Raw genomic sequence first — 269,168 nt, 5'->3', positions numbered from 1 at the left:
CCTTTTCATGATATATATTTTAGAACCAAATGATTGATATACGCGATATTATACTAACTGAGGTGTAATCTGATCTCATCAATACATATCACAGCATATCGTTAAATTACACAATGAAGAGCAGTACTCATGAAATCCCTGGAAATCCAGACCAAGATATACAAAAGATCTTTTTTTAATGTTTTATTAATTGTAAACTTTATATAATGCTGACTTTAGAGCACTCTTTGCTTCGAAAAAAAGAAGAAGAACGAAAGCATTTGCAGATTACATTTGCCAATACAAATTATACTTACAATATGTAAGGGATGGAGTGGAAAGTGCACAATCTGAACGGCTGGCAGGTTCTTCTACTCCAGCAGCCAATTTGGCAACCAAACATTCTTTGTCAACAGGTCCTGTTATTCTCTAAATATCCCATTTGATTGTCAAAATGCTGAATGCTGTGGCTGCCCTCTGGATTGGATAAATGACCTTTTTGGAGTGTTGCTACTGAAAGAGACAGATGTTTACAAGGTCTGTATGACCTGCTCTGTTTGTTTGGTCAACTCACCCAAGAGCACTGTTTGCATATATCAGCACACAGTGTCACAATGCATGTCCTTAAAGTTCACTGCAACACAACGGACTCAGTGTCCTTTGGTGAAACATGACAGATGCTTATTGGACAGTTGAACTCCATTATTTAATATTCAGATAATTGAAAGAAGAGGTACTATTAAAAAAAAATGGATAAAAGATTTGATGAACCGTAATTGGCGCTCCTGATTTAAAAATAACTCAACTTTGAGTCGCAGCAAATGGGACGTGTCGCCAGCCAAAGATAATGATTGCATCCTAACCAAAGACTGGTCGTCCTGACTACTACTGGCTTCGCTTCTCCTGCCTACGCTGATTTAGCCAGATGGTGTCAAATCACAGAGAAAAGACATCGCCATCGAAGGCTGAACAGGATGAGCTCAATTATAATGGCACCATTATGTCCCATTTACATCTCTAATATCGTGCGGGCTTTTAAAGTGCCGGTTGACAGGCTGATTGCGAATCTGTTTTGCCTAAGTCAAGATTCACATCACCTCCTGTCATCTCGAGGGCCAGGACATCCTGACCTTGTGTTGATAGTTGAAATCAGCTGCTGAAAGCATCAGTGAATGATTGATCCGGATATTTTGAAGGAGGAGTGATAGGCCACCCCTTCCTTTTTACTGCTGCTCACTCTGTGATTGTGACTTGCCTCATTAGGCAGACGATACCAGCCCTGCTAAAATCCATCTGAGAGTGACTGATGATTAAACCATGGTTACAGACATTTTATGCAATTTAAGCTATTAGTCCCTGTTGGAGGCACAACTAGTTGTATTGTAAAAAAAGACACCGATTTAACCAATTCAAGTACCACTTCCGTAAAGAAAAGGGTTTGGTGGTAGCTTTTGAAAAGAAAGTGTACTTTATTAAGCATTAACATTAATAGTGTTTTCAAAAAAATCAAACTAACTAAAAAAGTCCTGTTTTCTGGCGTCAACAACAAGGGAGCATAATCCTGTGCCACGCATATTTGTGTGTGTGCGTGTGTGAAAGGTTATGTGAGCACTAGAGGACAGTGTTTACCAGACATTAAAAATATGCCTGGCACGGTGCTAAAAGCCTGGCACCAGTATTTGTTCAGTTCACAGAGAGCTATGCAGTGGATGTTGACATTTTGAGGATAAACAAACATATGTCTTGGCATGGTCAATGTGCTCCTGGAACCTGTTGGCTTGCAAATAGAGGACACATTGTATTTTCAGACAGAAAAAATAGAAAATAAAATAGTTTCTGACAAGAGCAACCTTTGTGAAGCACATTATTTTAACTATGCTTAGTTTTTGTTTTCAACAGATACCTACGGTTGAAGTTCAGGGGATTTGCACTTACAGTTGCATGTGTACTGTCATATAATAGTTTGGACAGATGCGTTACGACCAATGGGGGATGGTTTGGTGTCAGGTGAAGATGAGCATTAGTGAATGATCAATCGGGTCATTCGGAAGAGCCATAAACTGGATTGCTTTTCCTGCAGCACACATAATCTGACATTAATCTGCCCCCTTCTAAGTGAAGGTAGACTGAAGCAAGGCGTACGTGCAGGTTGAAACATGAGTGGGCGAGACCCATCACATCACTGACACTATCAAGTGGGCACACCTAGTCACGGACACTTCATGAGGCCTCCAGAGGGCTAAGAATTGGAAAATCACGCCTGCTATTTCGACTTCCACTGAGCTCACATCATTTCGCCATCACTCTGGCTAAATGAGCTTGTTGCCATGATCCCTGATGCTATTAAGAAAATGTGTTGCTCTGCACGCAAGTAGTTGCACCACGGTTCCAGGGAAAAGCACACTTATTTGTCGTCCTCACTCCTGAGAAGCTTCGTATAGAACAACCCCACATTTAAAAACATTACTGTAATCTTAAGAATATAATTATGATGAGGATCATGAGTAGACTGTTGTGTTAATATCGTAACCATATGTGAATACCATGCTGTGTTATTGCTGTAATGTTGGACCAGCAGCAGTAGTTGCAGCCTCTTTGGGGCAGAACAGAATTGCTAACCAAGGTCAGGTGGCTGAAGTGAGATTTTCTTGCCACGGGGTGTAAGAGCTGCTTACAGTTTCTTCTGTGGAGCGCAAACACTGATAATTCAGCTAATATATGATATATTACCAGCCCCAAGGTTACATACATATTATTCCACAATAATAATACTCATTTCAAGATATCACATCATTAATTTTTTGCAAAACGCATAAAATGCCACCTCCCAAAATTCTGCAAACAATGAAAAAGCTTATTCATCTGTAATATATATAATTGCTTATTCATTTAAATGTTCTAATGGAGTTTATTTATCTTTATTTAGATAGCAGGTGCAATAAATGACATGGTGAAGTTGTGTTAATTGAGAAGAGAGCCTTTTTGTTACCAGTTAATTAAACTCTGATTTGTATTGTTAAGTAAAAACTGTTCCATAGTGCCTGTGTGGAATTAGTGGTTTGCCCCAAGCTCAGTTGCAACAACTGTGACGCTTCTGAAGTTTTTTAATTGCATTCTGAAATAGACTCTGGCCTTGAGTGACCCTGAACAGGACGCGTGGTATAGAAAAGTCGATAGAGAGTGGATTTATGGTTTATATATTGACAGTGGAACATATTTCTAACAATGTTCTGTGGAGCCAAGAGATAATAGGCAAACCGTGGTTCCCCAAAAAATCATTAGAAATGTTTGAGGCCTCCAGAATTCCACAATAACTGTTTTTATGCAGGCTGTGATTCAACATGTAGGTAATGTTCTCTGTTATTATAGTCGACCGGGCTTCATTAGCTAAAGGTTTGGACTGCAGGGAGGACACACATCATTTTGAAGAGAACAATTGTCTGAGAGGCTGCGAAAGGTTCTTACGTTAATGAGAGATCTACTCTTTTGAGAGTAGATCTCTCATTAAAAACAGACACTAGATGACAGTTTTGTTGGAACAATGTTTCCCAAAAACTAAAGTATTTTCAGCCGTTAAAGGTATAAGCTAAATTCTTAAAGCCTAGTGCTTTTATACGATTTAAGATAAGATCAACCTTTATCTTGAATACATTGTGATGTGATTTGTATTGCAGTGAGAGTTTTGAGAACGTAATCGAAAATAGCTTTTTGTAGTGATGTTAACAGTGTGTTCAAGGTTACATAATAAACAGTACAGACAGCATACAAAAGGATGATTTGATGACGAAGATGATTTTGAAAGACAACAGAATGGTATTTATATGACTGTAAGCTATATATTCACATCAAATATTACTCTCTGAATGTCAACTAAATCTGTTCTATTCTATTTTACCGTGGTGGCTTTTGCTTCTGGAATGTTTCTTACATTATTCTCACTTATCTAAAAAAGTACATTTGCCCAGGGCTAATGGCTGCAGTGAAGCTCCTTGCCACCAACCCGAATGAGGCCAGCCTGACCTAAACAATAGCGGTCTATAAAGATAACATAGGTGAGGTGGGCCGCTGGATGTCAAAAGCCCTGAGGACTACACTCCCTCACATACACACACACAAAGACTTACACATGCACACTCCCTCACACACACACACACACACACACACGCACACACACATGTACACACACATAATTTAGTAGCAGCTAAAGACCTTGATTTATTTGTTAGTAAGGAGTAGGTAGACCAAATCAAAGCTAAAGGGTAATAATATGTCAGTGTTGTGTTTACAGTTTATTGTTGCAAATAAGCCCGCTAAAGGCTGAACCATGTTTCAAGTGTCTCATCCACTTAAATTAAACATTAATTTTAACTCCACATTAATTTTCAAGTCCACACCTTCTAACTAATAAAGCCTTCTAGACTTCTCAAGAAGTAGGCAGCAAGGCCCTGCACACTGCATCACTGACCAGAGCATCCTTAAGGCTTCACATTAGTATGCATGATTGGGCTGCTGTAAAATAAAGTTTGAATTACTATCTTGAAATAAATAAAATGTGTGCACACATCTTCCACAGATTATGTAACATATTAAGGGTATTCATTATTTTTCATTGACTTTTTTCCTACTTATGGTGGACTGAAAGTCTGCAGCTATAGATATTACAAGTTTCGAGGTTTCTATTATCTGCCCGCCTTGTTTTTGGTGCCATGCTGCATAACATGTTTTCATGGGAGTAACTGGAGAAATGATCTTCACATACAGGGATGATTGGATAAACATTAACGTGGGAGGCAAAACATAATCTTTTAACTGATCAGACATAATCACTATTTTTACAGACACAGATACATTGTAACTTTTAGTTTTCATTCAATGTCCCCAGTAACCATTTCAGAGCAGTTTCTAAGATAACATAGACAGTGAAACAGCCATAAGGGGGCACTGTTGATCCTACCAGTGACTTGAGGAGCCTTCCTTTCTATTTTTACTTATTGTGAAAAGTGTAACATCTTCCTATTCAGATCAATGCTATTCTCCTTTTCCTGTCCCATTTGACCCAGAAATGCAGATGCACACAATAAAACGGGTGTCATATGAAAGTGTGATGTACAATTTAAATCATACTTTACGGTGCACAGCATGCGGGAACGATTTTAAATTGAATGGAAACATCCCTCACATCCCAATGTACATCTTTGGCACATGGAGCATCTTTTTAAATGATAAAGTTTAGAGACCTGTCAACAAAGCTCTTCATTATTAAGATTGTTTCCCCCCATAAACGTCACAGAAAGGGTAAAGAAAGCAATGTCAAAATCACAAGTAGGTAACTCAGTTACCTGCTCCTCGGAATCAAAGTTACAATACGAGATGATTGCACTGTGAAAGACCAGCGGTGAGGTAACTGTTCAGCAGCCACGGATACATGTGCAGTCTTATAGGGTCTGAATCTATCGCGAAAAAAGGCCACTGATCCTCCCGCCTGTGAAGAGTGGTCGCCATGGCGACCTCACAGTTGATCAAGGTTTTGGGCAATATATACAAGAAGAGTCAACTGATGTTGCACACAGTGATGGGGTTTAGAAATATATTAAAACACACACACACACACATGCACATGTGAGAAAAAAATACCCTTATCTGGTGAGATGAGTCCTGGTTCTCAAGTGTTGATCTTTGAACAGCATCACATGTGAAGGGAAAACATGGACATGTGCTCATGCAGTATAAAGAATCCTAGCAGGCAGCTTATATTGTAGTTAGTAAACATATGCATACTGAGGTGAGCATATGGCAGGGCAACACAGTGATTAGAGATTAGCTGCATGACTGGAGGCTTGCAGGTTTGATCAGGTTTGATCCCTGCAAAGACCAGAATTTACACTGTGTAATACACTGATGCTGCGGCTCATTCAACCACACCGTAACAAGATGCAATTAAGAGTTGCTACAACAGGAATGGTTAACCATCAGAACCAAATCCTTTTTGTAGTTTACGGCATAAGAGATGGAGCCAGGTTATTTGGGAGAACGTTATGGGCTATCTGGTCTCAGTAACAACAGGAATGGTAGAGTAGAGCAAACATATAAAAAAATATATAAAAATGTGTGGCGTTGATGCAATCAGGCTTATACTATAAATATGCGTATTGGCTTCTTTGCAGCAAGTTTAACTAGAATAGCTTCCATTCTAATGTGAGCGTGTGTTATGCATGGAGCTGGAGCCAGAAGCCATATGGAGGCTGGAAGCAGTGGGAACCTGGCATTGTTCAAAGTAAAGAAATAAATAAAGAAAAGACACCTGTAATGCTCACTTATTAAGTCATTGTATTATGTTTGCTCATCCATACTCAAACGGAGATGTACTAAAATAAAGAGTCATTGGCTGTAACTCTGTTTTGGAGAACAACAGCAACCAGATAGGACACTGCACAGAGGGAATAGTTGCATTTTGAGTCCGGATTAAACAACGAAGGAACACAGTGTTAATTAGTGAGCTTTAGTGGTGTTGGCAAGCTTAATTTTGTTTACTTTGAACAGAACCAGGCTACAGTAACCTGCTTCCAGTCGTTATGCTATAGCTTAGCTAATTTACTTCTGGCTCTGGCAACATTATTAAAGTCAAGAAAAATGTAATTAAATTTACTTTATGTGTAAGAAAATGTAACTCGGATTATTTTTTTCTACTTTTTTCAACATTAATTTAACAGCTTCTAATCTTTAGGCTGTTGGCATTGCCACACACTGGGGAATGCTTGAGCCCCATGTAGCCTGTGAACATACAAGACATTCTCCTTTTTGTCTGGAACAGTGTTTGGAGCAATTTAAGATAATTGTCTCCTGATGTTTGGGAGAACTCACTGCTAAGCGACTGCAGCTCAGTGGTAGAGTAGGGTTCAACCCTCGGCTCCGCTAGTCCATGTAAGACACTTAGGTTAACCGCAGGAATGTGTGAATGGGTAGGCTATGCATGTTAGCTAGTCCTGATGGGCAGGTGGTACCTTACATGTTAGTCGCATCAGTGTATGAACGGGTGTGAACGGCTGAATGATGACTAGTGTTAAGGCACTTTGAATGGTCGGAAAACTAGAAAAACGCTTTACAAGTACAGTCTATTTCCCATTCAAGCTAACGAGATGCCAATGGAAAAGTCAAAGCTACTTAGCGTTGCTTGCTAATGTTCACCAGACATCCCACCACTCTTTCTTTGTTAAAGGTACACTCAGTGTGACACTGAAGTTCATCTGGCAGTAATTGAGCAGGAACTATCACTGAAGCCTCATTGTCACCAAGCAGTTCAGTTCAATGTGGTTTGTATCACATCAGAATGGTTATTTGGACATGTCCAGGTGCAAATGTTGTATGAGTACAAATAGAATCACTCCATTCTTGGCTGCACCTCGATCGAGGTTCCGAGCGAGCTGAGCTGTTGCTCGAAAGTGAAGTAAAAACATAAAACACTAAAGACCACTAATTGGTCAGAGAGACCCATTACTAGCGTGACACAGCACATCCTGCACAAACCCGCCACTTTTAAATCCACAAGCTACCTACCGTCAGTAGCAAGAGCAGTATTTTAGTTACTCGACCCAGATTGAATAAAAACAGCAGGTTCGCAAAACAAACCTGTGTGCCACACTTTGTATACTACTCCGCAGGTGTAGGCGTTCCTCTATTTGTTTGCCGTTGAAATGATTTAGTAAGGGTCCCGTTGAAGATGACATTATGGCAATTTCACGCTCCGCTGCTACGGCAATCAGCTGAGAACCTCGCCTCCAACGACTGAGGGGTACTATCTGCAGTGGAAACACGGCATTACGAAAAGGACCTGGCACCAAAAGAGAGCCCAGTCAAGTTGAGTTGAGAAGCGCCGCACCATGCAGTGGAAACACGGAATAATGGAGCAAGATGCTCAGAAAACAAACCTGGGAATGTGTTTTAAAACGAGTGTGTTAATAGTTACCTTCTTTCCTGAAAGGTTTTCAGACCAAATTACATTTTCATTTGCATGGAACTAAGTCTTGCATCAATTACCTATAATATAAAATGGAGCTTAAGTGGTCTTGGATGAAGGACTGCAATCTTGCTTTTGATATTGTCACATGCATAGAAGGATAATAGCTAGAAATTACAGAAATTGCACAATGTATTGAATTAATTTGTTGCTTTCTCTTTGCTAATATGAGCCATTATATTCGTTGTAATGGAGAGTCATTTATGGTGCATGCACTGTTACTGCATAGGTGGCTAATATCGTCTGGCTTCAGATTGTTTATCACCATAATAGTTTCAATAAATATATTAAATGCAAATTGTTGGGCAGGCATGATGTGTTTGTCGTTTATAAAATGTGAGAAGCCAGACACAATATTGGGATGTGATGAAGCTATAAATGTGTTTTACTAGTCAACTTCATTTGACACACTGTTAATAAGAAGTAGCACAATAAATCATGGTGTCACCATGTAAAATAAATGAGGATTTCAATTTTGTGACTACCAAACATTTCGACACACCCTGCTAAAATTTGTGGCTAATCTGCACCTTGCTTGGCATTTTACTGCATTTCTGCTGCCATGTCTGCTCTCAGTGAAGCAGAATGATTAAAGTAACATTCAACACAGCAACTTGACAAGTTGACTGTGGCTGCACAACCTTAGACATAAATAGGTGCAATCTGAATAACCCACACCACAGGGTATCTGTTGAAACACAAGCCACACAAATGAGCACAGACATAAATATCATAATCTGCCATGATTACCTTGACATAGGTAAAAATGGACTAGCATCGGGAGTCAGACAATTTTTCATGAAACTGAAAGCACTTGTTCACTGGTTTTAGCCGACAGACTGCATCAATGTGTCGATTGACTGTGTTTGAGTGTCATGGATTCAGAGAGCATCTATCAGCAACTCCTTTTATTTAAAAATGACAGGAGAATATTATGTTTACGTGTAAGCCTGCATTACTTATTGTAGTCCTGGAAATATAACCGGTTAGCCACGCTAGTTGGTTGGTCCGCAACTTTGGTCCAGACTGAAATATAAGATATAACATTGTGTACATATCTTTATGGCCCATAGGATTAATCCCACTGGCTTTGGTGATTCCCTGACTTTTCCTCTTGCACCACCATCAAAGTTGTCATTTATCTCAACATGTACTAGATCTTCTTAATAAACATGTATGGTTCTCGATGATATTAATAGAATCATTTCTGTTGAAAGATGGCAGTGTACACATGGAGCAGAGAGAGGGAGGGGTATGATATGCAACAACAGGCCAGAATCGAATCCCGGACTTGAGATGTAACCACTCGTCTACCATGATGCTATCAGACAATGCTTCCTCATGACTTACACGATCGCCCGGATTTTTCTCTATCGCCACCATGAAGTCCACATTTGTGGTTTTGAATGACAATTTTCAGCAACTATCGGATGAATTGCCAGAAAATGTTGTGTTCCCTACATCATTAACAGTATTAACTTTGGTGATTCCCAGACACCAAGCCACAACAAAGATCAGATCAAAACTGTAATGTCCAATACGTTGGTTTATGACCGAATACCTGCACAACTGATGATGTTACAATCAGCAACACTTATTTTGTTTGGTGCGAATTAGCTAAGAGCTAAACCAGCATGATAATCAAGGTAAACAGTGAACCTGCGGAACATCAGCATTTTTGCATCAGCATTTTGAGAATGTAAGCATTATCGCACTCCCATTAAGCCTAAGTTCAGCCTCAGAGAGCCACTTAAGAATGGAAACGGAGAAGCATCAGCTGGGTTTAAGAATGAAGTCCCTGGACCTGGAAGCAGATCTTGCAGCAGCTGATGCAAGGCTAAAGGCCCTAGAGGAATTTGAAAGTGGAGCCTCAGAATCTGGAAAGGAAACTGAAGACCAGAGATATGCATCTGCCAAAATGGAAGAAAGTCTAACACAACTAGAGTTTGCACGGATAGGAACCATACCTAAAACCCCCTTACAAAGAATGATGTACATTCAGCACCGACCAATAACTGAGCAACCACCGAGGGCTCCGACAAACGCTCCCACACGTAAAGCTGTGGTTTCTGATGGACCACCCAGACGAGGAGAATCCACTCCCAGACGTGAAATAGCTCAGAGCATCGATCTCACAAACATCATTCAAAGACAGACAGACTTGACGGACCTGCTCGTGATACAGCAGAAAGAATCTAAACTGCCAAGAAGGGAAGTGTTGGTGTTTGACGGCGATCCTCTAACTTTCAGGCCATTTATGAAGGCTTTTAAGCACAACATCGAGAACAAAACCAAGAGCAACGAGGATCGACTGTACTTCCTGGAACAGTATACGGTTGGACAGCCTAAGGAACTCGTCCAAAGCTGCTTTCACATGAACGCCACCACTGGTTACCCGGAAGCAAAGCGCCTACTTAAATATCACTTTGGCGATGAATTCAAGATCATATCTGCATATGTCGAAAAGGCCTTGAACTGGAACCAAATACGCACAGATGATGGAAAAGCACTTCATAGCTACGCCCTCTATCTGAGAGGCTGTGGTAATGCAGTTCAGGACCTACCATACATGTCAGAGCTGGACTCACCATCCAACATGAAAAGACTTGTTTTCAAACTTCCATTTAAGCTTCGAGAGAAATGGCGATCTGCTGTATGTGACATCACTGAAAGAACACAGCAGAGACCTAAGTTCCATGATCTTGTTCTGTTTATGGAAAGGCAGGTCAGAATCATTCAAGATCCCGTCAGCCGGAAGCACGAGTGGGAGAATATCCAGACGAGATGTACAGTATACAAGACCTAGCAGCAAGAAAAGCTTTGCTACGACTGTTGTACCCAAGACAGAAACTTACCAGAACACGAAGGCACAGGAAGGGGCAGACAGGCCAGAGGCCATCCGGAAAGCCATGGACGCTTTCGTCAAGCTTTGTGCTTTCTGTAAAGGAGATCATGTGATGGAAACATGTGAAAGAATAACAAAGATTCCCCATGAGGAGAAAGTCGAGCTGCTAAAGAAAAATGGACTCTGCTTTGCCTGCTTGATCAAAGGTCATATGAGGAAAGAATGCAAGAAGCGTCTCACGTGTCGTTCCTGTGAGAAGAAACACCCCACTGTCTTGCATATAGAGAACTTTATTCCAGGAAACACCAAGCCAGCAGCTAAGCAGGTTTCAGACACCAGGAGCAACTACATGGCTAAAGTTTCATCGGCAGCACAAATTTCTATGGTGTCATCAGCAGCACACACAGGGGACAGAACCACAGACTACAAGCTAGCAGTGGTACCTGTGAAGATAAAGAGCCATAAAGGCAGCTGTTTGATAGAAACATATGCATTTCTAGACCCTGGAAGCACTGCCACCTTTGTCACCGAAAAACTGATGGAGCAGTTGTCTGAGGAAAGAAAACAGAGATCTTACTCCGAATCAATGGGTCATGAAAAGCCTATGAAAACCCATGCGATAAGAGGACTGGAAGTATGCAGCCTGGATGGCAACAGCTTCATAGGGCTTCCAGAAGTCTTCACACAAAAGGCCATTCCTGTCAGTCAAGAGAACATTCCGACGGAAATGGACATAAAAGGATGGTCTTACCTAAAGGAGGTCCACTTAAGGCCCATCAGGGCAGAAGTAGGCCTATTGATTGGTGCAAATGTCCCAAAGGCCATGGAACCACTGAGAGTGATCAGTAGCCAAGGTGAGGGGCCCTACGCAGTCCTGACAAGCCGAGGCTGAACTATAAACGGACCTCTCTGCAGTACTGCACCTATAGATGAGCATGGTCGACCACAGATAACATCCAATAGAATATCAGTGGCCAAGCTGGAAGAGCTCCTTATACAACAATACAACCAGGACTTCTCAGAGCTGGCCTACAATGAAAAACAAGAACACTCATTTGAAGACAAGAAATTCCTGCATGTGATGAACAGCTCAGTCAAAAGGAAAGAAGGTCACTATGAACTACGACTTCCGTTCCGTCAGGATAACATCAGCCTGCCAAACAACAGGAAGGTAGCGGAACAAAGAGTATTAGGCCTTGCCCGCAGATTCCAGAAAGATGAAGCCTTTCAGAAAGACTATAACAGCTTCATGAGTGATGTCTTGAGGAAAGGGCATGCAGAAAGAGTGCCCGAGGAACAACTCCCCCGGAAAGACGGAAAACTGTGGTACATTCCCCACCATGGTGTCTACCACAAAAGAAAGAAGACAATCCGGGTGGTGTTCGATTGTACCTCTTCATTCCAAGGAACCTCCCTAAATAGTGAGCTGCTGCAGGGTCCTGACCTTACAAACACCTTGCTGGGTGTACTCCTCCGATTCCGACAGGAACCAGTAGCAGTGATGGGAGATATAGAAGGAATGTTCCATCAAGTAAGAATACCTAGAGATGATGTGGACTTCCTCAGATTACTGTGGTGGCCAGATGGTGACACCAACCAACCGCTAGCAGAGTACCGGATGACGGTGCATCTCTTTGGAGCAGTCTCATCACCGAGCTGTGCCAATTTCGCACTGAAACGGACAGCTGATGATAATGAAGGAAAGTGTAGTACTGAAGTCGTCAACACCATTCGTCACAACTTCTATGTAGACGACTGCCTCAAATCCATCCCAAGCGAGAGCCAAGCAATCTGTCTGGTGAAGGAGCTCAGATCAGTATGCACCACAGGTGGATTTAAACTCACCAAATGGACCAGTAACAGTCGAGCAGTCCTTGCCTCTGTTCCAGCGGAAGAGAGAGCAAAAGAGGTCAAAGATCTAGACCTCGACAAAGACAAACTGCCCATAGAAAGGGCTCTTGGCATGCGATGGGACATTGAGTCCGACACATTCTTCTTCTCTATCACCCCGAAACAACCATCAGTAACCCGCAGAAGCATTTTGTCCGTGTTGAACTCGGTATACAATCCTCTTGGGTTCATAGCACCAGTCATGCTGACAGGGAAAGGAATACTGCAGGACCTGTGCAAGCTAAACTGTGGATGAGATGAATCGATACCAACTGCTTACACAGAGAGATGGAAAGTGTGGCTGAAAGACCTTAACCTGATTTCCAGCCTAAGAATCAAGAGATGCCTTAGGCCACCAGATTTCGAAGTTACTAGAGCACAGATGCACCACTTCTGCGATGCAAGTGAGCGAGGTTACGTGACAGTGAGCTATTTGAAACTGACCAGTGACAAAGGACTAGCTCACATGGTGTTTGTGATCGGGAAGGCAAGAGTTGCACCTTTAAAGGTGGTGACAATCCCAAGGCTGGAGCTTGCCAGTGCAGTCCTCGCTGCTAGGATAGACAGGATGCTGAAGAGAGAGCTCGAGTCAACCCTCGGAGACTCAGTTTTTTGGACCGACAGCACCGCCATCTTAAAATACATCCAGAATGACGCCAGAAGGTTTCAAACCTATGTGGCTAACAGAGTGACCACTATTCGGGATCTGACAGACAAATCCCAATGGCGCCACATAAAGACAGGACTCAACCCCGCTGACAGTGCATCAAGAGGCATGAAAGCCGAGAAGTTCATTCAAGAGGGACACTGGCTGAGAGGTCCAAATTTCCTGATGCAACCGGAAACAGACTGGCCAGTGCTCCAAGTACCACCCACACTGTCCGACGATGACCCGGAGGTCAAAAAGGTGGCTCTGGTTTTCATAACAAATGCACTGCAGAATCAAAGTCCACTGACTCGTTTTATTGAGCACTTCTCGTCATGGCACAAATTGATTCGATCATCAGCCTGGCTCTTAAAAATCAAAGAAACTCTGAGACAATTGAACTTAAAGAAAATGAGTGACTCAGGACCAACTGGGTCACAACTGTCTGTGGAGGATTTAGGCAAGGCCGAGCAAGCCCTAGTGTCCTATGTCCAACAACAATCCTTCCAAGATGAGGTGACCTCTCCAAAAGGGCTTACCCATAAAAAGAAACAGTAGGATCTATAGACTAGATCCCATCCTCCAACACGGGATCCTGAGAGTTGGAGGCAGACTAAGTTAGTTGGCAATGCCAGAAGAAATCAAACATCCTGCCATTCTGCCCAAGGACAACCACCTGTCCAATATACTCCTACACCACACCCACGCCTCGATGGGTCATTGCGGAAGAAATCAAATGATCGCAAAACTCAGAACAAAATACTGGATCCTTAGAGCAAATTCTGCCGCGAGAAGGATAACACGGGATTGTGTACTTTGCAGAAGATGGCATGGCACAACAATGACACAAAAAATGTCCGACCTACCTCTACACAGGATAACACCTGACTTGCCACCCTTTACCCATACTGGACTGGACTACTTTGGCCCCATAGAAGTCAAGCGTGGCCGCAGCAAAGTGAAAAGGTATGGAGCCTTGTTTACGTGCCTTGCATGCAGAGCCGTACACCTGGAGATGGCCTACTCAATGGATACAGACTCATGCATTTCTGCACTCTGACGATTCATCTGCAGACGAGGCCAAGTGAAGGAGATTGTTTCTGACAACGGTACAAATTTCGTTGGGACAGAACGGGAGCTTCGAGAAGCACTTACCCACCTTAACCTCAGCAAGATCCAGCATTCGATGCACGCTGAAGGTATCAAGTGGACATTCAATCCACCCTACGGTCCTCATCATGGAGGCGTATGGGAGCGGCTCATCCGGATAATCAAAAAAATCCTCTACTCCATCACAAAGGAACAGACCATGGATGACGAGAGTCTCCAAACAGCTCTATGCGAAGTGGAGGCAATCATGAATGACCGACCCATCACAGTCTTATCTCAGGATATAAAAGATCCAGAACCTCCGTCAATTAGTATATATTGATTTGTGTTTACCTGTGTTTGTTTGGTCATGTTTTGATGACGCGATGTCAGTGGGCGTGACATTATAAATGGCCGGCACCTGAGTGCCGGCAGGGGTTTTTTGTTTGAGAGCGGAAGGGAAATTGTTTTTAACCGCACCGCAGCCGCCACGCCACGCACCGCAAGAACCGCAAGAAGCGTATTAAGATATCGCCCTTGGAAAGGCGTTTAGAGTTATGAAGGTTTATTTTCTGTTAAAGAGTTTTACTTTATTTTCTGTTAGACAATAAAAGGATTTAAAGTGACACAAGGAATACAGCGCGTTAATCCACCGACCGCCTCTACAGTGCCGTTACCATGACAACGGTGACGTTACCATGGCAACTGTGCCATTACCATGACAACGGTGACGTTACCATGACAACGGCGCCGTTACCATGACATTACCATGACAACGGTGCCGTTACCATGACAACGGTGACGTTACCATGGCAACTGTGTCGTTACCATGACAACGGTGACGTTACCATGACAACAGTGAAACACGGAAACAAAGCGCGGACATACGCATGAACGAATATAATTAAATAAAGAAGCCACAGAATACTCACGAATATTCCAACAAAAACAGTCGGACTTACTTGGAAAAAACCTGCACAAACGAAAATTAAAGGCTGAGAACGAAAAGTGAAATAATGGCGGAAGGATCTGCATCGGGACTCACTGAAGCCGATAATATTGAGATGGACGCGGCGCAACAAAAGAAAGCATTTAAATCACTCAGCGCAACACGTCGAGGGAAACTCTCACACTGCACACGGAAAATGAATGAAATAAAAACAATGATGAGAGAGTGTGCTGATGTTGACGTTGTGAATAAAGCTGCAAATGAATTTGTAAAACTGCTGGATGAATTTAAAGAGTCTCATCACAAATGAAAACTTGGACTGGTTAGAGCCCAAAATGGCGGATTATGAAGCTTTTATGTCTGAGATGGATCAATGGTTAAAACTTCAGCCTGACCCACAAAATCTTGTTGATGCTGGGGACAGCGTCTCACAGACCAGCTCAAGGAGTTCTAAAGTTTCCAAAGGTTCCAGATCTTCTTCAGTGGTTTCAGCACGAATTAAGGTAGCTGCAGACAAAGCTGCTCTGCAGGCCAGAGCTGAAGCTCTTAACCCTTGTTGTAGGGGTTATTTGACCCAAAATTCAATCAAATACACCTCCCTCCCCATTTTTTTTTTTGATATCGATTCAATATTCACCCTACCTTTTTATTTTTATTTTATTTTATTATTTTACCCTTTGGGTTCAATCAAGACGCCAGCCCAAGAAAGAAAAAATTAGAAATTATAATTTTGTTTTTTTAAGTGTGAGCACTTTATGTATGTGTGTTTGTTTGTAAAAGAAAGAAACACGACATTAACATGAATGAAAGTCAAATTAATCCTAAGGGGGGGGAGTGTGATGATGGTCAAAATGACCCTAAGGCAACACAAGGGTTAAAAATAAACATGAACTGGAAACGGAGAAGCATCAGCTGGGTTTAAGAATGGAAGCAGAGAAGCATCAGATGGAAACGGAGAAGCATCAGCTGAGTTTAAAGTCTTGTTCAACAGTTAAAAGTTTTATAATATTGCCACAAAAGCCAAAAAATTGCCTGCTGGAAGTAACTTTTAAAATGTCAAGTCACTTGTAAACAGTAAACAAGTAAACATACAAACAAAGATGTGTGGTTAGATTAAAATGTATTCATGTGTTGGCACAGACAAAGACATGTACACCAAAAAAACAAACATCAGTGATGGGACTCATTTGCTGACCCCCTCACCGCACTGGTCTTAAACCACTAGTTACCAAAACCCCATTTTGAGCCTACAGTAATGCATATCAAATCAACAGTGTACAAGAGAAAAGGGGAGATAAAAAAGTAACTCAATGACAACAATGATGTTGTGCATTCATGTTCAGGATTAATGGGTCTGCTACTAATAGTATTGGCAATAAACCTTCTTCTCCGCTTGCCTCCATGTATAGCACCCTAAGGCAAACAGCATATGCATGCAATGGATCCTGTAAGATCTTACACCTAATGTTTGTATGCAAGCCCTTACTGAATAATTGAATGATTACCTTCTAAATCAAGTGTTTCATGAACTGTGTCGATGGCGTGTGGAGTTTCAAGCTTTTAGCACTTGTGTTACTTTCACCTGCTCTCGGGAAGGCATGCAGATGGATCCGTTGTATTTATTGTGTGTCTAGCTAGTTAACAATTAGATAGAATCAGCTTTATAAAAATACAAAGTTTTCCCTTAAGGCAATATAATATACAGTACTTTCTTCAAAACATAATTACGTTGCTGCCAGACATTATATCTGAGAATAATTTGGCCTGATGTTAAATATTATTCAGTTTTGGAAACTGTACAGATTTTTCCCAACACGCAGAGGGAGACTATATCTGTAATTTGAGAGAAAATATTATTAGATGCATGTGAAAGTTCAACCTCTGGATGTTGTGAACCTTGAATGCGACACCTAATGTGACTGCTGCATGACAAAGGCTGCCTGTCAGGAGGCAGGTAGACTGACATTCACTGAATTCACAGGTTATTATTGCTGCTTATATCTTTCCAGGTCTTGTCATATAGTTGATCTGACTATTCTCTGTCAGAGATTACTTGGCATTGAGCCATCAGCCCAAGATGTGGTTTGTAACTGATGACAGATTAAGTTTGATGTTATTGCTCAACGATTTCTATCTTGCCTCAAAGGAGCTCTCGGGCTCAGTCCTTGGATCTATTCTTTTAACCATTCATATTTTTGATCTTTGTCAAAATGTGTCAAATGTTAATCTTTGGTATTAAACCTATGTTGGTCTTGTTAATGACGCTCATGTCTTTAGAACTCTCTCAGCAGCTTTTAACACTATTAGTCTCGCATAGACCTTTCTTTAGTTCTGTCACAGCACTGCAGAAATAGGTATGGAGACACATATTATTATGATATGAGGTTAAAAAAATGCTTTTGCTTGTTTGTATGTCTTTCAATCAATCACAATTGTCTTGTTTGATGCTAAGAACAGGATGCAGCGACGATACAATTGCAAAACAGAAAGCAGAAAGGGTGTGCCGCATGAGACTTCTGGCCAATGGCAGCCCGACACCCCCAGTGTGCATCCCATGAGTCAGAGTAATGCTCTATAAGCCGCACGTGTTCAGTTCAAACTTATTCTTTGATTTGTCGAATAAATGCGCTCAATACGGAATTCAGAGCATATATGTTGCCTCTCCGTGGCTCTGAACATGAAGGCGTCTGGGCAGGCGGCTCGCAGCTAACGGTGATAACATAGCTCTGACAAATACGACAACAGTGCTGACAGTGCCAACAGTGTTTAACTGGGGCAGGTCCAAAGGATGGGCGCTACGCTTACGCAACGACGCAGTGGGTCTGGTTGTTATCAGCGGTAGCTGCTGTATTCAATTTCAATTCAATTCTGTTTATTTTGTATCGCCCATTATCACAAATTACAAATTTGCCTCAGAGGGCTATACAATCTGTACACATACGACATCCCTGTCCCAGGACCTCACATCGGATTAGGAAAAACTCCCAAGAAATAGAAAATAAACTTTCACAGGGGAAAAAAAGGGAAGAAACCTTCAGGAGAGCAACAGAAGAGGATCCCTCTCCCCGGATGGACAGAAGCAAAAGATGTCATGTGACCAGAAGGAATCATTACAGAGTTACAACACATTCAATGAGTATGACAGATTGTATGAATAGTTGGTAGTAGGCATGGACCACGATCCAGACCTCCATGATCCATCAGGCAGATGGAGGTAGAGAATCAAAAGGACAGAAGCGCTGATCACAATGCCCACAGGGAGAGTGGCTTCATTCTCTGCTCATGTTGATATTACACTACATCTTTACACGGCAAATAATTGTTTGGTGCTATGAATTATGAATTTAGCATCTTTAAGCGGTATCTGGGAATTTTAACCAAAGTTGGTTTTCGTTCAAAGCTACTTATTGTACCCACCACTTACACTGTTTGTAAAGGTTATTTGCAGCCAGGCATGTTTAGAATAGTCTTCTTTCTTTTTTTGCAGTTCATTTTCACAGAACACATTCCTCAGTGACCCTTCAAGATAAAATATGTTTTTCACAAGCACTAACCTCCAATAATATCAGAGGAAGATGAGAAGGTGCATCCTTGATAAAAGAAGACTCAAATATGTGTTCATATTCAGAAGAACTTGATAATGCAATAGAAAGTTCAATCTTAGGTCAAAGGAGTTGCTTAGCAAAATCTTCTCAGTCAACCCTCGGGGCATTTCTTGTTTTCTGCCTTAACCTTTGGCTCCTGTTGACCAGAGGTTAGTTGCCTTCAAGGGACGATAACACTGATGCAGGTTGAATGCTGAATCACATTCTTTCCTTACTGCTGCTGAAAATGTATATAATTAAGATTTTCCCTGAGTATACGTGCTTGAGTTACTTAGCTGTGCACCTGGCCTTCTCCACACTTAATGATGTCTCTTGTAGAGCACACCCCTTTGTTCTCTGTAAATTAATACTTACTGTTACACTGCAAATCTTTGGAGACAGATTTTAAAGTATTCCTTCCTTTGATCTAATGTTTTCATTATGATGCAACATTGAAATTTATGTGCAACCTCTGAGATCTGAACAGATTTCATAAGGGGAATCACCAGGAGGGAGAGAAAAATGTGATTACTTCGACCAATTTCTGGTTTCTCTGTGACGGGATCAAGAACTGCTGGTGGGTAAAAAAAAGAAGAAGAGGAAGTTGTGTTCCAAAAAACTATATTTGCACATTTTAATACATCACAATGAATGAAACGAAAGGTTGAAGCTTATTTGAAGACTCATGTATAAGGCTAATTCCATCAAATCCATCCAATATTCAAATACTTTGTCGAAGAAAATGATCATTTCCAGTCTCTTGGAATCTTGTATGCATTTCAATGTAACTTGATTGATTCATGTGGAAGATTTACATTAAATTGAACCATGCATAAAAATGTTTGGACGTTTATCAATGCATTTCACTAGAACGTTGCAGTTACTGCACATTACCGTCCAGCACCATCACAACCGTACTCCCTCCTCCCCTCACCACTTGAAGAGAGCGAAAGTAAGGAATACAATGTGATGTACTTGTGTCCTTCAGTGAAAACTCTTCCCATGAATATTTGGAGGATACAAAAGTACTGAAAATAGATTAACTACCGCAGTCACTTTCCACTTGCAGCCCAGGGGACTCGCCGTGGGACAGAAAGATTTGCCTTGTCTCCCACTGCTCCTCCCATCTGCCATGTCACACCTACAGGTCACAGCCAGCGCTACCTGGTTTGGCACAGGATGCTTGGAAACTCTGGGGGGAGAGGGGGGGTTAAGGGTTACAAGAGGAGAGGCTAAGGTTAAAGTGGCTTGACAAGAGCTTTGAAGCCCACCTGTGTGCGAGTGTGTGTTAGCTGCTCCCTGTGAAAAATCCACAGGGTTTTCTATATATTTGTCAGTAAGCTCCCAACTAGAGTGAATGTGAGCGTGGCAATGCAATGTCCTCACTGCAAAAATTAAAATCTAAGTAAGATGAAATATCTCAAATTAAGGCAATCTATGCTTGTTTTTGACAACTGATTTCTTTCTTCTTAGCAGTCATGTTGTCATGTTGGAGCATTTTTTTTTTTGTTTTTGTTTTTTAATATCTTAATATAAGGTAAAAATTAATGAGATGTTATTACTTGTGTTTTGAGTGTTTTAATGCGACAAGAATTGATTTGAATCATCATAAGGCTGTTTTCTACACTGACAAGTACAGAACTGCTTTGTTAGTCAGACTTCTTATTTCAAGCTTCCCATCCTTCAGATAAAAACTAGCTGTGAACAATTAACATTTTTAATGTTTCTGTGGATTAATCATGATTAAATTACATATATACATTTCAAGGCACAACAAGCAAGAAGCCGAGAAAGAGTTTGTTTGTGGGGGGGGGGGGGGGGTTTTTTTTTTTTCACACGCGGCATCTTTGCTCGGCGCGCTGGCGAGGGGGAGTCGTGTTAACGCGACGCGTAGAGACAGAATGACATGCTGCTGGTTAGGAGACCCAACAACAACAGACGGATTGCAAGCTCATCATGCGTTAAAAATGTTAAAAAATAATAATAGTTAAACCTGTAATTTTCACTAATATAAAACTCAATGGAGTTTATTGTTTTTGGTGTCAATATTAAAACAGCCGAGCAATTATGTATTCCTGGACCAAATACAGAACACAATTGTATATAATAGACATATAAGATGGTATTTTACTTGTACGTTGGAATCAAAAGGAAATATGTTTTCACAGTCAAAATTCTGACATTACCATTCAGTACTTTGCTTATACCTTCGATGACATCAGTGAGCAGATCTGTAGATTCTCTCTTCAATAAAATCTTTTAAACACATGCATACACACACACACACACACACACACCTACTCAGCCACTGACCCGAAACCTCTAATTGTCTTTCAAATTAACCTCACATATAATATTTACCTAAATATAATACATTGAGGTCATGGAAATAATCCTCCAAAACCTTCACAAGAGGAAACCAGTCTTTTAGTTAATTTTTCGTTTTTTCACTTAAGAGATGTGGATCCTCTAGAGGACATCTGACCTTATTCTTATATTCGCATATTCATTTTTTGATAGACAGGGCCTATGAGATGAGGGGTGAATTTCCCCAAAACACCCACAAACAGATCTTTTCTTTTTTCCCAGTTGCCCCCTCCCAAAAATGGCCCAAAACCATGAGGGCCACAAATCTAAGCTAGCATAGCCCCCTTGGTAGCGGTTTAAAAAACGAGAAGAAAACAAATGCGAAGGTTTTCAGGAAGTCCTCAAATGTTTTGATGTTCTAGAGTCTGTTGGACCAGTCAGTCTGATGTTGGAGATGTTAGACCCAGCTTGTTGGACCAGTGCTGAACTTCTCTCCATACCTCTGGGGGAGGCAACATTGTAACTGGAAAAACCAACCGACTCACTAAACTGGTGTGGAGGCGGCTCCATCATTGGCTGCAAAGATTGACTGTCTGAACAGGTGTGTTTGGAGAGACTGATGGACACACCCTCTCCACCACCTATACTGCAGGACAGCGGAGCACCGTTCTTCAACAGACTGCTTCAGCCCGCTTCACAAGGACAGATACAGGAGAACATTCTTATAGAGGATATTCCTCTGACAGAGAACCTTCATGATACAGAGATCCTCCTCAAATTGAACAACATCAATGAACATTACACCTTTCACTTATTATTTAAATTTTAAATGTAATGTCCTTTCCTGCGATTTTATTTACAGAGAGAGAGAGAGTTCAAAAGGCGAGGCCAGGTACAGTGAAACCCAGTTCGTTCTCCTCCGGAGTTTGAGCGCGCCGCTGCTTCTCGCCGGCTTCAGTGACTGACGACGCCACAGAGGGAACGAATTTAATTTCAGAGTACAGTTGTATTGAACGGGCAACGTTAGTGACACTTTGAGGTTTCTACTCGGCTCTCTGGTGAGGAGTTGTTAGCCCTCGTGTGAGCTAGCGGTAGCTACTTTGAATTCGAGGCATGGTGTTCTGCAGTTCTGTCGTTGGACGCCAAGAGAAAGTTAACTTAGCTATCTGATGGTTAAGTGTCTTCACGTTCTTTATCATCGTCGATATAACGAGGGTTGTCGGTTTCTGTGTTGAAATGTGTAGCTCGTGTAGTTCATTAGGTGGCAGGTGGGTTAAGACACCCGAGGGTCACGGCTACACACTTCATCTAAAGCTCACATATACCGCGGGTCAGTCCGGACGATCGGTCTGTTCACGTGACCGCTTTGCGCGCGCATATGCTGCTGGGCGGGGCTGTTAACGTGGACGCTTAACTTGATGCTGTTGACGTGGTCGGGACTCTGTTCACGTGACTGTTGTTTAATGACGCTTTATAACTGCGCTGTGGCGGAACATGACAGCTCACAGCTCCTCAAAACTCCGTGCACCGTGAGCTGTCCAGTGAGTTATGTACAGATAATTAAGAACATTTAGTTTATTTTATAATCCATTTAAATGCAAGAAGCATGACATTTTTAAGATGTTTTTCTTTATTTGTGTTGAGAGAGCACACAAGCACCACAGGGGAAATCAAACCTGGCCTATGATGGCGACAACATGGGGTTGATGCTTGAGATGATTTTGGTTACCAGCATGAACCTCAACACCTTCTTTGCTGTTCCACCAGTGTGACCCATGATCAGATACAAGTTGTCAAGGATAAGTGGTTTTAAGTTCAGTGTGTTAATTTAACAACAGAATAAATTGTTATTGTTGTAACCACTTTGTCATGTTGTAAATGCTATTTAAAGTTATATTATTGTTAATCTTTTCAATTGTCTTTTTCTGGCTGTAGAGGTCTTCAGTAAATGATGACTACGCCTGCCTTAAGTTCCAGTTTCCTGAACACCTGTCTTCAGTCTGGACCTAATGACTCAGACACCAGTCTTGTCGAGGCTAAATCGAGTGATGTAGTTCAGTATAGCAAATGATAGGTGCAAGCACAACTCAAACCTCCTCAATTGATCATCCTCAATTAATTTTCTTGTGGTTTGAACTGATATCCCCTTAAATTTAGTTCACGTAAAGCAGAAACATTTAATTACTTCTATGGCATATCGTCATGTGTACTATCTTTCCCAACCACCCTAAATAGGTTTGGTGACATGTACTATAAATGTAATGATAAATGCAGGAGGGCATTGTTTGCAATTGGACTGGGTCTCATTAAAACAATTTATATAGATATATCAGCTATTGTACACTGAGTATTTCTGTTATACAACGATAGGCTCGACTGTAATCTAGTTTATCCTTTTATCAAAAGGTTTTATGTTAGTGTATCTTACAAACATGTTTTTAAATGATGGAATTAATTGGATGGCTGTTACCCTGGTTTGAACCCGAACCAGGCTGCAAGATTACAGACATGTAACATATTGTAATGATGCCTTTATGCTAAAATATGTCCTTATTCAACATTGAACCTGACTTATTAATATTGTTTAACTATAAAGGTGACTTTATCATTGGAGCTCAGTTTACCAGAAGGCAGTGAATGTGTATCTGTTTCAGCATCATGCTCAAGCACTGCATCAATCTAACTTTGCCTTTGCTTTCAGTCAAGTCTGGACAGAGACTCATTGCTCTTCATCAACTCTGGGCAAGTGGCTAATCTTTGCTTATTCATGGGATATCCTTCATGTCCACATCCTGTTTCTTCAAGATCTCAACAATGCTTTGTGATATACGACACACATGTGTGAGGGATCAGTCAAACCTTTTTTCACAGAATTAGTTTCTTAAGGTTTTCATCAACGATGGTTTGTATCTTGTTTATGTTTTTGAGGAATTCTGACTGACTTTTTGCCAGCAACTTCTTTGAACTGTTATAAAAAAATACCACTGTAAATAAAGTTTACAGTATAACAGTTGTTTTACAAAACTTACTGTCATGTCTTGTATGTTCACGTAATTGGAACTTTTCAATAAAGTACCATAATATATTACATTGTCAAATTACTGATTTTAAGCATATTATGGTATTTTCTCTGTAAATTTCATGATATTCCAAGAATATTGCATGAGCATTGAGTGTAAAATTACTTATTTTAAGATGTATTGCCTAACATATAGCCTTATTGCAAGATGATGGTACTTTCATTTCCAGATTTTGAAAATAATTCATTGTATCAAGACGAATGTACTTGTTTTTAGTGTAACATTACTTATTTTAAGATATTATATCCTTATTGCAAGATGATGGTACTAGTATTTGCTGAATTTAAGCACATTTTCCTACATATTAAGAAAATAATTCTTAAATTGTTTCATTGTATCAAGACAAATTTACTTGTTTTTCATCTGGCTACACTAGTTTTAAGATATTTGTGGGTTCTTCAAGGCTAGATATTTTTACTTGTTTTAAGAAATCTTGGCAAGTCAAATTTTCCTGTTCTGTTGGCAGATAATTTGGCTTATTTCAAGTAATATTCCCTCATTTTATTACTTTTTTTTCTTGTTTTTTGAGGCCGAATTTTTGCAGTGCTCCTGCCTCTCCGAGGCTTGTCATTCACACAGTGGGCTTTTTTCTGGATAACACACTACTTTCCTCGTTTTTCTCTGGTTCGACAGGAGTCTTTCAACACGCTCTAGTGAGTGAAGCATATTGATGGGCATTGAAGGGTTCTCGCACCAATGCCTCCACTGCGTCCCACATTGGCTCTGACCTGAATTGAGAGAACAGAACCTGGCAATGTGACCAATACTGTCACAATTGAGCACATCAATGCCTGGTCATGCTCTGCAGCCTCAAAGGAACCCAGTCACTACTTTGTAAAGGATTTCATTTTACAGTAAAACATTTAAAGGGGCATTATGTAACCTGTGACCAGACCAACTATGTATCATATACACTGTCAGATAAAATAATTAGGTACCATACTGTATCATATTCAGTATGAGACCTAATGATGTTGCCTCATGTGTTTCGGTGATTGATGCATTATTTGACTGTAAGGCACTGTTAGTGTTCTTGTCCTGTGTGATACAGGTGAATGGCTGGATATTAAAAAAGAGACTGTGATGACCCTTTTTTTTACTACCATTCCTCCACTTTCTGTACAATGTGTACTGTCTTAATATACTGGCAGACTAGATAGCTTAAAGTTTTGCTTTGTGTTGATTTGATCAGCCACGAATGATTGTAAGAATACAGTCTGCAATATGTAAGCACAAATCTAATGATAGTGTTGAAACACAAGGACATCTTCAAGACAGGATTACAAGATCAGATTATAAAGGATGACCCACTTAGATAAATAAACAGTTCACACACAGTAGGCCATGGTATCCCGGAAGTTATGCACCCCAGAAGCTCCAGCACAGTTGTGTGTGGTGGGTACGTTTAAGGCTTTTTACTATGTTAAGGATAGGGAACGCTCATGTGTCTGTGTTCATTTAGAAAAGGTACACACCATGTTTTGTGTCCACTTTGAGTATTTCAACTTTCAGGTGCCACAAAAAAACATGGCGTTAAACATTCCTTGCATATTAACAAGGAAAAGAAAATGAAATACTGTCCATACACTGTGCAGATGTAATGAGAGTGAACATTCTGTGACTTTATATATATATGTAGAACACATTAAATCATTATGTTGATAGAAAAATATAATCAAAGGGTTATGACTTATGTGTTACACAACTATATTTTCTGTTGCAAAATTAGCAATAAATAAACATAATTTCTAGGAGACTGGGTTAACTTGACTGTCTGCACCAAGACATTGCAGCATTACAAAAGATCTCTGGAACACACAATGAATAAACGGAGATGAATTAGCTGTTGAGCAATTAAATTTAATAATGCAATATATTGCAAGTTCAAATATTTAAATAATGATAGCATTTGTCCTGCTGCAGAACTGACCTGCTCCTTGTCGGATTGCCAACTTTCATCCATCAAAAAGAGCAAAAGGTCACACGGTATTTTTTGAAAAGCAGACTGCTTAGGGCCTGTTCATACCATTAGTTAACCCCGAACGATATAACGCTTATAACAGTCATTTTCTCTTGTGGGATGGTAAAAAAATCTGACTTAATGCACTTCTCACAGCTACAAATACATACAGGCCTGTGTGGGTGAGGAAATGGAGTAAAGGAATTCTTTGTTTGTGGTTCCAAGGGTGAGAAAAGAATGACTTGTCGCAGATCAATATAAACTCTGGTTTGAGTTTCGTAGTCTATTACCGACTGCAAAGGTAAAACACAATTGTTATCCTCACTGTGCGTTAAAGTACTCTCCCTTTGAGGAAGTCTCTAATTGGAGACTCCAGGCAGACTTTGCCAATCGAGCGGTTTGAGTATCGCCCTCAACTCTCACACTTTGGCTTTGCTCCGCACATGTTTGTGGCAGATCACTGGGCCATCTCTACAGAGGAAGATGATGCAGGATGGTCTGTCTAGAAACAAGCTTGTGGGTTTATTGTAAAAACCTCCTATGCGGTGGTACGACAAGACCAGCTATGGAATTATTGATATTTATTTGAAATATGACTATTGATCAATCAAATACTTGACATTTTTGCTCATGAAAAACAATCTTCTGCATGCTGATCTGACATGATGAATGAATCCACAATTCAGAGCCTATTTATTGCACAAATCTATGATTAATAATAGTATTTTAAGACTGTAATCACTCACATTCATTAAATAAAATATCATCCATTATGTTTAATGTTCTCAAAACAAATAATGTAAGAATTATGTTTGAATGAATACATCTAATTGTCACATAAGCCAGTCGCATAGTCTAATTCCTGACTCACTGCTAAAAATCCTAAAGCAGTGAAAATGTGGTAAACTCTCTCAGGAGGACACTTGTTTCCATGGAAGGATTTTGTGAATGCTCTTTTGGGAGAGTAAACATTAATAACCTTGAGAAAAAGGGATATATGTATGTTAATGTAGAGATGCACGTTCCTGGCTTTGAAAAGTTGTTCAAAATAGGCCTCTGAAGACTCTATAATAGTTTAAGTGATCATGTATGTGGTGATTCAGATAATGCTGGCTCAGCTAATATAAAAATGTGTTGGGCTTGTTGTTTGGGGGAAATACGCCTGTTGGAGTGCACCACAGCATTCATATCAGGCCTTTGTTCTCCAAGCACAACAACTCAAATATAATGCAGCCCATATGTTCCCCCCCATTATCGTTGACCAAATTCTTCACACTGAAATCACAAATTCATTCATATCATCCTCGACAGGTTAATCATCTCCCTAAGTTCGTATGAACAGATATAGAACATCAAAATACACTTTTCTAAAACAGAGTCATTACATTTCGTTAATGATGTTGCTTCTTTTTCTTGATTTATTGATCTGTATATGTGCATATATATATATATATAATTTCATATTCACTATATTGTCGTTTATGTATTTCTATGTTTTTATTGGTTAGCTTAGTTTCCCTCCCCGCCCCCATTTTTGTTTGTTATTCTCGTTTATGTTTTGCTGAAGTAGAGGGGAGGTCTGTTGCGTAAACCTTTGGCAATTCACCTCTCCTGTCACATTTCTTATTTTCCTTGATTATCTGAATTTTATGAAGTTTTATACGTGAGCAAATAAAACAATAATAAAGAATGCAGCTGAATACAAGTAAAAAGATATCTCTCTATTAAGAATATTCATTGCAGTGAAGTACGAAACCACTTTGCTGAGAAGCACTGTACACTATATTAAATTACAGTTTATACTTCCCATCTCATGCCGCAAATATTGTTTACATCTAAGTGGTTTCCTCTATAGCGTGCCGGGATGATATCCTGACAGCGAATGCAAACACTTGAGTTTAATATATCACAAACACTAAATGTGTCTTGTGGAGAAAAGAAAGAAAGACAGAGAGAGAGAGAGAGAGAGAGAGAATAAAAAACCTGTCTAGCATAATAACTGTACATATACTGTTAACATCCATATCATCAAACAGTGAACCCATGGAGATAAAATGCCATTACAGTAGAAATGTGTTCTGCATAAATATACAGATGTCAAAATATGCTGCTGTAGCTGTTCTCAGTGGAAACAGCGGCTCGAGCAGTTACAGTCTTCTATGTCTGATGATTTCGGGGAGCAGTGACTTCTTGCAGCTGCAACAGCAAGAAGAAACTGAACCTGTACTTTCCCATCTCTGCACCCTGTGGCAGTGTTAAATCCAATGTTTCCGCACTCATACCCTGCCTGGCAGGAGCAGGGTTTGTTTTGAAAGATTGGGTCAAGACAGGAGCAGCTGAAGATCTCCTCTGCTTGAACAAGGGGCATACGCGTTCTTCAGACAGACCCGCGACCCCCGGGTAAATTATCTGTTCCAGCAGTGCTGTGCTGTCTGCATAAACATGGGCCCCTGTCAGCCATTTTTACAGTTCCAATCTTGCACTTGTCAAGCGCCACACAGTTAGATTAAACTTGTCAACACTCCTCTTCTCCTCGGCTTCCGGCGCCTGGTGAAGGCAATCACCCCAGGATGCACCCGTGGCTGCCGATGCCTGCCACTCACCCCGGGTCACTGTCATAGCTCCGTGCTTTGTTCCTCCCTTGCCATACAGCTAACCTCAGCGGAACTGGAAATACAGCATTATCATATTATTTATGAGGGCTGGCCTTCTGGGATGCAGCTCAAGCAGGAATACCAATTGCGCTCTCCTGCCGCCCTGCTCCCAGGCCTGCCTCCTGGGCTAAGCACTTGCACTTCTGCTCCCTGGGTAGTGTTATCTCCAAGTTGAGGCTCAGTGGGTGTTATTTATTCTCCATTTAAGCAGGCGCTGAGCAAACTGTAGGTGCCTTTGTAAGAACCCTACATTTGCAACTCAAAAGAAAACGAATCATAAACCCAATTTTTGTTTTTGGGATTGTCGTGCGCCTGATTCCCTCTTAGTTTGTGTTAATATAAGGATTTGATTAATATGCCTGAGCTCCACTGTAGCTCCCCGGTGCCAACACAAGGAGATGATCTACTGTCTGTCTTGGCTACAGACAATCCGCCAATCTGTTCACCGGGATGTGAAACACAGAGCTTCTCCCAGTGTTTGAACTGACAGATTAGTTTGTTAGCAGGAAGTCATTATTTCCAGAAAGCACACTAATCGGCAGTAGCTCTCCGAAAGCAAGACCTTTACTTACCCTCCAGACACAGGATATTGTTTCAGAATTCACATTAGAAATGGAACCAACAAATGTGATTGCAATGTTATCTGAATCCGAATCACATCGATGACTCAGGTATCTCTGTTAGTCATTACTGCGTCATGGCTTTTTGTCGGAGAGGACTGATGAATCATTTTAGATTATTTCATGCTTTAACAACTGATCAGACTGGATCACACTTTCTCCTCTCCAAAATACTTTAATGCTGAGATTAATAGGATCTAACACTGCTAATTAATAGTGGAGCCTTTTTTTTAGCATATACATGCTTTCACTATGAAATGTCCTCTGTCACAGTAAGATAAGATGACTGAAACTACAGAAGTATACAGCAAATCAGAAAAATATCCCATTTTAAAATACCCAGTGTATACCAAGTCATTTTGGCTCAGACTGTTTCCTTGAATAACTCGTCTGAATGAAACTTCACCTAATAAATCAGCTTGGCACACTCTGTCGCTATCTCTCAGAGTGATTGCACAAGCACAGGGAAAAGGCTTTGATTGTGTTCCTTTGCATGACAAAGAATTGGCCAAATTTGAAACATTTACATGGCTGAACAGTCAAAGAGAAAAAGACTGTTTAGTTGCTCTATATTATTTGCCAAGTTCTTTGTATAAACTTTTGCTGAGTTAAGTCGGGTGAAGAATAATTTTTCTGGGAGGACTGAAAAGCACAAGCGCTTGCCTTTTGTAGAGATTCCACTCAAACTGGCTTAACTACCACAATGAGGGAAGTATTGGATTGAGGTAAAGATTTTACAATCTCCACTCTCCAATGATGCTCACTCCTGTTGCACAGCTCAATTGTAACAACCACAAATCATATAGAGGCTATGCACATGTCACCCAGGACTGATAGTTGCAGACACATTGCAGAAATTGCCTCATCCTCCTGAGAGCCTTTTCTCCTATACTGTCCTCAACAGCAAAATACCAAGAAGCAAAAGGTTGCGGGGCGAGGAGTGGCATCTTGGGAACATATTGGCCTCAGCAGCATGTCTCCTTTCATGCCTCATTCATTCACTTTATCTAGCACAAAGCAATAACAAACTTTAGGTACAAAGAAGTTCAACCTACATACAAGAGTAACATAACAGAAAAACAAGAATAACAGATACATTTAACAATCATATAAAGTGAAGTACCATAAGTATTATAAATAAAGTATCTATGCAGTGCTAGTGCTTGTTTTGGAAAAGGTGTGTGGATAGTCTGTTTTTAAGTGTCTGTGAAGAGTGTGCTGTCCTGATGTCTGTCCTGATGCTGGTGGGATGTCGTTCCACCACTGACTGACAGTGGGGATGAGGAATTAGGATTTCAGTGATTAGCTACGAGGAGGAGTCGAGGCTGTGCGATTGGCGGGCCGAGGTTGAGCCGGTGTGCGGGTGCGTGAGATCGGCGTGTCCGGATGTCGGGACGGGCCCGATCCGAGGGCAGACGCATCTAGCCGCGAACCAGTGCCCAGCGGCAGCCAGCGGAACCAGTGGAGAGTGAGTGAGGTGGGAGTGAGCGAGGGCTGTGCTGGGCGGTGGTGCTGCATTCTGCCGAGTGAGCTGGAGGGATGTGGCTGGGGTCGGGCAGCCTTAGGTGGTGAGCCAGGAGCAGAGGGAACCTGGATCAGGCGTGAGCCCTGGAGAGCCCGCCTTCTGAGTATTCTCTGATTGACCGGCGTATTCTCTGCAGTGCAGCATGATGTGCAGCAGTGGTCGCAGCGTAGGGACGCGTCGTCAGAGCGTTGTTGGTCGAGTGTCAGTCGGGGTTTCTGGCAGTCGGGTAGGGGCACACTGGGTGGGGCCAACAGGTGATGGTGAAGGTCGTGGTGGGAAGGTTCCTGGAAGCTGGGGAGGCTCAGTCTTCAGAGGGTGTGGGGTCAGGTGGTGAGCAGGTGACCACAGAGAGATGTCAGTCAGACAGGCAGACCGCAGTCAGATGGTGGCACGGATGGAAGATCAGAGGTGTCGGATCAGTGTCATCAGCATATATCAGGTAGGAGAAGCCATGCGAACAGATGACACGAATTTGTACAGAGAGAGAGGAGAGAGTACAGAGAGGAGAGGAGGGGGGCCGGTGGGAACCCCAGTAGTGAGAGGACAAAGGATCAGACCACACCAGATCCTCCTTACCAGTCGGTGGCGGTCTTAAGTAAGAGAAGAAAAGAGTGCAGTGGGTGCCTGAGGTCCTGGAAGAGAGAGAGAGAGGGATCTGGTGGTTCCGTCAAATGCTGCAGAAAGGTCGAGAAGGATAAGGACAGAGGAGAGAGAGGCTGCTCACCTCATTAGATGAATGTGAAGGTGTGGAGGGGAAGTCTTGTCACCCTGAGACAGAAAGGGAGGAGCCGTACTCTATCTTCTCCTCCCTTGGCCCAGCTCTCCCCTCTTGCTAGTTGATTGCGTGGCTAACATTGCTCCGGGGGGAGGGGGGGGGGGGGGTTGCAAGCTGCCATATGAGCCCACTTCATCAGGTGACAAACAGCACACGGGCAGATTCAGGGTTGAAGGGGAAATTAGGGAAACAATGTGAACAGGCTGATTGTTAGATTAGATTAGATTCAACTTTAGTGGATTTTAACCAAATTGTAATTGTACTACTTTTTATTTCTGTCTCCACATAACATCTATTGCTTGTTTGTCCATCTGGATAGAGCTTCTCTCTTGCTAATATAGGCACATGTGTCAGTTGTGATTTTTCGGCTGCATCAAAATAAATGTAATTCCTGCACAATCTAAAGCCTGCAATTCCGTTTCACTTCCTTTGTGTGATTCATTTATTAATGGTAATTTGTCCAATAAAATCGTGCCTCATTTATTTCCTTACCACATTATATTTATTGATTTTTTAATACTGATTCATCCGTTTAATTAAAAAGGTACGGTAAAGTGTATTCTGGAAATTCCCATATCACCAAGCAGTGTCCTAAAGGCTTTGTCTCTTCAATATTTGTCAAAAACTTCTGTGTTGAACTGAGAATCAAATGTCAGACACAAGAAAAGCTAAACCATAAAAACTACTCCAATGCAAACATATGAGGGAGGAGGACACGTCATAAAAGATCATCCTTGAACACATCTGCAAGGTGACTTCTTGCAGCTGGTTTGTATTGGTAACAAAAGCTGAGTCATTCTTGGCCATATTGTACTGTCACAATTCTGGGTTGAACAGAGACTCAATAGCAGACACAAGACATGAGGCAGGTAAAAATTCAAAATGATAGGGTGTCACTGAAAAAGTCGGGTCATACATTGGTCATGAGTCAGAGAGAAGCAAACAAATCCAGACGGACGGTAGAAGGCAACCTTTCAGAACCAGTTAGGTTGGGAACCTCAAAAAATAGAACTGTGGAAAGCACTAAGCAAACTGGGTAGAATAAAGACAATCTGGCAGGGGAAAGGGTAAGAAAATGAGTATGTGAACGGGTAGACCGTGGGCAAAATGAGGGGCAGGTGAGTAATTGAGGCCAGGTGTGATACTAAACGAGGCGGGAAACACACAAAGGTATTTAGTAAAACAAAAGATGAGGAGGGAACCTACAAAATAAAACAGGAAACGGACAAAACATAAATGAATCATGTGAGAAAAGGAACACTTAACAATCTAGATAAATGATAATATACAAACAAAGATGGATAACCAGTGGAAGATTGCAATGCCACATTCAAATCTTCGATGTTTTGGTCTAATAATTGTAAAATGTAAAGAGTATTATGCCCAAAGCATTCGCTATAAGCTACATTAATTAAAATGCATTAACTCATATTGGTAAAAACTCAGGAAGTACTTACATATAAGCAAGCGTGTACTATATATGTTTATTCTGGTTCCACATCGGAAAAAAAGCTGCTCCTGTTGCCAAATTACCTCTGAGCGGAAAGATAGCAGTTGTGAGGATGATACAGAGGTGATGAATTGCACCGGCTCGCTGGTTTACAAGAGAACATCGGTCACACCTGCCCTGGATACATAACCCAGATGAAACCATGAATACACACAAACCGAAAGAGAAAAACCTAAAATGTGTCTTTTATTTTTTGGTATGTTGCGTCCAGATATGACATTAATCATGAGCACCATCCACACTGATTTGGAAAAGGTAAGAGACAAACCATTGTCCTCACTGTATCGCAAGATCTCTGTGCAGAATACAAATGGAGCTTTTCATTTTGTTTGTCGGAGAATCTAAGTCAGGAGAGACACCGGAGTAATGTACAAGTTTTTAGAAGCTCTATCATTATGCTCTGCTTTTTTATTGATTTCCTTTGGCCTCAACGTTGTCTTGAATCCCTCCAGTACAAATTGCTTTCATATTGTTTGGAAATAGCCAAAGCACAGCCCACTCCACAATTGTTTATTAGATGCGTTCCTTGGTTCAAATTGCTTTTTGCGGAGAATAAACAATAAGTAGCTGTGATGAGAGAAAATCCCTTCCGATGTTTGAGCTGTAGCCCTTATGTACCTTGAAGTTAATGTACAAATAGATACACTAGAATCAAATTCTCCACGGTAAGAAATAATCCTGTATAAGTACATTATGTGTCTAAGCCCCCTCCTGAATAGAATATAAGAATTATCACTTTAAATATCTAAATATATTAAGATCAGCTGCCAGCTATTTTTTATTCTAATGCTTTTAATGTTGGATTTTCATAGATGTTCTGTCAGCTGCGTTAAAAGTAAGTTTAAAAAGCTAGTGCTTCATATGGGTATGCTGTTGGTAATCTACATATTCTACCTGAGCAATTGCAACCTAGTGGCTTCTTTAAGTATCAGAGGAAATAACCTTTGACCTCCTGTCCAGCCAGGATGTGGGGGCACATGCCTTGGGAAGTAGCTTCTGTCAGTGATTCAAGTCATCTGAGTAAGTATGGGGGTAAGCCTCTGTGAAGATAATGTGTGTGTGTGTGTGGGGGGGGGGGGTGTGTGTGTGGTGTGTGTGTATGTGTGTGTATGTGTGTGTGCGCGTGTGTGTCTGCCTCTTCTTTCTGCAACGATTTTTGAATTCTATTTGTTGTGCTCATTATTTGACTGTAGACTCAAGGAACTCTCATGATTCTGGTGATTCACCAATTGTGAAAAGCTACTATACTACTTCTATACTATAATGTCATAGACTACTGATTCCTCTCAAGAAGCAAGTGATCAATTTGCTTTTCAGCTACTTAGCAAAACAGCAATCGGCTAGGCTGAAAACAAGCTTTACCTGGTCTGTTGCAGGCCGTATGCTGGCTTCATTGTGGCTGAAAGGGTTTGGTTTGATTTTGGACCGGAGCATCTGTAGGTTCATTCCAAACCAGTTATGTTTTGATCCACTGAAGTCATAGAAGCCTAATAAATCCCTGGTTTTGTCGTCTTTGCCGCCATCTTGATTGCAATGGAGCCGGGAACAGTTGAGTGAGATTCAACTCTTTTTGGGAAGGACATGTAAAGATAGTTTTGTGTTTAGTCCACAACATTTGTCTCTATCATTGATTGTTTATTGTTTCATTCAAGCTGTCACCTTTGTAAGTAAGAGGGGACTAGCTAGTTTCTGAATCCGGCAAACATATGTTGGTTTCGTTCTTACATCAGTATATATGTAAAGCACTGACATAAAAGACATATATGTATATTTTGGCACAGAGACAAAAATGTTTAAATAAGTTCTGAAGGTTGAAGTATATAATGTCACACCTTTTATTTCACTTTTTTGTCACAATGAATTGAATGAATCTTTTTTGATTACATTGTTGTTTTCTTTATAGTTTCACCCTTTCTCCTTGTCCATAAGACCGGTGGTAACAACATTTGGGTCTCACAGTAAGTGTCGTGGTGAGGAAAAGGCGTCTAGCTGCTACAATGGATTTAAGCGGCATCATGTCACAATTTCTTTTCTCCAAATACCCTAATGCTGACTTTATTAGAATTTAAAATCTCAGCATGCACATTGAAATGTCCTCTCTCACAGCGAGAGAACTCGGAATCGAAGGTGTCTAGATATGAATTGGTTTGCTTTGGGGTTATGCAGGGTGTACTTTAAAGCAAGACTATCCTTCAATGTGTAAAGTATAGATGTATGGTGTGTATTAATATGGCACCCATTAAAAACGTAACCTTATGAACTGCCAAATAGCAATACAGATGTATAAAAGTGATGACAGGCTTCTTTGAATTAATAAACTGTCAAGCCCAACACATGGCTCAGTGACAGCTTTTCCTTTAATAGCAATTACACACTGAAGCATAACTTGAAGAAGAACTCATTGAATAATTCATCATTGGCAACCACGTTTGGAGAGAGTATACATTTCCAGTTTGGATAGGACTTGAATACAACATGTAAAAGGTTGACCGGAACGAGAAACTGACATGTTGACCTAGTGCTAAGTTTATCTTTCTGCTGCAGTGTACAATCATTGGTGGCTTTAGTGATCTATTTCATTTGTTATTTATTTTGTTATTTACTTTTTATCTCTATTTAATCTCTTTAATGTAATGTTGTTCGGTCATTGATTTTTACTGCGAATAAAATTAAGCTTTTATTTTGCTTGAAGCAAAGCTGCCACTGCTTTTCTTTTGCTTTGCTATCATTAAAGTAAATTAACTAAACACTAAAGTGGGTAACAACATCATTGTAGCTAATGAAAGTATTATTATTTACTTGTGTTCGCCCACATTTCCCAGCCGGTGTTTTCACAATTAAAAAAATATTTATATATTCCCCGAGTGGCGTGAAAAATCTCCCGATCTGCTGAAATGTCTTGTGTTTTAATATGTCTGTACCGCCCACCCTCTGCCAAAAAATATTTCTCGGACCAACTAAAGGCCCTCCTATCTCACCATGCAGAAGCAATTGTAATCGGGGATTTTAATATCAACTGGGATGTGATGAAAGACAGAAAAATCCTTAAACAAACCATGGATCATTTTAACCTATCCCAGCTGATTGAAAAACCCACCAGGTTAAGTAACTACTACAAAACTAGAATTGATTTGCTATTTTCAAACAGACCTGAAAGAATTGTAGCCACTCATGTCTGGTAGAGACATACTTTTTATAACAGTCGCTGAAGAACGGACTGGGTACCGACGGAATAAGATTTACAACGAGCAGAAATAACATTACATAAGGCTAAAGCCAACTTTTTCCTGGAAATCATGTCAAATGCACAAGGTAACGGAAAATTGATCTGGCAAAACATTAACAAATTGCTTGGCCGTAAATGCAAACAGGACAAGGAACTAGAGCTCTCTATAAATAACTCTCGAGTGAGGGATCCCATCACTCTGGCTACGAGTTTAAACCACTTTTTTTTTGAGTCAGTGGATGAGATAGCCAAGCTCTTCTCCTCTCCTGAATGCAATGAAAGCCCGGTCAACTCTATCCAACCTATCTTTAAGATCACTGAAATAACTTACTCAGTAGCTCATTAGTGGTATGAGGAGCTCCTAAGCAAAGGATGTATTTGGCATTAACGCCAACTTTCTTAAAGAACATAAGGACTCCTTAGTCCAACCCATAACTCATCTGGTTAACCTATCCCTGAAACATGCAGTGATCCCCTCAGCCTGGAAGATGGCGCTGGTAACCCCAATCTTCAAGTCTGGGAAAAACAACAGACCAATTTGCATCTTACCGATAATATCATAAAAAAGCAGAGAAATGGGTTTCCCAACTTCTCGTAGAGCATCTCAACAAAGACCGTCCCCTGTTGTATCCTATAAGGTTTGGTTTTCGTGCCAACCACTCAACTGAGACGGCCCTGTGTGTCCTCATTGAAAGAATTAAGGGTCCTTTGGACAGGAATGCATTTATCAGTGCTATCTTTTAAGACCTCAAGAGAGCTTTTGACACCGTAGATTACCAAATCCTAATGTCCAGGTTAACCCATTTCAACTTTTCCACCCATGCTCTTAACTGGTTTAAATCATACTTATCCAACAGAAAACAATCTGTTACTGTAGATCAGGGGTGCTCACACTTCTTCAGCATGCGAGCTACTTCTAAAACCTACGGGGGGGGGGGGGGGAGTGCGTGTGATTTTTTTTTTTTTGCTGCTGTGTAGATACGATCAACAACAGACGGCTGTTTAGTTTAATAAAAGAACAAAGATGTGCTATAGAGAAAATTTCAGGGGGGCGGGCCAATTTCTTTTAATGTCATGCGATCTACCATACTATGCCGCAATCGACTGGTAGGTCGCTGCGATCGACCGGTCGATCGCGATCGACGTATTGAGCACCCCTGCTGTAGATGGTGCTAGGTCTCCCTTGCTTGAATGTCCTGTAGGTGTTACTCAAGGGTCAGTGCTTGGGCCGCTTTTATTTTCCCTGTTTCTTAACACACTACCCAACTCCTTTCAGAATATACCTACACAAATGTATGCAGGATGTATGTAGGTTTCTTCCCTTTTTTCCTCGTGGGGTTTGGGAATTTTTCCTGGTCCGATGTGAGGTTCTGGGACAGGGATGTCTATATGTACAGATTGTAAAGCCCGCTGAGGCAAATTTGTAATTTGTGAGAATGGGCTATACAAAATAAACTCAATTGAATTGAATGTATGCGGATAATGCTGTAATCTTTACATCAGCTAAAAACAACCAAGAAGCTTTACACATCCTATCACTGCTGTCTAATGTCCAGGCTTCGCTCACTAAATCCTGCCTCCTGTTGAATGCTAAAAAAACATGTCGGATTTTTTCCAAACATGCCCAAAAATAACACACTCGAACATATTTGTAAAGGGAACAGAGCTGGACGTAGTAACCAAGTTTAAGTACCTTGGGGTAGCTCTAGACTCCACCCTGACCTTTAAGAGTCTTGTCAAAAAGGGAGTGAGCTACATCAAATTCAACCTATTAAACTTCAGGCACATCAGAAACAGCTTGACAGAGAATGCAGCCAGGACATTCCTACATTCCATGATCTTCGCACATTTAGTGTACTGTCTGACCAGCTGGTCACTTACGTGCACAGCAAAACTCAACCACATAGAATCTCTGAACAAGAGAGCACTAAAAGTTTTTGACAAGAAACCGCAAACGCATCCTTTCTGCCACATCCTGACCAAACATACGTTTTTTAAAAGTTTTAACAACCTTATCAGCCTTAAAGAAGCCAGCATCATTTACAAAGTTATTAAATGGTCTAATATCTCCTCCGCTGAACAAGTACATCAAACAGAGACCTGTCTGCGGCCCTCCAGCCACCAGAGCCTCCGACAGAGGTGACTGTTATCCCACACAGGCGCTGCACCTTTGGTCAGACGGTTCTGTCTGTCAAAGGCGGCAAACTCTGGAAGAGAATACCATCTTCTGTTAGGAAGTGCCTAACCTTTAGCAATTTTAAAAAGCAGATGAAAGGGATGGCTGTTGTCCACCCAAACTTGTGCTCATAGATAGTACTGTCATGGATATGTGATGTATGAATGCTATATGAATGAATGAAACCTTAAAATGTGCTAATTAATTAATGTGCAATTTATCTGTTTGCAATATGATGTATGTGAAATGTCTTCATTACACTGTGATATTTTCTCTTATTGCTTTTATATATATGTATGCGATTCTTTTTTAAATCCATTGTTAACTTTTAATTACCGAACTGCTATGTATTATTATCTATACACTATAATTGATTGTAGTTTATTACTGCTGCACTTTGGCATGACTTTTCCTCTAAGACACTCAGCCTGTACATTCTGGCAGGGGGACAGACAATGGAAATCAGCCTTGTGGCTGTAATACGGTATATTTACATTTTAATTTAAAGTGTTCATCATTGACCCTCTCGAACGAATAAAAAACTTGAATATACTAAGATGAAAGAACAAAATGAATGAAGCAGAGAAAAAAGATAAAGAGAGGGGGATTCCTGACGAAGGTCAAAGTGGGATTTCTACTTACAATTCATGTCGGAAATTGTCTCCGGGCACCAAGTCGTGGTGAGCGAGGCGAGAAGAACTTCAGGTGATGTTGGGTGCTTACCACCTCCACCTCCACCTGCAGAGGAGATTTCTTTATTCTTCAGCTGAGCTGAACTCTGATCTTTCTGTGAAAAGATCATTATAGTCTAGAGAATCAATAATCTTTACCATTTGTGCTGGACCAGGTGGTTCCATGTTATTGCTTCTCTAAGTGGGGTTTTTTAACAACGAAAACTATTTATAATTGATGGACAGGACAAGTCAAAGCCTTAGAATGTGTCCTCATTAAAAAGGGCAACAACAGATACTTCCATGGAAACTATTTTTTGTTTCATTATTTCAAAAACTATTTGAGAAAAGTTTGGATCATGCCGCTGCCACATTTCCAGGCAAGTGGTCTTTATGTGCCTGAAAGAGTTCAATTGAGAATAATAGTATATGATGAGAAAAAGGTGTCCAATTAAACACTGAACAGGTCCAATTAAAGATATAATTGCCTGAGGCAACAACAAAGGTGAACAGTAAGGAGAGAAAGACTTGGAGTAATTGTACCAGAAGCAGCCTGAGCAGTTAGATAAGAGCGCTCCTCAATTCTGAAGAAATGTGTGTGGTCAGACTGCAAAACTGTAGCTCTGTAACTGTCCAGTTGAGTAAGGAAATTGGGGCTCTTGACTGAGTAATTGCAATGAAAACGCTTTGACACACATATCTATAAAGCGCTATAAAGCAAGGAATGTTAGTCCGTGCGCTTATTCGATCTACTCCACACTTAGTGGGTGTATTAATGGAGACTTAAAGAACAACATCATTAAACTAACTAATAAACAAGCTTTAGTCTTCTGTACGGCAGTGGGGGGCGGGGCCTCGAGATACTGTGGGGCACTGGTACTTTTAGTTTAAGCCTCAGTATTATATCTTGATATCATGGATGTGGCCATCTGATACACACTTAAGACCTGTTTTGTCAATACAGGATTAGACCTGAACACAGAAAACGGAGGCAGGCAGAAGCGTAAAACAGACTTTCCCTTTCAAATCAATGCAGGATGGCCAGAGCAGCGGACGTTTTTATGCGTACCGTTGACATTACAGCCGTTGTGGCGGACCAGCTTCTGTATAAACATAACAGACTTACGACAAGCTGTCGATTCATTCAAGTTAGGCTTTTGGTTTTTGGATGAGCAGTGAAGTCGTCATATCACAAAGCATAGCAACAAGAATAAATGTCATATTCCATAATGTCAGGCTTCATCCACAAGCTATGTTCACCAGCCCACTGTCATTCGGTGACGCTGGCCACGAGCCCAAAGTGCAGCTCATGTTCTGTAACCAATGTAGCATTAAAGCATTGCACAATTAGCAAGCTAGCTAACTAACCTCTGGTTCGCTAGTTAGCCAGATTTCTTGCTCCACCATGACTTAATCCGACAGTGTTTACAGAACATGAGCTGCACTTTGGGCTCGTGGCCAGCGGCACCGAATGACAGTTCTACTGGCAATGAAGGTCCCTGGAGCACGGAGACAGACTGTGACCTCTTTACAGTACTCATTTATTTAAAATAAAATCATCTGGAGACTATTTCTTTTCACTAATTATGGACCTATAACTTCCCGCTTAATTAGCTGGCTAACTACAGCGGATCAAATCTGAAAGATTGATCGTCTTTGGCTAGAAATGTGAAGTCCGTATTTGTTTGCCATCTGAAATCACAGGACCCACTGTCAAAGAAAACTATTCTGCATTTTGATTGGTGAATTTGCCCCCCTGATCATTACAATGTGAAGTCTTTAATGGCGGGCATTGCAGCGGCAGTCACTCAGTAATAGCAACCCTAATGAAGCTTCGCGTAAGTTCAGACAGGAAGACCACACGCCTCACACCAGCCTTTCATCCCTCAGTCCGATAATCATTTCCCACACATGCGCACTCATTACTTACTCGCCGTCAATCATGACTCCAGCTGTGCAGATCAGCTGGTCCACTCTATCCAATAAGTATGTATAATATACATATACCATCTACTCACTTACTTATAATTTCTTATATTTACATATTTTTCTTATTTTTTTTTTTTTTTACTATTTTTTTTTTTTTTGATTTTTTTTTTACTGGGACTGCTACTCAATTTCGTTGTTCTTTGAACGTGTTCTCTGTAACAATGACAATAAAGAAAGTCTAAGTCTAAGTCTAAGTCTAAATGAGGACATGGCGAGCCAATCGTCTCGCTGCTGTCTCATTCAAATATGACCGTCTCTCTACCTTCAGTTCATTCAGGTTGCTGTCATGCACCCCTCCGCCACCCCATCTCCAGCCAGTCTTCAAGGATCCATCAGCTTCAACTCATCATTCCATCAGCTCATCAGCCACCACCAGGTCTGGACTCCACGGGGGGGATCTATCTCGTTGCTGATCAGGGCAGTCAGCCCTCAACTACAAATCTCCCCGTAGAGTCCAAGAGCAAAAGACTCTGAGACTTCACCATTGCGCATCACATGTTAACAATAAACATCCTTTCTTTATTCATGGGTCTTACCTGATTGAACTGTGTTAGTGCCATGTTACACAGGAACACTCGACAGGTCAGATTTAGCAGAATCGGAATATTTCAAGTATCGGGTGGGAAAACTTTGGTTTACCAGAGGAAAAAAGAACCCTATGAAAGTGTTTATCACCAGGAGCGATAATTTCAATCATCTGATTACCACATTAAATCACGCCGTCTCCCCTCGTAGAGCTTGACATTAATTTTAGGAGCCTGCCAAGCATTGAATGTCGCAAATAAAGGAATTATGTCTCAATGACATTCTTCATGGATAAGGCCTCCTCCACTATCAGTAATCAGGGATTAGCAATCTAATCCGGCACTCAATCACACAGAAAGACAGATGGAACGATAGTTAACTACACTTGAGCAGATTCACCCCGATCTATTCCAGACACAGTTCCAATTCACAGTCAAATGTCCATGTTTTCTCACAGGTTGCCTCACAAATCCGTGTACAGCGCAATGTTATTTCTCCTTGAGTGGTTGGCCACATAGAGCAGGGACCTCCCTCGGGAGATAGAGAGCATTTCATTTCACACTAACACATTCACCTCTTTCCTCACCATCCCACTGAGGGTTGCCTGGATTGTCAGCGATGGGGAAATGAAAAAGCAAGTCAAGCTTTTGCCAGAGTCAAAACAACGTGAAAACTACATTTGTGACCACAGAGCAAAGCTGGGAACAAAACTGCTTGGATCTATCGTTGGGAAACGTATTTATGTTGTTGTAGTTTAATATCCCTTTTCTGTCTCTCTCAATTGTGCTGCAAAAAAGCAAAAAGTAAAGACAGACAAATGTTTCTATACAGTAGAAGGAATAAAACTCTGTCATTCCCCTATGTATTTTGATGCTAGAGGTGAAAAGTGTTTGTCTTTGGTCAAGTCAGGGTCAGCGTTCCAATAAAGCACACATGAGGGTTGGTAGCAGTCGAATAAATTGGATTTGATATGCTTTCCGTGAATATAAGGCTCATCCAATCGAGGGACTACTCTGCACTTTTCAGACCATTCATGATACCCTCAGGCTTTTCATCTCCGGCAAAGCGTAGGCATATCACTTCTCATTATGTCTTGCTGAATCTTTCAATCTAGCCAATTCGGGGTAAAATTCGACCCATCCGTTGCTCTCCTGAGGATGAATTTGCTACATACACTGGCCAGGAGAAAACAAAACATTAGTTGTTGTTTCCTGAGCTATTTATTTACATAATTTGCTACTTCCCCTCAACATGCATTCATCTTTTAAAGGCGGGGGCGCTGATAGTCCTTTGTCATTCGGGTTACACAAGGTGAATAGATTTTTTTCTCAATCGTCAACGTTAGTTTTGACACATTATCCGGCATATTTGGTTTTTCTATATATATTTTATACATATTATTTGGTGCCTGTATAGATATTAGTTGGAGATTTTATCTGCTAAATTTCTAGGTGAGAAACGCTCTTTTCTGTTGTCTGGAAAAAGCAGGAGATAAACAACTCTGTGCTATATGTGGATTGTAGTCATTCCCATGTGTTCCTCAAAAGAACACAAAAGAGTTCCTGTGCACATTTTCAAATGATTAGCAATTGTTTAGATGCAGACAAGCTCATCCAGTAACCAAATTAACTTGTTTTTAAAGAACACAGTGGACTTCATTGTTTCTCATATTGATGAAAAAAACAAAATGCCTCTAATGATGTACACAAAGCCACTAATGAGCAACCAGTCTGATGTCCTTTTTGGTATGCATAAGGCAATGCAGGTAGTTAGAGCGGAGGCTCTGGAGGTAATCTATTTCTTTCTGCCAGAAGGTCAGACAGATTAAACCCTGCTATGAAGATCCCCATTTTCCATGACAGCTGTCTGCAGGGGAGCCACACAGCTCGAAAACTGAACTATCAATGAGATGTCAAATGAACTTCCCATCTTCTGGTGTAAAGGTCACGCTATTGGCCGAAAAAGAGCAGTCGCTTGATGCACTCTAATTGTAACCAATGCGTTTTTCTAGGGCCACATTCACAGGCAGATGCCATACGTCTTGAAGTGTATTGTGAAACCAATCATTGGTCACTTCTCTTCATAAACTGAGCTATCATTTACTGTCTGGTATTGAATGAGTGTAATCACCTGCGGTGGTAATATTTTCTCTCTTATTTATGTATTCAAAATTAGCCCCTCGTAACACATACATTTTTCTTTGGAACGATCACAGACATATATATATTTATATTTGCAGTATTACCACAAACAATACTATTTAGTTCTGATGGTTTTTAAGGTCGAGATTTGGTCCTTAGTATCGTACTAACATTATCTATATATAATGAAGATATTTAAGAGCCAAAGACAACTGTTTTGACTTCAGCTGGTCTCAGCTGGATTTCCCCTTAAACTGGATGCCCCCTTTAAAGATGACAATGTTAATTGATTATCTTTAATTACCTGGGTTGTCGTTTGGAATATCTTAAAAGGTCACTCTCCAGCTGTTAGGATTAATAGCAAATTAAATTTGCTGCTGACATTCAAACTCTTTTATTGTACGAGACGTTATTTACAATACATAAACTCGAACATGTTTTTGTAATGTTTAAAGAGAAGAACAAACTAATTTGTTGGCATATGCAGGTCAATGTGCACGCTGGGTACTCATTTGTCTATTTGTTACTTCCGATTGCTAAGAAATTAACTGTAGTTCCTCAAATAGCCACTTGGCCTTTCTCCATAGACTCCCGCGTAGAAATGCTTGGAACAAAAAACTGTCTCTCTAGCTAATACACCCAAAATTGGGCTTGTTGCCTCTTTAAGTGAAGAGTGGGTGCCATCTCAGGTCACAGGCTGCTATCGTTCTGCTCTGCTAGGTCACCTGAGATCAGGCACGTGCACAGATAGAGCCCTAGTGGTGCTCAAGCACCAGCCCCTTTGCCCTGGATGAGAAAATTGCCCTTTTTGCTGGAGACACATTTTTTTCATTCATCCGTATTTAAGAATACAAGTTTCTCTCTCTGTCATCAAGTCACCCCAAATGTGTTTTAATATCCGACGGGGCATTTATTTGAGTTATTGTGAGAATTTCGCCCCGACCCGCTCCGCGGCGCTCACGCCTATCTGGTATTGTTCAGAGGGCCGGGCCAAATGTGGAGGCGGGCTGTATCCGGCCCGTGGGCCTTAGTCTGAGGACCACTGCTCTTGGCTGTTGATGTCTATCAATATCGCTCATTTTGAAAATGACGTCAGAGGGCAATACGGATCTGTGTCAGACCAGGAGGGCAATACGTGGCTGGCATGACGACCCATTAGCCAATCAGAACGCTTGTACTGTTGTTGCTATATAATAATTCATCTTTATTCATAAAGAAAATGTAAGCTAGTGGTCTGATGCTGCCCAGAGGAAACGCAGGTCGACGACAGCATCAACAGTGTAATGCTGCTAATGCTTCAACTCTGTCAGAAATTTTTTTTGGCATTGGGTGCCCTTTTTTTTGGTTTGAGCACCTGCCCCCTAAAATGTCTGTGCACGTGCCTGCCTGAGATGCATCAGCTCCACCGACAATCCACCTCTTTGCCCATTTTAGAGGTAGGCTATGTCGTCACTACCAAGATGGCGACAGCCGAAGCCACCCACTTTGAGCTTCACAACCGCTCTTGAAAAACGTATGGGTGACATCAGACTACATCACTATTTCATACAGTCTATGGTTCCTTTACAGTAAATTGATATGGTTATTTGATTATGTCTTCATTGATTTTCAAATCCTCAGAGAACATTCTTAATTTATTGACAGCCTTGAAATTGTACAGTGAGAACATATATTTTTTTCCAAAAAAAGTTGACTTTGAGGAACACACTCCCTCTTATATTCTCTTTTAGCTAAAGACTCAACATGTTCACCGCTGTACCAAGAACTTTGAGCAAAGTCAAAAAGAAGAAAGCTGAATAAGCTAGAAACCAAGAGAGGAAAACTGTTTTGATAACAACTTTTTCCCATAAAAAAATCAACTGCTACCAGGTTTGATATTTGCAATATAAGCACTGCCTGCAGGCTTAAGAAGCTCTAGTCAAAGAAACCTCTGCTGGAGTCGAAAGCGTCAATGAAGGCGCGATTGTGATGGTGCATGTAATGCTCACAGACAGCTGCAGGAATGTGTTCCAAATGTAGATGATATTAAAGAAGGAAAATTAAAGCTTGATGAGTGACATTCAAATCAACTCAGGTGCATAGCCCCTGCCAAATGTAACCCTTGAATGTGTATCCTTTCTGAGATGCAACTTCAAGAAATAATGCACACAAAAAATGCATGAAAAGGAAAGTTTGATTTTTTCTAAATGGGGCATATGCGCACTATTATGAATGCCTAATTTACATGATCACAGATGGAATTGCGCCTATAATTGTAAGGTGTTGACTTGACATGTCTAATTTCTTGCAGAAAAACATTGCTTTTAAAAAAAGTCTATTTTAATTCAATAATTAAAAACAGTCATTACAAGTATCTGAAAAGTGCTTTCTAAAGTCCATTAACATCCATTCAGAAGCCACTGAGGAGTACTTTTTCAGTGATTACTCAGATGTGACTTCCTTCTGCATTAGAGCCTTTAATATCTACTCATTCTGCTCAAACAGATTCATAAATGACTTTCAATAAAATCATAATCAGCAGAACAGGTTTTTTACTGTATAATGTAGACACTTTAGAGTCGCTTTAAGAAATTTATGATTCTGTATCGACCATGTTTGAAAATATTGTAAATTATTATACTATTCTGACTTGTACTTGATAAGATGATTTATTCAAAGAGATGTAAACAAGTGTTTAATCTTTAATCTGTGTAACTCAAACTTGTTGGTACACACAGGGGGGCTTTGCCATGCAAGCTCACACAATCAAAGAAAACAAACCGGAGCTGCTGCTCTGCCTGTGGCTGGTGTTTGAGCAGAAGAGAAGAAAAAAGGAAGCCTAGGGAGCAGGAAGGCATGCAGCGTTGCACTTTTCTTTCCCTTTCTTTCTTTGGTTTACACTGCTAAATGCAAACAAATAACGTGTTCATTACAATACATTCCGTGTGAAAACATGACTAAACATGTTTGTCTTCTGAGGAATAAAGGTGACAGTTTTAGGAATTTCTTTCTAATTTAAATTCATTATTAAGGATGCCTCTCATTTTTAAGTTGCACTAATCAATATTTCCACAACAACATGTTGAGACTTATTTCACTGTCCATTAATCAATATAGGACATTTCATCCCATTAGGTCTTTGGATATTTGTCTGCCTTCCAGTTGAATATTATTAAGGGGGTATGTTAGATTTTTTCTTTCATGTATTTAAAATGATCAATTAAAAAATCTACTTAATAAATCTTTTATTTAATACATATTGAATACAATGTAAGTATAAGTTCATAAACTGAATTGTATATATATATTCTATATTAAATTAGACGCTGATGGCACAGCACTGTGTAGTTTTTACCCAAAAATGTTCACAGGGGGTACATCTATGAAAAAAGGAACCGCTGGTCTAAATTTAAGGACATTTTTTGTCAAAGGGCAAACCTGTGGAACTAACATTAGCAGAGTACGTCAGCACATCATTAACCAGCATTGTCACTTCTACACAAGCTACTGAAGGTATAAGGATGCTTTGGCTTTTTAATGAGTGTACCAGTGAACAAAGACCGACCCAGCTTTACTGGAACAGTGTTGCTCCTTAATTTAATTGTCTTCTATCTTGATTGCCAGGTGATGTGGTATAATTCATTTTTAAACTGTGATCTGACGGCTTTAGATCTATCTTTATTTTTTTAACCGGTTTGCCCTATTAAATCAGTTTGACATGATGGATATGTCCATAGTATATACCTTCTGTCTGCTCCTTTCTTTCATATTGTTTCGAAAAACATAATTTGTAAGCACTGAGTCTTGTTAGTGACAGTGTGGACTCCATGATAGCTCTGACTGCATGTAGGAGGGGCAGTGGGGGCGGAGCTTAGCAAAGGGTCAATTGTTCAACTGTATTTATAGAAATAACTCTGCTTGGGCTCATTAAATTATTACTTTAGTATTGTCATAGTTTCATGTGTGCTTCATCCATTGTTAGTTCCCAGAGTCTCATTATTATGTAGCCTAAAGCATGTAATACACCACGGACCACTGTGCATTCAGCCAACTGGGCAATCAACTGTTGCAGACAGCTGTTCCACATTTAAGCGATGAGAATTAACAAAAAACTATACTATATTCTATAAAGGTGTCAGTAATGTCTCAGGGTTGCCTATTCTCACTATATGTTGTGACAAGATGAACTTTTCTCCCGCCATCTTTTAACTTGACTTATCAGGCTGCCCTCCACATCAAGATTCAAGATTCAAGATTCAAGATTCAAGATGTTTTATTTGTCACATACACACACAGGGTGTGCAGTGAAATGAAAGTGGCAATGCTCAGCAGGAATGTGCAAGGGCAACAAGTACACACTATTTACAAATAAAAAACAACACAATATTTACAGTAAGTGTGTGTGTGTACACCACTCTTGGGGCTAAAAGATCTGTTTCCTGCTATATCAAATGACTCTGGAGAGCTTTTTGAACTAGCCACCATGTATGAAATATGGCATGTGCTTTCTGAACGTACAAATCGGGTATGAATCATGAGTGTTTTGTCCCACATGAGCAGTGCAGGAAAAGCAAAGAAAGGAGCGGCTGAAAAATAAATCACTGCTGGAGTGCTACATATATCAAACTCCATAGTTCATTCAAAATGAGTTTTGTTCACTATCTATGTTATGCATTTGGACTTTGACAGGAGGATAAAGTTTGAGAAATGTCATACATTACTTTCTAGTCAGACACGATAAGTCGTTGAACTATACCATAATTGATTTCAGGATGTGAAGAACTCAAAGCAAAGGCATCACAGTTTCCTTCTTTTGTATTTCATAGAAAGGGAGGTCAGCCTCCTGTATGTGTATTGTATTCCAAAACTGGAGATGGATAGGGCTGTTCAACAGGAAGCTTTATCAGTAAAATACAGTTTTTGTATTTTTGGTACAAAAATGTGAGAACGGTTATCCCTAAATGTTTTCCTCGTGGATCTTTCTTATGTCTCGTGAACACAGACTGCAGGAGTACATTTAATAGAACTGCTCAGCATTCACATGTTGGTGTTTGCTGTGATCGATTGCTACATTTCCCTGCAGGATGTCGACCATTATCATAATAGCCAACCAAATCACTATTCCAGAAAAATGACCATGCACTTACCAACTTATGAAAACAATAGCTTTTATCCGGCTGCATTACTCAGGTTAATGAATTAGCCCGGTAAACTGTGATTAGTATTGTGTGTAAAAGCCAAACATACCTAAACTAAATAGGGTAACAACATGCAATAAGACAGGGAAACAAACAAGAAAGGATTTATGTAAATGAATGTTGGTCCAATCTCATCATTCAGTCAGAACAGTTAAAATAGGGCAGCATATGCTTTAGTGGTTTTTGCCACATCGTTAGCATACAATTAAGACAATAAACACAGTTTTAATGCTGCAGACTATCTTAATAACCACAGTCAGACACACAAATAGGGCCATTCTTCTTGGATGTATGCTACACGTTTAAAGATGCCGATAATATTGTCAAGTAGTATATATTGGGGAAACATGTTGAGAAAAATAGGCAATTTTTTTCTATGTCACTTCATTCACTAGCTATTAAAAGAAAATTACATGCATTGATTTCACTCTTTTTAAAGAATGCTGGTAATGAACACTGTGGAAATGTCTACGATATCCATGACTCAAAACAGCTCCGACTTTGTGATATTCCACTGCCTGATCTCTTTCATGTTGTTCATAATTCCTGAGGATATTATGAGTTGAATAGTAGAGGCTGCCAGTCTTCTCTGCACACTTGCACGAACACAAAATGGAGTCATCGTAATTATAGCTTGTCTGCGGGAAGGTTCATTTTCTGAGGTTTTCTTAAAAAGGCTCAGCAAAAATGAATATGTATATTGTGACCAAGAGAAAGATGCTAAATATCTTACTGTCTCAGACCAAACTACCTCTGTCACAAAACCAGAAGTAGTGTTGGTGTTGATGGCATTATCACAGCCATTAGAGGGAGCTTCAGTTATGCAAATTAGAATATTGTGCATGACAAGATGAACTTTTCACTCCCCCTTTCAACGCTGCTTGTCATGGAGCATTGGTTGTTGACTCATTTCCAACACAGTAAAACGTCCCTTGTAACCTCTGGAAACCAGCTCCTTGGCTCTATGTCACAACCAGGCCTGCGAATAGAAATGTGTCACAATGTCCACTGTCTTGTACCATTGGGTTAAACAATTTATCTCCTCAGATGAATAATAACCAAAGATGGAAAGGCAACACCCACGGCACCCAGACTTAATTCATGTGGGATCAAGATTCCTTTTTTGTTATCAAACTAAAGGCGAGGCAGTATTCTAAAGCTATAGTGTTAGTGTAAAAACTGAAGCAAAGTGTTCAGAAGTTCACAGCCACTCCCATTTCATCTTAATGGAGCAGCTCCAGAGAGTGCATCTTGATAACATTCTAAACTGCAATCCTGGGTCTGTGTTCTGTGAGATAAGAATTTAAGATAAGATATCATGAAACTATATTGCTCCTGATGGAGAAAATCATTACACAAATTAAAATGATCTGTTATATAGAATGCAGAGGAAAATAATAGGACATTTTTCTATTTTGGATATAAATGTAAAACTGGAAAATAAAATCAACAATAAAACAAAAAAAAGAAGCTGAAACAACAACACACATCTGTTGCCCAGGATGTGAGATGTTACAGTAGCCTACCAATTAAAAATTCATCTTAAACTGAGTCAATTTGAAGCTGTCTGACTGATAGAAGCAGTCTTTTTGATTCTGTTTTGTCTGTTCTGAAAAATCCGCAGGGAAGTTTTGTGAATGTTTTGTGAATGATTTGTGAATAACCCAGTCTGCAAGATCTGAGGAGCAACGCCAACATGTCACCTCAGAGAAATGTATGTCATTTCCATGGTTACGGCTGTACAGTCTGTTAAGTATTATGTAGGCTAAGTCAAAAGGCTTAGAGCAGCATAACGCAGAGGGCTACGGCCGTAAAACTGTGCATGCTTATTGTGTGTGTGTGTTTGTGTGAGTCTCTCTCTCTCTCTCTCTCTTTGTGATGACTGTGTGTGTGTGAACTGATTGTTGTAGTTTTTCTAACATAACAAAATATCACTCACAATATTCCCCCAAATCTCGATTTAAAATTGTATTTCATTGCTTTGAATTTGTACATTTAATATACAGTACACATTATATTCGTAGCATACATTATGACATATTTCCGAACATCAGTGTTCTGTCATATTGTTATAGTACATTTTCAGAGTACAGAGTTTTCCTATGCGACACACGCGTCAGCATCAGAAAGCTCAATTTCCTCCAAATGCTGATATTGTTCATTTCCTTGTGGGGAATAAATCGGGGCTGGCTCTCCAGTCCATATCGTTAATTGTCCTTGTATCAATACCTTCCGGTTTCACTGCTCCATCACCAGCCACTGGGAACGGGTTGCCCGGGAAACGGCCGCATGGCAACAGGATCAGAGCCTGGGGGTTGTCTGCTTCTAGGTCTGCTCCCATTTTACATCGCATTTCCTCACTAGATGGTGTGCGAGCCACTGGAGAGTACACTTCCCCGCTCAGTGGGCTCTACATCCAGCAAAAACACAACTGGGAAACTACACGGCGGACCGTTTCTTTACAGGGCTCCGAGGAGGAAAAGTGTGGAAATAAAGCGTCGTTCACGTCAAGGTTTTTCTTTTCTTTTTTAAAGCTGACACTTTGCCTTTTTCTATTTCTTTTATTTTTCTTGCAACACGAAGACTTGGGAAACGCGGCAATACAATACAGCCTTGATGGACATAATGATTGCGGTGCAGGATGCTTGTGTTTCTGGTCAGTGGCTTACTGCGATCATTCTCAGCCTGTGCTGCGTTCTGCCGTCATGTTTGCCCGCCGGACAAACTGTGGACTATTCCTCGGTTGAAAGTGTGGTCAGCAGACAAGGCGACACGGCTCTCCTGAGGTAAAACAAGCTAACGCAACTTCACTTTCTCCCGCTCACACTCGCTGTCTGTCGGGACTTCGGTCCTCTCGGTCTCACACACGGGTTCGTTGTCTGTTAACTACTTTTTAAACTGGTGCTATCGCACAGCGCTTGCTATAAACGCACAATAGGCCATTTCCCCTCCATCCCGTCCTTGTTTTCTGCCTGACAGGGGAGGGAGGGAGGGGGGCGGCCAGAGCCGCGGCAACTACGCAGGACGCCGCTGTTGCGACAAGTGGAACGGCTCGTTACGGCAAAGTTTTCGAGCACACTTTCCCCTTCGTGTCCACCCGTGAACTGCGACTGCTTATATGTGGTGTGTTTGTTTTGGATATCTGCTCGCAGTTGGGACGACATTGTTTGAATGAACGAAAACTAGCCCGCCACTGCCTCTCGAAGAGGAGCCGAAGGTACACACAACATAGCGTAACATGCTTTTATTCTTCTTCTCAGCGCTGTCTTGTCACTTTGGCTGCATGTGTTGTGTGATGTCGCAGTTTCCAAACGGGGCTGAAGACTGAATTTGTGGTCGGTCTCTGTTTATCAGAAGCGAGTTATGGCAGTGACGCGTCTCTCCCCCATCCGCCCTCATCTTCCCGTTACGATGCCAGCTGCAAAGATAGCTGCTCATTACGGACTAAATCAACTGGGCATGGCTGTGGTTTGGACCAGTGGGCTGAGGAGTTTTCTTTTTTTAAATATTTAATTTCATATAGGCATATTATCAAACACATTGTCAAAAATAGTTTACAGTTGAAGTACTATTAGTACTTTGAATGCATAACTTCCAATATACCACTCTTTCAGTTTTATTTCCAGGCTACATTGCAAAAACATCTCTGTAATCTATTTCATTTCTTCAGAAGAAATTCAAAACTACTCAAAACAACGAAAAACGATGCAAATCTTTGGAGGGCTGTGATAATATCTTGTTCTATCAAATATCCGTTGTGATGGCTCTGAGGCTGAGGGGGCAGGTCTGCCCCATTTCAATATGAACTCTGTGATGTTGACTCAGAGATGCTCAGCGTAGACCTGAATACAGAGCGGCTAACTGTCTAAAGTTCCACTCAGCTTGGCTTTTAGTCATCGTTGTCTCATACTTGATTGCTGAAGAGCTGAATTGTTTCTGTAGCATAAGGTCGTCCTAAGTGGCTGTATGGAGGTGAGTGCCTTTCAATGAGTGTGGTTCAAGTGTGTAGGTGTTCAGTGCAGAAAAGCCGTGGCAACAGCTCAGGGGTACTCATCATCTTTTCCCCTGTTCCCTCCATGTCCTAAAGGCACGCCCCTGAAAAGAGACTTACACCTCTAACAGTCTCTTTAGAGAGTGCGTCTAATTCTCTTGTGTCCATTTGGATTGGCTGTGATCAGTGGCAGAAGCTTTGTCTGAATCCTGATTGTTTATTGGACCAGAGATTATCCCTGTGCGATGACTCCACTCAAGAAACAAGTTTCCTCCCACCCCTAAATAAGGTAACACTCTCCCTTATTAAATGCCATCTAGGATATGGATTGGGAAAACCTCTACAGGATGCTGTTGAGCTCACACCTGTTGACCTAAGAGAGATCGTAAACCTCTGAAACATCTCTGCTCGCCTCGAGTTGCAAAACACACCAACGTGATGATAAAGGCCTACTCCGTCTTGGTATAGTAATTTCCTCAAAACACAAGGAATCATGGCTCTGTCTTTTGCCTCTCTTTGTTTTTCCCCCTGGTCTTAGGAGTCAGGCATCACCACATACACCATTTCCTTTAGGAACTCAGTACAGAAAACAGTGCCTGTTTGTTGAGTTACTTCATTGTCAAGACCCCCGACTATTAGAGGGCAATTTTTCTGTGCCCTTAAGCTCATTGATGGGAAAAAAAATTGAGCATTCTCAAATACCGACAAACCCAGAAGCACGCAATTAGTCACTGCCTCTGGATTATGGAGTAGCTCCCGAGTGGTGCGTCTGCATTTCCCGCACCTCTTTAATTCTTAGCACTACATTACTGCTGCCCTGATTCAAGTTGGGCAGTGGGTCCACATCAATTAAATGATTTGAGCTTCTTCCAGATGATGAATGGTCTGCGTGTGGATCATCACCATTTAAATCTTTTTTTGATTACTTAAAAGCTCAGCCATTTCAGCCTCTAATAAAGGCCCTTTTATTCTGAAATGAGTCGTCCTGCAGCTTCTACAGTGTCTTACACAAGTGCATTCAAGTTATGCATGCATGCTGGATTTTTTTACACACTGTAATTCTATGAGCTAGGAGCTACACATCACTTTCTACCATCCCTTCATATAGCAGGTTTCATATTTTTTGGATTCCATTAAATAAACCTTGACTTCCCAGTAAATGAATGCTATGAATTTGAGGAGGCCAGCCAGATGAAAAGACAGTTCTCCATGCTGTCAGGAAACACACGATATCCAGTGGCAGCCTCTTCTATATGAATAAGCATCTTTAATCAACAGCAAAAAGAGAGTATCTGCAATTGTTGTCCAGACAGACTGAAATCTAAAGCATGTGTTGCTACAATATTTAGATTTGCGGTACGATTTCATAAGTATGTCTGTCTTTTTATTGTTGTATTTTTTATTTTCACAATGAAATATGTTTGATAGGATGACAGACGCATAAAAGGTACCCTGATCTTGCTTCAAGAGCTACATTTTTACATTTATACATTATGGAAAGGCAGAACATAGGAACCAGGGGAATATATTGGAGTGAGGCAGTACACATCAAGAATAAGATAGTTATCCAAGCCTTTTTGTGTTTAGTTTAGTTTGACAGTTGGCCCTCAGCCACAAAGAAAGGCCTGCACCGAGGAACCTGGTCTGTAATGGTTCAAAATTGACCTGTCAGTAGTTTGAAAGTCTGGTATTCGTGTAAATCTAAAATCATTGCCTCATGTCAAACAACCAGTTGATGAAAATCATTTCTGACTGTACTTGATTGTACTGGAGCTTTTTCTCGCCTTATCCAGGACACAATTGGTGCCATATCATCTTCCTCAACTGTGTCATTATTATGGCTCCGAAAGGTCTTGACATTTACTATAAGCACTTGTGCCAGAGACATCTAGTTTAAATGGCTTGGTGTCCCCATCCCAACGTAGACGCTGGCAAGACGGACTTATAGGGGAATATTAAGTGACACTCTACAGGACATCATTTAAAGAAATAAGTGTGGACTATCTCCTGAACACAGACCATACCCATGGCTGAGAAGCACCCTCTCCACTTTCTGCATTTCATTAATTAGCCAGTTCTATTGAAAAGTATAAGAAAGGCTCCTTCCTCTCCAACAGCTTGGTTGGAGATACAGCATGTCCAACAGTTAGCTGTCAAATATCTGAAGTTTTTAATGCACTCATTTGTGGGAAAATCTGGTTTACCTCTTCTGACACATCTGTGGGCACACCTGAGTCTGTCACTGTTAATTACGCTAAAATCCCCTCGCCTGTTTTCTGCGCCACATGTTTAATGCGGTGTTGCTGTCAGCACAATGTTGCTCTCTTTCACAGTCCTTATTGTCATCGTGGTGCCCACATCTCGAGGATCAAGTGTTTGGCACGTAATCCGACCTATTTTTGTTGTTGTTGTCGAGTGAATGAACACTTTCATATTGATGCAACACAATGGGCATGGGGGAGGGGCTGTTGTTATGAAGGGACTCTCCCAGCCTGGCACAGATACAGCTAATGGCGAGAAACGTGAAACAAATCTGACCTTTCCTTTAAAACAGTGGAGTCTAAATCCTGTTGCTCAAGTGAAGGCATCCATTTGCAATAGTTGTGTTTTAGTACAGATGGAAATCAGCTAATATGGTGACATGTTAGCTTGAGCAGTGGCGAAGAACATTTTTAGAGCAGCTGCCTCATTTGAAACCTCCAGTTAACCTCTTCCACACAATCCTTTTGAAACTCGGAGCCTGTCGAGGCTTGTTTTTATCCGTTTCATTCAGCTCGTAGGCGAAAGCAGCATGTTCTCCCAAAAAAGATAAGAAATGATCTCAAATGTGTGTGACTTTTTTGTCTTGTGTCAAGTTTCACAGTATATTGAATACAAAAAGTAATATGATACTCATGAGAAAATCAAATGTTTTTTAAATAGATTTTCCGATATGCCGAGGACCATACCATGCAGATAAACATAAAACCAGATCTAGTGTAGGAAGATTATTATTTCTCTTGACTTAGAAATCGAACACTTTAGGATGTTTTTCGGTTACATGCCATGATTTATGTCCTCATGTTGTAACATGTTGTGGCTTACGTATATCGAAAGCAAAACAAAAGCACATTATGAACCATTTCCAAATGGATTACATTTGTAGTCACCATTTGTGAGGCAAGTCAATGTACTTTCTAAAAATGAAGTATTTCTATTTCTAATATATTTCAATTAGCACTTAAGTGATTGAGTACCCCGGTGTATGAAAGACTAAATGGAAATGCTTTCTCAAGGTAAATCCTTTGAGGGAAATGGATTCTATGCTAGCTTTTAAAGTAACTTTCTAGCATCCTTATAATCACAACAATTATAGGAGATGGGAACAAAATATTTTTGCTGGAAATTGGAGCTTTCGCCCATCCCGAGCTGCGAACATTCAGTTAATTGCAAAAAGACAAATCTCGGGAGTGTTTTTGTGTTGGGGGGGAAAACTCTACGCCTCAGAATTAGGCTTGACAGAGAGTGACTGGACCGGCAATAACAGGTTATCTCTTGCGAGATTAAAAAGTTTAGTTACTTGAAACGGGAATTTTTACTTTAAAAAAATGGCATCAATGAAAGAGTGTGTCTCGGAAACAGTTTACTATTTAAATTGAGCACTGGGCTGTGATTTGCCCACTTATTATTTTTCAAGTGGGATCATCACATGAGTGTGAATACTTTCAGTCAAGTGTCGGCAGTTTTCATCAGACTGCATTGATTTTCAATGGGCTGTATTAGAAATAACTTTTTTTTGTTGCATGTTCTTGTGTGACATAGATTGTCTTTTTGTTCAGAACATTAAGTCTCTCTTTTCCAGAGTAACATTTTTTTTACCACCTCTTTTGTTGAGTGTGTACAGCCTTTTCTGCCTCAAATCATAGGGGATGGCAACACTTCCAGTCTTTCATCAGAGAGCTGAAACGATTCCTCAGTGCCCCTTCAATTAAAATCCTTAATCAATTAGTTAGCATCTCCTTGTGTTTCATGATAATTAGTTGTGCTACTCTGACAACATAATCTCATTCTGGTCCTCCTCAGTTGAGCCTAGTTGGATAGCAGCAAGTCTTGGTATGCGTCTTGTGTCAGCAAGTTATAAACAAAACTAGCTGACATCAGAGTTTCAAGCCTGTGTGATGTTGAAGCTGTGAAACAAACAGTGCAGGCATATGGGCCGCACACTTTACACTTGGTATGCCGAGCATGAGAAACACCTCAACCTTTAGTCAGCATCTGTGATGTGGGAAATCTCTGCAGGAGGCATCATCACATATCCCTGAATGTAGCTCTGTTTAGTGCAAGTCGTAAAGTGAACCTTTCATGTAATTTCATTTGATCCATATCTCCATTTATATACTGAGACGTGATTCTTCACGTTTTCAATTGATTTCCGGTGAGTGTTAGTTGTAGATGAGAGACCGAATCATCGTCACGGGAGATATTTCCTTCGGATAGAATGGTTGATGTCATTATCGTCAATGTAAGATCTTTATGTGTGAGCATGGTTGGAGGCTGGAGGGACTTCAGGTAAACACTAGTTTGATCCCAACGGTATAATGAATCAGAAGTGTTGACACTTGGTTGTTTTAGCGATGCCCTTTAGTGAGTTAAAACATTCTATAGGGACTTGCTCTTCTAGAGGGTATTTTCTTGCTCTAATGAAATTTAACATTAGTCTTATATCTTGGGTTTACACAATAATCATTTCTCTCTGAGACTAGAACCACAATTTCAGAGTAAGGAGCAGTATAGCTGGCTTGCATGCTGTCCTCTAAATGTAGAACTTTCAAAATGTTGCTTATAAGTGTATACATACCTGTATCATAGTTGTATAACTGCTTTTACCAGTAAACTAATGATACCATGTAATACGTTGAATTTTTGAAGACTATTGTCATTTTCAAATTTTTCTGGTTGCCATATTCCTCCAACTCCAATATCAGCTCCATGAGTTACACATATTTCACTACCAAGAAATCTATATAATTACGTTGTCAGGGTTTTCAGTCAATCAAGAAAATTCTCCAAATCAAGAATTAATTATTGACTCTAATCTCTTTTTCAAGCCCTTTAGTTAGCTCACTCGTATTCACGAAGTCTGCTCCTCACAATTGGTTAGAAAGTGCAGCAGCTAAAGGAGATTCATATTGTCATCATTAATTTGGCTCTACGTTGGAATGGCTAAACCATTTTAAATGGAGTCGCTCTGGGCAGTTTTTTGAGTTTTGTTTTATCTGTATGTGTGTGTGTGTGTGTGTGTGTGTGTGTATGAGCATCTCTATAATGAGTGTGTGGATTTCAGACTGCTGAAAATGTTTGCTGGAGATGACTAATTATGAGCAAAGAACTAGTGGAGCTAATCAATATCGCTGAGAATAGTGTTTCCAGTGGGGTCAGGAGTTGAGGTAACATGAATCAAGGCCTAATTTGTCAGAATGATTGTGCCGACATTATGAACAGTCGGTGTCGGGCTATTATTCTATACAGTGTTGCAGTGCTGTTAATAATAATAATAATAATAATCATTTATTTTATATAGCGCTTCTCAAGGCATGCCGACATCCCGAAGTCGCTTTACAGAGTCCAGTAGTCACACACACAGTCATCCCGGTGGTGGTAAGCTACATCAGTAGCCACAGCTGCCCTGTTAAAATGACTCGAAAGCTTTTCTTCACCAGCTGAGACAGCGATGCTCAAATTGTTTTCACCTGGTGAGTCATCAGAACAAACTGGTCCTGGAGACACCGGCAGCATCGGGAACTACCTCAGCTGCATTTTGTTGAATACTTTGCTCGTTGTTTCATGTCTCTTGTTTGTCTGTCTGTCAGTGGACTTTACTCCCCTGACCAGATTTGGCTTCGGGGCTGTTTTGATGATGATGATGATCTCCAGTTTATTTTGTGGTAGGTTAAAGCCAGCCAAAACAAGTACCCCTGTTGGATAGTTGATGTTTAATTCTAGATTCATGACAGTGTATTAACTCTTTGTACAGATGTTACAATGGGTGTTTGTACTGTGGAACAATCTAGTTCAACAGAACAACAATAATGTGTTGCTCAAGTGTACTTTAAACAGTCACCCCAGGACTTAACTGATGGCATCACATATTATCATCGGCCAGACGGCCACACAGGTTAGTGCTGTGTTATTGAAAAGAACTCGACCCCCATTGTCTAATGGCATGCATAGCAACATGTTCTCAGATTCTCCTGACATTTAAAACAAATCAAATTTAATATAATTAAGATTTAATCCCAAAACGTTGACATAAATAGGGCGTCAGGCGTGGTCCCAGTCACACCATGGCAGGGAGACTCAATCTGGGCTAATGTTAAACAGTGAATTCATCAAGTGATCTGTGAGACTGCCTCTCATTACAGTTCTAATTTTAGACTCGGAGGCGTTTTGCAGTTCATAAAAGGACGCTTTCTGATTCTCTCACTTTTACATTATCTCTACCTATCTCTCCGATCATTAATTGCATATGAGGGTAGGAGCCAAGGTAAATGTAGTCGTGATCAGTTACTCCCCAGTGTTGGATAAGCGGGCTGGTATTCTCTGCACACTCTCTAGAGTTGATTCTATCTTGTATTTAGTCTGTTCGTATTCAGCATGTTAGCCGTGTTCGTTTCTTGGTGATATTCAGCAGTCAACTCATTGTGCTTTAGGTATCACAGTTAATCAGGGACTGGAAAATAAGAAGCATAAACTGCAGCCAAGGCCTGTATCAATCAATGATGATCAATTACCCCATTTGAGACCGAGGCTGGAGGCTTTCAGAATCACATATCACCGTTATAATAGAGATGCACAAATAAAGCCACCATCTTTGCTACTTGTCGCAACACATGTCTGAATCATTTTATTTAATGTATAACTGTCAAAAATAGAGATGCACCGATCAAGTTTTTGGTGCCGATCACCGATCACCGATCACTGAAATCAGTATCTGCTGATCCGATAATACCGATCACCGATCACGGTGTCGATTGAAGCATTCTATTTATTGTGTAGCATTATTGCCGAGGACTATGAGGAAATACATATATAAAGCAACTCAAACATTAACGAAATTACAGATTTCTTTAAACATTTCGGACTTTTACTTTGAAAGATGTCCTAATTGATACATTAAAATTGTTTGATTGCCAGCGTAGGGGATTTCAGATATGTATGGAACACATCTGCATTATTCATTTCCTGGAACTCTTGGGGAAATCTATTTACAGGACTTTTTTTAACATACAAAAGTCTGACTTATTTTTATAAACTCTTCCTTGGTACAGTAAAAATGTTTTAATGTTAGCATAATTTAAGCTAAATCTCAAACGATCTGTAAAGATACAAAATCAGTTCATTGTTTACTTTTATATGTTAGTGTTTGATTTGTCGACATCTTATTTTGATAAACGGATGTTGTTTCACGTGGTTCTTTCCGCTAACTTTGCAAAACCGGATGTTGCAACTTAAATCCTTCCGCTAACTTTATCAAAACCCTCGCGCGCTCCCGATCGAATGCGTTTACCGTGAGCATCAGTCTATAGGGGCTCAGACATGTGAGAGTCGGCTGAGTTGACCCAGAGATTCAACTCGGGGGACGGGGACGCCGCTCGGTGGTGAGGATCCCCTCGTGGACCTCTCACTCTGCGGCCCTCGCCGGGCGCATCGTCTCCGTTGCGGTGCGCGGCGATTGAAACGTCTGATAGTTCTCGCAGATGTTACGTCATCTGATCGGCCGTTTTGAGAACGCCGATCAAAACCGATAATGGGAATATCGGCCGATATAGATCGGCGCCGATCAGATCGGTGCATCCCTAGTCAAAAACGTTTTCTCTAATCCGTTTCACTAAACCATTCGTCAACTAGGTAGAGCAGCAATGTCAACCAGTGGCGCTGTAGGTCTTTGTCATTGAGCTCTTTTACCAAAGCTCAATACTTACAAGTATGTGCCTAAATCATCATTTATGGTTTGATTATGTATGTTTGATTAACATTTTGTGAGACGCATTGTGCTGTTTTCAATCATATTGAAAGCTGTACAACATTGGTCAATTAATACACAAGTGGATAAACAGCAATTTAATCTACTACAAAAAATGTTGCAATTATTTTTTAGAATCGATTAATCCTTTAAATGAAAAAAATGCTTGTATGGTAAGGATCGCTGCTTTTCACAGTGATATGATCGTCAACATATACAAATTAGAAAGATGTGATCTTGAGAAATTGTTATGCTTGTTTTCACATTTGATTTGACATTTTGTACATTTAAAAATGTATCTAAGAAAATATATTCAGATTAATCCATTATGGAAACGATTGTTATTTGCTACCCTAAAATGTGCTACCCTTGATGTGCAAAGACAGCCAGTAATCCAAGGCTATAGCCCAGTTCCTTAGCAGCAGATTTAACGACATTGCTCTTCTAACGGTGTCTCAAACCCACAGAGTATGAGCTTGGCAGCATTAAAAGCTGTTCTACTAATTCAGAAGCTTTTGGACCAAGAAAAAGGATTGTATTTCTCCCTTAGGAGATATTTTAACTATCCTCTTTAACGCCATCAAACTTACATGCAAGCTTTACAGAACAACATGGAATTAACCTCTGCTAGGTTCTCTGTAGTGATGTCGGGCTCTGTTTCTCCTCCTTGTTATACCTAGTTAGCATTATGAAAAGGGAGATTACAGCTCCGAGCTAATGAGTATTCAGCCCTAGGAGCTACACAATGAAATGTATTTGTAGATAATACAGTGTCTGGAGCTACCATACCTCTGTCATGTTATAATGTGCTTGCACGTTGTCAGATTTGACACACACTGTTTCATCTTACTGTATTTTGAGAGAAACAGTGCTCTACCACAATAGAACTTCCCTCAGGCATGCAATCAGTCTCCAGCTCCATACAGTACATTCTGCAATCTCTAAAACAGACGGTTGTCTCCTGTGGAAGTGTGTGGGCCATGTCTTTCTTCTGTAAACTTCAATCCAGGCGCTGTCTTTGATACCAACACAAAGCCCCCGCTGCTTTCCTCTGCACTGTGTGAGTGTCACTTTCATTTACGAAAATTCACCCTCGTTTTTGCCAGTGCAGTCGCTAATGGGTATTATTTTCAAAGCCTAAAGGATAGTCCTGTCATCTTTGTTTTCATGGCCACCTCAAGGCCATTCAACAAGTTCAAAAGAAAACTTCTGCAGAGTAGTGTTTATGAGATTTGTTCCACGTGTTTTCTATATCTGCCATCCCAGGCAGGGCTACATGTGTAAAACAGGTGTTGTGCTGAATGACTTCAGTGCATTGTACTTACTCACTTAAGGGAATCTCTGAGCCAGATGCTTTATTTGGTTGTGTTAATGCTGATGCCTGTGTACCACAACCGAAAAGGGCATGGGTGGGACGGAGTTCTCGAAACAGTTCAACTAGCTTTCACCATCAATTTATGCTTGGTTTCCAATTTCTTGGGCCGATGTGTTGACGTGTGAAACAACAACCTGGTAAACAGCTATATTCTTCCTGACAGGCCAATGTGGCCATTCAAAGATGATTACGTTTACAGTCTCTGTGGATGCCACAGAGTCTCTCTGATCTTCACTCTAAAGGATTCGCTGGTTATTTTTTTCATCGAAACAAAATTATTCACATTGAGGTTGGATTTGATTGCTGGAGAAGAGCATATTGTGCACGTAATGAATACAAATTTCCAGGTAGTGGAGAACATATTATCGTAGGAAGGAAGCTCTAGAATCAGATGTGTTTGCTGCAAAGCCAAACAGAGGCTTCCTCGCTTGTCCAATAACTAGAAATGTGTCATTATGTGAATGTGGATGTTATCAAGGCTGAGGTATTTTTATGACAGACAAAGAGTGCATGCATCCTTATTACAATGTGTAGCGTAGGATCTCATTTACCCAGTATTTTAAGTTTACTAACTCAACAATAAGGGCCCAGCTGGCTAGCCCGTTTCTTCACTACAAAAAACACGCAGGACACAAAGTAAAACACAAAAAACACAACCCAGAATACAGTTCATTCAGTGTCTTTCAAGTTTTATATAGTTCTTCGGGTCAAAAGAAACAAACATTGTCCTTTAACGGAAAACCCAACTCAAAAGGAGTCTGCAGATAACTGAAATATTTCTCTTATCACGTTAATTAAATCACATATCATTTCCAAAACCACAATGAAATAAGTGTGTGGGGCAGTGGGATGTGTGTAATGGCAGGAGGGTGGAAATGTCCGGTAGAGTCCAGTTCAGAAGATGGGGAAGGTGTGTGTGTGTGTGTGTGTGTGGGATTGTTGGTAGAAACAGAGAGGTCGGGCCTGGAGAGGAGGGTGTACAGGACTTATCTGTAGGGCATTTCTGTAGGGAAGGAGATTCTCGGGCATCCGAGCAGGATCTGGTCTGGAGGGCTCCTGACAGCTACTTGGATCATCTGCTTCTCAAGTCTTGCTTTTCCGGTTTCACCCACTCTCGCTCCTCGCTCTGGTCACCATGTTGGTTTTTCCCCAAATGTTTGTTGGTTCTCCCCTCTTTTCCTGCTCACAGGTGCTCTAATTTATCAACTTTTAGGTTCCACCCACTTTTCCTGTGGGGGGAGGGATAAGGCTGTCCTTCGCTACAAATGTGAATGAACAAGTATAAGTGAGACAGCTTTTTTGCATGGACAAAATAAATTACATGTATCATCTGTAATGCACATGCATTACATTCAAGGGTGAAATAAAGTAGATGATGATAAAATACAACCTAGTCCTACACAAGAATTGCCAACAAAATGTTTGAGAAAGTAATGCGTGTCGTTAAATAACAACATAAACAATGTCTCGGAGCTATTAAACAGAAAACAACGTTCTATCCATTCCGGCATTAGTTTAGGTCAGTATTGTCGAGGGGGGGGGGAACAAATTAATTCCTCTATGTATCGCAGTAAGGCTGGCTAGGATGCCCCCTGATATCTGGTTGTAAACGGAAACCGATAAGACAGAAGTAAATACCCGGAGTATCGATAAAGTCCAGAGTTATCGGTTCTGCTATCGTTACTTTAGAAGTTACGAAGTAAGATCTCCACGGAAAAAAAAAGCAGTATTGCAAACTGTTTCTGTGTCCGTCTTTGACCCTCAATACAATGAGAAAAACACATGACAGGGAGAAGACAAATACCCAATGTGTGGCTACATTTGAATCGAATAGATGCTGAGAATGTAATCAAATGCAATGAAACTCTCAAAAGTAAGAGAGGAAACACCAGCCATCTCTCAAAACATTTGGCCAACAAGCAGAACACAAAAGCGCAGAAGTGCACAATTTCCGACTGTTTGTCGAACAGCTGTCCATCCTCGTCCACTGCAGGGAACGTCGGCAGCAATGCAGAGTTTGATAATGAGAAAAGGCGAATCAATGAAAGCTAATCACGCAGCTAATTGTTTATCTGCGACTGTATTTTAAGGATTTGGGAACTTCTTGTAGATTGTCGGGCCGAGGCTGCAGCCATGTCTCAGCCCGTCCCCCCTCCCTCTCCCACCACCGGTCCCAGCCCGAGTCCCTAGTCCAGGGAAGAAGACACAGCATTGTTAAAGACCTGCACTCCTTCTCAACAGTTGAGTCAAAGAGATTTAGGCCACTAATAAGTCTGTCAGTGTATATTAAGTCGCTTGATACATAGTTATTAATAAAGGGAGCAGCTGTGTCGTTAGTTAGTGCTGTAAATTAGTTTGAAGCTGTTTGTCCCACTCCCGCCAACACACCGTAGCAATAATTGTTTTTTCACTGTAGGGAGATGACCAAGGCTCTCAACTCCAAGTATATCCCTCCCTGTAGGAATGTTCTGAAATTTAATTTTGTTCTTGGCATTCAACTAGTATCGTCAACAATAGTGACTGGATAGTATCACAGCTGCAGAAGCATGAATCTGAATGCACAAAGATTACTGTGCAGGAGAAAGGATGTCGTCGAAAGACATAAAGCAAAGTGTCTCCTCAAACTCACTTGAATGTGATTCGAGATGATGTCATTCCGAGTCCTCTACAACAGTATTACATCGTCTTAAGTAGGTTGGGGCGATTAAAGGACTCAAAACTACTCCTGTCACTATCTTGTTTTTGATTTATATTGTTTCCTATTGTAATTGAAACTCTCTGCCTCCTATTGATAGTTTGACTTCCTGTCTTTGTGGCTTCTCCCTCCTTTTTGTCTGTGAGCACCTGAGTTGTATTCGTCTGTTCCCTTGTGTTTCTTCCACCAATCAGCTTTCAGGATGCCCTCGTGTCTGCCCACCTGTGTCTGATTAGTTTCTTGTGTATTTACAGTCCTGTCTTTTCTCTGCTATGTTCCGGTTGTTATCCCTTGTCCACATGTCTGATTTGCCTGGTCCTGTTTTGTGTCGTTTTCACACTCATTAATTCATTACTACTTTTGTACTCACCTGGCAAGTTTTGTTTTGGACATGTGTTTATTAAAACCCATTGTATCATCCATCTGCTCCCCGTGTCTCTGCATTTGGGCCCATCCCCAGTTGTCTTTTTGCCGAACCATGACAACTAGTCATTGAAGGATTCAATTATTTATTTGGTGTTTACATAACAGGTCATTCTTTTTAAAGCAACTCAAATTGCCCAATCCAGAAACTTAGTGCACCATGTGTCTAAGGGAAAGGATTTTTTTCTATAAAGCTGGCTAGTAAAATTGGGGAGCAAAAGGATTTGAAAAACAGAACTGTTCATTATGTCCACTCAACTCAAAACGAGGCAGATTTCCACAAAAAATAATTGTGTTGACATTCACATTACACATTGGTTCAGTCCAGGAATGGTGTAGTCTGGCAAAGGTTTAAGGGAAGACATATCTGATAATGTGGTTGTGTAGTGAGAGAGGACAATGGCCTGAGAATTAGAGGACAGATAACAGTCAGTCAGTGAGAAACCAATTTCCCATACTCGGGGGTTTAGGTTTGCCTTTTCCTCGCCATATGTATCAAGGGAAAGCTTGTTTTGTGTCCAACACACCCTTGTTTCAAACTCTTTACAAAAGAAGAATCACTTATGCAAATATCCATCTGTTTCATGTAACGAAGAATTGTAACTGCTGTATATCAATAGTTTGATGTTCTTACTTATCAATGGAGTGAGTGTTCTGCAGCACTGATGCAAGTGTCTTACAGTCCAGAAGGTTACATTTGCCCTAAGCCCTAACATTCATAGGATATTTTTGTTGGCTTCACAAACTAATAATTACTTTCCGTGTAGGTCTGTTTTTCAGCTGCCATGACAATGAACAATTACATGACAATTAAATTGAAAGCTTTTACAAAAATGTCAAAAGCATTTGGAAATGGAGTAACACAGCCTTGAGTGACCGATAAATATGTCCTGTCAGGGAGTATAAGTGTGTGTGAGCCTAAAACAAATACTGTTACTGACTTGTACATACTGTTCAGTAGGTCCCTTTGTACTTGTGTGCGCATTTGTTGATCATACATTTGGGCGTATTTTCCACACATTGATAAAGTGACACATTGATATGGTGACATGCTGCAGGCATAGCTCAAGCAGACATTGCATTCACTGTGAGCGAACGTTCAGAGCACGTCATATGGACACTTCCCAGTTCCTCTAAATTGATTTTAATTTTCTGCGATCAGCTCGACTGTGCACTTGTGTGTCAGCTCGGCTGCCGCTTTGCCGACTAAATTATTCCACAGAGAGATATATTTTTCATCTCACAGTTAATAATAGGGGGGGTACTGTATACAGCTGCATGAATAATTCATGCAGGCATTCCTTTGTCGAGATTAAAAACAGAATAAGAATAATTCATGCTGTAAGCTTACATAAATGCTTTTAGAAACGGCTCATCAACTCGCAAGCCTGTCTGGGGCAAGGCAGCTACCTTAAGTTGCAAGTTCGTCCTCAGAAGTGCCTGCCGAAGCCCAGCTGAGAGCCAGCCAGAGAAATTCAATTCAAAGGCTTCTTTCCATATCACCTCCACCTCCTCCTCCATATATATTCTTATGATTTTCTTTTGGAGGTGACACAGTGAAGACTTTCTCGGTTTACTCTGCCGCTGAGGAAGTGACAGGCCCTAATTATACAGTCTGGGCGCCGAGAGACACTCAAACATGAACAACTACATCTGGATAAAAGCAGCAGATAAAAAAGGGAATAACAAGAAGAGAAAGAAGAGAAATAAGGCGAGAGAGAAAATGACAGAAAAAAGAAAGAAAAAATTGCCGATAAAGGAAGCAAGAGGTTGAGTTTGTAGAGAGCAGCATGACGGTAATGGTTCTTTCGACTTGTTTCAATATCATAATCAGATTTAGAGGCACATCATGTATATTCATTCAGGAAGCTTTTATACATAATATCCATTGTGTTGTGCTCATCAATTGCACAGATCAGTCATGCCTCAGTGCGCATGAACAATTTCTCAACCCATAAGCGGAACCTTTGTCCTTCATGGAAAACCAGTCGCTGCAGCAGACAGTTATTAGAGCTCTATCCAACCATATGGTTTGCAAGTTGAATAATGGCCTGGGCCTGCATTACAGGCCATTTGGGGTGATTTCATGATCTAAACGTGCTGTGCGGTTTTATCAAACAGTTCTAAAGGACACTCGCCTTCTGTTTGCTCTGTAAACCTCCAAGCTCTGAATTGATTAATGATCCTGAGGTAGTCGGTTCAAACGCAGGCGCAGAGGATACTGCGTATGTGTCCTTGACCGAGGCACTTAATCTAAGCTGTGTCAGTTAATATCCGTCTTCATAAACGCATTACAGACACATCATAGGTTATGTAAGTCACCCTCGATGAAGTCAGGAGAAATAAACAATGTGAGGCCCAGATATCATCTTTGCCCTCAACACAGTCCAGGGGAACATCTCTCGTACGTGGCTCAACAAAGTCGATCAAATGTCCTATTATCCCGCTTAATTTAACGAGATGATTGACATCAGGCTATCTCGATTTCTCAAAGGCCCTCAAACTATCTCGTTAATTTGAACCAGACGTCAGTACTTACGATGATTGCGCGTGCCCGTCCAACATCAAAAGGGGGAAGCGTCGATCACAGAAACCTTGATTTTATAATGGAACAAAGTCAAATAAACTGAAAGGAGAAGCCTCTTTTTTCCTCGCTGACGAGCAGGAGATGATCATATGAGGAATTCCAAACCATAATCATGAACATCTAACACCGCTGTTATTAAATTCATTCACTTTCTTTGCGCTGTAGAGGGGGCGTGGTTTATCTCTGGCTTATCTCCATGGAAACATTCATACACCATGGAAGAAATAACCACTATTTCTGCTTTTTCCTCATTGTGGAACTCCCACAAACGTTGGAACATCAAACGCCCTCGTGTTTGGCTTCATAACAATATCATATATATAACATCACCCGTAGACTCACACAGCTCGGTAACTTTCACCGCCGACTACGTCTGAATAACTGGAGGAAAATCCTCTTCATTCTCATCCATTCTTGTGCATTCTTGAATCTACTCTCAACGCTTTTGGTGTTAACGCAGCATACTTGTTGGGAAAATGTATCGGCTAATTTGAAGTCCCTCATTACCCGAATCAATCCGATTATATTTCGTTAAATGTGCCTGCTGGCAGTCGGCTTAATGGCTCAACACTTCCAGAACAAGTCGATCATATATATGTGTATATACATGTATGTGGAGATGGCCATATAGAATAGGAGTTTGAATATATGTGTGAGAACCTTTGTATGAGCCACATCCAGAAGTTTCTTAAGCGCTAAATAAACTTTATGAACAGCTCTGCATAGAGCGTCTTTCCTGCAGGGTTCGTACGGTCATGGAAAACCTGGAAAAGTCATGGCATTTTAAAATGGTCATTTCCAGGCCTGGAAAAGTCATGGAAAAAACTTAAATCACAAGTTTTGGAAAAGTCATGGAAATTTGTTATAATCACATGTTCATTTGCGTCGAGTTTCACATAATTAATATGTTTTTGAAAGAAAGTGGTCAACGTGTTGAAGGGCTGATGTCTTTCTGTCTGACCAAAGCCTGAGCCACTATTTACAGTCCAACAGATGCATTTGCACATAGAGGACAATAGTTTGATTAAAAGAATAAACATTTATAAGAATAAACATGTATATGAATGTTTATTTTTTTAATCAAACTATCGTCTCATTTATTTGTTTCATTTAAGGTATCCTGTATGCTTTGGAATTCTCATTGTTTAAATCCTAAATGTTCTCACTTTCATGTATACACCGAGATTTCAGTTTGGTCATGGAAATTTGGTTTAAAGTCATGGAAAAGTTATGGAAATCCATGAGTCAAAATGTGTAAGAACCCTGTTCCTGATGTTCTGCATCGCAGACACTGTACAAAAATATACTACATTGTACAACAATGTGCAACGCTGTACAACAATGTACCACTCGCACACAAGCGCGTGGCTCTGCAGACAGTCTGTGAGACAATGCAGGCTGCGGCGTGTGGCGTTCAATGTGGCTCCAGAAGATCTGTAAATAAATGGTTCTTTGTGGGCAGAATGGATAGCGCTCAGAGGAAGTCATCATTACGTGATAAGAACTCTCTCCTTATAAAACTAATCTAACTTCATCAACGAGGAAGTGAGATCCATTTTCTTCAGGGGGCGTGGCCAGATTATCCAGCTAGACTGAAGGAGCCTGCGCTGGAGCAGGTTCACATTTGTGGATGTGTTGTTATGGTGATTTTTTCCAAACTTGCTTCGTGGAACAGAAAAAGCCTCGCTTGTGTGTAATCTCATCCTCGAAATGATCCCGCTAACATGTCAGCCAGGTACGAGAAATAGGGCCCCGGGGAATATCAAGTGGCTGTCATCTGGATTGCATTGCCTTGTCATTGTTTGGAGTCCCTATTCTAATGTATTCTGGAGCGGCATAGAGGCCCTTTTTTGCTGGTAGATATAAGTAGTTCCACTTGTCCAAAATACACTCTTATGTTCTTATCTTCTGTCAATATAGTATCCCTCATGGTTCCTGCCTGAGTGTATAGCAAGTGTGCAGTAAACGGTTGCGTGGGTTGCTTACATGCTCGGGGGCTTGTGGGCAGCGCTTCATCAGAACAGTGTAGCTCAGACACTTCTCTGAGTGGGCGCTTTGCTTAGACCTGGACCCCACATATTCGGGGAGGGGAGTGTGTAGGGTTGCCCAATTAGTGCTGAAAAGTGTGGCAGTGCGTCAGCAGGGAAGTGTGCACCAGAGGAGGCGCCTCATCAATCATCACTCTGGCTTCAGGCTCGTTCCAGCCCTTCTCTCGATCAAGCACAAGGAGAAATAGGAGAGGGCAGAATGACAGTGGTCAGCCAATTCCAGGAATGACAACCAACTGCATGAGAGCAACTAGCTCGAGGTATCAATGAAGTGAAATGATTTATTTTGATTAGTAATTAAATTAGCATCGAAACAAATATTCAGCTTTTTTTTCACAATATGACAATATTTTGTGTTTTATATGAGTTATGTGCACAAACAGCATCTTCTGTTTGGATACTTTGAATTAAGCTTTATTCCAAATGGAGCGTTTTCCGATGAAGACATGTGGGTGGTCCTGATAATATTCAGGTTTTACGGGAATTCTTCTGACAAGTATACAGTGTATTGGGAATATGGTCTCAATGGGGTTTTACCGCTCTTAGTGGCACACAAGGCTTCTTGCTAGATTACGGCCAGCTCTCTTGTACAGTAGATATACAAAAAACAACTACCAACAGTCTGCAAAGATGCATGTCCAAAAGAAAAGCCCACATTTTTGGTCGAAAGAAGAAACACACCTACTTTTAAACATTATGAAAGTCGATCAACAGGTTTTTAGATATGCACACATATTGCAAAAGATACTTTTTCAAGAAGGTGGTTGGAGGAATGAAAGAGGCTGTGTTCACACGGACGCACAGTCCGCCACTGGCTACGTTAATTAAATTATGCACAGCAGCATGTAAATGGGAATATTATTGAAACATATGACTGTTGTCTTTTTTGGAAAAAGGACACAAAACAGAATATTAGTTTTCATATTCATTGTTTTATGTCCTCATAAGTAGATACAGCGAGGATATACATATAATAATCATGTAGTTAAACGCTAAGTAACGTTATGTTATGTGTTTTTCTTCTTCTCAACTAATGCCATGAAAGAGCAAAACCAACAACTCACTAACTTATATTGTCAAAGCCTGATATAAGTTATTAGTCTGTGCCATGAACCTCCGCCAGTGAGTCACATTATTGCACTGGGCGATACGGGATGTTCAATCCCACATACACCATCATGCCACATATAGATGCTCACTAGCTAGTGGTCGGCTGTAGCTCATGGGGGTTTGTCCCGCAACCACAAGGTACCCGGTCCGATCCCCGGTCCCCCCATCGATGCATGTCGAAGTGTCCTTGAGCAAGACACTCAACCTCGAGCAGCTCCCCGGGCGCTTCACTGCATGCAGCCCACTGACTGCTCTTTAATAACTAATAACAAAGGATGGGTCAAATGCAGAGAATCATTTCCCCACGAATAAATAAAAGTGTACATTTCTTTCTCCGACCACGGCGAATGCAGCATTTACTTCTGTTTGAATATTGTTTTCTCAAAACTACAGCGCCCACTGCCCAGCTATAATAGGAGGTTATTTAGCTATTATGGGAGCATGTGCGGATCAGCAGGTAGAGTCGGCAGTTTGATCCCCGGCTCCTGCTGTCAATGTCCAAGTGTGCTTTACCAAGACGTCCAATTGCTCTCATAGTTGCTGCCATCAAGAGTGTAACATACAGGAAATCCATGATTTGACGACCAAAGCGGTTTAACTGAAAAGGAATTAAATTCGGCATATCATGGAGCATCATTCATTGTTCATGGTGTACGTGTGTGTCTGGTTATTGATTGCTAATCACCATTCCCAGTAGGGCTGCAATTAACGATTATTTTGATAATATGTATGTATGTACATGTATGTATTTTTGTGTGTGTGTGTATTTATGTATACATGTGTATATGAATATATATATATATATGAATACGTATACAGGACTGTCTCAGAAAATTAGAATATTGTGATAAAGTTCTTTATTTTCTGTAATGCAATAAAAAAAATTAAATAAAAAAAAAAAAAATAAAAAAATATTTCAGTTGATTTGTAATGAATCCAGAAGAAATGACATTTTTTTGTTTTTAATTGCATTACAGAAAATAAAGAACTTTATCACAATATTCTAATTTTCTGAGACAGTCCTGTATATATATATATGTATACATGCACATATATACTTATATGTACATACAAAATCTTATATTATATCTACTAATATGTACATACAGAATCCCCCAACCCCATCTGTAAATCTCACAGAACCCCCCTAACCTGGGAGGTGGTGTAAGCGACTAAATAGTGAAATTCTGTGAGTCGCCAACTTAAAAAACTGTAATGTTCCACCCTTTATTCAAAACAGGGTTTGTACGGTCATGGAAAACCTGGAAAAGTCATGGACTTTTTAAATGGCTATTTCTAGGCCTGGAAAAGTTTAAAAAAAAAAAAAAAAAAAACATTTTGGAAAAGTAATGCAAATGTGTTATATTCAAATATTTATTTATACGATATATATATATATATTTCCAAAAATATATATATATATATATATAAACGGTATGCTTTGGATTTCTCATTGTTAGTTTAAATACTACATCTTCTCATTTTTTCATGTATACACAGGGTTTTCACAAAACGTTTAATCATGCAAATTTGGTTTAAAGTCATGGAGAGGTCCTGGACATCCACTGGTCAGCGTGTGTATGAACCCTGTCACGAACAGAACTGACAGCGCTTGACTCGCCCGACTATTTGTGGTTTAATCGCATCATACGCGTCGTTGAGGGGGCGTGGCTTATCTCCGTTGCTTTGCTCTGGAAAAATATATTCCGCCATCTGCCACAGAATAATTAACCACTTTTTCTACGTTATACTTCTTGTGGAAATGCCACACACGTCGTAACATCTAACGCCCTGGTGTCTGGTTTCATAACATCAGCCGTAGGCGCACACAGCTCCGTGAATGTCACGCCGACTACGTGAATGACTTCCGCTTAGAGTCCCATTAGAGCAGCAGCAGCCAGTTAGATTCACTCACGGAGGAGCAGCTGATTGGCTCTCACAACGCAGCGTTCTGTCTGTCCTCTCCCTCTGCGCCGCTATTTTTTCTCCTGTGCCGGTCTGCGCTCAATTCAACTTTTCTTATTCTCCGCGACTTATTGAGTGCGGTAATAATCGCGCGACACAATGAATCGATAATGAAATTCGTTGGCAACTATTTTAAGAATCGATTTTTATTGATTCGTTGTTGCAGCCCTAATTGCCAGTATGCAACATCATGCATCATGACCTCACACATGCATTCAATTTGTCTGATGTTTACACCACTTCTCTTCCCTCCTGTGTCAGCCATGTACAGACTACTTGGCTTTAACACTGACCCATAGTGTGTCACTGGCTCAGAGTTTCTATAAATGGGTACTTAACTTTGTCTGAAGGGTATAATGATAATGACGGTTACTCTTCATATAAAATGCCTCTCATTTAGTGAGTCTTAGCAGTGTCAGCACCACCTAATGAAAGCCGAACAAATATCTCTGAATATTATCTTTGAACTATTTCATAATGTATGCTACTTCTAAAAGCTCCATACTTTCCAATTTAAATCATGGCTATCTTTTTTGACATTAGTCCTTTTGTTCATTTCATGCCCTCCACTCTAAATGCTTTCAGATCATCTTTCCTCAGGGAGGTATGCAGCGTTATCATACAGGATATAACAAGCTACCCTCACATGGAGAGTGAGACGAGGGTTGTGATTGCAGTTATGGCTGAGTCCAACCTTTCTAAATACCTACATGCTCAAATTGGTCATTCTGGATTGTAAAATCAGGACCAGGTTTGCCAACATGAGATGGCCTATAGTTTACTGTCCAACTTTCTGACATCCAATCTTCATAAAACAGTCATCAACATTAGCTGAATTGTGTAATTAAGCTTAGGACCCTCAATTATAGCAATATTTCATCATTGGCAAATTATCCTCAACAACATTATCTTAATGTGAATGTCCATATGGCACCCATGATGACTGTACCAATCTCACTGGGGTATAACATGTTAATGTAATGTAGAGGACGAGCCAAGTTTTTCTAATTTCTTTTATGTCTTTAAGGTGAGAGTTCAATGTCTTTGGCTGTGTTCTGAAAGCATGGCTTCATCGCAGCACGTGCTCACTAAATCAGCGGTCCCCAACCTTTTTTGAGCCACGGACCGGTTCCGTGTCAGAAATTATTTTCACGGACCGACAATATAAATGACGTAATAAATATGACGTCATACAATTATACGAAGGGCATAAAGTGCCAAAACTACAACTCATCATAACGCCGAGTTGTGAGCCGTGCGCTTGTTGACCTGCAACGAGCCGCTAATGGAGACGGCGACACAGACCTGTGTTTGGTCCGCTGCTCCTCACCGAGTTCTGGTCGCTGTCATTAGAACACCGGCAGAGTTGTTGTGTGAAATGTCCCTTAAGGCCACCGTCATTTGCATCTCCAACACATTCTTTTATAGCTCGGACGGGCTCGATTCACCGGGTGGGTTTGTTTACAAATGGGTTGCAGGTCTATTCTTTTGCAGTCGGGTCTTTTGTGGTTGGAGTCCCGCTCAAACTCTTTGAAAAGCCTCTTCCACCCGGTCAACGTCTGAAACATGGAGAATATTCCGCTGTTCACTCGCCCACACAGCAGCGACTTTATCGGCCAACTTGAAAACAGTTGTCATTTCCCTGTGACAAATTTGTTATGAATCTGATTCTTTCTTAATTTGAATGTTGTCACTGCCGCCAGTCAGCAGTTGAGGGCGCGTGAGACTTCAGTTCAGCGATATAAACCCGAACTTTAGACTCCTGAAAGCTCAGACGTACACACGTGTATCCGGTCCTTTTTTTCAAAATAAGATATTTTTTTCCGACTGATTTTTTTTTTTTGTTGTAAAATATTTATCACTTTTCCAGCACGTGCTCACTAAATGATTGTACTCGGGTCAGAGCAGCATGCTGTCTGTGGAAGAGTGAGGTATACTGGTAATAACCTCTTCTTTAAACCAACAGTCATAACAGACAGGGCTGCCCTCCATGCTCTACAGGAGGAGTCTAACTCTCTTGTTAGTGTGCACTGGTGGGGAATTGTTGTCTCTTCTGTCAGGAGGTGATACGTTGAAGCTGCAGACTCTCAGCTAAGCCTAAGGAGAAAAAAAGAGCCACAGGGCCACACACTATTCAGCGTATATGTGTGGCTGTGCCTGTGCACATGTATGATTGTTACCTTCGCATTGAAAATGCGGAAGGTTATGTTTTGATCGCCGTGTATTTATTTGTATGCGTGTTCCTCGCATAACACAAAAAGTTTTAAACAAGAATCGCATGAAATTTGGTGGGATGATTGGTTATTATCCGGGGACCATTTGATTAGATTTTGGGATCAATCGGGTCAAAGGTCAACGTCATGGAAAGGTCAAAATCTTCTTTTTACCATAGCGCGGTCAATTTTTATTCAATTGGCATGCAACTAATGCCAAAATGTTCATAATTTAATGCGCAATCTTGTGATATGCGAAGGTATGCGCTCTACCGAGTGCCCATTCTAGTTTCTTTTGTTTGTGGGCAAGTGCACACGGACATGCATTTGTCTGTGTGCATGTGACAATCAGTGCTTGTGCGTGTGCTTGTGTGAAAGGGACAGTAGGAGAGGTTGACTGACAGCCTTATCTCCCACAACACTGGAGCTCCATACGTCATTAATCGCTGACAAAAATGAACATTCTGCTGTATTCATTGAGGTCTAAAAGACCATACCACCGGCTTTTCTATGTGTGTGTTTGATTGTGTGTGCGTGTCTTTGTGTGTATGAGAAACACAGTGTGTAGGTGAGAATTCACTACCAACCTGAGGTTTCTGACCTTTGTGTTTGGTTCAGTGCTACTATGATGGATGACATGGTTATCAGAACCTCACCTTCAGTATGGAGGCTGTCTTATCTTGCTGTCAAGGTCAGTGGTTAGTAGCTTTATAACAGGGTGGTTATAACAGTGAGCTTACTAAAATGTGCCCTATCTATCACATCAAATGTCAAATTCAATAAGTTAATGACAAACCGAAGCGTAAGCAACTAATTGGTTAAATCTGACCTGAAAAAAATATACTATACTGGATTACAAGTATGGGACTTTTTATGGCCAACATTAGCTGAATGTTTATTTATTCATAAATAATGCAGCCTTTTGTGCGGGTGCATCCCAAACGAAAGTTGTGTGAGTGAGCCAGTCACATGACAGCTTGGTTTTGGCTTGATTGGAGGGACTAATATTGAGCCAGGGAATTGGCCTCTCCCAATAGTCCACAGGGAGTTGATAACAGATTGCAGGCTTTAGTACTAAAATAGATTCACCAGAAATGAGCATATAGCATAGCTTCCATTGTGAGATGAAAGTCACCATCACCCTGCATTTAGTAGGACACTTAACATTAATGTTAATTATGCTTTTATGCACTTATGCTTCTTTTCGCTGAACTTGATCAGGTTTTCTGACACACAATCTGTCAAAACAACCATTATCAGTGAGCAAAAGTGTCTGGACTTCTACAAAGTAAAGTTGATAAAAACATAATCAGGAGGAATTTGGCCTTACTGTGCTTTTTTAATACCTCTGTGGGCTTGTTCTCACAGACCATGTGCGTTCTTTTATTTTTTTTACACAATTCTGCAAAGTTTGAATTTTCTCCGCGAACCTGCTGATCGCAATTTTGGTTGCTTGCCTTCCGGAGGCGCTGCTACAGCTACTTTGAATCTCATGGGCCAGTAAGATTACTGTCCATAATTCAGCAGTTTCTATTGTTTTCACTTTCATGCTACAAGTGACGGCCCTGCTATCGTACGCCAGAGCAATTGGGCCCGCAGCAATCTGACTGGTGCTTTGACTTGTACCTGGGTTTGCGTTGCATTGACAGAAATTAAAAGATTGTATGAGATACAAATCTTCAGGTCGCTTTTGTGTTTGTGTGTGTTTGTGCGCGCCTTCCATTTCAATACTATCACTTTTGTACAGCAATATGGACAGCATTACAACAGGGACACATTAAAATGGTCTTAGGTCAGTGTTCATACGGTCATGAAAAACCTGGAAAAGTCATGGAATTTAAAATTTGTTTTTTCCAGGCCTGGAAAAGTCCTTGAAAAAAATGTAATCCCAAAAGTTTTGGAAAAGTCATGGAAATGTTTTTAGAAAGCCGCTCAAAATATAAGTATGCTTAGGGCTCGATCACACCAGACGCAAAACCATTGATTCATCTTTCAGATGCGCCTTTTAACCCTTGTGTTGCCTTAGGGTCATTTTGACCCGATTCAATGTTTCACCCTCCTGTTACCTTTATATTTACTAACATATTTTACCCTTTGGGTTCAATTTGACGCCAGCAATTAAAACCTCCAGAAAATTATTAGAATTAATATTGTTTTCAAAGTTTAAGTGTGAGGCACTTTATGTTTGTTTGTTGACTACCGAAAGAACACCGACATTAAACATTGAATGGGTTCAAATTAATCCTAAGGCGGGGGGAGGGTGTAATATTGATTCGGGTCAAAATGACCCTAAGTCAACACAAGGGTTAAATGCCTCGCCGCGCGTTTTTCACGCTTAAAAGTTAAAATATTCTCAACTTTAAGCACGAGGCACGGAGGCGCACCGCTCATCAATGTCACACTCGGCCAAGGCAGCCAATCGGATCAAGCAAGAGGCGGGCTTTCCTTCCTGTTTTCCCGACGAGACAGCGGTATTTAATTACGAAGAGCTTTATAATTCTAAATCGAAACACGACTCCAACTGAAAGCGCTCGTCATCAAGATACAATTCGCGAACTAGATGGTGGTATTCGCCGTACTCTTTTACAAATATCGCGAATGTAAAATCAACGGTTGGTTGTGCACGCAGGTCGGCTACACAGGCGCACCGCGCTTATAAAAGTGGCGTCTGGTGCGATCGCGCCCAGAAGCTTTCATTCTCGCGGCACATGTTTTTTCGCGCTGCGAGTGAACGTACCGTAACTGAAAATGTCGGTGGTCATAGCAACAGTAGCTCAGGGAAAAGGTCGGGATAATCCACTATGCCAGGGAAGTGTAGATTTAACCTTGGCTACATATGGAATAGTACATGGTCATGGACATTTGGTTTAAAGTTATGGAAAAGTCATGGAAATCCAGTGGTCGAAATGTGTGTGAACTAGCTGTGCAGGAGTAATGTGCTATAAATGGTGTGGCAGTCTTGTTATTCTTCTGCTCGTGGTGGTCGGGACACTGATCAAGATGGTGCCCATTCATTTAAATGACAACTGTTCACTGAGCACATGAGCTCATGAAGTTTTCTGGCTTCTTGGTTTACATCTGTGTGTTGCGACCCACTGCACATGTGCATTAGTGTTTCTCTCCCCGGCTACTCTTGCTTGGTCTTGCTCTCCGTAAACACACTGGGAGGGCTACACACACACACACACACACACACACACACACACACACACATGTTTTTTCTGGACTTAAGAAAGTTTAGCAAATGGGAAACCTTCATGGTTTAAAAATGTAATACAATGGTAATAATAATCAACCTTATTTGTAGTTTAAGCTGTCTTGTCAACATCTTTTACAGATGTCTCTATTAAAATGGCATCAATGAGAATGTTTTGCTTCAGTACTACAGTTGGCCTTATTGCATTTCTGATTACACCCGAGGGGTTATGCAGTTAACCAGCCCTCCAAGGGGTTTTCTCTCATTCTGCAAGCTTTAAAACTTATCCTGAGACAACAACACATTTGTCAGTAACATCAAACTCTAGGTCACAACAAGAATGTGTAATATTCGCAAACAACAACAACAACAACAACAACTTACTGTAAGTGCAACTCATAATGGTTTTGTTTTGTACAGGTTGCAGTTTATTGTTGTTTTTATTAGATATACAGTGTAAAACTCTTTATTGCCAAATATTTTAATTTGTTTAGTTTAGTTTTTTATGGGTTGCACATTAATGTTATTATCTTGAAAAGCTATTTAGTGCAAAACAGGTTAATTGCAGCCACAAACAACTTTTTTTTTAACCGTGTTCAAAAAAACTGATTCCACATTTGTATGATGGAGCAATCTGGTTCACTTGAAAGTGATGGCAATTTTCTTTTTTCCATTATTTGAAAAAAACAAATATGAGGAATCACAAAAAGTTGTTATTTAGATTTTGTTTGGGAGGTGGGACATGAAATTTTTTCTTCCAAAGTGGGGCGTGACAGAAAAAGTTTAAGAACCACTGACACTCAAATGCTAACCCCTATTTGTTTGGATCAAGTTTACATATCTTATGTTGCATCTTCAATGTTTCTTAACCCTCACCCACTTGGCGAGTTCACAACGTAACCTAAACGCATCCAGAGCTCTGTTCAGCCACATTTTGGTAAACTGTGTGTAACAATATATTTCATTTAATCCTGATTTTCACAGTGTTGATATAATTTGCTTCCCAATTTATATGGTGAGTTCTTGCAATAACTCTGAGTAAATATTTTCTCCAATCATACCCTAAAAAGGAGGCTAGCGAGATTGGCTCCAGGCTCTAACGAAACCCACGCTGCCAGATGTGTATAGTAAAATGAATATGGCGCAGTATCTGGATTGTGTTTCAGCGTTTACGTTGTGAGTATTATATTCATAAATTACAGAAGAAATGCCTTCCATCCATCTCACGGTGTCCAAGGCTTGAATTGAAAACAATTCTCTCCCATCAAATAGAAAGCATGTCAGTTGAAAAACCCATTACATTTGCCTTAAGGCATTTTCCTATTTAACACTGTTCTCCTTAATGGGGTTATTCAGTAAACCTTGCGGGCATTTTCATACTAATTGCATGTTTCATAAACTGATAAGAAAAACATCACGCTGTTGCAGGCTGCAGCCCATACATCTTATTTGGATTCTTGCACTTCTTTCGACATCCAATTTGAGAGCTTAGTTGACTTAACTTCTTATCATTTATTTTACCGTCAGACGAAATGAGGTAGTCTTAAAACTACGTTTGTGTGGGCTAGATTTGGGTGTGTACAAGACATAAGCATGAACAGAAATAAGTTTAAATCACATAGTCAGTTATGTGTTGTGTTTTTCTTGAGTGTTTGATAAGACAAGCTTGTATCTTGTGGAGAATCATCAGCTCATCAGCTCAAACCCGGCAGAGTACAGTATTGTGTGTATGTGTGCGTGGTCATTTGCCATGGGTTCATTTGGATGTTTGTAACGTCGATAATGAGCAGCCAGAGCCGGTGAAGCGTATTAAAGCCCACAGAAGGGATGAGATGGATTCTCCGGTGTTTTTCTTTCACCATTATTATCCTGGTTGCCAAGCTACTAAACTCCCAGATGCAGCAGCAATTTACATGGGCTTAATGTACCTTTTAGCTTAGACATACTTTGCCTGCTATTCCCCTTCACCACTGGCACATGGTTAGAGAATCAGGCCCAAATCCATCATTTAACTAGAATGGGCACTTGGTAGAGTGCATACCTTCGCATTTCACAAGATTGGGCATTGAATTATGAACATTTTGGCATTATTTGCATGCCAATTGGATAAAAATTGACCGCACTATGGTAAAAAGAAGATTTTGACCTATCCATGACCTTGACCTTTGACCCGATCGATCCCAAAATCTAATCAAATGGTCCCCGGATAATAACCAATCATCATAATTTCATGCGATTCGGTTTAAAACTTTTTTTGTTATGCGAATAACACGCATACAAATAAATAAATACACGGCGATCAAAACATAACCTTCCGCATTTTCAATGCGAAGGTAATTAGCCTTAGATAGCAACATGATGATGGTTAATATGCTTCTGTGCCAGTTGGGCATTGCTTTTGCAGCTCTGCTGCATGTTACAAGGACTTTATTCAATTGATTGGATGTACGAAACAAGAGGAGCAATTTTCCGCTCCTTCTTTGATTAGTTTTGACAGTAAAAAAATGAAGGTGAAGACAAACAATTGATCAGGACTCTGGTATGTTATTGAATTGCTGCTGCACTTGGATGTTTTTTTTGTATTTTAATAAGTTGGAAGATTATTGCCACTAATGCTAAACTTATTGTATAATTTAGTTTCTTACTCATTGCCAATGATTTCTTTCCCCCTCACTTGTCTGGAGAACATTTCCAGAAAATATGAGCAATTTCTTGTTCAACACGACAGTCCCCTCATTTAGCTCCAAATAATTATGCTTTACAAGGTCATTTAGTAACAATGTAGGTTTTGGATAAAGCTCATGCCCACATGCAAAATGTAATGATGTCTTTTAGATTGTAATTGTATTACTGCTTATCTTTCGATGTTCTTTTTTTTGACAGTCAGTCATTTCTCGACATTACCAAGATGCCTCAAAGTAAATTGAATTTCTGCTTCACTCCGTCACCAGACTCAAGCTCTTAGAGATTCACACCCATAGAGTTGATGACTGTTTGGATAAAAGCACCAGCGAATGGGAATGAAGCAGAATATTTTTAGATAATAATAAAAAATAATAAATAATAATATTGTATAGGTGGAGGCTGTTGGACTGTTGCACATAATGTTTTTGTATTAATTATGATAATAATTTGAATGCCAGCATTGTGAATTAGCTTTAAACTATTTGGCACAGACCTAGCAATTACCATGTAGTCCTTTTATTCTAGCAGGCAACAAGACGTGAATAATTTGTTTTGTAAGACGTGCGATAAACAAGTTGGCACTAAAGATGAAAGCATCACAAATCTGAATACAAACCATCAGAGTAAACGAGTCGGCCACCAACTTTATCCAAAAGCAGCCGAACCAAAACTCCTATCACAGTGATCCATCAAAACTTAATCATGAAAGGCAACACAATATAAACACGACAGTCAATGGGTGACAAACTGTACTGACGGTGGTTACTACCAGTTTGATTAATTGATCTGATTTATTTATCTTGCATTTCTGTGAAATTGTACATTGTGGCCATTATGGGTATTTCAACATATAGTCTTCAATCTATCGAAACTTATATCTATTGGACATCTCGATAATTGGATCTTTCCCTTGATGATAATTATATTTAAAAGCAATATTGTAATGCAATTTAAATATCTCCCAACCCTAGCTTATATAGACATCTTTTCTTCCCCGTATGAATGTATTAACTTAAGTTCGATAATGTAACCCTGAAACAATTTAGCACTTACAATGAACAAAACATGTACTATTGATAAATTCAGGTGTTTCATAAATTAACATGTTGAGACACATATATCTCAGAAGACATATCAATACTATGACTTTGTATATGGCCGCCCAAATGCAAACATATGGTACACACTGCACTACGAGGTCACAACATCAATGTTGATTCGATGAGGAACAAACAAATAGAACATACAGGAAAGCTAAAGTTAAGCTTGATGACCCTGCAGAATTGGTGAGAGGTCACTGGGATTTCACTGAACAAAAGGAGGAACAACCAAAACAAATCAATTGTTAAAAACATTGTTGTCCGACACTGCTCTTTGAAATTAAGTTAGTCGGCAAGTAAACAACAAGAAAAACTCAAGGAAGAATCAGGAAACTTGAAACCTGTCCTCTGTTTAGTGTTTATCATTAAAAACAACTTGTTTGTCCCAGCTCACCTTGCACGCACCAGCCAGCTTTGGATTGTTTGACTGCCTCTTTCAAACTGTTTACCAGTATGGACACTCCTGCAGGAATTGGATTGTTTTCACCCTGCTGACCACCACTTCAGTGAAGCAACAGGCTTTGAGTCCAAGTGGAGTGAGGTAACTAAGTGCCTCTTCAACCCAAGTTGTGCCCCCTGTTGGCTGTCATCAGGACATACGGTTTAGACTCTTGCTGTCATTTTCAGACTCCTTTTCACCGTGTCCCGAAGTCCCCCGGATAGACCCCACATACACTAAGAGGTATATTGATCTCTTTAACTGCAGTAATGGTATTTTACCCGTACTGTGGAGACCTTACAGTGATTAAGGCCATCTCAGAATGCAGTATTTGCTCTATAATTAAAAATGATTTACTCAAATCACTGTTATGAATCAGAGACCTTGTTCGCGGACGAACCTTAAACTGAGCATAATCCTTGCCAAATGGACTGGCGATTAGATGAACCAAGGACTTGTTGGTCCCTGCCAACACACAGGCTCTGCATTTCAAGCAGAGCAGTATTCATCACATTTCTGTATTCATCCAACTTTCTGCTGCCTCCTCCCATCTAAACAGGCATGCACAAAGAAAAATATGAATCTTCTACATTTTGTAATACTTTTCAGTATTCACAACACTGCTTTTGAATAATATATATATATATTATGTGGTGAAAGCAGAATGCTGAATTTGTTGTTGCTGTACAACCCAGTTCTTTCACCCACACTCTGAACTAGGAGAGGCAACTGCGCATGTGTAAGACCACAAGACGCATACAAAAAGTACTGTCCCTAAATCAAGCAAATAAGCACGAATTGGGCATGTAAAATATGTCTCCAGCGGTGCCTCATCTCTGCAATGTATTTATTCCAATATTTGCAGATGACTGAAAGCAGTTAAGTGCTGTGGCAATTGCTTCTTTCCCTTTGTCAGGATGATGAATGTGGTCGCACCTATCGGACTGTGCAGGGGTTCCAATGCCCTCTGACAATGAAGGATTGTCCATTTGTGCCTCGGACACAGCACATCAAAAAGGGTGGATAAAGCTCTGCAGGAAAGCAATAACAAACACGCTCTTGTAACTGTCATTGTTTCTGACAGCAGGATTTTAAAGCAATTCATTTTTCATGTCATTTGCGAGCATTGAAGACCTGACACTACCTGACATTTCCCTTGATAGGAAGACGCATCTAATTTGTGTATCAATGTTCAGTAAATATTAGCTCTGTCAAAAGGCCTGTGAGGCGTCGTAATATACACTCCATTCAAACTCAAAGTCATCTTATAAGATATTTCATTCATCTGGCCAACATTTAAATTAGCTTGAATATCTTTGGTAGAGATTATTTGATTTTTAAAATCATTTTCTTGTGTTAATGGGATGGTCTGGTTGTTTTGACTACCACGTATATCAAAATCGACATTTACATTGTGTATAAAACACTGTTTGCTCTCCTGCTTGTCACAAACAAAGGCAAGTATGCACTAATGATAAAAAACATTATGATTAAAAAAATGTAATGATTAAAAAGTGATGTATTTTTTATACTTTTATTGTAAGGAGATGAAGTCACACGACATTCACATCTTCATTTAAAAACATCAGTAGAAGTGATGAACATAAGAACAACAACCATATTTGGTACAGCCCTGAAGTATGGCACATACAGTATGTTGTATGGTTTTATGTTCTTTGAGTATAGATTTGTGTTCCTGTTGAAATAACTAATTACCCTTTTTATATGGGCATACATCATCCCCAGAGAAGAAACCTAAAGGGATGGCAGTTGTTGAATGAAAGTGACTATAACACAAAACAATACACAATAAATACACATTTACTCTTAGTTTTGAACAGTGGCCTCCTCTAGAAGACTGTCCAGTGATTGTTTAACCCTTCCACCTTGTGTCCTGCTCGCCCCGTGTGGATGATCCTTCTCTTTATTCTAAGTTCGGGCCTCTGACCGTCTAATATGGACGCAGGTGGGTTTACATTGGAGTTCGTTGAAAGCCCGGCCCATTGGGCAGGATTGCAGTGGTAGGCTGTTGGCATTCATACTCTGGCAAATGTTGCTGTTTGCCTGTTTGTTGAAAAGGCTTAGACACTGTTTCACCTCAGCTGTTGCTGTCTGTAAAGATGCCAGTTCTGGCTTGTTGACCAGGATAATGATCTGCTTTCTAGAGTTCTCCTTCTCCTCCATGCAATGCCAGATGCACTGTAACTAACTGTACAACGTAAACACACAATGGGAAAACGTTAATGAGATATTATATTGTCTTTGTTGCACGTTCTCTTAAATATCTTTAATAATAGATTTCCTTCCGGATTCAGTTTCAACTGAAATGCTTTTGCAGATTTTGGACTTATGGCAGTGATTTAGAGTTAGAACCATAGATATATAAGGTATCGTATCGCAATATGTCGTAATACAATATATTAGGGCTGCAACTCACGATTATTTTGATAATCGATTAATCTGTTGATTATTTTTTCGATTAATCTGATAAAAAAAAATATATATAATAATTTTCAACCCTTTATTCAAAACAGGGTTCTTACGGTCATGGAAAACCTGGAAACGTCATGGAGTTTTTAAATGGCTATTTCCAGGCCTAGAAAAGTAATTGAAAAAAATAAAATCCCACAATTTTTTGAAAAGTAATGCAAATTTGTTATATTCAAATGTTAATTTACACGGAATATATACTGTATGCTTTGGAATTCTCATTGTTAGTTTAAATACTACATTTTCTCACTTGTTCATGTATAGACAGAGTTTTCAAAAAATGTTTTATCATGGAAATTGGTTTAAAGTCATGGAAAGGTCCTGGAGATCCACTGGTCAGCGTGTGTATGAACCCTGTCACAAACAGAACTGACAGCGCTTTAATCGCCTGAGTTTACCCAGCCGACTATTTGTGGGTTAAACGCGTCATATGTGTCGGTGAGGGGGCGTGGCTTATCTCCGTTGCCTTTCTCCGTGGAAAAATATTTTCCGCTATCCGCCACGGAATAAATAGAAAGTTGTGGTCCAGCCACGGCGCCTGGTGTCTGGGTTCATAACGTCACCATATCGCCACACAGAGGCTATTACACCCCGCGCCGTGCACGTCACGCCCACTACGACTTACCTAGCGCCACGAGCAGCAGCACTTCCAAGCAGCCATCAACAGAGGAGCCAGCCAGCAACTCACGGCTCTTGGCGCTCAGCATTCTGTCTGTCTGTTCCTCTTCTTCGCTTATTTTTCTCCCTCGCCGCTTATGCTGTATACGAAATTATCATTAAATGAAATTCGCCATAATTTTTTTTAATCGATTGTTGCATTCATGTTTGCGTATTCGAAATTATGGTAGAACACTATGAAATATGGTACTTTATATATACCTAATCTAATCATGCCCCAGCAGTGAACCAGCAGGTAAACAGCTACTAGTCCAAACTGTTCTTGTGTGGTGTTCCCAGTGGTGAACCAGTGGCTGAGCAGAGCCCCACAGACAGATCTCACGACTCCACAAGTCCTAGTCCCAGTGAGTGAAGTTGAGTTTGTGAGTTTGAGTGTAAATTCAAACATGTGGAAGGAAGGTCTAGGCAGAGTCATGACTGAACGGCAAGTTTCTTCCATTGGGATTGGTACAGTTCAGAAAATAAAGGATGAAATGAAAGAGAATAATTAATGGGTGGAGCAGTTGCCCATGTTGTTCCTACCCTTGCTCAAGCCATTTTCTTTTTGAAACAGAAAGTTACAAAAAATCGATGTCCCATGCCAACAGGCCGTGAGTGAGCGCATCCGACACCGAGTCTTGACCTGTCCCTCTGACTTCACTTCCCTCGCTCTGCAGTGCACCTCGCTTGCTGCACTGCCAAGCCTGACCTGCCACTTGGGCGCTGAGTGTTGTGGGTAAACTGTTCGGCAGCAGAATGCCCAACCAGGCACAGCACTGATGAAAGGAATCGCCTCAAACACACACACACACACACACACTTCAAAGCACAAACAAATGAGGTTGAAGAGTGTACTAGAATAATGATCAGTCCATTTTGAAAAGAAAAAAAATACATTAAAGTGGGGCAGTAATCAGAGATATTCAAAATGTCTTCATTTATAAAAAAATTATTGATCTTTTTGTTCCTTCAAAGTCTCCATGGGCACCTTTCCCACAGTTTAACTTGTGCACACCTTGTTCTCACCTCAAAAAAACATCATACTGCATGTTGACCCACTTTTTACATTTCGTCTGTTATTTATTCATCTGTCATTGATAACTGATGGGGAAACTCTTCAGCTGTCATCACAGATTGAGGACTGAGATGACAGCTCTGATGTGCGTGTGCGTGTGCTACACTTGCATGTGTGAAGATGTGGATGTAGAAACCAGAGAGAGAAGACTGAGAAAGGAGAGAGGAAGGTTGACGGAGAGGGAGAGAGAGGGATTAGGAGGACCAGAGCACAGATGGCTCTGGGAGGCAAATGTCCCCACTGAGCTGTTCAGGGTAGTCCCTGCCAGCTCAGAAACGGTAACAGAAGTACGCAGAGCAAATAGGCTACCTCAGAACGGGTGGCTAGATTTCGGAAAGCAGATGCTAAAAAATGCGTTCCATGCTCGGAAATGCCACTGGTACCACAACATCGCAGGAAAACAGTAACCCTCCGAAGAATTGTGTGAAATCCTCAAACATGCACAGCAAAGAGGAAAAAAACATTTGGGATGCAATTGTCTCGATTGTAGTCTTGCGTGTGTCTTTTGAACTGTTCAGCATTTTCCTAAAACACCTGCCAGCACTCATGAAAAAAAAGAAAAAAAGCTTCAGCAGCTCGATGCGAAGGACGTTTTGGCATTACGGCTTCTTGCAGGACTTCAAATAAATTAATTAGAGCATTAAGGATGTCCCAGTAGTCTGGGTTTATAAGCCCTGCACGTAATACTGGTTGTAATGACACAGTAATAATGACATGTTTCTTCAGTTGTGTCAGAGCACTGAAGTCATGCATAAAGCCAGCTGGTCTTTCTAATCCGACAAGCTTTTCACTCTCACATCTGATTCACATGCTACTGTGATGTGGTTTACTCCGTCTGGCGGTACATAACAGGTTGTTGTGATTGATTCTTTTTCTTCAACTTCAGGTGTTCTAGTTTTTTTTACCCAAATTGGTGTTGGCAATCTCTTGCCTTCCGCTTTTTGTTTCCAAACATGATCCTATCTACAAACTGACCTAGATGCCATCTCGGGCTTTGGGCACTTGATTTATTTTGTGTCTTTTTCATTTTTTTTTCATTTTACAGGCCAAAGGATTACTTGGTTTATCAAGAAAATAATCATTGGAGTCTTTTGATGAACGGCCCCAGACATGCAGGAGAGAAAAATCAATAATACGTTATGTAGTGTACTGTTTTCTGTCCACACATTATACCATATTTGAAATGGAATGAAGCATAATTAAAAGGATCCCAAGGCCCCGGCAATATTATAGTACTCCAAACTCCATGTGTGCTTGTCTGGGGTTTGTCAACAATCCACTGCTTCCCTTAGTTTGATCTCTGGGTCTTTAATACAAAGCATAAATGCAGTTATATTCCATATTTATATTACCCTCCTTCTCCTTCTCGGTTATTGCCTATAATCTCCCTCCACGCTTTCCATTGGAGAGGAATTAGACAGAGACGCATTCATGGTGAATGTCAAATGCCAGTCGCATGGCTTACAATTGGTGCATTAATCAGAAATGGGAAAAACGTGCATCTCTGAATGCCCATTCTTTTGGTGGACATCAGTTGAGTTTCAAACATGACCAAAATGTGCCTCTTTGTGAGACATGTTTTATAACTTTCCTAAAATTATTTGCTAAATTGTCAGTCCCTCTTCGAGTGGTAACCACGGGGATGTGTACAGTGTCAAACCGCCAGTTATGAAGGACAAGGTAATTCGATTTGGTAGATGCGTTGTTGGTGGTTTCTGCATCTACAAGTAATTACAGCCTCTTGACAAATACCTTAAGGGACAAAGCTGTGTGCTATTTATTGAGCTATTCTATAGTCATTTTCCATATTAGTGATACATAACGGCAATATCCAATCACAGAGCTCTCCACCAGGAGTTCTCAAGGCTGTGTGACAAGTAACGGTTAATGTCCTGTTGATCGCAAGTGTAACGGCCTTGCTATATTTTCAATAACAGATCTCGGTTAACACTTCAAGATAGTGGTAGCCTCAGGAAATGATGAAGTCTAGTGTAGTATTATTATTGAAGGACGGATGATCGGAAATAAATAGTAAATGGCCTATGATGCTTCTTCCTCGCTCTACTGGGATGCAACAGATCCGAATAAACTCACGATCCATGATCGTAATCACGCTTTTAAGTCATGGATCGGATCAACAGAAAAAAGAGGCAGCAAATATATTTTTTAGAGATGGCCCAATCACATTCTTTGCCACAGATACTGATTGCCGATTGTCAATGAGCCATATTGGTTAATACACATTGTCTTGCTGTGAGAACAACAGTATGATCTTAACAGGTCACGGATTGAGTCCAGTCTTTTACACCACGATCGGACATAGAGTGCATTTTGGATCACATCGCTGAATTCTCTTTCACTCTGTAGCAGAGAAACTGAGGTCCAGATTACAGTTCAAACATTTAAAATTGCATTTCTGAAGTGAGAAGAGCTTGCTACAATCAAGTGGATTGTGTTATTCAAGAAATCCAACTGTTCCACCGCAGGATGCTTGGAGCAATCTAAAATAACTGCCGTGATTTGAAATGGGTTTTAAGCCTGCAGCATATTTCAAGTTTCATGAAAGGAATACATACTCATTCATCTCCGACGTGTTTATCACTGTGAGTCATTGCTACAGAAAGTTCAAATGAGATTTGTTTACCAGTAAATGTGTTCAGGATGTGTTTTCCAGTCCTTTGTTTGGATCCTTTTTAAGATGGCTGAAGGTAAGAAAAATATATGCTGTTCAAGCAACGGTGCTGGAGAACACTGTGTAGTAATCCTAATAGTTATCCTCATGTAGTGGTTGTGATTCCATCTGAGTTTGTGGTCTAATAGTGAGTTCACAGAAGTGCAATCAAACAGTGATATTGATTTATTTGAGAGTTTTCCTTAGTAAATACTGTATGTGTGTTTGAACGGGTAATGGTGCAGTAGACTGCTTGAATGTTGGATCTGTGCTTTGTTGAGCTGGATTTTGAATGCGTCATTTACCAGTAGCTGGGTGTGCAGTGGACTCATTTTGATGTAAATGTATAACACAGAGCTCATTCACATATTTATAAGGGGGGATTGTCTTGGGTGAAAAAATGCTCGCCCATTATGCCTCAACAAAGGCTAATGTTCATCCTCTCCAAATTCCAGCTTTCAACTTTGTATTCAACCCCTAATTTGTCAGCCCCATTCTGCTTCATTCACTGGAAGTTGAATTCATTCAGTCAATAGCGACTGAAAAAATTGCATATCGTGAATGGCTTTGACTCAGCTGGTTGCACGCATGTAGGTCATGTAGGGCTGCAAGTAACGATTATTTTAATAATCAATTAATCTGTTGATTTTTTATTTTTATTATTTAAATAAAAGAACAAAAAAACATTAATTTCCAACCCGTAATTCAAAAACAGAACCAACAGTGCTTTAACTCAGGTGAGTTTACTCTCCTGACTATTTTTGGTTTATTTGCGTCAAAGAAGCTTATGACCGTTGCTTTGCTCGGTGGAAACAGTTTCCTCTGGGGGGGGGGGGGGGGGTCAACTGACCCGTTGCCGTTGAGATTGGAGTGAGACGCGGAGAAAATGCGATGTGGTGATCTTCACAATAAAATATCTTTGATGGGACGTGTCTCTGTAAGGTTCTGTTCTGTGACTTCTCTGTCTCCTTGATTGCGTCATTCCCTGCACCTGCCCTCAGCCACTCTCGTCTCGTTAATGTCTCATGTCATACACCTGTTTCCATGTCGTACACCTGTTTTCCCCCCTATATATTGTGCCACTCTTTCCCTTGTCTGTTGCTGGATTGTTGTCTTTTTTCCGTCGTCCCGTCTGTCGTATCTGACCCTGCCTGCTTCGACCCTGCCTGCCTGCCCTGAACCCTGATTCTCTGCCTGCCCCGTTTTGGACTTTATTGGGTTTTTTGTGTGGAATCTTTTGACTCATTAAAGAGCATCTTTGTGTTAATCTACACTAAGTCCTCAATTCCTCTGCGCATGAGCTCCTGCTGACAGTCTCTTCTTGGCCTATTAGCGTTAAAATGTCTACAGCTGTCAGCCCGCTACATCTACTTGAAAACGATATGATTTAGCATATTTTTAGTATCGATATTTCATTAAAAGAGAGCGTGATCTGCACGCGCTGCGCTCTCAGCGAGTGGCTGTAGGCTAATACTAATATTACTGCCATTTGTTAAGTGTTGAAAAAGTTGGTAAAAAGTGAATCATACAGATGTTTTATTCATTATTATTATTATAGATAAATATACCAGTCTCGTATTTATGGTATTGAATTCGAGGACTGTGCAGGCCAAGAAAAAAGGAATTTGGTTCATGAATGACTTTAACCATATTATATATAATGACGATGTATATTTGTTATTACTATCATTATAGAGGACCTTTTGTTCTGTAACTGTTGATTATCATTATTTAGATTTGTGGTCAGAACAATAAAATGACAGGCTTCACCAAACATTGAGGATGTGGTGGACAACAAGTCATTCAAGCATTGGTCTCTTCCTTTGGATGCACTGGTCGTAGAGATGGACAGGTGCACCTGAAGGCAGTGGCGGACTATCATTATGATGCCATGGCTCTAGACCAGGGCTGCTGTTCATTTATTAAACTAAACAGCCGTCTGATGTTGATCGCACAACAGCATGTCATTTCTACGGAGAAAAGAAGAAAAAAGTCACTTGTCTTGCACTAGTTTGTTCACTAAACAGGGCATTGTGATGATAAAGACACATAACTATTCACTGAAAGCCATTTTATTTTGTGCCAAACATACAGACACATTTAATAAAAAATAGAATGCATTGTATGCCTACTCACCAAAGACTGATTATTTGAACACAAAATCCATCCTTCTTTCTTTCCTCAAGAAGACTTCAATGACTCTGTTGTACAGTCTATCAAATTCAGTTTCCTAGTTCTGGAGGTTCTGCATTTACCTGCCCATAGGCCCCGCCTCTCAATATTGGTAATCCAATCAAACTAGAAGGCCTAGAGGAGCCAACTCTGAAGCTGATTGGTTGACACAACATTGTCATTCCCATTCACTTGTTGATTCTGAAGGCCTGGCAACACACGATGGCTGAATATGATTGGCTAAAAGATCTAACATAAAGACCAGCCTCAACCAACCAAGAGGAAAGCTATGAAATTAAGAGAATAACTAAATAATTGAATACATATTTGTGGGAAAATATATTGAGAAAAAAATATATATTCTGATGATGTTTAGGCCAGCAGAGAAGGCCTTGCTGGCCCTGACGGCCCGCCACTGCCTGAAGGTCACCCAATGCTGGCGAGGACAAGAGGAAGCCGTACAGGATTTGCTGTAATAACAGCTGTGGTACTCCTTGGGGGCATTGGTTTTATATGCGGTCAGGGGTCTGGCAATGTCTCGCTGCTCCCTCAGTTATCAGCTTGAGACAGTTTGTCCTCTGTGTCTGTGATGTTAGGAGTTGGTTTCAGCGTTGCATCTGTGTGGATTATAGCTGGACACAATCGACAGGATTATTGTGGGCCTGGTGCTCTGAGAGCCCTATTTGAATCATGCAAGCATCAGTAACGAAGGCGTCTCTGAGAGCACCTTCTATTTTGGTTCAGTAGTGCAAAGTGCAAAAGAGCTGGGTGTTGGTGAATAGTAACTTCATAACTCATGGAAGACCTGAGCCAATGACACATGATCACAGCAGCTCAATCCATGAGGAATCGAAATCAGGTTGTTGTCGGTGTTGTCGACATCGCACTGTGCTACATTTTCAAATCAGAAGCTTATTAACAAATCTGTTCTGCTGCTTTAATTTTTATGCAAAATGCAAAACATCCACTGTTTTCAGCTCCTTAAATGTGAAGAGGTGTTGTTTTAAATTGATTTTCACTGTTTTTGGACTGTTGGTTAAAACACACAGTTTGAATAGGTCAGCTTGGGCTTTGGGAAATTGGGATTGGCAAGATTAATTCATATTGAAAAATTCATTAATGTTACTAATAGTTCTGACCTCACAGCTGAAGAGCCAGTGTCACACACTCATCACATCATCCAGACATTCAGTTTGAAAACATCTTTATGGCTGTATCACAGCCTCTCATTATACTCTTCAATAGCCTTATTTCATTCATGCCAGTTAGTTCAACATTGACTGGAAAATGAAATATTCCAGGTGGTCTTCTGCAGCTTGATTCAGTGATTAAAGGACAGAAATGACACCGGGCTGACTGTTTTGATAGGTTGACAACCAACTGCACTCAGCTCTCTGGTCTCAGCCCAGCTCCATGGTGTTGCTGTGGTCCAGTGTCACTGTTCTATCTACCCTTTGGCTTTTAGGAGGATAATTCTGCTCCATGTCTGCTGGATTTTCACCTCCCAGCCACTTCAATTAAATAAATCAAAAGTATGCAGAAGAGGATGAGTACACAATAACCTTATACAAGTTAACACAATTATTTCAGCAGTGCAACAAAATAGGTCTATTAAATGTGGTCTCCTAAATATTCGATCTCTGTCATCTAAAGCTGTGTTACTGAATGATTTAATATCAGATAATCACATTGATTTATGTTGCCTAACTGAAACCTGGCTGAGCCATGAAGAATATGTCTGCCTGAATGAATCGACTCCTCCAAGTCATATTAATACTCACATTCCTCGAGGCACCGGTCGAGGAGGTGGAGTAACCATCTTTGAATCGAGCCTATTAATTAATCCTCAGCAAAAATTGCACTACACCTCATTTGAAAGCTTTGTTCTTAGTCTTTCACATCCAACCTGGAAAACACTACAGCCAATTCAATTTGTGATTCTGTACCGCCACCAGGTCCATATTCAGAGTTTATATCTGAATTCTCAAATTTATATCAAGTTTGGTTCTTAAAACCGATAAAGTTATTATTGTTGGAGATTTTAATATCCATGTGGATGTTGATAATGATTGCCTTAGTGCTGCATTCATCTCCTTGTTGGACTCGATTGGCTTCTGTCAGAGTACAGAAACCCACTCACAGCTTTGGCCACCGCTTGATCTTGTTCTTACTTATGGCGTTGACATTGAGCATTTGAGCGTCTTCCCACAGAATCCTCTTCTGTCAGACCACAACCTCATAACTTTTGAATTTATACTACCGAGTGTACTCCGTTAGTCAAAGTTTCTACACTAGATGTCTAACTGATAGTGCTGTAGCTAAATTTAAAAGCGATTCCTTCTGTATTTGATTCGATACCACGTCTCAATATAACAGAGGACTCCTGGTCTAACTTTAGTCCGTCCCAGATTGATCATCTTGTTGACAGTGCCATAGGCTCTCTGAGAATGACACTGGACTCGATAGCCCCTCTGAAGAAGAAGACAGTGAGGAAGGAGGTTTGCTCCTGGTATAACCCTCAGACCCGCAAACTGAAGCAAGCGTCACGAAAGCTTGAGCATATGGCGTTCAACTAATCTCGAAGAATCCCGCTTAGTTTGGCGAGATAGTCTTAAAACATATAAGAAGGCCCTCCGTAATGCCAGAGCAGCCTATTACTCATCAATAATGAAAAAAATAAAACAACCCCAGGTTTCTCTTCAGCACTGTAGCCAGGCTGCCAGAGAGTCACAGCTCTGTGGGGCCGTGCATTCCTATAAACCTTAGTGGTAATGACTTTATGAACTTCTTTGATGATAAGATTTTAACTCTTCGGGACAAGATTAATAATCTCTTGCCCATAACCAGTGCCAATCTGTCCTTAAGTGGAATGGCCTTGAAACAGCTGTATGCCCTGGTGTAGATTTGAAGGGTCTTACTCCTATCATCCGTGACCAAGTCTTTTCAACGGTTTCTACTTGAACACGTCTACCTGTCTCTTGGACCCCATCCCGCGAGGCTGCTTAAGGCGTTTTGCCTTTAATTGGCGGCTCTCTATTAGATATTATCAATGTGTCTCTGCTAACAGGCCACGTACCACACTCCTTCAAGGTGGCTGTTATTAAACCTCTCCTGAAGAAGCCCACTCTGGATCCAGAGGTATTGGCTAACTACAGACCGATCTCTAACCTCCTTCCTCTCCAAGATCCTTGAGAAAGTGGTATAAATCAGTTGTGCGACTTTCTACATCATAATAGTTTATTTGAGAAATTTCAATCAGGATTTAGAAAACACCACAGCACCGAGGCAGCACTGGTGAAAATTACAAATGACCTCTTAATGGCAGCAGATAAAGGACTCCTCTCTGTCCTGGTCTTGTTAGACCTTAGTGCTGCATTCGACACCATTGACCATGACATCCTGTTACAGAGACTGGAGCAGTCGATTGGCATTTCAGGCACGGCACTAATTTGGTTTAAATCCTATTTATCAGATCGATCTCAGTTTGTATTTATAGCGATGGCGCCTCGATAACCACTAACGTTAATCACGGAGTTCCACAAGGTTCTGTGCTTGGACCAATTTTATTTACCTTATACATGCTTCCTTTGGGCAATATTATCAGGAAACACTCCATAAACTTTCATTGTTATGCAGATGACACTCAACTATATTTATCGATAAAACCAGAGGAGAGCAACCAACTCTGTAAAATTCAAGCATGTCTTAAAGACATAAAAACATGGATGACCTGCAACTTCTTGATGTTAAACTCAGACAAAACCGAAGTAATTTTAATCGGCCCTGAGCACCTCAGAGATCAATTATCTGGTGATGTGGATTCTGTAGCCGGCATTGCCCTGGCATCCAACACCACTGTAAAGAATCTTGGCGTTATCTTTGATCGGGACTTGTCCTTTAACTCCCGTAAAGCAAATCTCAAGGACTGCATTCTTTCATCTCGTAATATTTCAAAAATCAGGCACATCTTGTCTCAAAAGATGCAGAAAAATTGGTTCAGCGTTCGTTACTTGAGACTGGATTACTGTAACTCCTTATTAGCAGGCTGCTCTAATAAATCTCTTAGGTCCCTCAGTTGATCCAGAATGCTGCAGCTCGTGTTCTCACTAAAACTAAGAAAAGAGATCACATCACTCCTGCACTAGCTGCTCTGCACTGGCTCCCAGTAAAATCAAGAATCACTTTTAAAATTCTTCTCTTAACCTACAAAGCCTTGATTGGTGATGCTCCATCATATCTTAAGGAGCTTGTCGTACCATATTGCCCACTAGAGCTCGCTCACTAAATGCGGGACTACTTGTAGTTCCTAGAGTCTTAAAAAGTAGAATGGGAGCCAGAGCCTTTAGTTATCAAGCTCCTCTTTTATGGAACCAGCTTCCAATTTCAGTCGGGAGGCAGACACAGTCACCTCGTTTAAGAGTAGACTTAAGACCTTCCTCTTTGACAGAGCTTATAGTTAGGGCTGAATCAGGTTTGCCCTGGTCCAGCCCCTTGATATGCTGCTATAGGCTTATAGCTGCCGGGGACGTTTTAGGATGCACTGAGTACCTATCTCCTCTTTTTCTCTCCTTAAGGATGAATTTTCATCTCTCAATCACACGTTACTAACTCTGCTTTCTCCCGGAAGTCCTTTTGACTTTCGTCTCATGGGGTCATCGGACCCTATGAGGCGGCATAAATCTATCTGCCTGATGGATCGTCTGGGTCGTAAATTCCTGCTCATGACTACGCCACTGTCCTGTTGAGACTCCGCCCTCCTCCTCCCCACCGCCATCTGCCTGATGGATCGTGGAGGTCTCCATCGTGGAATATGCCTACTATGAACTATTCATACACTCTGTCATATTCATTGAATGTATTTTAACTCTAAATCTGTCCTTCTGTACACATTACATCTATTGCATCTGTCCATCCTAGGAGAGGGATCCTCCTCTGTTGCTCTCCTCCAGGTTTCTTCCCTTTTTATCCCCCTGAAGGGTTATTTGGGAGTTTTTCCTGGTCCGATGTGAGGTTTTGGGGCAGGGATGTCTATGTGTACAGATTGTAAAGCACTCCGAGACAAATTTGTAATTTGTGAAATTGGGCTATACAAATAAACTGAATTGAATTGAATTGAATCTTTGTGTTAATCTACACTAAGTCCTCAATTCCTCTGCGCATGAGCTCCTGCACCTCGCTACCTGTGACGTAGCCCTGACAGTCTCTTCTTGGCCTATTAGCGTTAAAATGTCTACAGCGTTGCGGGGTTCGGGTTAGCTTGAATGTCAGCCCGCTACATCTACTGCTGTCATGTATCGATACTAACAAAGTACCCATACGTTGAAAACGATATGATTTAGCATATTTTTAGTATCGATATTTCATTAAAAGAGAGCGTGATCAGAGCGCACGCGCTGCTCCGCTCCCTCAGCGAGTGGCTGTAGGCTAATACTAATATTACTGCCATTTGTTAAGTGTTGAAAAAGTGAATCATACAGATGTTTTATTCATTATTATTATTATTATAGATAAATATACCAGTCTCGTATTTATGGTTTTTATGGTCTTGTATTGAATTCTCGTATCGGGTATCATGATATTTATGGCAGGTATCGTATTGAAGTTATAATGTTAGTAACGTGACAACCAGGTAGAGACAGAACAGACTCCTTGAGGACTGTGCAGGCCAAGAAAAAAGGAATTTGCTTCATGAATGACTTTAACCATATTATATATAATGACGATGTATATTTGTTATTACTATCATTATAGGGCTTAAGCAGAGGGGAGGACCTTTTGTTCTGTAACTGTTGATTATCATTATTTAGATTTGTGGTCAGAACAATAAAATGACCGTAGTTGTAGTTCTAAAATCTGCGAGGCTTCATCAAACAATGAGGATGTGGTGTGGTGACAACAAAAAAGTCACCTGCCCCCTCCCCCCCCCCCCGTCACCTTTTTCACCCCTCATGAGTTTGCAGGTATGTTTATATTGATCTTATCGATGCTGTTGTTAGAGTTGTGAAACAAGACAAAACCAAAAGTCATTCAAGCATTGGTCTCTTCCTTTGGATGCACTGGTCGTAGAGATGGACAGGTGCACCTGAAGGTCACCCAATGCTGGCGAGGACAAGAGGAAGCCGTACAGGGTTTGCTGTAATAACAGCTGTGGTACTCCTTGGGGGCATTGGTTTTATATGCGGTCAGGGGTCTGGCAATGTCTCGCTGCTCCCTCAGTCAAAGGTGAGACTGAGAAATGACACTGAGATCAGTGTCATTTCAGACAAAATTGTGCCTGAAATAAAAAAGAAAACCTTTAGAATAGATCAACTTCTAAGTATCCACACTTAAGGTTAGATTCGGGAGCTTCTATCAGCTTGGAGACAGTTTTTATACTGTCCTCTGTGTCTGTGATGTTAGGAGTTGGTTTCAGCGTTGCATCTGTGTGGATTATAGCTGGACACAATCGACAGGATTATTGTGGGGATTAAGAGCCTGGTGCTCTGTACCTTGGTTGCACAGCACGATAGTATGTCCTCATTCTTGTTCCCTCAACACCCCCAATCTCTAAAAATACCCAACCTCCAGTAACGAAACACAAACCTGCACCTATGGCTGAGGGAAAAGGTAGCACCACTGCTGCGCCCCAAAACATTCTTTCAGGTTAGGAATGATGGACAAAAACAAACAAATCAAATCCTCACAATTGAGAAGATAGTTGGCAGCCAGTGTTCTGTTAATCCCTTCATACAAAATGTACCCAGAGCCCTATTTGAATCATGCAAGCGCACCGGCATCAGTAACGTTGTAAGTCTTGCGGTTCACGGCCTGTGAAGGCGTCTCTGAGAGCACCTTCTATTTTGGTTCAGTAGTGCAAAGTGCAAAAGAGCTGGGTGTTGGTGAATAGTAACTAAATCGTACTATCTCTCCTTTCATAACTCATGGAAGACCTGAGCCAATGACACATGATCACAGCAGCTCAATCCATGAGGAATCGGCTCCTCTTGGAAATCAGGTTGTTGTCGGTGTTGTCGACATCGCACTGTGCTTTAGGCGGGACATTTTCAAATCAGAAGCTTATTAACAAATCTGTTCTGCTGCTTTCAGATGGCTGCAGGGATTCACTTGCTTGTTGCACCACCACAATGTGGTCCTTAATGTATTGCAATAAGGATTTTTGTTGTTGTAATTTAAGTATTTTCCTTTGTAAGTTATGTAAGAAACTATTAGTTGATTCATCAATTGTTTAACATTTATTTGATAGGCAATCATTTTTATAATACATTCATTGGTTAGGTAATTTTTATGCAAAAATGCAAAACATCCACTGTTTTCAGCTCCTTAAATGTGAAGAGGTGTTGTTTTTGTCGTCTTCTTTTACAGCAAATTGATTTTCACTGTTTTTTGGACTGTTGGTTAAAACACACAGTTTGAATAGGTCAGCTTGGGCTTTGGGAAATTGGGATTGGCTAATGATGAAATAATATATCAAGAAAGTAATTGGAAGATTAATTCATATTGAAACATGGGTTAGATGCAGCCAAACATAATTCCTTTTTGAAGATGAAACACATGCTCTTATTTCCAACATTCCTGGAATTCATTAATGTTACTAATAAAGCAAAAGTAGCATCGTAATAAAAGTTCTGACCTCACAGCTGAAGAGCCCCGGGAGTGTCACACACTCATCACACGTTGCCACCTTTCACGAGTGCTTCATCATCCAGACATTCAGTTTGAAATGCATTTTGACATTTAAGGATAGTTGGACACATGAGCTCTGTTGAAGCCAGTGAGTCGTTGTGAAGGTTGTGGAGCTAACGGTTCAGGTGGAGTCATGACAGCACCTCTCTCTTTATGTGTGGAACTTCTACAATGGAGGGAAACGTCCGTGCCAACGTTGACAGGCTTTTCCTCTTACATCTTTATGGCTGTATCACAGCCTCTCATTATACTCTTCAATAGCCTTATTTCATTCATGCCAGTTAAGTGGGTGCCGCTATTAACAGAAACACAAAAGCATTGTTTTGAAGCAGATGTTCCACGACAATACAATGATGGTGTGCACCGCTCCATTTTCTGACGCACTCCAGTTCAACATTGACTGGAAAATGAAATATTCCAGGTGGTCTTCTCAGGGGCTGCAGCTTGATTCGTACTTCAGTGATTAAGTGTCATTCAACATGCCGCAGGACAGAAATGACACCGGGCTGACTGTTTTGATAGGGTTGAGTGTCAAGTGTTGCTTTTCCTGAACGATCACAGATGTGATCATCTGTCAGCCAAGCTGTTGTTGGAAGCAGGATTTTATTTTGTACCTCCTTATAATTCAGCAAGCCATCTTGTGCTGTTCTCATATTCTTTCGTAATCACATTAAACTATTTCCTTCTTTCAAATTACGCAACATTTCATCTTATTGTGAGTCAAATTTTTTCTCATGCAGAAATGTCAGCCTTTGGTTGCTATAGTAACAATAAACTTGGTCTCACCGTGTCATCTTGTGCTCAAGTTCCTGTCAACTGACACTTTGCACTGCAGAAAAAATTGTCCTTTGTTATGCTTTATGTGCCAATTAAATGTAGCTGTAATCTACTTTTGCATTCAAAGTGACCTAATGATATCCCAGGTTAAAGCTGCACCGATCAATTATGTTATTAATAATGGATTAAGAATTCATGTAGGGTAAAATTGGTCGCTTGTTGTGACAAACTCTGAATATTGTCAACCAACTGCACTCAGCTCTCTGGTCTCAGCCCAGCTCCATGGTGTTGCTGTGGTTCAGTGTCACTGTTCTATCTACCCTTTGGCTTTTAGGAGGATAATTCTGCTCCATGTCTGCTGGATTTTCACCACAACAACTTTATAAAAAGAAAAAATACATCTGAATTTGCCTAAATGCCAACAATAGAAAGGGACAAATTAACAAATAACTTACAAACTAAGAAATACATTTATGAGAATGTATTTATTCAGGGGAATAGGTATACAGCTTTAAAGCTGCACTCGCAGTGTCTGCTGTTTAAACATCCTGTGTGGTTATTATATAACTGTTACATAAAAACAACTCTCAGACTACAGAGGGAATCATCCAGTGATATAGACACAAACTGCTGAATATGACTACACTGTGAAACGTTGCTATATTTTTGCAAGACTGGGGAGTTATTACCAGAAATAGTATTTACAGGAGAATAATAGTAAACAATTTTATAAAGCAAATAATAATCAGGGTCAGAATCTAGTGTTTGGCGAAACAGATTACAATCCCCTTCTCTTACCAGCTGCCGCAGTGTAATAAATTGTTTGTCATCATGCTCTATTCATGTCAGGTACTCAAGCACCAGTTCATCGCTTTCATTTCTGCACACTGCCTAATCACTGGGGTTTCAATTGAACTGTAATTTGTGAGCCAAAATATATATTTTTTAAAAAGAAGCTTGTAAAAAAGCTCTGCAGTCAAACATCAGAAGCTGGGATAAATAAAAGTATCAATTAGTGCATGTTTTAGTCAAAGCTGCTTCAAATTAGATGCTCTGAGGTCTGTGGAATAATTACCTCAGCTTTGTATAAACCATGGGACGTCTGTGTCCTGGTGGGCTCCTCCAGAAAAGGGGCTTGATGAAAGCAAAGCCCTTCTTCTGTGTTCGTGTTTGCTGCTCCGCCTGATTGAGGGGACAGACAAGGGAAATGTGGCAGAAGAAAGACCGAGCTGATAACATGTCTTTGCTGGGGTTTCAAGCTGCTACTCAAGGTTTTAGCACATGATTAGCATGTTTGTAACGCTTTTTTGTTATAGGATATTCCAAAAATGTATTTTGAATGGAAGAAAAGATGAATACTCAAAAGCTTTTCTTCTCAACTAAATTGAAAAAACAAGACAAACCTCCTAAAAGCAACTAATTAAAATATCATAAAGAAATGTAATTACTTAAATCCTTGCCTTACTCCGGTATTAAGCAGGATATGTTCCGGCTTACGTTTATGTGTAAATATGACAAGGAGGGAAAACAGTCCAAGCTAAACTTCCCTGGTGCTGACACTCCTCCCCTTCCCGTCAAACCAAGCAAGATGAGGATTTAACTTGAGGGTAACAAAGGTTTCTTTGTGATCATCTGCAGGAAACACTCAATTAAACCAGTATTGAATATCTAGTGTTTGGTGATTTCAGGCATATCAAGTTGACAGGACTGATATCAATTCAATTCAATTACAGTACAATTTATTTGTAAAGCCTAATATCACAATTCAGACATTTGCCTCAGAGGGATTTGCCATCTGAAGGCTGCACCATGTTATTGGGATATCTCAGGAACGCCTGAAGGGAATCTCTTCAAACTCGGCACACATTTCCACTTGCACTCAAGGTGGTGGTTAAAGGTCACTGGGACCTTAGAAAACAGGTTTGGGCCAAAACCCATTGATTCATTTTGTGATAATTTTAACACGTTAAATAGGCTTCAAACCGAGGCATACAACCGCAAGGCCGTACTTCTTCTTTATCACTGCTTTGCACTAACAGCAGCCTCTACTTTTTCACACAGGGTTGTCAAACTCATGCCAGACTTGTGAGTTCTAATATAGTTCCAGTTCGGATAAGATTGCAGCAACAAAGGAACAAGCCACAGTAAACAACAACGTCTTAGACAATGTGCTAATGTAAAAAATGTCCTGTTTTGACACAGCTCTGTGAGGTGGTGTTTAGATACAGGCATCTGTTCCACTCCTTGGTGTGAGATTACAAAGACAGTGAGATAATAATAATGGCTTCGGGAAGGAGAGTGCACAGACACCAACAGTGATAAGCAAACAAAAAAGAAATGGAAAGAACATTAAGGATGGATTCATCTAGAAGAAGTTGTCCGGGCGTAGTGTCCTTCCGCCATACGTCTCGTACGCCGGCTTAGTTGATTCCACATCTGATCTTGGAAGCTGGCAGCAGTAGCTGTGGTCGGCAGGATATTAAAACCATATATATGCTGCAGGAGTGGCTGGAAACCTTTTGAGAATTTTACAAGCTGTCGAAACCCGTCACCAATGAAGTACACTCTAACTGACAGCCGACCACAGCCTCTGATCTCTTTTGAACTTTGTTTTAACAGCCACCTTTCAAGCATGCATGGAGTGAATATTTGATTCTGAAAACACAATTATAGGGTGAGCAAACAGAGAAATCAATAGCTGCTACAAGAGACATTTTATTTATGGTTACCCTGGTACACAAGGATATAATGATGCAAGCCCAGCAAATTGTTGACAAGTTGTTGACAGTGGCTGAGCAGAGGTGCATTGTGCATCAATGTTCACGCCTTAAGTCGGTGCTCAGCGGTCCCACACAAGTGTCTTAAATTATTAGTCACCCGCATTCGCTGAGGTGGGTAGCAACCCTCGATGCTCTTTGAAGCTGTTTCTGTCAAAGGCAGAGAAGGCTTTTAAAATTGGCTTTATTCATGTCATTTTGATACATTTCTACAAAGGTCACGTTTCCATTATCACGAGAGCTAAATTTGTACTTGACTTTTTGTTGTCAAAAACAAACAGAAAACAGTAAATATATGAAGCTTGCCTTGAGGCTCCTTTAGTGAATCTTGCCTGAGGCCCACGGCTCAGGTGGTCAACTGGCTAACTAACCGACGGGTCAGCGTGGAATTTCCAGAGGACCTAGACTTCTCTCTTGAGTTGTTTTTATTACTAGCCATACTCCATTGTTTGCCATTTATTTGATACGATACCTCGATGGCAGTGTCTTCTCTCAGGGGAGACCAGTCTGGGCGAGACCATTGTCCTCGACCCATTTACCTGTCAGACATGTATCTGCCATTGCGATTAAAAAGCTTTGTGGTTAATGCCAAACTGATCTTCTTGGTTGCTTGACTACTGGTGCTGGAAGTCTCCATGGCATGTTGACCACAGCTAAAGGGACACACTTGATGGCCTCTGTTCCTACTCATTATTACAGTATTTGTCACAGAATAGGGTGAGTTTTCAGTGCTGGAATGTTGGTAATTAAAATAAGTGCCTTTTGACTATGGTGACCCCAGCATAATCATGTCTAATTTAGTGACTTTTTCTCTCCAATAAGCTTTCAAAAGTAAATTGTATTGAGCGCAGTAATGTGTCACGCAGGAATCAAAGCAGGATCCTTGTATGCGGCCTTTTTAGATCCGAGGATGTTAGATTTGTGTTGCCTTCCATTGAAGATCACATTAAAAAGCTTTGTGCAGCCATGAGTTGTAATTGTGAAGTTATAAAAAAACTGCTACTATTCATACAATGTATTTACTGTGAATATACAGTATACTGTATTTAATTTATTTCCACCTTTTGTTTGACTTGCTCTCTTTTTCTCCGCCCGAGACACTGCATGAGTAGTTTTCAGTGGCCACTCTACTTAACAGTCTGAATGTATTCTAAGTCATAGGTCAACAGTGTTTTTACTCAGTTACGTAACTTCAGAAGCAAGCTTTTCACTGCTCTGAAAGGTGACATCCCCATTACTATGACATGACTTAGTGAAGTGGACCTAAGTTGTTTATATTATCCGGAAACTCTGAAAACTGAAACTCTTTGTTAATATGAATCTCCAGTGTTGTGAAGCCAACATTGTGGGTCAACTTACTCCTGATGAGGTGCTTCAAAATAGATCGATGTTTGCTAAACCAGATCTTTGACTTTTCAATGAAAAGAATGTAGCACCATAACTAAAGGCCTTTTCCCATTTAGACGATGCATCAACCACAGAGCATCCATATCCACACATGTTGCTCATGGCTCTGGCTATTTTGGTTTGAACTCAAATCCAGCCTCAGCCGTTTTAACAGGTTGAGTCACACTCAGGTGCTGAGATTTATTTCATTTACGACTGACTTTCTGGCACATTACACATGTGTGCCTATAACTGAAATGGGATACTTTATTTGGTCCATATGCTCTCTGGTCTTGCATTCAACAATCTATATAATTCATGAAGACACAACCATGTGTTAACAGCTATAATTGCCTGCCAGAGAGTGAGATTACTTATTGCCAGAGAAGCAATATGTCGAATGAGTGAACGAGTATTCAGCCATCAAACCAGACTCATGTTAAAAACTCTTTTTGACAAGTAATTATCCTGATCTGACTGAAGTGTCTCTTGTCATTCCAGGTGCTACCTATTGGATGGGATCTCGAAAGGAGCCTGGCTGAACCGCTCAAGCATCATTTTCGCAGGGAACGACAAGTGGTCTGTGGACCCCCGTGTCTCCATTGTGTCCAGCGTTGGGGACAAACACGAGTACAGCCTTCAGATACAGAAAGTGGATGTATCCGACGACGGCCAGTACACATGCTCCATTCAGAGTGAGCGCAACCCACGGCCAAAGCTCCTCAACCTAATTGTAAAAGGTGCGTATTCCGTAGTCCTTGTTGTTCTGTACAGACGCTGGTCTGTCTATGTATTAAAAATGACTGATGGATTCCAGTCGTTTGCACCTGCATATGTCAGGTTCTTGTGACGGGGTGAGGCTCAGGCGCAGAGAGACAGGCTGAACGCAATATGAACTAGAACGGGCACTCGGTAGAGCGCATACCTTCGCATATCACAAGATTGGGCATTGAATTATGAACATTTTGGCATTAGTTGCATGCCAATTGGACAAAAATGTATCGTGCTATGGTAAAAAAAAAGATTTTGACCTTTCCATGACCTTGACATTTGACCCGATTGATCCCAAAATCTAATCAAATGGTCCCCGGATAATAACCAATCATCCCACCAAATTCCATGTGATTCAAGAAAATTTGACCTGTTCATGATCTTTGACCTTGACCTTTGACCCGATCGATCCCAAAATCTAATCAACTGGTCCCCGGATAATAAACAATCATCCCACCAAATTTCATGTATTTTGACCTGTTCATGATCTTTGACCTTGACCTTTGACCCGATCGATCCCAAAATCTAATCAACTGGTCCCCGGATAATAAACAATCATCCCACCAAATTGCATGCGATTCGGTTCAATACATTTTGAGTTTTGCGAATAACACGCATACAAATAAATAAATAAATGGCGATCAAAACATAACCTTCCGGCATTTTCAATGCGAAGGTAATAACAAAAAAAGCACTCTTTAATGAGGCAAAACAGTTTACAAAAAACAAGGTCCAAAAGGGGCTGGCAGAGAATCCAGGTTCAGGGCAGGCAGGGTCAACAGGCAGAACCAGGAACACGGACAGGACGACGGGAAAAGGACACGGAACTATAGACGACAATCCAACAGGAGACAAGGGAAAGACTGACACAATATATAGGGGGGGAAACACAGGTGTACGACATCAGACAGTAACGAGACAAGAGTGGCTGAGGGCAGGTGCAGGGAATTAAACAATTAAGACAGAGAAGACACAGAGGAGACAGAGGAGACATAGGAGACACGGAACACAGGAGAAACAGAACAGGGTGTTACAGCATATATATGTGGCATACTCTTTATGGGCTGGTGTACCATTTTTAATTATTCATTTTTTCTTCAGATTTCTGTCCTATGCCTTATTATAATCTAACGTTGTTACTTCTGACACAGATCATTGAGGTAATTTTCCATATTAACAATTTCTGGTGGGTCCATGTTCCTAATGGCCACACGTGTATCTGCCACCATAAGTCATTCTCTTATGAGTAAGAACAAGAGCACAATCAATTGTTGCATGACATATTAAAACAAAATCTTTTCAGAACTTTCTTCTCTGGGGGCGAAGTGACATTGCAAGGTACATTTTGTGCCCGTGGCCATGCAACACAAAGGATAAGCTGGTTGGTTCAAATGACTGGAGGCAGACTGTGCACCTTTAATCAAGCTTATCTGGGTTTTGTCACAGCAGGGAACAAATACGATGTGAATCTTAACAATTTGGGATAGTTTTTGATATGCTGTGTGTGTACTTGCTTTAGTGATTAAAGCTTTGAATTTCAGTCTTCAACCTAATAGGAGTTCAGTATTTCCCCTAGGTTTACAGCTTCAGGGGGGCGGGACTAGTGCCACCCTGTTATAATGTTACATTGAGTACTAAGTGGCGGTTCAAATTGGGCTTCATCTTGTGAATCTCTGTGTTTAACAAGGTCAATAGGTGTATTTGTGTTTTTACGGGACATTAAGAAGGCTGTTGTGGGCACGGAGAGCTAATTGACGGCAGCATCCGAATTGTTGGGGTAATAGGGTGGCAGCTGAGTTTTTATGCTCATACCTCAGACTGGCCATTAGCAGCAAGGAAACAGCCTCACTGGAAACCAACCTTACGAGCACCTTATTTTCTATTTATTTTAAAAGGCTGATGCAAAGGTTTACAGCGTTCATGGTCCACTCGGCTCTGCACATGTTTGGTCCGGGTTATTAATGATGTTGAGAGACGAACTGTAGCATAATAAACAGGCCTTTTTCCATTCTGTTTGAAATGTCTGTATTTATTTCACAACATGGTGTGATGACCTGCTCTCACTGCCCACTGTAACACCCATTATTGTATCTGATCAGTTACACGATGTATCACAAGTGCAAATCAAAGGATTCTCATTCTGTTCAAGCCGTGTTTAGGATTTCAAAGGAACATACTGTTGGACTCTGCATATTTTCACACAGACAGCATCGTATAAATAGAAGAGTTAAGGGTCAGACTAACTGCTTGTAGAGGTGTGAGCTGTGTGATATGTGAAATGTGCTAGTGGAAACCACTCTCCAGCTGGTATTGCAGTTCTAACATATGGCGTGGGTTTACAACAAATATTTTAGAAGTGTGAATATGCAAGTTTGTTTTTGTTAGGTCAAAAACACAATATTAATCATGTTTGTTTTGTCTTCATTTTGTTCTGTTCTGCAACAAAGACACTCGAGAGAAGAAAGAAATCGTCACATCAATTCCCAAACAACGTGGACAGTGTTTTGGTAAACTGTCATCCTGAGAGGTGGCAGAGTTCACCAGGGATTAACACAATAGTCAAACCAAATCGTCATTTACCTTCTCACGTGTTCACACCTGTTATAAAGATGTCAACACATTGGACACTATGAGCAATGACCCTGAAACCACCTCACCTCTTTTTGTTATTCCATATTTTCTAAGCTGCTGGTTTATCATGTGTCAACATCCACCTCCCTGCACTCTACTGAGTGGGAGTTGTGTGGTGCTGTGGTTTAGTGTGAACATGCCCAATTACCTTTCAAATCATTGTGTTTGTTTATGTTGTTGTTTATTAAACTGGTTGGGACAGGGCTGATGATAAGAGTGCTTCCCTTCTCTCTTTCCTTGCTGAGGGGAACGAGTCTGTTCCATCATCAGAGGGCCACAGGATTAGTCCGTAATTTAGAAGTATCCTTCACTCGCTCTCTTACTGTTCGCTGATGAAGATGCACACCCGCTTAAGCCCTAAAAGCAGCACACGTCAACTTGTCAGAGCACCACGGCCTTCCCAGTTACAGTGGCGGTCTCATTGCTGGAAGGTCGCAGGAGGGCAATCTCTTCAACTGCCAACGTGTCCGTCAGAAGCCTTTTGTCTTGTTGAAGTTCCCTCAAGCAGGCGACCCTTCCTGTTCCACTGCTCCTTTTTATTTCTCTAGTTTTTCTGCACTTTTTTGCAGGGCAGCTATTTGAAACATTGAATGGACAAAGTAACATAAGATGTATCACATTTAACCCTTGTGTTGCCTTCGGGTCAATATGACCCGATTCAATGTTTAACCCTCCTGTTACCTTTATATTTACTAACATATTTTACCCTTGAGGTCAATATGACCCCAGCTATTAAAATCTCCAGAAAATTATTAGAATTAATATTGTTTTCCAAGTTTAAGTGTGAGGTACTTTATGTTTGTTTGTTGACTCCCGAAAGAACACCGACATTAAACATTGAATCGGGTCAAAATGACCCCAAGGCAACACAAGGGTTAACAAAGATCTCTCTAAAACAATTAAATAACACACTGGTATCATATCATCACTTGGCAACAACTGATAGCCTTAGTTTAGGGACCAGGAGAGAAAGTCGTGTAACGGCGTACCCCCAGATGTTTGTACCATGAAGCTGAGATGGTTCAGAAAGGTCTAACTGCAAGTCCAGGAGTTTTAATGACAGGAGGCGTTGCAATCTGGAAGCATGCTGGAAACGATTCACTAAATCACGATTGATGCGTCCTGGATTGTGCCCTTTTTATTTCCTTGATAACCAGAGGTGCTGCGTCCCGTAAGAGTGTGTGTGTGTGTGTGTGTGTCACTGTACATTTAAAGACATACTGCACAATTAAGCATGTTGTAAACTAAATGACATGTATACTGAGATGAAAGAGAGCGTTAATATTGACATTTCCTCCGTCATTAAACAATATATATAGTTTAGATCAGTCTTAATTGTATTTATCCGATTAATTAATCACCAACTCTGGTAGCTTTCTACAGCGGCTCAGAATTAGTAGTTTAAATGAGATGAGGTGTATAATAAGCTGCTTAGAGCTAGTGTTAGGAAGTTAAACACGTCATTATTCACTCTCTATAATATATGTTATATTGCTGTGAAAACCTCCCTTTCACCAACATTTCCATTTTACATTACATTTTACACATGATAACGGTGTAATGTACCTTTGCCAAATACTACTTTTACTCAATGCAGTCCATGCTAACGCTACGCTAGCTTTTAGTTGTGTTATTAAACTGTTTACTTGCCCCCTGCACACATGTATGAAGCTTTACACATGCACGTTTATTTAAGAGTCGGTCAAATGGCCACTTTAGTTCCCGGGGACTCTCTGCCTTGAAACCCCATCAACATCACCGGCTACATAATGCCCCATCCATGTCCACTTGCTGGTTTCCTGTAACTTATTGTGCTCCAGCTGTCATCATTGCCTCATTGTCCATTCTTTAAAGCAGTGGCCCTCTTTCCTCATGTCCAGTCCTGAGAGTGAGTGGAGTGTGCATCGGCTCACAATGAATGACATTCACACTGACGGTGAGCAGAGGTAATGCCACTTTCCCTCTGCTTCAGCGTCATTTTAGAGGTGCGCTGTGCCTCTCAATATACGTGTGATGAACTGCGGTCAACAGCTTGGCAGGCAGTGACGGTCACTACAGGACCGTCGTGTTTCTGTAGATGTTTCCTTTCTGAAGTACAATCTGTAATGGGAATCTTACCAGGGCTCTTTTGGGTCATGGCAGCGCCTCACCACTGGCCATATGGCCACAATCAAACCGAGGCTAATGTGCCAGCTGTCCACTTTATTATAGTCTGTTAAGCAATGCCCAGAATTCCTGATGGATGTGACCTAGTGGTTGAAATTTGGCAACGGTTTGACCTACAAATACCATATTGTTGCACTGCGGTTCACAAATGTGACACGTTGTTAATTCAGTCAGATGTGCCACTTATACTCTGAAGCAGGCGTTTGTTTTCCAAAGAAATGGGTTCAATAAAGCTGAAAAATAACACGTTTTGTAACACCTCACCAGCAGCATACTTAAAGCTTCATAACACAAACACAACCACGAGTCTGGAAGCCAGAATAATAATTGGACAGTGATACAGGAAATTGACTGAGATGAGGACGAGGCAATACAACAGTAAGAAAAGAAAGTTTGATATGCTTGGTGACTTTTATCGTTGACTGTGTTATCTACTCTGGAGTTATCAGGCAAACGTGTCGCCAGCCATTGAGACCGAGCTGTGATTCAGAGTGTGAGCTGCAGGCAGGAAGGATGTCGAAGTACAGATGACTCACGCCAGCTGATGAATGCCTGTGGCTACTTCTCTGAAGGTTCTCCAGGTAGTTAAAAATGTGCTTCATTACATTGCCAGCCACTCTTGTTTCTTTATATCACGTATGGAGCCACAAATCTGTGCTGTTGTGTCACCTCCGTCACGTCAAACCACATTGTGCTTTTGTTTATGCGCTCCGTGTGTTGTGAATCATTACCTGTCACCGTACAATACTTGTGTACACATGCCCACTCATGGAGAACAGAGGGATTTCTTTACAGATGAGAGATGTAGCAAGGGAGCAGCTGTGTCTTGCTGTCGAGGCTTCTGGGAGCATGCTGTTTGTTCATGTGCTGAGAGGAAAGGGGGGCAAATCAGGACACTTTAACTGGGCTTTTCAGTCCAGCATACGACATGTATTAATGCTGTCGCATGAATGTTACAGATGAAGGAGAAGGATTTCATGGCATTGGATTTTTAGCACTTTTGCTTTCCGAGACAACACAGAAAACGGGAGCAAGGAGGGATTACTTTGTATGTATGTACACTACCGTTCAAAAGTTTGTGGTCACTTAGAAATGTCTTTATTTTTCAAAGAAAAGCACTGTTTTTTCAATAAAGATAACATTAATCAAAAATACACACTATACATTGTTAATGTGGTAAATGACTCTTCTAGGTGGAAGTGTCTGGTTTCTAATGAAATATCTCCATAGGTGTATAGAGGCCCATTTCCATCAACGATCACTCCAGTGTTCTAATGGTACATTGTGTTTGCTAATCGCCTTAGAAGACTAATATCTGATTAGAAAACCCTTGTGCAATTATGTTAGCACAGCTGAAAACAGTTATGCTGGTGATATAAGCTATACAACTGGCCTTCCTTTGAGCTTGAAGTCTGAAGAACAAAATTAATACTTCAAATATTAATTATTTCTAACCTTGTCAATGTCTTGACTATATTTTCTATTCAATTTTCAACTCATTTGATAAATAAAAGTGAGTTTTCATGGAAGACACAAAATTGTCTGGATGACCCCAAACTTTTGAACGGTAGTGTAGATGTATAGAAATAAGCAATGGTCTCAACCCATATCCGGTGCATGATGGGGTCCTTGACCAGCGCTTCCACCGAGCAATTATGCTGAGATGTACATCCATGTCAGCTGTGCTGGAGGGCTTTTTTTCTGATCCGTCATGTCATAAAGTTCTGCCAGTACATATACTGTATGTCATGCAACATTTTCTTTCACTGAAGATGGAGATGGACATTTACTTATCACATTGCTTCCTAATTCCCTTAATTCATTTCTGATCAGGGCGAACTCAGTCGTTTGGGAAGCCATTGGAGGTTGTTTTTATTATCTTGCTCAGCCATTGTTGACTGACAATGGGGGAAGAGCCATTCATTCTGCCACTGGAATGACAACTATTTATTTCTAATCACATTCCATGGGGTTCTCTCTTCACCTGAGCGTGACAAGAGTTTTACAGCGGCAGGAGTTTCTCGTTATCGTCACACTTCTTAACACATGAGTCGCATGCTGCTGCATTAGTGGCAGGAGGTTAGAGATGACTGTGCCTGCACACTCATCTCTCCGAATCATTTAATCTCTGCGTGACATTTATCCCCCTCAGAGACGTCGTGTCACTTCAATAAATTAGACGTTTGCATGTGTGCCTCCCCCCGCATAGCTCATTGCAAACGTCAGAACTATACACAATATTTTTGCTCTTCATTCTTGCTCTAAATGGAAAACAAATCTGAAGCTTTATTTGCTGGTGGGTGGAACAATGTAATCCATTTCATAAATGAAGTGAGCGTAAGTATGATACATCAGCACATACAAAGAAAGATCATTTAAATGTTCTCTCCAATGATGTAAAGATATGTTCAACTTATATTTCACATCATACATTAATATAGCAAAAACTGTAAAATGATTTGTCTAGTAAAAATGTGTTTCACGCAGGACATCTTGAGATCTCCCAGTGCCTAAATGGGTCTCTCCGGTAATCTGAGCTCAAAGCAATAATCATCACCGCCATCGGGGTCTGCTAAATTACTTAAAGGGTCCATGTTTTCCAGCAGGTACATTTGCCAGCGGTACCTGCTGAGCAGTTAAACCCTTCCTTTAGATACTTGACTTAACAAGATTAAGCTAAGTGGGTTCTGCCTTGTGGCCTTGCTCTGATTACTGAGTAAAACCGTATCGGTGACATCACAGACGACCCGATGAACTGTGACCATGACAGACTCCTGGTCCACATCAGCCCAGCTCTTTTCCTCTGGTTTTACTACTCTACGGCACCCCTGATCTTCATCTTCACCATGCATAAACTGACCTATTTTCAGTGTATAGTCCTGACCATTATCTGATGGAGGATACAGAGGAATGAGAGATCGCTATCGTCGTCTACACATCACATGACTACCCTCCTCCTTTGCAGCCATTCTTTTTCCAACCTCTCTGTTAATTAAGATTGTAGATGTGATAATGTATTAAATATGCACAGCACCTCTCATCTAAGAATATCTTGTCACAGGGAGGGGGGGGGGGGGGGAGAGGCATGCTTCCCTTCAGCAGTGGCTACATGGGCAGTGGGAATGTGTTCCACGTTTTCATCACTGAAAGCCTGTATGCTAAGCTAAAAGAGGCATTCAAAGAAATCTTGCTGACATTATTGGAGTCAGAATCCAGTTTTATGAATAAAAAGTGCACGTTACCAGCATGCCGTACCACTAAACTAGCAAAAGGAACAGCAGTGTGTCTGTTAAGGATTTTATATAAGACTTTATCGATGCCTCAGGGGGAGTTAACATTTAAAAAAATAAGTGAGACGAAATGCTGTATGATGAAAATGCTTTGGACATTAATATGGATCAGTGAAAACTCCCACCCACGCCCATGGAGTGAGTCAGTGTAGGTAGAGTGTTTCTCAGCAAGAAGTGAAATGGAGGGTTAAACCTCCAGGTCATCGGTCCTCTCTTTGATGTCAGCACAGAGATAGAGTATAACTACAGAGTACGGCATAATACGACCGAGCAAATCTCTGTTTATTCTAAGTCTGTCACTCTCATTAACTGCTGGGTGCATTAAAAAATGATACAAATGTTCCCATGATCTCTGCCTGAAAGTGCAACCCTGTCAACTAAACCATAACAAATGTCTCTGAATGAACCCAGAGAGTAAACACCCTCTCAATGACATCCTCATTTACTGTTCCTATTCCTTTCGAGGATGAACTACATCAATAATATAAAGTTTAAGCATAATTTCAACCCAGCTCAACCTTTTTCTTTATTCAATTACAAATTAGATTGCACTGTGTGAACATACTGGTTAAACAATTTCCCACGTAAACTTGATGTTGAGTGGCTTAAACAGTTAAGTGTTACATAAGTCTAATATATTTCATTGAAATGAAGTGGAACAGTTTGTCAATAGTCCCTGTGACTCACCCAAAGATGAAACTGGATGCTACTCTGCAATTTAATATGATAGCCTATAAGTGTTATAAGAAATGCACAACTGAAGAAGTCAATCTTTTCATTGAGAAACCACTTTAGGGACAAGAATCCTTCGACAGGTGTGCAGACTTTATTTCCTAACACAATACTTAAAGTGTTTATTGTAGTTCACTCAGATAGTTTTGGTCTGAATCCCCCTTGTTAATCCCCTTTCGCAATGGATCTACATGTAGAGTATAATAGGTCTCATCGAGTAATTTGACACAAATGTTTCAGTCTTGAAACATTTGTAACTTCTCAATATTTTAGACCAATTGTATAGCACACTCAAAGTTTAGTTCGGTGCCATATTTGTGAAATTTGAATATATACACTACCGTTCAAAAGTTTGGGGTCATCCAGACAATTTCGTGTCTTCCATGAAAACTCACTTTTATTTATCAAATGAATTGAAAATTGAATAGAAAATATAGTCAAGACATTGACAAGGTTAGAAATAATGATTAATATTTGAAGTATTAATTTTGTTCTTCAAACTTCAAGCTCAAAGGAAGGCCAGTTGTACAGCTTATATCACCAGCATAACTGTTTTCAGCTGTGCTAGCATAATTGCACAAGGGTTTTCTAATCAGATATTAGTCTTCTAAGGCGATTAGCAAACACAATGTACCATTAGAACACTGGAGTGATAGTTGATGGAAATGGGCCTCTATACACCTATGGAGATATTTCATTAGAAACCAGACGTTTCCACCTAGAATAGTCATTTACCACATTTACAATGTATAGTGTGTATTTTTGATTAATGTTATCTTTATTGAAAAAACAGTGCTTTTCTTTGAAAAATAAAGACATTTCTAATTGACCCCAAACTTTTGAACGGTAGTGTATACGAAACATGTCAAACTACTACATTTTGTTGTTGTGCTGCACCAGTCAGGTGGTCCACTATCTAACTATCTGAGGAGCCGTCATTGGACACTGTTTGGAAAAGGACAGGCACTTTAAAAAAATTCTTGGCAGGAGATCGGATGAACCCGTCAATCACAGTGTTGCCAAACGAAAAGCACACATTGCTGTTTTGAACAAACGTCCCGCTTCTCTGTGACGTCCCACTAGTTCCAAGCAGCTCCTCACAGGACGATGACCGGTCCGTGCTCCGTCTCACCAGCGCCGAACTTGAAGCTTGAGAGGATGGATTCTCGTGACATCACGAGAATCCAGCTTCAGTGAAAAGTAAACATGTCCTGGCCTTCACATCGTATTCTACAGACTTGGAAAAACATCTTAGTTTGGTACGGATCTTCATCATAATAACAACGTGCTTCAACATTTGTATTAGTTTTTTAATGACAATTTGAATATTAACGTGTATTTACTCTTTTCACAAATCACACAATTGTAAGTTCAGCCAAAATATTTTTACGTGACATTATTCCCAATTATTTGCTCAAATATATGCCTAAACTGGCATTACAGCGACACTTAGGATCTTGTTAAATTGGTAAGTGTTCACTGTAAATACTAGTGAGTAGTCTAGAGATAATGATTTTGAGGTTAAGGAGCTTCCCTTAGAGTTGACCGATATCCTCTAGTATTTGTACAAATGAACCCTTGGTTGGTATCAAAGTAAAGAAACACTGATACGCAGTTTCAAAAGTACCGAATGGCTGTATGTGTTGTAAGTGCTGGTCGAAGAGGCCAGTGAATCACTGTTACTGTCCCCAGCTGGAATAACTGTGGATCAAGAGTCTCAGCGGAATAATAATGTCTTAAAACAACGCGGCCTGCCATGAATATTGTAGGCAGTGTAGAGAGAATATGAGTGTGTCTAGGGAACAGATTTGCCTTTATGACCTCTAGCATTTAGTTAGCCACTAATCATTGTAGTGTGTGTGTGTGTGTGTGTGTGTGGTTGCGAATATCTTAGCGCGTGTAAATCTCTTTTCTCTATGATGTGTTTGCGTGTGCTTCTTCATGCACTCTGGGTAGGTGATTGTGTGTTTTTGCGCTCGCACTCATGTGAGTCCTCATCATGGAAATGGCTGTTATTAGCCATGGCTAATTAAAATGAGTGAGGTCCAAAGGTCAGCCACTCAGCTCTCACGTCTCTCTTCTCTAGAGGGGGAATAGATACAACACGAGTGGAGAGTAACTCAGGCATTTTTCTTTGGGCACTTGGAATATTTTTTCGAGATGACACAGCTTAAGATCACGCTGGATGGTTACACTGTCACTGCTGCACATTTACTCTATTTCCTTTATCAGTGTAGCTCAACATGTCAGAGTTGTCTCAGATTCAGAGGGATCCGCATGATGATGTTGGACCTGTTTTACTCACAGCGAATTGCTGAGTGATGTTTGAACTCTTTGTGCTTTGAGATGCATGTTTACAATTGTACATCAAAATGAGCTTCAGATCCCAGTAATGGGTGTTGTGCAAACACTTCCTTCCAGAGTAATGTCCTGGAAACTGTGCTGTTCTAATGATGCGTCCTTTTCCAACTTATTCTCCACACGCCTGTGTTTATGGATCATATTTGATTAATGGGCAGAACATGTTCATCTCTGTTTTCACTCACTGCAGTATATATTGAGTGAACTAAATCAAGCCCCCATCACTCCATGAATGATGTGCAATTGCTTCTGAGCTAGATAAAGAGTTCTTCTATGAGTTCACAATGGATGAACAATGAGACCCTGAGACCATCCCCCACCCCCCCACCAACAACCCACACAGACCATCACCTCCCCCCAGCCCCCAGGGGCTCACACCTCCACCCCTGACTCTCCATCGGCCGACGCCGCGCGGCCTGGAGAGCAGTCAACAGGCTGTTTAAAAAAAAGAACCCCATAGAAAGCAGCGGCCCCCGGACTCCCTCCCCTCCACCCTGAAGCACTGTGCGGACCAGCTGTCTCCGGTGTTCACCGACATCTTCAACACCTCCTGGAGACATGCCACGTTCCAGCCTGCTTCAAGGCCTCCACCATCATCCCGTCCCAAAAACCCAAGATCACAGGACTCAATGACTACAGGCCCGTCGCCCTGACCTCGGTGGTCATGAAGTCCTTTGAACGCTGGTCCTGTCACACCTCAAGACCATCACCGACCCACTCCTGGACCCCTGCAGTTCGCCTACAGAGCCAACAGGTCTGCAGACGATGCAGTCAACATGGCCCTTCACTACATCCTCCAGCATCTGGACTCCCGAGGAACCTACGCCAGGATCCTGTTTGTGGACTTCAGCTCTGCCTTCAATTCCATCATCCGTCCCTGTTGCAGGACAAGCTCTCCCAGCTGCACGTGCCCGACTCCACCTGCAGGTGGATCACAGACTTCCTGACCGACAGGAAGCAGCACGTGAGGCTGGGGAAACACGTCTCAGGCTCCCGGACCACCAGCACGGGTTCCCCAAGGCTGTGTTCTCTCCGCTCTGCTGTTCTCCCTGTACACCAACAGCTGCACCTCCAGTCACCAGTCCGTCAAGCTCCTAAAGTTCGCGGATGACACCACCCTCATTGGACTCATCTCTGGCGGGACGAGACCGCCTACAGGTGGGAGACTGACCACCTGGTGACCTGGTGCAGCCAGAACAACCTGGAGCTCAACGCTCTGAAGACAGTGGAGATGGTTGTGGATTTCAGGAGGAATGCAGCCCCACCCGCGCCTCTCATCCTGTGTGACTGCCCCGTCAACGCTGTGGAGTCCTACCGCTTCCTGGGCTCCATCATCTCCCAGGACCTCAAGTGGGAGCTGAACATCGGCTCCATCTCCAAGAAGGCCCAGCAGAGGATGTTCTTCCTGAGGCAGCTGAGGAAATTCAACCTGCCAGGGAAGATGATGGTACAGTTCTACACGGCCATCGTTGAGTCCATCATCTGCTCCTCCATCACCGTCTGGCACCCTGCAGCCACAGCCAAAGACAAGCGCAGGCTGCAGAGCATCATCCGCCGGCCGAGAGGGTTATCGGCTGCAATCTGCCTTCCTCCAGGTCCTGTTCACTTCCAGGTCACTGAAGCGGGCCAGAAAGATTGTCGCCGACCCTCCCACCCTGGACACTCCTGTTCGAGTCCCTCCCTCGGGAGGAGGCTGCGTCCATCATGACCACGACCTCCCGCCACACCAATAGCTTTTTCCCGGCGGTCGGGCTCATCAATGGACCCGGGACTGACTGACTGTCACCCCAGGACTACCACCTCTTCTTCCACCTTCCTCTCTCCTCCTTCTTCCCGCTCCTTCCTCTTCCTCCTCCTCCCTCTTCCTCCCACTCCTCCTCCCTCCTTGCGTTGATTGTTGTTTGTCATGTCCAAATGTTGCACCTTCCACCAAAAAAAAATTCCTCGTTTGTTTGTGAAAACATTCATTCTTTGGCAATAAACCTGTTTCTGATTCTGATTCTGATTCTGAAACACAGCACGTTGTCATGGTGCAGTTTTATAATTGTGATAAGCCATGGGCCATATTATATTCCAGGTGTCGGCATGCACAGATGTCTAATAAATAAAATACAACCTTACCAGAAGCATAACAGTTAGTGTTCAAGGCATGAATTTAGTTTCCACAGCATCTTTTCCATTGTTACAAAAACACATATACCATACTAGCCAGATAATCACACTAAATTGCCATTTTATTGGTATTTAATTATTCAGCCTGAAATATTGTTTATGTTCTAATTGTTTTGATTCGCTGAAATACAGTAAGAGTAGTAATAGTAGATGTGGGCAGACATATGTAGAACCATGCTTGCTTAAATGCAACTGTTGATAATCAAATAGTCTTATGTTTGACCTTAAATGCCTAAAAATCACTGGCAATTTTAATTTCCAAAATGTCAATATTTGATGTTTATTTAACAATAAGAAAAAAATTATATGTATATTTAGGTTTTAGACTGTTGGCCAGACAACACTCAGACTCTGGGAAACTTAACACTGTTTTCTGGCATGTTCCTTTTTTGTCCAACTGATTTTTGTGTGTGGAGGAGAAGGCGAGTGGACATGAGCTTTCTTCAGCCCCTCTTCTTTTGGATATGGTGGTGTGCTATGCAAAGAAAATGTAATAACCTGTCTTTACTTTCCGAGGGTGTTTTTATTGAATTCTGGACATGCATGTCACTATGGAAAACGCCATAGAAGGTGAATCAATCAAACTGAGTGTGTGAAAACAATCAACATTTTGATCAACCAGTGGTGTTAGACCATGACTTCTCTGGTGCTTAAGATGTTTGTTCTCAGCGGTGTAAATCACAACAAAGAAATAGGTTCTCTCACTTCTGTTTGGATCCATGCACAACCCTCTCTGCATTGTTTATCATACACCACCTTCATCAACAGGGTAGCTGTGAAACAGATTTGTTGGGGGTGACACTTTGGCAGGCATCTCAGGGATACGCTGGCCTTAATTGGGCATATAAATATCAGGGGCTGCACTCCCTGGCCCTACAGCACTGTTGCATAAATCACACTGAATGCAGACTGACCACCAGCAGTGAGGCGCTGCCCGCCGGTCTCATCCCTGAAATTCATTTGTTGCCCAAAGTGCAATTAAAGAGCAGTGAGGGATCTCCTCCATCGGTTGGCTTCCTTGACTTGTAGCTGTATTAGGGTGCAGTAGCAGAAACCCCCCCGCTTTGTTCGAGAATTCAATGGTCGGCTTTATTTATAGAGTGGCACAGGGCGTATTATCAAAGACACAAAAACCAGGCAAAGCAGATAAGGGACCTTTTTTATTTATAATGATCACTGACGTTCTGTATGAACATCATTGTTTGGACAATAGTGGTTCTAGTCTAAAGTAACATCGTAAACAGACAAAGAATGGACATCTGTTTCCTGCAAACTACAAGCTCAGGGTTTTTAATAATGAGCAATTTATTGAATAGTCATGACTTTGGCCTTTCCAAAGCTCTCAGTGGGTATGAATTTCCCCATATCAGCGACATGTTGTTTGGTCCAAATCTTTTCCTCCCAGCCCAAGGGGCAGATCGTGAAAAAAAGCAGTCGATAGTTGTGGGTGTGCACAGGTGCACACACCCTCTGAGAATCACTAATCCTCTTCAGCACTTAAACCATCAATGGTTTGGCATTCAGTGTTATTTATCATAGACTTATATGACTCGCCAATTAAATAAATGAATCAAGACAGAGAGAGATATAGGACAAGAGAGTTTGACAAACAATCAGAGATACACAATACCATTTCCAGGTAATAGCTTTGTTATTACAAATGTATGAACAAAGACAGGGAATTGCATATTACTGCGATGGTAACGGCTCCTCGAGAAAACCCAAACTCTGATATTTCAAAAGACACTCAGAACTATCAAGGACACTTTGAGAAGTATGACATTTGACAGTTTGTGTGCCACAAAAAAGGTTTTCAATAAAACAACACGTCTGAAAATGCAAATGCAAGTTAGCGTTATATGCGGATGATCATGATATAAACCACGTGATGAATGAGGTAATAATGTAGATCAAAATGTCATTGATCTGGTTTTGAAATTTATCTTGAATTTTGACCCGTAATTTTGAAAGATGATGACACTAACAGTGTTGCCAAATGCCTTTTGTATGTCAAACTGATGAACAAAGAACCAGTAAACAGCCAATTGAAATCTTCGCTGAGCCACTCTCCTGCCCTGTGACTGGGTGAACTGTACGTCTCTTAGCTGCCAACTGCTCGCTCCCCGTTAATCACAACCCGGGTTCTAAAGTTTGAACTTTGACCTTTAGCTCTGTATCAAGGCTCATTGACAGATGGAGACAGAGCTTTGTGTCCTCACATCAGATCATCCGTTTCACACACACACCCACACACACACACACACACGCTGAGAGCTGAGATGCATGGAGGATCACCCAGCTGATATTTCGTTGCTTGAAAGCAGCTTGCCCTCTGACAGTCTGACAAACGGTTTGAAATGAGCCGTGTGCATGGCAGCTCCAATCAAAGACTTTGTTGCCACGCAGCTAATTGAAAAAACAGCAATCATCCTAATAAACAAAAGCCGAGTGGCCCATGCTGGGCAACTTTGTTTATCATAAGCAAGATGCTGAGGCTGAAAGACACTGATTAGCATGAATAAATTAGAAACTATTTCAATGAGTGGGTGATAGCTTATCTTTGAATTACATGCTTAGTGCAGCTCTCCCATTGAAGATTAATTGCCTCTCTCAAGGTATTTTGAAAAGTTCATATTCATCAATTGATTTCCTTTAATTCATGAATCTCCCAGAAGTGCATGAAATTGGTAACAAGCTCTCCATAATCACGCTTTCTGCATCGTTAACTTCATTGGCAATTACTCATCATATTTATCAGTTGTGACATTTGCGGAAGCATGTTATTTTTGCACCATTGGGTCATGACAGGAATATTATCATGAACTAATGATTAATTACAAGTTGAACAGAAACGGTGTTCCTAGTTTCCCTAGATTTCTGCAAGGAGCTTGTTTCCAGCATACTTAATCGTGAAACATTCTATTTTGTTCTATTGTTCATCCCGATCAACTCACTAACTACCAATAATATGACTCACAGGTTATTATAATGGTGACCAGTACATACGGATATAACAACTGACAACAGAAGCTGTTCCACCAAATTACCAAGAACTTGGACATGGTGAGAACTGTTTCACTACGGCCCCCATATTTGTTACTAAACATGGTGACTCATAGTTGGAGGCAGAATAATTCACTGCACATGTTGGTTCAAGTGTTGTTGTCTTGTTTCGTTCCCAATATGTACAGTCAATCACTCTCTTGAGGCCACACGTGTTACTTGAGAACATTTACATCAACCAGCTGGAACATACTTGTCAACCCCGGTGCTGCGGGCAGAAAACGGACGGTTAGCTGGTTAGCTAGCTAGCTTGTCCACCTCTAGAGATGGCTTATGAGTGAGCTAGTCCTCAGACCTTCCATCTGCTCTCCTTCCGTTGAAGTACAGTGTCCTAGCCCGAGGACTAAGGATGGCCACCTGTCTGCAGTTGGGTTATTTTCTGTAACCAGTGGCAGGCCGTCAGGGCCAGCAAGGCCTTCTCTGCTGGCCTAAACATCATCAGAATATATATTTTTTTCGAAATATATTTTCCCACAAATATGTATTCAATTATTTCCCAGAGTAAGAGTTATTCTCTTAATTTCATAGCGTTCCTCTTGGTTGCGCTGCTGCCAGCCGCAGGTTGAGATTTGGAGGGCTGGTCTTTATGTTAGATCTTTTAGCCAATCATATTCAGCCATCGTGTGTTGCCAGGGGGCTAAAATCTGCCCTTAGGCCTTCAGAATCAACATTGCGGGCGCTGGTAGCTTCAAGTGAATGGGAATGAACATTTTGTGTCAGCCAATCAGCTTTAGAGTTGGCTCCTCTAGGCCTTCTAGCTGGCCCCGGAACCGGCACAGGAGCCAGCGAGCAGGCGGAGTGCTGCACGTCTTTTGATTGGATTACCAATATTGAGAGGCGGGGCCTATGGTCAGGTATACCTCAGAACTAGGAAACTGAATTTGATAAACGAAATAATTTGCGTACTACTAAGCTGTTTGTTCAACCCACAATGGCGGAAGGAGGAGAAGATGTCGATTTGGTCGAGGATATAATTATAACGCCATTCTCAACGAACTTTAACACCGACGCTGACGCTACAAAGCCCGTCACAGGCGGGGAAGGGGCTCGTTCGCCACTTTCAAAGTTCCAACTACGAGCGCGACCAACGGCTCAGGCTCCGAGAAGCTCTGCTCACTGGACTGCTGCAATGCCTGTTGCAAGTGATCGATTTGGTGTTTGGAGCCACACTGGCTTGGAAACTTGAGTTGTCTAACCGAGGCAGCAACCAAAGTACGGCTCGGCGATTACAAGCACCGGTGCTTTGAAAACTTTTGGGGACACGGAGCGGATCTACAGATCAACGAACACGCGCGCAGGGCAACGGAGCTGCACAATGAACAGGTGAAGAACAAGAGGGACATATTGAAAAGACTCCTTAATTGTGTCATGTGTTTGGATAAACAGGAACTTTCATCTTCATCACGGTGAAACTGCTCTGGTGACAATGCGCTGTTTAGTGAACACACTGTAAAAAAAAAAGTTGGACTTAAAGCTAAAAGTTTGTGGACCAGAAATGAATAGAAGAAGAATATTAATATAACTCTGTTGCACTCGAGTATGTTCTTGCCTATTAGTTGAACTGTACTGTATTGTACTCTTCCCCTGCAATTCTCTGAAGAGAAATGTCAATTTCAAGGTGACGTAACGCCTGGTTATCCTGCGTCTCTGTCTACCTGAATCGTGTCTAGAGCCATGGCGTCATAATGATGTAATGAGAGGTGGATTAATTCGGGTGGGACTGTGTCGGACCTCACTGAAGGCCCAGGCCCACGGCACGACACTGCCTGTAACGATAGTAACATTACCATAAAAGCATGGGGGAATCAGAAAGGTAGCTCGCTAACAAGCCAATGAGTCATATGTTAATTTTTACAACTTCCTGCTTCATCCACAACGCTGTATGGATCTCTATTTGTAACCAGTGTTGCATGAAAGCATGGCAAATTAGAAAGCTAGCGAAGTAGCTAGCCATCCACTAGTTAGTTTGCTAATTCTGTTCTGCTTTATTGCTGCGCTGATTGCAAAGCCCAACAGCAGGCCGTCTCTTCATCTCAAATATCTTTGCCTTTTAGCAACATTTCTCTCCATCTCTCAAATGATTTGGCCTTCTGCGGTACATCAGTCATGACTGCTGAGGAGGTGCTAAAGCTAAACTATTCGCCACATTTTCTCAGTACCTCTGAAATGCTTTGCTCATTTTGTAGCTTGTTAGAGCCTTATATCACAGTTGATCATCTCAAATGTATGGGGTATCAATCCTAGCACCCAACTAGGTGTGTAACGTTAGCCGCTCCTGTGAGCTGATTTGAGAATGCCTCCAGTCTTTCCTTTGTTTGGCCTCAATCTAACATTGTGACGTAATCATGGCGTTGGCTGAAAAAGGGTCTATATTAGTCTGTTCATTGCAGGGGTCTTTTTGGAGGCTCGATGTTGAACTGTCCAATGATTTTTCTTTTTCTTTCTCCAAGCAATCATCCCCTCACCAGTACATTATTGTTACCACAGCATTGGGGTCATTTCTGTTTCAGTCGGAGACAGGAATGCTGCTTTGAAGGACAAAAAAACGGTGTGCCATAATCCGAGAGTAGACCAACTAAGTCACACCAACATGAAAAAAAACTAAACTATTTCAGAGAAATCTATGTTAAACACTTTGCAATCTTACTAATTAAGACACATTGTTAATTAAAAAACACCAATCTCTGATCAATTTGAAGTTGGAACTGATATTGAGTTATCATCATACATTCCCACACTACTACACACTATCATTGGACCCTCTGGTGAATTCCTGAAGTACATTACTAGCGTAAATCACTGGATTCATCATAGATAATGATACCATCATGGAATAATGTTCATCAGCTAATGTGCACTTGCTGGGAATCTATTTGTGTTTTTTGCTGTTTGCTGTCTAATGCAACTCCTCACATCTCAATTCTTTATTAATCTACCCAACATCTTACCCACACGGAAATCTTGGAATATGAAGAGATGCCAAAACCAGATAAGCCATAAGGGCTGATGAGGTTTTATGTCTCGACCCGACCATTCCAGCATTTAGTCCACCTCCTCAATTGCTGCTGGGCTCAAATAAATCGAAAGAAAAAGAAAACATCCCTTTGTTCTAAACATTTTTATTGCTTTTTATTATTGGAGTACGGTTGTGTGTGTTCTGTTGGAAATGATTGAGATTGATATGTTTAATAATGCTATGAGAGAGCAGCAGGTGGTATTTGAGGTATAGCTAGAGTGGCTTTCAAGGTTCATGGCCTGGAGTCAACTGCTGGATGTTCTTAATTTCAAAGCACATATTGGCATGTTTATCCCCAAAATCTACCCTTTCCTTTACAATGAGGCCTACATACATAAATGTCCTAATATAGTTATTAATAAGACATAACAGTGCTAAAAACTGACTTTGAAAACATGATTTATTTCCATGCGATATTTCTCCCTTTCTAGCAAGCTAAATTTACAACATGAATGCTGGTGACATTTTAACATTCGACTGTGAGGGGGTCAGTCCACCTATTTGAGTCTGGGCCGCTGTTGAGCTGAACTTTGGGGTGAACACCCTTCATCTTAATCAGCAAGCAAGACATGGCAGCTTGGCTTGGGTCTTGAGGATTGTACCATTTATTCATCAACAAATACACTATACACACACACACACACACACACACTGAACTACTACATTTACAGATATAACATTACTGTTTATTTCATATTAAAATACGGGTAGATGTAATCAAGTATTCTGATTAGATGAGAGTGAGTCACGGTGTGTACTTTATAGAGCCATAATGTCCTGTACACCTGTTTTCATTTATCTGAGCGTTCCATATCAGTGCGCACTCAAAATAACAAGAACAGATAGATTTTGCGCGACCATTATTTGTTATTTCAAGCTTGACAATGTTGCCCAGGATATGCAAGGGGCCGGTCGCAAACATCTACACCAATCACACCCTGCGCAGCACCTTTGTGCAAACTCTTTCTAATGCTGGGTTGGAAGAAAAATAAATCATGGCAGTGAGTCGATATACATCCGAAAGCTCCCTTCAAAGCTACTGGGCACCAACTCTAAATGAAAGAAAGCATTGGCGTAATATCCTTGCTGGAGAAGGCATTTCCAACAACGAGCCACCGACAAAGAGAGAGTGGTTGGAAGCGATATCATCAGAGACGAAGGGGACATGAGAAACATTCTCCACGGATGCACAATTAATGGAGATATCCAAATCAACATTAACTGTGTCCCATTGTAATTTTTGTCATTTTAATGGCAACTTTTATAAAATGAGCAATGTGAATGAATGAGATGCTGCGAGATCTAGCTTGGCCAACAAACAATGTTCCCAATGCTGCTTGTCTGTTGCCTAGCAACAGACCCACACACAGGGACTATTTTCTCTAGGTTACTGAGATGCGATACACAACGTTTGGTGGCGACAACTATTTTGTGCTGAAAGGCAGCTTACTATTTTCTTTACTTGTACAAGCAATAAGGTACTCAAGGCAGTGCTGTATCGGCAATCATGTCCTGTTCAAGGGTCTAACGACACCCTTGAACAGGACATTATTGACAATACAGTACTGCCTTGAGTACCTTGTTACACACACACACACATGCCTGCAAACTTGTCACCTTTCAGCGAAATTCGCCGTTTTGAAATCAAAGTAGGTCATCCACGTGAATTGTGTAGATCTGAAGAGTTTTTAGTTTTGGGGTGTGTTTGTGGGGGGGAGGGTCAACTGGCCGGCCGGCGCTTATGAGATTGGAGTGAGACACGGAGAAAATGTGATGTGGTGATCTTCGCAATAAACATCTTTGATGCGACGTGTCGACTCTCGGCCAATCAGCGTTCAGATGTCGACAGCGTTTGGGGGTTCGGGTTAGCTTGATTGTCAGCCCGCTACATCTACTGCTGTCATGTTGCACGGTGTATCGATACTAACAAAGTACCCGGAAGTTAAGAACGATATGATTTTGCATATTTTTAGCACCGATACTTCATTAAGAGTGCGATCAGAGCGCACGCTGCTCCGCTCCATTAAATGCTGTCTGCACGCAATGCGCTGCGCAGCGCTCTCTCAGCGAGTGGCGTTAAGTAGCGGAGCTTTTGAGGCCGTCTTCGGCTTTAAAAAATGTTTTCTATTTTATTACTACTGTAGATAAATATACCAGTATCGTATTTATGGTATTGTATTGAATTCTGTTATTGGGTATCATGATATTTATGGCAGGTATCTATAGAAGTTCTAATTTTAGGTAGAGGAAGGAACAGGCTCATGGAACAGAATCACGGAACAGAATCATGGAACAGAATCATGAACAGACTTATGGAACAGAATCATGGAACAGAATCACGGAACAGAATCATGGAACAGAATCATGGAACAGACTCATGGAACAGAATCACGGAACAGAATCACGGAACAGAATCACGGAACAGAATCATGGAACAGAATCATGGAACAGACTCATGGAACAGAATCATGGAACAGAATCATGGAACAGAATCATGGAACAGAATCACGGAACAGAATCATGGAACAGAATCATGGAACAGAATCACGGAACAGAATCACGGAACAGAATCATGGAACAGAATCATGGAACAGACTCACGGAACAGAATCATGAACAGACTTATGGAACAGAATCATGGAACAGAATCATGGAACAGAATCATGGAACAGAATCATGGAACAGAATCACGGAACAGAATCATGGAACAGAATCATGGAACAGACTCATGGAACAGACTCACGGAACAGAATCACGGAACAGAATCACGGAACAGAATCACGGAACATAATCATGGAACAGAATCACGGAACAGAATCATGGAACAGACTCATGGAACAGAATCACGGAACAGAATCACGGAACAGAATCATGGAACAGAATCACGGAACAGAATCACGGAACAGAATCATGGAACAGAATCACGGAACAGAATCACGGAACAGAATCACGGAACAGAATCATGGAACAGACTCACGGAACAGAATCATGGAACAGAATCATGAACAGACTTATGGAACAGAATCATGGAACAGAATCACGGAACAGAATCATGGAACAGAATCACGGAACAGAATCATGGAACAGAATCACGGAACAGAATCACGGAACAGACTCATGGAACAGAATCACGGAACAGAATCACGGAACAGACTCACGGAACAGACTCACGGAACAGACTCACGGAACAGAATCATGGAACAGAATCATGGAACAGGCTCAAAGCTCAGCAGAGCACAGGAAAAGTTGGTTCATGAAGGACTTTAACCATATTATATATAATGACAATGTAAAGTTGTTATTACTATTATTAGGGCCCAATCACTGAATTATTCAGAGGACCTTTTTTCTTAAAATGTGTGTTAATATTATTTAGATTTGCGGTCAGAACAATCAAAAGACCGTAGTTATAAAAGCTTTGAGGTGTCATCAAACAACGTGGATGTGGTGTGGCAAAAAGAAGACAAAAAAGTCACCTGCACCCTCCCCCCCCTTGTCACCTTTTTCACCCCTCATGGGTTTGCAGGTCTGCACACACACACACACTCTCTCTCTCTCACAACCACACACTTGCTAATGTTATGCCAGGCTCGTAATACACTGGCAGAAACCCTGACAGACTATGCCAGGCCGACACACAGTTAAACTAATTGATGCATTGACAATTATTAAGAAAGTGGCTGTATGTGTACACAACACTGCACAAAGTGGTATCAGGGGTGATTGTATTAGAGTAGTTTTATGATTTCAAGTATGAGTACTTGAGCACAATATCAGACCCGATATCGGTAACTGTGCCTCCCTATTGAAGATATTTTTGGTATTATACATAAAAGTCATCTAACTAAGCATCAGGGCTATGAATTAAAGACAAGTCAACCAGCTGTACAGTACACATGGTAAAGGGGCTGGCTCTGGTTTTTCCAGACCCTAAGGTTCTGTATTTTTCTCATGTGCATTGGAAATACCTTGCGAATATTGACCGATTTCTCTTTCCACTTGGATGAACTTTTTCAAAAGTTAAGTACCACAAATTGTCTTTCGCTGCTTTATGACACTGCAAAGATAGGTAATCCCTTTGAGTAATATAATCTGTCTCTGTTTATGTTTAGTCTCCTTGTCTGACAACCAATTAACGGTTGGAAGTTGGTTCTCTCTCGCTGCCTGCTGTGAGGAAAGGGAATTGAAAACCTTTAGGAATAGCTGTGTAGGAACTGTCTCATTACTGAGGTTTATATTACGCCCTGCAAACACATGTATATTTTACAGGTTTATATGATGATCCATCAATATCAATGTCACGTCAAACAACCTGCGGTTTATGGAGGCTTTTGAGTTGGTTAGTTTAGAATTCCAAAGAGCTATTCAACGATTGCCTTAGGATTTGTTCAGTGTATCAAATAAAGCTGACAATTAAAAGTGAAATCTGTCCCTAATTCAATTTCAAAGTGCTTCATGTTGTTGATTAGGCATGATCAGTCCTCAGATCAGTATGCATCTGATTTTAATAAGACCGTTACATAGTTTTGTATTTGGACAGGAGCTCCTGGGGGCAGTAACAACACCTTCATCCAGTTCTGTGTGTAGGATGACAAATTAAGTATTTCAACCACAACAAATAAAGCAGGAATTTCTCTCCTTTTCTCTCACTTCCTCTCAGCTCTCTCTGAATGCTCGACCTCCTCACCACCCATACTGCCATCCATTACAACATGTGTCCGGGTTTCCCCTCTGTGCTCTAATTGAAAAGCTGGATGGCAGAAGGTTTAGCCAGTAATGGGGTCCTGCAATTTGGTAGCAGAATTCATTCTGGGGAGACTTGTCATAATGCATTGACAGGCCCAGTTGTGTGCCTCCCACTTCACAGCCTCAGAAAAAACCCTGCATGTTAATGTTCAGCTGTAAGCATTTCGCTAATTCAAGGTGGCGTCATTAGAGGCTTATTTATTCACCCGAGGTGTCTCCCACGAGCAAGATGACGCCACCCAGATCAGCTGTGGCAGCTCACGCTCAGCACCTCCCGCAGGGCTGGAGAAGGGGAAATTAGAGAGGAATAGGCAAACACGACAATCATAGCGTCGTTACTGAATTAGGACCTAAATAAAACGACGAGCTGTGTGTAGGTATTGAGAGATGGGTTATAATGATCTGCTGTTCGGGAGGCAGCACAGTTACATCCGTTCTGATGTTTCAAGAGGAGGAGTTGTAGAAAGTATCAAATGTGGCACTCAGAGAGATGCACCCTGGAAAAGAATTATGGTAATGAGTTCCATGGTAATGTGGTAACCAAGAAATAGGCAAGTGAGAACGCCTGCAGCGATGTCTATGAGGCATTTCACTGCAGTGAATAATGTCCTCCTCCACAGTCTTCCGCTAACCTTGTCTTACCAAGAGGTCGCTTGTAATCACAAACATTAACCAAGGAGGGAACCAGTTTGGCAAAACACTTCACCTGAATTGAGAGAAATTATGGACTACGGACATTTCTTAAAAGTTTGACATTTTGGAAAGTCGAACAATTTGCTTCCTGAGAGAGAACGAGATGAGAAGATGAATGACGAGACATCCAGTAGCCATTAGTTTAGCTTACCACAAAGATTGGACACGGAGGGAAACAGCGAGGCTGGCTCTGTCAAACAGTAACAAATCTGACTGCCACTTGTTTAAATATCTTAACATGTTACATTTTATTTATTTAATTGGTAAAAAAAAGTATTAAAACTATTAGGTTCATTGGGGGGGTTATGTGCCAGACTATTTATTGCTGAGAGGCAGAAACTTACTGGAGTCTTCGCTGGTTGCCTGGCAACTGTTCAGAGCCAAGTAGTGCGGTGTATAACCTCTTGTAAAATAGTGATTTGTCATTTTTACTTTTTTTATGTTGAGCTACAACACGCTGATTTAGGTGCTGGGAGGCATATTTTGTAACCAATGGACGGAGCAGGCCAGCTTTTTCCACCTGTTATTGATACATTTCCAACAGAAAGTGAAAAAATCTATATCTCTTAATGTGGAACTATTTTCAAGAAAACATTTGTATAAATTAATACTCTTTCATAATGAGATATTATTAACAATGTTTATTAGCCACATTAACACTCGATCATCTCTGGGTTTGGGTCCCCTAGCTTACCTCAAGATCAGATCGGCATTACAGCATGGCAGAGTTTTTACTGCAATACCCTCCCAAGCTGAGATAAAAGCTGATTACCTTTAACACGTTAACTGTTTATATGCCAAACATATACACTTGAAGCACACTTTAAAACATTGACATCTACTGTGCTGCCTTCTGAGGAACTGTCAGATTTACAGTATGCCTGAAGAATCCAAAAAAGGAACATTGTTATTGCTGACGCTACCTTTAGTCTCATTTTCTTTCAAACAATCCTGGTGCATTTTCTCTATTTTGATCTGAAATGCAAGAACAAAAAGTAGTAAAATCATCCAAACCCAAATTCTGAATTCAACTTGTTAGCTTTAATGTTGTCAAAGTGAGGTAGAGCTAACTTAAACAAGTCACTGGCATTGCCCTCAATACGAGTCTTTTCTGATGTGTTGACTTTTAATATTGCCATTGTTGGTAGTTTGTTAACTGATGCTAATAACGCTGCTAAGTTTGAGACATCAACAGTTATTAGTCATTGAAAATATATAATTCATAAAACACTGAAAGGTAGAAATAAACTGAACACTTCTGCAGCCACCTGGTAACTTGATTCCCTCATTAGGAATTACACAATTTGTATTTTCTATTTGCCAAACAGAACCCCCCCCCCAGCCCTCAATATCAAGTACTTCAATGCTTGCCATGTCTCATCACTGTAACCAAGCAACAAGACTCACTTACTGTCTATACAATTTTGTTTAGGAAGACCTTTGTTTTTTTCTTAATGAGGGACAACAGGAGGCAGAACCATATTTGGCTTATGTATTTGCTTTGTCCGAAACCCCTCTCACTCATTCACCATGCCCCACATAATGATAAATGCTTCTTTTGCAACCGTAATCAGTACATTTAAATTTAGGACACATGCACAGGTTGTGACCTGCCTCATCGGATCGTGATCGGATACTTTACATTTTCAAAGGAGTAGCTGTGAAACGTTGGATGAACATATTTCATCTCATATGAATTCTTTGTTATTTTTGCTACTTGCTCTTCCTCCAAGCAGTACTAGACTTGTTTTGTGTTTTAAAATAGCCTCTTACGAAGCTGTTAATTTGGTGTTCACACGTTTTCCTATAAGTTCTTCATAATAAAAGTCTTTTATCTTTTTGTTTTTGTTTTTCAACAGTAGTAACTTAGCCAACTAAGACACCAGGTCCCTGCTCTTTTCCAAATCCAGTTTTCCTCCCCTGTTCTCAATGCTCGAGAGAATGGTCGATGATGCAAGACCTGCGTTTGAATCTCTCCGGGTTTTGCCCACATGCCGTCCACACTTCACGGAGAACCAAACTCAATGCGAGCGAGCTCCGATCTCGGCGCCTACAGACTTGACAGTTTATGAGTCCTGGCATGATCGGATGATTATACTGGAACTGAAAAGGCAAGTGTAACCACGGCCTCACTTTTTGAAGCAGTTTTGGTTGCTGCAGGTTTGAACTGTTTGATGGTCTCAAACTACAATAGTTTTGACATGAAACAAAATCACGGGTTGTTGTCGGTTGAATAAATTACTGTGCTGTGTCTAAAGTTTGATGGACTTCTATTGATCATTTATTCTGTTTCCATGGCTTTTTGTTATTCTCTGTTGGAACAAACAGTTTTCGACAGTGAAGCAACTTAGCTCCAGTAGCTTTGAGCTGAAAAACTGAGGGCTATTCTTCTCGACCTTTGAAAACCTCTCAGTCCCTGTCAGGGAGAGATACAATATTTTAGTGGGGAAGACAAGAACAGTACAGTAAATCTAAATCAGTAAAGAGCATATTGTGGATAGTTTCATTATTCACACTGTGTGTTTGTAGCCACATCCTCTTTATGTCATTATCCAGAGTTTTTGTGTCTTGTTTTGTGTCTTATTTTGAAGTCCCTGTCTCTTGTGTCATCTGTTTCCCTGCATTTCCTGTCCCTGTGATTGTCTGCTCTGTTCCTGATTGTTTCCTCCTGTGTGATTGCTAGCCCCGCCCTCATTGTGTCCACCTGTGTCTCGTTCTCCTGTGTCCAATCACCTGCACCTTCCCTGTGTATTTAAACCCTGTTTGTGTTGTTCCCCAGTGTTGGTTTGTACTGTTTAGTTGGTGTCTGTGTTTGACCTGTTTTTTTAGTTAAGAAGATTCAACCTTCTGTGTAAAGTTGTTAGTAGTGATGGTGAGATGAAGCCTCATGAGGCATCGAACCACTTCAGCCAATTGGTTCGAGAAAGGGTTCATTTCTCAAAGTTTCATGTGCACACGAAACCACCTACTGGCCAAGTGTATAATCACAGGCAGCTGTATCTGAACCACATAATGTGATGCATTGCATTGTTGTGTCTGTTATGGCTGTTGGGAATGACTATGAATTACAAAAATGTTTGACCAAATCATTTCTGTACATAAATGATCACATGTGCATAATAAAATATTGTTTAAATGTATTCTGTGTGTGTACATTTTCCCAAAATGGTAGTATCATATGATATGGCAGGTTGTGTAATAATGTTATTATGTCCCTTTAGGAAAATGGCATGGGCTTAAGCAGGCAGAGGACAGTGAAAGTGTGTGTGTAACTAGGAAGAGGGGACTGAATATGCTTGTGTAACTTGGACAGTGATGTACAGGACAAGGGACATTTTATTCATTTTTATTCAGAAATACCAGTTTCTCAACAGTTCCATCTTATCACCTATCCTTCTCTCCTCACTCTCCTAACTCTCCAAACTATCTCTCTCTCTAAACTCTCCAAACTCTCAACCAACAACCCACATGTTGAATGGAGCCTGACGGGTTTATATTGCTGTCAAACCTCCCAGAAATATCTGAACCACTTCCCGAAGCAGTCACATGGTACAGCCGGGCAGCGAGGCTTCGGACGTCATCATTTTTGGCTCCTCCCCTAAATGAAGCAAGCCTCGATGCGCGCTTTGAGGAAACGCCCCCTCCATTACTCGACACACGCTTCGAAGCGTCGGCACATCTCGAAACAACACTAGTTGTTAGCATTGGGGCCTCTCTGTGGCTACAACAGCCATCCTGACACTGTTGCTCATATGAGAGTTAAGAGGAGCTCAACGACAAAAGAGAACACGTGACTCAAAGAAAAGTTAGTTGGTCATAAGAGGAACTTTGAACATCGTTGAATCAACTTTTCCTTTGTTAGTTTTGTCGCAGGCATCAGGAGGGATCAGAGGGTAGAATAGTTGGAAGCCCCAGATGACTGAGAAGCTATTTCTGTCTGGCACAGTCCACTGCAGAAACGCTCCCTCAGAGATTAAAATCTTGCAGATTAAAATCGTGTTTGGTAAGCCTGTATGCGTGTGCACGTACACTCATGTGCCAGTGTGTGCGCTCCGTTAAATGTGTTTGAATGCCTCTGTGGGTGGCTGCTTGTGTGTCTGCGTGCGTTTGGAGCAGCCTAAATACCGAAGCTTTTAACATCAAAGAGGATTTAAGTGCTTAGAAACTTGTCAATTAGGATTGTAAGTGATGTCCAGCAGGAACCGATGTGGAGCTGCCCTCTATAGAAAGAACCTCACTTTTCTTCCTCGGAAATATGCTTTTAACAGACTTTATGGATTTATGATGCACAGCTTGCACACCACCTAAAGTGAAGCCTTGTACCAGACCTATGAGTCACTGCCCACGTGTTTCTGTTGAGTGATTCAAACCGGTCTCGCTTTGTTCTTGTGAATAGCGGTTTGAGAAATGACTGACCCAATCGAAGCCTTTGTGGCTGAAACTAACTGACTGCCAAGCTCTGTCACAAAATATTCAACACAGATACGATCAACAGCTCATCACGGCTCGTGATACATTTACATGTCGAACTATGAAGACATTAATCATTCCTATGACGGATTCATTGTTTTCAAAGAAAGGTGAGTTTATCAGACACAGGCTGCTGAACACTAGCCCAGCTTCACTGCCTCACGAACTTTTGCTATCACACTACGTTAGCTGACATGTTAGCAACCAATAGGGTTTATTTAAATCTAGAACCATGCTCTCAAGCATCCAGGGCATGTCCAACTCCTTTTCTGCAGGTAAAATGGAGGATAATCTGTGGGCAAAGTAAGGTGCGAGAGGCTAAGTGGTTGTAGCTCGCCTTTTAATTAATCCTTGCTACTGGCCGGCCGGCGTTTATGAGATTGGAGTGAGACACGGAGAAAATGTGATGTGGTGATCTTCGCAATAAAACATCTTTGATGGGACGTGTCGACTCTCGGCCAATCAGCGTTCAGATGTTGACAGCGTTTGGGGGGGTTCGGTAGCTTGATTGTCAGCCCGCTACATCTACTGCTGTCATGTTGCACGGTGTATCGATACTAACAAAGTACCCGTACGTTTAAAACTATATGATTTTGCATATTTTTAGCCCTGATACTTCATTAAGAGAGCACGCTGCTCCGCTCCATTAAATGCTGTCTGCACGCAATGCGCTGCGCAGCGCTCTCAGCGAGTGGCGTTAAATTACAGAGATTTTTAGACCGTCTTCGGCTTTAACATATTTTTTTTACATTTTATTATTACTGTAGATAAATATACCAGTATCGTATTGATGGTATTGTATTGCAATCTGGTATCGGCTGTCATGATATTTATGGCAGGTATCATATAGAAGTTCTAATTTTAGGATCGTGACAACCAGGTAGAGGAAGGAACAGAATCATGGAACAGAATCATGGAACAGAATCACGGAACAGAATCATGGAACAGAATCACGGAACAGACTCACGGAACAGAATCACGGAACAGACTCATGGAACAGAATCACGGAACAGACTCATGGAACAGAATCATGGAACAGACTCATGGAACAGAATCATGGAACAGACTCATGGAACAGAATCATGGAACAGAATCACGGAACAGACTCATGGAACAGAATCATGGAACAGACTCACGGAACAGAATCATGGAACAGACTCACGGAACAGAATCACGGAACAGAATCATGGAACAGAATCATGGAACAGAATCATGGAACAGAATCACGGAACAGACTCATGGAACAGAATCATGGAACAGACTCACGGAACAGAATCATGGAACAGACTCACGGAACAGAATCATGGAACAGACTCATGGAACAGAATCATGGAACAGACTCATGGAACAGAATCATGGAACAGACTCATGGAACAGACTCATGGAACAGACTCATGGAACAGAATCATGGAACAGACTCACGGAACAGAATCATGGAACAGACTCACGGAACAGACTCACGGAACAGAATCATGGAACAGGCTCAAAGCTCAGCAGGAAAGGAAAGTTGGTTCATGAATGACTTTAACCATATTATATATAATGACAATATAAAGTTGTTATTACTATTATTAGGGCCCGATCACTGAATTATTCAGAGGACCTTTTTTCTTAAAATGTTTGTTATTATTATTTAGATTTGCGGTCAGAACATTGAAAAGACCGTAGTTATAAAAGCTTTGAGGTGTCATCAAACAACGTGGATGTGGTGTGGCAACAAAACAAAATAAAGTCACCGCCCTCCCCATTGTGACCCTTTTTCCTCCCTAATGAGTTTGCGGGTATGTGTTCTAAAGTACTGTTATCTGTTCGTTTTTTACGATATGTATGTATTATTGCACATGTTTATTGTTTTAATTACATTTGTGTTCTTATTGTTCTGTCTGTTTATTTGTATGCACCCCTCTTCGCTCTCTTCGAGTCAAATGTATGACTTGTATGTGCAACGTACTTGGCCAATAAATGGTAATGATTGTGACCTCAGTCAACAACACCCAATTTTAGCCCATTTATGAAAATGAATAGATAGATAAATCAGGTCCTCCTGATATAAGTATATTACACACTATCAGTTCATATTTTTCTATGACGGTTGTTCCTTACAGTACTTTATTCTTGGTGTCTTCAGGGACCAAAGTTTGCAATTTCAAACAGATTCATAGAGTCTGAATATAAGGTGCCTGGGTGTGATGTAACCCAGTCAGGGGTCATTTAATTAAAGCATGTAATGTATCTCTTTGCTCAAAACTGAAACACAGGTCAGTTCTCACCGGGTGAGATATCAACCATACCTTTAACAAATGTAATAATACATACTGATGATGTCGATGAATGAGCCAGAGGTTGCAGATATGAAATGCTGATTTTGTGTCTGTATTCTTTTCTGTTTTTCTAGTTCCTCCCAAGATCTATGACATTTCCTCTGACATCACGGTTAACGAGGGCAGCAATGTGTCGCTCATCTGTACAGCCAGTGGGAAACCCGAGCCAAGCATTTCCTGGAGACACATAACCCCATTAGGTGAGTTCACTTCACCTCTCACATACCCATGCTGATGAAAGGGTGGATGGATGAATTGAGAGAGGAAGCAAGGAAGCATGGACAGGATCAATAGGTGATAGACTGAGGACGAGAGAGGACTGGTAGTTATGTGTCAGATGAAGGGGGAAGGGGAGAAGCAAGCACTGGAGGAGGTTTGATAGATTTGTGGCACAAGGAAGGAGGAGGAATGGATAGCTGTATAATAGATTCAAGTAGACGGGCAGTTTCATGGCGACTGAGAGACCTGAGAATATATTAATATCCTACAATGGTGATGTAGTTCAGGTCGGATGCAATAGACAAGTCATTGTTTCTCTTTAAACTAATTATAAAATAGTTTCCACCCACTAACTGAAAGACTCACCTTATCTCTTTTGGGATGAATTTTGTGGCTCGTAGAAATAATCCCAGTAACGACGGCACAGTGTCAAGAGACAGCCCAGTGATGGTCGTGGAATCACGAGCATCGTCTAGAGGAAAATACATTTTCAGAATTTCTTCCATGGTCTTTTATTTAACATATCTTCAGTACACCTTGAAAGCCATATGAGAGCCTAAATGTTTGTTTTGTTATGATATTTGTAGTCTACTTATAACATCAAATCTAATATGAAAGGCAACTGACATTCGGTTTGCTTAATTTAAGAGAGGAAAATAACGTGACTCTGTTAACTCACTTTAACGTAGTAGACATGTGCGTATGCTTTCAATATCAAATGCATAAAACAAAGTTGCAATATAGCAAACCACATTCTGCCTCAGGCTCACTCCTTTAGAAAATATCACCGGACAAACATATATTTTACATAGTCGCACTTGAATAAAGATATAGACTAACTTATGTGCAGTAGGCTTACATTTATTGTGTTATTTTCTCTAAGTCATTTCATGAGTTTCTTGTATCATTGCACCGCAAGATATTTCACGAATCTAAAAATAATCAAATTAAAAAAGAAAAACCTTGGGAGCTCTGTAGACTACTGAGGTGTCAGGTTTAATGGAAAATGGAAGACCATTTCACATAATATGAATATTAATACATCTATGAGCAAGCTGAATGGCTTAGTCTCCGCCTGCCCGTATGACTGTATCTAAAGGACCCCATAGGGCATTACCTTAAGTAATGAAATCAGCCAATTGTTAATAGGTACACTATATATATATCTATATATATATGGAAAATGCGTCCATAAGTTGTATACAAATTAATATATATATATTTTTTTATATCTCCTTGAATATTCTTTCTTCTTACGTCTATATTTGTGCTCTTCCTTTTTTTAAGTTACACTATTCAAATATTGAACAAATAAAAAGCCATCGATGTTATTACTTGCTCAAGGAAGTATGTGTTAGCAGAGCACATCCAGCCACAAAATCAAACATGCTGATGTTTATTGAGTATTTCTATTATAAAGAAATGCAGCTTTCATCACTGCAGGCGAACCTCCTATTTGCTTTGGCATTTAAGGTGCATTAACAAAAACTTTTTAATATCGTGATAATTTAAGTAGGTGTCTCCTAGTCAGAGCACACATAAACCATCAAGTGCCTTGAATACTGAATCTTCCCTTTAAAAACTCGTTCCAAAGCATTTAACTGTTGCTGCAAAGCCCCCATCCAGCCTCTTCTTGTCCTCCCTCATTTCCATATTCATGGTTTAGAGCATGCAATGCTTATCTGATAGCTGTGTGGATGACTGCATTTATCTTAAGGCTGTCAAATCCTCCTCTCTGGTGTGCTTACCCTGATTGCGTTAGGGGAGTTTTCAGAAGATGATCAAAAGAGCCATCCTCAGAGTCCGAGTGGCAGTCCCTCATTTTACTTTGAAGTGTCCACGCTTTGAAGTATGTCGGGTAAGAAATGATATGCTGGTCAAATGAAAGGGCCCGGGACAAAATGTAATCACAGACCGTCTCCCAGCACATCAGAGAGGAAACCATTTGCTATGGGATCTTTGAGTCGGTGATTGTAGTAAGGGCCATTTGTCCAAAGGACAGGGTACAACTGAAAGGTTGTAATAGGCTAATTACCTATCGATGAAATTAAATTAAATCTGTTGGATATGCAGAGCAGTCTGCTGCAGCCAGTGCACAAGCAACCTGAGTGTGCAGTCAAAGCTTATGGAAATATGCATGTCAGTTATGAATGTCCCTTTCAATAAAAGTAGACAAGCAACCACTAAACTACTTAGACTACCATTAACACAAACAAAAGAGTGCATGTTGCTTTTCAGGATTGGAAAAAATGCCAACAGGCAGTAAATACTAATAACACCAGTCTTCTCAAGAAACCTAACGAAACTTAAAATTAAGTTTTACGTTTAAGAATTTGGGGGGGGGAAACGTATAATAACTACTACGTCACTATGTCTCGACGCAAAAACAGTCATTGCCACATTTTCTTTGGAAATTAAAGTTTGTGTCCAAGTAAAGTTTGGAGACTCTTTGTTTTCTTCAGTGAATTGAGTTTGGACTTGGTCCATTGCTGCAATTCAACACATCATAAAGAAATGTGCTGCTAATACAGAAAAATACAAGCAAATACACAAATACTTCAAGTTGAACACATGGAGATTACAAGGGAACGTATGAAATAACCTTTGTGTTTTAGGCCTTTTTGTCGTCGACGGGGTGAAGATCTTTCCCATTTCCTTGTGTTGTGTGATTTGACTGTGCTGTATTGCAGCATGTTGAGCTCCCAGTAAATCTAAAGAAGCATCTACTTGTAAAAAAGTGAGTTAGAAATTCATTTAAAATAGTATACAGGACTGTCTCAGAAAATTAGAATATTGTGATGAAGTTCTTTATTTTCTGTAATGCAATTAAAAAAACAAAAATGTCATGCATTCTGGATTCATTACAAATCAACTGAAATATTGCAAGCCTTTTATTCTTTTAATATTGCTGATTATGGCTTACAGCTTAAGAAAACTCAAATATCCTATCTCTAAATATTAGAATATCATGAAAAAGTATACTAGTAGGGTATTAAACAAATCACTTGAATTGTCTAATTAACTCGAAACACCTGCAAGGGTTTCCTGAGCCTTGACAAACACTCAGCTGTTATAAATCTTTTTTTTTACTTGGTCTGAAGAAATATTAAAATTTTATGAGATAGGATTTTAGAGTTTTCTTAAGCTGTAAACCATAATCAGCAATATTAAAAGAATAAAAGGCTTGCAATATTTCAGTTGATTTGTAATGAATCCAGAATGCATGACATTTTTGTTTTTTTAATTGCATTACAGAAAATAAAGAACTTTATCACAATATTCTAATTTTCTGAGACAGTCCTGTAGATGCATTTCCAATACACAGTATCAGGAATAGGAAAACACATTTCCAAATTTCATCGTGTATCTTTCGTCAAACTTTTTGCATTGTGAGTTTATATCAAAATCCTGATTTTTGTTTCATGAATCATATTAGCACCGGATGGTATCATTACACCTCCACCACATGATTTGGGCTCTTTATGTTTGGCAGGAGAAATTGCTTTCATTGACATGAGGCCAAGCAGGTGACTGTAAAATGCCTGTAAAATGACAAATACGTCGACATGACAGATTTCGTTTGCCGGCCTTACTCTCTTCAATAGTCAGCCTTTTTGGGGTGGAGGTGAGATTTCTTTGCTCCGCGGATAGCTCTGCTGCAGCAGTCAGTGAAGTTTGACAGGATGATAAATTGCCCTGACTGACTGTCAAGTTCCTATTCCCACTCCGACTGTTTTGTGTTTGCATTTTTTCCTTCTCTCCTCTTCCTTCAACCAGCAAACTGCCAACTTTGTGTATCCAGTGAGGTGTGGCCATGAACTGTTTATTGAGACAATAATTTTGCTCAGTGTGTGTGCATATTAAGTCAATGAATGCTCTTCAGAGATGCAAACTAAAGCAAGTGCACAGATAATCTTTGTTGACATGCTACGAGGAGACGAAACGGGGTCACCATATGTCTGGAGCTCTGTTGGCTTGAATAAGCATTGCTGTTTTGTGGAACAGTTTAATTACCCATGTAAAAATTGTGCTTGGCAGTGAAGTCCTCAGGAGTTTGTGGTGATTGCTGCTTGATAACGTTGCTCATGACTGGAAAGCCCGCTAGAGTCCCGTTATCAGCTGGTGAAATCTGGATGTGCAAAGTGAATGTTTCATGCTCTCACTACCCTTATTAACCGTTGTTGATGTGCCCTTGAGCAAGGATTGTACCCAAAACTGTTCCAGTGCTACAGCAGTCCCCAGTTGAAAATAATGAATGGGAAGCTGCCAAGTTTGTGTGTGTCAATGCGATCATTTTGGAACCTGCAGCTGCTTCACCAGGATGGATGATGTTCTCAATGAAATGGTGCAAGAAAAGCCGGAGTTAAAGGAGAGATACCATGAGAAGGCGAGGAGTCGGGATACTCCCAGAAGCAACTGTGTCATCATACATTTATTTAGCTCTTCACATCCCTTCTTACTTTGCGCCTAAAGCTCACAATAGCTCGTGTGATATGTCAGCCTTTCAGGGGATTGCTTGCACACTGTGCTGTCGTTCCTCACTTGTCTTTAGGTCACAGGGAGGGGAGGGATAAGGGGGGACAGCCTTTAACAAAAGTCTGTTTCAGGTTGGATGGCTGGGAAAAATGCTCTGATAAGCTTTTTCAATTGAGATTTAAATCCATGGGATAGAAGTGTGACCTTTGAAAAGGCTGGCTGGTATCGCAGAATACGTATTTGATTGTTTCCTGCGATGGGACTCAGCTGGGGTATGTTCTTCTCTCTCACTTTCTGATCTGGAAAACTTGTGCTTTAGGTTAATTTTCACTGAGATGAATTAAGAATAACTCGATGAGCCTCAGCTTTCCTTCCATGAATATATGTTTATTACAACACAGATCTAACGTAGGAGAAGATCTTGGTCCAGTCAGTATGCATGGACACAGTCATAGTCAATATTCCATTCACTCAGCATTATACAGTATGTCCCACATAAGACAGAAGGAGAGTAATCACACCATGTTGAAGGAGACACGCTGTGTTTAAAACCTTGGTCCAGACTATTCACCATAGGATGTGTAAATCATCACCTCAGGCCTCCTCACACAGCACAGAACCCGCCCTAATCAAAGTCACCAACGTACTCCTCTTCTCCGATGACCGTCGTCTTTGATCAAACCCTCTCCTTTGACCACCATGTCAATCACATTACAAAAAACGCCTTCTCTCATCTTAACCCTTGTGTTGCCTTAGGGTCAATTTGACCCGAATCAATATTACACCCTTGTGTCGCCTTAGGATTAATTTGACCCCATTCAATGTTTAATGTCGGTGTTCTTTCGGGAGTCAACAAACAAACATAAAGTGCCTCACACTTAAACTTGGAAAACAATATTAATTCTAATAATTTTTTGGAGGTTTCAATTGCTGGCGTCAAATTGAACCCAAAGTGTAAAATATGTTAGTAAATATAAAGGTAACAGGAGGGTGAAACATTGAATCGGGTCAAAATGACCCTAAGGCGACAGGAGGGTTAAATATTTAATCGGGTCAAAATGACCCTAAGGCGACAGGAGGGTTAAAAACATCCCCTTTCTACGCCCCTCCCTCTCCTCCTAAACTACAGTACATCCAAAACTCAGCTCCCTGTCGTCTCTCCCACTCCTACACTAGAGACCACATCACCCCAGTCTTTCAAAACCTCCACTGGCTCCCCAGAAAGCAAATAATCCAGTTCAAGATTCTCCTCATCACCTTCAAAGCCCTTCACAACCCTAACCACCTCCATAAGTGTACAACTGAAAACTCGTCAAAAAATGTATAATTGATTCTGCATTCACCTTGAACATACCGCTCACTATCTATAAGATACATTTCTGGCAACATAATATCAATCTCAAATCAATCAAAATATACAAATTATAATAAAAACAAATCTATTGAGCTATTTAACTTAAATATATAAAAACGGAATTGAAGATAAATGTAAAAACATGTAAACAACAAAGTGTATACATATATTTACATATATACACTGTATTTATATATATATATATATACTATGAATACTTTCTAGAAAAAGATGTCCCCTTCTGCTCCCAATCACTAAACGGAAAGATCTAAACATTGTCTCAAAATGTAACTTTAATTTAAGTGAAATGTAATATAACCTACTCTCTAACGATAAACACCTCGAGGCTCTAAACCGAATCAGCATCCAAACAATTGTCGATTACAGGAGGACATGTAGGTAGAGTTTTATTCCAATCAAGGGTCAGTTTCTTGAGGTTTGTTTAACCGTTAGATTCGTAGCTATCCTCAAACTTTCCTTAATACAGGCTGATGCACTGGTGCATAACATCATCAGTTGTTCTCAATCTCTGAGCACAAAGCGTCCTTTTGCCTTTGACAGTGTGGAGACATCATCGATGTCCTCATCTAATCTTTGGTTTTTCAGATAAGGGCTGCTATGTGTGAATGACCCGGAGGCATCCTGTATGTTTTCTTTTGTTTGCCTTTTCATTGAAGTGCATGAGGCACTTAAATGTTTCCCCAATACATCCCCCCAGGAAACCGATCGCAGGACCCTTTCAACCGACATGTAACTGCAGCGTGTGGATAGTCGCCCACTCGAATCCGGATGATCCAACAGAACTTGCTTTGTCCTTAACTAAGCAGCAACAGCAAGTGTATAATTGCGGCAGCTCAGTCGGTTTCAATGTAAATGGTACATTGAATTATTAAAACTTGACTTTATATCACTACTACAAGCCTGGAGTTGTCTCTGCAATGTCGCATTGGAATTTGGCAACTCTTTATGAGATGCTAATTAAGTTTCTGCCGGTCTGTTCTCCAGTATCTCTCATTCATCACTGGATTCCTTTTTTTAGAGTTTGAAATGAACTGATGCGCAGTTCAAGAGCCGACACTTGAGCATGCTTTAAACACGATGGGAGGTGAAAGATAAAGAGCTGGTGCAGATTTTTAAATTTCAGAAATCAACAGCAGGAGTACTGTGCACCACTTCCCCATCCAGCTGGTGAGCTGCGTTTCACAAACTAAAGAGGTGCTCAATGGGCACATGCTTTAATGGAGTGTTGGTAACATGATGACAAATAGACTTTCAAAAAAAATAATCTAATATGTGATATTGAGTTACTGCCACTCTGCACATATGTAATGGCAGCCGGCAGCCATAACTTCCAGGCAGCGACTTACAAAACAACCCCCTTTAGAAGAAAACTGTTAAATTAAAGTTCTAATTTCATATTCAGAGCATTAATATAGCAGCAAATAAAGGAAGGTTAAATATAGTAAAATATAGTTTCAGATTCATATTGCAGTGTGTTAAGTATTCATACATCGGCCAGGCTCCACAGATTGATTCAACTCCACACACTGTGGTGGCCAAGGCACTTAATTCAATAATAAGCACGAGTTAACTTTTGGTCACTTACACACTACAGGATAGTCAAAAGCGTTTCATATTTGTAACTCATATCCTTAGGCAGTATGTGTGTATATATATATATATATACACTACCGTTCAAAAGTTTGGGATCACTTAGAAATGTCTTTATTTTTCAAAGAAAAGCACTGTTTTTTCAATAAAGATAACATTAAATTAATCAAAAATACACTCTCTACATTGTTAATGTGCTAAATGACGATTCTAGGTGGAAACGTCTGGTTTTTAATGAAATATCTCCATAGGTGTATAGAGGCCCTTTTACAGCAACTATCACTCCAGTGTTCTAATGGTACATTGTGTTTGCTAATCGCCTTAGAAGACTAATGGATGATTAGAAAACCCGTGCAATTATGTTAGCACAGCTGAAAACAGTTATGCTGGTGATATAAGCTATACAACTGGCCTTCCTTTGAGCTTGAAGTTTGTAGAACAAAATTAATACTTCAAATATTAATCATTATTTCTAACCTTGTCAATGTCTTGACTATATTTTATATTCATTTGATGAATAAAAGTGTGATTTTTCATGGAAGACACGAAATTGTCTGGGTGATCCCAAACTTTTGAACGGTAGTGTATATATATAGTTTTTCTTATTACCTACATCTTTCCTGATCGACCACTTATTTGGGGTATATACACCTTAGGTTTTAAATATACTGATTAAATCCATGCCGTATTTTTACATATTGATTCATGCATCAATTCTAATGTACAAACAAAAATCAAACATTAATCTTGTCCTCAGTCCCACAAATTAAGAGTTTTACTCACTGTATTTATTTGCTATATGACAAATGCTGCCCTCTGCTTCGTCAGAGCTATTTTTCTAATGCACAGTCACATAGATCTCTCAACCTCAGTCTAAAAGTCCACTCCCTAAAATGGTGTTTGCCTGCCTACAAATATGACAGCAATGAAAGTAACAGTGAGAAAATGGTATGGGTCACTGAGGTGAATGCACACATGCAATCAGACATGACTTTGGCCCATTTCCACTCTGTGGGTTTTACTGACCTCAGTTTCACAGCCAAGGAGCAGGGTAAGGGTTACACTATCAACGCAGACTAACAGGGTTACACTTTGTATCAAGGCAGATTAACAGCATGTTTTCCATGCAGACCCAGCACATCGTGCGATTGTAACCCTAGTTCTTGCCCACACCTTGAGTTGGGGCCAGAAGGCAGCCCCACACAACGTAGCAGTGTGGGATGTTCTCCATTTTCAGGAGTTAAAAGGATAAATTGATGTGGAAAATGCTGCTCTATGCTATAATGGATTCTTCAACGATGCCTGCCCTATCTACGTATTGCAGCCCTGAAGGAAGTGTACTCACAGCTCCCCTACACAATGTGGGAAATTGCACACTGCAACAGGGCGTAGCAAGCATTGGCCCTGAATGTGAAATTAACCTCACTCTGATTTCTTTAATTTGCTTGGAGTGACATCTCCCTCAGGTGAGAAGGGCCTCTGTAAGTCTCTCAAATATCCCAGCATGGATTTACACGCAACTTGTGTGAAGTCAGTTGGTGGTTTAACTTTACTCACGTCATCAATGGATTTTCTTCCATTTATTATTATTCATATTAGTAGAGGATGCATCATGCTATGTCTGTTTTTCTTTCTTTCTGTCATGTCAAGGTTGAGCATTCAACATATAATGCTCTTCAAAACGTAGGCCTCTATGATGCGATTCCTGTTTAATGGCATCCATGACCTTTGCAAAGCCCCTTTGGGTTGTAATCGATAGGAATACCATTTGCAGCCCGGGCAGGATGATTCAACTAAATATATCGGCTTTCATTTATCAAGGAAGACTGCAGCCTAATTAGACTTTTTCAAATGTAAATTTTGGAGTCGAGAATGTTGGAGTAGAGAATGACTCTTCTGCACGGCTCAGGAACAGCAGAATGCATCAACGTTACCTCATGGTTGTGGGTTGTAAGAGCACAATGACATGTTGATTTCTGTGGTCTTGGCAAACTATATACAATTATGGTCATGTTATATCTTCCAACATACTTCCTTTGTTTAACTCATCGTGGAGGCTTGACTAATCTTTGACCATCTCCAAGAAGTCATTGGAAGGTATTTTCACGCTGAATTATCAGCATTGCGCTCCACAGTTCTCTTCATGTTTGTGAACACACAAGCTGTAATATTGAGCTCCATCAATTTAATTGGAAGCCTACATGCCTCCTGTGGATATACTCTGTGCCAGAGTTGCATTTATAGCCTATGATTTGTGCAAGCAGACATTTTGATAACATTAATAATGGCTGCATGGCATTTCTAAGGCACTGATATATTGTGTATGTAGGTTTACCGGGACACCTAAAAAGATTTAGCCATCGTGGATTCAATTACTCACTTGCTTATGACATGCAAGAATATGAAACGGGTACTTTTCATGTTCAAAAAGGATTTTGTATCGTAACATTTGTATGGTTTGAATCCGTGTTGTCATATACCACAATTAAAGGTGCAGTTAGCGGTGCTAAGCCAATGCAATTCTTCCCGTTTCTCAGGAATCGTTGACTCCAGCTTTAAGGCAAATACAGTTAAATAGTCCTGCTGTTCAAACTGGATATAGACGTCATTCCTGCTGTGAATCGTCCCCATTCTCTTTGCCCAAGTCTTCAGTTTATATTTGACCTGTTCTGCATCCTCAATGTCCAGTGATGCATAACTCACTTTGTCAGAAGCATTGATATTGCACCAAATGATGGATTTCAATTGGATGTGAGTTAGCTGAAGGCACCAAATTGTCAGCCATATATGCTGTTTTACATTATAGGGTCAACCACACATCAGGGACCCATTTAGTACCCATTCTCTTTTTATGAAAGCCACATTGTTGGAGAACTCTCTTTAATGTTCCTCAAGAGTGTTGCATACATATTTGTCGAGGCCATTAGATTTTGGACTATCATTGAAAATATGCTCTGTCGCAAACAGACGTTTATGATACTTACATGTTTTCTTCAGCTAGAACATCTTTACAAATGAACACCAGTTGTATGATTGATGTTAGTTAAATGCTATTGGTAAAAGAAAGCGTCTAATATTACTAAAAAAGCTTTACAATTCAAGAGAGGGGTATCTACTTACGGATTTGATATCTAACATTGAACAAAAGCCTTTGGCTTTGAGACATTAAGCAGAAATGCTCACTCATTGTTGGTTTGTAGAACTCATTCCTCTGCGCTCTCTTGAAACTTGGCCTTTTTTGACATTCTTATCTTATTGTTTGTCTTTCAAGTGAATTTAATTCATATTTTGAGTAATTAAGTCTCAGATTTCATTAAAAATTGCATGATTCCTTGGACAAAAAGGCTTAAATCCACAGAGAAACTGATTGTCTGCTCTCTGGTGCCATTCTCACTGACATCAGGCGCGGCAGCATCGTGAACAACCGCCTTGAACAACTTCAGACCGAATTTAATCAGGTGAAACCGATATGTCCTGCAGAGCGAAATGGTGATCTGCTGGCAAGAGTAGCATTTCCGATGTGGTTGCCATTGAAGATAAAGGTTCAGATTTCAGAATCTATGTCAGAAGATTTAACTACCAATGTGATTACTTCATCAACTTATCCGCGCTCCCTTATGGTGTGTTCACACCGGACGCGTCAAAATTTTGACGCGCGTCGAGTTTACATGTTAAGTCAATGCAAAGCTGCGTCGAAGCTGCGTAGCTGCGTATTTTCCAGCGAGCAGCGCGTCAGACGCGTTTGAAGCAGCACGAACAGAGAGTTTGTCGCGGGGCGAACTCAGCGAACAGAGCGAGCAGACGCAGCTCCTCGACGCGCGAGTTGAAATTTCCCAACTTTGGCAGCAAAGACGCGTGAGTCATAGTTGCGTCAGCCAATCAGCGTTGAGCAGCTCCGCTCGTCATCGTCCTGCCGGTTGAAAAAAAATGGAGGACAAGATTATTATCGCCGTCTGTGGGCACCCCGAACTTTACGATACAACTCTTTATGCTTACCGAAACCGGAGCTATAAAGATAAAGCGTGGAACAAGGTCGGAGAAGCCGTGGGACTCCCTGGTAAGTTTTGAATGTATGTATTTGCTTTTATTCTCGCTATTTGTTGTACTTTACTATGAACCAACCGCCGGCATATGTGTTTCATGGCAGAGGAGATCTGCCGCCGTAGGTGGAAAAGTCTCAGAGACACGTATCAAAGAGAGAAGAGAGAGAGAGCAGCGAGAAGCGCAGTGGGAGTGCAGCTCAGTCCACTAAAAAGTGGAAGTCCTCTGCGGTCCTGTCGTTCCTCGATCCATTTATTACTCCGCCCCCGACGCGTCCGACGCGTCTGGTGTGAACACCCTTTTTTCGACGCGCGTCGAGCCTGCTGCGTCAGACGCGGCGAGAATTTTTTCGACGCGTCCGGTGTGAACGCACCATAAGACTAGAAACGTTGTCGAATGTCTTCAGATTTTGATGAACTGAAAGGAGAAGACCATAGAAATCCTACAATCTGGTGTGGATGACATTATTGGTAATAATTAGGGCTGTCAATCGCTTAAAAAAAATTAACTAATTAATCGCACATTTTGAAATTCATTAATCGCGATTAAAAGGTTTTTTTTCTTCTAAAGACTAAATCTTCTAAATGAACGAGTAATCCCTTCAAACATCGTGTATTTTAGACACTTGTTTAATTGTATTCTTTTTTAAAGACAAAACTTCACACAGAGCTGTGTTTTCAAAGAGGCTCCTACCTATAAAGTGCCAGCGAGGTATTTCATATCGTGGATGAAGAATATGAAACGGGTACTTTTCATGTTCAAAAAGGATTTTGTATCGTAACATTTGTATGGTTTGAATCCGTGTTGTCATATACCACAATTAAAGGTGCAGTTAGCGGTGCTAAGCCAATGCAATTCTTCCCGTTTCTCAGGAATCGTTGACTCCAGCTTTAAGGCAAATACAGTTAAATAGTCCTGCTGTTCAAACTGGATATAGACGTCATTCCTGCTGTGAATCGTCCCCATTCTCTTTGCCCAAGTCTTCAGTTTATATTTGACCTGTTCTGCATCCTCAATGTCCAGTGATGCATAACTCACTTTGTCAGAAGCATTGATATTGCACCAAATGATGGATTTCAATTGGATGTGAGTTAGCTGAAGGCACCAAATTGTCAGCCATATATGCTGTTTTACATTATAGGGTCAACCACACATCAGGGACCCATTTAGTACCCATTCTCTTTTTATGAAAGCCACATTGTTGGAGAACTCTCTTTAATGTTCCTCAAGAGTGTTGCATACATATTTGTCGAGGCCATTAGATTTTGGACTATCATTGAAAATATGCTCTGTCGCAAACAGACGTTTATGATACTTACATGTTTTCTTCAGCTAGAACATCTTTACAAATGAACACCAGTTGTATGATTGATCAGATGGCGCGGCTGTGTCCAGTCGCCGTCGCGGCAGCTCCGCGGAGATTGTGCGCTCTTTTAGTTTTTGTGTTTATTTTTAATATTTTCTTTGCCACAAACACATCGGCACTAACAACATACGACCGCAGCACACTTTTGGACATAAACTTTTGCGCAAAACAAGGGTTTTTGTCCACTTTTTCCATCGATCCAGCGTGGCCGGCAGAGATCGTACGAGCGAACCGCAACAACAACAGTGGAGCCGCTACTACGGGGAGACGACGAAAACATCGAGGGAAACGGAGCGGAATTCGGAACAGACTGAGAGTTCAAGCCCACCGTCCACCTTTGCCCAGCATCCTTCTTGCTAACGTCCAGTCTCTGGAAAATAAGATGGATGATTTTAGGGCAAGGATCAGATTCCAACGGGACATGCGGGATTGTAACATCTTTTGTCTGACGGAAACTTGGCTGACCCCGCTGGTGCCGGATCGAGTCATATGCCCAACCGAGTCCTTCTCTGTTTTCCGTGCAGACAGAACGGAAGAGTCTGGTAAATCTAAGGGTGGAGGGGTTTGCTTCATGACAAACAACATGTGGTGTGACCCCAAGAACATTAAGACTCTTTCTCGCTCCTGCTCGCGAACCTGGAACATCTGACGATCTCATGCCGCCCATTCTACCTTCCCCGGAGTTCAGCTCGGTCATCACCACAGCCGCTCACATTCCACCACAAGCGGCCACCGACGTAGCACTATCGGACCTACATGATGTGTTATGTCGGCATCAGAACAAGTATCCCGACGCTGCTGTGGTGGTGGCTGGGACTTTAACAAGGCAAACCTAAAAAGTCATGCCGAACTTTCACCAGCACATTACGTGTGCTACCAGAGGGAAAGAACGTTGGACCACTGCTATACGCCATTCAAGAGAGGCTACAAGGCTGTCTCTCTCCCTCCGTTAGGAAATCAGACCATGCCGCCATTTTTCTGCTTCCGGAGTATAAACAAAGGATCGCGGAAGCGGTAGTGACGAGGAACGAATGCGGTGGTCTGACCAATCAGAGGCTGAGCTACAGGACGCCTGAGTATCGTCGACTGGGACATGATCCAATCCAGTTCCAGTGACGCCAGCGAAGTTTTGGAAGTAGCAATGAGCCTCATAGCAACGCTTAACGGACACCATCGCCCCACGGTAAAAGTTAGGGACTTTCCTAACCAAAAGCCGTGGGTTGATAGATCCATCCGTGAAGCTGTGAACGCCTGCATTGCTGCCTATAACTCCGGTCTTGTATCCGCAACATGGACGAGTACAAGGCAGCGGTCTATGGACTGAGGAGGGCGGTGAAGGACGCCAAAAGGAGGTACCGAGACAGAGTGGAATCACAGATGGAGCAGCGCGACACCAGGCGCCTATGGCAGGGGCTACGGACTATCACAAACTACCAGAGCAGACCCCGCGCAATGGTGAGTGCCGACGCATCCCTAGCGGACGACCTGAACTCATTTTATGCACGGTTTGAGGCTAGCAACAACAGCGCTAGCTCGCCGACTAACAACAACACCGTTAGCGTAGCCGAGGTGAGTTCTACCGCTGGGGATGAACACACACTCTCTGTGACCGAGCACAGTGTGAGGAGGGCTCTGTTGAGGGTGAACACCAGGAAAGCTGCAGGTCCAGATGGCATATCTGGGCGAGTACTGAAGACCTGTGCTAACCAGCTAGCTCCAGTGTTCACCACAATATTCAACCTCTCCCTGGCTGAGTCCGTGGTCCCCGCCTGCTTCAAGAGATCCACTATTGTCCCTGTGCCCAAGAATGCTTCTCCAGCATGTATGAATGACTACCGACCGTGGCCCTCACCTCGGTGGTCATGAAATGCTTTGAGAGGCTGATAAAGGACTACATCTGCGCCTTCCTCCTTCCTCCATGGACCCGCTGCAGTTTGCTTATCGCCCAAACAGATCCACGGATGATGCTGTCTCCCAGGTACTGCACACCACACTCTCTCATCTGGACAGCCAGAGGGTGGGCTATGTGAGACTGTTGTTCATTGATTATAGTAGAGCTTCCAACACCATAGTCCGCGCCAGACTGGCCGGCAAGCTGATTGAGCTGGGACTGAACACCCTGTGTGCTTGGATCCTGGACTTCCTGAGCGCGAGGCCACAGGTGGTCAGGGTGGGCAGACACCTCCAAATCCCTCACCCTGAACACAGGATCCCCAGGGTTGCGCCTCAGCCCCTACTGTACTCCCTGTACACACATGACTGTGTGGCCAGGTTCAGCTCCAACACCATCATCAAGTTTGCGGATGACACAGTGGTGGTGGGCCTGATCTCCGACAACCACGAGAAGGCCTACCTGGAGGAAGTTGCTGATCTGTCACTCTGGTGCCAGGACAACAGCCTCATCATGAATGTCACCAAAACTAAGGAGCTGATTGTGTACTTTAGGAGGGTACAAGAACAGAGGACGACTCACCACTGGGGATTAACGGGACTACTGTGGAGAGGGTGAGCGGTATAAATACCTGGGAGTCCACATCACCGAGGATCTGACATGGTCAACAAACACAGACACTCTGGTGAGAAAGGCAAGGCAGCGCTACCACCTCAGGCAGCTGAGGAAATTTAAAGTTTCCCAGAGGATCCTTCAGTCCTTCTACTCTGGAGCTGTAGAGAGTCCTGACAGGAAGCATCACAGCCTGGTTTGGCAACTGCTCCTCAGGACAGGAAGGTTCTGCAGAGAGTAGTGCTCGGCTGAGCGCACTATTGGAACTACACTCCCACCCTGCAGGACTTGTACACCAGGAGGTGCAGAACCAGAGCCGCAGGATCATGAAGGATCCTCACCACCCCAACAACAGACTGTTTCAGCTGCTGCGGTCAGGCAGGCGCCCGTAGTCACGCTTGCAAGAACAGAGAGACTGAGACGGAGTTTCTTTCCTCAGGCCATCAGGATTGTGAACTCCGACCTCACCAGGACCCCCACATAGACCCACACAACTGCCCCTCTTAGGCACACACACACACACACACACACACACACACACACTTACTGTAAATATTGTGTTGTTTTTTATTTGTAAATAGTGTGTACTTGTTGCCCTTGCACATTCCTGCTGAGCATTGCCACTTTCATTTCACTGCACACCCTGTGTGTGTATGTGACAAATAAAACATCTTGAATCTTGAATCTTGATGTTAGTTAAATGCTATTGGTAAAAGAAAGCGTCTAATATTACTAAAAAAGCTTTACAATTCAAGAGAGGGGTATCTACTTACGGATTTGATATCTAACATTGAACAAAAGCCTTTGGCTTTGAGACATTAAGCAGAAATGCTCACTCATTGTTGGTTTGTAGAACTCATTCCTCTGCGCTCTCTTGAAACTTGGCCTTTTTTGACATTCTTATCTTATTGTTTGTCTTTCAAGTGAATTTAATTCATATTTTGAGTAATTAAGTCTCAGATTTCATTAAAAATTGCATGATTCCTTGGACAAAAAGGCTTAAATCCACAGAGAAACTGATTGTCTGCTCTCTGGTGCCATTCTCACTGACATCAGGCGCGGCAGCGTCGTGAACAACCGCCTTGAACAACTTCAGACCGAATTTAATCAGGTGAAACCGATATGTCCTGCAGAGCGAAATGGTGATCTGCTGGCAAGAGTAGCATTTCCGATGTGGTTGCCATTGAAGATAAAGGTTCAGATTTCAGAATCTATGTCAGAAGATTTAACTACCAATGTGATTACTTCATCAACTTATCCGCGCTCCCTTAGACTAGAAACGTTGTCGAATGTCTTCAGATTTTGATGAACTGAAAGGAGAAGACCATAGAAATCCTACAATCTGGTGTGGATGACATTATTGGTAATAATTAGGGCTGTCAATCGCTTAAAAAAAATTAACTAATTAATCGCACATTTTGAAATTCATTAATCGCGATTAAAAGGTTTTTTTTCTTCTAAAGACTAAATCTTCTAAATGAACGAGTAATCCCTTCAAACATCGTGTATTTTAGACACTTGTTTAATTGTATTCTTTTTTAAAGACAAAACTTCACACAGAGCTGTGTTTTCAAAGAGGCTCCTACCTATAAAGTGCCAGCGAGGTATTTCATATCGTGGATGATAAATTGTTTCTTCAGTGAAACATCCAAATTAGTAAAAAAAGGTGTATTAGAGACCCCATTGGTCCTGTCATCTTTAACATTGAACAACAGCAGAACCAGTGGCCTTGGTAAACTGACAAATATGTCACGTTAACCCTCTGGAGTCTGGGCTCATTTTCTCGATTTTACAAAAAAATGTAAATTCACCTTTTAAAGGCTTTTGCATGTGACACATCCCAGTGTTTCCCCCACCATTCTATCAGGGTGAGGCCCCGCCCCCCTGTAATGTTATCTAAGCGCCAGAAGTAATGTTCAGTTCTTTCCTTAAAGACGTCTTTGTTCTTTTATTAAACTAAACGTCTGTTGTTGATCGTCTCTACAGAAGGATGTCATTCTGTCTCGACGTGTCGTTCACTCTTCTCGGCTCTCCGTCTCGCGGCCGCAGAGCTCCATGCCGGCGTGTCTGCGCGCGCATCGGGGCGGAGAAAAAAAAGAAAGTCCCCTGCACCTTCCGCCCCGCGTCACCGACATGTCGCCCTCTGTTTCTCTGTGAATATGGACGAGCAGACGGGAGGAAGGAGGCGGACTGCCGCGGCTTGACACTCAGAGGAGTGCAAAAACTTCAACGCACACCGGAAGTACACAAAGTTGCGTTAATTGTGTTAAAATATTTGTATGCGTTAATCGCAGCCAAATTAATCGCATAGATTAACGCGTTAACGCTGACAGCCCTAGTAATAATGTCCCATTGCAGACTCTTAATTGTATTACAATTTGTTATCAAATATGTATGTATCTTATTTTATATATAACATTTATGCTAAAGTACAAAAATTCAATAACCGCTCTCAACATGAGAGGATTTGGGAATTTTGCCCAGGTCTAGAGGCAGGGGAAATGCAATTCCAAATCTCCTGAGCAGGTGGAATCAACTTCCTGATTTCAGGTCAAACTGAGTGCAAAATAGAGAACTAAGAAATAATATTGTTGCCTTTCAAAATTGTTGTCAATCGCATCCAAGCTCCTGTTGCCAACGAACATATTTGTCGAGGCTGTGCAACACTGTGAGGCAGAAGGGAGAAAAGCCTGTCTCTGTTCTCAGCCTGCTGATTGTACCTCACCACATGACTTGTGTATTTCATCCATAAGTTTCAACTCGACTCAACTGTCATTGCTTTTGGACATTGATTGCTCTAATGTGCCCTAATGCAAACACCAGCCGCCACCCTTCTTGGGCACATTAGTGATTAAGTGTGTTTCCCGTGCAGTGACAAAAAGGTTTCTGTGGTTTCCTGCTGGAGCCACTGCATTTGACTCGACCATTATTTCCATCGCAAGCATCAGGCATACTTGGTCTCATGGGTCACTGCTTTTGATTTCATTGCCCTAGTAAAAGAGACACAGTGGATTTCCAGATCCTCCGTATCAAAATTCCCCCATTACGGTAAAATACACTGGAGCTGTGCTCTAATGGTTGCATATGGGTATATGGGTCAGCTTTGTTAACTCCATGTTGTGGTGGGGGGGAGGGGGGGGAGGAATACACACAAAACACTGAGACAAAAAGTCTGTCCTGCTTTTATAATCCCTAACTGGACGAATGAAGTGCATGCATATAGTCGACATCTAGAGCCGACGTCACAAAGTGCTTCACAATAAAAGCAACAGACAGAACCGAGCTGTGGAGGTTCTGTGATTTGTAGCATTGATTAATGTATGCAGTAAACAAGCGAGACAAAGTGGAATCTCTAATGCTTCACTAAATCCATAAAAGCTGTGTTTGCAATATTTAGACATTCATTAGAATGATTAAATGTAATTGTTTGCTTTGTCATGTACAGTGATTGTGCGTGTCTCTCCGACACACTTCCAGCTATTGTGCATATTTACATGAACATGTCCTGCTGCGAGTACATTGTGGCGTGAGGGAATCATTAGGTTTATGACTAAATGATGCTTGATTTGCCCCGATATGATTTGCCTCATTCAGATGTCATCTGAACTTTACTGCCTGCATCATAATGTCAAAGTATTTTAGTACTGATTATGTTGGTACAGATATCTGAAGAGATATATAAATATGTGGCCAATTTAAATGTCACTGAAAACTACATTACTATTAAACACCATTCTCTCGGCTTTTTGATACAGTAGGTCAGCGGTTCCCAAACTCAAGAATGCCACGGCCCAATTTGAAATCTGAAAATGTGTCGGCGCGCATCACGGCAGGGCGATGCGACCCGAGAAGTGTTAACGGGGGAGTGCTGAGCGATTAAATATATCTCTTGTTCTGCCTGTTTTGTGACATACATGCCTAAAAGGCGCCTAATATTTCTAGACTGAAATAATATCGGCATTATAATTATTATAACTAGGAGGATTTTTTTAGTTGCCTATTTTGTGGAGCCCCCTCAGGACTTGGTGCCCTACGTGCAGCGCGTCGTGCGCGTTATGGGAGAGGCGGCGCTGATCACAACTCTGATCAAAACATAAACTAGGGATGATTAAATGACCTTCAGAATTTAACCGATTAAAAATGTATTAACCGACAATGTATGTTTTGTATACCATTTTCTCCGGAGCTCATATATATTTACTTTAATACTACAAGAGGGCGCCCCATTTGACATTGTTTTTGTTTGGCGGTCAGAAAAATAGGTCAGATAAAAGAATAACACGTAATTTAAATCATAAATATTTTTATATTCAAAATTTTTTCAAAATAAAAATTATTTATTATTTTATTTATTGACCTAGTAGCCCTCCTCTGCCCACCTGCAGTACCTTCGCGCCCCGCTAGAGATAACCGTGGGTGTTCAATGTAAAAATGTCTTGCTACCTACCGCGCGAGCGACTTGAAGAAACAATTAACACATCAACCCAACTGTTTAAGCTGAATTTAATTGTGATGTATTAATTCATTTTGGATTAGATTTAGTGCTTTAAAAAAAACTGCCCATTTAGTACAGTCAAGTAACACTTGATAGTTGATGCTTTGTTCTGTAGAGATCTCAGACATGTGGCTGATTTTGACAATAACCTGCTATCTCATATCTATATCCAGTGCTCTCGTGCTTTTACCCCAATCCAATACACCTCTCCCCAGTCTTCAAAATCCTTTATTAAAATAAAGCGTCTTTACTGGTGGAAAGCCCAGCTTTGAGTTCATATGCACCGCCACAAAAATAGAGCTCTTTCTGCTATTTTGCCATCCCTGTGCTTTCTTGGCATATTAACGGTTCGGTTTTTCAGAGACATCCGGTGCTTGTTTATGGATCAACATTCTTCTTCTTGCCGTTGTTTGTGTAGCCACCGATATCTTTGCCGAGACTCTTGGACTCCATTGTTGTGTGACAAGAGACAGGAAAGCTCATTATCAACAATGCCTTCAGTTTCAAGTTTTATGACGAAGTAGAAAGCAGATAAAAAAGCTACCATGGTTACAGAAGAAGAAAGCGGTGATGTATGAGAATTCAGCTCGCTTTCAGGGGAGACTGGCACCACCGAATGGCAGCATTTCTCCTCCTGAAGAATTGAGGGGGTCTGGCAACTCTTTTGTGAGATATTGCTGAGTCAGTGTCAGGTCTCCGCTGTTTTGTGAACAGTATGTCAAGCTCAGTTTTGCGTGATTGTGAACCCAGATTTATCCCCATGCCTAAACACATCTTCCATCACAAGTCACCTTTATCCACCTTAGAAGTTGTCTACGCATAGATTTTCACACTGAGCATCACTCAGTGTTCGACCATAATCCTGTTCTCTTCAATACACATACACAGCGCTGCTGGGATCCTATAACCATTTATTATTAAAACATATCCAGTCATTTGGGTTTTCTTTACTTGTGTTATTCAATTCAGTTTATTTTGTATTGCCCATTCTCACAAATTACAAATTTTCCTCAGAGGGCTTTACAATCTGTACCCATAGACATCCCTGTCCCTGAACCTCACATTATGAACTCTGTCTCTCTGCCAAGACCTGACTTAAAATGACTTCACTTATATATTTCGGCCTGACTATCCTCTCTGGATTACGGACACCAATACTGTATCTCATTATTGCTTCTTTCCAATTATCATATTTTCAGTGACAATATTTGTGTGCAGTATTTTGTACTGTCGTATTTGAATGTTTCTTCCTGATTGGATTGGACATAGTTGTGTGGACTTGAACTCCCTCCAGCTCATATGCCCATTGTGGTGCTTCTCTGCTCCTGCCTTTGGCACTACTGGCTAACTATCAAGCACTGACATGTGCATTGAGCCATCCAGTCTGTCTGTCTTCCAGGAAGTAGCTCCAACGGCATATTGTGGAGTTAAGCAAATGATGAGTGGATGACTGGGAATACACCATTACTTCATTTCCTGCCACCCTATCAATATAAATGGATCAATGCACTGCTAATCCTCTGTTATTTTAATCAGGAGTTGAGCACAATACCTAATCGCATTGGTTCTGCTACTCGGGCTTTCACTTGAAAGCTATTTATTACAAATGCCACCAGATTTCAGCACCCATACACAGTACCCATACATGTGTCACAGCTTGGATCTGGATGTGTGTTTCAGTGTGTGTTGGTATTTGTATATTCTATATTCTTTGTCCACACAGTGTAAGTATTTTGCCTTTTCTATTTCCAGCCAGGAAGCATGACAATGGCGAATATCTTAACATCACCGGCATCACAAGGGACCAGGCTGGAGACTACGAATGCAGCGCTTTAAACGACATCGCCTCTCCTGACACCAAAACAGTAAAAGTCACAGTCAACTGTAAGTAAATGTCTTTCTTCGACCACGCTCCCCTTTTTCACCGACCCCTTGCAGACACATGACAGACATCGGGGCAGTCTTCAATGATACCAGTGTCATGTCCCTAACGGTGCACTTCAATAAAGTACACCTTTTTAGAAGTTTGAAAAAGTAAAAAGCGAGAGTGAGAAGTTCCCTTAATATTTAATGTGAGAATTCCCTTTTTGTCTGTGCATGTAGGTGATTAATTCACACTCAGGAAAGGTCTGACTGTTCAAAGCACTATTCCATTATGCAGGTAATGAGTCTTTCAAAAGAGTGAGGAGACAGTAATGAGGAGCCAGGGCATTAATGAATGATACTGGGCCGGAGCTGTCGTGGTCACATGGAAATCACCGCTCGTAAGCATGAGCAGGAATAGGTGCTTGACAATCACTGCCATTCCCTCTCCTTTTAAAAATGCTCCTTTACTTTTCTATCATTCATGGAGGTTTCTGCTCAGATGCCCTGTGCTAAATCTTACTTTTGGCAAAGCTGACCATGCATTTCGCCTCAAAGACAGAGGGAGAGGAAGAGTGAAAGAGAGAGCACTCCTCGCCCAGTTACTGAGTCATATCCTGAAAGCTAATCATGCAAGCTTTATGCAAGAGTTATTTTAGTCACCGTATTGATGATTTAACTCTTCTTCTTTAAATCCAAAATCCACCTCTCTGAGTTAATACACTTTCATTGGAGCTTTGTTATATAAACCTATGACCATTATTTGTGTGTAATGCCGGCTCTAACGAGCTGGGTGTGAGAGGAGTTTTGGATGCCAGTTATTTATAGCTCAACTGAGACGTGGGTTCATGGCTGAAAAGTGCTTTGACAACTGGGAGTGCCTTTCTGCTGCAGAACAAAAGAGATATTCACAGTGATTGATAAGCCTTGTCATAGTCAGACACTGCATTTTAAAGCGAGGCAGCAGGGTCGTATCCAAACGGAGTGAATTGATTAGGAGGACTTCCCTTTGCTGTCAGGGAAAGTCACCACAGCTTGAGCATCGGAGCGATACTTTGGGTGGGAGTGTGCTGTAGTTCGTCAAGTGTTAAGGCAGAATGTGCCCCGAGTTATCTAAAGCTTACAGAGCTACAGAGCTGTTCCTGTCATTGACCAGCCACTCATTCTTTATTATTGGCGTGTACCACAGAGGAAAATTGTCCAGATATCTTTAGTGGACTCTTTTAATAATTGTAAATCGTATGTTGTCTCATGGAAACTGTTTATGAAGCCTAATAGGATGTTTTACATAATCCTTTCGGTAGAGCACAAATTCAAGTGCTGAAAAATGGATACAGAGGAGGTAACTGTATAGGCTATAAAGTCTGGCATTACTTCTGCCTCTGGGTTTCGGTCTAATTGTATCACGTCACTGGCCTTTGTTGGAAATGCTTGGAATGATTAGAATTCATAAAATATAACCATTTTGGGTGGGCTGCACGGTGGTGTAGTGGCTAGCACTGTCGCCTCGAGTTTGCGTGTTCTCCCCGTGGCAGCGTGGGTTCCCTCCGGCTTCCTCCCACCGACCAAAAACATGCAGGTTAATTGAACTCTAAATTGCCCATAGATGTGAATGTGAGCTTGAATGGTTGTCTGTCAGCCCTGAGAAGGACTGACGACCTGTCCAGGGTGAACCCTGCCTTCGCCCAATGTCGGCTGGGATCGGCTCCAGCGCCCCGCGACCCTATAGAAGGATAAGAAGTTTGGATCATGGAAAACCATTTTGAAATACTTTCATCAAAAACAACAGCAGGAATCTGAGTGAACACACTCAAGTTACACATGAATAGCAAATGTCTACATAAAAGCATTATCTGCATTATCCATATGCTTCTTTTCAGGAACTAAGCAAAACAGCAAGCTGCAATATCAATGAGAAAGTATTTTTTTAAAGAATCCATTGGGTCTTGAAATGATTTCATGAGCCTGAGGAATAGGAGAATATCATGACCCATGAAGTAGCTGGTAAATCATTATCACTATAGATGGAGATTATGTACATGTGTAATTGGTCTTGAAAGGTAGCTCGAGTGGAAAGTTATTACATATACAGTACCATGTCTTTCTGACAAGTCTTATTCAAAATCGGTCTGCAGTGATAGTGTCACAGCCTGTGTCTCCACGAAGTGTAGAAGCCAAAGCTCCCTCCCACTTAATTCATGGATGTTTCATTATTCCTATGTCCCATTTCAGGAATGGATAACGTGTAGTTCCATCGTCAGAATGTTCTGTCCTCATAAGCTCCGTACGCATAAAGGCTCCTGTGTTGTTGTGGCTGTTTAGCATTCGGAGACGACGAGACCTGCATAAACAAATAATGTCACCGAAAATGAAAGCAGCACATGGCAACGTGAAACAGTCAGTGTTTCAGCTCTCAAAACATTTTGTAAATATGTTTAGTATTTTACATGAAAGGTGCCTCGTCCTTCCTATGTGGAGACTTGAGACGTGTGCTCATTTACGGAGATAAGGAGCAGAATAAATGCATCAAAGTTGTCCACTGGCGCGGCTGAGATGGCCACAGCGGGCAGAGCCTGAGCCAGCTGGTGGCCACTCTTCAGTGCCTCCTCTCCACCCCGGTGCAATTCTCCCTTGGTGAAAGAAAAGAGAAGCATTTGGACCATATCCCAATCCGCTGTATCGTTCATGCTTTACTGTCACACATCAAGCCGTATTCACCGAGCAGCCAGGAGCGTGCGATAGTATTGATGAGGGTCAGGTTGACCGAATACTGAATACAAATAAAGACGTTAGCTTCCAGAGAAACTCCAACAAGAGATAATTACATTGAAGAAATTAGAAGCAAGAAATTAACGTTATTAAAAAAAATATTGCTTTGTACGGGCACATGTTCAGACAACTGTTTTAATCAGCTGCTAAACTTCATAAAGGTTCTCCTGGGAGGTTCTGCTTGTGTCAGTTTTGCTCCCTCTTGTCAGTCATCAACATGCAATCTGAAAGATTTTTAAGTTACCACACAGAATGATGGCCGGACATATGACGATTGCTTCATTGAATGTGTTTATGTAACTCTGTAATGTTTTGTAATTTGTGATAGTGGGCTGTACAAAATAAACTGAATTCAATTCAATTGGTCTCATTTTCATACAGATCATCTGGTTTCATTGGATGTTGTTGTTTTTTCATTATGTAAGAGGCTGTGATGATATTCATTGACTCTGGCAGAGTATCAGCATTGATCCTCAGAATCCTTTTTGTTGCAGTTTTTCTCAATTGTGTTGGCTCATTTGTCGCAACCGTGTTAACGTTCTCAAATCTCTTGGTGCATGCAGTCAAAAGTTCAACCAAAAGATGTAGGCCAAACACATGCTTCCAAACATTGTTAGTCTTAAACAAAAAGAGAATGCCCTCAAATATAAAAGTTGTTTAAGTATGGCTGAGAGCCATGGACATGTTCCTTAAATGCACTCTTGTCCCATGTGTTCTTTGGAGGGGGATACGATACCCTGCAATGTTCATCTGTGATGTCATCACAAGCAGCATCCACTGCAACAAGCAGAGACATCTAAGCTGCCTTTCAAATCCCCAACCTTATCGTTTTACTTGGAGTACATCCTGCAGCTGGCCTTACAAAGTCACACTAATGCATGATAACGTTGCATCTTGAAGTTTGACCAAACTGCGACCAGATGTAGTTGGACATCCTGGTATTTTTGGCATTCTGCATTTGACATAATACGTGTTAGGACAAACTAAATCATCTTCTGGCACACTAAACAGTATGATAGTTTGAGTATTCAAATGAGTTAGTCTTGAGGCTGATGATAATACAACTTCCACCACCATGCAGAAAATAAATCCTCAGTTAGATTCGGGAATGGAGAACATGGTGGAATGAACACCGTCCGCATGAAAGAAAATCATTCCCTGATGACATTTGTTTGGTGGAAGTTTAAATTATAGCAGGCAATTACAAATGTATAGCATTTCACACATTTCACGAATCAAATCATTTCTACTGTAGAATCATACAGTTACAGCAAAGTAAAATATTCTCTGTTCTTCTCTGTAACTTCAAAAAGTATACACAGGCCTATACTGTAAATATATATACTGTAGGTCATAATGACGGAAAATCCATAACGCAGTACAATAAACTAGGTGTAGTGCACACCACGGCTTTACCTGCACAGACTGGTGGCGTGGCCCCATCACAGTCTCTGTCAAATGGTACCTTGCAGAGTTGTTTTATGGCCATCTGATGTTTTTTCAACACATCTATTGTGGAGATGCTGGCAGAGTCGATATTCTCAAAGATGCCATTGTCCTCAACGGTTGCTTTCTGGATCTCTCAGAGTGAGGTCATTACTTTCTCCCGACATGTTGTCTAGCTCTTGTTGAAGTGTAAAAATTGCTCTACTGCCACCAGCACTAGGTCGTTGCGGTAATCCAGTGCTTCACGTTGTAATTTTAGAAAATATATAATTTTACTCTTTGCGTCTTATACTGTGTTTGGATGAATGAAGACTAGCATTGTTTACATTTGGGCTACACTCGGGAGACCCGCCTCTGTCTTTGTAAGGGCCATGGTTTATGACATGGTCCACAATTGTGGCCCATATTTTATCTGGGACAGCTCTGTCTTTATACTCCTCTGCCTCTTCTTCTCGCTACCTTGGATCCTAACTAGGATCCTAACTACTCTTCCTTGACCAGGAATATGCCCCCGTTCATAGTTCACCTTACCATGTTTGGCAAAATCTATAATCATGAAAAGCACCTGTCAGCTAGATTGACGGCAAGGCAAGATTGGTTGATGTAAGATTTGAGACACTCACCATTCATTTGTAAAGTTCACGTTTCACAGAACAGGCAATGTACCGATTTAGCAGCTTTACACAAAAAAAAATCCATATTACTGGAATCATATTCCTGGTATATGTCTGACAGATTTATTTCCATTGAATGGCCTATTGTAGGCTATGTGATGACTCATACAATAAAATAAAGATTAAATGATTCAGAGAGTACAACTATTTGACAGACAGATCAATTTCGATCAGCATGATGTATTTAATTGGTTGGAGTTTTTGCAAATTACAGATAATTGTACTTGTTTTAAGATGCAAATACACAAGATTCAGAACATGATAGTTCAAAACAGCAAACAACTATTTGCTATGCAAAGATAAAGAGGAGCGCTGACTGAAGTGGCTCACCTTTTGTGTGGGTTTCTTATCGCGGCTTCTTCTTTCTTCATTGACATATCACGTCTGCCTGTGCGACTCAGCCGGCGCCACATTGTGAGCCGCTGAGAGGCAAAATAATTCACCTTTAAGTGAATGAAACATTCAAATCTGTGCCCAGTGATTTGGAGGTTTGCTCAAGTTGTTTTGAAAATGTTGCCAAAGCAAAAGCAGCTAGTGATGTCTTTCTCTTTTATCATTCTAATTAGAGAGCCAGGGAGTGAGTGTCACTGACATTTCATGGGTTGATGGCAGTCTAATTAATTAAATTAAATTAAAATATCTAACCAATTTCTTTTTGTTTTCAAAACGCTTCCTTTTGTAAAGCTAGGAGTATACGTGACCTTTGGGCTAATTGCAGATTAAGACTACCAATTAAAATAAGCAAACCAGAATAATGAAAACAAGTTTAAGCTTGAGCATGTTTGGAGTTTTAATAACACGAGGCAGGCCATAACACTAAGCCTGCCATTTGGCCTTCTGTGATATGATGAGTTAGAAGCAGAAGGTTGAAGGCATTGTCACTCTGCAGCTACTTCCAAGTGTTAAAGGACCCATATTATGCCCATTTTTCCACAAGTTGATATGGTTCCTTGGGGTCTTAATGAAATGTTTGTAACATATTTTGGTCAAAATACCACAAGAATCATTTCAAACAGCACCCTTTTTACCCTGTCAAAAACACCTCCCCACAGATTAACCTGTTTTGAGTGCCTGTTCCTTTAAATGCTAATGAGCCAGCTCCCCCTCCCCCTCCCCCCTCCCCCCCCTCCTCCACGAGATGCGCTCGCCTAGCTGCAGTGTTGCCAGGTCCGCGGTTTTCCCGTGGAATTGGGCTACTTTTGAAGTGTTGCCGCGGGTTGAATTTTTTGTCCGCTGGTTCGGGTAGACCTATTTTGCATGCAAATTACATGAATATCTTTAAATAAAAATCCATATTTAAAATGAAATAATTTATTTATACCCAAATCCTACCAAACTGACTCCAGATCAGCACGTACACGCCGACACATCCGCGCACATAGTTGAGCACACTCTCACTAGCAGCACCCCAAGTTCGAGAAGTTAGGGCTCAACAGGACGTTTCTGAATGTCACTTCTACATTTTTGTTTGTTTGTACATTGGCTAAGGTCTCACAGTCTTGTTAGCGGTTTTGAGAGCATAGTGGTGCTAGAGATTCGATTGCGTGAATAGTTTGTGCATATATGAGGATGTAGCAAATACAGTGTGTTTATGTAAGTTACTGTTTGTGAAAGTGTTTGTGTAAATGCAAGTTACGGGAACGCCATAAAGATATAAATGCGACATGAGTAAAGTTCCATCTGTAAACTAAAGTGTTATCTGACAACAGAAAGTGACCAAGCAGGGGCGGGGGTAACGTTTTTACCTCCATTAATTAGCGTTTAAACCTTGTTTACTTATTAAATCGTTGTATTTTATGACTTATTTGATGACTCATGTCTGTAATATGAACACAACTTTCAAATAAACTTTACCTGCAAAGTTGTGGTGGGGGGCGGTCCAAGGCCATGTAGCCAGACTCCCTACATGGGCGTGCTTCAAAATCTACGTAGACGTTGGTGGTGATCGCATTTGACGCACTCAAGCATATCGTTTCTGACATAGAGGAACCGCAACAAGCCGCGTGAGTTGTTTTTTTCCAGCGTTTTTGTGTTGGGAGACATGCCAGATACCCAAATTAACGTATAGAAGCACTAACAAAGTGGAATTTTCATAATATGTCCCCTTTAAGTTCAGTTCATGTAACCTCTGTTGAAAATTCACAAAGGCTCTAAAGACGACATTGATCAGACGGCATTAATGAAATGACTGGCCTGTCCTCGTGTCGTCTCGTCTTTATACATCAGGGGATGAGTGAATGACAACTGAATAGCGTCATGATCTAAACCTGAAACATGGCAGTTACCCAGAGGGTGATGCGGTAATCAGATTACCTGAAAAGCCCAGCGTGGCGAAAAAAGATATTTCAGCAGTGATTTTTACCTGATGAAATCTGATCTCTGACCTACTTTTCATATTTAGATATTCATCTTCACTGTGGGTGGGTGCCTGCCGTTATTGGCTGAAATTCTCACTGCACAGTGTGACTCAAAGGCATAAATATCACTTCTAGGTGGCGGAGTCGGAGGAAGAAATGAGAAGGAAACAACCGTGAAAAACCTCCTCCTGGGATAAAAAGACGGTGTTTGATTTAATTAATGAAGCCATCTTGTTGTAGACTCTGCATACAGATAAAAACAATTATAAAAACGAAGAAAGCCAAGGTGCCTGACCTTCCTCTGTAGTCTGGACAGGGAGAGCTGTCGGTGCTCACTTCCTATTGAAAGAGTGAAACTGCAGACTTTAAGTAACATGCTGCAAGATGGGATTTGACAGTTTGCACAAACTTTAGTCACACATGGAAAGTATACAGACAACCAACTGTCTTGTTCTCCATTTTATTTGCTCGTCACTGTTTCAAATGCTTCAACCAACGCCGTTTCTAACCACGCCAGATGTTCCAGAAGCTGCCGTGAGTCAATTTGAAGGAAATAAATGTGTAAAGAAGGCAGAACAGTTGATGCTGTGTTATCATCAAAGATTGTAATGATTAATGAGGAATAGGAAGATGCTGGTCTTTTGGGGATATCTGCCTTTCTATAATATGTTTAATGCAAAATGTTTCCTTTTTATATGAAGCCACTGTAACAGCCACATTAAAAAAGTTAGAATAGAATTGAAAGGCATGGTCTTCAGCACACATTTGGACGCTTAACCCTTGTGTCGCCTTCGGGTCAATATGACCCGATTCAATGTTTAACCCTCCTGTTACCTTTATATTTACTGACATATTTTACCCTTGAGGTCAATATGACCCCAGCTATTAAAATCTCCAGAAAATTATTAGAATTAATATTGTTTTCCAAGTTTAAGTGTGAGGTACTTTATGTTTGTTTGTTGACTCCCGAAAGAACACCGACATTAAACATTGAATCGGGTCAAAATGACCCGAAGGCGACACAAGGGTTAAATAAAGGAGCAACGTCAGAGATTGGCAGCCATTCGCTTGCCTCTCAAATGCTCTCAACATGTCGATTTCGAACCTTTCTTTTCACAGCAAATAGTCGTTTGCAGATACATTACTGTTCACCACGTCAAATACAGCTCCTCGAATTCAGTACCTCTGACAAGCGAGACTTACTACGTATGTTTTGCTCTTTGGATGCAGGGTTCAAGTTTAAACCAGCACAGGCAGCTCTGCCTCTGGTTTTCCTTCAAGTCAAGGTTCCACTTGCTTTGCAGAGAGCAGCTGTGCCCTGGAGATGCTTCGGAGTTAGCCAGCCTCCCTCGTCTTCCATGACCTGTGAATCCTGCTCACCTATTCACCGTGGCCACTTATAAAAAGATGAGCACCTCACGTGCTCTCCTGATTACAGTCATTTACCAACACAACTGTGATAACGTTTTAATTACTTCAGTTGCTTTCATGACCATGTGTTTTACAGTTTTTTTCGATTGCTAAACGACAGTGGGCACAACTGGAGTCACATGAGCAAAACTCTAACTACAGTCTGCACAGCAGCAGTTCATGTGGACCAAACTCTAGTTTGTTTTTCATTGCTTGAACACAGTTTTCAAAACTCTAACACTTATCCCATGACTTTAACCACAACCTGCACAACACTGTGGATGTACAGCACTTTGTTCAAATGCTAACACACTGCTGTCAAAACTGTGAACCACACATTCAAAACGGAATACATTTCAGCCTTGTGCCTTTCAAACACTGCGGATTGCAATTTCAGCTGAAAGGCTAAGCAGGTGTCTTGTTTTATATATATATATATATATTACAGTATATATAGGTAGAGCTCAGAAAGACTCATTTTGGAAATGGAACAAGGAAGACGGGTTCGTGGAGGGAGAAGGGTGGCAGGGAGAGGGGGATGCGTGGAGGAAGACAAAGCTGTTATTCCAGATGAAATAAGGGCTACACTTATAGAGCATGTCATGTAATGTCGTGAACCAAGTGTTTGGTCACCACCCACATGACCAAATGTCTCTTTTGGAAGCCATGTGTGCCGGATGTGAGGACACAAGTCCAGAGGACTGCCAGGGATGGATCAGGCCCTCCAGAAGGTTCTTCCCCAGGTGGCAAGAGAGAACATGAGATGTGATGTTGATGAAAACATGTGGCCTGATGCTAGAGAGAGGCAGGATTAGCCCCTCATTTATTTGTTAGAATTACAGAATGTACTTTTAGTTTCTACCTTTTTTTTCTCATTACTGTAATTCCGTAAATTACTACAGACTATTGAAGCAAACTGCTAATTTTCATTTACCTTAAAGAATTGTTATGTTTGAAAAAATTTAATAAATCATGTGAAAGAATGTCACTCTTTTCTTTGAAGAAAATATGACTTTGTTTGAAGTCACTGAAATTGTTCAAACTGTAAAGATGAAAAGTTAGTATTTTCTGTATTAGTGTTTGATGCTCGTGTTTTTACTCTGTGTGCTCTGAGTGACAGTGTGTGTTACCTCAGTGTGTTCTGAGTGACAGTGTGTGTTACCTCAGTGTATTCTGAGTGACAGTGTGTGTTACCTCAGTGTGTTCTGAGTGACAGTGTGTGTTACCTCAGTGTGTTCTGAGTGACAGTGTGTGTTACCTCAGTGTGTGTTACCTCAGTGTGTTACCTCAGTGTGTGTTGTGCATGTTCTTTGGCTGCACTGAGCGTGTTTTGAGCCATGTGTTAAGAGTTGTGTTGCTTGGAATGAGTTTTGCAGGTGATGTGAACTGTTTAGCTCAGGTGACTGTTGGTAGTGCAGACTGTGGTTAGAGTTTTGCACATGTGACTCCAGTTGTGCCCGCTGTCATTTAGCAAACGAAAAAAACTGTAAGCAATTCCGTCCATAGTATTGATAGATGTCTTCGCTTCATTGAAATGCAGCTTCTTACTGTGAATACTTCAAATTCTTGACATCACCTTGTCTTTTGTTTGCGCCAAGCCCACCGCTGCCTCCAAAGCTCCCGTCATCTGTGCCTGTTTGGAATTCAAGCCCAGCCCTGTTCCACCCACACCATGCCCGCTCACTCCCCTGACAGAGTTGTTCAGGGGAGTCATGAGCATCTCCAATAAATAAGAGGCTAAACCTGTTTACTCGTGGTCAGGAGACACGTCTTCATGACCCTCCCAGCATTACAATGTCAAGTCATAACAAGAAAGTAAACATCTATTAGTCTAGTGTGAACATGTTTGCACAGTATTAGCATCTATTATAACTGTGTGTGTGTGTGTGTCTGTCTGTGAGTGTTTGTGTGTGTGTGTGTGTGTCTGTTTGTGAGTGTGTTTGTGAGTGTGTTTGTGTGTGTGTGTGTGAGTGTCTCTGTGTGTGTGTGTGTGTGTGTGTGTGTGTCTGTGTCTGTGTGTCCAGTCCTGGCCCAGTGCAGAGATTGATGGCACTGGTGGATCAAAGGTAGAATAAATGTTCCTCCAACTGTTCAACACAATCTATTGTTGGGAGAATTTGAGCACCGGGCACAGAGACTCAGTTGAGCATATGTCGACAATTTGCACTATCCATTGAAATAATGTGTCTTACAACTCAAAAGAGAAGACTTCCTCGAATTGGATTCTGATTCAGTGCTAAGTAGAGTTAAAGCCAGTACCCCAGAGCTGTTTGGATGTAAATCCATCTCTCTACATCTCTCCAAAGCTCTCGTCTTGATTGCTATTTGGATTCCTTGCTGCATGCGAGACAGGAATAAGTGAGCGTAATCTTGATCTTCTGTAGAATAAATGTTCTTGCTCGTGGTTTCAAAACGGGTAGACACACACAGCAACTACCTATTTTAGTGTGGTCTGCAATTTCTTTTTTGTGACAGATCAAAATAATGTGGATGATGTTGACAAAAGACAAAAAAGCTTAAACATTGAAGGCTTGCATCACAACTCTGTTGCATGAATGTTGTGTGTGTTTACACAGCTAGAGGGGACTTAGTGAGCTCCCCTGTGCTAATGCTGTTTCTATGTGTTCTGACTGTGGTGGGGTCCTCATTAGAGCAACCTCAACATATGTACATTTAGCAAGATAGGTGGGCATTATTATACCTCGAACCATTTAGTGTTTCACAAAGAATATCGATCGAATTCCTGGTGCTGTCGACCCATTCAGTGCTGCACACTAAGCCGGTTATTTATATGCCTTGCAATGTATAAAAAGAAGGAACACAATGTTCCCTAGCTGTTCTGAATAGAAATCTTAATTAATTAATAAATCTTGGCAGCAGAACCATTCCTCAACGACAAAAAACAGGACAATGAAGCCCACAGATGGCAGTGGGGAACAGTGTCTGTGTGTGTAAGCTGATAAGTCATGCACTGATGAGTCCATCTCTTAATTGCAATGAAAACTCATTTTTAAATCTGGCTGAAGAGGGAGTGTTATTAATTGATCTTTTAATTAAAAAGCTTGCATTCTCTTGGTTCTCTTGGCAAACAATAGTTTGTAGCTAAATAAATCATATTCGGTCCTGAAGCACACCAATTAATCATTAATAGTCACATGAGGATTGCGACTCGGGGAAGCCTTGGACATTAGGGTGCAGCGCTCTCTGTCCATTAATATTAGATGGCATGAAGGTTAACCATTTTATTTATCATGGCATTAATAGTACTTGCATTCATACACGATGTAGCACAATTAGAGACTCTGCCTTTGTTTTGATGACGAGCTCGGCAAAACGCAGATGTCATGGAAGTGGGTTTGTGATCGACCCGCAACTGGCCATTTGTCACCCAGCGGGGCCTTACAGCACCATTTTTCTGCCAAGCCTGTGCTATTCCTAGACCGAACCCCTTACTCCCATCTGGTGGAATCACAAGACTCGAGGCATGATTTACAGCACCACCACAGCATGCTCGAGACACTAAATTACCTGGATTATTGGGCCTTCCTGATTTTTAGTGCACTACTTTGCATTACCCTCCAAATCCTGATAGTGTATTGCACAATATATGATGATATAGGACGTGCCAGCATGTTGCAATTGGAATTATTGGATTGGACTGGACTTTATGGCCACGATCTGTCTTAACAGATCGCATTGCCAGGATCTAAATTGGAAAGACTTGATAGTATTGATATGCATATAGAAGCAGACTATTTTGGATCACCAACAAAATGATATTGGGTATTTTCTCTCCAAAATGTTGCAATAGTAGTGAGAAAGACAATTACTTGTGCCCAAACTGAATATACATTCTGCACAATTGCAGCATAAAACCATAGTTTGTTGAAGTTTTATGAGGTGAATAAGAAGGATGATGATACATGATCAATACTCCTTTGTAGAGTAGGATTGGCCTTTAGTGCTCACACTGTGTGTGTGTGTATATATATCTACTACCGCTCCAAGATTTTAGAACACCTCCCACATTTTTCAAGTTTTTATTAAAATGTAAGCAGTTCAAGTCCAGTGAATAAACTGAAATGGTACAAAGGTCAGTGGCAAACTGCTAGAGGTTAAACAAAAAAGTTTAGGTTACCAAAAACTGAAAAATCATTTACATTTCAGAGTTATACAAAAAGGTATTTTCAAAGGAACAAGTAATGGGTTAACAACGTGCAGCTGTATGAACTCTCTGAACAATATTTTATTTCCATTGTAGAAAGAATGCCATGAGTGTGTTCGGCTGTTATATCTGCAAAAGGTGCATGGCTACGTTGATGAATCTAAAATGTTACATTTTGTTAAACAAAACGATTCCATAATTTATTTTATATCTACAATTGTGTATTGTTTCTATGCTTTAATTTCAGAGTACATTGAGAAATTAAACTGTGTACATTTCAGCAAATTCAGACCGACAGTTCGCCAGTGGAGTGGTTCAGTGTTCTCAGGTCAAACATAGAAAGACCTCTCCATGCGAGGCTCTATAAAAGAGGTATCGACACACCTGCCTGTGTCACCGTGTCCACTGTCCTCGCAACTGTAGAGCGCGACAGCCAGGTCACCCTGGCGCTTTCAGAGGATTCAGATAATCAATGGCCCCACACAATGACACCAATAGCGGATTACAAGGATTCTCTAAGCCTCTGTCGGTCGCCTGACTGCATTGATTATGTCATACTTGTTATTGGCTTATATTTCTATGCTGTAGCACTGTTCCAATTTTCTCTCCTGGTCCCCTTCCTTTTCTTTAAAAGTATTGTATGGCTCTTTTTTGAGGCACAATGTCAAATGATAAACACTGATGTTACTTTATCGCTTTAGTAACTCTCTTATACTTTAGGCTATCTTTATTATGTGGTTACCATTGAAGGGGCATTTCACCACAAAATAAATTAAAAGAAATATCACTTACCTGTAATACTATTTATAATCTTGAGTAACCCGGTTATCATTTTTGGAAAGATACAAGGCAGTTTTTCATAACCGGAGTACCATATTGTTCCATTAGAAGGCAGATATAATGTGAGCTGACCTCTCCAAATCTAAGAATCTCACACCAAAATACTTGATGATTAATAGCTGATTTTAGAACATTTTTAGGAGGGTATCCCTGTAATGCAAGTTGTGATTCAAATAGATATGTGTGGCACAAACTGTAACATTTATGAATTGACCTTTAGTGAGAATAGATACAAGAAAACACACCCACACACACACACACACACACACACACACAGCACATACATCCAGTCAAGGTCTACTAATGCCCACAAGCATGGAATCCCTTGTTAGTGACGTGTTTAGTACGGTGATATATGAACGGGAAAGGACCGGGCATGACCCATCTCTTGATTTACTGTCTCAAATCTGTCGGATTATTCAGGCCAGCCACAGCCGAAGAGAGGAAATAACTGTATAATTGGCACACGTGCAGAGACAGAAAAGCGACATACACTCGTCATATGAATTTACTCGTTAGAAGGTGGAAGGGCATCCATGACCTTAGTGCGCCTCTCCTACATGAACACGCCACACACAAATATTCACATGTAATGTTTCCCTTTTCCCTGATCTGTTTCATCCCACCACATCAATGCTGTTGCACAGGTTGGCAATATGTCTTAGTAACAAAATAAATGAATATGTACCTTATAATAAAGCATGTTGCAAAGAACATGTATCTGAAATATATATTACAAGTATCTTAAGTAGGAATAGACTATTCAGACATATTAATAGGAATAAGTTGGCATTGTTGGCAGTTTCGTGAGTAAGTTAGTACCAAGGGTTTGTGTTGTCCGAAGCTGAATCAGTCCACTCCGTTAGGAACTTCTCCAAATTCAATTGCAAGTAAAGGTTTGGCATTTAGCCAACTTCCCCCGCTGGATACAGGCTGCAGCTCAGACTGACAGGTCTAGCTTTCATTCATCGATGGGTTGTTGTTCCATCTCTCAAAGGCTTTTAATCAGAATCGGTTTGACTGGCACAAAGTAATTGTGCTTGTATTGTATGTTAGATGACTGTGCATCTGATTGTGTGTGAAGAGCTGTCATCAACAAAATACGTACACAATGTCAGATCGAGTACTGTACCGTATTACGATTGTTTCTTCATTTTCGTTGCCTCTGTTAATTACTGTAATGGAGAAACAGGAAGCCAGTCCTAATAATACCAGTGGGCATAAATCCCTGTTTGTGGAACAGTCAGCGAGACTTCCCGCCAGCACCGCTTGTCCTCAGTCTTGAGAAGAGGGTCATTCCATTTTCTTTGTCCACAGTTAGAGGCCAGCACTTTCCTGACAATAGAAAAGTTTACAATTAAAACAAGTGAAACATGTCATTCAGAGTGCTGGAGCTTTTTGTTCAACCACATGCTGGATTCAACAATATGCCATTGTTGTTTGTCTATATAACTTCAATTCATCAATTTAATTTCTTTCAAGAATTTTAATAGAAGCAGGGTAAATATTTAAAGTACAAAGTACTGGGCTGCTTTAGAAACCGTCCATATGTAAAGCTGCCTTCAAGACACTGGAAAGAGATTTACAGCACATTGAGGCACATAAAAGGACTCATTTTGCATTCAAAGGACCTGCGTTTGCCATTGAGTCTTTGAACTTCCATTATGCCATTTATCACCATGCAATTAATTTATTTTTCTAGCATTGAGGATGGATGCCTTCCTCCCCGCCCAGCTCCGCCTCTGAGTGTTGAGTTTACACTATGTAACGTGTGCAATGAACAAGATGTCGGCGGTTGCCTTTCTCAAGTTCTACAATCCTCCTTCACCTGTGATTCATGTCTTATTTAGGGATGGGTATCGTTTGGGTTTTTTCCAATACCGGTGCTTTAACCGGTATTTTTAAAAGGATACTGGTGCCTAAATGGGGCCTGAACCGACACTTTAAAAAAAGAAGCACAAAACGACGATTGACAACGACAACATTAAAAACCTCTTCGGCCTTATTCCCTGTAAAAGCCGTTCTCATGGCCGCACTGACAAAAAACAGATATAAGACTGTCGCGCTCGTAGCTACGCGCTAGCTTAAACATGGTTATAATAGATTCATTTATTATTTGCTGGCCTACTTTTATGAATGCAAGACTTGCAATCAACGTTATGGTACGAAACTGAATTAAGGCTGCTCTTGTCATCATCGGTCTCCACGTGTTCAGGGGGACCGTCTCCCCATCGCGCCCAGTCTGACCGCTGATGTGCTCGGGGCTCACGCACAGTCAAACACGGTTTCAAAGTTAAATGATAGGCTATCGTAACCTGATGAAAGGGGCGGAGTCACCATAGAATTTCAAAAGAATAGTTTTTCCCAATTTCATTCGGCTCAGGCACCGAAAAGAAGCACTGAAATGTGCGTTGCGTTTCGGTCCGGTCGTATGGGCACCGGTTTTCGGTACCCAACCCGAGTCTTATGACGACTTAAACCTTCTTTTTTCAGATTGCCTTTCCGTGTTCATAACACATGTGTTTCTTTTGACTGACCCTCCAACATCTCTGTTTTCTCTAGTTGCCCCAACTATCCATGAGATGAAAAGCCATGGAGTTGGTCTGGGACGCACAGCTCTGCTCAGGTGCGAGGCCGCTGCTGTACCTTCTCCAACATTCGAGTGGTACAAGGGTGAGAAAAGGTGAGCCCAGTGTGATCGTTGACTTGTCCTGATAAAGTTCCGGTTGCACAACGACATTGCAACTTTTCCTTTGTATTGTTTAGATTAATTCACTGAATTTTAGTTTGTTTTTTTCATTCACGTTTTCACTTCATTCATTCGATAACAGATACTTGTGTGGCTCCCCTTTATTTGCCTTTATTACTCCTACGTGTGTTTTACACATGTGGACAAAACGGTATATTGACAGTGTAACAAAAAGAAACAAACTGTTTGTACATTTAAATTTAAATGCATTGACACATTGTATTATCAAGTCAATTGTTTCATAGCTGCTCCAGATAAACTAGACTCGGATAAGGGAAAAGGTCAAAGGCGCCCCAAGCAAGGAGCTTCGGCCCCAGGTCAGGTAAACATCCGCCCATAGATCACATTGACAATAGATCATATCCAGCAGCTTTTGTGCAGCTGCACCCAGTACACATCCCGGCTCAGCCCACCAGGATGAATATGAATGGAATGGATACAGTTGGTTTCAAAGGTGAAATTAAGTGTTAGCCTATACTAAGTGGATAAGTCTTACCACACTGAATCTAATAAGTGCCATGAAGTTAAAAAAATCCGAAAACACATTTTGCTGAGAGCTGACAGCATCTGAGTTGTTATGCTGTCTCACAGCCGTGGGTGGTAGCCCGTGTAACCGTGGGTGTGTGATGGGAAAGGTGTGGTTTTCATTTGTTTGCTTTTCCCCAGAGACGATGCGTTTGGTCTTCTTGAGAGGTCCCACATAAATGTTCCTGCGAGAGTCATTTGTGCCTTGTCCTCACCTTGCATCCTAATAAAATGTTTGCTTGCAACCGGCTTAAATCATTCCTGACACATACATCAATCAGTCAAGATTCAAGTGTCAGTTCTTGAATTTAGAAACCAAATTACCCCCATTACTCATCATTTACCCACTCCTTGTGAGCACCATTTCAATCATAAGCTCACACTGTGCTAATTGTAATTATGGGGTGGATTCAATTTATTCATTTGCTAAGGAGGCAAGTTGGCATGATTCTAGTCTTTACTTAATTCAAGGACTTGTTCTTTTTGTGACTTCTTACATGGCTAAATTGTGATTTCTTCATTTACTCCTCATTATGAAAAGGACATGAGTAGAAACACTGTGCCACAGAATGTACGGCATGAACACGGTGACTTCTCCTCCGCTGCCCGTTCACTGTGTATGGAGCGGCTCTGCGTTGATGCAGCTATACCATCACCGCAGAGCTGCTGCCAGACGCCTCTATCGGAACCAGTGTGACAGTCTTGACAACCAAGTATTTCTGTTGATGTGTCACTGCTTTCATTCTTCAATGGAAGTGGGTGAATGTTTATGGCATTCTGGCATGTTGTGTGCATATGCAAGGGTGGGGGCTTTCTTTCACTCTGGCGGAGGGGAGCATTAGTTTGATGTTGAACTAGCAAAGCGGGAGACTCTCGCAGAAATGATCAGTGAAATGTGAAACATTGGAGGAGGTCTCAGTGGGAGAGGGAACAACAGATTTGTGGATTAATGCTGGACATAAGGTCACACATAGTGTTTAAACTCAGAGTGCCTCTCAAAACCACTCGAGCCAAGCTCGACCATGGGGGGCCACGGCCAAGCCAAGATAAAAATATGGCCTCCCTCTGGAGAGTTTTAGGATTTACTTTCCCAAATGGGAAGATGTTATGAAACACAAACCACACTGACGAAAACAAACTCATCTTTACGACAATAAGCTCCCGAACATGTGTCTTTATAAAGGGAATTTTAATCGTTTTAGGCTGTTAAAGAGCGTCATGACTGTAGGTTTATTGCTGGTAGCCGTATTAATAAATAACAATGAATTGATATTAAATGTAAGATGCCACCAAATCTTGGAAAAAATAGGGAAAACTTCAAAATTGTATATTTATGTATTAAATCTTAATATTAGGGTTGCTATGGAGTTATGTTTATGGTGTACACATACCCAATATTTCACAAATAAATGAACATAATTACATGCGACCAGGTGTAATCAGTGACTCATCATTGATCTATGTTTATTAATTAAATTTGTTTTACATACAATTTAGTTCAAATGATGTATGGACCATGAATCAGTTCATGAAGCACCTTTTATACTAGTTTCATTTTAAATTTAGGTCTATGATATTTCTATCCAAGATTATTTTATTACCCGACTTAAATTTATTTCCGAGAAACATCAAACACATCTGGAAATTGTAAAGTTTTCCCCTAACCGTCCGATAGGAGGCTCCGCTGGATGCTCTGTGGCCATCGTTGCATCTTGAAAGTTGATTGTAGTTTGTTGTAATTGTATTCTTCCATCTCTCACTCTGTGGCAGCTGGTTCATTTTTCTCTGATACCTTCTAAACCTGCTAGTCTTCTTCATCAAGGGTTCGACTTGAACCGTTCTTACTCGGCTCAATCTCTCTCAGCAGGACACCGAGTCATCGTTACTCCCCCTTCATAGCAGCACGGGCCATTAAGGCATCTCTGCCAGTTTCAAATTATCTTTTATTTCATCGTATTTTCTTTCAGAGTAACTTGCTCTTCAGCACGTTGGCGCATTGCAGGTCGGAGCTGCCTCGCACATTAAACGGCCCAGATGGCCGTACGAAAAAATTACACCACATTCATAGACATTGTCATCATGACATGCATGCCTTTTTGGATATACATCAGGGGTCAGGAACCCTTTTGACTGGGAGAGCCATAAAACATAAAAGCCAAATATTTCTAAATATATTTCATTGAGAGCCATATAGTATTTTTAACGTATAATAAATTAAATATGTCATGCTTTTAATGCGACTTCTGGTGCTGCATGATGCTACGGGGGGGTGCAGGTGACTTTTTCTTTGCTCCGCCCCGATGCGAGCGCACACGCCGGCATCGGAGCTCTGCGGCGCGCGAGACGGAGAGCCGAGAAGTGTTAACGCGACACGTCGAGACAGAATGACATGCTGGTGTGTAGCTACGATCAATAACAGACGTTTAGTTTAATACAAGAACAAAGATGTGCTCTTTAAGAAAAGGGACCTTAAATTACTTCTGCTGTAATCTGGCGCGATAGAGAAAATTACAGGGGGGCGGGCAGAGATTTTTTTTTTACTCAAAATTGTCTGGGAGCCATATGCCGTCACCGGAAGAGCCATAGGTTCCCGACCCCTGATATACATGTATGTATACCTGATCACAGTAATCTCATAATATCAAACCAGTGTCCTGGGTGAGAGGCAACTATAGAAAGGGAGAATGTGTGTGCTCGTAAAAAAAACGGGAACAGTGGGGGTCATAAAAATGGTCGACTCAGCCTTCACAATTTGCGTCCCAAGAGTGACCCCAAGTCCTGTTTTGACTTTGATGCTGGTACTGAGAGTCGACCCACTTGGTGCCCTCTGAGTCGTGAGAGCCGTCCCTGAAAGAAGTTTGTGAGTCATTATTTTGTCATCTTTTTCGAGGACGTTCGATACGTGACCACCGATGTAAATAATTCAACATTTCACAAGCACACATGCAAGGCACGACTGCAATGGGATTTATAGTAATCCCCCAGCACCTGCAACAAAACAATGCTCAACGTGTCAGCTGGCATCGAGCTGGTTCATCTCTGGGTCATTCCTCTTCCCTCACCGTCCTTCAGAGCGTCTCTTCAAGGCAGATGTGACACACCAAGGGATAAATAGATCTGTTGAAGAGAGTGATGAAGTACTGTGCAACCACAAGGACGACAAACATTTGTTCTTGAAACCTGGTGTGTGGGCGAGAAATAGAATCTTTATTGTGTGATTGTGTTCTGTTTTCAGGATTATCAAGGGTCAAGGCATCGACATCAAGAGCCTCAGCTCCAGATCAGTCCTCACAGTGAACAACATGACAGAGGATCGTTACGGGAACTACACATGTGTCGCCTCCAACAAGCTAGGGATGGTTAATGCCAGTGTGCCTCTCATCCGTAAGTTGTCGTTCTCTCTGCTTGTGGCTAACTGGAGTGGTGGAGAGTGAGAGCGCTGCAAGTGTGTTGTGGATGTCCGCTTGGCTCTGCGCTCTCAGCAGTGTTTCATTTTTGCTGCAGTATTCTTGATTTAGAATTAAAGCTGAAGTTAAACCCAGTGCTGCAACTGGGTGCCCACACATCACCGGTAAAAGTGCTTTCTTATTTCCTCGTCATCAATTTTTGTGAATGCTGTTTGTCTTTTACGGTTACAAAGTCTGTATGTGTCGCTGTGTGTGTGTGTGTGAGTTGGTGTTTCAGAGTCTACATCTGCATGTGTACTCGACGAAAACACCACCTGAAAAATACATTTAGCCTAGAGGTAACCACATCAAAATTACAAAGGTAGCTACACGGGTTCGGTGTGATAACTCGAATGCCAAGTAGCAGTATGACTCAGTACGACAGCCAAAGAGGCCAACCTGCTGATGCAGCAGTGGTATAGTGCAGGTATGTTTTAACATGGTTATTTTTTGCATAAATTCAGGAACTTCAAAATACGGATTATTTGCTCAACCCCCCGAAACCGTGACTGCTAAATTTTCCAGAAAACACTGGCACATCATGAAAGTAACCCAGGTTCAAACCCAGCGGGACCTCCAGCTTGTTAGTGCATTCATTGGAGGGATCCTAGTCAGGGTAATATAAGATCATTTCCATGTCACTGCACAAGCAACTTCCTTTCGTTAGTCAGGGTGACTGCACAGAGCGGGTGAGATTGTTAGTGGACTTCATATGTAGTCGAGGGGGCACCTGGATGCCAACTCTAATGTCGGTTTTAACTGATTCTGAGCCATGACACATGTGTGCGGGTGCCGGTTTGCTTTGTGCATGAGTCGTACCACTCAGAAACTGTCAGAAAAAAAAGTCGAAGGGCACTGACATTTTAGCCATAGGCCTGTACGCCAAAAAGCACAGAGCTATTATCTGTCTGTCTGTCTCTCTCGCCCTCTCTCTTTCTCTCTCTCTCTAGCCTACGTTCTGTCTCGCCTATTCCCATTCAACAGCGACAAATGATAACACCTGCAGTACAATGGGAACTAGCCATTCTGTAGGAAAAAAAGGGAGAAACCCAAAACTGAATCAGAACCTCTGTGAAAGAACCCACACATTTTACATTATGAGGTTAACAAAGCTAGTAATTACAGGATCAATCATTCAGAACAAGCCCAATAAGAAAGCCATCGTACACAATAGCATGCATTTTTATGAAGTGGTCCTGTTTAACTCACTGGGACAGGTTGTGCGCTGTTGTGAAAATCATCTTTAAATCTTTCAGATGAATTTCATTTTAAATTGCCTCATTACAAAAGGTCATGTTTCCAACTGCCTGAAACCCTTTAAGAATTGTACTATATAATATTGGCATTCATCTTAGTCATACACACCGGCAAGAACAAGTCATCAGAGGACTAATTAAGTCATTTTAATGGAGGATTGAAGTTGTTGAGTTATTGATTATAAAAGCAGTAATAGTCCAATTATACCAGGGATGCTCAAAACAAGGAAATGAAAAGTTAGAGGCATATTCCCATGGGAGTGCTCAACAGCTACGGTTTGTCAACAGGTCAAGCAACAGATAAGTATCAGGAGGTGTCACGGATGTCTGGCGAGACAGGACCCAAATGCCGACATAACTTCTGCAAAACCAATATTTAATTTCCACAAACAAAACAGGACAACAAAACACAGACCAAACAGTACGAAGCCACACTGGGAATGAGACGAACAGGGTTTAAATACACAGGCAGGCGGAGGTGATTGGACAACGGGGAACGAGACACAGGTGGACACAATGAGGGCGGGGCCAGCAATCACACAGAAGGAAACAACAGGACCAGGGCAGACAATCACAGGGAGACAGACGACACAAGGACTTCAAAATAAGACACAAAACAAGACAGAAACTCCGGGTCGTGACAATAAGGAACACAAAGCTTTTTGAATCCTGCTGCACACTCACTAATAAAAACACGAGTCTGTAGTCCACAGACGCTCCACTCACTGCATGCCTTCTCCTTTGAATCTCTATGGGAAGTGGATTTCAACCACTTTCATTGTTGAAAAAACAAGACACTTTTCCTTCTCGAAGAATGTTACAACATCCGTCGACACACCAATTCACAAACTTTTTCTGAAGAACTCCACATGTTCTAAGCCTCCACTGTGAGGCTTTTCAGTTATTTTGTCCCCCTGCCGCCTTCCATCCAGCAAAAACAGCCATGACAGCAAGGGGTTGGGAAACACATTTCCTTCAACATTTTAGAACAAAGTGTTTGTGAAAAAAAAATCCATTTCATGTATTCAGTGATGAAATATGAACAGGTGAATTCAATTATTCACCAGTTTGCGCTGCACCCTGTGATGATAACATTGTCCCGAGCATACAAAAAGATATTCCCGTAGAGTTGGCAACTGTCAAAGGAGCACTCCACTCTCCTGTTTGTGTATGCACAAAAACATCAAAGGCCTGCCTCAGATCCTCAAATGGATGATCTTAATGTGACACTAGCAAGGCCTCAAAGGCAGAGCGGCAAAGAAACCCTTGAAATAGTCGGAGGAAGCAGCTTCCTGTGCTGCCACCTCCAACTTCTCTCTCTTCCATTCGCTTTCGTTATCTCTTTGTCTGTGTTTCTATTGTGGCTTTGCCTCCCTGATTCTCTTATCTTCCTCTCATACCATCTCATTCTTTTGTCTTCTCTTTCGCCGTTGTCTCTTTCTTCCTCTCTAGCATCCTCTTTCACACACACACACACACACACACACACACACACACATTGCCTCTCTTCTCCCACCCTTTCTCTCTCATGATCTCCACTTATTGAAGAGAGGCCAATACTGCTGTCACTCTTAATGAGAAATGGCAATAGCAATCGTCGCAGCGCAGGCTCACCGGTACATCGATGCAAATAACAAAATCCAGAGGTTAGATTTCACCGCGGGTGACTTTGGGTTGCTATTTTTGAATCAGTCGATAGCTATTGATGAGCAAGATGGGGAAGGGTTGTGATGTTTTGTTGTTGTGATGTATCCATTAATCTGCGAGGTTTTGTGCATGATTTGATGAGTTAAAATGAAAAATAAATACAAATGTTTCATCAGTCTCTTGTCAAGATTCAGAAGTTGTAGTTCCTCATCCTGAAACAGTGTAAATCCTGTTTGTGTTAACTTAACAGAGTCACTTTAAATGATTGCAGGAGAAGCATGCCATGATCATTTTTGAGATGAACTGTGACTCCGGAAAGTAAACACGCTTGGCTTCCACCCAAAGCAGCACCTGGAAGACAGCTGTTTGTTTTAGGTTTCAAATAGAATAAGGATGAAAAGCATCCTGGCTTTGTGCACATGTTTATATGGTTGGTTTTGACTAATTTCTGCATTATTGAAATGAGTTGGATGGCCGTTTCTTCGCTGTGTGCTGTTGGATAGGTTTGTATTCAATTCTGCCAGTTGGGTTTAGACCATGTGGGTTTCTGTGCTGTCACACCATTAGTCAGGGATTGTGATCTGTTTCAGTTAAGTACCACACAAACTGGGTTCTTTGGAGCAGAAAGAAAGCACACTACCTCTCCGTCTTTACCTGTCGGAGTACACAACCCAGTGTCATCAGCAAATAAACAAATAATAAAGTCGAAAAAATACTTGTCACACACTTCTGAGTAGTTGTTAAGCTACAAAGGTGTAATCAATTGAATTGGATAATACGCCTATATGAGGGCATAGGAATTATAATAAATACCTTTGGTGGCTTTCTGCGCATGTATGATTGCATATGGAACATTTGTATTAAATAGATATCAACTGAACCAGAGCGTTTACAGCTCTAGTCCCTGCTGTGATTTATTTTCAGCCGGTTCCATTTATTTACTGGACACTGGTTTTCTCTCAATAGCTTCACTATCTCAAAGAAAAGTAAAACAATTAACCAGGAATCAGCTTTTGTTTCTTATGTCTTAGCAGTAACGCTGGAAAACACGAGTGTGAACGGCATCGGTGCATTTGTTCTTACATTATGAAAAATGGCGGTTCCCTACAAAAGGAGGAGTGCGATAAGTCATCAGCTACACCAGGTTATGCGTTGGTTTGATTTACCTGTTGAGTTTATTTGACAGGCACATTGCATATTGTAGTCATTGCCATCAATTAGCCAGAGCTAGCACCATTATGTTATTCTGAACAAAATAGTTCTGTTCTTATGTCCACAAGTTTATGCATAATTAATGCTGGCTTTGCCAATTGGAATTACCAATGCACACCCAGCACAATGAAGCATTTTAACTTGATGTTCTTGTAAAACACGACGACTGAACGAGTAAACATCATCATCTGCGTAAATTACGTAAAAGTGCATAACTGAATAAAAATGTCCTGAAATACATATTCTTTTGGCGTTTGGGGAGATCTCACAGAAGAAAAGTATAGGAGGAAGGAATGTAAGTTAAAGACAGAGAAAAAAAACTGCTGCAGCCCAAACGGTCCCCGATGGGAGCGTGAAAAGGCTTCAATTCAGCACAATGTCACAATATGTATGGATAATGTTTGGTCATGTTGTCAATAATGAAAACAGCCTGTCATTAAACCAAGACACAAAGGGTTACAAAGTGTGTGTTCTAATCTGCATTAAGTGTTCTTCGACGGAATGATGATTCATGTTAGTTTAATTATCCCAGAAGCAAAAGTGCTGCTGCTCTAGCCCCTGTTTGTGTTTCTCAGATATACATATATACATATACATGACATTCAAGGTTATCTAACAACACTTTCCGCTGTTCTGAAGGCATCTCCATAATTCTCAGACTGTTATGATTTGGAGTGTTTCCTGTTTTGTTTTGATGTCCCTTTCTCGTTTCCTGTTTCCCTGCGCTTCCTTCCCTGTGCTTGTCTGTTTTCGTTCCTGATTGTTCCCAGCCACGCCCTGATTGTTTCCACCTGTGTCTCCACCTGTGTCGTTTCCCCAGTGTATTTAGCTTGTGTCTTTCTGCTTGTTCGATGTCTGTTCGTTTTGGTTCCTGTCCGGTTTGTGTTTTGGTTCCTGCTAGATCTTTTATAATAAATCCTGTGTTTTCTTGAGAACTCTGCCTGCTGCGTTTGGGTCCAAACCTTGCATCACACAACACAGACTCTTCAAACCATTCGGTTGAGAAGATATATCATCCACAACACATATACAAGTATTCTTATCATGTTTAACCCTTGTGTGCATTGTTTTCCTCATCCAAACAGATGTGTCCTTATCAGTTGTTTTGATTTATATTGATGTTTCCAATTTTTCATACAAACTATGATAACATTTAGTGTTTGACAACAAGAGCAAGAGCATGTCCTTGAACAACAGTTAATGTTTTTCAAAGCACCAGGTTGTGTTTTTCTCCTTGTGTGCACAGCTATATATATATATATATATATATATATATATATATACCACACACTCACACAGGCCTTATGATTATAGCTGAGGTATAACTATCGCCAACTTTTCATTTTATTTGATAGATGGAGGCAAACTTCGATGAAAAGACTGAAGCTGTTCACTCCAATTTTCTGAGGAGTCCTCCAGCTTAATTGGTCAAGCTCTTATCCCCCAGCCCACCTCGGCTTAGCCTGGGAGAAGATTTTCTCTGCCTATACCGCTGCTTTCATTTCCTCCTCCCCCCGCCCCTCTCTCCCTGAGCAGTAATCGGAAGAGACTGATGGGGGAGAAAGAGAGTGTCTCTCTCTCTCTCTGTCACTGCTCAGCCTCCTTCAGGCAGGAGAGACACTGCTGGCTAGTTGGTTCATGAACGTCGTGTTCGTTTGTCACGCGTATCAATCACCGCATGTGTAGGTGTCATTTCGACATGTATCCTCATCTGCCATTGTTGTTGATGATGTTGTTTGTTCCCGCACTGTGTGATTGTACCCGAGTCATGGAACAGAGGAGCAGGAAAATGGGAGCTAAAGGTGAAGCCTAAAATGTGTGTGTGTGTGTGTGTGTGTGTGTGTGTGTGTGTGTGTGTGTGTGTGTGTGTGTGTGTGTGTGTGTGTGTGTGTGTGTGTGTGTGTGTGTGTGTGTGTGTGTGTGTGTGTGTGTGTGTGTGTGTGATTGCAGCTCAGAATGCAGGGAAATAATACTGAAGCCATTGGAAGGCACATTTTAATAACTACCTTGTTTGTCTACATTGGTCATAAAACAAGAGCTTTGCAATATCCTCTTATTATGATAGTTTTTCAGTGTTTAGTTTCTTAAGAAGAACACATTATTTGACTTTTAGGGGTTTGTCTATAAGTCACATCACATATCGTAATATGCGCAAATAATTTAACATGGTGAGGTTGCAGTTTCTTTTATTTTCCCCAAAAGCACCCTTCCAGTGTTGCACATTTTTTCTATCATTTGAATGCCTTGAATTTCCATATATAAGCAATCATAAAAGCCATTAACATTTCCCCGTCTCACCGCGGCGAGGACATGTTTGATGCTGCAGCAGAGTGTTCCTCTGCAGCCCAGCGGGCAGTGGGATGCATACCCGCCCGCCCGCCCACCCTCACCAGCTCCTGGAGGAGGCCAGATGCACTGCTAGGAACGCTCATCCCTGAATGACTGAGCCCAGTGGATGCTCGCGGGATGATGCACTCTCTGGACAGCATTAAAAAAGACTCAGGACGAATTAGTAATTTGCTGGCTCACAAATTAACACGGGCTTTAACACCGACTGTTCCGACATCACGGAGGGACCAGTGAGGAAAATAAAACGAACGGCGAAGGAGTTTACACAAGAGATGCATGAAGAATGACTTGATCATGCACTCAATCGGAGCGGTAAGATGGATTGGTAGTTTCTTTGGAAGATTATATTACTTCCAATAATTTGAGGACATACCAAGTAAGATTCTTACTACAGTCTAGCACATCAATGGCCATGTTCTGTCTGTTGGGGGGTTTGCTCGGATTAGAATCAATGTTATTGGCTCAGCATGTAACTCATAAGGCTGGGTTTCAAGTACTTTTCCCTCTTTGCTGCTTTTGGATCTTCGGTTTTATTAGCTCGCTACCACGCCTTTTAATATGCTCGACTCCGAACACACCTAATGTTAAGAAGTACCCCCTTGTGTACTTGAGTTGTGATATTGCAGCTTTAGCATTAACTCCTCATTATGCTTGTGATGAGTTCAACTTAGCGGGGCCCCACATGAACACTGATTTCTACAAATCATGTCTCATAAATCTCCCGCATTATCCCATCTAGAGAGAGAACAAAGAGATTACGAATCCATGAAATGAAACAGCTGTGAAAACTAATGTATTTTATCTTGCAAGTGAGCAGGATGTGCAAGGTCGACCGCCGTATAGAGTGTGTGAAATGATGCATTGCTGTGGTGAATGGGAGAAAGAGCCCGAGTCGCTGTGGAACTACGAGGGAGAGATTGCATGTCAAAAGATATGTTCCACAGACGCCGACGCCGACGAGTGTCGGAGAGCTCATGAAATGAGTCACTGGAGAATTTGTGCTCAACTATTAATCAGATAGCACCCGCCTGCCTGTTTGAAGAAAGAACTAAAAAAGAAACTGGGCTCCCCCAGAAGCACTTAAAGTGGAAACATTTGTGGAAGAAAAGATGAATTTGACCATTTCCCCACAAATATACCGAGGAAACAAGCGTATCATTTCGAGTACGAATACTGATTCCTATACAATTCCCCCATCAAAAGGAATGATGACATCAAATGAAAGCAAATGTTTGATTGTTGTTGGCACAACAGAATCCTTTTATACAGCGACACGGTCATTACGCCGTCGTTGGAGTGACGCAGAGACCGCGGATTGAGAGCAGGGTGTGCGAGCACCATTTAGCCCCACAATTGAAATGGCCATATTGAGTTTCCGTGTCAATGGATTAAAATGGAGAGTCAAAGTAGGCCTCTGCACTATTGCATGGCCTAGATACAGCAGCTCACTGTAAGCACATAAAGTAGTGTGTGTGAATATGTGTGAAGTGCAATCATGGCTGCCATGTGTTTCCTTGTGACAGACAGGCTCCTCCTCTACCGTGAAGCCTTCTGGAAAAAGGTGGTTCTTACTTTTTGTGAGCAATATGAATATTTTTTTGATTTGCACTGTTTTGTGGCACACACAAACAGTCCAACCAGTGCATCACAGAGTTGAGCTCTGATGAACAGCTTTGCTTTGCCTCACATCCCAGATGCTGCTCTCCGATTGAGTCACTGCAGGAATGTGGTCTGAGCTTATCTTGAATTAAGTGCTTGTTTACCAAACAGAAAGCAATACTATTTGTTTATTTTGTCTCACACTTCAGTTTAAATGGGCAGTCATGTTGACGTTGCAGTGATATAAAGTAACATTCAATAATTGATGCTGCAGAGTGGAGTGTGGATTTCGCTTTGAGCTTTGGAATTCAGAAATCAAAGGAATTGGCACACAGTCATGTCTGAGTCCTTGAAGACCATAACACTGTCAACACCATTACAATTCAATTCGATTTGTATTCAGTTTATTTTAGATAGCCCAATATCACAGATTACAAATTTCAAACATCCTTGTCCCAGGACCTCACATCAGATCAGGAAAAACTCCCAAAAAATAGATAAGCACAATTTGTAGAAAAATCATACCTATCGCTTTTATTCACCTCTTTGCGTCTCTCATCAGTCTATTAGTTATTACAGAATCCATTTGGATCGAAACACATGTGGCTCATTTTGCAAAACCATCTCAACGACACATATGATGGAGCATAGGATCCACTTGGTGTGACATTTAACTCATGCACTTCAAAAGTAAAGCAGATGTGTTTGCTGCCGTCCTCAGCTCGAGTAGTTTAACACTCTGGACTGGATGTGACATTATTATATCTCCCAAATGCCACCAGTGGCTCATCCTGAAATGAGTTCATAAGGTAATCAGATTGGTACTCTTGAGTTCCGTGCACAGAGGGATAAAAGCAGACTAATGTCACATTTCCATTTCATGTAAATCTGCTCAACGTGGCTCGCTGAGAAGAGTTCTCTTTTGGTTTTCCATCAGCAAAAGTTGTGGATAGAACCTGATACTTTATTTGGTAAAGTGGTTCCAATACTGGAAGGTGGAGTTAAATCACTTGAGCTACACCGTGCGATTGTGCTCACGTTCCTCTGTTTGGTTTCCGATGAGAGGAGCCAGCTAGGAATTGCACGGCAGTTTTGTGTGGCGATAAGCTAAGGATCTCGCGGACATTAAGGGGTACTACTATCCACAGTGGAAAACCAACTGGAGAAACGGACCTGCAACCAAAAGTGAGTCGGGTTGAGTCAAGCTGAACCGAACAATGAAGTGGAAATGAGTCATAAAAGCTCCTGTTATAACTTTAACAAATGTGCTCATTGTTCTGAAGGTTCAAGTGAGCTTAACAAGAGGACATAACATGGATAAACTTACAGTATTTTAGTAGACCAAAAGTGTGAGTTTTTTTACACAATCAAAACGCCTTTAGCAGTGGAGTAAGATAATTGCGATGCCCACCCCCCCCCCCCCCCACCCCACCCCACCCCGCTTCTACGTTGGATCGGCATCGAGTGAAATCGCTCGCTCGGCTCGCACTTGTACTCAGCTTGTCAATCTTGACGGACGTTGACTGTAAATTGCGTCATCCCGTCACATGATCAGATACAGACTTGCCATTTTGACAATTTATACCAAAAAAATACCAAAGAAAATAGCAAATCAATTGTTGTTTCATGGTTTGTTTTATAGTTTTTTTTCATAGTTTATGCAGAATGAGTGGCCTATCATGTTGTTATAGGTGGATACTGACTATTGAACCCAAAAAATGAAATCCATGAGAGAGGTGTGTTGATAGCAAATGGCAAGGGCATGCTCTCAGCCCAACACATTGTTCGTCTTAAGGCCTGCTCTCTCTCTACAGCCCCCCCCCCCCCCCCACTGGCCCAGTGTAACCGTACCGCCTGCACCGCCCCAGGCCCCCATGGTTCCCCTCACTGGGAGGATGATGGGTATTATTTATGAGCATGTGGAGGTTGCATCTTGCCATCGAGATGTCCTTAATGCATGGAGAGGATTTGACTCCATTCCCCTGTCCTTTTGTCCTTGCATGCATTTTTATTTTACGTCTCCATTCTGTTAATAATACATGAATGTCCTCTTTCCTTCCCCCTCCCCCTTACCCCCTCTCCCCCCCTGTAGCAATTATTGAACCCACCACTACTAGTGCTGTCTCAAGCCCAGGTCAGTATATGTCACCATGCTGTGCACCAGATCAGCAAAGAGGTGCACTGCCTCATACTAACCTGAGCTGAAACGATCTCCTCCATCTCGATTTATTGCAATCGGCTGGCTGGAATGCCTGCTGGGTGTACAGCTTTGTTGTCTGTCCTTTTAGTCGTTTGATTTGCATTCCTTGTTTTTTTTCTGTCAATTTTGGGTTGGCTTCTCCAGTCTGGCTTCATATGCGTCCTGCAGCCTGTGTCATCACAACACCCTGCCCCCTTCCTTTCATCACAACGCCGCCACCACCCCCACGTGGAGCACACACACCGTGTTTACATGCATTCGAATAACTGGCTGAGTCGGACTGAAATCGAATTATCCGTTTCATGTCAACACCTTTGTTCGACTATGTGCGGTCCGACTACGATCCGATTAACACCCCTGGATAACTCGATCCGATCCGGTTGATAATTCGACTATCGCGGCATTTCAAGATTCAAGATTCAAGATTCAAGATGTTTTATTTGTCGTGGGGCACAACAAACACACTATTTACAAATAAAAACAACACAATATTTACAGGTGTGTGTGTGTGTGTGTGTGTGTGTAAAGAGGGGCAGTTGTGTGGGTCTATGGGGGTCCTGGTGAGGTCGGAGTTCGCAGCGTGGTGACTACGGGCGCTGACCTGACAGCAGCAGCAGCTGACAGTCTGTTGGGGTGGTGTGAGGATTGATCCCATCCTGCTGCTGCTCTTCTGCACCTCCTGGTGTACAAGCAGGGCAGGGTGGGGAGGTTTCCAATATGTGCTCAGCCGAACGCACTACTCTCTGCAGAGCCCTTCTGTCCTGAGCGGAGCAGTTGCCAAACCAGGCTGTGATGCTTCCTGTCAGGACGCTCTCTCCAGCCAGAGAGAAGGAGGGAAAGGATCCTCTGGAAACTTTAATCGGTGATGTGACTCCCAGGTATTTATACCCGCTCACCCTCTCCACAGTAGTCCCGTTAATCCCCAGTGGTGAGTACGGTGAATTGGATTAGGAACTGGACTTTGCGTCTTTGCGCATGCTTGAGATCCCGCCGCCCTCCTCCCTCCCTCCCTCCCATGTCGTGACCCGGAAGTCGAAAGAGACGATAAGTTGTCACTGCCGGGAGCCTGGCCGGCAGGAAACAAACAAACAACGCTCTGGAGAACACAAGAGCCACCACACATTTCTGGACCGAAGAGCAGACAGAATTTATGCTTCATGTATTGAAGGAGTTGAACAAACTAAAGTTCATGGTTCTTTCTCGAAATGTTGATGTTGTTGTTGTTGGTTGTTGTTGGTGGTGGTGAAGAGGTCAAGCGGAAATGGCTGTATCACCACGAGTTGTAATGAAAACAGCGCCACCTATCGTATCGGATATGACATGCTTTCAAAGGCCAATGATTCGAATTACTCACTGCCATGTATATTGGGATAACAGCAGATCCCCCAAAAGATAGCATCGTCCGACGAAAGCAAGATTCGAATTATACCATCATGTAAACGCACCGACAGTCGCGTCATCAGAGTGCCTGTTCCATCGGCCTCTGGGTCTGATGCTTTTCATAATGGATTCTTCTCCTTCTCTTTCTGGCTTTCGCACCACAAACACCACCACTCTCTTGCTCATAGTGCTACCTAAATGCAGTATGCATCAAAGGCAGGAAGCTGTTGGTGGCAAAGGCCCTTATTTTGTTTTGTGCAAGACGGACTCTCTGCTGTCTTTGTACTGTTATCACTCCCCTTCTGTCTTAATCTGCCTATATCCCTCTTCCTCTCCTCACTGTCTCTGTGCTTTCCTCTTTAGAGAACAATCAGTTGGCGCTCTGCCACCCTCTTTAACCTGATCTCCTGCTCGTGCCGTTGTCGGTGCTACACTGTCAATGTCACCCGTGGGCCCCCCTCCCCCCTCACTGTGTGCAGCCTCTTCCACATTCCAGAGTAATCCCCTCGGCCTGGTCGTGTTTTCTCCCTCGCTTATGGTTTTGAGCAAGTCATAGAAAGAAATCTCTCATCCTGGTTACATTATTTTTGCGTAATGCTGTTCCCAAGCACGGAAACATGTCGACATGCATTCGCACACAAAAAAATGCTTTCACTGGCACGAACACACACAATAGGCACTGAAATGAAAAGACGCTGAAATATTCGAACGTGCTCGGTAGCAGTTGCACTAACTCCTGATCACATGTGAGTATTCATACTGCATGAGGAATCCACTCTGGGTTTGTTGTGCCTTTTCATGCAGCGCTGTGGATGGGCTCCATCGGTTTCCACTTGCGTTCTATGGAGACTCAGCTCTGGATTAGCACATGTTCGCCTGCATTCTCTCCCTGTCATTCTGAGCCAAATAGAATTATCCATGGAGATTTTTTCAGATAACAAGGTAGAATAAGCTCAGCAGCGACGAGCAGTCCTGGCGTGGCCCTGAACTCTCATTTGATATGTCGCTTGCAGAACAAATGACAATTTCATGGTCCAAAGGAACACCACTGGTTTCAATCGTGGAGATAAACTCACTCAGCGACTCACTGATCTTGTGTTGTTTCAAGTTGTATTTGAAGTTAATTTTGTGATGTTCCCCTCACTCAGTGGCTTGGTAACAGGAATTATTTCAGATCCCTGCAAAGGGTTCTTTGTCCAAACTGTTTAATCAATATTAATCATTAATTTCTACAGTAAATTGTCTGCTTTTATTTCTCCTGTGAATGAGTTTGGGAATGTGTGCTTCCAAATAAAGGAATGAAATTCTCGTCAGTAAGGTAAGCAAATCAAATCTGTGAGAAAAATTGTTCATCCCCCACTGCACTTGGAGCGCATGTTTCAGCCCATTGATCGAATGACAAATAACACAAATAATTCAAATTAGATAGAGAAAACCACATTAATAGGCAACATCAGTCATTGTGCTTTGTTATGTAATCGTGTTGTTCTGCCACTCAGAATAAGCCAACATTTTATTGTGGAGGTTAATTGAATCCCACTTGCGTAGTGGATTGTTTGAGCTTGTGTACTTTAAACTTTCAGAGACAGAGCCGTGGACATCCTTGTGCTACAAGGATAGTTTTTACAATCATTGCAATTTGTCACAAAACTGCCACACCACATTATAAACTGTACTGTATCCACATAAAAAGAGACAGACCACTGGCTACTTAATACTGACCATAATGCAATAACTTGTTTTTATTGAGTTGTCACTAACATCCACCAGAAGCTCTTATCAACAAAGTACAATATTGTTTAGGACCCCCCCGTTCCACGTTTATAATCCAAGGAGAAGAAGTTGAGAAAGCGGACTCATACTCAATCAACAGAAACCTGGACTGGTCGAAATCATCTGGGGAAACAGGTCCGTCAGGGTGGTCAGCGTGCTGTTCTTGGCTATCGTGTGTTGGGTAGGCGGCATGATGGCTGGTGATACCAGTAAGGAAGCCCAGCTCTGTGGCGGAGGCAGCAGCAGAGAGCAGGATGATGGACGTGATGAACGCCGTCCTGAATCACACCTCCCACTCTCTTGATGATGAACCGTAGCAGATGGGTACCACGTTCAGCCTCCAGCTCATCCTACCAAAGAGTAAGATGCTGCGCTTCAGGCGTTCACTTGTGGCCACCGCCATCTAAGTCAGCTGTGACCACAGCCTAAGTCAGCTGTGACCCCCCCCCCCCCCCCACACACACACACACACACACACCCACAGCTCAGCTACTCAGACAGACCTGTCACACTCAATGCTCACATCTCGTAGTGCTCCAACCTCCGGACTATCAACTATCTCTACCCCTTTTCTACATCTGTTGACAATGATACTTAAACTTCATAATAAATATGGCTCTACATGTTATTTCCATTCATATTTTCAGGTTACTGCTGATACCGTATGAATAGTTTGACATTTTAGATGAGATGATCTGCATCACTCCTGTATCTGGACAGTTAATATGAATCTTCAGCCAACACTTTAGCTCAGTGTATCTTATCTTAAATACTGGAAGCATGAGGAGACAAATCAACTCGCACCTAATGCTCACTAACATGTTAATCCCAACAAAAGAGGAATGTAAAAGTTGTGCTGGTTCACCCAAAAATATGTTTGCATTATAACCTTCAAGAATTCAACTGGCCATGAATAGTATAATGTCAATATTTTACAATTACATAAAATCCTACCCATATCGTGATTTCTTATTTCATCTCATAAACGTCAATACAAACATGTTCGCACTTGTCAGGGAACCAAAGACAGAAATAGAAACCATCTGTTGTTGCTGCATGAACAAATCTTCTGTGCCACAAAAGTTTACACTGTCCATATTTGATATGGTATATACCACATTGTGTTGACAATAAAAGGTCTTAAGCTGATTTTATCTGTAGCATATGGATTTGTCTATATTTACCTAAATATAAAGCACTGATCCAACACTCCAAAGCAGCTGGCTCGCTGCCACCCTGTCATCCCAATGAAAAGTAGATCTGTGATAGTAGCATATGCTCCCACAGGATTTCCCTTCTGTTTATTCCCACAAATCAGTTGACAGAAGAAAAACAATGTTCTTAACACTGTACTGAGCTCAATTTGATGTATTGTTTGCGAGGCACAGGGCACAGTGCTACTGGTTCAAGGAATATGACATGCATTATACATAATGCGCGTGACTCCCATGTGTCATGTCAACTCCCAAATAACCACAATGTAGGCAGAAAGAGTGTAGCTCCCCTATTAAACCTGTTCTTAACCCTCATTTCTCAGAGGACATTATTTCTTTTATCCATTATCTGGTATAATCAGAACTCATTTTGGAGAAGGAGGTAACAAAACCCAGCATGAGGCAATGGGAGATAGGAAAGAGAGATTAATGAAGGTCTTTGTGTCTTAATAATATTATGAAAAAGGTCATAAAACAGCTCGTGTTGACAGAATCTATGATGGAGCTACCTTTTCAGAATTGTTCAATTTTAATCCAGATTGGGGCCCTGCATTTTTCTCCTACATTTTATTCTTATAGATGTTTTGAAAATGACATAAGAATCACAAGCTTAATGAAAACTATTTCCTGATTGATTTAGAATGTGAGTCATATGTCTTTATTCAAGATCCAGAGCAGAATATCAAAGAGTTAATCTACTTTATTAAGGATTCTTCTAAAGTCCTCCAAAATTCAAAAGTCACTCACTCAGCTCCCCAAGGCCCAGCGAGCTGGCTGGGTTAATGGAATGATTTTAGTGAGCATGGGAAGCTGGCTAATCAAAGGATAGCTGGCTAATTTATATCTGAAATTGGGGTAATGTCTTCTTTGGAAGATGAGTTTAAACAAGGTTATGTTTTCCTCTTTCAATTCTTTATTTTTCTATGTCGTGTTCGTACAAGTTGGACCCAAAGCCACGTGTTGGTGGTCTTACGCTGCAAGAGCTTCTCAATAAATAAATAACTTGGTATTTGTCTCTTAAGTTCAACATTAATATTCTCTCTTGTCCATGACTTTGTAGCTATGAGACTAACTGTTACTGGAAAGAGATCATATGTACATGTGATCTGTCTTTGGTAATTACATCTGCAGCTGAATGTTTTTCAAAATACTGTAGCAACATTCTCAACTTTGGCCCTCATACATAATTTATATTTAGCTGTTTGCAATCAAATGTTAGTACTTTACATACCTTTTATCACTCCCCTCCCCCTGATTGGCCTCAGAGGGAATGAATAGTGAAAAAGGAGTAACAGTTTGAAGTTACATTTTAAATGAAAGTGTTGACATATTTGCCCAGTTCGACAGCCTGAATGGTCTGTAGCAAAGCAAAGTGACTTTAGTGTTAACTGTCGTTGTTTTTGTTTTAAACAGACTATTTACATTGACGGGCTGTTGATGTGCTGTAACATCAAACAAAAGTTATATTTCAACATAAAAGTTTCAACATCAGAGCCTGTGAAATAAAGAAACGGACTCCCATTTTCACTAATTCACTGCAATGTTGAACTCAGAGCTCATTCCTCTAAAATACTGACAATTGGTGAGAGTGTGTTCCTGCTACAATGCATTCATATACTACATGTCCACATTGACTACTAGTTATTACTGATTTGTATTGATAACATAAATAAAATGACCTTGAAAAAGTAAAATATTCACAAAAGTCATGAAAGGAAAAACTAAAAGAAAATTAAAGGTATCTTCGATATAAGACAGTTATGTTTATGCCCTTAAATTACCTCTTTGCAAGAGAACCCTGATACTCACAGATTGACATTGGATTTCTTGGATGTGATTGAAAGAGGTGAATAGATCTGTCAGTCTTTTGTTTCACCTCTTTCATAAGCCAATCTTCATTGGTTCCTCAGATCTTTTCAAACCGAACTTGGTTCACATCTCATTCGTTTTCTTTTCAGACCTTTTTCTTGCGGCAGACAAACCGTCTGAAACTCTCGGTAAGTCAAAGAAAACCGGGTACTCGATTATAAAAGAGGCTTTTCTAGAACCTGAACGGCACAAGCCAGAAGTGCTGAAGTTGAGTTTCTTCCAATAGGCAATTACGATCCAGTCACCAATGTGACTCTTGATGTATACTGAGTCATCTCCAGCTAATGGCATTATAAATACACGACAGTTATGAAATATTCAAGAGAGTAGAACATCTCCCACTGATTAGCTCACATCGGGGTCATTGTCTGAGAAGACTGGGAGTGTAAATCATAGAGGTGTGGACAGCAGTGTTTAACTGCTCGAGGAGCCTCGACAGTCAACAGCCTCTCTTTACCCAGAATGCCCGGTGTCAGACGCAGTGAGCTACCCACTGATAATCCCTTTTGGCAGTGCATTCTACCAGCCTTATCAGTTATAGTGGCGAGATCAAGAGCCGTGCAAACCTTCTGCAGCCACCTCTCGCCACCCCGACTCCGGTCCCGTACGGTTTGTTTTGAGGTGATATGCCGACCTTCATTTTTCCCTCGTGCTATCTGCAACGTTGATCTCTGGGAGAGCCTGATAAGCAGATGGCATGTCATCTATCATCCTTGACCCCTCGATCCCTGGACAATGTAAATATACAATGTCCTATGAAACTGGAAGCCGTGAGCTTCTCCAGTCCAATGCCTGTTGTTACACTACACAGGTTCAACGTCTGTGCTCTGGAAACACAACTGGCATTTACTCCTTTGTTCCTAGATTCAATATCTAATAAAAGTAACGGAAAAGGGAAAACACAACTCTCCATTGACAACGTGTACAAGTAACGGAAAATGGAAAACACAACTCTCCATTGACAACGTGTACACAACTACATTTTACATCCAGCAATAAGTGAGACCACTGATTATTATTTTATAGTGCTCCAGAGTGTGCCAACATTTTTCCAAAATGAATGTATTTGATCAACACTTCCCGTGCCTTATTACAACATGTGCTTTATTGTTACATCTGTTTTCATGAATTGAAAGCTTTTATTCTGATATTCTAACAGCATACAATATGATTGCCGTGCAATCTTGTGTTTTCTCTCAGTAATTCATTTTAATGAGTATGAATCAAGGGAAGTGTTATTTTTGCTATTTGGCTGATTGGTACTCAGTTGTTGGTGCGATATGAGTCATTATGGGTGAGGTTGTCTTTCGCCGTGGCTGCCTGGGCTTTTTATCAGAGTGCCCGAAAACACAGTCTGAGTGCTACTGATGAGACAAATGTGGGAGATACAGACAAAGACATTGATTTTCTGTTGTAATGTGCTCGGAAGGGTGCTTTGAAACAAAGGGATGTCTCTTCCTCCTTATTTTCTTGAGTTAATTATTTGTAAATAGATGTGCTTTTAAAAAAGGAACCTTTTTAAGAAAACCTCTGAAACACAGAAATTAGTATTGATTGTGCAATTGCTACAATACACAAAACAGAAGATGACCAGTATTTTTAGGAATAGCATTGTTGTGTGATGATGTTCATCTCTCAATGTACAGCTACTACAGTTATGAACTGGCCTGTGTTTGTTTGACAAATAAATCAATGCAAATATTCGTACGTTTCCGGTATTGATAACAAAATATGCTTAGAATTCTTAAATGCAACATATTTGGTGCGACACAACCCACTAGCCATCAAACATCATATTCATCATATTGCATACTGCTATCATTTAGAGATAATAACTACACTGAACGTCTATTAAATTTAATACATGATCGTTAAATAATGAAAATAATAAAGGAGGCGAGGCCTTCTGAGGACTCAAATGAGAGAAAGCTGTGGATCGTACTCACTCACTTCAAAGGCAGGTATTTTGATGATAGTGCTCTGACCAGTCTTCCGTAACTCATCTTCAATGAAAATATTGCTATTGGAACATATATAGGGAGTCATCAAATAGTGTTGCTTCTATTAGGTGACAGGGTTAGGATGCATTTTACAGCATGAACTGAATTAATTTAATCTTCTGAAGACTATTGCTGGATTAGTAGTCATAAAATATATCACAACATTGCTCTGATTCCAGACTTTTATCGACCATTCAGGACACATTTTGGTCTCCCACAAAATCCCACTTCCCTCTCTCTTCCCTCTAATATGTACAATATAAACATGTTGTTTTCCATATTAGCTGTTTGTCTCTGCAAAGCCCTGTTTTTTAGGATTTGTACCCATGTATACGTGTGGGATTAAAAGGTCGTGCTGCCCCCTCCCTTCAGCAGGTAATTACCAAACATCTCACTTACTGAGTCCCTCTGCCTCTCTGTTCCCAGCTCTACCATCCCCTCGCTCCCACATGTACCGCTCTCTTCTTCACCTCTGATTATCTCTCTCGCTTTGCATCTCCTCTCGAGTGTCGGCCATTAAATGCAAACCTGGTCATGCTGTCAGTCCCACGCACACACAGGAGAAACTCAGCGGTGCACACAGAAAACGGAATAACTGTCTTCAGAGGAACAAGAGAACTGTTTCACAGACTTCCCTTTTTTCTTTTGCTCTTCTTTCATGGATATTTCTCTGTATTTGTATTGGTGGTGGGTATTAAAACTCAGAGCGGTCAGAGCCTTTCCAGTTTTTAAATTGTGCCAAAGAATCTTTTTTTCTTTTATGTGTTTATTCCTTCCTCTTTTTCGAACTCTCGTTGCAGGCGCTGCTTTTATCCCCGTCGCTGTCACTTATATTCTTTTTCTCGGGCATAACTTTTCAGAGTTTGCAGATCACCAAATCTCACACATCTACAGTGCTCAGAAAATCAAAGCACATTATGCATTGTGTTAGTGCTTGCAGGTCTGTGACATCCTTCTCCAGTTTTGATGTTGTTTTTACAACTGCTTTTCAAAACCCGCAATCTTATTCTCGAGTTGAAAGTTTGGCAAATAAGACGAAAAAAACACAAAAGCCAAGCCGCCTTTTCCAACTTTAATTGGCACTCTCGCCACAGCAGTCAGGGCGATTAATAAGACGATTCAGCTGGAAAGATGAATTTTGCTGCTCCCAACAATAGACTGGACTCTGCAGTTGCTGTGTGAGAGCTGGAGCAGAAAATGGATAGTCATTTCCTTTTATGGCCACGAATGGCTGCTGTAGAGATTCAGTCTTGGTCTATAATTGAGACACCAGGGTATATTCTCTTTCTGGACGGACTCTAATGGTGAGTGCATTAAGGAGGATGATTGAACAAAGCAACACACTTACAGTGGAGGCTGCGGTAAATCAGAAAAGATGGCTTTTGGGCCAACTTGTAGATTGCAGTGGGCTCACACTGTGCTGTGCTTTAGGTCCTCCCTCTCTCTCATCTCCGGTGAGAGCACTCTTCAGCAGAGTTAAATGGGTGTAATTTTCGCTGTGACACATACAACTCGCTGCCCTTCCTGCTCACTCTGCTGCTCCCTCAGCTCTCGACTGCATGCGTTTCACTGTGTCATTCTGAAATACTACTCAAAGTCTGGGTTGAGCTTTATTAAGGCAAGCAGTGAAAACATCCACGTCAATGCAATGATATTCCTGAAGCACAATAATGTAATCTAAATATTTCCTCCCGCTAACTTTTTTTGGGTTTGTCCCAGTTGTATTTCCATGCATTTCCTGCGAGCTTCACTTGTGACTTGGGGTGTCAAGCCTGGGCAGCTTGTTGTGTGGTTTCATATATCTTCATATATGACAGCTGGCTGCCAACACATTACTGCTCTTTCATGTGATGTGCCAGAGGGGTTGAGTCTTTGTTGCCAACTATCCTGATAATACTTGAACCGCAGGATTCTACCCACCCATGACATGTCTTCTTCCCATGTAGTTGAATCGCAGAGGGACGGGGTGCTATATGTCACTCCATGATAAGTGTTGGGAATTATACAGTAATTAGTTAGCCCATTCTAAACAAACCCTGACTGATAGTGCCAGTGGGAGATGCCTGAGGAGTAAAGATACTGAGCCCTCCAAAAAACTAAATCGTTAACTAACTGGTTGCCTCTAATAAATTATTTTTCAAGGATTTGTTTCACTCGTATGAATACAAAATACAGACATAACAACATGGAGATGCTTGAAGCTGCTGCTCATATTCAAATCTGTTGATGAATCATTGTTCACTCCTGTAATTTTTAGGACATAAGTATATGCAAAAAAAGCAACATCCTAATACTGCATACATATCAGTCACTATCAGCAACTCTCAAATGTGTTAACTGTCAGACATTATTTTATACCATTTATACTATAGTTTTCTCTTTTATATCATTTATTTACTAAATGAGCCAAAATCCATATTGTTATTTATCCCAAAACAGCTTCTCGTGGAATTTCCAGAAAAATGTTCACAATCAATATTGATATTATAACTGCAACACTTTCCTTTAAGTCCCCTTATTTAGCACTTGTAAGCCATATATAACACCAAAAATGGTTTATATTAGTGTAATGTAGATATAAGTGTTTATTACTTTATCTCGACAACTATGACACTGGCACCGATAAATGAAGAGTGATTTAAAAACAGATCATGAAGACATATAAAACACAATTGTGTTACAATGAAATGTGTTTTTATCGGAGAGGGATCCTCCTCTGTTGCTCTCCTGAAGGTTTCTTCCCTTTTTTCCCCCTGAAGGGTTATTTGGGAGTTTTTCCTGATCCGATGTGAGGTTTTGGGACAGGGTTGTCTATCTGTACAGATTGTAAAGCACTCCGAGACAAATTTGTAATTTGTGAAATTGGGCTATACAAATAAACTGAATTGAATTGAAATTTATGAATAAAGTATGTAAACACTTAAGGATGTGATGAAATATTCAACATCGTTGTGTAATGCTTACAAAATGCACAATAGTAGGACTGAAAGTAAAGTATCCATACAACCAAATGCAACTGGGATCAGTTATAATATGGATATAATAAATGCATAAAGGTGCAGTAAATATCACGGGGCTCGCCTGAGCTTGTGCCATCGTTTGAACTTGAACTCCCACTTCCAGCGCTGGCTTGGGACGGCATGCCAGTCCTCACACATGGCGCTGCATTGACTGCTGATTTGCATTTCATCCCGCTTTGGCTGAAACAGAATTCGAGCTCCTCTCAATCCCAACAGCCCAGACACAAACAGCACAACAAAGTCTCCACTTTGTATGCAAGATCATACTGGGGAGGAAATGTGATCGCAGGACTCACTCGTGGTATTCTTCACTAGCATTTGTCCACGGAGATTTATAAATGAATCCTGTTGACTTCCTGCACCTTTTTAAAACAGTGTCATATTGATGAAGTGGTTCCATATTGGCCGTCCTTATGGCACAGCCACGATTGTTGTCCACGGTGCTCTCCAATCACACCCCAGACACCTTCCCCTCGTCTTTGCTTTAAATCGTTTCCATACTTCTTTTGTCAAGTGTGATGTCCCAGTGTCTTCTGCCCGCAGCCCTCTCACAATGAGTTCTGTTCTCGGTGCAGCCGTGCCGCAGCACACTGTTGTTTTACTCTGCCAGACAATTATCTCTGAGACGCTAAGACCGAGAGAGCTGCTCTTCACGACAATTTCCTTCTCACCTTAAATCAGTCCACATTCCCCATCGCCCACTAGATTGAACAAACACGCACACTAAATCATGCTGACACACACAGGTATCCCTAAAGCATGTTCTCTCTTTTCATTTCTCTTGTATTTATGCGATTAAAGCTGCACGGTCCTGCACTTAACTTCATCTAGGACACACACACACACAGGCTCACACACACACTGCTTCAATCACTGTCACGAGCCTCAAGAAAAACCTCTCAATCAGCCCAACAACAGATGACGGTATCTGCAATGAAGCACCTATTAAAAGCAGAGCATAGGCATCGCCTTCCTCTCGGTTTTCATCTCCTCGCGAGTCTTCAACATCTTTTTATTGACAAACTACACCTTCAAGGCCTTGGAGGTTTTTAAACGCGGTTCGAAAAGGTCATGACATTCAGAAATGACATTCTCTTTGGGGAAATGGCTTGGAAGTATGCCGGTTAAATAAGGTTTGTCTTATCTGTTCGATTCCCGAGCCGCTTGGCGTCCTTGGCCTTGCTTAAGTGTGTCCAGCTCTCTGCTCTGCTGAAGGCTCTGAGTGCAAGTTGGAGCGGTTTTGCCATGTGTGATACACTCACTTGGAGGCTCATAAAATGTGTAATAAACGCTCATACACGCACGCACACACACACACACACACGTTCAAACACACATACTGTATAAGCACTTGCATGCTTATGAGCATTGGTGGTGGTGTGTGTGTGTGTGTGGAATGTGGATATGTGCATTAGTGGTTTCATGGCTTGAGGCTCATTGCTGACAGTTAATGATCCTCTTCTCCATGCACACGCACAAACACTTTTATGCATCCTGCAATGCTCACGACTATCTCAGTTCCCCGCTCGCCTCCTTAGCTCCTCGCATGCAGGGGAGGAATTGAAATGCAAGTGCTTAAGGATAAAGCCTTGAAGGCCCCGAAAAGAAACCATTAACCCTTTTAGTATTCCCCGGACTCGCAGCTGATGAGTTATTCAAGGCTTTTGACAAGGATTCACCCTCTTTACGTTCACTAATGATGAATAAAGGTCAATGAACACGCTGAGAGATGCCTTTGGCAAAATAATCTCGGGGACACAATACACCAAGGCATTATAGGTCTCTGAAGTGATAAATGGGCATTTTTTAAATTCAAGCCCCACCCCCACCCCCTTACTGCTGAATCACAGTCGCGTGTTTGAAACAATCAATGGGCTGAGCTCCTCGCGATCCAGAGTCCTGTCACCATTGACACTGTTCATTAGTACTGAAGAATCCCAGGCGCCTTTGTGTGAGAACAGTTAAAAGGAGACGAGCTGATGAGACCATTTTGCTCACAATTGTTATTCCTAATACCATCTAGCATGGGGAGATTTTAGTGATGGTGGGTGGCTCCCGGTGGGCGTCAAGCCACAGGTCTATATCCCAACATGAGACAGTTAAAACAGACTGTAAGTGGGCCCACGTGCCTTTCCTTGAACAGGTTTTTTCCCTTTTTCTCCCCGTGAAGGGTTGTATGGGAATTTTTCCTGATCCGATGTGAGGTTCAGGGACAGGGATGTCTATGTGTACAGATTGTAAAGCACTCTGAGGCAAATTTTTTATTTGTGAGAATGGGCTGTACAAAATAAACTGAATTGAATCAGAATCAGGGAGATATTCTCTACTTCCACGATTGTTCATTTGCTTTGCTTTTATATATCTGCCACAAAATGTGATTATTGTGCTTTTTTTGTTGACAATAGACTGGTTGGTATTAGTTTAAAAGATGACTAAGAACCCCTTTCTTTAAGAAGTTGAACAAACCAGACAAAACCACCCCAAGACATTCTTGGGTGGTTTATTAATCATCTAATTTGTATGTATTCCAACCAGCTCTCACCAAATTATGTATGAATGACCCAAAAATTATTAAGCAAGACCCAAAAACTTTGAAACTGTGCCATTTATACGCCATTTATGTCAAGGAATTTAACTACAAACCCGCATCCATAAAGTTTTGCAATATTCTCTGTTATTTAGAGAAAGATTTACATTTCAAATGGATAATACCTGTTAATTAATTTAACATAATCTGGAATAAATTGATCACGATACATACGGTTGCGTTTTTATTGCGTTTGGTTTACAATGTTTGTAGAATGTTTATTTAACTTGCATTGGGGGGGGGGGGGGGTATTTAATATTTTATTGGATGCTGACGATCGTTTGGTTTACATTTTGGACTACCGTGTCATTTGCAAGTGCCTTCATCATTTCAAGAGTTTGATTGTAAAAATAAATGTTATTTTATACAATAGGTCAGACTATTGTCTGACCTGTTGTCTGTTTTTCTAAATACCTGATATTAGATTATTATTTATTCATCCCCAGGGGACATTTATTTTTAGTAGCAGCAAGCATGTTTACAAAAGAATAAAATAGCAGGGCATATTACATTTAAGAATTTAAATACAAAGTGTATATAATGTATCCAAGTGTCTATAAACTGAAGCGGTGCAAGGCTTATTGATGTAGTTGATTTTGAGAAACACATATCTTATTCCTCTGCTCAGAGCTCCATTGTTGTCCAAAAACACATTAATGAGCCAAATTGTTGCACCGCGTAACATTTTCCTTCATTACAATGAACGTGTTTATTTTGAGTCAGTCACCATGACTACTCCTCGTCCCATAAATACTCACTAGAGAACCAAATGTGTTTTCTCTTTTTTGAGGAAAGTTTGGCAAAAAGTGTATTGAAAAAATTATTGAACCTTTTTCAAAAGTCCAACATTATGTTTGTGAGCAACTTTTATGTATTTATGTCTTCAGTAGGAACCAGTGCAGTCAGTGCTGCGGGCCACAGACAGGCTGGGAAAGTCAGAAAGGCTTGCGAGACAAACAAATACATGGTAGGATGTGATGTGGCCTCTTTGTGGGACTTACCAGCCTTATCATCGCCGTGGTGAACTGACACCTCCAGATTGACTTGTGCTGATTTTCAGTCTGAAAAATTATTTAATTACATTGTAAGTGTAGCTGAACTCTGTTGGACTAAAGCGAGACAGTTGTCATGAATCATAGAAGGGAACCTTACAAAATGGCCTTACAAAATCTGTGGTCAAACTCACCGTCTGAAAATCAAGTTTGCAATTTTTTTTTTATTTCTTTGACATACAGGACTGTCTCAGAAAATTAGAATATTGTGATGAAGTTCTTTATTTTCTGCAATGCAATTAAAAAAACAAAAATGTCATGCATTCTGGATTCATTGCAAATCAACTGAAATATTGCAAGCCTTTTATTCTTTTAATATTGCTGATTATGGCTTACAGCTTAAGAAAACTCAAATATCCTATCTCTAAATATTAGAATATCATGAAAAAGTATACTAGTAGGGTATTAAACAAATCACTTGAATTGTCTAATTAACTCGAAACACCTGCAAGGGTTTCCTGAGCCTTGACAAACACTCAGCTGTTATAAATCTTTTTTTTACTTGGTCTGAGGAAATATTAAAATTTTATGAGATAGGATTTTAGAGTTTTCTTAAGCTGTAAGCCATAATCAGCAATATTAAAAGAATAAAAGGCTTGCAATATTTCAGTTGATTTGTAATGAATCCAGAATGCATGACATTTTTGTTTTTTTAATTGCATTACAGAAAATAAAGAACTTCATCACAATATTCTAATTTTCTGAGACAGTCCTGTATGTCATGTAGAAATATTTCTTTTCAGTATGCTGTATGTGTAGCTTGTTTACTAACATCGTTAGTTGGAAACAATAGAAGTGATCATGGTGATAAAGTGCAGGTTCACTTTAATCTTGCTTCACTCTTTTCCTCACACATTATGGAGGAGGAATTAGCAATGATAGAATAGCCCTGCGATTGGCTTCTGGGTCTTTGTTACCATTAAATCCTGGTGAAACTTTGATCATTACATCGAGACAGGTGTCATTCGCTCTCTTATACAACTTCTCGCTGACCCTTTACATGATGCATTAATTGCCTTTATTGGAATGAATGCAATTTAATTAATTTGAGATCTCCAGCCCTCACCCTTAATGTCATGAGAGCAGCGAGTCAACTTGATGATTAATACTGTAAATGTGAATCCATCTGCTCTGTTGTCAGCTGCAAACGGAGAAAAAGAAGAAGTCTCTACATCTTCCGCCGGAAACTAAAAACACATCTTTTCCGACTATATCTGGATTAAAACACAGATTAGCACTTCAGTGGCACTTAAATGGCTCTTACTAATGGTACTTTTGTAGTTCGACTTTCTTGAAGAAACGTTACCTTCTGGATTCATGTTGTTCTTAGTTTGTACTCTTGGTTGATGCACTTATTGTAAGTCGCTGTGGATAAAACTGTCTGCAAAAGGACATGTAATGTAATGTAATGAGAATAGTTTAAGAACCTGTGTCAGCACATCATTCATTAGCATTATCACTTTTCTTCAGCGCAAGCTACTGAAGGTATACTTACTGTTTACACCAGAAACCGCAGCTGCATCCGATTGAGAAAAAAAACAGTAATTTTACTGTGCCCAATGAATAAAATAATTCAGACTCGATTGAAACAAAATAAAACTCAGCAAAACTTCCTTGATTCTTCTTTACACTTTTTCAACAATCACCAACTCCAACTAGTTTGGTTGAAATAAACCCTTAACCCTGAGTCAGTTTGACGCCCTGTAAATATCATTCAAACGCACATTGCAGACCCTTCTGCTTCTCTCTGAAATTACTTTTTGTTTATCCCATAATTAACTAATATGTATTCAGGGAGTGCAGTTAGTGACAGTGTGTGCTCCCTTTTAATTTTAGACAAATTAATAGAGTAGCAGTGGGGGGCGGGGCTTAGCAACGGTTCAATTGGTGAAAAACACAGTATTGCGTTGGTTAGGTAGTGATACTCATCTAGTTAGTGTGATGTATTTTTTTAAACCAAAGTAAACTGCGGCCCCACTGCCGCTTAGAATAAAAAAGCTGCTTTACCAGACATATTGATATTTGCTGCTCCGGGTACCCAGGTGAGTTCAACCTGGAGTCATTCCACCGGTCCAATTTGTCAGTAAATACAGACGTATTCCCCTCAGTAACTCCAGTCAATAATGTTTGACCTCATGTGAAAAACAGGAACACAAAGGCGGAGAGAGTGGTACTTACAGAGCTGCAGTCACCAAGCACAGTCCTACATCAAAGGGACAGAGCATGTGTCACCATCATAAGTTTTGGTATTTATGCAACCATGAAAGTTGCATGTCGATAGTGTCAGTATGGCAGGGAGAATAAGCCTCCCGAGGAAAAGCTAAAGTGGATTTGGAGGGGGGGGGGGGGGGGGGGGTAATGTGGAATAGGAGATAAGAGTTATGGGCTTTTTTTTAGGATCTGACACATTTCAGTGTGAGGTGATATTGTCTGCCTTTTATTCCTCCAACCCTAACACCCAGTCAATGTACAGAGTGCACACAACTCAGCACTGCCAAGTAGTGGTCTAAAGCCTGGAACACACTCCAACTTAACTTTCAAATGCACACATTGTTCTTATTTGGCAGCATTTAGTGCTGCTTCAAACTTTCTTGATTTGTCGACTCGTAAGCTGATTAGATTTTTCAAAAGCATTTAGCCAAAAGCAGCCAGATCTGGGCAAGTCACACTTAGAGGAGTATTGTCGAAGCAAAACAGTACAAAGTAAGTTACATAAGTACAATTCTGAGGACATTCCATGACATTTTCAGCTTCAAGAATCCAATTAATTCATAACCTCAAACCTCTTTGGCTTAACCCTTTTCAAAAAAGTAGTCTGGTTTATATTAAACTACCCAACAGAGTTTTCAGAGGTCGTAGGTCAGGAACTTTTATGTTGTGTTAGAAATGTAAACCAGAAATGTAACCAACAGAACTTTGTTAAAATCAAATTCACTTCAGCAATTTACAACATAAAAATACTGCTTGCATGCTGACGTCACTGTTAACTCCCGAGACAGTGAATGTAATCCAGATGCCTCTCTATGACCTACATAAGTGAAAGACACCATCAGCGAGAAAGCTATTTATACATAGTTATTCTTAATGCTCGTCATCGGTGCCTCCGGTCTGGATTCTGGATGAAATCTGATGAGATCATGCGGGTTCACTAGAAACTCCTTCAGCTCAGCCTCGAGCCGGGCTTCAGCCCACCGCGGACAGAACCAGATCCGGCCCAGATGAGCTCTGGTGGGAGGAAGAGAGCTCCGTGCCCGGCAGAGCTTCTTCTCGCTGCCGGTCTCCGCTGGGAGCCGACACAGACCCCACAGGGCTGGAGACCCGGGCCATAAAGCTGAGCCCGCTGGAGGGAAGGGAGGCACGGAAGAACCAGGTCTGGGCGGGGGACTGTCACACCCTTAGATTGAATGAAGAAACTCTGGTGCTCAAAAACACTCCCGCTTTTGTCAACAGCGAAAAAATAAATAAAACAATTAGTCCCTTAAAATCACTGAGAGTAATCCAATAATATACTACACTAGATAGTAATAGATAGTTTTTTACTATTGTGTTTTGTGTTTTATATTTATTTTCATTGATGCTCTGCTGTGATTTTTGAAATTTCCCCACTGTGGGACAAATAAAGGAATATCATATCAATATGATACAGGTAATCTGTTGGCATGATAAATACCTTTTAATTTTGATACTTTAAGCACATTTTTACAGAAATACATACAATAAACTTCCACCACTGCCTGAGCACATACACTACTTCTCTAGTGTTGTTTGTATAACTGTAAAAAGAAGACCGACCCATCATGGTTTAAAGGATCCTTCATGTTTTATTCCTCTCGTCTGCAGTGATGCCACCGACAAAGACGTCAGACCGTCAACGTGACACGTCACATTCGCTCTCAATTCTCCCGTAGATACGTTATCCATACTGACATAAGTGACATATTTTTTTACTCTTTTATCGCAGCCCATCCCCAGGACTGCAGACAGGGGCTATTAGGAATTTATTAACAGCAGTCTTCTGGTTTCAGTATAAAAAGAGATTCATTCATATTCCAGAATGCAATCTCCAAAAGCTACATGCTTCAAGAGGGCCATTTAGGTTGTATTATGGCAGCATTCGGCTTTTTGTTTTGTTCTGTTCTATATTGTCCGTGAAGACGCAGCATATGTTGTGACAGGAGAAGCTGGAAAATTGTGAATGTTTGCACCCAGTTCTTATACCAGTTAAATAGTCAACAGATTCAGGGTGTGTATTAGAAAGGAAGATGAGAGAGAGGGGGGGGGCTGACCTGCACTGTCTCAAGCTGCTGTATAAAATGCTCTGCTGGATCAATGGGGCTCACTTCAGGATCGCTTTTATCTCAACCTCCCACAGGCAGTCACCAACAAGGTGGGGAGCAGCGGCTGGGGTGCATTCACTGCCTCGGGTTTATACAGGAATGTTTCATGCGTGACACTCGCACAGCCTATGGGCGTACACGATCTAAAGCAGACCTTGAGCTAGAAATAATTAGCGTAAACACATGGCGTGTGCCTCCGTTGAGTTGTGCCTCTTCTCCTCACAGCCTCGAATCTTATGCAGCACTTCGGCTAGAAATAATACACTGCACGCGCTAATCACTTGGCAAATGATTTGGCCCTTTTTGGTCAAAAGATTTCTGTAAACCACTGAATTGATCTGGGAGAAATCAATTAACAGCACACGGTAGGTAAATAGGTATCACACACATATGGATTGCTCTGTATACAGTTTGACCATCTGAGCAAAGTTTGTCTGCAGCTCGTGTGATTGGACAGAGACACTCGGCACGGGCACATTCCAGTCCCATTGGACTAGCCCCAGGTGAACTGTGATAACCAGGCAGTCTGCAGTGAGAAAGTTATCTTATATCCATCAAAACGAAAATGCACTTAACCCTCAACATTTGGGCCTGCTGTGTTATCAGCACCATAATGGAAATTGATAAAAGGGAGCTGTCTTATCATAATCCTACATACATAGCAGTGAATTGCTATTTTAGGACGCTGCAGGCGAAGGAGAAAGGCAAGGAAGAGAGGGCAGCCTCCTGGTTGGAGATCAGATGTTATCAGGCTGTATTGATGGAGCAGCTCATGAAGATGCAAGTAGCGTCGGTTTGCCGTAAGACGTGACTCATAACTGGACAGACTGTCATCACAGGGCTGCAGAAGCTAAGCAGCAGCTGACTCAGCGAAATCGTTGGGCCCGCAGCAGGACTCGCACGGAAATAAAACCCTGATAAAGCATTACAAAGTGAGAGAGAGACGGGGGCATTGGGAGTTATTAGAGATTGTGGGAGTAAAAGACCCAAATATGAAAGGGAGATTATTATAGAGACAGAGAGGAAGAGAGAGGGAGAGAAAGGAAGTTTGTGGCTGCATGAATTTGCAACATGCTGACTCCATTTGTTTGTGCATTTTATTAAGCCTCTAACATTTAACAGATTTAGCGGGAGCAGCCAAAGTCATGGAGTAATTATGCTTTTGGAGATGCTGTAATTAAAAACGCTCGCTGAAAGTATCAATCCACACTGTACAGCGTTTTTTGTTTATTCCCAGAATGTGCTGATGTGGATTTACCCTCTAAATTTAGAAAAGTGAAGAGAGAAAAAAAATACAAGGGAACATTCATAAAACATTTGAAAACTGGAGATTCATCCATCAGGCATGCATATAAAGTACATCATTTGCAAGCTCATTGATTCTCCGGATAAAGTATGTCCTTGAATTGAAAGGTGCAATAAACATACATATAGGTCACTCTGAATTTTGTATGCCAGTCTCATAATGTCACTATTCAGTTCAAATAAAAGGTACACTTTCTGCCTTAGGAGGAGGGAGAGAAGAGACATTTCAAGTGAGGAGTCGATCAATCATGAAAAGGAACAGTATCTGTGTGGGGAATGTCGGAAACGTCTTCTCTTTGTGGATTCCTTCCACCAGCTCGCTCCGTGCTGAGGGCTCTCTCAGGTGTCCAGATATCCCACCAGGCGTTGATTAAGTCAAGCTGAAGGCCAAAGCCTGCCTGCAATTCGAGAGCCCCCAGCTCACTCAGCAAGCTATCAGGTGACCCGTCTCTCTAACACATTCACTCTCCAGTTAGATACGGATGCTGAGAGGAGCTATCAGAGCCCTAAAAAGCATTCTGCTGGGTGTTGATAACCGGCAGGTACCAGGATGTGGAGCAAAGAAGGTTAGAAGGGAGGGGCTGGGGTGAGGATATGGGAGTACTGGGAGGCGGAGGACGGTAAATGATCTCTGAAGGCCATCTTATAAATGGAGGCTTTTCATTACTCGCACTAATGCAAATGATTGGTCTGGCTAATGAGCTCGAAGGTCCGTGTGAATGAGGACTCTGTGGACCAGCAGTATGGGATGATCATAGCGAGAGGCGAAGGTGATGAGTTTTGAACATCCTATCTGGTCATAACGAACATTTTGCTTGTACAAGGAGGAATGGAGAGAGGAACGGATGACTGAGCTGATGGGTCGGCAAGTCCATTGTGCAGCAACTCAATATGGCCGGCTGCTACAGGCAAGAGGGAACCAGATGAGTGGCGCAGGGTGTGAGCGTATTTCACCGTCAGGGGATTGAAGTGAGGTAAAGCATGACAAATGTCTTGATGGCCTTCTGTAAAATGCTTGCACACTCGCGGTGAGCAGGCATTACAAAGACGGCGAAGTGCAGCACATTCTTTGAAGGTGCGGCATCCTTTATCAAATGTCATGAGCGTTGTCTGATATTCCATTTTATACTCTTTACCGAACTGTAAAGAAGAAGAAGAAGAAGCCGCTTTTAGTTGGCGCTGGACTGTGTTAAAGACACCCTCGGTGGTTGCTGTGAACCTTGCATGTAGAGGGCTTTAGCCCGATTTACAGCATGGTGTGGACAGGATCAGTTCTGGCTCAGGAGTGTCTCATGTGGGTTCTCCCAGGGGAGGCGGGGGAGGACCTAAGGCTACTGATTGATGGTCAAGGACACTGAACCTCTCCCCCCCCCCCCCTGCTTCAGAGCCCATCTCTGAAGCCTTGTCCCCGGGGGGAGTGGGATGCTGCCGCCTGCATTGTGACAGGATACAACCGACTCAAGGGACGTCTCATCAGCTAAAACAACACAAAAACACAAAACATGGCAGATTCTGTTCCACTTTTCTGGGTTTTTTTCTCCACATTTTCAGCTGTCCGGTGCGGAACGTGCATTAGACATCAAATACACAAGCAAACACACGATTGAGGATTTCTGAATGGAGCGCAAACCTTACAAACCCAGCGTGCGTCACAGTTAAAGGGTTGACAAGAGGCTGGGAAAGGAGCGCACGCTATTACCGGGTGAATGATGACGTCCCAGTGAATTATGGGGCAGTGCATCACACTCGAGATGGTACTCAGAACAAACCCAGCGTTGAGTGTCACTGTTGCATATTTCAGTGTGATTCATTTTCTGTGTCAACAGTGACCGAGGTTCAGGGCCTTAGCAGTTGTTGTGCATTATGATATTTGAGTGACAAAACTGCTGTCGATGAAGATTTTGGTGGGAAGAAGGACAGGCGAGAGAAAGAGAGAGAGAGGCTCATACGCTATTTACAGCTGATGTCTTTGGGCCAGATTCAGAGGAGAGAAACCATGGATTGTTATTTTCAGATGACTCTGGCTAGAGCTGGGGAGGCTTTAGTTTTTCATTTCAATTCAGTTGCAAAACAGTAATTGAAGCGTATCTTTCATCTCCACTTATCTCCTCCACTCCCTTTGGAGCGCTGCTCGTCTTCCTGGCGTTTGCGCATCTCGACACTGTTGGTTTCCCTGTGACATATTGTCTGGGATTCTGGTGCTTCATTGCAGCTCCGTGCTGATGTACATGGCAATTAAATTCCAACCCAAAAGAGGTAGAGCTCCGTCAGAGCTCCCCTCTTCCTCTCTCTCTCTCTCCTGTCCGCTTCGCTCTCGCTGCCCTTTCAATCATTGTCTTCTTTCCCCAGCTCGCTCTTCCTTTTGATTCTCCCTTCTCCCCGTATCCGTCTTTAATTTGCGCTCGCTTTCTCTCGGTCTCTTTCCCCTTTTCTATTCCCTTCATGTTAATAAGCAGAGTAATGGTGGTGCAGGCAGTTCCTGGTTGGGGAGTTAATTAAAATGGCGAGTTACATCCCACACAGTCAAAAGGATAGAAGCTGCTGCTTTTCACAGTGACACGGGGAGGTATTAAACAAGCACAAAATCAAACCCTGGGATGAGACGGGAACACAGTTACACGGACTATCCCCAACCTCACTTAACACTTCCCCTCCTGCAGTACCGAGGGCTTTATGGGTACGCCCTCCAGCACAGTCAACAATTCATAACACATATCCAATAATTGCCTTCTAAGCTCCCTGAACTGCTGCATGGAAAGCAGTCGTGTTAAAGATATGAATGTGATTACCGCAGCATTTACTGAGCCAGAAACAACACTGACTATGTATTATCCGATGAGAAACTGAGGGAGAAGAAATAGGGACATCTGCCTATTCCCCACCCATCACCACACACACACACACATACATACATACACAACCTATATGCATTGTGCTAGCGTGGCTCGTACAATGCAGCGCACTCAGGCTCCGGCAACACTGGGCCGGCTGAGAGCAGGACAGGAGCTGTTGCTATGGTTACCATTTCTCGGCTCGCTCTCACAGCCCAGGAAAACTGTGTCATTATCCTGTACTTTGGATAGGACGACAGAAAGGGAGGGAGAGGAGAGGAGGGTTACGACGAGAGCGAGTGAGAGAGAAAGAGGAGACAAAGATAGAACGGCAGAGACGAGGAGAAGAAGAGCGGGCCGGAGTTCACACAGGCCAGCCAGGCATCCAACACACACACGTCAACATTTGCACCCATTTGTGCTCCTCTACTCTGTTTTTTCCCCTTTGTTTCCCTTTCCCATCTGTCAGCAGAGCTGTAGTTCTTTTACTCTAGCAGGTAAACAACTTCAATACCAACAGAATGTTTGAAGATGTCAGGTGAAGGCGCCGCCGTGGCGCGTGTCTATTTTGCCGCCCCTCCCTGGCATCTCCTGTGAAAACGGTCTCCCACAAGCTATTATGTCGGCATCAATCTCTGCTTGATTGTATTTATTTTCACATGCCAACAGGCATACAGTATGCCACTCCGATGACAACCACCCCATTGAATTAATACCGAGACACATTAACAACAACACAGAGCGAGAGCAATCCTCTGTCACGACTCAGACAGGAGTAACAAAGATGACTGTCTTTGGTTGGAAACAGGCTGGGTCAAAACCAGGAGATCAGTCGAAGAAGCAAACAAGTCCAAAAAGGGGCGGGGCAGAGAATCAGAGGTCAGGGCAGGCAGGGTCAGAACAGGCAGGTCAGGAATATACTCTAATAACGCTGGAGAACTTGGCACGAAAACACAAGACAATCTGGCAGAGGACAAGTGGAAGTGAGGGAGCTAAATAGTGAGGGACTAATGAGGGGATGGGCTGCAGGTGAGAAGGGCGTGAGGACCAGGTGAAGGGAGTGAGGGACTAACGAGGTGATCAGAGGCAGGTGAGGGGAGTTGGATTGACGAGATGGTGTGACAGGATGAAAACAACTATTACAAAAAGGAAGGCGTGGAGCTAAACTGTTCCATCCTCTGCCTGTAACTCCGAAGAAAAATCCTTCATACTCTATGTTCATGATTGCATCTGCGTGTGCACAGTAGACGTTTGGGTTTATTCTTTGTTGTTCGCTTTGCTCGCCGTGTTGGGGAATGTGAGGTCCACATGAGAGGAGCTACATCATGAACTAATTATATGGCTGTGTAAAGAGAGGCACCCTGCTGATATGGGCCGTGCGCCACATGATTTCCCCTGGTAGAGCATGGCCTGTTTGTGTGTGTGTGTGTGTGTGTGTGTGTGGAGGTAGAACATGTTGTGTGACCTGTGAGGTGTGTGTGTGTGTGTTGAGGAGGCGGAGCAGCCCCTCCAAATGAAAGGCTGCCCTCTCCTCCGCCCGACGCAGCCCTCCAGAGATGCTGTTCATAATCCTGTGGCTATCACCTGGTCAGAGAGACACAAACAGGCAAAAACAAAGACGGCTCGGACAGGAAAGTGAAGAAAAATCATCCTCATTTATTCTCCTGTCTTCCCTGATGGCTTTTCTTGTACCGCTATTATAAAAGAGGGAACCGGTTTTGACACCAGCTAAAGAAAGATGAGGAGGCAAAACAGTGTTTTATACTATTATAATCTGAAGGAATAAAGCTCTGGGGTTAATTAACCGCGTGACCGTAGCTCAGTGAATGACGGCTGGATTTAACCTGTGATCAGGCAGTTTGCGAGGCACTTCAACCGCAGCACCTCTGCATGCGAGACACTTATCCTGTTGGTTTGCAGTTAACGGTCAGGTAGCGAGGGTCTGCTTTCGGTCAGAATTATTATTGCTGTATTGGCATCAAGAATTGGACCGATAGTCCAAAGTTTTTTCAAATGGTGAACACAATCACGACTAATGAGCTTCTCTTGTTTCCCGCCCACAGCGCCCAACACTGCACCCTATGGGAGCACAGGAAGAGCACACGTCCCGCTGGCCTGCCAGTACCTGGTCCTGGCGCTCTCCTCCTTCATCAGCGTGTACTAGCGGAGGGTCCGGACACAATGACTGCCGAGAGCATTTATCAATCTTTTGTGACATTGCTGAAGGCTGGAATCCAATCTGGTACAGTTTGTTGAAAAGCCGTGATGGGGGAAATAATCCGCGTTACGTTGTGTGGGGAAATGTTCTTCTTTTTATTTCATTGGCTTTTTTTTGGTGACATTTCTGTTATGTAAATACTTTGATGTTTTTTTATTATTATTATTATTGTTTCCTCTTCTTTTCTGATTGATCAACCACCTTGTGAATCAGTGCTCACCTCGCCCCCGCCCTCCCACGCCCTTCAATCATATCACCCCGCCTCACCTTCATAAATGAGTCACTCTCATGCTTCTCTCTTTGGGAGGCGATGGGGCAAAATTGACATTTCCATCCGTTTTTTGTACATGGCAAAAAAAAGAAGCAATTGTGCCAAGTCTCTCAGTACACATAATAAACATACCAATGTTGTATTGAATGTATTATGGGTGGTTGAACAAAGGAAAGACATTTAGATTCCTAACGATACAAATTGAGATTATGAAGTGTGCTTGAAAAAATAGTTGAGGAGAAAAAAAAGAAAAAAATCTAAAGAATATAATGGCGGAGTTTTTCCGGGACCTGTATTGTCATGATTACTCAATAGAAGGATGAACAGTGTTGAAGGTGTGCTTTGTTGTATTCTGAAATGGGTCCTTCAGTTACTACGCCTGCCGGACAGATTTGATCAGGCAGCCGTCAAAGTAGCAAAGTATACTGTAATGTATCTTTATATTTTAATATAGTGTAGGCTTTTGTTTGAAAGTGGGACCAGCTTTTCTCATTTGACCAAGAACATTAACACAGTTCATGACGTTGTACAGTATGAAGGGAGGAACATCGCTGCCCTATGTTTACATTTTCCTTGAATATATAAATTCTGCAGTATATACTCCACCCTTTTTCTCCCGGAGAGAGTCCACACACAACCAACTGTTTTAGCTTTTAGTTTGAGAAGAAAAAGCAGAGCCCACGTTCAACTGTCGTAAGCGTTTCCCCTAAAGATGCAGTTCTTTGAACACGCCCCCTCCAGTGAGTGAAGCTGCCGATCATCAACCAGCTGAAAACCCACAGCGGCACGAGTGGGTGTTCAGCTAACGGCCTCTTGAAGTTTGTGGCTTCAACTTTTGGCACGATACTTAAATAATGGACTCTGGGAAAGCAGCATTGTGCAGCACGGTACTATATTCCTCTGCTTTTCTCCACAAATAATTCAATACTGAAATATATTCGGGGCTCTTTTACAGTACATATATTTACTTCATCGCACCAGTTAACACATAAAGGACATCCAGAGAGTCGAAGTTCATTGATTTAAGATTTCTGGCCACCACAGCAACATTATTGGATGTAGAAAAGTACAAATTATGAAAACTGCTTTGCCTCCAATCTGAGTCCTACTCGTGTAAATTATGAACAACAGAATACAAAACGAAGCTTATGAACAGGGGTGCATTTGCCGTCCCCGTTCAACAACTCTTCTCGGCCTCAGCAGAGCTCCGACAGCCAGCGTAAGCTCGGCGTGGCCGTGACCAAACACCATCTCCCGGTACTCACCTGAGTAACTCACTGAAAAAGTTATGTGCACCCCTGCTTATGAACATCTTTACAAGCATGGCCTACAGTGCTCCTCCAAGATGAAAGTTTTTTGTATTCAATACAGCCGATCAGCATCCACAAGATCAGCGAATGTCCAGCAGAGAATAAATTAAACCATGAGGTCGTTTAATGGGAGAAAATGTGGCTTTTTATTCACCGAAATCAACCATATCAAGGCTAAAAAAATTATTGCAAAGGTTTGCTTTATGACATGGCATATTCATCCTCACGTATCTTCATGGTGTAAACAGAGATACTGTACTGTAATGCCTTAATAGTACCATAGACATGAACCTCCTTTTAGAAGGACACTTCCAGAAGCTCTCAATATGATACGACTCATTTGTTTGACATATTACTGCTTATTGAATGTTTATAAACCAGAAGCTGACTAATCTTTCGAATTTGGCATCATACTCAGTAAAAACTAAATTTCTCCACTCATGGCTCCTGCAGGTATTTTCAAATAAGCCAGTTGCATCGGATGAAAATGCAGTATTTGTGGTACAGGTTGACATGTTTGCCGGTGTTATTTGGATCGTGTGATACATATTGTGCCCCCGCGATCGAGGGACTAACAGTTCACGCAGTATTTTCACATGAACATGTAACTGCAAACCTTTAGAGAAATAGCCATCGCAGTTAAAAGACTTAAAGCACAAACACTGTTATTAATTTTACGTTTTGTGGTGATTTGTTTTACGGTAAACTTTTGTTTCTTTTTTATTATTTGTACTGAAATTGTTATCAGCTTGTTTTACAAATTCTGAAAATACTGCACCATATGATCTTGTTTAAATGTTAAGGTATAATGAAAATGGGTCAGAAGTATATTTATTCTATTCCTTTATGAAAACAATGTATAAAAAATTACATTTGAAACATGTAACACTGGATATGTGACATTTATTTGAATGAGGTACAGTATGGCATAGTTTATAATGTTGTCGGGTTCATTTAGATGCCATTGCTGTTGATTCCTTTTGTCAGACGAGTACATTAAAACGAACAATGTTTGCAATCAAATTACCTACTTTTTGAAGCGGAGAGTAACAGTATTATAGAACAGAATCAATGTGTGTATATTTGGAGAACATAGGATACCTTTTGATCTTTAGAGCCAGTGTGTAGTCATAGTTTTCACACACTTGCGTGTTTGACGATGTGCAGAAAGTATGGTTGTGCTGCATGTCAAAGTTAACCTGTGGTTTTAAGGTGGCCATTTTACAGATATTCATACATTTTATGAATGAAAGCAGTTTTTTTCCCAAAACATTTGGTTCCTAAACCTGGTCTAAAAATACATACCTCTTACAAACGAGCCGTTTGTTTGTGATTTAATTTGAATCAACTTTTGTTGAAAAATCAACTGCTATTCAGAGTCATATTGATTATCGTGGCACATGGTGGAGTTACAGTATGCTGGTTGCTTGTCGAAGCAGTCGAGACCATGCTCGTATTCATACATATGAAGTGTACTGGATGTTCATTACTTTTTGAATAATGGTATTTACAAGTTCCTTTTATCGCATTACTATTATTTGCAATAAAAGTCTTCATGTTACAATATAAACCCACGTCGAGGTGTCGTCGTTATCACTAAAATGTCCTGAGAATTTAAACCATCTCGTCGTCACAGTCCCTAAAATCCAGTTGTGCTTAAGATCAATGCTGTCCTCATGTTCAGACCGTATCAGTTGTTTTGATGTTTATTTTGTGTCGACTCATTAAACAAACGTCATTCAGAAGAAACTCCGCCGTGGACCAGTTAGCTTTTTAAAAGCTTGAGGATCAGCGACGTAATGAGTCTGCCGATCAATAAGTGATCTCACGCTGGCTGACTGCACACATCACATTCCAGCCTGGTGAGGCAGAACAGCTGCAACGGCGTTTAATAAAACTCACTCAGTTATATTTACATCACCGCCAATATTTTGTGATAACTTTAATCAGGATCACCGCTAAATACAATTGTACTTTTTGTATAATGGTTAGAATAATGAGAAATATATTGTAGGCCGGCATTTTACAACTGAAGGTGAGCTTCAGTAAATTGGTCGAGATGAATTATCAAGTTTTTTTTATTTGACTAAGCGGAATACTGATTAGCAAGTGGCATAATTACACCGACACAGCGGGCAGCGGTGAAGTGTGGGACGTGGCCAAATGTCATTTTTCTGTAGCTGGAAGGTGTGTGTGTGTTTCAGAATCCTCAGCACTCGCACTTCACGGCTGAAAGTCAAACTATCCTAAACTTTGACTCGGGCCACACTCCACCGCAGCTCCTGTGTGTTTACGGGTTTATGGGTTTATGGCGGTAAACCCATGAGGGAAATATCAGTCTGTTTGTACAGTGTAGCCGGAATAATTGAGTCATCTTAATTTGTTGCTGTATCATGCATATTTGATTCTGTCATTAAACACAACATAAATCCGCTTCTGAGCCCAGATGGCCAGAAGCCAAAGGATTAACCACCATTTGCACTGCATCCTCATCACTGACTGCAGTGAGTTGCCCTCTATGTTGAATCTGGAGATATTTACAAACATAAATCACTGCACATTCAGTCCCACAACGCATCGGGGGCCGATTTTACCCTTTTTTTTCACAACAGCACAAGGCTATCAAGTATCCTCTGACCTGAATACACTCGTGAGTAAAACATCCACTGGTGGTGTGACCTACCTCATAAAAAGTTGAACAAGTCATGATGATGTACAAGCTCAAAAAGAGGTCACGCTTCCCACCTGCAGAGATCACTGCCTCACCTTGTGCTTCCAGCTCACAGCGGAGAGGAAGAAATCGCTCCTTTTTAAAGTTTAAGATAAGAGGATTTTAAAAATGCATGTACGTGCGTAGTATTACGGCCCCACGTTCCCCACCATGAATTTTCAAATTCATTTCAAAGCCTCCTCTAATCCCAGTGCATCAGAATCATCATGCGTGTATTACAAGTTTGGATTTATGAAACAACAGCTGAGTTTTGGATGGGATCAGTGCTGTACTGAATGTGCCTTTAAAGTGTTTCATCAATCATAAGCAGCTCTCATTTAGAGTATTTAAGCTCACTAAACAGTTTTCACTATATTGATTATATATATTTACAACATGAAGTAAACATTCACTGTGTTAACATAGAAGCAAATTACAGCACTAATTAAGTTTCACAGTCATTCTGACCCCTTAACCCCAAAACAACACAGTCAACAAATGAATTATAAATAATTAAACGTCATCATCATTCACATGATTAATGCGTCGCTAAAGTGTAGCCATGTGCATTCATCCTCTGGGAAACAGAAGCAGGATTCAAATTGTCTTCATCCTGGTTTTTATCAGGTCAAATTATTTGTTTTCACTTCTTTAGTTTGGAAACAGACGTTTGAAAGGCAAGTTTATTCATCTTCTCTGTGATTGACAAACTTTACCTGACAATATACAAAAAAATGTTTTCCTGTTGCAGTAAAAACACACACAGCTTGAGTTTAATCAAACGGCGAAAATGATGTTGTTGCACTCTGAGGCATCATGACACTCTATAGGAAGGAGCACATCCACTGAGTTGCCAATAACACGCTAATGCAAGGAGGTGGTTTTAATATATTGAATAGATTAAGACAATGATCATTTGGTATTGCAACTAATACAAATGTTCAACCTATCCGCATGTTTCCTCAGCACACCATGATCGACCATTAATGCAGGATGTTTGCAGTTTTTCTGCAAATGAATATATGTAAAACCGCATTATCCCGCAGCAGACTTAAGGCAGCGTGTACTGGAGGTCATGGAAACGATTAGCGTGTTTGGCTCTTCACGAAGTCGCCTGTGGCCGGCATGAACCGAGAGCAGAGCGAAGGAGTTGTGAAGGAGGGATTCCTCCTGACCCCGCGGTTAAAGAACCCCTTCCTGTGCCTTGTCAGCTTTAACTGGGAGATTGTGTCACACACTGGAGCTCCTGCAGTCGCCATCCCTCCTCCCTGATCGGCATACTGAGTTGTCGGTATCTACACAAAAAAAACTCTGTTTCTCGACTGCTGGCTTTCAGTTTGGAAGATGTGTCTGTTGCACAGCAGGAACAATGCTTTTGTATCCCTCCTGTCAAAGATAGGCAGGAAGAGAACAACAAAAATGAATTTATTCCCCTATAGCCAGTTTCTGGGCGAGTTTAATTCAGCTCTAAATTGGAAAATAAATGTTCTTTAAACTAAATAATTCGGTCTATTTCCTTTCTCTCCAACATTTCAACTGGTAGAAAAATATTGACCAATTTCTGACAGATGTGTCTCTCCATTTTCTTTGAAATCCCTCTGATGGTGTGGCAACTGCGAATGGAGTGGGGAGACATGCTATTTCAAAAAGAAGTTGCATCAAGTATTTGTCAACCTGTCCCTCATTATTTCCACTCAACTGGAAAATAAGTTGCCAACCCCTGATGCAGAGAGCCTGAGATAATGCCCGGGTTTTAAAGCAAGCTATCGAAGCCGCGCAGGTCTCTATGGCGCCAGAGTGTTTTCACGTAGAGCTCCGGGCCAATTGTCAGTTTTCTTGAGGGATTGAACGGCTTTTGACTGACAGTAAATGTTATCCAATTTCATTTGTTTTCATGCCCCAAAAGGCAGATGACACATTGTGTTATTTACACCGAAAGACGCAGCAAATCAGTTGTTTGTAGCACCGGGTCATCGACGTGTCTTCAGTGTTCCAATGGAGTGACCCAGAGGTCGAGGTACGAGGAGCAGCATTTATTTCTTGTTTGGTTCTGCAAATTAATATATGTACCAATTAGTTTTCCTCTTTTTACAAAAAACAATGGAATGGATATCATAAGGTTGACGGGAACATCCTAAAATGTCTTATATGAAATATAAATCTTGTGTGGACATTTATTTATCTTTTTTGTATTTGTTCGTTTTATTATTCATAACATCTGGAATTGAAATGGTTACCCAAATGTGTATGAAGGTCTGTTAGCCACCAGGGATGTAGTTGTATATTGATAGGCTCTAGATCACTGGAATGATATATATGGCTTTAAGTGGCATTGATATATCTATATATAATATATATAAATATATATTGATTCATGTACTTTAATTACTTTAAAGCTTACATTGTGTATAGCACGTATGCAAGTCCATTTTCATCATGTTTGATGTAATTTTGTAGCAGTGGTTTGATACTAATAAATGGCAGTTGATGATGGGATGGTAGATTGTGTTTGTGTTTACCTTTACAACAACAGCAACAAAACGTCACGCTTTTTATTCATAACAACATGTTACAGACATATTATCCAAGTCATCCATTTATTGAACAGGGACTTTGTGATTTCATATATTGGTTTTTAACATGCATTTCAATTCATGATATTTGTTTTTGTTTGATAACTTGTATCTTTTATATGAATAATCAAGTCCCTGACATTCAATACTAATTATAAAACATTATTCCGTTCCTTCGTCATTGTCAGCAGGACAACAATATGAGAAATGTGTCTCACAAGAAAAAAACAGACAGAAATGATTGTTTATTCAAATGCCTGAAAACCAATCTGTTTACTTGGCAGGTGAATTATATACAATTTCATTAACAATCTTTAATATAAGTTTTTTGCAATTAGACGAGTCATAAATCATCAGGTTTAAAAGAAAACAGATTTTTAAAAAGAATTTGACGTACAGTGGAGGAAAAGGTAAGGAAATAAAAATAAAACCTTTTTCAAAGGAAATAAAAGACATTTCAGAGGAAATTAAAACTTGAGTAAAATCATGAAGGGCTAACAGTATGTTTGAAGAAGGGCCATAAGGGACATCGCTGACTCAGCTGACCTGATTTCCTCATCCCTCACGGACTACGGCATTATTAGACCGCTGATAGTTTCCTCTTCCCTTCCAACACTTTATGACCACAATCACCGTCCTCGTCACCCTCGGCTCCAACAATAAATCCTGACTCCACGTTCTGTTTGTGTCTGTCTGCGTTTGGTTTGCCCATTACTGATCATAATGGACCAATAAAGTTTGATAATAACTCGGAGCAGTAAATAAATTCGACTAAATCACAAATCGACTCATCTCTACAGGTCCTGTATACATCTGCTGAATCTGTAAGCAGCAGGAGGAGAGTAGGAGGCAAACCGTTTGTGTGGAAAGAAAAAGATGCAGACAAAATTGGCCCGCGATTTCATAACCTACTGGCCATCGTCGGGCGAGGATTTAGCTTTTCATCGGTTTAAAATGAGTTTGTAAACCGGGCGCTTGTGAAACAATCCCGTCGCCCTGTTCCTCGACTCCAGCTCCAGCTAAACGGATTGTAAACAATGAGCAGCGCACGGAAAATGACGTCTGAGTCTGGAGATCTGCTGGCTGCACCAGAACCCTGTCAACAAGCACACAAAGACATTGTGTGCACAGAGGATGCTCCATCAAGGTGGAGCGGTTAAAAGATAGGTGGTCTCAGGTGTCAATGGTGGATGTGAAAATGTCAGTTAAACTTCAACTAGAACGGCGCTATAAAAGTAGCAGGTGCAACGAGAAACAGAAGCATTTACTTTATATTGAAGTTTACTTTTGGTTTATTTGATAAGTGCACATTAATAGAAAACATTTCTTTAAATGTGCCAGAATTAGCAAAGAGGCTATTTTTAATCTGTCGTCCCAAGACTTTGGATAAATGTTGGATTATAACTCAAAAATCTAAGTCATGCATCAACGCATAACTCCCTGAATCAGGACTGTTTTGTTTGCTGACAACTACAAAGTCAAGGATTAATTTATGATCCATAAATTATTCAAGCAGTCTTTTTTCGCCCTGAACATAACCAGTAGTGTGTGTGCCCCTAAACCTAATCAAACTCATTCAAATGTGAGTCCATCCACGTCAGTATTAGACAGCTACCGGAACTGATGGAGCGAGAAAGTCAAACAAATACATGACTTTTTTATTTCAGTGACCACTCTTCATGTCCTGTTTGAAACCAGGTAAACGGTGACTTTTTTTCTGTGCCTTTTGTTTCGTATTAACGTAGGTACTTAAGTATCAGTGCATACATAAGTTACGTAACCAGCACTTTTTTCTTTTTTTTAAAAATCACTCATTTGAACTCAAACTAATAAAAATAAAAATACACATTTAAAATGAACGGTGAGGTAAGTAAAACAGCTAACTAGACAGTCTTACAACAGTAAATGAATAAAAGCTCATATAAAAGGTAATGTACAAGTTGACAGACGGTTGTTGGGTCACTCTGCTTTCATGAGCCGAACCGAATACAAAACCATAACATAACAACTTGAAAAGACGCCGTGTGTAGAAACTGCTGACGTCTCTCACACTTCTAAAACTGACGAAGGGAACCAAGGGTCTCGTAGTTTGGCGCTTGCGGCCGCTGACCGAGCGTCGCTCTTTGACAAGTTGGAAGTTGGATCAGCTTCAATATTCTCACTTCATCTCACCAGTCGACGACTCTCCAAACGTCCAGCCGTGAAAGTTATTGGCTGTCCTGGCTGCACTGTCCCAGCCTGACAGCTCTTTTTTTTCCAGCTCATGTAAAGGCCAGTCACAGAAGCAATGGGGAGTTTGATATGATGACAAATGGTTCAATTCATTGGCTGAATTATGGACTGGAACCAAAATGTGAGGGCAAAATTCCTCTGGGACGAGAGTTGAGTGGAAGCTGCTCTTCACTCTAATTGCTCCCCGCCCTCCTCCTTGTCTCTTTCTTTGCAGCCCTGTGCTACACAGAGCACTGGTGAACTCTACAACACACTTTACTTGTAACAATAATTAAAGCCCAATGAGATTGTCAAGATAATGCATCTGACAACAATAAGCTGCGTAAATCCAAGAAACATGAACAACAGGTCCGGTCACACTGCTTGATTGCAGTGTTTTTCGCAATTGGCATAGCCTGTCTACCCTCTCACCGGAGAAGACGACTGAGGCTCTGGAGGAAATATGCAAATGTGAGGAGATGGAGTTTATGATCCAGAAAACTACTCTGCTCTGAGATGGAACAATAAGTGACGGCAGCTGAAGTCAGGAAGGAAGAATGTGCCAAGTATTTGTGAAATGAAAGTAAAAAGAAAATAATGAGACCTGCACCTCAAGCAGATCCCTGCTCTAACGTGGCAATTAGGATGACCGTGACAAGCTGGATGGCCAAGTGGACGTTAAGCTACTCAGATTTTAACAAAGCGGCTTGTAAGAACGAAAAGGTGTTGTTTTGCATTTATTTAAGCAATCTGGGCTGAAGTCATTCAAATCGGTTCTTTAACAACCCCGTCAGCTAGAAATTGCGGTTAGATACTAATTTGCAACCGCAAATATCTTTTGATCGAAACGTAATGCAGCTTAGATTAGATTAGTTATCACATAATGAGGTAACGCTGCTAATGAACAAAATGTTAATAACCTCAATGCAAATCCTTCTGCTCTGCGGTCCCTTTGTTATCAAACACTCGGTCAGCTGTTTTCAACAAGCCTCCCAGTGACAAGTCACATCCACCTTCGCCATCGGGCTGGAGACGCTGGGTTGAGACCACAACAGTTTAAACACCCATTTGCTTCTTTATACTCTCTGTACCAGCTGCTGTTTCTTGTAGAATATATTTGTTTACATGTATTGTTCATTGGGAGTAGATCTCTTTGCTGGTTACAAAACCAACTGGCCACTAAAAGACAGGAAGTCCAGATTCAAAAAAGAATAATCGAAAACATAACTGCTCCAATCATTCCCCCATTCACTCCATTAATACACGGGTGGCAGGGGCTACCATGCAAGGGGCCACCTGAGGACCCATCAGGACTAACTAACATTCACACACTGTAGGCACAACACCACGAGCAATATGGGGTTGAGTCTCTTGCCCAAGGACCCATCGACATGGGCTGGCAGGGCGGGAGATCGAAGCGCCGGTCCTCTGATTGAAGGACGACCTGCTCTACCACTGGACCACAGCCGCCTATTGTACATTTTGTGTTTTAATTATCGTGTCTATGTGTATGTATGCACATGTGTGCATGTACATGTAAGTATAATATGTATGCACATCTTATCATCTTCATACATATGGTTTATTATTATTGTCATTTATTATAACAGGAATATCTTAAATTGTCAAATCTTGACCCCCCCCCCTGATCTTTGTCTCCTCCCAGACTCCTATTTCAAAACTCCAACATGTGCGTGAACATGAGAAAATGTTGCACTCTTCGACATTTCAATACATCTTGCTAAGATGACACGAGTGCCCCATTCTATCTTTATTATGTGGCCACCCGAGCTCTTCTGCCTCCATTTCCACGCAACGTAAACATAAAAGCGTCGACATGTTGCCCCGCAATCAGCGCACACTCTACAGTTTCATGAAGACGTCGAAAAATTCAAACACATAGAGCCAGGGTGTCTTACGTAACCATAAAAGTAAGCCTGGCGGGTGATGTCATCATAAATGTGCCTGCAGCCACCTTACCGAGATGAAAAACAAATGAAACACTTTGAGGCCGAGCTGAATCGCCTCCCGTTCTGAAACTCCATCTTTCCCTCCCAGCGACTTATTCGGAGCAAGACTTCCTGCATGACCTCCATCACAACGTGCAAGATGAAAGAGGTGGGCCTGGTCTCTGTCCTCTGTCTTCTCTGTGCCAAGGCAGCAGGGGCACCGAAGCGTCGGCAACACCTGCAAACTGAGAGTAATGAGGCAGCAGGACGCGCGGCCGCCCATCCTCCTTGCACTAATCAGTCCAGCTCGCCATTAAGGGAACGAGGAGGACTGCAGTGAGTAAGAGAAAGCTTCATGCCTCCATAAACCCGTGTGTGGTCATCTGTAGCCTCCATAAGATTCTACACTGCACCTCCCTCTGAGCACATCTGTAGCTTTTTTATTTTTTTGTTGAATTTAAATTCCAGAAACAATTTCTGAAGCAAATTTGAACCTTCTTTTTCATTTTTAGACCAGACAAAACATTGTTCCCAATACATAACACACAGAACTCCTCATGAGCGGAGGAAGGAGTTTACACAACATGAATTATTTGGCATGTGTTAATTGTCATCGAGAGTCTAAGGTTAGACACATTAATGACTACACTGTAAGAAAAGATCCTAATTTTACGGTAAATAACTCTAAATATTTACAGTAGTTTTACCTTTTTTTTAAATTACATACAAAACTCTGTGAAATTACAGACATTATCCGTAAATTAACAACCCAACTGTTAATTTAAGTATTATGCTAATAATTCAAAATAACATTTTTTTCCCATTTTTTTAAAGAAAAATGACTGTATTATTAATACAGTCTTTCTTAAATGACATACAAATTCATGTAAAATAACAATTATTACCTGTAATTAAATGTGTAGCTCCTTATATGAAGGTTTATTTCCATACTAACAATTTAACGATTTTCTTTGTAATTTTAAGGTAGATCATATTATATTTATATTAACATGTACTTTTACATTCAAACTCTGTAATTCTAAATCTAAATTTAGCTAACTTCTTTCATTTCATTAAACATCTACATATTGCAGTTTTTTCAAGAGTACAAAGTAGAAGAAATAATGATAAGTTTTGATACTTGTTCTTTAGAGGAACCATGAGTATTTGCTGTTATTTGTCCAGAGTCCAATATTTGTAATCAGAACTGATAATAAATAAATTAAAAGAAATTCTGACACACTAACATCTTTTTAAACACACACATGCATACACACACACACACACACACACACACACACACACACACACACACACACACACACACACACAAACACACTACTCTGCCAACTGACCCTTAACCTCCTAATTGTCTTTTAAAATTAATCTTACATATTATATTTACCTAAATATAATACATTGACATCATGGGGTGAAATAGAATCTTTACAAGAGGAAAATCCTTAAAACCAAACTTTTAGTTAATTTGTCCTACTTTCAACCAACTTAGATATGTGGATCCTCTTCAGATTCAAAGAGGAACATCTTAATATGAATACCCTAGAGTTTTGGACCGATAGCTCTGAGTTAAGGGCCTCAAAAAAAGGTCCAACGGGTCAAATTGGGCCGAATTCTCTTATATTCGCATATTTTTTGACAAATGCAAAAATGGTCATAATCTCCTAAATATTAGTCCTGGATATCCAAGATTGAACACAGACACTCAGGACAGGGCCTACAATGAGGTGATGGAGTGACATTTCCCCCAAAACACCCACAAGAGTTAATTGTCTGTCTGAAATCCAGGACTTGAAGAGGGTGTGTGGCTTTGCAAATCTGAGATCCTGTTAAGAGTTTGGGCTGATTTTAGCTTCTTTTTTTCGAAACATGTCATAGCTTAGCTTTCTTTACCAGGTTGTAGCCCTCCCAAATGGGACCCAACCATGTAGGCTGGCAATATCTAGCACTTAGCATCCCTGCTTGGCAGCGGTTTAAAAACCGAGAAGAACAAAAAATGCACTCCTTCAAAGGTTCACAAGTCCTCAAATGTTTGTAATATGACAAATCTCAATTATGATGTTCTACCAGTCTGTTGGACCAGTGCTCTGAGATGTTGGAGATGTCCTTCCAGTCTGTTGGACCAGTGCTCTGAGATGTTGGTGATGTTCTACCAGTCTGTTGGACCAGTGCTCTGAACTTCTCCGTAGTCTGCTGGGGGAGCAGCATTGTAACTGGAGAAAACCAACTGACTCACTAAACTGGTGTGGAAGGCCGGCTCCATCATTGGCTGCAAAGAGGACTACCCGGAACAGGTGGAGAGGAGGACATGAAGAAATGTTTGTCCATATTGGAGAACCGGACCACCCTCTCCACCACCTACTGCAGGGACCACGTTCTCCAACAGACTGCTTTAGCTCTGCTTCACAAGGACAGACCGGAGAACATTCCTGATAGAGGAGAACATTCATGATACAGGAGAACCTTCCTAATACAGGAGGACATTCCTGAGACATGAGAACATTCCTGATACAGGAGAACTTTCCAGTTACAGGAGAACATTCCAGATTCAGGAGAACCTTCTAGAAACAGGAGAACCTTCCAGATACAGGAGAACCTTCCAGTTACAGGAGAACATTCCTGGCAACTATTAGACTTTACAATGAATCACCTCTGGCCAGATCCTCCTCAAATTGAACAACATCAATGAACATTGCACCGCTTTCACTTTATATACACTTAGATACACTGTATTTACTTTCATTTTTATTACTTTTTAAATTTCCTTTATTATTTAACTTCTTAAATGTAATATGTCCTGTCCTGCTATTTTATTGTATTGTATTGTATTCTTCTAAGAATCTAGTTACTAGAGAAGTAAACAGCACAGACAGAGACAGACAGACAGCCCGTCCAACAGAGAGAGAGAGAGTTCAAAGGAGAGGCCAGGTGTCAGTGATCAAGCTGATCACAGCAATCAACACAAAAAGCAGATTGAACTGTTGAACCCGGTTTCGCGCCTCTTCTCCGCAGTTTGAGCGGCGCGCTGCTCTCCTGCTTCAGTGACTCAGGAAACGCCACAGAGGGAACGACAGCCTCCTGACATGACAGCTCTTCTTGAGGTAAGAATGCCAACTTAATTTAATTTCAGAGAGTAACGTTGTATTGAACGGGCAACGTTTGTGACACTTTGAGGTTTCTACTCGGCTCTCCCATGAGGGGTTGAGCTAGCCTCGTGTGAGCTAGCGGGTAGCTACTTTTGAATTCGAGGCATAGTTTTCTTCAGTTCTGTGTCGCCTTGGACATCAAGTTAACTTGGCTATCTGTTAAGTGTGAAGTGTGTTCACGTTTCTTTAACATCGTCGATGTAACGTAGGTTGTCGGTTTCTGTGTTGAAAGAGCCAACATTAGCTTACTTTACACATGTTAGCCCAGGTAATGTTTAGCTAACGCTCGTGTTATAGGTTCATTAGTGGCAGGTGGGTTAAGACACCTGAGGGGTCACGTGCTACACACTTCATCTAATAACCACGATTTTATTGAAGTGCTTTGAAACTGGTTCCACGCAGACATGTATAGACAAGCTCACATATCAGTCACGTGACCAGACACGTTATTGTACAGGTCTGGTCACGTGACGTCGGGACTCTGTTCACGTGACCGCTATAAACTGCGCTGTGGCATATGCTGTCGGGACTGCTGTTCACGTGACACTCTTAACGTGATGCTGTTGCCGTGGTCGGGACTCTGTTCACGTGACTGTTGTTAACATGACGCTTATAACTGCGCTGTGTCATATGCTGTCGGGACTCTGTTCACGTGACGCTCTTTACGTGATGCTGTTGATGTGGTCGGGACTCTGTTCACGTGACTGTTGTTGACATGACGCGTATAACTGCGCTGTGTCATATGCTGTCGGGACTCTGTTCACGTGACGCTCTTAACGTGATGCTGTTGACGTGGTCGGGACTCTGTTCACGTGACTGTTGTTAACATGACGCTTATAACTGCGCTGTGTCATATGCTGTCGGGACTCTGTTCACGTGACGCTCTTTACGTGATGCTGTTGACGTGGTCGGGACTCTGTTCACGTGACTGTTGTTGACATGACGCGTATAACTGCGCTGTGGCGGGACATGACAGCTCACAGCTCCTCAGAAGCTCCGTGAGCTGTCCAGTGAGGGGATGGTTTCATGATCAAATCTTCATTTACTGTCCACATTATCAGATGAGGACGTCACCAAAGAGTGTCCTTTGAGTCAATGTTTACATTTATGTCATTAAGAAGTAGAACATTTAGTTACCCATGATCGGATACAAGTTGTCAAGGATAATAAGTTGTTTTAAGTTCAGTGTCTTAATTTAACAACAGAATACATCGTTATTGTTAGAACCACTTTTATGTTGTAAATGCTATTTAAAGTTATATTATTATTGTTAATCTTTTCTATTTTGTCTTTTTTCTGGCTGTAGAGAGAATCATGTCAGCCCACAGACAACCGGTTGACCTGTGAGTCTTCAAGCAGTAATGATGACTACGCCTGCCTTAAGTTCCAGTTTCCTGAACATCATGTCGGCATGAGATTCTGTCCCCACCTGTCTTCAGTCTGGACCCAATGATTCGGACACCAGTCTTGTCGAGGCTAAATTGAGGTAAGCGGTGATGTAGTTCAGTCTAGCAAATGATGGGTGCCAGCACAACTCAAACTAAAATATGTGGTGGCAGTTTTTTTTCTGATTCATTTCACATTACCCTTTTCAACACTGATAATAACTAATAAAACTTGCTTACATTTTTCAGATCAAGCATTGACGAAAGTCCATCACTCGTAAGTATCCACTGCAGCATATAAAAGATATTAGTCCATTTGAACCACTATTGCTAAACCTTACATCGTGATTAATATTAGATATTATTTCTTAAGTACTTTAATGATCTTAGCAAAGCACTTTTTAAGACATTTCCACTGGCCATAAAAACTGGGGAGCTTTTCCTTGCCTTCCTTCTTTTGAGTTGTACGGTGGCCCTGAGAGGTCAGGGCACTGCAACTTAATAAAAAATGCTAATAGACAAAACACAAGCAAATTAAGAAAACAACTTCATCAAATTGACAGCACATGTGCAGCATTTAGAAAAAGCGCTGCAAATTCAGACGACACAACACGGTACAGAAAAGCGCTGCAAATTAAGAAAAGGTGTTTCAAGAGGACACTAAATCGTGATGAACACGGCTTGGACAGGCTTGCTGTTGCTGTGGTTTGTGACTCATGAAGTTATTGAAATGTGTTTCTGATGGAAGTGCTAAGACATGCACTAGGTGCATCTTTAAATAGGTAAACATTTCATTACTATCATTCTAAAAGCTGACTGTGTTCAGATTGACAGGATGTTTCATAACGGCAACTGTTGGTACAGACAATTTCAAAATAGTTTGTTTAAGCTTGTTTAAAGGAATGGTAAGAAAACAAAGCTAACTTTCTAAGGACTTTCCAGTGAATTTGTTTGTCCTTCTCTTTTTTGCCCAGATGCACCGAGGATCTGGCTGATTACTGGAAATTAGGAAGATTGTTCTTTATCTGCACTGTCACTTCTGGTAAATATTTATGGACCTTTTATGTTTTGCTTTGACTTATCAACTGATGGTGAATAATTGGTTGATTTTGAAAATGTACATTAAATAAAATGTTTTAAAATCAATATTGGTGTGTACTTTTGTAATTAAGTTTCTAACCCCTAGTTAAATTGAAACATTGGAAGTTTTGTAGATGTTTAAATGTATTTAGATTTTTCACAGTAATCTCAAAAGCTTATATTTCATAATAATTGAACACTTTATTGAAGGTGTTTGATTGTAATAATACAGGAGAAATCTGTAAAATCACAGAATTTCACTGCAAAACCTTTAGAAATATCACTTTATCGAAGGTGTTTAATTGTAATAATATAGGAAAAATCTGTAAAATTACAGTATTTCACTGCAGAAGCTTTAGAAATATCACTTTATTGAAGGTATTTGACTAATAATATAGGAAAAATCTGTAGAATTACAGTATTTCACTGCAAAACCTTTAGAAATATCACTTTATTGAAGGTATTTGACTAATAATATAGGCAAAAATCTAAAATTACAGTATTTCACTGCAGAAGCTTTAGAAATATCACTTTATTGAAGGTATTTGACTAATAATATAGGCAAATTCTGTAAAATTACAGTATTTCACTGCAAAACCTTTAGAAATATCACTTTATTGAAGGTATTTGACTAATAATATAGGAAAAATCTGTAAAATAACAGTATTTCACTGCAGAACCTATAGAAATATCACTTTAATTAAGGTGTTTGATTGTAATATTACAGGAAAAATCTGTAAAAAAACAGTAATTTCACTGCAAAATCTTTAATGAAAATTACTGTAAATTTATGGTTTTCGTCCTTTATTTGAAGTAAGGTATTTTACCTTAAATTGACCTTCTTTTTACGGGTTTTTTTCTTACAGTGTAAGTAAGTTCATTTAATGTCTTTGAATCACTTTTGAATCAACAGTATGTATTGAAAGGTATTAAACTGATACTTTTAAGGTGTATTTAAGCTTCATGATTAAATGCAGCTGCCGGGTTTACAGAGGGATTATTTTTTTCTCCAACAACCTCCATTAGTGGCTCTCACCTTAATACATGAATGGAATAAGCAAAAAGATGTTTTCCATTTGATTGAAACGTCCATCTCTTCTCGATTTCACCCCTTAAATTTGTTAGAGTCTCCCTATTTGCTTTTTTATTCTCCTCCTGCCAACCTCCGAGACAGAAGCCAGGACTGCCGTGGAAAGGGACACGCTGTCACACGGTGCATATCGCCCAAAAAATAATCATGCCACCGTGTCATTACCCAACTTCGACTCTCTCGAGGCAATCACTTTCAAAAAGGATTTTCAGGAGCTCCCTACCCAGCTCAACAAGAAAGCATGGCTAATGTAAATTTAATCAGCAGCAGCAAGAGAGGACAGCAGGCATAATGCAACAGATGATAAATAGAAGAAAGATGCAAATGGTATTTATTTTAGACAAGCCGTGCTGACGAGCCTGATAATGCCTCCTCATGCAGTTTCTCCCTGAAGCTTCTTTTTGATGGCTCCGAAGTGGTATGTACCATATTTCACAGCCTATCATTTATGGAATAAATTGTGTTATTCAGAGAAATGTTTTCATTTTTTTCCAAATGCCTCTTGTCGGTGGTGTTTGAATGCTCTATCACGTATGCCACCAACAAAATGGATTTACTCTAGTTTATTTCTATGAAAATTATTGTCGGGTGACATTTCCTGTATCATGCATATAAATCATGTGTATTCGTTCAGCCGACACACGACACACCGTTGGTTTTTAATCTTAACATGATCCCACTCTGGATTTTAACAAAACTACAAATGTTTTTACTTAATCTATCCAAGGACTAAATCATATGTTTAGTCATTAATATCCATATTCAAAGTTGGCTTTACACATATTTCCGGTTTAATTACATTAATTTACAGGTGATATCTAAGGGCCAAAATTATTAATGTCTGTTTAAAAAAAAATCAAATGCAGCACCTTACATCTGATAACATAAATGTGAGTAGCAGAATCTTCATTGAGAGTTGAGTTTACACGTTCCTGACATTGGAGACAACAGTTGGCAAATGAATCTCACCACAAAATCAAGGCGAGTGAACCGGATTGGAGAAATAGAAGCTTTTTTTCAATCAAAGTTTATAACACAGATCTGTTGGTTCATTGCTGACACCAAAGTCTGGCACGATGAGGTAAGGAACCTTCCTTCTTTTGTTCTTTTATAGATTGCAGTGTATGGAAATGACGTTAGCTGACAGGAAGTAAACATGGACCAAGCTGCTGCTAAGCAATGGCATCCCTTTGAATCGATCTATTCAGAGAGGTGATTACACAATGTCGACACATTGAATGGTTATTGATGAAACATTATAGACAACAAATAGTATCTTGAACAAGGATTGATTTCATGAACATTTTGTGGACTATAACTGTCTTGCTCATGAGGCTTAAAGAGTATTTATTTAGTGGGAACCATGTGAGCTCCAGAACGACACTGATTGGACTTTGTGACGAGAGGCCAGTTGGATGCACCTTTACCATATTCTTTACCTCTGAAAGGGCTTCATTGTGCCCACTGAATCGACGCGCTATTACTCCGTTCAAGCAGCCATTCTGTCCTGCAGGCCAGGTGCGTCCGCGCCCAAGAGCTACACAGCATGTCATTAGCACTAATACAGCCGTCACGGGAGCTGCAGAGCTGTTGCCTCAACAAGAGTGCAGCTGAGGTAGATGCTTGTTATGCATATCCCCTTTCTTTAGTTCCTTGTTTTTCCTCGACGGCTTGAATCTGGCGTATACCTCAGCTGTCGGTACGACTGAGGAGCTGCACAGAGCAGCATCCCTGCAGAGGCATCGCTAATCAACTTTTGTTTTGGTCCTCAAACAGCGAGCAGTTGGACTACGCTGAACAGCTTCAGATCTGTCGACACTGTCACACATCTACTTGAACTGGCAGTCCAGGAGATGAAGTAATTAGATGAATCCCAACACTGCATGTAACACTGCCTCTACGCTTCATATAGTATGAGTATGAACTAGAGCTTCATATAATCTCCAATGAATGGATAATTATGTTAAGTCGGCTATGCACCTTGATCGCACTCACCTTCACATATAGTACGTCAAGGAAACGGAAGCATTCATTTCGCCGCAGCTTCCAGCTAGACGCTGCTGCAGATTTCTGGTTTGACATTGATGTATAATCTCACATGAACACAGAAATAGAAAAGACACACTACGTCCTCAGCAGGCATCCAGATTTCTAAATGAAGATGAACTAAGTGGAATCTACGGAGCATTTTGGTCTGAGAATAAATGCGACAGAGAGGAATTCTGCTGCACGATGTCCTGCTGAGATAACACAAGTCTCACTGTCGTGATTTCTTTTGTTCTTTTTCCATAACAACATTGTGGCAATAACAAAACAACCACATAACTGTATTTCAGACAAGTGAGAGTAAACACGCGAGACAATCCTGTCATTGATCAAACTAAGCTGCTCCACATCTTTTACGCAATTTGTTTAGACTTATCTTTTCAGTGTCCTAGTTTAAATGAATCCATGAAAGTTTGTAAAAACGTAACTTCAGATGTCAAACAACACGGACCGAGCTTAGCCCACAGGGAAACAATGCTGATAATTGTGTTTGTTGGATGATTAAGATGGTTTCAGAGAACAATGTGTGCCTCTGTGCATTGGTAGCTTACTGGTGATTAGAAAGCCATCCATTTGAATGGCTTTTTTCTGTCTAAGGAAATGGCACCCAAATGAATGGCATGCTTTTAAAGGATAATAATAGCTAGAAGTAGCAAAACAAAGAAGGCAAGGTAAGTTTATTTGTATAGCACATTTCAACAACAAGGTAATTCAAAGTGCTCCACATAAAAACATTAAAAAGCATCAAAACTTAATGCAAAAGAAGACTAGATTTAAAAACAATTAAGAACATTCATTAAAATATTAAAAAACAGTCAGTAAAGACATTGAAAAGCTACAAATTGCATACAAGTTGCAGTGCAGTTTGAAAATAAAATGCAGTTGTGAGATGCAGAAATTGATTAATATCCTCCAATCTGGTTCAATTCAATTCAATTCAATTCAATTCAGTTTATTTGTATAGCCCAATTTCACAAATTACAAATTTGTCTCGGAGTGCTTTACAATCTGTACACATAGACATCCCTGCCCCAAAACCTCACATCGGACCAGGAAAAACTCCCAAATAACCCTTCAGGGGAAAAAAAAGGGAAGAAACCTGGAGGAGAGCAACAGAGGAGGATCCCTCTCCAGGATGGACAGATGCAATAGATGTAATGTGTACAGAAGGACAGATTTAGAGTTAAAATACATTCAATGAATATGACAGAGTGTATGAATAGTTCATAGTAGGCATATTCCACGATGGAGACCTCCACGATCCATCAGGCAGATGGCGGTGGGGAGGAGGAGGGCGGAGTCTCAACAGTAGGCGGAGTCTCAACAGGACAGTGGCGTAGTCAGGAGCAGGAATTCCACGACCCAGACCTCAATGATCCATCAGGCAGATAGGATCTATGTCGTCTCATAGGGTCCGATGACCCCATGAGACGTGAAGTCAAAAGGACTCCGGGAGGAAGCAGAGTTAGTAACGTGTGATTGAGAGATGAAAATTCATCCTTAAGGAGAGAAAAAGAGGAGATAGGTACTCAGTGCATCCTAAAACGTCCCCGGCAGCTATAAGCCTATAGCAGCATATCAAGGGGCTGGACCAGGTGAACCTGATTCAGCCCTAACTATAAGCTCTGTCAAAGAGGAAGGTCTTAAGTCTACTCTTAAACGAGGTGACTGTGTCTGCCTCCCGGACTGAAATTGGAAGCTGGTTCCATAAAAGAGGAGCTTGATAACTAAAGGCTCTGGCTCCCATTCTACTTTTTAAGACTCTAGGAACTACAAGTAGTCCCGCATTTAGTGAGCGTAGCTCTCTAGTGGGGCAATATGGTACTACAAGCTCCTTAAGATATGATGGTGCATCACCAATCAAGGCTTTGTACGTTAAGAGAAGAATTTTAAAAGTGATTCTTGATTTTACTGGGAGCCAGTGCAGAGCAGCTAGTGCAGGAGTGATGTGATCTCTTTTCTTAGTTTTAGTGAGAACACGAGCTGCAGCATTCTGGATCAACTGGAGGGACCTAAGAGACTTATTAGAGCAGCCTGATAATAAGGAGTTGCAGTAATCCAGTCTCAAGTAACGAACGTGAACCAATTTTTCTGCATCTTTTGAGACAAGATGTACCTGATTTTGAAATATTACGTAGATGAAAGAATGCAGTCCTTGAGATTTGCTTTACGTGGGAGTTAAAGGACAAGTCCCGATCAAAGATAACGCCAAGATTCTTTACAGTGGTGTTGGATGCCAGGGCAATGCCGTCTACAGAATCCACATCACCAGATAATTGATCTCTGAGGTGCTCAGGGCCGATTAAAATTACTTCGGTTTTGTCTGAGTTTAACATCAAGAAATTGCAGGTCATCCATGTTTTTATGTCTTTAAGACATGCTTGAATTTTACCGAGTTGGTTGCTCTCCTCTGGTTTTATCGATAAATATAGTTGAGTATCATCTGCATAACAATGAAAGTTTATGGAGTGTTTCCTGATAATATTGCCCAAAGGAAGCATGTATAAGGTAAATAAAATTGGTCCAAGCACAGAACCTTGTGGAACTCCGTGATTAACGTTAGTGGTTATCGAGGCGTCATCGTTTACAAATACAAACTGAGATCGATCTGATAAATAGGATTTAAACCAAATTAGTGCCGTGCCTGAAATGCCAATCGACTGCTCCAGTCTCTGTAACAGGATGTCATGGTCAATGGTGTCGAATGCAGCACTAAGGTCTAACAAGACCAGCACAGAGAGGAGTCCTTTATCTGCTGCCATTAAGAGGTCATTTGTAATTTTCACCAGTGCTGTCTCGGTGCTGTGGTGTTTTCTAAATCCTGATTGAAATTTCTCAAATAAACTATTATGATGTAGAAAGTCGCACAACTGATTTGCGACCACTTTCTCAAGGATCTTGGAGAGGAAGGGAGGTTAGAGATCGGTCTGTAGTTAGCCAACACCTCTGGATCCAGAGTGGGCTTCTTCAGGAGAGGTTTAATAACAGCCACTTTGAAGGAGTGTGGTACGTGGCCTGTTAGCAGAGACACATTGATAATATCTAATAGAGAGCCGCCAATTAAAGGCAAACGTCTTTAAGCAGCCTCGTCGGGATGGGGTCCAAGAGACAGGTAGACGTGTTCGAAGTAGAAACCGTTGAAGATAATTGGTCACGGTTGATGGGAGAAAAGTCCTCCAAATATACACCAGGGCATACAGCGGTTTCCAAGGCCATTCCACTTGAGGACAGATTGGCACTGGTTATGGGCAAGAGAATATTAATCTTGTCCCTAATAGTTAAAATCTTTTCATTAAAGAAGTTCATGAAGTCATTACCACTGAGGTCTATAGGAATACTCGGCTCCACAGAGCTGTGACTCTCTGTCAGCCTGGCTACAGTGCTGAAGAGAAACCTGGGGTTGTTTTTATTTTTTTCTATAACTGATGAGTAATAGGCTGCTCTGGCATTACGGAGGGCCTTCTTATAAGTTTTAAGACTATCTCGCCAAACTAAGCGGGATTCTTCCAGATTAGTTGAACGCCATATGCGTTCAAGCTTTCGTGACGTTTGCTTCAGTTTGCGGGTCTGAGGGTTATACCAGGGAGCAAACCTCCTCTTCCTCACTGTCTTCTTCTTCAGAGGGGCTATCGAGTCCAGTGTCATTCTCAGAGAGCCTATGGCACTGTCAACAAGATGATCAATCTGGGACGGACTAAAGTTAGACCAGGAGTCCTCTGTTATATTGAGACGTGGTATCGAATCAAAAACAGAAGGAATCGCGTCTTTAAATTTAGCTACAGCACTGTCAGTTAGACATCTGGTGTAGAAACTTTTGACTAACGGAGTACACCGGTAGTATAAATTCAAAAGTTATGAGGTTGTGGTCTGACAGAAGAGGATTCTGTGGGAAGACGTTCAAATGCTCAATGTCAACGCCATAAGTAAGAACAAGATCAAGCGTGTGGCCAAAGCTGTGAGTGGTTTCTGTACTCTCTGACAGAAGCCAATCGAGTCCAACAAGGAGATGAATGCAGCACTAAGGCAATCATTATCAACATCCACATGGATATTAAAATCTCCAACAATAATAACTTTATCGGTTTTAAGAACCAAACTTGATATAAATTCTGAGAATTCAGATATAAACTCTGAATATGGACCTGGTGGCCGGTACAGAATCACAAATCGAATTGGCTGTAGTATTTTCCAGGTTGGATGTGAAAGACTAAGAACAAGGCTTTCAAATGAGGTGTAGTGTAATTTTGGTTGAGGATTAATTAATAGGCTCGATTCAAAGATGGCTGCTACTCCACCTCCTCGACCGGTGCCTCGAGGAATGTGAGTATTAATATGACTTGGAGGAGTCGATTCATTCAGGCAGACATATTCTTCATGGCTCAGCCAGGTTTCAGTTAGGCAACATAAATCAATGTGATTATCTGATATTAAATCATTTAGTAACACAGTGTTGTGCACCGACAGATATGCTAGAGAGGTTCATGTCATTTATGTTCGCTTTCTCTCATTCCAGGCTTCCTGATTGTTTTCACCTGTCATCACACCTGTCTCCTATGCTCATCAGTGTCAGCCCTGATTGGTCCCACCTGTGTCTTGTTACCATGTGCTTAAATTCCCCTGTCTCCCAGTGTTCCTTGTCAGTTCGTCTGGTCTTTTGCCATGATCAGGTCGGGTTATGTTGTGCTCGTGAGCGCTTTCATTTTGTTCACTGCAGAACCGAAAATAAAGTACTTACAAATACTTTATCTCTGTCTCCGGTCGTGCAATTGGGTCCTACTTTGTCTGAGTTCGTAACAGAACGAACTGACCACATTATGGACCCACTGTCGGTACAGGCATCACGAGGAAAAACTGGACAAAGTCTGCCGGGAAATACAAGAGCTGAGAGGTCGCCAGGCCCTGGTTCAGGAAGACTTATCTACACAGCTGCAACAAGTGTATGCCCAAATGAATAATTTCTTCACTCATCATCAGACTGCTACTCCGGTGTCGTCATCCACAGCTGAGCACTTGCCAGTCACTATTCCTGCTGACGACTCAGGTCAGGCTGTTTCCTCCGGCTGGCTCTTCCGGAGAGATTTTCCGGAGACTCTTCGAATTGCAGAGCCTTTCTGGTACAGTGTGATCTGCATTTTCAACACAACCCAGCAGCGTTCTTATCTGAACATGGTAAAGTGGCGTTTATTGTGTCTCATTTAACGGGAAGAGCTGCAGCCTGGGCTACTGCAGAATGGTCTAGAGACACCGAACTATGTTACTCATTGGCCGATTTCATAGAGACTATGAGATTTTGACCACTCATCGCCTGCTACGGAGGCCAGCAGAAGACTGTTTCACAGCTCAACCGTCAGGTGGTTGATTATGCCATCGAGTTTCGTACAGCAGCAGCGGACAGCGGATGGAATGTTCACGCCTTCATGACAGGACTTTCGAACCGATAAAGGACCAGCTGGCTCCACTGGAGACACCCGGGATCTGGAATCCTCATCGCTGTGGCCATCCGGATCGATAACCGAAAGAGAGAACCGAGATGTTATTCCCAGCTTCCAGTCGCGCCGCCAGCGGAGGATTTCCAGCTCATGTTACCGGACCATCAGAGGACTACACTTCCGAATGACTCCGGTGAACCCATGCAGCTTGGAAGAACCAGGCTTTCTCTGGAGGAGGAGGGTTGCTGTTTCCAGCCGGGACATCAACTCGCAGCATGCCCGGGAAAAGATCCTGCTCACCAGTCAAAAGGAGGCGCTGGTGAGCAAGTTTCCGCAGACTTCCTCCTCGACCTGTTACTCAGGTAGACATTTGTATTAACAATCAGACCATTGACCAGGGTGTGTTAATAGACTTTATAGACTGGGGCCTAGTCAAACAGCTAAAAATAAAACTGTCCCGCTATCTCATCCTGTTAGTGCCAGTGCCTGCTTGTTGTTCACAGTTACCCATTGCACTGAGCCCATACGGATTACTATAAATAAGGACCATACCGAGAGCATGCAATTTCATATTTTTGAGTCGACTCAGCACCCGATTATTTTGGGGTTTTGAAGATCCACAATCCTCACATAGACTGGCCTTCAGGAAAGTTAAGGAATGGGGAGAGGATTGTGCAACCTGTTAATGCACCAACAGACTCTAGTAGAATCATTATAGATCAACCTGACTATCCTGATCTACACAAGGTACCTTCCTGTTACCATGATTTAAAGAAGCGTTTAACAAGTCTAAAGCCTTGTCGCTACCTCCTCACCGAGATTTTGACTGTCCCATTGATCTCGAGCCCCCATTCCCAAGGGGAGACTTTACTCGATTTCGAGACCTGAGAGAACAGCAATGGATGAATACATCTCCTCTTCACTCAAATCAGGGATTATCCGTCCTTCATCGTCTCCAGCCGGAGCGGGATTCTTTTTTGTGGGAAAGAAAGACGGGTCTCTGAGACCTTGCATAGACTACAGTCCACTAAATGACATTACGGTGAAGAACTGCTATCCTCTGCCACTCATGTCATCTGCTTTTGAACTGCTTCAAACGGCCAAGATATTCACCAAGTTGGATTTAAGAAATGCATATCACTTGGTTAGAATAAAACAATGGGATGAGTGGAAGACTGGATTCAACACTCAGAATGGTCACTATGAGTACTTGGTAATGCCTTTTGGACTGTGCAATGCACCGGCTGTTTTTCAAGCTTTTGTGAATGAGGTTTTGGAATTCTTGAATATTTCAGTGTTTGTGTATCTGGATGACATACTGATTTTCTCCCCAGACGCTAAATCACATGTTAACCATGTGAAACAAGTTTTGCAGAAACTACTGGATAATCAGCTATATGTCAAGGCAGAGAAGTGCGAGTTCCACACAGAAGAGGTGTCTTTCTTAGGATACATAGTCTCACCTAATCATATCCAAATGGATCCGTCAGTGCAGTATCCCAGTGGCCCACACCAGACTCCAGGAAAAAGGTTCAGCAGTTCCTAGGATTTGCTAACTTCTATAGGAAGTTTATTAGGAATTTCAGTTCTGTTGCTGCTCCTCTGCATGTTCTGACTTCTCCTAAGATTCCCTTCAAGTGGACCCCCCAGGCGGATCTTGCTTTCAAACTTCTCAGAGATAGATTCACATCAGCTCCCATACTCACCATTCCAGATCCCCAGCGCCAGTTTATGGTCGAGGTGGATGCTTCCAATGAGGGAATTGGAGGAGTACTGTCTCAACGTTCTGCAGAAGACAACAAGATGCATCCATGTGCTTACCTGAAGTTGACAACGGCAGAGCGGAATTATGACGTGGGAAACAAGGAATTGTTAGCTGTAAAAGCTGCCCTCGAGGAATGGAGACACTGGCTAGAGGGTGCAGAGCAACCGTTTTAGTCTGGACAGATCACAAGAATCTAGAATATATAAGAAAGGCTAAGCGTCTCAACTCCCGTCAGGCCAGGTGGACACTTTTCTTTAGTAGATTCAACTTCACACTCACTTTTCGTCCCGGGTCTCAGAATCAAAAACCGATGCTTTGTCCGATCCCGAACCACTTGCGGTAGAGCCCAAGACCATCCTTCCACTTAACCGGGTGATCGGAGCCTTTTCCTGGCAAGTGGAGTCAGACGTTAAAGAGGCAAATGTCATGAATCCAGCGCCTAGCGAGTGTCCCAACAATCTGCTGTTTGTTCCTGAGGCTCTTCACCCAAGGTCATCCACTGGGCTCACTCACCTGTGCATCCGGGAGTAGCAAGAACAATGTTCAGGATTCAACAACGTTTCTGGTGGCCATCCATGAAGAAAAATGTGGCCGAGTATGTAGCGGCTTGTCCGGTGTGTGCGTGTAATAAGACCTCATCTCAAGTTAAGATGGGCTTGCTCCAGCCGCTGCCGATTCCCCATCGTCCTTGGTCACACATTTCGATGGATTTTGTGACAGGATTTCCCTCATCCAGAGGCAAGACTACGGTTCTAACAGTGGTTGATCGATTTTCAAAGATGGCTCACTTCATCCCATTGACCAAGCTTCCTCTGCCAAAGTCACCGCAGAGGTCATGATGAATCATGTATTCAGGATCCATGGATTCTAATGACATTGTTTCTCCACAATTCATTTCCGCCTTCTGGAAAGAGTTTTGTCGACTCATAGGTGCCACCGTCAGCCTGTCATCAGGATATCACCCTCAGTCAAATGGACAGTCTGAACCAAGAACTAGAGACTACGCGAACCAGACCACCTGGAGTGACCACCTCACATGGGTCGAGGTTGCCCACAATACCCTTCACAGGTCTCTCTCCATTCCATTGTGTCAATGGTTTCCAGCCTCCACTTTTCCCTAACAACGAGGAAGAGGTGATGGTTCCATCGGCACATGCCATGATCAGACGTTGTCGCAGAGTTTGGGCTGGTGAGTCTCTTCTCCAGTTCAGCTCGGATGAAGGCTGACAGTCCAGGCCAAAAGGTTTGGCTCTCTACCAAAGACTTACCACTCCATGTCGCCTCAAAGAAACTGGCTCTGAGATTTGTGGGTCCGTTTCCAGTGTCCAGAGTCATCAACCGCTTGCAACTCCCAGGACCTTGAGAGTGCACCCAACGTTTCACGTTAGTAAAGCCGGTGTGTGAGAGCACACTTGTTCCAAGCCCCTCCACCGCCCCAGTTCTTTGAAGGGCTACTGGAGGTCCGTAATAGGGAGGGCAAGCAATTCCTGGTAGACTGGAAGGTCCTGAGGCTAGAAGCTGGATAGCTGCTTCATTTATCGTAGACAAGACTCTTATCCACGACTTTTACAATCAGCCTGGGCCATCAGGAGTTGGCCACAGATATGCTAGAGAGGTTCATGTCATTTATGTTCGCTTTCTCTCATTCCAGGCTTCCTGATTGTTTTCACCTGTCATCACACCTGTCTCCTATGCTCATCAGTGTCAGCCCGCCCTGATTGGTCCCACCTGTGTCTTGTTACCATGTGCTTAAATTCCCCTGTCTCCCAGTGTTCCTTGTCAGTTCGTCTGGTCTTTTGCCATGATCAGGTCGGGTTATGTTGTGCTCTTGAAAAGTTTTTGATCCCTCACTACGTGAGCGCTTTCATTTTGTTCACTGCAGAACCGAAAAATAAAGTACTTACAAATACTTTATCTCTGTCTCCCGGGTCGTGCAATTGGGTCCTACTTCCTAAGTGTCTGAGTTCGTAACACACAGCTTTAGATGACAGAGATCGAATATTTAGGAGACCACATTTAATAGTCCTGTTTTGTTGCACTGCTGAAATAGTGGTGTTAACTTGTATAAGGTTATTGTGTACGACTCCTCTTCTGCTTACTTTTGATTTATTTAATTGAAGTGGCCGTGGGACAGACACAGTCTCTACTCTAAAGTCATGGGTGGGTAACTGCTCGAATGGAAGAGCAGAGAAGGGTGTTAAACTACAACTCTGCTCCCGGTTCCTGATCTGAACCCTGGGTTGTCATAGATTAAGTCCGGTGATCAACTTGGTCATATTCGCAGAAATGAGACGCGCTCCGTCCAACGTGGGATGGATGCCGACTCTCCTCATCAGATCAGGTTTTCCCCAGAAAGTCTTCCAGTTGTCTACGTAGCCCACATTATTCGCTGGGCACCACCTCGACAGCCAGCGGTTGAAAGACGACATTCGGCTATACAATTCGTCTGTCTGCAAATTTGGGAGAGGGCCAGAGAAAATTACGGTGTCCGACAACGTCTTGGCATAAGCACACCCGATTCCACATTAATTTTAGTGACTTCCGACCGACGGGCTCGGGCGTCATTACCACCGGCGTGTATTACAATCTGACTGTATCTCCGCTTATCCTTAGCCAGCAGCTTCAAACAAGACTCCACGTCGCCCGCTCTGGCCCCGGGAGGCACACGACTCTGGTCCGCGGCTTCGCTATTTTCACGTTCCTGACTATAGAGCTCCTGATAACCAGGGTGTGTTCCTCAGTGTGTCGCTGAGCAGGAAAACTGGTTCAAACGTGAAGTGGTTGGTGCACAGCGGGCTTCTGTGTAGACTTACTACTCCTGCGAACAGTTACCCACGATCCCGGCTGATCGGGCACCACCGGAGAACAGCTATCAGCTGACTGTAGCTCCGCGCCGACTACGGGAGAGGGTGGGCTAACTAGCATAGCTGTCTGAGCTTCGATAGCGCGGAGCCGTGCATCTAACCCACTTAGACCTGCCTCCAACCTAGCAAATAAACTACACTTGTTGCATGTATCGTTATCATTAAGGGAGGCAGGGGGATAACTATACATGAAACACACTGAGCAAGAGGGAGCGGGAGGGAGAGAAGAAGAAGTCATGCTCGCTGTTGAGCTGGCAACCAGAGCTTACCGGAAGAGTGAGATGATGCGTGTGTACACCATGCGATTTCAAAGCAACAGAAATCTGTATTCAAAGGAGTTGAGCGTCTGAAGCAGACCTGCAGCTTTCAGAGACCTTGTTCCAGATATGTGGAGCACAAAAACTGAACGCTGATTCTCCATGTTTAGTTCTGACTCACAGAAAAGCGTCCCAGACGACCTAAGGGGTCAGGATGGTTCATAAGGTATCACGAATGTATTTAGGCCCTAACCCATTCAGTGCAGCAGTAGGATTTGAAAGTGCATTCTTTATTGGACAGGAAGCCAGTGCAAAGACCTCAGAACTGGAGTGATGTGAGACACTTTCCTGGTCTTAGTGAGGAATTGAACTGCAGCATTCTGATTGACTTTTTACAGAGACCTGTGAACACACCGTTACATTCGTCAAGTCTACTGAAGGTAAATGCATGGACACGTTTCTCCAAATCCTGTTCAGGTAGAGGTCTAGATCCATAACATCATCTAGATTTATGGCTTGGGTTGTGGTTCTTAATTTTGTTATCAGCGATTGAAGCTGAGCGCTGACTTTCAATCGTTTGTCCTTGGAACCAAAAACATTTACTTCTGTTTTATCTTTATTTAATTGAAGAAAATGCTGGCACATCCACTTGTTGATTTGTTTAATGCATTTAGCCTGCCCTTGGATGGGATTAGAGTCCCCTGGTGATATAGTTATGTAGATTTGTGTGTGTCATCTGCATAATTAAGATAACACACTTTGTTGTTTTCCAAAGTCTGAGCAAGTGGAAGAAGAACAGAAGAGAACAGAAGAGGCCCCAGTATTGAACCTTGGGGAACACCACATGCCATCCTAGTTAGCTCTGATGTGTAATTAGCTACAGACACAAAGTATTGTGGGTCCTTCAAGTAGGATTCAATTCATTTAAGTGCTGCGCCAGAGAGTCCTACACAGACTTATAGTGTGTTTAGTAGTATGTCATGGTCGAGAGTGTCGAATGCAGCACTGAGATCCAGTAATACTAAGACTGAAACTCTGCCACTGTCTGTGGATGTCGTTGAAAACCTAAACAAGAGCAGTGTCAGTACTGTGGTAGTGACGAAAGACAGATATTGACCTATCCTTATTCATTATGTTGGGGTCTAAACAAGCCTTTTAAATTAATGTGATGTCCTGAGAGTAACTGTAATACTTTTGAAGCAGAAATGGTAATGAAAGGAAATAATGTGATCACACTCTGAAGAGATGGTTGGATTTGTTGGTTCAACACAGCACCAGTTTACTAGCACCTCTAAAGCTTCCAAGCCCACAAAAAAGTCATACAAGACCACCCATAAATACAGAAATGTTGAACTATTGTTTTTACGGATACATTTTTATACATATTAAACAAACAAGGTATATTATGTTGGTAGGTGCTATAAGCAGAGTTTGTTACAATTGAAGAAATCTAGATTAGTTATCTACCGTACTTGCTGTAGCCTTTATTTATTGTACAAACAGAAGAGTTATATAAGAAGATTGGTATCAATCTTCTTATATAACTCTTCACAAAGTGAGGGTTGGCACAGCTGGTCTGGTACCAACAGTGAACACTGTTTGTCTTTTTAACCATGACGGCTCTGTTTTCCGACCATTAATTTAGTAGTTTAAGTTCCCTAATCTTAATCAGACTTTAACCATAGAGATGGCAGATAAGAGGTAATTCCCAGGTCCTTTTGGGTCACCGAAGACACTGAAAACTTTTGTCCGAGTGTTATGAGAACTTGTTGCACAGACAATGCAGTGTAGACGTTTCAAAGCAATATGCCCATTTAATAGCTGCAGTTGTTCAAGGTTGCCTTAAATGTCTCTATTCATTGTGAAGTGTTTCAGTGTTCCTCAAATAATGACCCCCACATGACCTCTGCTTTATTTCAAACAGACATACTTTTCTCAGAATGCTAACTGGCGTCTTGCAGTCAGCATTTGATCATGTTGAAACGTGCAGAGTTGGTGGGCTGAAAGGTTTCCTGCTACCGGTACAGAGACAGAACAATGCCACCTGGGAATTCTGTGTCCTCCCCTCTGCTGTTTTCATCTAAGAACTTGGCCAAGTCTCCCTCTGGAGAAATTTCAACATAAAAACTGTGCTATCAGAGAGGCAACCACAATACAAAATGACTCACCATGCGGTTTACCTCCAGACAGAGCTTATTTATACCAGCTGCAACTCTCCTCCGTCTCCGACATATGCACTCGCTTTGTTGCAGAACTTGACATTCCCGAGTAATTACAGTTGTTTCTCATTATTGTCCGTCTGAGTTGAGGCTATTTTCTCTTGACACTGCCATATGTTGAAAGAAAAAACATAATTTAATTAATTTGTAACTTTCAAGTGAGGCCTGCGTGGATATGCTCATGTTTTGACTTTTCACCTGGACATATGCTTGACTGTGCTCCAAGTGTGTTGGTGTAAACGGCAGTCGTGTCTCACAACACCAAGAGCTGTTTGCGACAAACGCATCACGCCTGGTGCAGATTAGGCATGGGGAATTACAAATCACCCTATCCTCACCGATCTCTGCTCAGGCAACACATTGCCACTGTTTTCATGTTTTGATCTATCTTCTTGAGATACACTGATAACAGCCTGAAATGGGAGATACTAGCATGGGGTATTCGGGTGCAAAACTCCCCCAGAACGCCCCCCCCCCCCCGAAAAGTTTGCATCTAGAGCATCAACACATCAAGTGTGTTAGATGAAATGTCACAGATATGACAGGTGATAATTTACAATGGCAGCTGCAGGGCGGAGGACAGAGTGCTGGCACGATCTCCATCGATTACATCTGTGTGTGCATCCCTTTGTGGCACAGATAAGCAAGAGGAGGTTGCTTTTAGCACTGTCTTGCGACACGGCGTACATCTCATCTCTGCTTGACAGCCTGTTATGAGCTCTCTCCAAACACGTCATTGACAAGTGTCTTAAGCTGCCTGTGTCTCCTTGAACTGAGGATGAATGATTCTGTCCTCTTGAAAGCTTAACAATATAAATGATTTATACCACCCAAAAGTCCTCTGGGTGATTTATTGCTTGCTGCATGTATAGCTGTAGCTAGCATTAAATGCATAAACAGCTGAGCTAATGTGGTGAGTCTGGGGTACGACTCAGTGTGAGACCGTGTGTGTATGCACCTGCTTGCATCAGATGAAGTGCCCTCTCTGGCATTAAGGGGGTGGGGGGACGTTTCTGCAGCCAGTGGTGATAAACCAACTCCTCAACCTGGCCGTGCATTCCTAAATCTGCTGTCAACTTCTATAACACACACACTACTTGAAATCTGTGTTGTACAAATGGGCATTTGCATAGAGAAATGGTTCAGGTTGATATTTTCCAGCTATAGGGGCAGTGCTGTAAGACACAAACACAAACTGGCACAGGAACAAATATGATGTCAGTTGTGGTCTACTCATGTGGTTTATTTGGCATGAAATGAAAAAAAAAAAATGTTATGCTACGACTAGACTACAAAAGTCAGTGCTGTGTGTGAAGTATATTGTATTTTTAGAAAATGTAACTATTTAAGAATACCGTCTCTGCTCTGTATTCTGGTGTTAAGTTAAAATATAAGACACTTTTTAGGTCAACTCAATTAGCCTACATGCTTTTTCCAAATTGGAAACCTATTTGCATTTGCTTCTCACTATTCTAAAATCAGTCAGCTGTGGAGAATTTGTAATGTGGTCGTAGGAGCCAACGCTTAGATTTTCCTTAATTACAACATAATTGATGGCTAATGTTTCGTTACAGGCAGGATAGTTGTTGTTAGTGGTGCAGTGGCATGAAAAGGAGGAAGTAAAACTTGACTATGCTTGAGCAGCTGAAGTTATTATTTCATTAGACCTTGGGATACACATGTGCTGCTCTGATTTGGGCACCCAGCTATCAGGCAGATATATCACGCAGAGATTGTGTTTACATGGTAATCGGTATTCAAAGTGCACGGGTCATGATCAGGAGAATTAATCTAATTAACATTATCATTATTTTATTATCTGATAAATTGGCTGTCTTGACAAATGCTCCCTCAGGATAGATACGTGGAAAATGGCAAAGTGCAGAAGTCCATGATATCCCACAATCCCCTACTTTATCTGACCAGAACACTGAGCGTTTCATCTATGCCGACGATCTCTGTGTAACATCCCAAGAGAACTCGTTTGAAGCAGTAGAAGCAAACCTCACCACAGCCCTAGATGAGCTACTCCTCTATTACGAGCGCAACCACCTACATGCCAACCCGACAAAGACCCAAGTCTGCTCCTTCCATCTCAGGAACTGTGAAGCCAACCGACCACTTAACATCAAATGGTCTGGAACACCGCTTGAGCACTGTACCCACCCTGTCTACCTTGGAGTAACCCTGGATCGTACTCTCACCTTTAAAGAACACATCAAAAACACAAAATCCAAAGTCGGTTCCCGAAACAACATTCTACGGAAACTGACCAACTCCAAATGGGGAGCCACAGCACACACATTAAAATCTACTGCTCTGGCGCTGTGCTATTCCTCTGCAGAATATGCATGCCCTGTTTGGGAGAGGTCAACCCATGCCCAGAAACTTGACCCAGCCTTGAACAACACCTGCGGTCTGATCACTGGCTGCTTGAAACCCACCAACACAAGCAACCTGCACCTCCTCGCTGGCATTGCACCTGCTGATATTAGACGGAAAGTTGCCAGCCGAGTCGAGAAAACAAAAGCTACTCGCGATGAACGCCATCTCCTCCATGGATGTCACCCTCCGACCCAACGGCTAAAGTCAAGAAAAAGTTTTCTCAGCCAGGTCCAGCCCCTAACAAAGTCTCGGGAAGAAACCAGAATACAACTCTGGATGGAAAAACTTGAGAATGACCCACTTCCAACTGACATGGGAATACCCCCCACTGAAAACCTACGCCCTGGCCAAGAAGCATCATGGGCTCAATGGAAAACACTCAACCGCCTTAGAACAAGAACGGGACGATCCAAAGATGCTCTGGTCAGATGGGGCTACAAGACTGGCCCAACCACCTGTGAATGTGAACAAGCAGACCATACAATGGAGCACTGCCTTGTCTGCCCTCTACTACCTAACCCTTGCAGCCCAAAAGACCTTGCAGTATTCAACAAAAACGCAAAGGGCTGTGTAAAGAAATGGGAAACTGCCATGTAACTATCACGCTTCAGTGAAACGAAAAGAAGAAGAATGGCTACCAACTATGCTTCATATTTACAGGTAATTTCCCTCTGATAGGAACATTTACAGGAAGCTTCTCACAGAATAACAAGCTTCCTATAAACTCAAAATGTACATGTGGACACAGAACCAGTGCAGAAACTGTTTTTTTCAGTTGTATAAAGTCATAACAAATCCTTTGATATATGTAGAATTACATGGACTTTTACCAGTTAGCTCCCTGTGGTGCTCCCCATTTCATGTTTTCTCTTGTTTGTTTGTTTGTTATTCCGCACCCTGTGGAGTCTGGGGCTCGTTAATGATTTGATGCTGGATGCGTAGAATAAATGATGACCTCTTGGCCTCACCCCAGTATCTTCCACAGCATCTTTACATAATACGCAGTTAATCGCACTCCAGCACTCTCTTTCATGTGCTCTCCTCTACTGTAACCCCAGGATAGGCTGTCCTGAAAAATCTGGCAGAAAGCTGCTGACTGATGGCACGATTCATTGTTGCCCATAATAATTGGTTTAGCTCTGGCCAGTGGAACATTGAGAGGACAATGGCTATAGTTTGTGGGTCTGACTGAAAACAATAACAGTGCACACATAAATGCTTTGGACAGTCTGGCATTTTGTTACCTAATCCTGCGCAACTGTCTAGACAAGTATCCCAGATGTTTGTCCTCAAGGTCACACTCCCATTGTGTGAAAGTGATGCAGTCTCATAGATCTCTGTATTTTCATACTTATTTTAAGCTTTCATGCCCTGGCATTCATGCGGCACGTCATCACCTGAGACCTCCCACATGAATTCACCTTCCGTACACTATACAGAGCACCCGCTGTTGAAGCATCATCCTTCTTGCATATCTCCTGCACTGCCGTCAACATATTCACCACACCTCTCAATCTTCACTTACCGAATGCAAAACATATTTAAACGTGTTAATATGAAACACTGTAGAGTGTGTTGTTTCTTCAAGGAGGTACCTCATGCATCTCATTGCTTTTCAATTAGAGAAGAAAGAACAGCTACAAATGATCTGCTGTCCCGTGCTGCTTCTGAAGCTTCTGCTTCTCCGTTCATCGAGAGGCTTCAGACAGTAAATTATCAAAAGGACTTACACTACCGTTCAAAAGTTTGGGATCACCCAGACAATTTCGTGTCTTCCATGAAAAATCACACTTTTATTTATCAAATGAATATAAAATATAGTCAAGACATTGTCAAGGTTAGAAATAATGATTAATATTTGAAATATTAATTTTGTTCTACAAACTTCAAGCTCAAAGGAAGGCCAGTTGTATAGCTTATAGATAGATAGATAGATAGATATATACTTTATTAATCCCCAAGGGGAAATTTGTCGAGCCAGTAGCAGCAACACACAAGAATAAAAATAAAAATAAAAAACACAAATATAAGAAGGGTTAGGGTGATCTGGCAAGAGGTGAACTGTTGTAGAGCCTCATAGCCGTCGGCAGGAATGTTCTCCTGTATCTCTCCTTGTGGCAGCGGAGCGTGAGGAGACGTCTGGAGAAAGTACTCCTCTGTCCCTGTAGGAGGTGGTGGAGAGGGTGGTCCGGGTTGTCCAATATGGACACCAGTTTCTTCAACGTCCTCCTCTCCACCACCTGTTCCAGGTGCTCCAGCTGGCAGCCGATGATGGAGCCAGCCTTCCTAACCAGTTTGTTAAGACGGCTGGTGTCACCGGCTCCGATGCTGCTCCCCCAGCAGACAATGGCAAAGTGCAGCACACTGGCCACAACCGACTGGTAGAATAACTCCAGCATCTTGCTGCACACGTTGAAGGATCGAAGCTTCCTCAGGAAAAAGAGTCGACTCATCCCCTTCTTGTACACAGCGTTGATGTTGGCCTTCCAGTTCAGTCGGCTGTCGATGGAGACGCCCAGGTACTTGTACTCCTCCACCATGTCCACGTCCACTCCCAGGACACTCAGAGGTGTAGGAGCTGTCGCCTTCCTCCTGAAGTCCACCACCATCTCTCTGGTCTTGGCCACGTTCAGCCGCAGGTGGTTCTCATCGCCCACTTTACAAAGTCACTCACCACTGCCCTGTACTCCTCCTCCCGTCCATCCCTAATACACCCGACCACTGCAGAGTCATCAGAGTACTTCTGCAGATGGCATGACTCCGTGTTGTACTGGAAGTCACTGGTGTACAGGGTGAAGAGGAAGGTAGACAGAACAGTTCCTGTGGGGCTCAACATCACTGACCACCGTTCCAGACAGCACACGGCCCATTCTGACAAACTGTGGTCTGCCTGTGAGGTAGTCAGTGATCCAGGAGATGGTGGACGCGTCCACACCGGCCACCGCAGCTTCTCACTCAGCAGCAGTGGCTGGATGGTGTTAAATGCACTGGAGAAGTCAAAGAAAGTGACTCTCACAGAGACACCGGTTCCATCCAGGTGCGACTGAGCTCGTTGCAGCAGGTAGATGATGGCGTCGTCCACTCCCACATGAGGCTGGTAAGCAAATTGCAGAGGGTCCAGCGACGATTTCACCTGCGGCCGGAGGTGGGCCAAGACCAGCCTCTCCAGCACCTTCATCACATGGGAGGTGAGGCGACCGGTCGGTAGTCGTTGAGGCCAGATGGTGTTGACTTCTTGGGACAGGGACCAGGCACGACGTCTTCCACAGCACGGGACTTCCCCAGCCTCAGGCTGAGGTTGAAGAGGCGCTGCAGGACACCAGACAGCTGGGTGGCGCAGGTCTTTAGGACCCTGGGGCTGATGCCATCAGGACCTTCAGCTCTGCGCTGGTGTAGTTTCTCCAGCTGTCTTCTCACCTGGTCAGTCGTCACAGAGAGGAAGGTGGAGGAGCCCATTGTTATTGAGGGCTCGGAGGATGTGCAGCTCAGCAGGGGGACAGAGGAGGAGGAGGTGTTTGGGAGGTGTGATGTGTGGAGGAGACGGGGGAGGGCTGTGAACTGAACCTATTGAAAAAACAGTTCAGCTCGTTGGCCCTCTCCAGGGAGCCCCCTGGCTGTCTCCCTCCCACCTTGAAGCCAGTTATCTGCTTCATTCCTGTCCACACCTCCTTTGTGTTGTTCAGCTGGAGTTTGGCCTCCAGCTTCCTCCTGTACGAGTCCTTGCCCTCCCTGAGCTTCACCTTCAGGTTGCGCTGGGCTCTCCTCAGCTCATCCCTGTCTCCAGACCTGAAAGCAGCTTTCTTCATGTTAAGAAGCGCCTTCAGGTCCCTGGTGATCCAGGGCTTGTTGTTGGGGAAGCAGCGCACAGTCCGTGATGGGATGGTGGTGTGTTCACAGAACTTGATGTATTCCGTGATGCAGTCGGTCATACTGTTGATGTCCTCCCCGTGCGGTCCACACAACACATCCCAGTCCGTTGACTCAAGCAGTCCTGTAGGGCCGCGTGAGCCTCCAGAGAGCACATCCTCACAGTCCTGGTGGTCACCGGCAGCCTCTTCACCAGAGGAACATACCTGGGTGTCAGCCGGACCAGGTCATGATCAGACCTGCCGAGGGGGGAAGGGCAGTGGCGCTGTATGCGTCCTTAGTATTAGCATACAGCAAGTCCAGAGTTTTATTGTTCCTTGTTGGGCAGTCTATGTATTGATGGAAGGTTGGCAGAGCTTTATCCAGTGTGGTGTGGTTAAAGTCACCAGTGATAGCCATGAATGCTCCAGGCTGATGATTCAGCAGAGCAGACACAGTGGAGTGGATGGTGTCCACAGCTTCCTCAGCGTCAGCTGATGGCGGCACGTACACGACAACCACAATGGCGGACGTGAACTCTCTCGGCAAATAGTACGGGCGCATCCCCACGGCCAACAGTTCAATGTTCGGGCTACAGAAGCGCTCCTTCACGCACACATGGTCCGGGTGGCACCACCGTTCATTCACATAAACAGCGATCCCGCCCCCCCTCTTCTTACCGCTCTGTGTAGCGTCTCTGTCAGCCCGAACAGTCCTGAAGCCGGGCAAAGACGCGCTGTGATCCGGATAGTCCGCGTGCAGCCACGTCTCAGTGAAGCACAAGAGACTGCTCTCACGGAAGATCCTCTCGGACATTACCAGCGCGCCGAGCTCATCCGTCTTATTCGCCAAAGACCTCACGTTCCCCGTTATGATCGACGGTACCGAGGGTTTGTATCTCCTCGTTTTAGCCCTCCGCTTGACACCCGATCTGCAACCGCGAGCCCTTCTCCGTAGCTCCAGCGGGATCACAGGTCTTTCTCCAGGCGGAAGCTTCGGCCTGCACAGCGCGATCAGCTGAGCACGCGAGTAGACGACGGTCCCCGTCATTGTTTTGCTGTAGCTCTCCGATACACACGACAAAGTGAACAAAAGCCACAGTAGAATTATCGAAAAAAGTAGTTATGGTCCAGTGTCCGACCGTAACTAAGACAAACGTGAAAGAAAAGAAAAAGAAAAAGAGAGGAAAAGTGCAAAAAAAGACAATAAAATAAAAGCAAAATGCCACTACTGAAACAAGCAGCCGTTGGCACAGCGCCATTTTAGCATATCACCAGCATAACTGTTTTCAGCTGTGCTAACATAAATGCACGGGTTTTCTTATCATCCATTAGTCTTCTAAGGCGATTAGCAAACACAATGTACCATTAGAACACTGGAGTGATAGTTGCTGTAAATGGGCCTCTATACACCTATGGAGATATTTCATTAGAAACCAGACGTTTCCACCTAGAATAGTCATTTATCACATTAACAATGTAGAGAGTGTATTTCTGATTAATTTAATGTTATCTTTATCGAAAAAACAGTGCTTTTCTTTGAAAAATAGTCATTTCTAAGTGATCCCAAACTTTTGAACGGTAGTGTATATATAGTGGTTTGCCCTGTAGATGCTGATATCAAGTGGAAGGATGAAGCATAATGAATGTGGCACAATAGATGTTTGACAGAAATATAAATGTATCAGTAGTAAACACACTGTCCATCGTACTGCTCTATGCATGACTACATTACATTATATGTGTATGTCAAGCATTGAAATGACTTCAATGATACCACAGCTGAAATTTAGCCTAAGCTAACGTTGACACATTCACCCCTGAGTTGATTAATGTGTACGGTCCCTGTACAAATAAATGAAATACATTGTACACATAGTACATCCAACATGTGTCATTTCAAGAGAGAGACGCTCCATCTCCTGCATTAAGTACCTCTGTATGAAAGGAAATCTGGTCTCAAGCATATAGCCATGCACATAGGTTTAAATACTTGGTCTATGCTTGTGTTGTGAGTGAATAGATGAAAACCGTGTCTGAGTTTGAGTTTAACACGTCATCCCGGCCTTATCCACGTATCCACAGACACTCAGTTTCACTACCAATGGAAACAGAAACACACATTCAGTCTGGACTGAATAATGCATAAAGCTAAAGCAAAAACATTTGAGTTGTAGGCACGAAACCTTAAACTGGACGCCTGGCTCCAAAGATTGATGACTCTAACTTTGAAATCCCCCAACGGTAATTTCTTTATTCTTTGTCATAAATACCCGGAGAGGAGCTTTGACTGAATGCATACAGCAATCCTGTCACCAGACAAGTACGGTGATTTTTAAAATGATTGTTTTTCAAAACTCTTTGTTAATATGTGCATGTTAACGACGGTGGGCACAGTTTAGACCACTAAAACACTTTGTCATGCTTAGAGAAAAGTCACAATTGGTAACTTTAATAAAATAAGTGTTTTGTCTCAAACTGTCAATATATCCTGACATTAGTACATCAGACAGATAATCTGTAAAATAAAAAATCCAGTCCCTCTGCCCTCTTTCTTTTTGAGCTTCTAATGGTATTTGCAAAACTTTACTGCATCCAATGAAAAACAATGACAGCGGAGGAGTCTCGAGTTCAGGGTCAATCACTTCCCAAATATCTCCAATCAAACTGTCAAACTAGTCAGCGCTGATCAAATATCAATCAATATTATATATTATATTACCTTTCTCAACTTGTATGTTTTAGAAACATGTTTTAGTGAACTGTTTATTAGTAGAATTAGAAGGTTTGTGACAATGGTGGCATATTAAAAACAGTAAACCTGTAAGCTCCGCCCACCCGCCGCAGAAATCGCCCTAATTTAACATTTTACAAATCATGTGCATCACGAGCTGTCATTGACAGCTGCCTTAGAGACTCCTCTGCTCTGATTGGCTGTTTTCCTTCGGCGCAGTGAAATCATGGAATCTCTACTGTCTGAAAAAACAGTTTGAGCAATATCACAAAAAGTTATTCTTATTAATGTTACCAACTGTAGCTTTTAGTGCAAGTCTGTGACAGGATGCAAACTCTGGTCTCCAACAGGAGAGTGTAATGTGGTACATGCTCATCCACCACCAGTGCTTCCACACTCTCGATTTCTTCGATTTGATATGAAGCATGAGGAAGTATGAACACAATGCATTAGTGTACTGGGCTGTGCTGCCAGGGAATGTCTCAGTATTTTGAAGAGATTTAGATATCTTCTCTCCTTAATTGAACGAAATTGCTGCAATAGTTGCAACATTTTTGCACAGCATGATGCCACTTCCATTCTTCTCAAACCAGCCCTACTGTATGATTAAAAATGTTCAAAGAAGAAAGAAAAGCCAAACTGAAAATGCAGTCGCACTATGTTACGTCCGCTGACTTCAGTCCACCCGTTTCCTGGAAGAGGGCTATCTATCTGTTTCATGTCTTGCACGCCTGGAGCAACACCACCTAATAGACATCACAAAATCAGTGGGCGGGACATATATCCTCCCAGATCCAGTGCTTCGCTCTCTATCTTCACCGCCGAGCTGTGAACATGCTGTGGTATGGTGCCAAAGTGTAGGCCACCATTTGTTATATTTTGGGTGAAGCTGTGAAGCGGTTCTCTGCCATTTTAGTTGTCGGTTTCCTCCCGTTTTGTGGTTACGCAGGGAGCTCAGTATTATTTTTCCTTTTACTACGATAGTTCAGTGTGACCTTTAGCATGGGGGTTTTGGTTCATTGTGTTGGCCTTGGAGACCCTGATGCCTTCTTGTTTCTGTTTTAGTTTACATTTGTTAAGCCTTAAAGCTGTCAATAAAAATTCCTTGTTTGCTGCTCAAGTATTTCACCTGACTTATTGTTTGCCTCCTTTGTTCCACCCTTGCCAAGGATTTATGTTATGGCCTGTGTACCCCTAGGCAACCAAGAGAGGCCATAACGCACTATAATAAAAGTCCGGTATGTCTATGCAGAGGTTGCAGATACCTTTCGTGTAATCAAGGTATTCATAAAATACCAATTGAGCAACAATAGAATCAGCCATGTGTAGCACATTTTTGAGGACAAAGCAGCCATTTATGCTTTGTTCTGCACAGGGTGAATCTGACTTGAGCAATGAGACGTCACCTGTGTAAAATTAAGGGTATTTAAGTATATTAAGTAATGCTCAGCTCAGGGTCTATACGATGCTGGCATCGTTACTTTTCTCAGCTATGTAAGGTACAGGACTGTCAAAGAAAATTAGAATATTGTCATGAAGTTCTTTATTTTCTGTAATGCAATTCAAAAACAAAAATGTCATGCATTCTGGATTCATTACAAATCAACTAAAATATTGCAAGCCTTTTATTCTTTTAATATTGCTGATTATGGCTTACAGCTTAAGAAAACTCAAATATCCTATCTCTAAATATTAGAATATCATGAAAAAGTATACTAGTAGGGTATTAAACAAATCACTTGAATTGTCTAATTAACTCGAAACACCTGCAAGGGTTTCCTGAGCCTTGACAAACACTCAGCTGTTATAAATCTTTTTTTTTACTTGGTCTGAGGAAATATTAAAATTTTATGAGATAGGATTTTAGAGTTTTCTTAAGCTGTAAGCCATAATCAGCAATATTAAAAGAATAAAAGGCTTGCAATATTTCAGTTGATTTGTAATGAATCCAGAATGCATGACATTTTTGTTTTTTTAATTGCATTACAGAAAATAAAGAACTTTATCACAATATTCTAATTTTATGAGACAGTCCTGTATATGTGTGTTTCTTTTTGGTTTAAAACATCTATATGAATGGCAGAAGATGTGAGGATGAATGTATTATTCTTATTGGAAAGAAGCAGTAGGAGGGAATGATTTGGTTTCTTTTTCACAAGCCACTATGAGGAGGGGAAACAGGAATGAGAATGGGCGGCTGTGGAGACAGCTCCGACTTTTGAAGAGCGCATCTCAGAAAGGCATATTGTGGCCAGTGGATGATGTGTGACTGCAGCGACAGGAGGAGATCCATGCACACAGGAAGAGCGACGAGAGGCTTGGTCACATCTGTTACTCACAGCCCCCCTGCCAAGATGTACACTCGTTGTACACTGGTGCATGAAGACATTGGAAACATGACATCAGTATTTATTTATATATTTATTGATTTACCAAGGAGCAACAACTGTGAGCCATACGTTTTGGCTCGCAATAAAACAGCAGTATTGTGATGTCTCCAGCAATATGAAACAATAATGTCACAGTAACCAAGCTGGGAAAGAATGCGTGCAAACTTAGCCTACTGTTTGCTGGACAAGCCGTTTGTCCAGCTGCACCACCAAACAGCTCCACAAAGTAATGTTACTCCTACTGTGAGAGAAACACCTTCACTGTCACAAACATATGGTCTTCACGAAAGGCTGGACACACTGTCACTTTAACAAGCAACCGCTGAGTCGATTGACAAGACAAGTCGTCACCTTCTAACCTGGCAGCCAATCAGGACAGTGAAAAATGAAGATGGTGGTGCGGTTGCAATAATGCAATCTCTCTGAAGAGGTTCTACAATATAACCAAGAGCAGGCAATCGTCCCAAAGACTATATGAGATTGGTTCCAGTTGAGACCGCTAGTGGAGCTGTGTTAGTCATGCAGAGAATTAAAATGCAAAAGGCCTCTTAGCGCTCTGTGATTCTAATCCGCCCCAGACAACATTTGACAATTGTGAGAGAAACATGCTCAAATATTAACATTGCAGACTTTGATTGCAATGGGCAGCAGTTCAGATTTTCCAAAGAGACATTCCCCATCAAATTGTGACCAAATTCTCAGATTGTGACTGCTACTTCTTCAACCCCATGTTTACAAACCAACCAATCACAAATCACCATGAAATAATAGAGACTGCACAGCAAAACTCACTTTGCCAAATCAGCATTTCATGTTGCCCTTGTTCTCCCTGGATGGGGCCATACTTCTGATGCTTTTTTTTATGCACATAACTTTCAACATTGTCATCAAAACTTGTTTATTGTTTGGCTACAATTTTAAAATAGGAGAGCAGCACAGCTTGATGGCAAATTCGCAGATATTGTTTTTTCTTTTTATACTTTCTATTTAGATTATAGTGCTGAGATTCACCAGACATCCATTGCACCGTCTGACATGCCTCACAACAGTCTGAGAAAGATTGTGTCCAAGTCTGTATTGAACTAACCACACACAGCATATGGAAGAAGAAAATGTTGCTGAAGAGCAAACATGCATGTAAACAATGCAGCTTTGAGATGAGAAAGAAAATGCATTCAACATATTTGTCAGGCCTCAATGATGCATGTTGATGGTAACTCTCAATGGAAACATCCAATATTCAAGTAAAAGACACATCATTAATAATGTGTTAAAGTGTCAAATATATTCATTTACATTTACAATATAATGTTTCAAACAGTGTGAATTGAACACAATAACATAATGTATGCATGTCTGAGACTGAAATGTATAAAACCTGACACACTATTATATAGTTCCATTCAATCTCTGACAGCCACGGGCATCTAGTTGTTATAAATGTCAGAAGTGTTGTTATCATTTTTCTCTCCTAAAAGCATTTTGATGTCTTTGGTAATGAAAGAAAATTAAATAAAGGGACACGCCAGTTGCTTGTGGCGTTCAAATTCAAATGTCTTGATGGTCAAAGACACCAGAGATAATTCAAAAACAAACAAAAACACACCACTCGATGTGAGATTTGTAAAAGCCAGACATTCTTTGGGATTATTCCCTGAATGGGAAGTAAATCACTCCAATTAATAATTATTAACTCTCACGAGGACAAACTATAAGACACTTCCTATCTGGAATGTGTGTCTCTGTGTGCGATCAGATTGTGACACTTTTGCAATTATCTTGTCAAAAAGAGATGTGAGTTGAATGCACAGGAAAAGCAACAGTATGTTGTTTCCAAAAAGAGCTGCTGCAGTTGTATGAAGCAAATGTCGACTGTGATGAGACAATACAATGTTGTATGAAGCCAAGATGAATACTGTGAAATGGATTTGTTTCACCTGAATTTGTTTCAGTTTTGCAAGAATGTGATTGTTAGAGTGGAAAATGGACATTAAAATCTGAAAATGAAATGATAAAAACCTAGCATCACCATGTTTAATTATTATGTTAAAGATACGCATTGCATACGTGCATAGACATTAAAATGCGTAATTGCTGAACAGAATATGACCATGTAGTCTGGGGAAAAGAGACTTCTTATATTTCAGCTTCTGTAAGGCTAAAACAAGATGTCAAGCAGAAGTGTAACCGTAACATGCTTTCAGGTGACACCTCCATGTCCATACATACAGTGCATCAACAAAAAAGAGGAGAGGAGGCACCTTAAATGAAAGAAACATGGCATATACAGCATTGTTTGGTGTGACTGGATAAAAGATCCTCCTCTCCCACTGGCCTGGTAATCCTCAGGCGGATAATTAAAAAGTCTGTGACACAGTCGAGAAGGGAAAAAAAGAAGATTGAAATAAATAAATGAGGAGAAGGAAAGGGGCTCTGTGCAGATCCCGGGGGGATCCATTAAAAAATGTTTTCTTGAATTGAGGTTAGGTGCATTGATCTCTGTCGACGCTGGCACAGCTGAGAGTTAACACTCCCTGCCTGCGACTCTGACTCATTTCATACATTATTCCTATTAAATCACTGTGGCCTGCATCGCTGCCTGCCTTTATATTTTTCGAGGAAAGCGGGAATTGGCACCTGCCACGTTAACTCCACTGTCATCAAAAAAAATGACTAAAAGAGAGGCATGGTGTTGGAGGACAAAAAAGAAGATAAACAGATAGATAATCAAGGTGATGTTTTTTCTACAGCAGAAGAAGAAACAATTGAGCAGACACCACGTCCTCTGTGAAAGATTAGACACATTAGGACACGCTAATATGTGTGCTGTCCTATACAGTCTAATGTGTGTTGTTTTATGATTTATTGACTGGTTTGAGTTCAGCCATTGTTTTTGTGGCCATTTGTACATAGTGTGAAAGGGAAGCCCATTACTTTGAGTTACTTCTGGGATATTCTTTGTCAATTACAGGCGGTTGATTGGGACATTCAATTATACTGTGAGACAAGTCAACCAGGAAAGTACTGAAAAGTACTTGTTATGTCCTGTTTACAAAATTGTATTCCACTTCAGGGGAAATCCATTTGCCAACAGCAAAAAGGGCGTTTGATTTCTACAAACTAATCTCTGGAGCTTTCGGTTGGGCGGTCGCCCAGTTTTCATCGTAGACCTGTTGGTGAGAACAATTTGATCACCACTGTTTCCAAGGTAAATAATTAACTTTAAATGTTTTTTGGTGTATCAGTCACAAATGCATTCTGTCTATTCACCTGCCATATGTTCTGATTTATAAGGGAATATTGAAAAGACCTGCATCTTTGAGTTGTCTTATGGGTTGCCAACCAAAGCTTTTATATATGTGGCCCGTTATTCGCTGGAAAAGCCATAAAGCTTGGTGGAAATCAAATCCAAATAATCAAATAATAACACAAATATAATCTGCCTATCTCCATATTTTTTCTTTGTTTCATTATGTTTAATGCATTTCAAACCATTAAATTCATATTCTGGCTAAAAAAACATCGATCCAATATCAATATATCAGGACCTCACCTGCATATCATTGGCACTTATTCTTTGTTGGTGTCAACAGTGGGACACAACAATGCTGACTGTGAAAGCTCCAAGGGTCCCACATGTCCTGCATGCTGCTTTATGGATGAAAACTTGGATCAGCAATATGCCCCTTAACTGCCACACACAAATTTCAGTGTCACACGAGCAGAACAAAATTGAGGCATTACAGCCACTGCTCAATAACACCAAAACAAATTGTTTCAGTTATTCCCACAGGAGCAATATGCATGAAGCTAACTGGCAACAGGATCAAATTGCCTTTTTCAGCGTGTTCCTTTCACCTCACCACACCCACCACCAGGCTCAAACAACAGCACAAACTCACCATAACACAACTGTGCAATCAGACCAAGCGATGTGATTACATGCGGGAAATGTATTTTCATCTTTCTTGTCAGACTGGGGAACAATGGGAGGAGCAGCGTGTGCAGAGTCTGGTGCACCGTCAGGTCACGAAAACGAGGTCGATTTCAGCCCGGCAGACCAACTTTGCATAAACGTTATTCATCAAGCAGATTTTACCGATGTGACTTCAGTGGCCCAGCGAGAATTGGCTGGACCCAATACACACATCAAACCTCTTCTCTTCTCTGCGTGAGGGATTAAAGTAAACGGTTGCCATTGTAAGCGTTTGATTTCAACAACAAATATTTTTAAAAGGATGATCAGTCACAATTCTACTAAGATTACTGAAATCGAGATATCCCTTTGGGGAGCTCAGATATTCTGCCACACAGTGATAGGATACATTAGAGATGTTTGTCCTCTCCTTCTCTGAAAGAAAGCAACATTGATTCAGCTGAAATGAATGCAAGACAGAAGAGAAAGACGGTGAGAGAGACACACAAACAACACTGAATCAGCTGGAAAGGACAGCAGGGTAGAACATTCGACTAACAAGCAGTGTTTGAATGCACTTTGCTGTTGTTTCAGTAGAAAAGCGGTGCCTTCTGGTCCTATCCATCTATTGATCCCTGATGTGGCTGATGGAGATGTCAAGAAAGGAGACAAAAGGCCTAGAAAACAAGTCAAAGAGCTGGTAATATTTAGAATGGGAAGATGAAGGGGAGTAATGGATGGAGATGATACTAAGAGGCCCATTCCTGTGTTCTTTCAGCGCAGATCCATAACCAGTAAACTATAGACTGAGGGCATAGGCTTTATGCCCTCAGTCTATAATGAGCACGCACACACAAGGTTAACTGCAGCTTTCACTGGAGGAGAACACAGCTCAGCACATCATTGTCTCCTAATGGGAGCAAGTTGCATTCCCAGTGCTGCATGAGTACTTGCTTTACACTGAGAGAGGAAATAAATAAACAATAGATATGCTGGTGGGAGGCATTCATTTATGTAAGGGGGGGGACATGTTTAGTCGCTGCATGTAATTTGCATTTTCTATTTATGGCCAAGAAAGCTCAACCAATTACTGTGTGAACAGTATTCTTAGGCTTCTTTGTATTATAAATATGCAAATGCGATGTCTTTTGATTCCGCTTGTTTTCACATCTTAAACTGGCTTTCGCGGCACACTCAGACAACGTACTGCTTCTGTGACATGCGTTTGATAACATCATTTTTCCTTCATGGATTCTTATCCTCCATTGACTCAACTGTAATCACATTACATGCAATCGAGTGAGTCATTTGACCTTCTCTGTATTCATAATAGGGACGGAGCTGTAATCTAATGTTATGCAAGCTAATGTTTGATATAATTACATCTATTGCCTGCTGTAAAAAACACATCGCCTAAAACGATGATATCTCCGAATAGAGGCCTAATACAATATTAAATACTTGTGAATAATCCCATTGGGTTTTGACAGACATTTTTCACGAAGCAAAAAGTTGTACTATATACTCTGCATGGTAAACAGCTTATATGTGCATTTACTGCTTATATGTGCATTTACTGCTTTATCTACACTCCATGGCATGTGTTTTAAGTGTTTATTAAGATGAAAAAGAGAGAAAAAACCTGCATCTGCAGATTTCCTGCTTGTGAAAACTAATGGAAATGCATACGAGATTTCAGTGGAGGCTCCAATCCATTTTAATCCTGAAGGCAATTACGGCGTGGGGTTTTAGGGTCAGTAGTGCTGCTGATTGATGGGAAGAAAAAGTCACTTTAACAAAGTGCCTTGAACTTTAACCACCTGGCTGCAGCACAAAGGGTGTTGCTTGATGCGCCGAGACAAAGCTGTAATGCTTTTTTAATGCATTCAATGAAAGAATACAAAATGGAGAATTAATGGCTGTGCCTCTGATAGGCCCTATATGTCAATATCACTGATGCCTTTTGAATTATAAATTAATTCCTTAATTTCAATGGATCATTTGCTCCTCTTGCCTAAGATGAACCCAGTAATGTCTTCGCCACCAGCAGCACTGATGACACACATTTGAAAATGGATGGTGTCATTGAACAGTAACATATTTGCAGTGCCTGAAAAGTCAGGTTTGTTTGTGGGGAGAATCATTTGCTTCACTGTTTTCTTCTAGCTCCCTTTTAAGAGCCATTTTACGTATCCTAGCAACAGGAGTCACTTGCCCCCTCCGACCTGGAGAGTCGGTGACAGGGAGCACATACTGGTCAGATTCAGCCTCCGTCCAAACAGAGAGCTTTATTTAACATCGAGGCCCTAATTCAGTGTCGCATGCAGTGGTAGAAAGTAATAGTTCTTCATTTTATACCATATTATACTATCACATCCTTTAATTTAGGATGGAACAATTGCACTTTTTTCCCCTCTACCTTAATCTGACAACTATAGTTAATAATTAATATTGCAGCTTCAAATTTGACATACACAACTAATTATTAATGTATATACTATTATACACTATTCAACATTGCACAACTCAAAAGTAGTTTACAAAACTGCTTTATCTTAACTGAGGGCAACATTAAAAGGCTGCTGACACGATATTTCAAGAATAATCATAATTCCATAACATGATATTGTATAACAAGTTGAAAAGAGCCAATGTGTAATACCAGCATCAGCGTTTTTGCATTAGGGGCCAGTGGGGCACAGCCCCACCCGAGGGCGCTGTTGTACATAATAAATTAAAAAGTTGCAACTATTTCCGACACAATCATTTTGTAATTTTCTTTCATCATAATCTGAGAGAAATCTCTTCTCAAGAAAAATATTGCTTTGTAGTGTGTAAATGTGTCTTTGGCAGGCAGAACTGGCCCGACTGCAGCTGTAGCTCTAGACCGACAGAGCATTTGGACTTGTGTGTATGTCTTCAACTTGAACTTTCAGCTTGTGAGAAGGGCCTGAAGGCCAGAGCCCCTACAAGCATCCCATTGGTTGAGTTTATGGTGCAAGGGTGGTTAAGTCTAGCTCCCTTGCTAAAGAGGGACTGATATTGTCCTTACGTTGACGTTCCAACAGGAGTGATGAACAGGTATGTTCTTGGCAGATTTAGAACCTATATAAAACTTTATGGAAAGTGCGACATTGCATTGCGTGGACATAACGAGTCTCCCGGCTCATTAAACCCAGCCATTTTTAGATGTATATTTGAGACTATGTGCGAGGTGGACTCCAGGATAAGAAACCATTACGATGCTCAACAATATTTCAAGGGTATAGGTTACGATGGAGGGCCTGAGGTTTTGGGAATGTATTGTGGTAAAGGACAACCGCCTGTCAAATGCCATACTGGCATCTCTTTAGCTCCTGACCCTAACTAACAAGCTCATAGGGCAAACATGAGTCAAACGTTTTGTTTAATTTTTAATACTTCAAGTATTGACTGAAATATATTGGCAGTGTGCCGTTCACTGCATTGTCTATTGTCCTCATGTTGGCGGCTATTTGATGTGGAAGATCTTCAATATTGTCCTTTGGCGGTATGTTTCTATGGTAAGGTATGTCATAAGATCTTCAGAGTGATATTTTAGATGCCATTATACAGCCAAACTTTTGTCATCACTGCTGTTGGTGATACATTAGTCAGAGTTTGCAGTGTCTCTCCTCTCACTCGCGAGCATTTTGTTTGTTTTCGTTCAATGAGATTTATCTATGGAATGTTTAGATTGCATCATCAATTATCTTTATGAATATTGTTTTGCCCCACCTGAATTGTCATATCAAAATTATTCAAAGTATTTTTTGCCTTTTTTACTCTAATGCCAAAAACTCTGATAAACCCACTACATCACTAAAACAGCCAATCAAAGTGCTGAACATAGTGAAGCATTTAGAATTTAAAGGAGCCAGATATTTCCTTTCGGTGTTAGTGGAGACCAAAAACCGAACTAAAAAAGAGGAACTATTGGAGTTATTCATCTTTCATGGATGATTATGTTGCTCCATAACTGTTGGATGTGTAAATAGGCCACTGCTTAATAACACATTCACCATACTTATTTTCTAAGATGAATATGAAATAGTTTAACCCAATGACTAAAACAATGAGCTGTGCAGGTTCACCATACATACTTATTCCATCACTGTAGATTTGTCTCATGAACCATTTTACCAAATATTTGCTTAATGTGAGAGACCATAAACTGGAGAGTATTTCTAGTTCCTCCAGCTGCAAACAGAAAAGTAAATTTTTCTTGAAAGAAAAAACACTCATCAGGATGTCCAATATGGTACAACAAAAAAACTCCCAGTGGCATAAAAAGGTATAATTTCGCTGACCCCGGGGGAAGTCATAATCAATTTGGAAATAAAACTGGAACAATATGAAAGCTTATCTGCAGCTGAAGAACAATGTGAGACTGTTTAAGCTTTTCTTAGCGGCCCCTGTGCATTTGAAGTAAGCCCTTCCAGCAGTCCATTCCCGTGTTCAACCTCTAGTGCCAATGCCCATACTTATTATCAGACAAAGTGAACAGCAATCTGCCAAACTCTGGCACGAAGCTTCAGTGATTTCATATTGAATGAATCACAACACACTCCAAGCATGTTTTCTAATCAATCTGTGGCGTCGAAGCTCTGCCCCTTTCTTTCGAATCTGCAATCACCAACCATCACATTTGTTGCAGATAAAACGAACAAAAGTGCACAATAAAGAGGACAAAAAAAATGTCATGCTAGTATGGCATAATGTGAAGCAATCATTAGACGTCACTGATGGCCCAGTAAATGGATGGTTCTTCCAAGTCGCATCAGGCCATGATGTACAGTATGTCCCCTCCTGTTGCGTCATCAGCTGAGGTACTGATTTGCACTTGTTTCCTGACTCCTACAGAGTGGGCATGTAGTGACCAGACTGCAGCAAACAGTAAGCTATAGTGCTCCCCCGGGGTTTATGAGAAAGAAACAGCTGATAGAATCGATACAATAAAATGCATCGTATGGAAGAGCATTTTGGATGTATTACTTGTTGTCAGTTGATTTCGAGAGGGCACTTCAAGTCTCTGCCTCAACTACAGCCTCAAGACATGCATTTACACCTAAAGGTCCAGTTCCTCCATTGAACCAATGCAAGAATGATTTATAGTTTCCAATTTTCAAACTTGTCTGCTTTGTATTTACAAAGGCAAAACTAAAATGGTCCATGAATTGTAAAGAACAAAACATGTGATGTGCTCTCCTATGCTGTATGAATGAAGCAATGTGTTGATACGCTTCCTGTGAGTGGTTGAGAGAGACCACTTGATAGCCGTCGAAGACCGTCCCTTTGAGGCAGACCAGAGAGCGAGCGGTTGATTGGTCGGCACCAAGAGGGTAAATGCTCCATGGGCCGGAGCAACTGCCGAAAAGTTGGTGTGAATGCATCCTCAGATGAGTTTTTATACGTTGTTTAACTACTTGCCCATTATAAGGATGAGGAAGTCAAGAACAATAGCTTTACATTTTTCAATTGTCTGCACTTCCAGAGTTTGTGTCGATAAACAGACGTTCCTCTGAAGAATATTGGATGCTCACAAACCACAGATACAATCATAACTTATTATTTTGTCCAAGATGTCAAAGAATATAGATTAGCCATCCCCATGCCACAGTCCCAGTCTCCCAGCTCTCATAATGGTTGTGAACATTGATTATGTATGCGTCTTAATCACTCAACCACCACAACAACACTACATAGCTGTATTTTCTTTGCCATACAACTTTTTACTTGAATAAATTATTTTGAGGTCCAGATGACTGAAATCTACTTGTGGGGTTTAAAGCTCCGCTCGTTCAATTATCAGACCAACTCCAATGACCACAGATGACAGACTCGGGCTCGTAGTTTTATTTGCTGCCAAGGAGAATGCCTGAGCTGTGCCTCCGCACGTCTCCAAAACACTCTGGCTCAATTCTCCCTCGACAGTCCTTTTATTGAAGCAAGTGGTTATACAAAACAGGATGAGGTCTCTTATCAGTATGAGCTTTATGACCCTGAGTCCTGTGTGGTGTGGGTGTGGGTGAGTTATGTGGGGAGACCTGAAACAAAACCTTGTTCCTGTGTCTGCTCATTAACCAGATGTGACCCTGGAACCTTTTGCTCTCAGGGTG

At 41.4% G+C, this 269,168-nt stretch overlaps 1 protein-coding gene and 1 long non-coding RNA gene across 4 annotated transcripts; both read left to right on the top strand.

The window, feature by feature from the left end:
- The first annotated feature begins 51,736 nt into the window (after positions 1-51,736).
- On the top strand, positions 51,737-216,869 carry negr1 (neuronal growth regulator 1). Of its 3 annotated transcripts, XM_056413923.1 has the most exons (8): positions 51,737-52,118; positions 105,351-105,589; positions 137,355-137,480; positions 159,098-159,229; positions 175,432-175,552; positions 179,379-179,527; positions 189,745-189,786; positions 215,284-216,869. In XM_056413923.1, the coding sequence occupies exons 1-8, from the start codon at positions 51,949-51,951 to the stop codon at positions 215,382-215,384; spliced, it is 1,080 nt and encodes a 359-aa protein (XP_056269898.1). In that variant the 5' UTR covers positions 51,737-51,948; the 3' UTR covers positions 215,385-216,869. The 3 variants fall into 3 exon arrangements, with proteins under 3 accessions (XP_056269898.1, XP_056269900.1, XP_056269899.1); XM_056413925.1 differs by lacking the exon at positions 137,355-137,480; XM_056413924.1 differs by lacking the exon at positions 189,745-189,786.
- A 12,568-nt stretch (positions 216,870-229,437) lies between these two features.
- Positions 229,438-231,274, top strand: LOC130194008 (uncharacterized). Its single transcript, XR_008831769.1, has 3 exons — positions 229,438-229,581; positions 230,933-231,112; positions 231,261-231,274. It is a non-coding gene; the product is annotated as an uncharacterized LOC130194008 (long non-coding RNA).
- Positions 231,275-269,168: the final 37,894 nt, after the last annotated feature.

The sequence above is a fragment of the Pseudoliparis swirei genome, chromosome 5 (genome assembly GCF_029220125.1).
Source record: "Pseudoliparis swirei isolate HS2019 ecotype Mariana Trench chromosome 5, NWPU_hadal_v1, whole genome shotgun sequence".
NCBI classification, from domain to species: Eukaryota; Metazoa; Chordata; class Actinopteri; order Perciformes; family Liparidae; genus Pseudoliparis; species Pseudoliparis swirei.
This window is presented reverse-complemented; position numbering and strand designations above follow the sequence as displayed.

Excerpts from the sequence above, each read along its gene's own strand:
- negr1 (XM_056413923.1), top strand. The coding sequence starts at position 51,949 with ATGGACATAATGATTGCGGTGCAGGATGCTTGTGTTTCTGGTCAGTGG. Across the intron at positions 105,590-137,354 it reads CCTCAACCTAATTGTAAAAG|TTCCTCCCAAGATCTATGAC; the intron begins GTGCGTATTCCG and ends CTGTTTTTCTAG. Across the intron at positions 179,528-189,744 it reads TGCCAGTGTGCCTCTCATCC|CAATTATTGAACCCACCACT; the intron begins GTAAGTTGTCGT and ends CCCCCCCTGTAG.